We start from the raw sequence: 288,358 nt of genomic DNA on the forward strand, positions 1-288,358 counted from the left end.
CTGACAAAGAGAGAAAGATTAAAGTTCATAAGTTTCTTCACAAAGTGACAAATCAATTTTGCATGGTCATATGCTGATATGCCTGGACTAGATCTGTATTTAGTAATGTATCATTTGATAGTTAAATCGGGGGTAAAGCCAGTGAAACGGAAATTAAGAAAGATGCATCCACAAGTGGCATTATTAGTCAAAGTAGATCTTGAAAAATTGTTAGATGTCGGATTCATATGACCCATTGATTATCCTAAATGGATATCCAGCCTAGTACCAGTCAGTAAGCTAGATCGCAACATCAGAATATGTACAAATTTCAGAGACATCAACAAAGCTTGTCCTAAATATGATTTCCCATTGCCAAACATCGACCTGATCATAGATCTCATAGCAGGTCATGCGATGTTGTCTTTGATGGACAGATTCTTTGGCTACAATCAAATAAAAATCACATTTGAGGATCAACACAAAACATCATTTACTTGGCCCTAGGGAACTTTCTGCTAGAATGTTATGTCCTTTAGGCTAAAGAATGCAGGTGGTAGATATCAACGAGCCATGAGTGCTATCATTCATGATCTCATGCACGTAATTGTAGAAGATTATGTTGATGACCTCTTGCAAAAATTAGTAGACATAGATACACATTTGTACATCCTTTCAGTCATTTTTGATCAGTTGGAAAAATACAAAGTAAGACTAAACCCCAAGAAATGTGTCTTGGGAGTAACCTCCGGGAAGCTCCTCAGATCCGTTGTTTCAAAAAGAGGAATTGAAGTCGATCTAGAAAAAGTCAAAACGATCCTAGAAAAGCCACCACCAAGAAATAGAACTAGAAATAGAACTATTGGATGAACTAGAACTTGCTTACAAGGTCTCTCGTTTAAAAGAACTAGAACTCTCTTAGAAATACCACTATAGGGTCTCTCTCTTACAAGAACTAGAACTATTGGATGAACAAAGACAAACTGCTTTTAATCATCTCAAGGCTTATCAACAATGAATGAGTCGTAGTTGCAATCACAAGGTAAAGCCTCGCACATTTGATGTAGGTGACTTAGTTCTCAAAGAAAATCCTTAAAATCAGCAAGACATAGAGAAGAAGGGAAAGTTCGAACCAAATTGGCTTGGTCCTTACATCATCATAGCAGCCTATGGATCCGGTGCATATCAGCTCTCAACCATAGAGGGAAAACCTTTGGAGAATCCTATCAACAACATGCACCTCCACATTTTTTACACATAGCTCTTCAGAATATCCAAATTCAAAAATACCAAAAACATAAAATAAATTGGAAAACAGAAAAACATTTCTTCTAATGGTGAAAACCACTTCGCTGGTTCCCTAGGCAAGTACCATAGTGAAAACTGGGTCACCAGCACCATGTGTAGAGATATTGCTCCTCCCTCCTTCAGGATTCACTTTCATCCTTTCACTTTGCACACGCTTACACTCTATCCATCGATAATAAACTTACCCATTCCCATCATGGCTTGTTATTGATCTACCTAAGATTCGTTAGGCGTTCATAATAACCCCCTTTTCACCCATTTCCATCCATAATAAATCAGCTCCTATCTGTGGCTAAGGAAAATCCTAAGTCTAGTGATTGGCGTGGAACTCAGAGCATCACTCATTTCGAGGAGTACAATTTCTTCTAGTTTTCTTCAGTTTATCCATGCACAATCCAAAATAAAGCAACACATGCATCACAGATCCGCATTAAAGTTTCGTCTTCTCTGCAATAAAGTATCAGTTTCATGGATTCAGTTAGTTTTAGATGAGACACAACAACAATGGACTTCGACAAATCAAATCTTTCAATAGACTTAGACAACATTATGGTTCAATGCTATCTATCCTTTTGTGAACAAAAACATTGTGACCACAATCAAATAGACTTATACAAGTGACAAGAGACACTAAACTTGAGGATTACAATGGATGTTGGTGTCGAGTTTTGGTTTTCTTTTGATTTTATCTTTTGGTGATGTGTCTTTTAGCTTTTTTGGGATGTCTTTGACTAGAGATTATATCTCCAAGATGTCTTTGATTAGAAAGGGGAGGATGGGGTATCATCACCTATTTTTCTTTGTTGTCTGTAGATTGTCTCTTAGTAATGCTATGACTTGTCCAAGGATATGAGGACACTGTGAGTCTAGTGTGAATTGAGGCATTCCTTGTTTGTGACTATCTGATCTCCATGCAAATGGGTACAATGACTTTCTGGGTTGAAAATATACCTCAATTGTCATAACCTATTTGCCATAATAAAGCTCAATGATGATAATAGCACAAGAATCTCTTTCACTTCCATATCTTCTATCTTTCATCCCCCTTTCTTGATTGACCTCCATTGTCCTTCTTGAGTCCATGTAGCCTGCTATCACATGATTGAGTATAATGACACACCAAAAAAAATTCACATTTCATATAGTTTTCACCTGCATTACCACATATTAGTATTTCATACATATAGATATCACAATTGCATCATATCCTGCACACAACTCATGTTAGCACATTTTACATTCTTATCATGTAAATAGTTATTTGCATTATCATATTCATCTACATTTCATACATTCACATTTGCATTAGCATAACATATAAAACATAAAACAATAAAAATACATTGCATTCCATCATTTACATATTTGCATCAGAATCACATAGGTACACATGCATATATTTGCCACAAGGATGAATCATCTCACATATATCTCAAAAATCATAAGTGTCATGATTCAATGATGTCAAAATATATATATTTGCAATCACCCAATGGTGTTTATGTCATCATATAAAAATGGTACAAAACTGATACATAGGGAGCCCTCAAAGGCTATGATGAACTCCCTCCCTCGAAACTATCTGGCTTCAATAGAGTTTGAGCCCTAGAAGGACTCACCCCAGGATCATCTATCTTGCCCTCTATATCTGGTGGTGGAGGACCCATGACCCTACTACTAGACGCCTATCTCCTATCTCTCTTTCCAGAGGTCATCGTCATCCAGGATGGTCTCCAGAAGCTCCTAACCTGTTGATCTGGTTGTATCACAACATAGTATAGGTCTCTCTAGTAGGATATCTCCTCCCCTTCTCGCAAAATATAGGCATATCTAGCCCCTATGTCCTTTGCTTCCTGTTTGCCCTCAATGCTGTCTTAGCCTCTATATAGCATTGTATAGCCTGATCCCTCTCCCACTTAGTGTCCCTCGGCTGTCTCCTAAGCCTAGTCGTATCCCTCTCTAGATCCTAGATCTCATCTTCCTATCCCTAGTAGATCTCCCTCAAGGATAGTAGCTAATCCTCCTCTCCCCCCTCACCTTGTCCCTATGGCTACTCCTGTCCCTGTCCCCATCCTTGTACATGTCTATGAACCTATGCTACGAGCACCTGTAATGGCAATCCACCTCTACCCTTCACTACATGTATCTATCTCTCCTCGCTGCCATCTCTACTTTGAGCCACTCTCCTCTCTACCACTGTGCCCAGCCTCCACCGTCAGCCTCTACCTCCACCATCTCCACTATCATCTCCATCACCTCCACCATCTCCCTCTATTAGCTCCCCCAGATCTGTCAGCCATAGAAACAAATGCTCTGCCCATTATGCAGTGTACTCTACATCCATCACTGCATCCTCTACATCTACCCATATGTCCCAAGACATGGGAACCATCTCTAGAAGCTATGTCAATGTCTGATCATAAGAAATCAATGGCGCTAAATGCACCTATTCCCTCACTATCCATGCATACATCTTTGATTCTCGTGGCATCCATTGTATCCTATCGAACTGCCTACATACCCTATCTATCAACTACCGCTCAATGACATATGGTGTCCTCCCTATCAGATACCTACTCTGGAATACATATGGCAGCTCCACTGCATCATCCTCCCACTCCTCATAGTCTAAGTAAGGCCTCCATACCACACTGTCTACCTCATCAATCACCCAACTTCAATACTCCAGCCTCCCAATCTGTGGCTGACAAGTAACCATATCATATAGATGCACATAGCTGCGTCCATGTCCTCTGCCTGTAAAGTCTTTCGGTCGTGTCACTAGTAGATGCTCATATGCCCATACCTGCAAAAATGTCACTCCACACCCCAATCTAGTTAATCTGTGATAAACAAACTGATGCAGCTCATAATACAAGTGTGGCAGCAGACACGACCGGCATGCAAACCTAGTTTTTCTCAGTCACGAATGTCTCCAAAGTTCTCCCTTATCCCACTGCCAACCCTTGTGTCATCCTATCCGAACAGAGGAACCCACTGAGCACTCCTGCCAGCACCACAGGTAGTGCAAATGTTGTCACTATCATGGTATCCCAAGCTACATGTCCTACCCTCATCTCTAGTCCTAGATCCTGAAACACTCGTCTCAGTGCATCCATGTCTCCCTCTCAATTGTAAGGAACTAACTCCCCAATGATCGATATCCTAAGTATCCTATATACATCCTCTAAGGTGACTCTCATATCACTTATCGGTAAATGAAAAGTTCATATCTCTGAGTGCCATCTCTCATCTAATGCAGTCAACAAACCCATGTTTTCTCAAAACTTAGGCACACACATAATATATCATAGGCCTATAGCCTCAACTGCAACTCTATCCTCGAATGTTAGCTCTGGTCGTAAACTCTGAGTCAAAGGGAATCTCTCCCATGACTCCAGCATAGGTAGGGGGTCCCACAATCAAGCAAAACAATTGTGTGAATCCTAGTAGTACTCCTTGTTCATCACAAAGTGTTTCTTTTTATCCTAGTGTTTATATCTATCATATGGCACTCTATCCTAGTGGTACTCCCTATTCATCACAAAGTGCTACTTTTTATCCTAGTGCTTATATCCATCATATGGCACTCTATTCTAGTAGCATTCCCTATTCATCACAAAGTGTTGCATTTATCTTTTAGGGCACCTACTTGAGTGCATCCTCTTTAGTAGCTTATCCAATTGACAACATATGTTCTATCACAGAATTGTCAGTTTCAGCCTTATCCAATTGAAAACATATGTTCTATCATAGAATTCTGAATTTCTATGGTACTCCTTGTTCATCACAAAGTGCCTCGCTCTTGTTGGCATATGGACACTCCAATGAGACATTGTGTGTGATTGAAGGTTTTGTCATTGATGGCAACCTTGCAATCCTATGGCACCGGCAAGACATCATACCGACAAAGCATTACACAAGCAAGACAGTGCACCGGCATCAACAAGATCACTCTACACCAGCACCGGCATAGAAGAAAAGATGTACACCGACATAGAGGCCGACAGGATTTTTGATATGTAATATTTTGTTTATTATTGTAAGCCAACTTGGCAAATTGTAAAATGACTCTTGTATATAAAGGAGATCATTGTAGACATTTACAAGAATAAGGTAGCGAGCATAAAGAAAATTATTAGGCAGACCTAATGTGCGAATTATAGGTCAAGGGTATATGTAAAGAACAGAGTTAGAACTGGTACTGAATCTAGCATTGGAGATGCTATTGTAAAGAAGTACAAGTCTTTGGATTAGTATAATCCTCATTGTAAGTCAGTGTGACTTCTCATTGAGCAGTGAGCTCTAGGCAGTTGGCCTTCCTGCATGTGTAGGCCCCTATTGTAGGTAATATTCTCTTATTGGCTAGTGAGTGAATATTATGGGTCACAAATCCCATCGAGGCTTTTCCCACACCGGGTTTCCTCATTAAACATCTTGTATTATGGTGTTCCTTTCATGTGGATGTTTCTGATTCTGTTTATTGCATTAATTCTTGCATACCAGTATATTGCTATTTTATGTTCTACATGTTTTAACTTAAGAAATTCTTATCACCGGTTAGATACTGATTCACCCCCCCTCTCAGTATCTGTGGGAATCCTAACAATTTGTATCAGAGCTTGGTCATCTATTTTTAGAAGCCTAATAGCTTGAGTAAGATCTTGACACCGGTAAAGATGGAAAACTGATGAAGCAACTTGAAGGAGCTCTTACTGACTATGATGTAGAGAAGTTGAAAAATATCAAAATAGAAGATGATTTAAGAGCAGCTCAGGATATCATTCAGGCACTTCAAGAAAATCTTACTGTTACAAAAAATAAGAGAAGAGAACTTTGTGAAAAATTGCAAAATGAGAATGATGAAAAGGAATCACTTAATGATATGATAAGCAAGCTAAAACAAGAGATCATGACAACAAAAAATGAAATGTAGGATATGACTATGAGATTTTGCAAAGAGATTGAGGACAGAAAGAAGAATGAAGAAGAATTGACCAGAAGACTAAGTGATGCAGTAAATGAGAACACAAGACTTAGCAATGAAAATTCATGTTGAAGACAGATCTGATGCATACTCAGAATGACTCAAATGAACAAATAAGACAAAAATAAATCTTGGAAAGGGAATTGGAAACTGCAAATCAACATAAAGAAAAATTCAAGAAAAGCTCAGAAGAACTTGGTACCTTATTGAAGAATCAAAAACCCAAAGGTGATACTTCTGGAATTAGCTTTGAAATTGGTGAAAGCTCCGGTACTGCAAATACTCAGGATCACAGCAAATTGGTAAGACCACCTAATGCTTATAAATTCAATGGTAAATGCTTTAAATGTAATAAGTATGGTCATAGGGAAAATGAATGTAGATCTAGGAATTATCAGAATATCAATACACCCACCGGTCAATGTTCCAAATGCAACAAAGTTGGTCATAACTCTAAAAACTACAGAATGAATGTGAGATGTTATGTTTGTGGAAGATTTGGACATCTATCTAATCAATGCAGAACACAAACTGGCATAGGTTATGGGAAAGCTATTTAGAAAAATAATGTAACTTGTTATGCTTGTAACAAGGTTGGGCATATTGCTAAATTTTGTAGAAGTAAAGGTACACCAGTAGACAACAAAAGTGCTAGCTTGAATGGTAAAGAAAAAGTTGAAGAGGTTAAGCAAGAATTCTCAAAGCAATGGAATAGAAAAGCAGATCTAATTATTGGGAATACTCCTCCACCAGTAGAACCAACAAATGCTTCATCAATAGTACAAAGTGATGCTTCATCGGTAGGACAGAGCAGTGCTCCATTGGCAGGAAGTTCTTCATCTAATTGAAGAAAATTTCCTTGAGGGTTTGGCAATCTAATGACACATGTGCTATTATTCCCTCGGTTAGAAATAAGAAGTTGAAAATCACTTATTACCGGCAAACAATGTTAAGTGAATACTTAACCGGCATGCAATTAATGTGGTAGATAGTGAAAAAGACTTTATAAAATAAGGTTTTGGCTCCATTTCATTTCATCATGATTTCAAACTTTCAGAGAGCATGAAGATTCTGAGCTAAGGCATTTTGAGAAAGAAGCAAGCACACTCCAAGCAATCATCCATCCAAGATAGAAAAAGGTATTTAATCATGGCATCCACCTCTACAATTGAATACATAGCGAACCCTACTTTTGTGGAAGTAATTAAAAGACCTAGGCCCGTATTTCAGTTAGTCCCCAAAATAGCAAAGAAGGATGATACCTTAGGTGCATTTTCTCAAATCCCTAAAGGTGTTGTATATGCTGCAGACCCTAGAATGTACATTCACTGCAATATTGAAGAGTTAGGAGATGAGGAAATCAAAACCATGTATAAAATTGAGATATGTGATGATACCGGCAATGTTAAAGCTAAACACAAAGTTATTGAAACCCTAGGATTCACAGAAATCCTTAGCATTCTTGAATTTCTTAAGGATGTGATTAGGATAGTGTTAAGCAGTGTTCATGGAGAATTTTTCTGGTTAGATGCAATTCATAAGATCACCAAGGAAGTGGTAAAGGCTATTACAGGGCTACCGGCCACCAGTAAAAGACCAGACAAAAACAAGAAGGTTTCAAATGATTTAGAAATAGACCTAACAGGTGCAACATTTGATAAAAGATCTCTAAGGGTTAACGATGTAAAGGATACAAATGTGAGATTCTTTAGTATGATATTAGGTTACAAAGCCACTCATGCCAATAGACTTAACTTAGTTTCAAGTTTATGCATTAAGAGTTCTTATGATATGATAACAGACAATGCAAAAATTGACATCTGTGAATGGTTAAAGGATGAACTGATAGACAACCTTGGAAAGATAAAGAAGGATAAGAAAGGAACTTTCAGATTGGAAATCTGTTAGTATGCCTAATGCTTCATATAACAAAATAGGTTCCCAGTATAGGATATAAAGAACTAGGATATGACATACTGGTAGGAAAGCAATTGACAGAACTATTCAATACCATGGGTGAAAATAAGGAAAACAACATTCATGACTTTTTCCAAGCACTAAAGACAAAAATGAAGAAAAGGACAAGGCTATCTCAGAAAATTGTAGATAAATACAAAGATGATATATGCTTTATTATTAAAAAGGATGAAATATGGATGGAAGCAGGCATCCCAAGGACAATCTAGGTAACAGAAATGGGCTATGAGACAGATGACCACATAGTTGAAACTTATGCCAAAGCACTTCTGGAAACCCCCAATGAACCTAAGGAGGAAGTATTTGGTAGTGTTGAAACCATAGAAAGACAAATATAGTCCAAGAAAAGAGTAAAGAAGGTAGAGGCATTTGTGAGAAAAGGATCCAGACAAGAAAAATCCATTAAAGAAGACGTATTAAAGAAAACTAGCATAACTGAAGATGAGTTGGCAGCCCCACAACCTAAAGCTCATCTATCACCAATAGGTACTTCTTTGGAAGGAGACATGCCAGAAACCTTTAAAAGAGTTGTTAAGAAAAGAGATCCCTCACCAGTAACCACTCCTTCACCTAGAAGGACAAGGCAGAAGCAACAAGCTATGAGATCTCCAGTTAGAAAGGTCACACCAAAAAAGAAGCTAACTCCTAAGAAAAAGAAAAAGACAAAAACTGACTTGGCACCTCTAGACATTTTGCTAAATGAGATCACAAAGGAAGGAAAATTGAAAATCATAGGGAAAATTTATGACACCCTATCTGCTGATGAGAAAGGGCAAGTTGAGGAGAGTGTAATACTGCATATGGACATGTTCAAAAAGTTTTTGACGGAAGTTATAAATGAAATTCCTGATGATTTATACAAAAGACTTGAGGCCAGAAGGCAATGAGTAATTGAATGAGACAAGAAAATAAAAATAGAAAAACTACTTGCTGTATATCCGGTAAACTCCCCAAAAGAAATTGATGATCTAATTGCTCAGGCAAACCAGACAGTTTTCTCCACTACACACCGACATATTTCACTAATGGCAGGAAGAGTTACAGAAGTTTCAGAGGAAACAGAAGATGGTTGGGACATATTCTTGGTTGAAAAACAAGAAGAATACAGGAATCCCAAGCCTATTAAGGTATATCAGAAGGATAAGGATAAGGACAAAGGGAAAGGCAAAATTGGTGGACCTCCAAGCATAAAGGTTAAAGACAACCTACCTCCACCTATAAAAATTACAACCCCTAAAAACCAACCGACAGCAGAAAGCATGGATGTAGAGGATAGCAATCCAAATCCTAAAGTCCTATACACTGCAAATGTTGATACCCAAAAGATCAACATAACAGTTGATAAAGATACAATTGAAAAATTAGATATGGCTAAAGAGCCTCTGGTACCAGGAGATACAGAGCAACCGGCAAAGGATACAGGGAAAAAGATGGAATCCGAGGCACAAATAGAGAAACTGATAGAGCTAAAGGCTCCGAAACAGGCTCACAAGGAAACAATGCCATCGGTAAGCAATGAAGTAGGAAACCCAGTGCTAAAGGAAATGCAGACATAAACTGACCTGCCAGAGGTCAATACAAGCATGGTCACTTCCATCGGTACTCAGTTTGTTGGGTCATCATCAACATTTAAGTCAACAAATGTGACTGAGGTATTACTTGAATCCATTAAGAAAATAACTGACTGCAGTTCACAGGCTTACAAAGCAATAGAGGATTCAATACCAATTTTGAAGATAATTGCTCCTGATTGTAATATAGATAATAAAGATTCTTTAGGACAGTTAGATACATTATGTAAATACATTTTTGGAAATATTGAGAAAATAAAGGAAGAATCTGTAAAGGACATGGTAGAAAAGGAGAAACATAAATTCTTTGAAGAAGAAATAAAGAAGTGTAACAGAGACTTTGACACACTTCTATTGGAACTGTGTAGTTTGTTGAAAGAGTATAAAAACCTATATAAAAACACATGCAAAACAAATTTCTTGACTGTAGATATTGACAAGAAAATAAGCAAGACACAGGAAGAGATAAACAAGCTTGCAGATAATTTTGTCAACTCACCGGATTGACTATCTATATTTGAAGATAAGTTAGCAAATTTTGAGGAAGAATTGCTTAAACAGGAAAGAGAGAAAGAGACAATAATAAACAAGGCAAAACACTTGAGATCTAAACTGAGTCCAAGATTGGACTATCTAGCATCTCTACGGAAGGAAATCTTAGAGGCATTAGCATAGGGAAGTAAAACACCGACAGAACAATTGTAACATCTCACTGGTGCTGTGAAGAGGACTGAAACAGCAATAAAAGATAGCAAAAAGTTTATGGATAGTATAAACTTAATTTTGGGTCATCTTTTTCAGATAATAACTACCCAACTACAAGGTTGAGGATATGGACAGATATAACTACAAACTCTACTAACATCTTGACAACCTTTGTTATTGATGCTAAAGGGGGAGTAGTAGGATGAGAAAGTTCAAAGAAAATGAGAAAGTTCAAAGATAGGAATCATATGCTCAAGGGGAGCCCTTCATATTTTTGGTAAACATTCATTTTGGTAAATTATTTGGACTACACATTTTTTGACACTTTTTGAAATTTCTCATGAGTGTTGCCACCAATGCCAAAGGGGGAGATTGTTGGCATATGGACACTCCAATGAGACATTGTGTGTGATTGATGGTTTTGTCATTGATGGCAACCTTGCAATCCTATGGCACCGACAAGACATCATATTGGCAAAGCATTACACAAGCAAGACAGTGCATTGACATCAACAAGATCACTCTACACTGGCACCGACATAGAAGAAAAGATGTACACCGGCATAGAGGCCGACATGATTTTTGATATGTAATATTTTGTTTATTATTGTAAGCCAACTTGGCAAATTGTAAAATGACTCTTGTATATAAAGGAGATCATTGTAGACATTTACAAGAATAAGGTAGCGAGCATAAAGAAAATTATTAGGTAGACCTAATGTGCGAATTATAGGTCAAGGGTATATGTAAAGAATAGAGTTAGAACCAGTACTGAATCTAGCATTGGAGATGCTATTGTAAAGTAGTACAAGTCTTTGGATTAGTATAATCCTCATTGTAAGTCAGTGTGACTTCTCATTGAGCAATGAGCTCTAGGCAGCCCCTATTGTAAGTAATATTCTCTTATTGGCCAGTGAGTGAATATTGTGGGTCACAAATCCCACCGAGGTTTTTCCCACACCGGGTTTCCTCATTAAACATCTTGTGTTATGGTGTTCCTTTCATGTGGATGTTTCCTGATTCTGTTTATTGCATTAATTCTTGCATACCGGTATACTGCTATTTTATGTTCTACATGTTTTAACTTAAGAAATTCTTATCACCGGTTAGATACTGAGTCACCCCCACCCCCCTCTCAGTATCTGTGGGAATCCTAACAGCTCTATCCTATGCTAGGGCCTCTACTTCAATGTATGCTGTTGAGTAGTTTCCTAATTGGCAATGTATGTTCTATCACAAAATTGTCAATCCTAGCCCTATCTGCTACCCTATTATTCCCTAGAGGACTTGGTTGAGTGTATCCTCTCAGTAGCTTATCCAATCAACAATGTATGTTTATCATAGAGCTATCAGTTTGACCTTGAAGACATAAATGCACACTCATGACACAAATGCGCTTGCATACTTCACAAACATGCCTACTCTGGACAGATGCACCTGAATCACATAGACATGCCTCTATTTGGCATAGACATGCCTATCCTACATAAGTGCGCTTGCACTTCATAGACACACTCACATTGAACACAAACGCTAGTGAAATCATAGATGCCCTGGCACCAACGCAAACATGCTAAGCCTACCCAGATGCACCTGGCACCAACATAGATGCACCTTCACGTTTCCCCCCCCCCCCCACTTGAAATTTTTTTTTGACATACCTAAAGCACATTTATTGCACTACCTATCATGTATTTATGACAACAATTAATGCAAAAAAGGTACAAGGAGGTTATGCGGTACTCACCATCTCCTGCATCTGGTGGCCTTTGATATCAGCGAACATGATCGAATCTATGCACCAATGCCATCACTATTGACTACTCTCCATTCTCTGTGCACTCTGATCTTTTAGGTGTGTGGATGACAATGAGGATGTTTTTTCTCGTAGTCTATCTTATAGACTACCCTAGCACTAGTCTCTTGAGTCAGTCTTCTTTATACCGTGACTCTGTCACTCTATCTTATCCAATCAGTCCATTCTAGCCTTTCTTTCTTATCAAAAGGTTGTCTGGGATCTTTTCAGACATTTTCATCCAATCTCTTGAGGGGGCATATCATTCCCATCTTGGGGCAACTTTGTATCAGTTCATCATATCTTCTTTGAAACAACACGACAAGCTGCATTGTCTCAAAGAGGGGAAAAATGTAGACACCTAAAATTGTCATGTCTAATTAAATAAATATTTTATTTATTTAATTGTTTAAGCCGAATTCTTCTATTGATTGAATAAATCATTATTTATTTAAATTAATTCATTTATCCTCTTCTAGCCTTATTTCTCATTTTAAAAAATACTTTTATTTATTTAAATTATCCTTTTTCTTAAATTAAATAAATATCTTATTTATTTAATTAATCCCACTTCTTCTATTAATTAATGAATCTATATTGATTTAATTAATTCATTATCCTTTTCTACCCATGACACATGTCATTCATCTCTTAATTCCTACACTACCTACCCTCTCATTATTTTCTTATTTCCTCTACCCACCCTCTAATCCTAGCTGACCATTTATCATTTACACCTCTGAATCTTATCCCTCCATTTCTTATAATGTCTTCTATATAAGGAGATACTTCCTTCATTATCAAGTTGTTGGTATTATGGATGTGTTGCATTGGTTTTATCATTTATGTCAACACTTATCCTTCTCGAGATCTACATTGTTGATTTGGCACTATGGTTATATTGGTTTACTGTTGAACCGACATATTGTGTTCACCGACAAGGTCAATGACTTATGTATAGTCACCACTATATGCTCCCTGATAGGTTATATGGTTCATCGACACTGATGATGACTTGTTATCATCTAGAGATCACTTGATTATGTCAAATACATGGTTTGGATTCTTGGTTTTGGTGTTTTGGTTATTGGTCTAATCGGGTTGACATATTTGTTATTACTGGCAGATAGGTCTAGGTTATAGACCGGTATACATTATCCATTCTAGATAAGCACGACATGTTATGGAGATGATTTATTGATTAGATATTGTTGTAATTGTATTAAGCCAACATGTTGTATCACATCAAGTCTTATTTGTAATTGATTTAATTGTAATATTCGTAGTGAGCTGACCTACACATTTGGTCTTAGGTTTTGCATAAATGTAAGATCTCATTTGTGAGATGAAGTGTGAAAGTGTGGTATGATCATGGTATGTGTGAATATTGAAGAACATATGAGAAGATCATAGAGTGAATCAAGCAGACATCATTTGTAGGTTAAAGGAAGGTTTGAAGGTGTTTATCAGAGCTTAAACCAGTACTAAATCCATCATTGCATATGCACTTTGAAGTAGTACATTATTCTAGGATTTAACCATCCTACTATAGTCATTGTGGCTTCCATTTGAGTAGTGTGCTCTAGGCGGTTGGCCTTTCTGCATGTGCATACCCCATTTGTATACACATACTATCTGCAGTAGTATCATCTGATTGTGGGTAAGGTTTCCTACGGTGGTTTTTCCCCTTACAAAGTTTCTACATCAAAAATATCTATGTTATGTGTTGTGGATGTTGTTTCTCTTTCTATTTCATGCATTAGGTTTCACCGGTATTGATATTAATTGCTAATCTATTAACTGACATTAAGTTTGGTTTATTGGTATTAAGTATTAAGTTGAATTAAGTTATGATTGGGTTGAAATTCATTGAAAATTAATTCACTGCCCCTCTCAGTTGTCCTTCTGGTTCCGAACAATTGGTATCAAAGCTAAGTCCTCTTTTTGCATAAGCCTAACCACTTGAGGAGATCTTATGGCAATGAACATTTTTAGGAAGGATAATCCTAAACTTGATGGAACTAACTATGGTATATGGAAGATCAGAATGGAGACACATATAAATTGCATTGGAAGAGACATATGGGAAGTTACAAAGAATGGCTATGTTGGTCCTACTCCGAATCAACCTAATCCACTAACATTGGGTAAAGATCAAGAGAATGATTGCAAAGAAAGAGAAGCACTTCTGAGCGCATTATCAGATCAACAAATCATGAGATTATTAGACCGATCTACTGCTAAAGCTATCTGGGATAAATTAGAAACATTGAATGAAGGAGATACCACTGTCAAAATTGCAAAACTAGAATGGTACTAGGTCAGGTATGAAAATTTGAAAATGGAAGAAGATGAAAGAATTTCCTCTTTTATGGAAAGAGTTAATGAAATTGTTTTAGGAATAAAATGTTGTGGAGGATCCTTAAGTGAAGATGAAATTGTTTCTAAAGTTTTAAGATCTTTTCCATCGGCTTACAAAATGAAAGTAACTGCTATTAATGAGTTGAGAACAATGCCTAATACATCAGTATCTAGAGACACCTTGGTTGGAAAACTTTCAACATTTGAGCTTGAGAAATTTGGTCATGTTTCTACAGTTAAGATAGATTTAGCCTTCAGAACATCATCATGTGACAAATCTGATTGCAAAGCACTTTAAGAAAAAGAACTTGAAGATATCAGGAGGGAAAATGAAGAACTAGAAGAACTTGAAGCACTATTTGCAAGGAAGATGTCTAAAGGTTGAGTTGGAAGTAAGTATGAAGGTAAAGCACCATTTAAATGTTTTAATTGAAATAAAGTTGGTCGCATAGCATCTAGATGTTGTGATAGACATGCAAGATTGAGAGAGGAAGCTAAAAGACCATATAAGCCTAACCCTGAATATCATAGATAAAAATTTAAGAAGAGAAAAGATAAATCATGTTACTATGCTGATGAAGAAGTTATAAATGATTTTGATGAAGAACTGACAGATAATGGATGGGCATTTGTTGCAATAAAAGAAGATCAACCATCACCTACTGTCCCATCGGTAGAGCAAGCCCTGCTAGATAAAATTGAAGAAAAAGATGAATGGATTATTGGTAGTGGATGTTCACATCATATGACTAGTGATAAAAGTAAATTATTATCTTTTCAGGAATATAATGGAGGTATAGTAAGATTTGGCAATGATAAAGCTTGTTTAATCAAAGGAAAATGCACTATATCTTTGGATGGTAAGCACAATACTGACAATGTTTATTATGTTGAAGATTTGAAGCATAATATTTTGAGTGTTGGTCAATTAGTTGAAAAGGGATTTCAGTTAAAATTCAAGAATGGAAAATGCAAAATCATGAATAGAACTAGATTGGAGATTGCAACCGGTAATCAAACTAAAGTTAATATCTTTCATTTGAATAACAGTGATAAGAAATGTTTGATTGCACTTATGGCATAAGAGACTCTGTCATATAAATTTTGATTGCATTGTAAAGATCAGTTCAACTAAGTCAGTAAGGGATTTACCTAAGATTGTGAAACCTCATAATCCGGTATGTAAGGAATGTCAAATGGGAAAGCAAGTTAGAAGAACTTTCAAGAGTATTTCTGAGAAATCCAATAATGTTCTTGATTTAATTCATACTGACTTGTGTGGTCTGGCAAGAACAAGAAGTCTATAGGGAGATAGATATTTTATGCTAATTATTGATGATTATTCTAGAATGTGTTAGGTTACTTTTCTCAAGGAGAAATTAGAGGCTTTTGGAAAATTCAAGTTATACAAGGCAATGGTAGAGAATGAAACTGGTAAGAAAATAAAATGTTTAAGATCTAATAAAAAATTCTATGAAGTGAATGGAATAAAAAGATAACTATCAGCACCCCGGACACCTCAGCAAAATGGAATTGTGGAAAGGAAGAATTGAACTATTCTGGAAGCAGCTAGAAGCATGATATTGGAAGCATATCTACCTCATGTGTACTAGAGAGAAGCATTAGATACAATGGTTTACACTTTCAACAGAGTTCACATCAAAGGTGAAACCAATAAGACCCCTTATAAACTTTGGTTTCGTAATACTCCTACTCTTAAATACTTCAGAATATTTGGAAGCAAATGATATATTAGGAGAGATGAGTATGCTAGTAAATTTGATCCTAGAAGTGATGAAGGAATATTTCTTGGTTATTCATCTAAGAGAAAGGCATATAGATATTTGAATAAAAGATTGTAGAAGATCATTGAAAGTGCTAATGTGAAGATAGATGAACACTTTAGAGGAAATTCAAGGTCTGTAGATTCTAAACCAACAGTTGAGATGATCATAAATGAACCAATATAGATTATACTAGTACAGAATGTGGATCGCGTCACACTGGTATCATCAAAGAATTCCATAGTGACTGAAGAATAGCATGATGTGAACAAACCTAGGTATAGAAGACTGAATCAATCAGAAAATCGGATAATTGGGAATAAGTATCAAGGCAATATGACAAGAGGAAGATTGGAAAATCAAGAGGTATGCTTAATTTATCAAATTGAACCATCATCTATTATTGAAGCATGTCAAGATGAACATTGGATAAAAGTAATGGAAGATGAATTAGAACAAATTGAAAAGAACAATACATGGGCATTAGTTCCCCGACCTAAAGAGAAAAATGTAATTGGAACTAAATGGGTATTTAGAAATAAACTTAATGAAGATGGTAAGGTAATCAGGAACAAAGCAAGATTAATTTGTAAAGGATATTCACAGAAAGAGGGAATTGATTATAATGAAACCTTTTCACCACTGGCTAGAATTGAGGCAATTAGATTATTTCTTGCATTTACAGCTCATAAGAACTATAAGTATATCAGATATATGTAAAATGTGCATTTCTGAATGGTGATCTTGAAAAGGAAGTTTACATTGAATAGCTTGATGGATTTTCATTGAAAAATGTTAAAGATATGGTTTGCAGATTAAGGAAAGCTTTGTATGTATTAAAGCAAGCCCCGAGAGCTTAGTATGCTAGATTGGACAAATATCTTTTGAAGCTTAGTTACACTAAAGGTAATGCTAACAACAACTTGTTAGGTCCCGGAGGCAACTGAGAGGGGGGGGGTGAATCAGTTATCAAATAAATTCAAACCAAAACTACTTAACCAACTTAATGCTTAATACCGGTAAACCAGTTTAATAAGCCGGTAGATAGTTTTAACAGTTAATTGCTATACCAGTAAGGATTAGTGCATGAAACATAAAGACAAAGTCATCCACAACACATAACACCAATATTTGTACGTGGAAACCCTAGAAGGGGAAAAACCATGGTGGGAAACCTTACCCACAATCAGATGATACTACTACAGATAGTAAGTGTACATAAATGGGGCCTACACATGCAGAAAGGCCAAGCGCCTAGAGCTCATGGCTCAATCACAAAATGGAAGTCACACTGATTACAGTTGGATGGTTAAATCCAATAAGAATGTACTACACAAAATAGCATCTTCATATGCTGGATTCAGTACCAGTGTAGTTCTGATTGTCTTCACAAAAAACCTCCTTCAATCTTCAAATGATGTCTATGTGTATAGGTCTGCTTATTCTTGCATATACCTTCACACAATCCTTTTTCACATTCTACACTTGATCTTACAAATAAGATCTTACATTTATACCATAACCTAAGACCAATTTTAGTAGGTCGGCTTTACAAGATATTACAATAAAAATATTTTACAAATAATACAATATCCAATGCAATAATCGATTCAACATGTCGGCTTAATGAATTTACAACAATAATTAATCATCTCCTTAGCATGTCATGCTGATCTAGAAAAGATAAACCTGTCGGTGTAACCTGGACTTATTTGCCGATAACAACAAATATGCAAATGCTAATGTACCAATAAACAAAAATTCAAAACAAAGTGTCCACACAATGTCTTCGACATAACCAAGTGTTTTCATATTATTCCAAGTGTCGATGATCATTATAACTTATCGGTGTACCAGATACCGGTGACTGTGCATGAGTCACTTGCTTGCCAGTGAATGTTGTTGATTCTCCAAAGTGCCAGAGTTGATAAAGTGTTTAGTAGGTGTTGACATCAATGACAAAACCATACCAAAATACCAACAATCTCCCCCTTTGGCATTGATGGCAACACAAGATGGAAAAACCATCAAAGTGCCAAAACAGAAATGCCAAATACCAAAAACCAACAATCTCCAAAAAGAGAGTAATAATCTCTCCCAAACAACAATCTCTCCCCCTGGGAGAAACATGTGTTTTCCTTGTGTTTTTCCATACCAATCTCTCCCCCTTTGACATCAATTGCCAAAGTTCTTACCAAAAACATCTTACCAAGCCAAGTTCATATACAAAATACCAATCAATTTAGTATACCAACTACTCCCCCTGAGAAGTAGCTTCCCATCATAGCCGAAATAAAAGATTTCTCTATTAATTATGTCGGTTCATGACAATCATCAACTTCCTAAGTCTCTACCAGTGGGGGTATGAAGCCAAGCTGATCTTTGAGACATTCAAAAATCTCCTTAGGTAGAGGTTTAGTGAAGATATATGCAATCTTCTCTTTAGTATTCACATAAACTAGTTTTATTTCCTTTGCTTCAACATTTTCTCTAAAAAAATTCAGTTTGATAGAAACATGTTTGGTTTTAGAGTGTAATACTAGATTCTTGGATATATCAATTGCTGCAGTGTTATCACAATAGATAGTAATAGGTTGCTTGCATTTTACCTTTATGTCTTTCAACATTTGCTTAAGCCATAGTACCTGTGTACAGTTAGATGCTGCTACAACATATTCTGATTCTGCTGTTGATAAAGATGTACAACTTTGTTTCTTACTCAACCAAGAAACTAGTCTGTTTCCAAGAAATAATGCTCCGCCGGTGGTGCTTTTTCTATCATCCACATCTCCTACCCAATTTGCATCTGTGTATGCACATAATTCAATGTTTTCATCTCTAGGATACCATAATCCAAGATTTATAGTGCCTTGTAAGTACCAGAAAATCCTTTTAACTGTTGATTCATGATTTTCTCTAGGATTACTTTGAAATCTTGAAACAATACATACTACATTCATAATATCAAGTCTAGTTTGTGTCAAATATAGTAAACCTCCTATCATAGATTTGTATCTAGTTGGATTAACAGGTGTAGATTCATCCCTTAGTGATAATTTGTCATTTGTTGTCATAGGTGTGCTTATCAGTTTAGAGTTATCCATCCCAAATTTCTTTAGTAACTCTTTTAAGTACTTGGATTGACTCAATAATATACCTTTATCAGTTTGTGAAATCTGCAATCCTAAAAGAATTTTATTTCTCCAATCATAGACATTTCAAATTCTTGCTGCATTTTAATAGAAAATTCTTTACATAATCCATCTTCTCCTCCAAAGATTATATCATCAACAAATACTTCTATAATCAAGATGTCATCATTAGTCACTTTATAGTATAATTTGTTGTCTGCATTCCCTTTAGTAAAACCAATCTTCAAAAGATACCTATCTAATCTTGCATACCAAGCTCTTGGAGCTTGCTTCAATCCATACAAAGCTTTTCTTTACCTACAAACCATATCTTTGTTATCTGTCAAAGAAAATCTATCAGGTTGTTCAGTGTACACTTCTTCTTCCAGATCTCCATTCAAAAATGCACATTTAATAGCCATTTGATATACTTTGTAGTTCTTATGTGCTGCAAAAGCCAAAAATAATCTGACTGCCTCAATTCTAGCTACCGGTGCAAAGGTTTCATTGTAATCAATTCCTTTTTTTTGAGAATATCCCTTACACACTAGTCTTGCTTTATTTCTGACAACCTTACCATCTTCATTAAGTTTGTTTTTGAATACCCATTTGGTTCCAATTACATTTTTATCTTTATGCCAGGGAACTAATGTCCAAGTGTTATTTTTCTCAATTTGTTCTAATTCTTCTTCCATAGCTTTAATCCAAAATTTATCTTCACACACCTCATTAACTGATGATGGTTCAATTTGAGAAATAAGACATACCTCTTCATTTGCCAATCTTCCTCTTGTCATAACTCCTTTAAACTTGTTTCCAAGTATCTGATCTTCAGAATGATTCAGTCTTACATACCGGGGTGTCTTTGTTTGATGTTGTTCCTCAGTTACTATGGAATCTTCAGATGATACGGGGGTAACTAGATCTTCATTCTGTACCGGTGGATTCAGTGTAGGTTCATTTGTCAAAATTTCTGTTGCTGGTTTAGAGTCTATATACCTTGAAGTTCCTCTGAATTGTTCATCAATTTTTACATTTGTACTTTCAACAATTTTCTGCAATCTTTTATTAAAACATCTATATGCCTTGCTCTTAGATGAATAACCAAGAAATATTCCTTCATCACTTCTAGGATCAAATTTGCCAATATACTCATCTCTTCTGATATAATATTTACTTCCAAAAATTCTAAAATATTTAAGAGTAGGAGTAATACCAAACCATAGTTCATGAGGGATCTTACCGGTTTCACCTTTGATGTGAGCTTTGTTGAATGTATAGACCATTGTACTGACTGCCTTTCTCCAATATACATGTGGTAAGTTTTATTTTGATAACATACTTCTTGCTGCATCCAAGATAGTTCTGTTTTTCCTTTCAACAACTCCATTCTGCTATGGTGTCCAAGGTGCTGATAGTTGTCTTCTGATTCGATTTACTTCACAGAATGTATTAAACTCCTTAGATGTAAATTCTCCTCCTTGATCTGATCTTAGACATTTGATTTTCTTACTTGTTTCATTTTCTACCATTGCTTTGAACAGTTTGAACTTTCCCAGTGCTTCTGATTTTTCTCTAAGAAAAGTAACCCAACACATTCTAGAATAGTTATCAATGATTAGCATGAAATATCTATCACCTTGTAAGCTTTTAGTTCTAGCTAGACCACATAAATCAGTGTGAATCAAATCAAGAGCATTATTGGATTTTTCTAGAATACTTTTGAAACTAGCTCTAACTTGTTTTCCAAATTGACATTCCTTACATACTATATTCTGAGGTTTGACAATTTTAGGTAAATCTCTAACTGCCTTAGTAGTACTGATTTTCACCATGTAATCAAAGTTTACATGACAGAGTCTCTTATGCCATAACCAACTTTCATCAATATGTACAATTAAGCATGTCTTTTCATTGTTATTTAAATGAAAGATATTACCACCAGTCTGATTATCGGTTGCAATTTCCAAACCAGTTCTATTCATGATTTTGCATTTTCCATTTTTGAATTGTAATTGAAATCCTTTTTCAACTAATTGACCAACACTCAAAAAATTATGCTTTAATCCTTCAACATAGTAAACATTGTCAGTGTTATGCTTACCATCAAGAGATATTGTACCCTTACCTTTGATTAAACAAGCTTTGTCATCTCCAAATCTCAATAAACCTCCATTATATTCTTGAAAGTTCAAGAATTTACCTTTGTCTCCTGTCATATGATGTGAGCATCCTGAATCAATGATCCATTCATCCTTTACTTCAACTTTAGCTGCCAAGGCCTTTACTAGCGGTTGAGTAGTAGGTGTCAGTTGATCTTCTGTTATAGCAACAAAAACCCATCCATTGTCTACCGGATCCTCATCAGAATCATCAGTCACACCTTCATCAACAATGTAACAAGATTTGTCTTTATTCTTCTTAAATTTGTATCTCTGATATTTAGGGTTAGGCTTGTATGTACTTCTATCTTCTTCTCTTATTCTATCATGTCTATCAGGTCATCTTGAAGCCATATAACCAATCTTATTGCAGTTAAAACATTTAAAGGGTGCTTTACCTTCATACTTACTTCCAATAGGACCTTTAGGCATTTTCCTTGCAAATAGTGCTTCAAGTTCTTCATTTTCTTTTCTGCTTTCTTCAAGTTCTCTTGCATAAAAAGCTTTCCAATCAGATTTGTCAAATGATGGAGCAGATGATGTTGATGCTTTAAAAGCCAAATCTATCTTTATAGTAGCAACAATACCAAATTCTTCAATTTCAAAAGCTGAAAGTTTCCCAATCAATGTATCCCTAGTTACTGATGTATTAGGCATTGTTTTTAACTCATTTATAGCAGTGAATTTCATTTTATATGCTGGTGGCAATCCTCTTAAAACTTTTGAAATAATTTCATCTTCACTTAAGGTTCCTCCACAACATTTAATACCCAAAACAATCTCATTTACTCTTTCCATAAAAGCATAAATCCTTTCATCTTCTTCCATTTTTAGATGTTCATAACTGACCTGGAAGCTTTCAACTTTTGCAATTTTGATTGTGGAATCTCCTTCATTCAGTGTTTCCAAATGATCCCAAATAGCTTTAGTAGTAGACCTATCTGATAGTCCCATGATTTGTTGATCTGATAATGCGCTCAAAAGTTCTTCTCTTGCTTTGCAATCATTTTCCTCATCTTTAGTCAAGTTGGGTGGAGTGGGCTGACTCTGAGTAGGAGCAGTATAACCATTCTTTGTAACATCCTAGAAGTCCTTTCCAATGCAATTTAGATGTGTCTCCATTCTGATCTTCCATATTCCATAGTTGGCTCCATCAAGTTTAGGACTGTCCTTCCTGAAATAGTTAGTAGACAATGGATCTCCTTAAGCTATTAAATTTCTGCAAAAGAGGACTAAGCTCTAATACCAATTGTTAGGTCCTGGAGGCAATTGAGAGGGGGGGGGGTGAATTAGTTGTCAAATAAATTCAAATCAAAACTACTTAACCAACTTAATGCTTAATACCGGTAAACAATTTTAACAGTTAATTTCTATACCAGTAAGGATTAGTGCATGAAACATAAATACAAAGTCATCCACAACATATAACACCAATATTTGTATGTGGAAACACTATAAGGGGAAAAACCATGGTGGGAAACCTTACCCACAATCAGATGATACTACTATAGATAGTAAGTGTACATAAATGGGGTCTGCACATGCCAAAAGGCCAAGCGCCTAGAGCTCACTGCTCAATCACAAAATGGGATTCACACTGACTATAGTTGGATGGTTAAATCTGTTGGTATTTTGGTATGGTTTTGTCATTGATGTCAACACCTACTAAAATACTAGCACTTAGGAGATCTAGCAGCATTCACCGACAAGCAACTATTGCACAATTACTGGTATATAGTTCACCGACAGGATATAATGATCATCGACACTTGGAATGATATGGAAGACACCTGGTAATGTTGAAGACATCATGTGGACACTTTGTTTTGAAGAATTAATCATTGGTATAATCATATTTGCATATTTTCTTTTACTGGCAAATAGGTCCAGGGTAACCTAGGGTTACACCGATAGGTTTATCTTTTCCAGATCAGCTTGGCACGCTATGAAGATGATTTATTATTGTTGTAAATGCATTAAGCCAACATGTTTAATTGGTTATTGCATCGGATATTATATTGTTTGTAAAATGTTTTTATTGTAATATCTTGTAGAGTCGACCTACTAAAATCAGTCTTAGGTTATGGTATAAATGTAAGATCTTATTTGTAAGATCGAATGTGGAATGCAAAAAAGAATTAAGAGAAGGTATATGCGAGATTAGGTAGAGCTATACATGAAGACATCATTTAAAGATGAATTTAGGTTTTTGTGGAAGCATATCAACATTACACCAGTACTGAATCCAACATATGAAGATGCTATTTTGTGCAGTACATTCTTATTGGATTTAACCATCCAATTGTAGTCAGTGTAACTCCCATTTTCTACATGTGCAAACCCCATTTATGTACACTTACTATCTGCAGTAGTATCATTTGATTGCGGGTAAGGTTTCCCATCATGTTTTTTTCCCTTATAGGGTTTCCATGTACAAATATTGGTGTTATGTGTTGTGGATGACTTTATGTTTGTGTTTCGTGCATTAATCTTTACCGGTATAGCAATTAATTGTTAACACTGTCTACCGACATACTTAACTAGATTACCAGTATTAATCATTAAGTTGGTTAAGTTGATTTTGGTTTAAATTTATTAGACAACTGATTCACCCCCCCCTCTCAGTTGTCTCCGGGACCTAACAATTGGTATAAAAGCTTAGTCCTCTTTTTGCAGAGTTTAACAACTTGAGAAGATCCAATGACTACTAATTATTTCAGAAAGGACAATCCTAAACTTGATGGAACCAACTATGGGATATGGAAGATTAGGATGGAGACACATCTGAATTGCATTAGTAAAGACATCTAGGAAGTTACAAAGAATGGTTATACTGCTGCTGTAGCTGGTCAGACTGCTCCAACTACCTTAGCTAAAGATGAGGAGAATGATTGCAAAGCAAGAGAAGCACTTTTAAGCGCTTTATTAGATCAACAAATCATGGGATTATCAGATAGGTCTACTACTAAAGCTATTTGGGATCACTTGGAAACACTAAATGAAGGAGATTCCACAATCAAGATTGCAAAACTTGAAAGCTTCCGAGTTAGGTATGAACATCTAAAAATGGAAGAAGATAAAAGGATTTATGCTTTTATGGAAAGAGTAAATGAAATTGTTTTGGGTATTAAATGTTGTGGATGAACCTTGAGTGAGGATGAAATTGTTTCAAAAATCTTAAGAGGTTTTGCACTAGCATATAAAATGAAGGTTACTGCTATAAATGAGTTGAAAACAATGACTAATACATCAGTAACTAGGGATACATTGATTGGAAAACTTTCAGCTTTTGAAATTGAGGAATTTGGTCCTGTTGCTACTATAAAAACAGATTTGGCCTTTAAAGAATCAACATCATCTGCTCCATCATTTGACAAATCAGATTGGAAAGCCTTTTATGCAAAAGAACTTGAAGAAACTAGGAAGGAGAATGAAGAGCTTGAAGAACTTGAAGCACTATTTGCAAGGAAAATGCCAAAAGGTCCTATTGGAAGTAAGTATGAAGGTAAAGCACCCTTTAAATGTTTTAACTGCAATAAGATTGGTCATATGGCTTCGAGATGCCCTGATAGACATGCTAGACTAAGAGAAGAAGCTAGAAGAACATACAAGCCTAATCCTGAATATCAGAGATACAGATTTAAGAAGAACAAAGACAAATCTTGTTACATTGCTGATGAAGGTGTAACTGATGATTCTAATGAGGATCCAACAGACAATGGATGGGTTTTTGTTGCTATAATAGAAGATCAACCGGCACCTACTGCTTAACTGGTAGTACAGGCCTTGGTAGCTAAAGTTGAAGTAAAGGATAAATGGATCATTGACTCAGGATGCTCACATCATATGACAGGAGACAAAGGTAAATTCTTGAACTTTGAAGAATACAATGGAGGTTTAGTAAGATTTGGAGATGAAAAAGCCTGTTCAATCAAAGGTAAGGGTATAATATCTCTTGATGGTAAACATAACACTGACAATGTCTACTATGTTGAAGGATTAAAGCATAATCTTTTAAGTGTTGGTCAATTAGTTGAGAAATGATTTCAGTTATAATTTAAGAATGGAAAATGCAAAATTATGAATAGAACTAGTTTAGAAATTGCAACCAGTAATCAGACTAGAGGTAATATCTTTCATTTGAATAACAGTGAAAAGGCATGCTTGATTGCACATATAGATGAAATTTGGTTATGGCATAAGAGACTTTGTCATGTAAACTTTGATTGCATGGTGAAGATGAGTACTTTTAAGGAAGTTAGAGATCTACCTAAAATTGTGAAACCTCAGAATACAATTTGTAAGGAATGTCAATTTGGTAAACAAGCTAGAGCTAGTTTCAAAAGTATTCTAGAAAAATCCAATAATGCTCTTGATTTGATTCACACTAATTTATGTGGTCTAGCTAGAACTAAAAGCTTACAAGGTGATAGATATTTCATGCTAATTATTGATGATTATTCTAGAATGTGTTTGGTTACTTTTCTCAGAGAAAAATCAGAAGCACTTGGAAAGTTCAAACTGTTCAAAGCAATGGTTGAAAATGAAACCGGTAAGAAAATCAAATGTTTAAGATCAGATCAAGGAGGTGAATTCACATCTAAGGACTTTAATACATTATGTGAAGTGAATGGAATTAGAAGACAACTATCAGCACCTCAGACACCACAGCAGAATGGAGTTGTTGAAAGGAAAAACAAAACAATCTTGGATGCAGCAAGAAGTATGTTATCTGAAACAAATTTACGACATGTATATTGGAGAGAAGTAGTTAGCATAGTAGTCTATACATTCAACAAAGTTCACATCAAAGGTGAAACTGGTAAGACCCCTCATGAACTATGGTTTGGTAATACTCCTACTCTTAAGTATTTCAGAATTTTTGGAAGTAAATGTTATATTAGACGAGATGAGTATATTGGCAAATTTGATCCTAGAAGTGATGAAGGAATATTTCTTGGTTATTCATCTAAGAGCAAGTCATATAGATGTTTTAACAAGAGATTGCAGAAAATTGTTGAGAGTACAAATGTAAAGATTGATGAACAATTTAGAGGAACTTCAAGGTATATAGACTCTGAACGGGCAACAGAAACTGTGACAAATGAACCTACACTAAATCCACTGGTACAGAATGAAGATCTAGTTACTTCGGTATCATCAGAAGATTCCTCAGTAATTGAAGAACAACAACAAACTAAGACACCTCGGTATGTAAGATTGAATGATTCTGAAGATCAGATAATTGGAAACAAATTTAACGGAGTTATGACAAGAGGAAGATTGGCAAACGGAGAGGTATGTATTCTTTCTCAAATTGAACCATCATGTGTTAATGAGGCATGTGAAGATAAATTTTGGATTAAAGCTATGGAAGAAGAATTAGGACAAATTGAGAAAAATAATACTTGGACATTAGTTCCCCGGCCTAAAGATAAAAATGTAATTGGAACCAAATGGGTATTTAGAAACAAACTTAATGAAGATGGTAAGGTTGTCAGAAATAAAGCAAGACTACTGTGTAAGGGATATTCTCAGAAAGAAGGAGTTGATTACAATGAAACCTTTGCACCGATAGCTAGAATTGAGGTAGTCAAATTATTCTTGGCTTTTGTAGCTCACCATAACTACAAAGTTTATCAAATGGATATTAAATGTGCATTCTTGAATGGAGATCTTGAAGAGGAAGTCTATATTGAACAACCTGATGGATTTTCTTTGACAGATGACAATGATATGGTTTGCAGGTTAAGAAAAGCTCTGTATGGACTGAAACAAGCCCCAAGAGCTTGGTATGCAAGATTAGATAAGTATCTTTTAAAGATTGGTTTTACTAAAGGAAATGCAGACAACAATTTATATTACAAAATAACTAATGATGACATCTTTATTATAGAAGTATTTGTTGATGATATAATCTTTGGACGAGAAGATGGATTATGTAAGGAATTTTTTATTAAAATGCAGCAAGAATTTGAAATGTCTATGATTGGAGAAATAAAATTCTTTTTAGGATTGCAGATTTCATAGACTGACAAAGGTATATTTCTAAGTCAATCCAAGTACTTGAAAGAGTTACTAAAGAAATTTGGGATGGAGAACTCTAAACCGGTAAGCACACCTATGACTACAAATGACAAATTATCTCAAAGGGATGAATCTACACCTATTAATCCAACTAGATTCAAATCTATGATAGGAGGTTTACTATATTTGACACAAACCAGACCTGATATTATGAATACAGTATGTATTGTTTCTAGATTTCAAAGTAGTTCTAGGGAAAATCATGAATCAATAGTAAAAAGGATTTTCCGGTACTTACAAGGCACTGCAAATCTTGGATTATGGTATCCTAGAGATGAAAATCTTGATCTATGTGCATACACAAATGCAAATTGGGCAGGAGATGTGGATGATAGAAAAAGCACCATTGGCGGAGCATTCTTTCTTGGAAAGAGATTAGTTTCTTGGTTGAGTAAGAAACAGAGTTGTACATCTTTATCAACAGCAAAATCAGAATATGTTGCAGCAGCAACTAACTGTACACATGTACTATGGCTTAAGAAAATGTTGAAAGACATAAAGGTAAAATGCAAGGAACCTATTACTATATATTGTGATAACATTGTAGCAATTGATATAACTAAGAATCCGGTATTATATTCTAAAACAAAACATGTTTCTATCAAACTAAATTTTCTAAGGGAAAAAGTTGAAGAAAAGGAGATAAAACTGGTTTAAGTGAATACTAAAGAACAACTTGCAGATATTTTCACAAAACCTTTGCCTAAGGAGACTTTTGAATATCTCAGAGATCAGCTTGGAGTCATACCACCATCGGTAGAGACTTAGATAGTTGATGATTGTCATCAACCGACGGAACTAAAAGACAAATCTTTTACTATGGTCTTTGATGAGGAAGCTACTTCTTAGGGGGAGTAGTTGGTAGTTTGAATTGTTTGGTAATTTGTATATGAACTTGGTTTTATTATTATAACTTTGGCATTTGATGTCAAAGGGGGAGAGATATCTATGGAAAAAAACATTATCTTTTAAGGAGAGATTGGTATTGAAAATTTTTGGACTAACACATGTTGCTCCCAGGGGGAGAGATTGTTGGTTTTTGGTTTTTGGCATTTTTGTTTTGGCACTTTGATGGTTTTTCCATCTTGTGTTTACATCAATGCCAAAGGGGGAGATTGTTGGTATTTTGGTATGGTTTTGTCATTGATGTCAACACCTACTAAAACACTAGCACTTTGGAGATCCAGCAGCATTCACCGACAAGCAACTATTGCACAGTTACTGGTATATAGTTCACCGGCAGGATATAATGATCACCGACACTTGGAATGATATGGAAGACACTTGGTAATGTCGAAGACATCATGTGGACACTTTGTTTTGAAGAATTAATCATTGGTATAATCATATTTGCATATTTTCTTTTACTGGCAAATAGGTCCAGGGTAACCTAGGGTTATACCGGCAGGTTTATCTTTTCCAGATCAGCATGGCACGCTATGAAGATGATTTATTATTGTTGTAAATGCATTAAGTCAACATATTTAATCAATTATTGCATCGGATATGATATTTTTTGTAAAATGTTTTTATTGTAATATCTTGTAGAGCCGACCTACTAAAATTGGTCTTAGGTTATGGTATAAATGTAAGATCTTATTTGTAAGATCGAATGTGGAATGTGAAAAAGAATTAAGAGAAGGTATATGTGAGATAAAGCAGAGATATACATGAAGATACCATTTGAAGGTGAAGTTAGGTTTTTGTAGAAGCATATCAACATTACACCGGTACTGAATCCAGCATATGAAGATGTTATTTTCTACAGTACATTCTTATTGGATTTAACCATCCAATTGTAGTTAGTGTGACTCCCATTTTGTGATTGAGCAGTGAGCTCTAGGTTGTTGGCCTTTTTGCATGTGCAGACCCCATTTATGTACACTTACTATCTGCAGTAGTATCATCTGATTGTGGGTAAGGTTTCCCACTGTGGTTTTTCCCCTTACAGGTTTTCCACGTACAAATATTGGTGTTATGTGTTGTGGATGAATTTATGTTTATGTTTCATGCATTAATCTTTACCGGTATAGCAATTAATTGTTAACACTGTCTACCGGCATACTTAACTAGTTTACCGGTATTAAGCATTAAGTTGGTTAAGTTGATTTTGGTTTAAATTTATTAGACAATTGATTCACCCCCCTGTCTCAGTTGTCTCCGGGACCTAACAATTGGTATTAGAGCTTAGTCCTCTTTTTGCAGAAGTTTAACAACTTGAGGAGATCCAATGACTACTAAATATTTCAGGAAGGACAGTCCTAATGTTGATGGAACCAAAAATGGGAGTCACACTGACTACAGTTGGATGGTTAAATCGAATAAGGATGTACTAGACAAAATAACATCTTCATATGCTAGATTCAGTTCCGATGTAGTTTTGATTGTCTTCACAAAAAACCTCCTTCAATCTTCAAATGATGTCTGCATGTATAGCTCTGCTTATTCTCGCATATACCTTCACACAATCCTTTTTCGCATTCTACACTTGATCTTACAAATAATATCTTACATTTATACCATAACCTAAGACCAATTTTTGTAGGTCGGCTCTACAAGATATTACAATAAAAATATTTTACAAATAATACAATATCCGATGAAATAACTGATTCAACATGTTATCTTAATGCATTTACAACAATAATTAATCATCTCCTTAGCGTGTCGTGCTGATCTGGAAAAGATAAACCTATCAGTGTAACATGAACCTATTTGCCGGTAACAACAAATATGCAAATGCTAATGTACCAATAAACAAAACTTCAAAACAAAGTGTCGACACAATGTCTTCAACATAACCAAGTGTTTTCATATTATTCCAAGTGTCGATGATCATTATAACTTGCCGGTGTACTAGATACCAGTGACTGTGCATGAGTAACTTGCTTGCCGGTGAATGTTGTTGATTCTCCAAAGTGCCAGAGTTGATAAGTGTTTAGTAGGTGTTGACATCAATGACAAAACCATACCAAAATACCAACACAACTTATATTACAAAGTGACAATGATGACATCTTGGTTATCAAAGTTTTTTTTGATGATATCATTTTTGGAGGAGAAGATGGATTGTGTAAGGACTTTGCTAACAAGATGTGGGAAGAATTTGAAATGTCTATGATTGGGGAGATAAAATTCATTTTAGGATTGTAGATTTTATAGACTAATAAAGGTATATTCATATGTCAAACAAAATATTTGAAGGAACTACTAAAGAAATTTGGTATGGAAAACTCGAAACCGGTAAGTACTCGTATGACTACAACTGATAAATTGACATTCTGCTCTTGTTAATCTGATAAGATACAAATATATGATTGGAGGTTTACTGTGTTTGACACAAACCAGACCTGATATAATGAATGTAGTATGTATTGTTTCAAGGTTTCAGAGTAATCCTAAAGAAATCATGAATCATTAGTAAAAAGGATTTTTTGGTATCTACAAGGCACAATAAATCTTGGTTTATGGTATTCTAAATATGAAAATTTTAATTTATGTGCATACACCGATGCAAATTGGGAAGGAGATGTAGATGATAGAAAGAGTACCACTGGCCGTGCATTCTTTCTTGGTAGCAGATTGATTTCATGGATAAGCAAGAAGTAGAGTTGTACATCATTATCAACAACAAAATCAGAATATGTTGCAGTAGCAACCAATTGTACTCAAGTATTATGGATTAATAAAATGTTGAAAGACATAAAGGTAAAATGCAAAGAACCGATAATCATTTATTGTGATAATTCAGAAGCAATTGATATATCAAAGAATCCGGTATTTCACTCTAAGACTAAGCACATTTCTATCAAATATAATTTTCCAAAAGAGAATGTTGAAGCAAAAGAAGTAAGATTGGTTTATGTGAATACTAAAGATCAGATTGCAGATATCTTTACAAATCCTTTGCCTAAGGAAACCTTTCAATATCTCAGAGAGAAGCTTGGGGTAATACAATCACCAGCAGAGACTTAGATGATTGAATATTAGTATCAAATCGGTAGAAACTAATAAAGATCATTTTCTAGCTTTGATGGAGGAGAGCTACTTCTCAGGGGGAGTAGTTGGTTGTATGTTCAGGTATTTCTTCTTAACTGATTTGGCATTTGATGTCAAAGGGGGAGAGATATCTATGGAAAAACATTATTCATTGGGGGAGAGATATATACCCTTTGTATTTTGATTTTGATTTCTGGTATTGATCTATTTTCTATATTGTTGGTTTTTGGTTTTTGGCATTATATTTTGGCACTTAGATATTTTTCCATCTAGTGTTGCCATCAATGCCAAAGGGGGAGATTGTTGGTATTATGGATGTGTTGCATTGGTTTTGTCATTAATGTCAATACACTTATCCTTCTTGAGATCTACATTGTTGATTTGGCACTATGGTTATATTGGTTTACTGTTGAACCAACACATTGTGTTCACCGGCAAGGTCGGTGACTTATGCACAGTCATCGGTATATACTCACCGATAGGTTATATGGTTCACCGACACTAATGATGACTTGTTATCATCTGGAGATCACTTTATTATGTCAAAGACATGGTTTGGATACTTGGTTTTGGTGTTTTGGTTATTGGTGTAATCGGGATGACATATTTATTGTTACCGGTAGATAGGTCTAGGTTATGGACCGGTATACGTTATCTATTATAGATCAGCACAACACCTTATGGAGATGATTTATTGATTGGATATTGTTGTAATTGTATTGAGATGACATGTTGTATCACATCGACTTATTTGTAATTGATTTAATTATAATATTCTTAGTGAGCCGACCTACACATTTGGTTTTAGGTTTTGTATAAATGTAAGATCTCATTTGTGAGATGAAGTGTGGAAGTGTAGTATGATCATGGTATGTACTAATATTGAAGATCACATGAGCAGATAATAGAGAGAATTAAGCAAACATCATTTAAAGGTTAAAGAAAGGTTTGAAGGTGTTTATCAGAGCTTAAACTGGTACTGAATCCAGCATTGCAATACAGATGCACTTTGAAGCAGTATATTATTCTAGGACTTAGCCATCCTACTATAGTCATTGTGACTCCCATTTGAGTAGTGTGCTCTAAGAGGTTGGCCTTTTTGCATGTGCAGACCCCATTTGTATATACATACTATCTGTAGTAGTATCATCTGATTGTGGGTAAGGTTTCCCATCATGGTTTTTCCTCTTATAGGGTTTCCATGTCAAAAATATATGTGTTATGTGTTGTGGATGTTGTTTCTCTTTCTGTTTCATGCATTAAGTTTCACCAGTATTGATATTAACTGCTAATCTATTAATCGACATTAAATTTGGTTTACCGATATTAAGTATTAAGTTGAATTAAGTTATGATTGGGTTAAAATTCATTGACAATTGATTTACACCCCCCCCCTCTTAGTTGTCCTTCCAGTTCCTAACACAAGCCTCTTGGACTAGCATTCAAACTTTCATATGCAATCAAACCTACTTGCAACCACACTTCTATTCTTTGTTGAGCTCTTGTGCACACATAAAATTTGAGAGCAAATATATGAAGCGAGATCAATGGAGATAGGAATAATGGAGATCCAAACCCTATTGGACATGTTATGGTATAATCTTTGGGATTTCATTGATTTGCATTGTCTTAGGTAATCTTCATATGTTATGGAGGATCTTTGTTGTTGTTAGGCTAGGGTTTTGTGGTTGTATCTATTTAGTCTTTCAATATTTTTGTTTCCATTTTTACCATAAATACTTCTCAATGAAGAAATGAAATTGATGAATGATCAAGGACTTCCAACACCAAGGAGGAGGTCTCAATTAAGGATGTGTACTTAAGATCCCCATTAGGGATGTTTGTTCCAATATGAGAGAAGCAATTCAAATATGAATACACCTCTACAATCAATAAGAAATCCTTATAGAAGACACTACTTCACAAAGGGGAAATTTTTATCTTAAGGAGGAGAGATGTTTGAAATCACTCTTGCCCCCCATATATAGGGAGAAGAGATGATATAGAAATAGGCTATTGTGTTGCTTCCAAAAGTATGATTGCACATGAAATTGTATCGTCATGAATGACAATGAGCCCCTAGTAAGTGAGCTACCAATGCCACATAATGATGAGCAACATAATAGCCATTAATGTTATTTAAAGACACGATAGATTGAATGAGGTATTTGAATATGACATGTTAAATTCTCTAATATAAGTGAGATTAAAAACATGTATAAGATGATGAATGTTAAAGTCTTTAGAAAGAGAGAAGTTTATAGGAGAAGAATAGGCCACCAAGTAATACTTTTCTTGCACACAAGAAATCTTAGGAGAGGGATAAGTGTAATTCATTAGAGACTTATTCCTAGAAGAAGGGATTTTAGAATAAGTAGAGGATAAAGTGTCATAAGTGGGATTATAAATCTCTTGAGGGGATTCATACATAGATTTATTCATCGCCAAAATTTCCTTATGAGGGGGGTGAGTGTTGAAAGAAGTAGAAGATGATTTAATTGAGGTGAGATCATCATTACTACTAAATAAAGCATTCACATTGAGAGATGGTCTTTTAGATTCTTTGGTGGGCTTAGAGGGATTATATCAAAGTCCAAATGAAGCTTCATGTGTGTTATGTTCTAAAGGAACTTTAATTCCTGGTTCATTTGCCCCAAAACCATTTCCATTATAACCACTTTAAGCTAAAATGTGAAAACCAGGACCATAAAGGGATGCCAAATTAGAAAGAGATGGTTGCACCTTATAGGTCTTAGTGCTATATTAATTAGAGGAAGGATTTGAAGAATTATCTAAATTAGAAGCAGCCACAAACTTGTTACTTAGTTATTTAGAAAAAGTGGGTTGCTCTTTAGGTTCCTCCTTAGAATTGTCCTTCTCAGTATTAGATCCTTTCCAAGATACTCTATAATCTCCTATAAAAGTAGGGTTAAAGTATAGAGATCCCTAATCATCATCTAAGAGAACTCCTTCAGGAGAAAAGCTATCTTTGGGAGGAGATTCTGATTGAGTAGAAGAAACAAGACTACTAGAAGGAACAATATCATTAAAGGAAATAGAGGTATTTGAAGAAATAGGAGGTTTGGGAGAAGAATAGGAAGTATTTGAACAAGAAGATCTAGCTTTTAATGGACCTTGAAGATTGGTATCAACTAACAAGGTGTATGTCTTATTGTCATAAATGAACTTGACTTGCCTATGCAAAGTTGAGGGGACATATTCCATGCTATGAATCCATGGTCTCCCTAGAAGGTTATATGTCAAATTACCAGTCATTGCATGAATAGGTGTAGATAAAGTAACATGGCCTACCTTACCAGCCAAGATTATGATACCTAAATATTGTTTAGCAACATTATCAAAGCCTCAAATAGAAATATAAGAAGGTTTGATGAGAGAACGATCCACATTAATCTTATCCAATAAGTCCACACTGCAAATATTAAGGCCAAATCCATTATCCACAAAGGTTCATCTTATAGAATTATTGTTGATAATAACTACAATCATAACAGGATCATATTGATGTTGGATTTCATGAGAATGTAACTCTTCTTGTGTGAATAAAATTTGACCTTTGGGTTTGTTTGTAGGATCAATCAAATAAGCCATGTTATTAGGTGTCACTACAGGTGGGACATCTAAGTTCTGTAAATAATCTTGTAACATCCCATGATAAGCAGGTGAAGTTTGAACCAAATACCAAATAGAAATCTTGGTAGGAGTAGCTTTAAGTTGTTCAATGATATCATGTTCCTTACTAAGAGTCTATGATATACAAGGTACTTGTGGAAGCATAGGTTGAGAGGGAAGAAGTGAATTTGGGGTAACTAGAAGAGGATTAGGTTTCCTATTGTTTCTTGTGTTGTAGGTATGAGCAACCACATGAGAACTCTCTTTAGTTATTTTCTTAGCATACTCATAAGGGCTCTTAGTAGGATAAACTCCTTGCATATTAATTTAGGTTTCTTAGGAGTGCAAAAAAATATCATTAACATAACCACCTTGAACCACTAAAATAGGCTTATGTTGAAAACTTTGAGAAGGACAAGCACCTTGAACTGTGAAGAGGGGTTTATTAGGTGTTTCATTCATATGCATGAAATTTATTGAAAATGGTTTAGGAATATCAAAGGTGACCTTATGAATATTAGAAGAAGAATGAATGAGATTGTTGAAAGAATTATTGATAGTCTCTTCTTGCATTGAAATGTTATCATGAATAAGATCAATTTTAGGATGTATAGTAGGAGTAGGAATTGATGTTTTAGAAAGAAGAGTATTAGTAGGAAAGGTCATATCATCCTTTATCATCAAAGGATCCACATGGGTAATAGAATCTCTATGAGAATGATCAACATTACTCTCTAAAGTTTCACCTTTGAGCGGGAGACCTTTGAGAGGGAGACCTTTGAAAGAGATTTTAGCAATCTCTTCTCGAACTAAGGTATCCTTATGAGTAGAACCTAGTTGGGGAGAAGGAGATTCTATCAAGGGGGTTACTCTCATAGGGTAGAGAATAATCAATACCTTCTTCTAATGGTTCATCCCAAATAGTGAGGTCTTTGAAAAAAGTATTAGAAATATCTTGCACAAATATGTCCTTATTGTTATTGCCAATTTTGGGAGAAGGAATAACATTTTTCATTAATGATTCATCCTTAGGAGGGAGAGCATCACTACATGTGTTTAAATCATCCTCTTGCCTAAAAATGTATTCAATGGGATGTTTAGGGGAGAGAGAATTAAGGAAATTGATTTTGATTTCATCTTCTTTTTCTAAGGAATCTTTATGGGTAAGACAAGCTTCGGGGCAAGGAGAATCATTTCTCATTAATGCATCATCTCTAGTGGGAATTTTGTTGAAGTCAAAAGAGGAAATGACATCACTAGGAAAAGTAGGGACAGTACCATCTTCTTGCACAAAATTATCCTCATGAGGGGAGTATTCTTTTGGAGAGATGAACATATTTCTCCAAAGATTCATGCTCAGGAAGGATATATTTGAAAGAAGTGCTCATAACCTCTTGTTGTACGAACATGCCCTCATTGGTAAGACCAAATTTAGGAGAAGATAAGTTAATATGACCCATCAATACCCTTTCACTTAGAGAGGAATCATTTAAAGAAGGTAAAGTAACACTAAGAAAGGTTTTTATGATATCATCCTCTTCCTCTAAGATAGCTAGATGGGAAGGGCACAATTTAGGAGAATTGTCAAAATCACTCTTCAAATCTTCATCCTTAGAGCATGGGAGAGTTTTGAAGGAGTTGGTAACAAATATTTTAGGAACTAAAATGTTGTTATATATAGGAGGAGGTTATTTAAGAGGGAAAAATTGAAGCAAGGGAAGCTAACCCATTATCACATCTATGAAATGAATACATTATGACAACAATTTTCCTCTTTCAAATGATAACATATACAAAATACAAGGAAATGTTCAATTTTAACCAATACAAGAACTCTAAATCATGATTTATAAAATGAAATTTATGAGTGAAATGTGTTCCTAAATCGGACCTGGAATTAATGATCCAAATTAAGCTATCCACAAGTTCAATTTAAAAAAAAACATTAGGGTTTTAGCAAAAATTAACTTCTAATTTTTTTGAAATTTGCAATGAATTGAAACTTGTAAATGTAAATTTGAATTTGAAATAGAAAAAAAAATCAGATATGAGAATATAAATCAAAATTAAAGAAGATTGGATTCACGTCGGGTTCACAAAAAATGTGGAGGGGAAAAAGCGAGATCGGGTGACTAGGACCCAATCCCACTTTTGCCAACACATTGGGAATACGAAAGAGCCTAGGGAGATAGCTCACTTTGGTTAATTCTTGTGAGAAAGAAAGATACAAGGATTATCTCTTAGTTTTTCTATTCCTCTTGTTGTATATGAAGAGAAAGTGTGAAAAATAGGGTGTGATTGAACAACTAGACTAGGCAATGAACAATGAAGCATATATGAACTGAAATTGCAAAAATTTGCAGAACTGAAACAAAGATACTGAAAGTAGAGAAGGGGGAGGAATTTGAATGTGTATCTAGTGTTGAAAAATGATCCAAACTAACCTAGACAAGGGTACCACACCTTGGTCCTATTTTATCTGACAGAAAGCTACAACTGTAGGCCTACAAATCTGATGTTCTGAGCTTCCACCCTGCTGAAAATCACCTAAAAGTGGGGGGAATAGGGTGCCACGCCCCTTTCCTAGGCAGGACCAGGGTACCACGCCCCTATCCTAGGAAGGACCAGGGCACCACGCTCTTGTTTGTGATGATTTTGGGACAGATCTGAGGCTTTGGAATAGTCCTTGTGCCCTTCAGTGGTCTTGAGAGACTTTAGGGTACTTGTACCTGCACTTACAACTAAAAATAGGGTTTTGGGTGGCTATATGGGGTTTTGCCTTAGTCAAACCCCTATTTTGGTGATTTCCACCACAACAAATAGCAGATTTGTATAGTAAAATAGTGTGTGGATGAATCTTGTGTGTGTGCAAGACCCTAAAAATGAGAAAGATAAGAAACTAGAGCTACCCTATGCTTTGGAGAGTAAACCCTAAATGTATGTAAATCTAAATGTAAATGAGAATGATCCAAAAAAAATTTGCTAAATGATCTAAAGCATGAATGTAAATGTGAAGATGAGTGTAAAGAAGCTTACACAAAGACATGAAAATAACATGAAACCATACCAATCCCGAAGGGAGAGATATAAGACACTTGATCTCCTATTATTCTTCAATATTTTCAAGGCTCCTAATTGATGATGAATAATTTATGAATACTTGATGAATTCTTGATGAATATTGTTGAAGACTCCACATAAGCTTCTCTTTCACTGCGTAGAAGGCTCCTTGTGATCAATAGAAGGCTTTGCCAAAAACCCTTCCTTAGATTAGATTTGATCCCTTCAAATGAAGAAAGAGAGATCTTATGTATGAAACCCTAGATCTTAATTTCATCTTTAGGCTAATGAAGGATTTGAATTTCCAACCAATTTCTTGGGATTAAGCATTATAATATCATAGAATTATGCTCCCAAAAATTCGAGAAAAATGTCGGGGACCGTGTTGCACTTGCACATGGTTCGACCAACTTTTCACTAAATTTATAGGGCCATTAGATATGATGATATTAGGGTGAATCCCAAAGTTAAAAATGATTTTGAGATGTTTTAAAATGCAAAATCCGACCTTAAAGGTTGAAATAAGACATAATTAGGGTTTATGATTTAATGATTTATTGTTGGAATAAAATAAAAAGGGGCACACTTAAGGTAAAAGGCCCAATTTTATGATATGGAGAGTGATGAAATATGAATTTATATTTAATTAAATTAATTAATTAAATACTTGATGCTCTGCAAAAAGGATTAGAAAATCTGTTTGATGGCAACACACACAAGAGCACAAGAAACAAACGTTAGTGTTAGCAACAAAAGATTATCCTAAACAGGCATATCAAGAGAGATATTAAGCATGAAATAGAAAGCATATAAACATAAAATGAAATAGCTAATCAAGATGCTCATAGTTGCTCCTCCCTTGTTCCTCTCCTCTCCAAGTCCCAAATGAGTGTAGCTCTCAGCAGCTTTTTGCACTATGGATGCTTATGGAGGATTGAGATTTAATACTAAGCTTCAAATATGAAATGAAAAGCTAAATACTATGCTAGAGTAGATAGTGATGCTATGAAAAAGCTCTATGCTAATGCCAGTATAACAACAATACTCTAAAATGCTTCTCTTTTGCTTGAGGAGAAGGGTTCTATTTATAGAAGAAATAGGGAAATGAAGGGTTAAGATTGAGCAATCTTAACAAGGGTTAGGATTGAAAGTTGGGGATCCATGTGCACAATTGGCACCAATAAAATGGTGACAAGTTTCAACATAGGATTGGGGTGAGAGAAGAGGTTGGAGGCATTAAAGGCCTGAGAAGACCTCATGGTTATCTAGAAGGTAAGGGTCAAGTCTAAATTAAGATTACCCACTAGATTAGGAGTTAATGCAAGGATAAACCTTTGTGCAAATGACTAAGAGATAATCATGGTCAAAGCATTAAAGTCTTGATGAGACCTTTGGGTTGGGTAGAGGTTGAGTCAAAACAAATGTTTTAACCATGTGGGAGGGTTTGAGGTAACCATTAATGGTTATTGGAGACTTTGGGGATTAAGTGGTTGAAGGTTGAAAGCCTTCAATGGTTATCAAAGACTTTGAGCCATTTAGTGGTTGAAGGTTGGAAGCTTTCAAAGGTTATCCAAGACTTTGAGGGTTAATTTGTTGAACACACAAAACATTAATTGCTTTTCAAAGACTTTGGAGTCTTTGAGAAGTGACTCCAATTTGCTTAGGAATGTGACAATATTTAAGGGATGGATTAGGCTAATTAGGAAGGGTTTAGAAGAATCTAGAAGGGGTTTAGGCATACAAGTGGATTTTGTAGGAAAATGCAAGTGGGAGAAATTTTGGTATTTTCAATTAAAATAAAATCATTTATTTCAATTAAATGGTGTAATTTGCATTTGGATAAATATTCAAATAAATATTAATTTATTTAAATGAGAAAAATGAAGATAAAGCATTTAAAATGCTTGAAGACTTTGAGGGAAACCATTAAAGGCTTGAAGACTTTAAGGAAAACCATTAAAGTCTTTAAGAAGACTATAGAAGGAAGCCATCAAGTTTGAAGACTTTAAAGCCATCAAGTTTGACTACTTTAAGGGAAACCATTAAAGGCTTAAGAAGACTATAGAAGGAAGCCATCAAGTTTGAAGACTTTAAAGCCATCAAGTTTGAATACTTTAAGGGAAACCATTAAAGGTTTCAAGTGGGTGAGGATAAATAGGATTTTAAATAAATAATTTATTTAAAATAGTTGTGCAACTTGCTTTTGTAGGAAAATACAAGTGGGTGGAGGATAAAGGTGATTTAAATAAATGTTAATTTATTTAAATGTGAGAGGTGGGATTTTGGGGGATTTAAATAAATATTAATTTATTTAAATGTGAGAGAATATTTAATTAAATAAATATGATTTATTTATTTAATTAATGGTCTGAATTTGGTTAAGTGAATTAAATCAAATAAATTGAATAATTTATTTAATTAATAGGAGAAGAGGGTTAAGATGAATTAATTAAATATTAATTTAATTAATTCATTAATTGATGGTTAAATAATCAAATAAATATTAAATATTCATTTAATTAAGTGGACAGATTTATGTGACTACATTTGCCCCTCTTTGAGACGGTGCAGTTTATCGCGTCATTTCAAAGAAAGAAAAATAGGTGTGAAGAAATGCCCCATAAAATGTAAATTTAATGGGTGGTATGCCCCCTCGAGAGATGGGCCGAAATTTTTTGAAAAATCGGGCGATCTCTCGAAAAAGAATGAAAAGCGGAGGGGAGGTAGAATAGAAGAAATTAGAACTAATGATGAAAGAATGGGAGAAAATGGAGTGAATATGAAGAAACAACAAACCAACGAGTACCCTGAGGTCATGCAAGAGATACATAGCAGATGTAGTGTGGGGTTTGGATTGATGCTATACAATTGATCAAAATTGTTTGGACAATCTGGTGCAATCGGTTTAATTGCCCCGGTCAAGTCAAAGCGTGACAGTTGATGTCAGTTGGTCGCTTGGACATGATAAAGTCTGAGTAAGTGAATCAAAGTGACCTGATGTGACTTAGACAATTGATGTAATTGCCCGATGAAGTCAAGGTATATGAAGCAAAATACTCGTTGAGACGTAGACAATTGATGTAATTGTCCGTTGGATTGTGTTTGATTGGTTGATCAATTGATAGTGTGTGCATGTGATGGATGGTTGTGGGGAATCATGGAAGCCCCGTTGAGACTAGGTCATTATGATAAATGCCTGATGTAGTCTAGGATTACCATAATCGATTACCTGTTGAGACCCGAAGATACTTGATCAGAGTATCTGTTGATAGTCTAGGTGTGTGGGAGTCGATGTATCTGTGTAGACAGAGTAACTGGCTTAATCTTGTGGATGAGTGAGGATGGGAAGTGATGAAGGGATTTAGGATGATGTTGATGATCAAGATAGGGAGGGTGAGGGGGGATTTGATGTTAGATAGAAGATATGGAGGACTAGGATCGAGTCCTATGGAAGAAGATGAGTAAAATAGAGTATGCATTATTATGACTACATATGCATGATATGCAGCTATTATGAATGTATGGATGGATGGAATGCAACGAAATGCAATATATACAAATGAGATGGAATGACGATCCATGGTGCTTTATTTTTCATCATTGAGATTTAAAATGTTGTAAGAAAATACAAGCAACTTGACATAAAGATTCAAGATGACCAGAGTATTTCTTACATGGAATTTTATATAGCAAGTTAATACAAGCAACTTGATATAATGGATCAAGTTGACCTGAGTATTGCTTGCGGAACAGATAAGGATTATCTCCTTTCATGCATGACTTGGAACGTCCTCCTTGATCTTAGGCTGATCAGATCCTGAGACAAGTGCATACCGTAATAAGAGATAAAACCTTTATCCAGTTTGGATGAGGTAGGAGGAACCAAAGAAAGAGAATTGTACCTGCAAACAAACAATATATACATAAAGAATAAAGAATATGGATCCTTGGTAATGGTTCATGCTCATATGGTCGAGGTATACGCTGTAGTCAGCAAGTTGTAGTGATCTATGACTGCATTTTGGCATAAGATCACGTAGCTTAGTGAACTTCCCACGTAGACACCATTAGTACATGCCCCAGAACTTCATCGGAAATAATGCACAAACGATACAAAACAATGCTGAAAGATCCCGATACAGATAAACAAATGATTGTACTGATAAATCAACCAAGTATTTGATAGCTTAACATAATTTTCTTGTCAAAGAAAATGTCATCTTGTCTTTGTTTTGATAAGGAAGGATGCATCCTTGTTTTAAAGACGGGTTGGATTGTTGATGTCAATTGTTTTGGTTTGATTGATAAGTGGTCAGTGTGTGAGTAGTTATCAATGTTTATTTTGTATCTGATCGGATAAATATGTACAAGGTGTTGCCATGTTTTTGTGTGATTTTTGATGGTTTTTCTGATGTTTTTTGGATTTTGTGAAACAATTTTGAATGTTTTTGGTATTTTGAGAGTCATTTTTGAATGTTTTTGATATTTTCTGATGATTGCCTGAATGAAGAGCGTAATGATATATAAGACAATGTAGAATCCACTTCCATCATTAGGGTAAGGGTATGGCCCCCAGTTTGTAGACCTGACTATGAAAAGGTGGGATGCTAGACGCATGGAGTACTTTCTTAATTGCAGATCAAATAACAAGCCATGGTTGGGATGGATGGATGTATGTGTGCATGAATGTGATCGCAACAAGTCTGAAAGATAATGGAGCTATTGCCTTTACGAGTGGCGCCTGTTTGCCAGGTTTTCACCATCGTACTTACCCAAGGTGCCACCGGAGTGGTTGTTCACCGTTTGGATGCATGATTTTTCTTTACTTTTTTGAATGTTTTTATATTTTCTTCAGGACATTTTTCTGAATGTTTTTTGGTATTTTCTGATAGGCAGGGGAGCCTGATGCTCTGTACAGCTTATGTGTAAAACCGTTTGAGGTGCATGCTGTTGATTGGATCTGCGAGCGGTTCTCCGTCTGATGTAGCCAACTGATATGCCCCGGACCCGAATACAGCAGTGACAACATATGGGCCCAACCAGTTTGATTCAAACTTGCCTTGATGTTCTCTGTTTGGTTGGTTGCGAGGATTTTCTCGAAGAACAAGATCACCTACCTCAAATGTACGAGATCTAACTCGGTGATTGTAACTTCTACTCATGCGCTGCTGATAGGCTTTGAGGTGATTGTATGCAGCTTGTCGCTTCTCATCAAGTAACTCTAAGTCTTGAAGACGGGATACTCTGTAGGCTTCATCATCGATGAGATTATGCAAGGAAACTCGTAATGATGGTATCTCAACCTCAATAGGTAAGATAGCTTCTGCACCATAGACCAATGAATAAGGAGTTGCACCTGTAGGGGTTCGAATGCTAGTTCGATATGCCCATAATGCTGGATTCAATTGAACATGCCAATCACGACCGGCATCATTGACTGTCTTCTTTAGGATTCTTAATATGTTTTTATTGGATGCTTCGGCCTGACCATTGCCTTGTGGGTAATAGGGAGTGGAAAAGCGGTGTTGGATATGAAATTTCTCACAAAGCTCATGGACATCCTGATTTTTGAAAGGAAGACCGTTATCTGTGACAATGGACATGGGCACACCATACCGACAGATGATGTAATTGAGGATGAATGAGGCGATCTGCTTGCCGGTGACTTGGGTAAGTGGAACAGCTTCGATCCACTTGGTGAAATATTCGGTGGCGGTAATAATGAATTTATGGCCATTGGATGAAGATGGATGGATTTTACCCACAAGATCAAGACCCCATTGACAAAAAGGCCACGGTGTTGTGATTGGTTGTAGTTCTTGAGCTGGTGCATGTATTAGGTCGCCATGAACTTGACATTTTTTGCACTTCCTGACAAAGTAGTAGGAATCCTTTTCCATAGATGGCCAATAGTATCCAGCTCGCATGATCTTCTTGGCTAGTGATGGACCACTTGAGTGAGTCCCGCAAATTCCTTCATGTACCTCTTCCAAAGCCTTTGTTATCTCACCTTGTTCTAGACATCGAAGGAGAGTACCATCAAGACTGCGTCGGTATAGGGTTTCGGCAATAATGGTATATCGAGCAGTTTGGCGAATGAAGGTTTTACGTTGGTTATTTGATTGGTTGGGAGGAAGGGTGTGATCGTGGAGATAGGTGTAGAACTCACCGTACCATGGGGATTCTGAACCGACAAGGCGACATATCATCTCAGATTCAGGGATATCATAAGCGGGGATCCAAAGTTGTTCTACCAAGAACTCGTAGCGTGTTGAATTCTGTGGAAGATCTAGTAGAGATGCGATGGTAGCCATAGCGTCAGCAGCTCGATTCTGATCTCTTGGTATCTGCTCAAAAGTGATAGTAGTAAATGATGTCTTTAGAGTGTCCACCATTTGCTTGTATGGCATGAGTTTATCATCTTTGGTCTGATATTCATCTGTTGCTTGTCGAATGACTAGTTGGGAATCGCCATATACTTGTAGTTCTTGTAATTTCCATTGTATGGCTAATCTGAGTCCTGTGATCAAAGCCTCATACTCTGCTATGTTGTTTGTGCATGGAAATGTGAGCCTGTAAGACTTCGGGATGCTATCACCTTGAGGTGTGATAAACAGAATGCCTGCCCCCGAGCCGTGCCTAGTGTATGAACCATCAAAATATAGTTTCCATGGTTGTGCTTCTGTGATCATGAATATCTCTTCATCTGGAAAATTTGAAATGAGAGGATGATCGCCTATGAGTGGTGCATCGGCCAATTGATCTGCAATGACCTGACCTTTGATAGCTTTACGGTCCACATACTCGATGTCGAATTCACTTAGAATCATTACCCATTTAGCTAAGCGACCTGTCAATGCTGCTTTGTTAAGTAAATACTTGAGTGGATCAATCTTTGCAATGAGTTGCACCTTGTGTGTTAACAGATAGTGCCTCAGTTTAGTGGCTGCCAAGATTACTGCTAGGCAAGCTCGTTCAATAGGTGTGTAATTGAGTTCATAGCCAACCAATGTGCGAGAGATGTAGTAAACAGCACACTCTTTACCTTCTTCATTATGTTGTGCTAGTAGCACACCCAGTGCTGTACTTGTTGCTGAGATATAGAGCAATAATGGTCTACTTGGATCTGGTGGCATCAGCAATGGTGGATTCATGAGATAGTCTTTAAGCGCCTGAAATGCTTGTTGGCATCTGGCATCCCACTGAAAGCGGATGTTCTTGTGTAGTAGGTGTGTGAATGGGTGACACTTATCAGCCAATTGTGCAATGAATCTGCGGATGGATTGAAGCCGTCCTTGTAGTGTTCTTAGCTGACTGATATTCTTTGGAGGTGGCATGTCCATGATTGCCTTAACCTTTGCTGGATCGACCTCAATGCCTTTGCTTGAGACAATGTATCCTAGAAGCTTCCCGGAGGTCACTCCGAAGACACATTTCTTTGGGTTGAGTCGAACATGGTATTGTTCCAGTCTATCAAAGATTTGATCTAAGATATGGAGATGTCCTTCTCTTGTGAGTGATTTTGCTAGTAAATCATCCACATAATCTTCCATCATAGTATGCATCATGTCATGGAAGATGGTGGTCATTGCTCTTTGATAGGTCACTCCTGCATTCTTTAGACCAAAAGGCATTACATTCCAGCAGTATGTGCCCCATGGACATGTGAAGGCTGTCTTATGTTGGTCCTCTGGTGCGATCTTTATTTGATTGTATCCTGAAAAGCCATCCATGAGTGAAAGCATGGCATGTCCTGCTGTCAAATCCACTATGATGTCGATATTTGGTAGAGGGAAATCATCCTTAGGACATGCCTTATTTAGATCTCTGAAGTCAGTACAAATGCGGATGCCCCCTTTTGGTTTGCCAACTGGTACAATGTTGGAGATCCATTCTGCATAATCAATTGGTCTAATGAAACCAACATCCAGGAGTTTCTTGAGTTCTGTTTTGACTAGCATGACAATCTGAGGATGCATCTTATGAAGCTTCTGCTTGACAGGTTTGGCTCCTTTTGCTACTGTGAGATGATGCATGACTAAATCAGGATCAAGCCCAGGCATGTCTACATATGACCATGCAAAGTTGATCTGACGCTGTTGGAAGAACTCTATAAATTGAGGTTGTTCCTCTGGAGTGAGAAGAGATGCCAGATGTATGATATGAGGGTTTTCAGGAGTCCCCACATTGTATTCTTTAGTCTCCTCAATGAGAATCGTCGATCGTTCCTGTTGTGTACTAGCAGGGAGAATGTCAAACCCTTCATCCTCCGACGCCTCAGAGAGGTTTTCACCATTGGATACGCTCTTTCTTTTTACTTTTGTTGGATCAAACAGTGCCACAGTGTGGTTTTCACTAGAAGATCCATGTTTTAATGTTATATTTTTGCAGCTGAAGGGTTTGGCATCCGCCCCGAAGTATGCTGCGCTATTAAGTTCAATGGCGAATCCAGCTTTGTGATCCCCGCTTGGTAGATTATCCCTTAATTCCAAAAAGTCAATGATAGCCTCATCATTTTGGAAGAGGTCAAGACATGGGGGATTTGGTTGGTTCCATTCAATGAGTTCAGGGTGGACAATGGGCATTACGTCATCGATTAGGTTAAGTGCGGGAGATGTATCAGTGAGGGTTAAAACAGTGTGGTGAAGGTAGTTGATGGTACTTTCCCTATCAGAATCAGGCGTAGGATGAGACGTAGGGTCTGTGGAAGATGTTTCCAGCTCAGGTACCCAAGTGGTCTTTATCTGTGCTTCTCCGTAAACAGGAATGTCTTTGCGTGGCGGAGGTGGTGATGTGTCTTCCTCATCTGAAGTGTTAAGTTGCACTGAATCGAATTCCCACTCATGTGAGTCGGTCTCTGAATCACTTTCCAGCATCCGATTGCTATACCATACTGGGATGTCTTTGGAGTTAAATACTGCAGGCGTGATTGGTTTATGTACTTTTGTGGTGATCAATGCTGCAGGAACCGTGATGGGGTTTAAAGGATTTGTTACTGGAAGTATTGGTAATGGTGACTCAGTGGCTTCTGCTAGAACTACTGGCGCCATAGATGTTGCTGCGGGTTCTGATACAGTTGCTGCTGCTATTGGTGTTATTGACAGGATTACTGGTTCGATTGGTGGTATGTTTGGCACTGGTGATGGTTGCGGTGGGGTTGTGAGCCTCGATGGGGCAATGGCAATATTGCTTGATGGTGCTTTGATTATGAAAGGTGTCCTCTTTACAGTAGGTGGGCAAAATGGTTTGCTAGGTTTTCCTTTAAATCTGAGTTTAGGAAGGATCTCTTTTTCAAAGCCTAGGCCTGTATTACCTTTGGGCTTGAACTCTGGCAGCAGTGGTTCATGTCGTCCTTGTTTGCAGTATCCCAAAGCACTCTGACCATCATACCCCATTCTTTGCATAATGAGGAGGCCTTTACCATACTGTTCCGTAGGAAGTGTAACTTGCGGTTTATCAGTGGTGATGGGATCCTTATAGATCCAGTCCGCTAGGTCCTCATCTTGTGTTTCTTCCTCTTGACTCTTTCCAAGGATGAAAGGCGTTAAGGCACATGCTGGCGTGATTAGTGGTTGCTGGAGCAACTGCTGTGGTTTACCATGTGTTCTAGGAGAAGTGGGCATTTGTCCCACACAAAAGAGCTGACTCAAGTTGTATTCTCCAGGACCTTCCTCTGCGATTTTCATCTTAAGCTTTTCTTGCTTGGGTATAGGGGTGTTTGAACTAGCAAGAGAGGCGGGATTTACATATGATGTGGAGGAAATGGCTTCCCTATTATTAGGAACAGTAATTTCTGGTTGATGGCTGATATTATGGCAAAATGCAAAGGGATTTGCATCGCCCAGGATTGTGATCTCTACACCGTTATGTGGGAACTTGATACATTGATGGTAGGTAGATGGAACGGCTTGCATGGCATGTATCCAAGGTCTCCCTAATAATAGATTATATGGCAGAGGAAGGTCCAGAACCTGACAGATGATGTGCTTTACCACAGGGCCTACTCGGATTGGTAGTACCACAGCTCCTTTGGATGAACGCTCTGCATCATCATAGGCCTTGATGGTGATCTTCTTGCGAGGATCCACTGATTCTACTGCATAGCCCAATGCTGTGACCAACTGTAGTGTGCAAATGTTTAGGCCTGCTCCATTATCAATCAAGACTCGCTTGATCCTGTGTTGGTTGACAAAGCCTTCAATGTGGAGTGAGGCGTTATGAGGTTGTTGGAAAGAAGAGTTGTCACTTTCAGAAAAAGTGAGACAAGGTGATGACTTTAGATTTCCAACCATGGCTTGAAATTGGTCCGTGTTCAGGTTTGCAGGGACTGATGCTTCTTGGAGTGCTTGATCCAAGATTGTTTTATGAGATGGCGATAGGCGCAATAGTTCTAAAATGGATATGAGCGCAGGCGTTTTATCTAATTGTTCCACAAGATTGTACTGCTTTGGGATGGAGGTGGTGCCTTGTGGAGCTGCCTTTATGGTAACTTTGCCGCGACGTGTAACAACATTGCAATTTGAGGTGGGATTTTTGAAGGTTATAGTTGCAATTTGTTCACTGGCCTCATATAGGTGATTTACAGTGTAGTTATACGCAGCCTGCGTATAGTCAGTGGTATCGGTGCCTCGCCTGGAAGTGGAAGGACCCCTTTGATCTTGTGATGGAAGTGGATTCTTGAACATCAGGTGATCATTATTTGTCATTTTTGGATCATGTCCTTCAATCTCAATTTCTCCTCGATCAATAAGATCTTGAATGAGATCTTTCAATCGGTGACAATTACTTGTCTTGTGTCCTCTTCCTTGATGGAACTCATAGTGTTCAGTATCTTTCCACCATGCTGGTTTGACTTGAGGCTCATAGTTTGATAGCTTAGGTAGAGTGACCAAATTTTGAGAGAGGAGTTGTCGCAACACTGTTTCAATGGGTTCCCCTAAGGGAGTGTAAGTGCGTTTTTGTTTTTGTGGACAAGGTCTTGGTTCATCTTGAGATGTGATGCGACCTTGATTAGGAGGACCATGTGTATTATTTTGAGGTGGAGGATTTTGTCCTGCAAACCGAACCATAGGTTGTGCATTTTGGATAGTCCTGGCATCCACAACTCCATCATTGACGATATTTTTATTCTTGTTCCAGAAGTTTGGTTTATCACTATTGAAGCGCGGGCGAGGACCATCTTTTGGTTCATTAAAGATTTTGATGAGTCCTTTCTTGATGAGTGCCCTTTCACATTTTATACCCTTGGTGATCATATCGTTAAAGGAGTCTGTGTCTTTGACATCCAGGTGAAATTCCATTTCTTCGTTTAAGTTGGAAATGAAAATTTCCACTAGTTCTTGTTCAGGTAACTGAAGAGAACGTCTGCTAGACATTTGGCGCCATCGTTGCAGGAATACTGAGAATAATTCACCTGGTTTTTGTTTGGTGTTACATAGATCAGCCATGGTGATGTCGCGTTCAATATTATAAGAGTAATGAGATAGGAACTTCTGGATGAGTTCCTCAAATGTTCTTATGCCACCTGGAAGTCGGGAAAACCATGATGTGGTTGTTCCTCCCAAGCTTTGGGGAAAAAGGCGCATTAGGTATGTGTCCTCATAAGCTACTTCAAGACAAGCAGAATGAAATTCTCGGACATGATCACGGGGATCCCCCTTTCCTCTATATTTTTCAAATTTGGGTGTTTCAAACCCGCGTGGAAAGGGTGGCATATAAAGATTCCTATCAAACGGATAGGGACAGATGTCGTTAAGTGAAAATTGATTGGTCTTAACACCACTATGAAGTTGTTGGGCGAGATTCGCGACTTGTTGCCGCAACATCTCCATTTCATTTGGAGGAGGAGGTGGTGGGTTACCTCGAGGGATGTTATATCTGATGGGATCTCTACGTCTTTCCTCCTCATGGCGACTTTGTCTTTCTGATGCTTGTCTTAATTGGGCAAGATCAAAGTCCGAGGGGAGTTTGGCTCCTTCTTGAGCGAGTCTTAAAAAGTGAGCATCCGCATTGCTCCTTAATATTTCATCAAATAATCTGTTAAAATGAGGGTTATGCTGAACCCTTTCGATTGTTGAAGGAGTGGGAGTACTTGGGTTTTCGTCATTCACATTTCCTCCAAGTGCTTCTTGAAATTCATTGAGGTTGTCCTCTTCTTCCTCAATTTCTATTTCTCGCTGCCTTGATCGCGATCGGGTTTGAGCCATTTTGTTTACAAGTTTGTTTTTGAAGTTGATTGAAGATGATGATGAGTTGGTGATGAAATGAAAGATTGATTGATTGGTGATTTGTGTTGTATGTGGATCTCTAGCACTTTGGAGGTAGATGTAACCGAAATTCCTTTCTTTGAATTGCTTGTTTGTTTGATAAGATTTGATGTGATAAGGTGTAGAGAAATCTGAGATGTGTTACAGATTTAACTACCTAGCAATGAGAGGATTCACTCATGAACTAGTTTTAACTTGCGTAGATGTGTCTCTTAGGATGAGCTTATCCTAGATGTAGAAACAATCTAAAAGTGATGTGATGTGTTTGATTTCAAGCAATATCTAAAAAGGAATCTTGGGACAAGAACCTCTTAATGTTTTGAGAGTTTTGGGATGGATTGATGATGGAATGATAATGTATGAGTAAGATGATGGATGTTTTGTTTTTAACTTCAATAAAAACTCTGTGTCACAAATGGGACAAACTCTGTTTCTTCCCTTTCAGGCGTTGGTGGCACTTCTCGAGCTGTGTTGTAGGTGATACAGATGTTTGGGAAGAAGTTGGGATCAATCTTTCCTCCTTGATTTTTGTGATAACTGAGAGCTCTATATTGCATAAAAGCTCTGCGGTTTAATGATTCAGAATCAAATTCGTTTGTTTTACCTTGAAGGTATAGACGCATGCGATGTAGAAAGACTCTATGTGAGACAAAGATTTGTCTATTGAGATAGAAGAATTTCCTCCTTTTGATTAAAGCCTTTGAGCTTAATGGTCTTCTTTTCAAGGTAATATTCTGATGACACTTCTTCTTTCGCAAGATGTGAAGAATGGTCATAAAAGTTGTGACTCTGTGTTGTTTGCACTTTGTTTTTGGTATTTTTGGTTGTGTTGACAGATGTTGGAGGAGTACTTTGTTTTTGAAAGTGATTTTCTGATTTTTCCTGACAAGAAAACAAAGCAAGCACACAAACACAAGATTGTAGCCTTAAAGGCACAAATGAGTATGGGTCTAGATTAACCCAATCTGTGGACTTGTTTCTGACCCTTCCTTTAGATTTATTTTAAGGTGTAATTCCAAAGCCTGAAGTCGGCTCAATTTGCACTAGGTCTGTAAAATGAACACACTTCAAACACTCTTTATCCCTAAGGTCAAATGGCCAGTTGTGATAAATTTAGCCCACATCTTGATATTTCTTCGACTTTGGTACTACATACCTTATGAATCCCGCCGTGGCAGGTAAGGATGTGATATACTAAGTCTTGCACGAGCATAACAAATAGATGATCCCTATGATGGGGGAGTCACCACTTTTATCAAGCCACAAGTGACCTTTCAAAAAGCTATGTTTCTACTCAAGGAAATATGTATGGTGAGTATCTTGGGAGCAAAACCATCTATGCTCTTGCACTAAATTATACCTCAAATATCCTCAATCAATAGAACGGGTGGGCTACTACTTAAAGGTGTTTAGTCATGTTCGATGTTTTTGGACATAAGTTCATTCTGCAGTGACTCACTTAAGAGCCTTGTAACTGGTGGTGGGGCCCATTTGTCCTTTCGGCCAGTTACACTGTAGGAACAGCTATACCCAAGGCTACAGCTTTCGCTCACACCTGATTTCTATAGCAGCTCGAAGGATTTACCGCTCGAGGTCGTTCCCAAGAGTATCGATCCCTTGGCAGGCCTCTCTTAAAAAGATAAAATTTGAGCGTTACTAACACCTTTCTCTTGCACCTAGGACCACGAAAGCCAAGGGAGAGGATAGTGTGTGTTAGAAGTAGGACCACTCGACCAACTCTTTGCACAAGTGTGCCAAGCACGAAAAACACTTGTTCTTTTTAATCTGTCATTGCAATGTGATCTAACTATTTGGAGATGTTGCTCCAACAATCATGGTGTTCTTTTTAATTTTCAAAGGCAATTGTTTGAGTAAACTAGAATTTGAAAATCCTGGTCAACTTAATGAAAAACACGTTTGCATGAAGTAAAATTGCTTTGAAAATGAGACAAGTTGATTGTGAATTTTATTTGCACCAAAAATGGAAGTGTGGATTGTGAGTTTTATCTTGATGCAAGAAATAAAATTTGCCTTGTTGATTTTAAGCACCAAAACGAAGTTTGTTTTCTAACTTGCAAAAAAAATAAAGTTGTTTTTGTATAAGTTTGTGGTTCTGTTTACCTTTGAACAATGAAATTCTTTTTAATAGCCCCAAACAAATGTGTGATTCTTTTTCAAAAGCCCAAATTTGAAATGTGAAGTTAATTTTAAACCAAAATAAAAAGTGAATTCATTTTTAAAACCAACTTCAAAAACAAGTTAGTAAAAAAATATAAATCTACTCTTTAATCTAATTTAAATCTGCACAAAAGAGAAAAATAGTTAGTAAAATCCGCCTATTTGGTGGGCTTCTACAAGCCTAAATTTTTTTTTATTTTTTTTTTTGGTTTTTCATTTTTTTTTTGGTTACAAAGTGATTTGTACAACGTTTTGTTACAATAGCGCTAGTCTGCGTTTGAATAGAGGCACTATTTAACACAAACGTATTAAAAGAAAGGGAAAGACAGAGAAGGGAAAAGCACTGAAACAGGGGGAATAGCACCAAAATAATGCCAAACGCACCAAAACAGTGTCAAAATCGCAACCTGTGTGACATTTTCAACATTCAAACATGTTATTGGTTAAAAAAAAAAAAATTGATCTTTTTGGTGTTTGGATTCACGTCGGGTTCACCAAATGATGCTCTGCAAAAAGGATTAGAAAATCTGTTTGATGGCAACACACACAAGAGCACAAGAAACAAACGTTAGTGTTAGCAACAAAAGATTATCCTAAACAGGCATATCAAGAGAGATATTAAGCATGAAATAGAAAGCATATAAACATAAAATGAAATAGCTAATCAAGATGCTCATAGTTGCTCCTCCCTTGTTCCTCTCCTCTCCAAGTCCCAAATGAGTGTAGCTCTCAGCAGCTTTTTGCACTATGGATGCTTATGGAGGATTGAGATTTAATACTAAGCTTCAAATATGAAATGAAAAGCTAAATACTATGCTAGAGTAGATAGTGATGCTATGAAAAAGCTCTATGCTAATGCCAGTATAACAACAATACTCTAAAATGCTTCTCTTTTGCTTGAGGAGAAGGGTTCTATTTATAGAAGAAATAGGGAAATGAAGGGTTAAGATTGAGCAATCTTAACAAGGGTTAGGATTGAAAGTTGGGGATCCATGTGCACAATTGGCACCAATAAAATGGTGACAAGTTTCAACATAGGATTGGGGTGAGAGAAGAGGTTGGAGGCATTAAAGGCCTGAGAAGACCTCATGGTTATCTAGAAGGTAAGGGTCAAGTCTAAATTAAGATTACCCACTGGATTAGGAGTTAATGCAAGGATAAACCTTTGTGCAAATGATTAAGAGATAATCATGGTCAAAGCATTAAAGTCTTGATGAGACCTTTGGGTTGGGTAGAGGTTGAGTCAAAACAAATGTTTTAACCATGTGGGAGGGTTTGAGGTAACCATTAATGGTTATTGGAGACTTTGGGGATTAAGTGGTTGAAGGTTGAAAGCCTTCAATGGTTATCAAAGACTTTGAGCCATTTAGTGGTTGAAGGTTGGAAGCTTTCAAAGGTTATCCAAGACTTTGAGGGTTAATTTGTTGAACACACAAAACATTAATTGTTTTTCAAAGACTTTGGAGTCTTTGAGAAGTGACTCCAATTTGCTTAGGAATGTGACAATATTTAAGGGATGGATTAGGCTAATTAGGAAGGGTTTAGAAGAATCTAGAAGGGGTTTAGGCATACAAGTGGATTTTGTAGGAAAATGCAAGTGGGAGAAATTTTGGTATTTTCAATTAAAATAAAATCATTTATTTCAATTAAATGGTGTAATTTGCATTTGGATAAATATTCAAATAAATATTAATTTATTTAAATGAGAAAAATGAAGATAAAGCATTTAAAATGCTTGAAGACTTTGAGGGAAACCATTAAAGGCTTGAAGACTTTAAGGAAAACCATTAAAGTCTTTAAGAAGACTATAGAAGGAAGCCATCAAGTTTGAAGACTTTAAAGCCATCAAGTTTGACTACTTTAAGGGAAACCATTAAAGGCTTAAGAAGACTATAGAAGGAAGCCATCAAGTTTGAAGACTTTAAAGCCATCAAGTTTGAATACTTTAAGGGAAACCATTAAAGGTTTCAAGTGGGTGAGGATAAATAGGATTTTAAATAAATAATTTATTTAAAATAGTTGTGCAACTTGCTTTTGTAGGAAAATACAAGTGGGTGGAGGATAAAGGTGATTTAAATAAATGTTAATTTATTTAAATGTGAGAGGTGGGATTTTGGGGGATTTAAATAAATATTAATTTATTTAAATGTGAGAGAATATTTAATTAAATAAATATGATTTATTTATTTAATTAATGGTCTGAATTTGGTTAAGTGAATTAAATCAAATAAATTGAATAATTTATTTAATTAATAGGAGAAGAGGGTTAAGATGAATTAATTAAATATTAATTTAATTAATTCATTAATTGATGGTTAAATAATCAAATAAATATTAAATATTCATTTAATTAAGTGGACAGATTTATGTGACTACAATACTTAAAGGAAAATTACAATGTAAGATGCAAACACACTAAGGCAGGTGCTAAACCAAGCATGGAATTGTACCACCCTAGCAAGGGTGTACAATTTATGATGTTACACTACCAAAAAGTGTAACCCAATATTGTGGGATCACCTAAACATAAACATGATAGCCTAATCTTATCACCTCATTTAAAGAGATAACATGCTCCATATGAACATATCAAATAACCATATTATGTCAAAACTCTAAACATGCATTGAAAAGTATACTATGACATAATATAAATAATCTTATCAAGCAAGGATAACATGCAAAATGAAAGCATAACCACACCTCAACTAAGGAATCCTTGAGACCTCAAAGATGTCAAAATCTTCAAATATCAATAAGATCACCATCTCATACAAGTGTACTTGCAAATGTGAAAGACCATTATACAACAAAAAGATCTAAGGAATCCTCCATAGATCTACAGACTAAGAAGATCATCCACCATTAAATGAGGTTGTGCACCCTATGCTTGCAAGTATAATCAGGTGCATTGATTTTCTCTTGTTGTGATTATTATTCCCATCATTTTTTTCCGTATTGAGGGTTTTCCATGAAAATCTAGAGTTCATGTGTTTGTTATGGTTTGTTTTTCATGTTTCATAATTGTATTAATAATTTAATTATGGTTTCAAGTTTAAAATATTATAATTAGAGTACTTTGAGGTCTAAATTGATCCACACCCCACTCCTCAATCATGTGGTGTGTTCAACAAGTTCTATATGAAGGTTGTACATATTCTATCTAACAACCTCAATAAGGCAAGAATCCTCTATCAACACTTCTAAGTAACACTTGAGTATAACAAGCCATGCCTTTTGTTGGTATTTTGGATATGTTCATATGGTTTTTTCATTGATGTCAACACTTGTCATCACTTGTCAACACTTATCAGCACTTGGAGATATTTGGTTATGTTCACTGACAAGTCAAGTGACTTATGCACAGTCACCATTATTTGGTTCACCGACAAGTTATATTGTTTACCAGCACTTGGAATGACTTGGAGACTACCTAGTTATGTCAAAGACATTATTTGATCACTTCATTTTGGCAATTTGGTTATTGGACTATTCGATTTTGCATAGTTGTTGTTACCGGGAAATAGGTTCAGGTTATGCACTAGAAAGCATATATATTCCAGATTAGAACAACACATTATGGAGATGATTTATTATTATTGTAAATGCATTGAGCTGACATGATGCATCGAATATCGATTTATTTGTAATTGATCTTATTGTAATATCTTTTAGTTAGCCGACCTATTCAATTGGTCTTAGCTTTCAATATATATGTAAGATCTCAATTGTGAGATTGCAATGTGACTGAGAAAAAAGTATTGTAATAGGATACATGCAAAAATAAGAAGAGCTATACATGCAGACATCATTTGGAGGTTGAAGGAAGGTTTTTGTGACAGCAATCAGAACTAAACCAGTACTGAATCCAGCATATGAAGATGTTATTTTAAGAAGTACATTATCATTGGATTTAATCATCCAATTGTAGTCAGTGTGACTCTCATTTTGTGATTGAGCAGTGAGCTCTAGGAAACTGGCCTTTCTGCATGTGCAGACTCCATATTTTACACACATACTATTTGCAGTAGTATCATTTGATTGTGGGTAAGGCTTCCCACTGTGTTTTTTCCCCTTACAGGGTTTCCACGTACAAATATTTGTGTTATGTGTTGTGGATGTTATTCTCTTTCTGTTTCATGCATTAATATTTATCGGTACTCCAATTAACTGATAAAACTATCTACCGGCATAAAGTTTGGTTTATCAACATTAAGCATTAAGTTTTGGTTAAGTTAATTTTGGTTGAATTTATTGGACAACTGATTCACGCCCCCCCTCAGTTGTCTCTAGGACCTAACACCTTCAACTATAACAATTATTAGTTATACTTTCAATAGTCAACTAAGATAATCAAAATGGCTAATTAAATCAAGAAGGGAGATGATTCTTGATTAGGAAAACTCCTAATATACTATCAATGTCAAAAAGAATAAGAAGAAATCATACTCTAAAATTTTAGGACATGGAAACTTTTGCTCACAATAAACATAATGTTGAACACATGACAGGCCTAAGAGGGGGTGAATCAGTCTAGAACTTCAAAATAGATTAATTATAAATAATATCAAATAACATAGAAAATACATATTAATCATCAACACATGAGCATCAACCATCAACATATGAACACCAAATTTACATGCAAAAACCCAAATAAAGAAAAGACATAGTGAGAATCAAACTCACAATATGAATAATAATGACTACATATTTTAGGCTCACTACCAAGGAGCAACAACACCTAAAATACTTGCAAGGCTAAGGCATAATGTCTTAGGGAAAGATACAAGGACTTGCATAATTGTAGCTTACTGCTTTAGGGCCCAAGATAAAAATTGTTGTTGAAGGACTCACTATCAATCAGCAACCAAAGAAATAGCTGAGCTAAAACTAAGAAAGATCTTCTACTAAACATGGAATTATAAGGTTGAACAACTAGATCAAGCAATCAACATCATGGAAAAAATATTTGATATATTTTATTGTCACAACACACTATCTTATTGAATATATTACCTTCAAACCTCTTCTCAATTTTAGTTTCACATACACTTCTCATCAACTCACACACAATCCACTCTCCAACTCATCCATTCACACTTCCTAAATTTGAGATACAACATAAAAAATGTAATTGAGGGTTGGTCATAATAAAATAGGAAATTTAATATAAAAAAAGTCACCAAGACAAAAAATAATCAAAGTGGTCCACTCTAGGAGAAAGAGGGAACCAAAACGTATTATAATACTTCCTTTCAAGATTAATTCAATGACCCACACATGCTAATATATTTTCAAAATTCGATACCAAATATAACATGGAGATATAGTAATCAGTCGACTACATAACATCTTCCAATGCAAAATACTTCATGCAAAGCTCTGCACTCCATGGTACGACCCATTACAACTTATCAATACAAATTCCACCTCATATTTGGACCAAAGAATATGATCCAATTAAGATAACTTCATTAGACACACCTAGTCATAACATAACTGAATATCCTAAACATAAATTAACAAAGATCTATTTTGGAACAAAGAAACTATTTGAGAAACATATTGAGAATACTAAACATGCCATGAAACCACATCCACTAAACTACAACACAATATGCAACATATCTGGAGGGCACCAAAGGCTTCCCAAACCATTTTGACAAACACACTTCCTGCCAGAGAAAAGAGATAACTATCCAAAATAAAATGCCAAAACCAACACCAAAAGAACTGAAAAATAATCTCAATAAAAAACACAACTAAAACAACCAAGAGAATATCCAGACCAACATCCATTGAGATAACCAGGTTTGACATCAATTAAACCATACAACCTCATGCTTCCAACAATATCCCTATTTGCCATTGATGGAAATACTTGATAACAACACTTGAACAACTTGAATAATTCTAGAAAATCTCACAACAACTCTCTATTCAATCTCACAACAAATATCTCTTCCATAAGATTGTCTCTTCCATACAACTCTCTCCCCCTTTGAAAATAATGACAAAGGGCTCTGCATAACATACTAACCAATACTGAGGAGAAGGATGGAACCCCTAAAGATAAGGAAGCTGGTCTCAGAAAAAGAACAAGAGCAAGTACCAGGAAGAAGCAAAACCAAAGCAAGGACATTGAAGATATCAAAAGGACTGTTGTAAGAATGGAACAATTGGAGTTGGAAGCTGCCGAATTCACCTAGGCTTGGATGTTCTTCTCTTCTTTTTCTGATGTCTGGTGTTTAGTTTCTTTGTGTTGTGTCTTTTTTGTTGTTGGCTTTTTGTTTTTGGCCAGCTGTCCTTTCCATGGTTGTGGTCTTTTGTTTTTTCAGTGGACTCTAATGACTATATTTTGAATCTATGATGTAAAGGGTTTCAAGGACCTTTCAAAACCTGTTTTCCCCTAGTCAAAAACAAACTAACCAATATACACTACTGCCCCCCCAAGAGCAACAACAATTTCAATCTCCATATAGAAAGATGTAGCAATGTAATGCATCTAGATAGAAAAAGACGAGGCACTAACCCCTATTTTATGCCTAAGATACTCAAAATTATCCTTCGCCAATGCCTTAGTAAAAAAAATTCTGCATATTATTTTGTAGAAATATATTCCAATCTAACATCTTTTCATGTAACCTCTACTAAGAAATTATAATGGATTGAGATACATCTTATGTTCTTGAATGCATAACCAAATTCTTTTAAATATTTATTTTTTTCAGGCAGTAAATAAGTGTAAATTGCAAAATTAGATATCAAAGAGCGAATCACAACTCTAATCTAATCAATATTACTCCTAAATGACAATAGAATAATGCAATATCAATTGAATTAAAATGAAACTAATTAAAAGCTCCCTCAATTGACATAACAAGGCTTCCGTTTCTCTTCTCCATTGTTGTTGATGTAGGTGGCTCTCAGGTATTGTACTTGATTTCCTGCATAAGATAGACAACAATATTGAAGTATGTAATTATGTGATTCTAGACTGAAATTGAGAAAAGAGGTTGAATTTATAGATTCTCAACACAAAGGAGGTGAGAACTTGAACTCAAGTGTTGATTGATAGATTACTAATTTAGATTGATTAGTGAACTCAATTGATTGATTTGTTAACTCATTTGATTTAGTAGTCAATTGGATTGATTGGAGAGTGAACTCAATTGATTGATTAGTAGATCGAATAGACTAGCTAGTTGATTGGATTGATTGATTAGAAGACTGAATTGATTGGAGAGATAAGTGGATTGATTTTGAGTTAAAAAGGATGATTGATGAATTAACTGAGTTAACCGGTTAGACAACTGATTTGATCAATCAATTCTGATTTTAGCATGTGTTGTAGGAATTTGAAATTGAATTTGCTTTTCATTTTCAATTTGGATTTAAATTTGGTCATTCAAATGCTGAAATGCACATGAAATTAACTGAAATTCAGATTTGGTGAAATATGAATTTGATGATTTGGAATTAGATGAAATTAATTGAAATTCAAATTCAGGAGAAATGAGATGAAATTAGATAGAATTAAGTGGAATTATAATTTAGGGATTTTGAGGAATAAGTTAATTAATTTAAATAATCTAAATGAAAAAATTTAAACTTAGGAGATTGAGTTAATTAAATAATAAAGATTATTTAACTAAGGAATAAATTATAATTAATTAAATAATTGATATTTAATTAATAATTGAGATGGGGTTAGCTCATTAAAATAATTTGAGAATAGAAATAGAATAATTAGAAGTGTTGAAGGGCGATGATTAGAAGAAATAGTTAATTTAATCAAATAATTAAATAATTACTTAATTAAATAGACGAATAATTTGTGTAGAATTAATGAGACATTTTTAGGTGTCTACATTTTCCCCTCTTTGAGACAATGTCCAAATGACGTTGTTTCAAAGAAAATGAAAAATTTATGCCCAAGTATGCCCTAGTGACACTAGGGTATAATGCTCCCTCAAGAGATTGTTGGTGCATTGAAGGCATGAATGATCTCTCAAAAGAAAAAGAATACTAGATGAGAGATGCTAGAATGGTTAACTTGATGGTAGGAATGAGTTTGATTATAGTAAAGAAATGGTTGAAGTGAATTATAGATTGATTGAATGATAAGATTGATAGGATTGATCTGATAAAGATAAAGTCTAGTTTTAGGAAGGACACATTTTTTATAAGACAAAAATGATTTGTTTGGTTTCAAGAAGGATACATCCTGTATAAGACAAAGATAGATGATCATGTCTGGTTTTAGGAAGGATACATCTTGTATAAGACAAATAATAGATCAAAATATGATGAAAGTGTTGAATAATTGATTGATAGATAGAATAGTTGATGTGAGAAAAAGATAGAATTATAGATGAAAAGATTGGAATTAAGTGATGAGAGAGATCATGTTAGAATGATTGGAAGAATTGCAAAGGTTGATTCAAGAAAAGATTCTTGATGAGGGAATGATTTGAAGAGACAATCAACATGATGAGATCAGAAAAAATGAAATGATATGATTGATGATGAATAGTCTTCTTGTATTTATTCATAGTGCAATACATTTTCATCATTGAGCCTTATTATATAACAATGAAGCTTTGTACATCAGAGTATGAGGAACCAAGATGTATAGATATGTCATTGCAAAGAAACAAACACGTAGCAGACAAGGAATGAACCCTCAATTCTGGGAATAGCGCTAGGGGTCGAGGTATGTGTGGAATTCACAAGCTGAATGCTCTTATCACAGACACCCACTAGAGTAATTGCCCCAAAACTTCATTGTTTCAAACCACAAACAACAAACAAAGAAAAGGATCATGCCCATCACGACTCCTCTAGTCACTTTTTGGACATCCTTGAGTAGCTAAAATCAATGATCTTCACCAATTGATAAAAGATAAAGCCAAATAGAACAAAATGCAATAGCCATATTGATTTGTGTCTTTGTGTGAATCCTTGATGTGACTTTGATAATGTCTGGTTTTAGAAGTTTTGGATCCCGTTTAAGACTGACCTATCTGGTTTTGAGTGTACCAATTTTGTTTAAGACAAGATGTTTATTACATTGATAGTTTGATAGATCGATAGATTAGACAGTTGATCAGTTTGATTGTAGATGTTTTGACAAGATAGTTGTATCCTTTTTTAACTTCTTGTGAAGTGTTTCTGGACATCTGTTGGGGTGTTGGATTCTTGTGAGAGAATTTATTGCAAGTTTTTCAATTCATATTTTAATGTTTTTGGATATTTTGGATCGATATTGATTGTTTTTGGATTGGATTTTGGATTTTTTTTAATGTTTAGAATTTTGTTGGACTTTTATCTGAATGTTTAGAATTTTTTCAAGGCTTTTATCTGAATGTTTAGAATTTTTTCAGGACTTTTATCTAAATGTTTTGATTGATTTTATATTTTTTTATGTTTATGGTATTTTCTCAGTTATCGTTTTGATTTTTTTTGGATTTTTCAGGATCGTTTAATTGATGTTTAGGATTTTTTCAGTTATGCTCCCAAGTGCAGACCTATGATAATGATATGCAACATGTATGTGGGGACAATGAATTTTCAATATGAACTTTGCAGGATGTATGACCAACATGCAGTTCCTATTTGAACAAGAACGAGTGTGTGTGTCTTTCATTCTAAAATGCACTAATTGGATTAAAGGTGCAAAAAATTTCAAATATAGGAGTTCAATCCATTCTCAAAAGACTTAGACCATCCAACCTAACACCTTATGTAACCAAGATTTATGAATGGAGGCACGCAAAAAATCTCCATCAATTCTTGAAATTTTGATCTTTCTTTTGCCCATGTGTGTGCAATTGATTTTATTCTGACTCTTATAACCATCAAAGACCCTTGGAATCCTATGTGGCTAGCTACATGAATTATTCAAACTTTAAAAGCATCCTGGATAGATCCTCGCTACCAGCAAGATTTTAGAGCTTCGTTGAGGTTATGCACTATAATCTCTCAAACATTGTTCCATTGCCAGTAGGCATCCATAGCTTCGATGGAGTTATTTGCATATTACCATAGTCAAGCTTCTTTTTGTCGCACTTGTATGCATGATATTTCAATAATATATCATTTTTTTTGTTTTGCCTTGAGATTGACATAACACTTTTTTTTTTTTTTTTTTCTTTCCTTGATTTGTAAGTAGTGAAACCTACTTGGGTATGACAATTACAATGACGATGAAGTAGAATATTGGACTTTTCACTAGACATATGATCAAATAGGTATCTATAATGACTTAGAGTTTCTGATTAATGTGTGAGATATAGCAATTGATAGATTTTGGGTAACAAGACTTGATAAGGAAACCTCTACCCAACCAAGGATAAAGCATAACCACAATGTGACATTGAAGATGAATGACTAAAGACCTCCTAAAGACTTCATGACATGTATCTAGGAAATGAGACAACCTTCATTCCTTTCAGTGTAGACAAGTGAATGACTTAGACAATCACCATGTTTTATTGATGCAACTCTATGAGAAAAGGATAATGCAATGCGATAATTTTTTTTGCAAATGCAGTATGAAAAAATGAAATTAACCCACCCTTAGATGTAATATCTTTTTAGGTGCATGTTATTATTGAGTTGGTATGAACTTTGTGTAGATAATTCATTGGTCTTTATTTGAAGAGTTGGATGAACCTGTCTTTTTCAATAGAATAGTCAACTGGGAGTCTTTCATGTATAGTTTATGCTATAGCCCCCTTTTTTTTTCAAACCAATTCAGCTGTGGTAGACCTTCTTGTCCCTAGTCTTTCAAGTGTGGGTGTATGAGGCAAATATATTTTGGTTTTGAAGTTGTGACATGAGTGGGTTCTATGCCTATTTTATTGATGCACTTGAAGAGTATGATGAAGCCAACTAGATGTTGATCTCATTTGTCTGTTTTATGCTTGTTTATTTCACAACATTGGCATTTGATGATGGTTCACATACCATTGTTGACAAGTTATCCTATGTACTATGATCTGGATTGTTGATTTTATTGATAAGGGTTTCATGAACAACTTGTGTATTGGAATTATGAGAGAGACTAGGAGAAATGATAATGGGATCTTGTTTAGGAGGTGGATGTTGGATGGTACTTGAAAGAACATCTTGCTCTTGAGAAACAAGTGTGTTATTATGAGTGGAATAGAAAATAATGAGGGGATCATCATAAGACTCTTGGTTGATGGGATCTTGATAAACAATTGGGTCTGATGAAAAGTTTTGTTCTTGATCTTGATTTATTTCATGACTGATTTCTTCTGATTTTGGATTGTCCTCCTAACATGGGGGAGATTGCATGGGAGATTTTTGGAAGGTTTCAATATTTTGACTTGATGAGGAAGGATTTTGAATGAGATCCTATGAATCATGACTTAAATTAGATTGGATTTGTGGTATGGATACCCCTTGGGAGTGTGTGTTATTGGGTAGAGATGGTATTGATTGGTCTTGTGTGACTTCAGGGTATGATGAAATGGTGGATAGATATGGTTGATTTGGATTTTGGTTGAAAGGGATTTGATTTTGGTTGAAAGGAGTATGATTCTGGGTGAAAGAGGTTTAATTTTGGTTGAATGAATTTTGATTTGGACTTTGGTTGAAAGGGGTTTGATTTTGGTTGAAAGAGGTATTTTGAATGTTTGGTTGATATGATTGGTATGATTCATATGTTGGGTTGAAAGAAGGTTGAAATGACTCTAATGTTGGTTGAACTGAGGTAGGAATGATTTTGTTGAAGAATGAAGGTTGGCATGTTTAAATGGTCTCACAAGAATAAGAAGGTTGGATTGATAATGATTCCCTCGTGGTTATCACCTCGCTCATCATATTTTCCAGCCAACCCCTATGGTTGCTAGGACTAGTCATGTATCTTATTTGTTCTTGCAAAGTATTGATTTGTTGAGCTAAGATTTATATGGATGGTGATGGAATAGGAATGGAAGAGATGAATTCTTCACCTTCCCTGCGAAATGCATAATGCCAATCCATGATGTTTGCTTGATTGGTTTGAACCTAAGATCACAAAATTTAAGATGTTTTCTTCATTTCTAGAATGTTGCAAAAGTTTGATTTGATGTTGATGTTGACAAACCTGTTTGCTACAGGGTTTTGATCTTGTTGATATTGAAACTTGACTTTGTTGAGGGATTTGATCTTGTTGATGTTTTTGACAAAAAATTGGTTGAGATTCCACTTTGTTTTTGGTATTTTCTAAAATGTTTGCACTTGGTGAAATGTAGCAAAGGACACAACAAACACATTAAAAAGAATAAAACCATAAAAAGAATGCTTGTTTAAGGAACTTTTTAAAAATTCCCATGAATGTTAGAGTCTTTTTCAAGACCCCATTTTGTTTTCATTGTATTTGAGCAATTCAATATCACATCAAGAAGAATCTCCTAAGGTCAAAAGGTCACAAGTATTATCATAGCCCACATCTTGATACTTTGTTAGCTCAAACAACCCTATCACACCCTAAGGTGCACCCATTTTTTTGCCTTTTTTTATGGAAATTAGACCAAAGAAGATTTCTCCTCAATTGGCCTGTTATCCTAGGAGATATATGGTAAGTGTCTTGAAAGCAAATTCTTCCCCACCCTTGCACTATGATTAAACAAGTGTTTGGTTACTGACTCAGCTTGGCTTCTAATTTCTATGGTGTTTAGACAAAGTTTCGCTTGAGTGGTCACAATCAGCAACGTTTTACACTCTATTGAGGGAGGTCTCCTAGCCTGTAGAGGTTACGCTCTACAGATTTTAATGCACCATATAGGCATTGAGGGAGGCATAACGCCATTGTGACCACATGTAACACTCATCGCACATGATTTTCATCACATACGCATTTGATTATAGTGTCTTAGATTACTTGGCTCTAGTTTTTGGCCACTTCGGTCATTCCCCTCTCACCAACCTTAATGGCACCCTAAGGGCAACTTGGGAGGGTAGGCCTTCTAAAGGATTTAATTGCAAGAAATAAATGAAAGCATGAAAGAAGGGAGTATGGTTTTCTAATCACCCATTGAAGGGGAGAGCATAATACCTATCCCTTCGAAGACACGAAAAACAAAATTTCTTTTTATCCTTCCATTTCAATGATTTTCTATTCTGAGTGGAGATGTTTCTCCACACATACATGGTGTTCATTTTAACCATCATAGCATTGATGAAAGTTGTATTTCTCTTTATAAAAATCACCAAAAAGAAAGATTTCTATTCTAACCCTACAGAGAAAATAATGTTAATCAAGACATGGTGGGCTATCCAACCTAATTTTCCAATAATAGAGTTCTGTCTTTTTACAGACAAAAATATATTCTGGTAAAAACCAGAACTGTAACAAAACAGAAAATGAAAAATTGAATCTATCAAATGTGACTTACATACAAAGCAAATGAGAACTGATATCAGAATAATTGCGAAATGATGTACATCAATTATGAATTACTATGTAAGCAATTTCGATATGATGACTAATCAATTGCGAAATGATATGAGATCAATTGGTCACTTCTTTTTTTCTAAATTTTGTTTAAAAAATTTTAAGAAGAAAAACATAATAAAAAGATAGAAGATAGAAGGATTATTTTGCAATGATATTATCCCACACCATGCGATCCATCACATCAATTTCATCGAAGAATTTGTACTTGATTAAGAAGAAGTGGATGGTCCTGTGATATTGAGCAATCTCCTCTTTTTCTTTGATCTCATGGAGCTCCCTTTCCGCCTTTAAGAGCCTTTGATAAGTCTTTTGTTGTCTCCTATGCTATTTTTCCTTCCTTGCACCTGAAATTCTAAAAGTCACCTTTCCTGCCATTGGATTAAATACATCTTATATGCAGAAATTAATTTTTCTAGAATTTAATGAAATTTCAGGGTTAGATGCGCAAGATAAAATAATGCAGAAATGACACAATTTTTTTAAATTTTCACTCCTTTAAAGCAATTATGATCTATTTAAGCAATTGTGATATGTTGTCTGAGCAATTGTGATGTGATATGATAAAAATTATGACACGTTATAGGGAATTCCAAATTTTTGCGTAATCAATTACAAGATCAAGTTTCTTTTGCACGTACGGATCTGCAAAATTTGTCAAAATAGGAGATGAAGGTTGGAATGTTTCACATCAGGTTCACCAAATGTTTTCAGATAGTAAATAAGTGTAAATTTCATAATCAAATATCAAAGAGAGAACCACAACTCTAATCTAATCAATATTACTCCTAAATGACAATAGAATAATGCAATATCAATTGAATTGAAATGAAACTAATTAAAAGCTCCCTCAATTGACATAGGAAGGCTTCCATTGCTCTTCTCAATTATTGTTGATGTAGGTGGCTCTCAGGTATTGCGCTTGATTTCCTGCATAAGATAGACAACAATATTGAAGACTGTGATTCTATGATTCTAGACTGAAATTGAGAAAAGAGGTTGAATTTATAGGTTTTGAACACAAAGGAGGTGAAAATTTGAACTCAAGTGTTGATTGATAGATAACTGATTTAGATTGATCAATGAACTCAATTGATTGATTTGTTAACTCATTTGATTGATTTGTTAACTTATTTGATTGAGTAGTCAACTGGATTGATTGGAGAGAGCTCAATTGATTGACTAGTAGACTGAATAGACTAGCTAGTTGACTCGATTGATTGATTAGAAGACTGAATTGATTGGAAAGATAAGTGGATTGACTTTGAGTTAAAAAGGATTATTGATGAGTTAATTGAGTTAACTGATTAGACAACTGGTTTGATCAATCAGTTCTGATTTTAGCATGTGTTGTAGGAATTTAAAATTGAATTTTCTTTTCATTTTCAATTTGGATTTGAATTTGGTCATTTGAATGTTGAAATGCACATGAAATTAACTAAAATTCAGATTTGGTGAAATATGAATTCGATGATTTGGAATTAGATGAAATTAATTGAAATTTGAATTGGGGAGAAATGAGATGGAATTATATTTTGGGGATTTGGAGGAATAAGTTAATTAATTTAAATAATTTAATTAAAATTATTTAAACATAGGAGATTGAATTAATTAAATAATAATGATTATTTAGCTAAAGAGTAAATCATAATTAATTAAATAATTGATATTTTTAATTAATAATTGAGATAGGGTTTGTTGTCTTCAAAATCTGATTCACTTCAACATCCTTGTAATAAGATGATAAAACTTTGTGCAGAAGAGATGTTAAAGGGAAGGAAACTCTTAGGACAACATATGACAAGGTTTGATTTAACCTTCTACACTTCAGACTTACTTAGAGTCCAGGTGGGTATACCTTTGTGAACTAAATTCACACTTTCAAAAGATAAATCCACAGCAAACCAGTCTAGAAAACTAGTGGATCTAATCACCTTGAAACTAACTGAAACAAAGGAATGAAAATTATACGCATATTTAGTATTTTGACCTACAAAACATGTAATAGAAAACTTCAATCTATACCAGTGTCTTATCCAAGGTCATAGAGTCATCTAAATTCAAACAATACTCCCCAAACAAAATATCTCTACACATCCCATTGGCTCGTCTTTTGTTGATCGCTATATATGCCTGGCACATATTAGAATTTATGCATACTAAAGTAAACTATGCTCATCAAGATTCAAAACATCTCACAAGGAATTTACTAGTAGAAGTGATCCCTGCATATTTAATTTCCCTCCTAAAGAGAAAAGCTAGCAAACACATGTACTGAAAGTTGCCTTACAACCCCTATTCAAACAAAATAACCCTGGATTATTCAGAATGAAACAGTAAATAATTACAAACACATTTGAAGATGACACAAAGTTTTTTTTCAAAACCAATGGTCTGTATATTGATATTATCTTCAAGAAAGTATTACAAAAACTTTAGAATATTCTCCATTAAACTTAGAAAAGCTTAGATAAATTTCTATAGTGTTTTACTACAATTCTTTGCAATCATTTTTCCACTAGTCCTGGTATCCATTTATAACAATATGGATGTACATAGCTTCGGACTTTCCTAGGAGAATTTGTTACAATTATTGCTTCTCAAGAAGAAGTTACAAAACCTTTTGCAAAAACGGTTACAAGTCCTTTTCAACCTCTACAGCTTCTTCTACTTGTTGTTCGGTTGCAACATCTTCTAACTGTTCAGGAGCACTCTCTAACTACTCTACATCTTAGATAGCATATTTTCTTGTCCACTCATTGTACATATCATCAGTGGGCCATGTGAAATTAATCAATTTTGATTTATCCTTGGCTAACTTTTTCCATGAATTCCTCATCTTGTTAACCTCTGAATTGAGAAAACCATAATGAGATTTGATTTTCTCTATCTCCTGAATTGTTACAACAAAAAAGGAAGCATCATCTAAGTCAACAATTCCTTTTATTCTGGCTGACAGATTGGATTCTAATTCCTTAAGCCACACTTGTTTGTCCTTCAACTGATTTGGGCTGACAAAAACTCCTGGAATCAATTGAAAAACCTGATCAGTGTACTCCTTTTTATACAGGTTAATTTTGCTGTCAGCATTGTCTATCCCTCCTGCCAATTTTACTAGATCCTTGGTGGTATCACAAGTGGATTTGATGGTAGGATCGACCCCTACTTCATCATAAGATGCATAAATAGACACCAAGTTCTTCTCTCTGGGCTTCCATTTGTCACAAAATAGGTGTCAAAATGGCCTTATCTCCATTGAGCTCATTCCACATATCCAAAATCTTGATTATGTTATTATATAGGAATGAGGCACTCATTGTATCTGCAAAACTTGAAATAATAGCCATTACTCTCTCCTCATATTTCTTTGCATACAAGACCTGAGCCTATTTCAAATTCTCTAGCTCTTGAGGAGTAATCTCAATCATTTGAGAACTAGAAGGAGCTGGAGATGGTGGGAACTCAATGATGGGGCTGGTAGGTGGAGGTCTTGTAGGAGAAGAGGAAATCATCAGTGTTGAAGACTCACCTTGATTGTACTATCCTGTCAACTGGCTCTGCAACTTAGCAATGATGCTATCCTTACCTCTTACTTACTCCTTAGCATTGTTATAAGCCTTCAAAATTGTCTCCAACTTGACTTGGAGGTCTGCCTTTTCCTTAGCTTCCTTTTCTGTTACTGCAAAACTAAACTTTGCAGTCTCTAGCATAGTGCTAGCAGCTTCTACCACCCTTATGTTCTGCACTCTCTTTACTATCTTTCCACCAAGGTATCTTGACCCTAGGGTATCTTTACTTCTCTTATTCTCATCTCTCTTGAGAGACCACATGACAAGTGCAGCATTATCTTTGCTAAAAGTAATTCCCTCCATGGGCTTGGCTTCCTTTCTCACTGCGTCTAGTACCAAGGCATCTGCTATGTCCCACTCAGGGATAATGAGCACTCTAGCTTGTGCCACCATATCTCTTCCTTGCTTAGGAGTGACGGTCTTAAATTCTTCCATCATTTCTTGTTTCATTTCCTCCTTCACCAGAGCTGGATCTTTGTTAGGTTGCTCACCTTTTCTCTTCCCACATCTTGCATTGTATTTATCTATATTTTGCTTCCATACAAACTGCAGAAATGCTCATAATGTGACAAAATTGTTGTCAGCCAAGAAGTCATCACTAGCCTACTTTATCTTAGGATCTCACTCCTGGCCTTTAATTTCAGTGGTAGTAATGTTCATTTCAGCAGTAAGGGATTCTTCTGGCATTCCTTCCTCTACTTCATCATATGTATAAGCAATTTCTCCTAGACTGCCTAACAGTAAAAGTTGCTCAGCTACCACTTGCTCATCTCCTATATGAATAGGGGATTGGGATGGAGAGTACAAGGGTATATCAAATTATACTTCTTTCCCTACTCTCTACTTCTTTGGGCTCTCTTGGATGTCAATGAAATCTTGTATCTTCCTCTTTCCTTTGGAGGTAGAGGGCTCCCCTGTTGTAGGCATCAACACACTATAATTAGATTTCTTGTGCAATGTATAGTCACCAGGAGGGATTACTCTAGTAGGGGAAGACCTGCTTAGAGCCATTCTTGCCTTTTCAGAGTTGCTTTTAATCACAGCCTCCCTTTTTTCTTTCAGAGTCTGCATTACATCCTCAAAGAAAACAATTAGGAATTTTATTTTCTCCTCAAAAGGGAAAAAGCTGGACAATGGGTCATAGCTAGCATCAAACTGATGTACAAAATTTAAGGCTTTCTTATAAGCCACCCATTTTTCCTTCCTCAGCTCCTGCTCATCTAGATCAAACTCATTTCTAATGAGGTCTTCAGGAAACTGAAATTGATGGGGTCTACCTCTGCACGCTACTCTTTTTCTAAACATGCCATTGAAGAAGTCTTATGGATCGGCACACCTAGATATTGCAGTTGACAAATGATAAAGTTTGAGAAAATCCTCAAAACAATTCCAACCTCCCTTGGTTATTACAAATTGGTGGGCTATGGTAACCGTAGGTAAAATAGTCCCTTTACCCCTACCTGTCAGTTCTGCCTCTTATACACTACCAATTTGTCTAAGGACTTCTGCAATTCCTACTTTGAGAGGGACCTGATAGGGCAACAAGAATGGAGTGCCTCTGAAACCAAAAACTCTGAAAATTGTTGAGACTTGGTATAGGTAAATATCACCCCAATTATGAACAATATTTATACTCTCTGCAAATTCTTGTGGTCTAACAAATTCCAAAAGAACCTTGGGGATTCTTGTGTTTTCTGAGCAGAGGACAGTTCTAATATTTGATGCAAAATATTTATCAAATTTCAAGAAACTAGCATCATCTCTGTCCCATGATAGCACTGTACTCCATAGTCGCGCCAACATCTTTTCTCCCTCCTTCTCTTTTATGAGGTCCAATCCACTGGCAAAGTAATCACCATCTTTGAACACAAATAGATGCATGAGGAGTGAATACCATCCGAAAGGCCTATCCACCTTCCCAATTTTTATCCCTATTAATCCTCGATGGATAGTATCAGTAATGAAAGAATCATAGTCAAATGTTACTGCAAGGGAAGGATTCAAAATTTGAGCAATCATTAGCAAGTAGTGATTGGGCATATTTGCCTCAGCATCTTTTCCAAAAACCTGGCAGAGTGACCAATACATTCCCTTAGCTCTCAGGGTGAACAGATTCAATGAGAAGGGCTCTTCAGTGTTGGGTTCTACAACTATCAACCCACCTATCTTCACAAAAAATTCTTTAAAAGGCCCATTTCTAAGGTGGTTCCTCTGTGCACTGTATACCTGAGCTAATGATTTGAAGTTAATGGGTTCCAAAAAATTGGTAAACTCATTTAGCCCAAAAGCACTTCTAAATTCCTCATTATTGATTTCAATGAGGGCTTTCCCATTTGTGTCCCTAATGCTCCTTGTGACTGGATCATAATTATGTGCAATTTGAGTCAATAGATCCATATCCATGAATACCCATAGAACTACCAATTTCCCAACATCTAACTCCCAGATGCTATTCTATAGGGCTGGAGAATTTCTCATTCTGAATCCAACTTTGAATAACCCCAACCCAGACAACCCAACCTTTGGATCTCTCAACCAGTTTCCCTTATCATATAGCCCTTCTCCTATTTTCAAACAAGGAGCTCTAGGCATTAATTCTTTTGCTTTCGATGCCTGATTAGTCGACAATGTCAACTGCTCAAGAAAATCATCACAAATGGCCCTTTCTTGGTAATTAACTTTCCCTGAAAATTCTCTCTTAGGTGCCATTTTGAAATATGCAAGCAACTAGACTATTATCCCCAACTAGTTCTGTGACAAATAAATATCTTAATTAAAACACACCACAAAGAAATTGCCACACAAGAGTACAAGAAAACCTATTTTTAGCTCAAAGGAATCCGCTCTGCAACATAATTTACTTGCTCTATATTTAAAGAAAATAGCTCTGTATCTACTCCTCCATAATAATTCTTTAGAATGATACCTTCACCCAGTTAATAGGAGGTCATATATGGTACCTAGGCTCTTAACTGCGACACTGATACCACATGCTTCGGCCGTCCCTTCAGAATTGAATTCATGAGAGAATTTGTATTTTTTGCTCTATTGGGCCATAACATTCTTGCAATTCTTTCCTTTGGCTCTTTCATAACTTCACAAAAGCTAACTATCGAGCATCTTCATCCTGTGAAATAGCGCCAACCATCCAATCAAAAGAAACTTGATCGGTCGTTACACTGACTTAATAGTCTTGCCTCCGCCCTGGGCCCCACCTCCTTATCACCATTTTGTGGGCTTTATCCTTCGAGCACTTCTCCTTCACGAAACCAAGCCAGGTGTTAGATGGAACTCTAACCGCTCGGTGTTTAACTCTTACTGAAACCGTCGACATCTTTATTAACCATGCCTTTATCTTGACTGCTAGCGGTCTTTTGCAATTTCGCGAAGCTTAAACATCTATCAACTTCGGGCTACAAAACAATGCGAAGTGTTGGATCAATTTGGAGATTACCATCCTTTAAGGGAAACCTTTATGCTTGCTTTACTTATGCCACCTTTTCATTGGCTACTGGCTATCATGTGGCACTCAACCATTGGCTTTGGAAAACTCTTCGTATTTAGTTCAACGTCAGCCATGTGTCTCTCCCTTATACCGCCGGTTTCACCTTGGCGAGCTCTCAACTTCTTCTAAAATCACGTGTCCATGGACACGTCACCATCTAGTATGACACCTGGATACCCTTTCTCTTTTCACCATTTCATGAAGCATATCCTTCGAGCACTTTGCAACCACAAAATAATGCCAACCGTTGGATCAAAACGAAGTTGATCCCCCTTTAACCCCATGTTTTATCTGTCTTTGGGGATGAAAAACCTTTTCGCCATTTCGCAGGGCATAAAGTATGAGCACTTTACCTTTGCAAAATCAAATGGGCCGTTAGATTATTTTTGACTTGCTCGATGCTTAACAATCCGAACTGACTCCTGCAGATGTGGGCCCTTCGACTCAACCTCAGACATCTGGCATCTAGTCACTTTCAAAGCTGACATGTCAGTCTTTCATTTGCTAAGAGAAAATACTGGGTTCCACCTCATCCTTGCCACCTGTATCTGCCAAGTCACCTCTTATCCTATGGCATGACTCACCTTTGGGACCCATCTTTCAACCCTTAGACCTGCCTTGGTGACTATTTGTGGCCTCTGCCACATGCCATCATTTTACTTGCCCTCTCGACCAACTAGACCGTTTGCTTGGAGTGCCATGTCATTTTGCAACTTCGCGAAAGCTAACTATCGAGCATCTTCATCCTGCGAAACAACGCGAACCGTCGGATCAACTTGGACTTGATCACCACTTAGGCGCTTAGAAAGTTTTCGCTATCGGGTCCCACCAGATGCTTTCACCATTTCACGAAAGGTATTTCACTTGCAAGTTCAGGCTACAAAATAATGCCAGCTGTTGGATCTTGGACGAGTTGAAGCCTCTTTAAATTGGACCAAATGCACACCATTTTGAATGCTTTTCCCTTTCGCCATTTCATGGGTTTTAAACCACGCGCAACTTCGCCTAGCGAAATAGCGAAAACCATAGATCCACCTGTGAGTTGCGCATAACTTACTGGGCTTGACAACATTAGGAAGAAAAGACATAAGGCATAAATTTTTACAATTAATTCGACAACTGCCTAGGCGAAAGACATGGGGGGACACCTCTAACAACCTCAGGACCCATTACTTAAGTGGATAAAGTAACGAAGGAATAGAAAATAGAGGGTTTTTTATCAGACATTAAGTGATTTAAAATCAAAACCCTAAACCCCTAGGACCTAACATAGAGCTGAAACAATTGATAATGTGTCTAACTCAAAATTTCAAAAACTTAGCCAATTATGGGAAAGAAAAACCCATTTTTTAAACAGTGATAACAGCGGCTCTAACTAGGGATGGTTGATCGCAAGGTCAACACAAGAAAACTCAAAAACTCAAGAGAAATAGACAAAAAAAAGACCCAAACAGAAAAAATAGGAAGGAAACAAAATATGTACAAACAAAGGACCTACTGTGCATGGACATCAAGAGAAATAATGCTTCAGGAATTGTCCATGCACTGGAAATTCCTGTATTTCATCATTCACATTCTTCACAAAATATGAATCCTTACCATTTAAGTCATAGACCACAAAAGGGCCAATCCATAATGATTCAAATTTTTTATGCTTTCCCTTATCCTGTCCTCTTGCATTCCACTGCAGAACAATATCATCAATTTGAAACTTCCTTAATGATGTCCTTTTATCAAAAAGGTATTTGGACTACAATTGGATCTTCTGATTTCTTTTGTGAGCTAAAGCTCTGAGCTCTTCCACCTCCACAATTTGGATCATTCTATTTTCCATAGGTTTAGATAGCTCCATGTCCTCATCTTGCAAGAACTTGTAAACTGAAAGAAGATTAATCACTGGCAATCTGACCTGAGCACCATAAACCAGTTCAAAAGGGGACATTCCAATGGCCTTCTTGACTGTTATTCTATCTACCCACAAAGCTAACTTCAATTTTTGATCCCAAGATCTTTTATTTTCTTCTAGGATTTTCTTGATGATAGTCAAAAGGCTTTTATTACTGGATTATGCTTGTCCATTCCCCTGAGGGTGATAAGGTGAAGAGTAAGACATGAGTATTCCATGACTGGTACAAAATCCTACAAATTCTTCTGACCTAAAACTCATGGCATTGTCCATTACCAATTTAGCAGGTATTCCAAACCTAGTTATTATATTATCCATCAGGAAATCAATGACAACCTTACTTGTAGCTCTTCTTGTAGGAATAGCTTCTATCCATTTAGTGAAATAGATAGTGGCTACTATGATCCATCTGTGACCTCTTCCTGACCTCTCAACAATCTCTCCAATAAAATCAATGCCCCACTGGACAAAAGGGGCTTCCACTGTGACTAGATTTAGGGGTAAGGCTCCTTCATACTTTAGCTTGGATGAAAACTTCTGACATGGGTCACATTTCCGGACATATGCATGAGCATCTTTGAATAAGGTAGGCCAATAAATCCAGCCCGGATTATCTTACCAACAGTTTTCTTAGTAGAGTAATGGCTCCCACATACTCCATCATTCATCTTAGTCAATACCCTTTTAGCCTGGAATTCATCCAAACACATTAGTAATTCTCCGTCTCTTTTTCTCCAGAACATATCACCTTGAATGAGCACATATTTTTGTGACTTGAGTTTCAGAGTTCTTTTCTGATTATGTGTCATTCCTTTTGAGAATGCAACATCTCTTAGGAATCAGACTATCTTTGAGTACCAAGGTTGCCTTTCAATGCTAGTGACTAAAGTATCTCTGACTTCAACATTATGTATTTCAACATTCGTAAGATTAGACTCAGTCATGAGTTTAGCCAAACCTAAACCTCTTACCAATTTGGTGATCTTTATCTCCAAGTCAAATTTTTGGATTCTATTAATCCATCTGCATCTTTTCCCTATAACTTCAGACTGGGACATAATATCTTTAACTGCTGCATGTGGGACATAAGCAATGATATTTGCATTTACCAGATATGGCCTAAAAGCCTTGACAACTTTAACCAAAGCATAAGCTTGTTTCTCCATGGTTTCATATTTCAATTCTGCTGCTTGCAAAGACTTGCTGTAGAAAGCTATGGGATGTTCATATCCCTCATTATCCTTTTGTAATAATACTACAGCTACTGTATGGTATGAAGCAAAAGAAAATAGAGAAAAGGGTTTATTGTAATTAGGAGATTTTAACACTGGTGCTTCCTGAATAGCCTTCTTAATTTCAGCAAAATCCTCTGAGGCTTCTTGATCCCAACAAAATTTGGTATCCTTCTTAAGCAACTTGACAATAGGCTTCACTATCTCTGCAAAGTTTGCAATGAACCACCTAAAAAAATTCACTTTGCCTAGAAAGGATTGAATACCTTTAACGTTCTTTGGTTCAGACACCTTCTTCATTGCTTTAATTCTTTCAGGGTCTATCCTTACCCCTTCCTTGGAAACGATGTGTCCCAGTAGTTTTCCTTCAGTGACCACAAAATGACATTTCTTGGGATTTAATGACACACCAAATTCCAGGGCTTTACTGAACACCTTCTCCAAATGTCCACAATGCTCATCAGCCTTTTCAGAGAAATAGGTTAAATCATCTTGATAAACCACCATGATGATATTAATGAATTCTTTGAAGGCTACATCCATGGCTCTCTGAAATGTAGCTCTAGCATTTTTCAATCTGAAGGGCATTCTCACATAAACATATGTTCCCCATGGAGTAGTGAAAGCAATTTTAAACTGTTTAGATTCCTTCACAAACACTTGATTGTATCCTAAAAAAACCATCCATCATGGACAAAAGATCACAACTTGTTACTCTTTGCAACATAGCTTCCATATTAGGAGAAGAGTAATTGTCCTTTAAAGAAGCAACATTTAGATTCCTAAAATCCACACACAATCTAATGTCCCCATTCTTCTTTCTTATTGGGACTAGATTGGAGACCCAAGAAGAATGTCTTATTGGTTTGATAATCCCCCCTTCTCTTAATTTAGTCAATTCTTGTTGCATCTTAGTTTCTAACAAGGGATTAATGGGTCTTTGTTTCTGTCTGAAAGGCTTAGCATCTGGAAGTAGAGGAACTTCATGCTAAAAAAGATCTTGTCTATATGCCTTTAGGTCATCATAAGACTAAGAAAAAACATGTTTATATTTCTTCAATAAATTAATAAGGTTAGTCTTGACATGAGGGGGTAATTTCTTCCCAATGTATACTAACTTAGGGGATGATTCAGTCCCCAGGTTTACCTCTTCTAATTCTTCCAACTTGGTGGTAGACTGCTGATGTAAGTGACTGTCATTGTAACTGAACATGCTTTCCAACTCTACCAGCCCTTTGGGTATTTCATTGGTTTCCAACTGGACTAAATCATTTCCAGAAACTATTTCCCGATTGTCAACTACCTCCACCAGTGCATTGCAATCAATCTTCTGTCCATCATAATCATCAACACATTAGATGAACCTAAGAATGTCTTCATCATCAGCAAAAACTTGCCAATTGTACACATTATCAGGGATAGCAGGCCTATATTTTATTTCCATAGTGGAAATACCGGTTAATGTTGCATCATCATTCTTCAAGGTAACATTAGCTAAGAAATCTGCCATAATATTCTTTGACCGCTCTATCCAATTAATAGAAAATGCACTAGAATGCTCAATAACATCCCAAACTGCATGTTTGTATCTCTTTAATCTATCATTCTTAGATGCAGATTTAGATCTTACCTGAGATACAACCAATTTTGAATCCCCTAACACTGTCAATAGCTGGATTCCATGCTTCTTTGCAACCTCAAGCCCTAACAATAGAGCTTCATACTCTTCAGTATTATTTGTGCACTAGAAGGCCAATAAGAATGAATACTTGAAAGTTATACCTGATGGGGATACAAAAAGAACACCTACTCCACATCCTTCTTTGGAGAAAGCTCCATCAAAATACATCTGCCATAAACCACACTGTTATGCTTCTAATTTGACCACAATGGGGTCAATATTCTTCAATTGGGGTAAAATTGGTTGGAGTCTAAAATTATCAAGATCTACATCAATCATACAATTGAGCATATTAGGGTCTACATTTTCAATTACCCTAGGAGCATGTGGCTCTCTGTACAATTTGACCTTATTTCCATTGATTGGAATGGTGGCATAAGATAAATCCAATTGAACATTTCCTTCTACTGCTGCTGCCCATTGCTTGGACAGTAACATACCATAATGGGGCCTGGTATTAGTAACAATAACATCCATTTTATAAGTTGCCTCAGGGAATGCTGCTATTTTTACTTCAACATCTTTCATTGTACCTATCATAGGTACTTCCCTGTTATCCATGGCATAGCATTTTCCATATACAGTGGTTACTGATAGTCCTAATTCTTTCATAACACCATAGGGTATTACATTAGTAGTAGCTCCTGAATCTATCATGCGGTTTTTAACATAGAAAGGATCTACCTGTGAAGGTTCTTGAGTGATAGTGGTTCCAACATAAACCTCTGGGGTTTGGAACTCTTGATCCTTTCCAATTCTAGCAGAACCATTGAGTAAGACTATGTCACCATCAGATATACTAGAAAATAAAGACAAAGCTGCATCCCTATGTTCTTTAATCTTCAATAATTCTACTAATGGGATAGTGACCTTCATCTGAGTAAGAGCTTGAGCTATGTCAAATGTAGAACTATTGCTTATTTCAGTACTAGCTCTAACTCTTTCTGTCTTGAGTTAAATTGCATTTTTCACTATGGCAGCTCCTTGTATATCACCAGTATCTTTACTCTTGGGTACATCTTTGACCTGTTCCTTCTTTTCTTGACCAATCTTAGGAACCGTGGTAGCACTACCTACTGCCCCCTTTTGAGCAACCTCTTTTATGAACATGGAACCAGGTTCACCCTGATCAGTGTCCCTCTTAGTGCTCCTCAAGTTATAGTTGTGTTTTGCTTTAGCAATGGCAGCTTTAGTGAGGTTTTTAATTTCTTCCTCACTAGGCCTCCTAAGATGAACTTCTTCATCTTCAATTGTTACCACATTCAATGTAGGATGCCAATCTAAGGTTAGTTGTCCTTGAACAAACCTTTCATTATCTAGCACATCACTATATTCACTTTGTATAGACTCCTCATCACTTTTATGATGGTTTCAAACATATTGATGTCAAGCTCAGCTTCTTGTCTCATAGATTCTTCTAAAGCTTGAGCCACTACACATTGATGAGGAGAATGAGGTTTATCACAAGCAATACACTAGGGAGTGTTTTCTATATTATGGATAGTTTTCCCTTTTAAGGGATCTGGAGTGTCCTGATTCTGAGCAATTTTAGGCTTTGCCATCTTTCCAATTGGTATTATATGGCATGTCATGCAATCTAGGGGGTCTATCTTGCCAGTTATAATGAGGTTTGTCATTTTTGTTTACCTTGGCAGTCAAATCCTTCATTTTAATGACCAACTTCTCTATCTTATCTTCCTCCTTAGCAACTTTATTAGGTTGTTGTTTCATTTCTTGCCATAATCTACCATCTGTTCTTCTTCCCAACTTCCCAGATGCTTTTCTATTACTTTCTACATTAATGGCAATTCTAAAAGAATCTCTCAAGTTATGTGGATTCTTATCTCTCAGGATATAGGCCATCTTAGAATCAAATGCATTGTAGTAGGTATTTAAACACATGTTATCATCTAATCTCATCACTTGATACAATCTGTGCATGGCCTTTTGGAATCTGGCATTGAAGTCAATGACCATTTCATTATCAAACTTTTTGATGTTATTGAATTCATTGAGCATAAAGCTCACATTAGTCTTATCACCATACTGCTCTTGAAAACAATTTTTAAAATCCTCCCATGACCCTATGCTGTTAACTGGAAGACCTCTAAGCCAATCTCTTGCATCATCAACCAGGGACTGAACAAATAGTTTCATGATGACATCTTCATCCACTATCTCATAATCATTTATTAGATCTCCAAAAGATTTTAGATGTTCCTTAGCAATAATTGCATTGTTTCCAACAAATTTATGGAGTCTGTCCCTTAACTCAGTAGGAACATGGTTGGTATATCCTGGGATCCCATCAAAAACAATTGTCTATATTGTTGTAAATTGATTGGTCTCCTTTGAAAACGGGGAGAAACATTATTATTTCCCATGTTCATTTGAACTTTTGGAATTAAGGACTGAGATAGTTGGCCATGCTGATTGTTCACAGGGGTTTGACTCACTGATGCAGTGTTAGCAGGCACATTACGCTAAATCTTAACAGGGGGAAGGGAAATTTATTGAGGATCAGGCTTATTAAGATCTTCTGATGGAAATGTGATAGGGGGAGCCTTTAAGTAACTAATTTTTCTTTTTACTTCCTGATTTGCTGCTTCCAGTTCATCTTTTTCTAGTTCCATTTGGAGATCCTCCTTTTCTTTCCTCATTCTTTCCATTTCTCTCTCATGTGCTGACAACCTATAAGAAATCTCCTCTGCAGTTTTAGATTCAATTCCATCATCTACCCATTTTTGTTTTTCTTTATCCACATTAGTCCTAGGAAGCTAAGAATCACTAAGTACTTCCCTATTTGGTTGGACTGCTGACCTATATGTTGGCTTGGCTTTGGGGATCATGATTTCTCTAGTCACGGGGCCTTCCTCATCACTTTTTTCCTTCTCTTTTGCCAGTAACTCAAGATCAGCTATCTGTCTAAGAAGCCTCTCTTTCCATTAATTTATCTTTAACCTCCTTCTCCTTATTTTCTTCCTTTTGGGCTCTTAGGGAAATTAAATGGTGAACTCTCCTATTCAATTCTTCAATCTCTTGGGACATTTTATCTTCATCAGGGAAATTTTCCTCAGAATCTGATATATTGACTTGGTCTATGTCAATCAAACTAATGTTTCCATCTATTGTTCTAGGCACAAAGTGTCTAATTGCATTTGAACTGGTCTTATCTCTTGCAGAAACACTAACATGGGATAAATCTTGATTTAAAATAGGTGCATTATCAATATTTCCAAACAATCCTGAATGGAAACCTAATATATCATATTATAAATCTCTAGAAGAGGAATTAGACTTTGCATAAATAGGTCGATCAAGCATCTTACCGGTATTATTATTCTTTTGTACCCAAGTAGCATTTGATGACTCATGTAGCACAGATCTCTTCTGACCTCTCCGTGACTGCTTTGGCAAACCTTCTTGCAAAGTTTCATGAGGATGCTTCTTCATGAATGACCTGGTGTTTTTTCCTCCTTACATTACGCTTTTCTTCATTTCTTTTTGTACTTCACAAAGACTAGTTCCAAGATAATAGAGTTGCCGCCCCCAAGAATATGACAATTATGAAAACAAGCTTTTAGAATAATACGCAGGAATTCCACAAACACAATGGTTTTCTTTAAAAACTTAAGCACAAATCTGCGTCTGGATCCTTAATGTGACTCTCCCCAATAGAGTCACCACTTTTGTTGTCTTCAAAATATGACTCACTTCAACATCCTTATAATAAGATGATTAAACTCTGTGCAGGAGAGATGTTAAAGGGAAGGAAACTCTTAGGACAACATATGACAAGGTTTGATTTAACCATCTACACTTCAGACTTACTCAGAGTCCAGGCGGGTATACCTTTGTGAACTAAAATCACACTTTCAAAAGATAAATCCATAGAAAACCAGTCTAGAAAACCAGTGGATCTAATCACCTTGAAACTAACTGAAACAAAGGAATGAAAATTATACTCATATTTAATATTTTGACCTACAAAACATGTAATAGACAACTTCGATCTATACCAGTGCCTTATCCAAGGTCACAGAGTCATCTAAATTCAAACAATACTCCGCAAACAAAATATCTCTACACATCCCATTGGCCTGGCTTCTGTTGATCCCTATATATGCCTGACACATATAAGAATTTATGCATACTAAAGTAAACTATGCTCATCAAGATTCAAAATATATCACAAGGAATTTACTGGTAGAAGTGATCCCCGCATATTTAATTTCCCTCCTAAAGAGAAAAGCTAGCAAACACATCTACTGAAAGTTGCCTTACAACCCCTATTCAAACAAAATAACCCTAGATTATTCAGAATGAAATAGTAAATAATTGCAAACACATTTGAAGATGACACAAAGTTTTTACTCAAAACCGATGGTGTGTATATTGATATTATCTTCAAGAAATTATTACAAAAACTTTAGAATATTCTCCATTAAACTTAGAAAAGCTCAGCTAAATTTCTGCAGCGTTTTCTTACAATTCTTTGCGATCATTTTTCCACTAGTCCTGGTATCCAGTTATAACAATATGGATGCACATAGCCTCAGACTTTCCTAGAAGAATTTGTTACAATTATTGCTTCTCAAGAAGAAGTTACAAAACCTTTTGCAAAAATGGTTACAAGTCCTTTTCGACCTCTGCAGCTTCTTCTACTTGTTGTTCGGTTGCAACCTCTTCTAATTGTTCAGGAGAACTCTCTAACTGCTCTACATCTTAGATAACATATTTTCTTGTCCACTCATTATACACATCATCAGTGGGCCATGTGAAATTAATCACTTTTACTTTAGCCTTGGTTAACTTTTTCCATGAATTCCTCATCTTGTTAACCTCTGAATTGAGAAAACCATAATGAGATTTGATTTTCTCTATCTCTTGAATTGTTACAACAAAAAAGGAAGCATCATCTAAGTCAACAATTCCTTTTATTCTAGCTGACAGCTTGGCTTCTAATTCCTTAAGCCACACTTGTTTGTCGTTCAACTAATTTGGGCTGACAAAAACTCCTAGAATCAATTCAAAAACCTAATCAGTGTACTCCTTTTTATACAGGTTAATTTTCCTATCAGCATTGTTTATCCCTCCTGCCAATTTTACTATATTCTTGGTGGTATCACAAGTGGATTTGATGATAGGATCAGCCCCTGCTTCATCATAAGATGCACAAATAGACTCCAAGTTCTACTCTCTGGACTTCCATTTGTCAAAAATAGGTGTCAAAATGGCCTTATCTCCATTGAGCTCATTCCACATATCCAAAACCTTGCTTATGTTATTATATAGCAATGAGGCACTCATTGTATCTACAAAACTTGAAATAGTAGCCCTTACTCTCTCCTCATATTTCTTTGCATACAAGGCTTGAGCCTGTTTCAAATTCTCTAGCTCTTGAGGAGTAATCTCAATCAATTGAGAACTAGAAGGTGCTGGAGATGGTGGGAACTCAATGATGGGGCTGGTAGGTGGAGGTCTTTTAGAAGAAGAGGAAATCATCAGTGTTGAAGACTCACCTTGATGGTACTGTCCTATCAACTAGCTCTACAACTTAGCAATGATGCTATCCTTACCTCTTACCTCCTGCTTAGCATTGTTATAAGTGTTCAAAATTGTCTCCAACTTGACTTGGAGGTCTTCCTTTTCCTTAGCTTCCTTTTCTGCTACTGCAACACTAAAATTTGTAGTCTCTAGCACAGTGCTAGCAGCTTCTACCACCCCTGTGTTCTGCACTCTCTTTACTATCATTCCACCGAGGTATCTTGACCTTGGGGTATCTTTACTTCTCTTATTCTCATCTCTCTTGAGAGACCACATGACAAGTGCAGCATTATCTTTGCTGAAAGTAATTCCCTCAATGGGCTTGGTTTCCTTTCTCACTGCCTCTAGTACTAGGGTATCTACTATGTCCCACTCAGGGAGAATGAGCACTCCAGCTTGTGCCACCATATCTCTTCCTTGCTCAGAAGTGATGGTCTTAAATTCTTCCATCATTTCTTATTTTATTTCCTCCTCCACTAGAGTTGGATCTTTTTTAGGCTACTCACCTTTTCTATTCTCACATCTTGCATTGTATTTATCTATATTTTTCTTGCATACAAACTACACAAATGCTCCTAATGTGAGAAAATTGTTGTCAGCCAAGAAGTCATCACTAGCCTGCTTTATCTCAGGATCCCACTCCTAGCCTTTAAGTTCAGTGGTAGTAATGTTCATTTCAGCAGCAAGGGGTTCTTCTAGCATTCCTTCCTCTACTTCATCATATGTATAAGCAATTTTTCCTAGACTGCCTTACTGTAAAAGTTGCTTAGCTACCATTTTCTCATCTCGTATATGAATAGGGGATTGGGATGGAGAGTACAAGGGTGTATCAGATTGTAATTCTTTCCCTACTCTCTACTTCTTTGGGCTCTCTTGGATGTCAATGACATCTTTTATCTTCCTCTTTCCTTTGGAGGTAGAGGGCTCCCCTATTGTAGGCATCAGTACACTATAATTAGATTTCTTGTGCAATTTATAGTCACGAGGAGGGATTACTCTAGTAGGGGAAGACCTACTTAGAGCCATTCTTGCCTTTTTAGTGTTGCTTTTAATCATAGGCTCCCTTTTTTCTTTTAGAGTCTGCATCACATCATCAAAGCAAATAATTAGGAACTTTATTTTCTCCTCAAAAGGGAAAAAGCTAGACAATGGGTCATAGCTGGCATCAAACTGATGTACAAAATCTAAGGCTTTCTTATGAGCCACCCATTTTTTCTTCCTCAGCTCCTGCTCATCTAGATCAAACTCATTTCTAATGAGGTCTTCAGGAAACTGAAATTGATGGGGTCTACCTCTGCACGCTGCTCTCTTTCTAAACATGCCATTGAAGAATTCTTCTGGATCGACACACCTGGATATTGCAGCTGACAAATGATAAGGTTTGAGAAAATCCTCAAAACAATTCCAACCTCCCTTGGTTATTACAAATTGGTGGGCTATGGTAACCATAGGGAAAATAGTCACTTTACCCCTGCCTGTCAGTTCTGCCTCTTATACACTACCAATTTGTCTAAGGACTTCTGCGATTCCCAATTTGAGAGGGACATGATAGGGCAACAAGAATGCAGTGCCTTTGAAACCAAAATCTTTAAAAACTATTGAGATTGGGTATAGGTAAATATCACCCCAATTATGAACAATCTTTATACTCTTTGCAAATTCTTTTGGTCTAACAAATTCCAAAAGAACCTTGGGGATTCTTGGGTTTTCTGAGCAAAGGAGAGTTCTAATCTTTGATGCAAAATATTTATCAAATTTCAAGAAATTGGCATCATCTCTGTCCCATGACAACACTGTACTCCATATATGCACCAACATCTTTTCTCCCTTCTTCTCTTTTATGAGGTCCAATCTGCTAGCAAATTAATCACCACCTTTGAACAGAAATAGATGCATGAGGAGTGAATACAATCTGAAAGGCCTATCCACCTTCCCATTTTTTATCCCTATTAATCCTCCATGGATAGCATCAGTAATGAAAGAATCATAGTCAAATGTTACTACAAGGGAAGGATTCAAAATCTGAGCAATCATTAGCAAGTAGTGTTTGGGCATATTTGCCTCAACGTCTTCTCCCTAAACCTGGTAGAGTGACCAATACGTTCCCTTAGCTCTAAGGGTGAATAGATTCAATGAGAAGGGCTCTTCAGTGTTGGGTTCTACAACTATCAACCCACCTATCTTCACAAAAAATTCCATAAGAGGTCCATTTCTAAGGTGGTTCCTCTGTGCACTGTATACCTGAGCTAATGATTTGAAGTTAATGGGTTCCAGAAAATTGGTAAACTCATTTAGCCCAAAAGCACTTTTGAATTCCTCATTATTGATTTCAATGAGGGCTTTCCCATTTGTGTCCCTAATGCTCCTTGTGACTGGATCATAATTATGTGCAATTTGAGTCAATAGATCCTTATCCATGAATACCCCTAGAACTACCAATTTCCCAACATCTAACTCCCAGATGCTATTCTGCAGGGCTGGAGAATTTCTCATTCCGAATCCAACTTTGAATAACCCCAACCTAGACAACCCAACCTGTGGATCTCTCAACCAGTTGCCCTTATCATATAGCCCTTCTCCTATTTTCAAACGAGGAGCTCTAGGCACTAATTCTTTTGCTTTCAATGCCTGATTAGTTGACAATGTCAACTGCTCAAGAAAATCATCACAAATGACCCTTTCTTGGTAATTAACTTTCCCTGAAAATTCTCTCTTAGGTGCCATTTTGAAATATGCAAGTAACTAGAATATTATCCCCAACTGGTTCTGTGACAAATCAATATCTTAATTAAAACACAACACAAAGAAATTGCCACACAAGAGTACAAGAAAACCTATTTTTAGCTCGAAGGAATCCGCTCTTCAACTGAATTGACTTGCTCTGTATTTGAAGAAAATAGCTCTGTATCTACTCCTCCATAATAATTCTTTAGAATGATACCTTTATTCGGTTAATAGGAGATCATATATGGTACCCAGGCTCTTAACTACAACATTGATACCGCATGCTTCGACCATCCCTTTAGAATTGAATTCATGAGAGAATTTGTATTTTTGGCTCCAATGGGCCACAACATTCCTACAATTCTTTCCTTTTTCTCTTTCGCAACTTCGCAAAAGCTAACTATCGAGCATCTTCATCCTGCGAAACAGTACCAACCGTTTGATCAAAAGAAACTTGATCGACCATTACACTAACTTAATAGTCTTGCCTTTGTGCTAGGCCCCACCTCCTTTTCGCCATTTTGCGGGCTTTATCCTTTGAGCACTTCTCCTTCGTGAAACCGTGGCAGGCGTTAGATGGAACTCTAACTGCTCGATGTTTAACTCTTACAGAAACCGTCGACATCTTTATTAATCACGCCTTTACCTTGACTGCTAGCATTCTTTTGCTATTTCGTGAAGCTTAAACATTTATCAACTTTGGGCTATGAAACAACGCAAAGCGTTGGATCAATTTGGAGATGACCATCCTTTAAGGAAAAACTTTATGCTTACTTTACTTATGCTGCCTTTTCATTGGCTACTGGCTATCACATGGCACTCAACCATTGGCTTTGGAAAACTCTTCGTATTTATTTCAATGTCAGCCATCTGTCTCTCCCTTATACCACTGATTTCACCTTGGCGAGCCCTCAACTTCTTCTAAAACCACGTGTCCATGGACACGTCACCATCTAGCATGACACCTAGATACCCTTTCTCTTTTCGCCATTTTGCGAAGCATATCCTTCAAGCACTTTGCAACTGCGAAATAACTCCAGCCGTTGGATCAAAACAAAGTTGATCCCCCTTTAACCCCATGTTTTATCTGTCTTTGGGGACAAAAAACCTAAATTCACCATTTTGCTAGGTATAAAGCATGAGCACTTTACCTTTGTGAAATCACGTGGGCCGTCAAATTATTTTTGACTTGCTTGATGCTTAACAATCCAAGCTAACTTTGATAGACGTGGGCCCTCTGACTCAACCTCAAACACCTAGCATCTAGTCACTTTCAAAGCTGACATGTCAGTCTTTCATTTGCTGAGTGAAAACACTAGGTTCCATCTCATCCTTACCACCTGTATCTACCAGGTCACCTCTTATCCTATGGCATGACTCACCTCTGGGACCCACCTTTCAACCCTTAGACCCGCCTTGCTAACTATTTGTGGCATCTGCTGCGTGCCATCATTTTACTCGCCCTCTCAACTAGTTGGACCGTCTTCTTGGAGTGCCATGTCATTTCGCAACTTCGCGAAAGCTAACTATCAAGCAGCTCCATCCTGCGAAACAACACGAACCGTTGGATCAACTTGGACTTGATCACCGTTTAGTCGCTTAGAAAGTTTTCACTGCCGGGTCCCACCAGATGCTTTCTCCATTTCACGAAAGGTATTTCACTTGCAAGTTCAGGCTATGAAATAATGCCAGCCGTTGGATCTTGGACAAGATGAAGCCTCTTTAAACCGGACCAAATGCGCACCATTTAGAATGCTTTTCCCTTTCGCCATTTCATAGGTTATAAACCACGCGCAACTTCACCTAGCAAAATAGCAAAAACCATAGATCCACCTGAGAGTTGCACACAACTTACTGGGCCCGACAACATTAGGAAGAAAATACATAAGGCATAAATTTTTACAATTAATTTGACAACCACCTAGGCGAAAGACATGGGGGGACACCTCTAACGACCCCAAGACCCATTACTTAAGTGGATAAAGTAACAAAGGAATATAAAACAGAGGGTTTTTTATCAGACATTAATCGATTTAAAATCAAAACCCTAAACCCCTAGGACCTAACACAGAGCTGAAGCAATTGATAATGTGTCTAACTCAAAATTTCAAAAACTTAGCCAATTATGGGAAAGGAAAATCCATTTTTTAAATAGTGATAATAGGGTTAACTAAGTAAAATGATTTGAGAATATAAGTAGAATAATTAGAAGTGTTGAAGGGCACTGATTAGAAGAAATAATTAATTTAATCAAATAATTAAAGAATTACTTAATTAAATAGACGAAAAAATTAGTGTAGAATTAATGAGACATTTTTAGGTGTCTATATTTTTATCGCTCGTATTATCACACATAGTATGCATAACTTTATTATATACCACTCTGATATCCTTAAGAGTTTGCTTCATCCACATAGGTTGAGTACAACAAGATGTTGCTACAATGTTTTAAGATTTTGTGATAGATAATGACACTAATTCTTGTTTCTTACTTATCCATTAAACCACTCTATGTCCCAAAAAGAATGCACCATCACTAGCACTTCTCTTGTCATCAATGATTCTGACCCAATTAGCATATCTATATGATTTCAACAGAAAATTTCCATGCTTCTTGTATCATAGACCTATACTTCTTCTAATCAACACCCAAAGATATATCATCTTTGCCTAATACTCAACCAACTAAAGAGGTAGTCAAAGCTTTACAATTCTCCATATCAAACTTCTTCAACATTTTTTTGACATATTTAGATTGAGAAATAAATATTCCATGATCCAACTAACTAACTTTTATACCAAGAAAGAATGACATCTCTCCAAACATAGACATCTCAAATTCTTTCTACATCTCTTCAAAACATTCTCTACACAAACTATCCCTTCCTCCAAAGATAGTGTCATGAACATAGATACCAACAATCAACAACTTATTACTTTCAACCTTAAAATAAAGATTTTTATCTATAGTACCTTTCCCAAAGTTTTGATATAACAAAATATATGTCCAACCTAGCATACTGTGAGGCCCTACCCCGACTCAGTTTGACATTTTCAGTTATTTGCATATTGAGACTATTATGGATGCTTTATTTTATGCTTTATGGATTTAGAACCTATATGATTCCATGATTTGGATCACATTGACATATGTTGATGCTTTATTTTATGCTTGATGATTATGAAACTTTATATGTTGCTAGAATAGAATTACTTTGAAATGGTGAATGTCATTATTGGAATTGCAGGACTTCATTTTGATGATAGAAAAATGATGCTTATTTTATGAATGGTTCAATTTTGAGAATTATGTTAATTGCTTATGTGGAATCGAATTTCAATGAATGAGATATTGAATTATTGTTGCCAAATGTATGAGTGTTTGATGTGCAATGAAATCCATGTATTTAATTATGTATAATTGTGATTATTTGGAATTACTAATGTGTTAATTGAGATGCGCAAGAAAATTATCCATGTGACCATGGAATTTATATGGAGAACCAAACCTAGACCAATGTACGTTTGTTAAGTCAAGGGTTGTCTATTTGGAGAGACAACACCCTATTTGTAATGTATTTTATTTGTGAAAGTAAATGATACATGTGTGTTAATTTGATTTTATGTAATTGTGTAAACCTACAAGAGACAAATTCCATGTGTGATTTTTATATTGTATTTTATTGTGTCACTTGACACATGTGATGATTAGTGTCATTGATTTTGACTTGTCTCTTGGAGGGAGTTTTGTTTCTACCAAAGCCATTCAAACAAATGAGTGTGGTCCCAAATTTGCCTTGGGTAGGGAGTCTTGGGAGTGGTCAACTCAGGTTTGACCCGTAGGTTAACTTTAGTTGGGTTTCTAAGGGGTTAAATGGACTCCTAGGGTCAGTTTTAGGGCTTTTCCAAAGGTCCAAAGGGTATACCTATGGGTTAGGGGTATTTTGAAACATGTGCCTACTCCCATGTGACTGTTTAGTCACCTCAAAAAGTGGTTTTCCCAAGGTGAGCGAAAATTCAACTTAGAAGGTTCCTCCTAGGATAGACAACCTTCCTTTTTGATGTCAAACTCTCTTCCCCATCCTCTCTCACCTTTTCCCTTTTCAGTTTTAGTAATGTGTAAGAGGTTGGGAAGAGCAACCAATGGGAACTCTCACCTCACCCAATGAACTGGGAAGTGTGTGAGAGGCCTTCTTAGGCAAGGATTAGGGACTTAGTGAGTAATCACCCACTCTCCATTGTTGGAGATTATGCAATTTTTGAAATTTAGTTGTAGGATAGAATTTTGGTGAAGGGTTGGTGGAAAGTTTGTGTGGATTTGGGCAGCGCTTCCCCAACTAAGTCTAACATACCTATTGGAAGATTAAGGTTGGTTTTATTTCCTTTGTTTATGTTGTTTATGTTATTTTTTTTTAAAGAAAGAAATGCTTGTTGAAAGAGATGTGTATATGTAATTTGTTGTAGGAGAAAAATGTAAGTTTTCATTTCTATGTTCTTGTTTATGTGTTCTTGTTTTGGGAGTGTCCAAGACCTCCTACTCTTGGGAGAGTAGGATGGTCTTGGGGTGGAAGAAGTATGACAGCCTTGGGTGAGAGGCTCTCCTTATGGAGAGTGATCTCAAGGGTGTCCTTTGTGACCCTTGCTACATAGCCTTGTGTATGCATTTGGGGGTCATAAGGGGAGGAAATATGGCTTTTATGCCTTTGGGGGGCATAAGGTGTGGAGGTGAAAATTGTTGTATTTTGTTTTGCCATGAGGTGGCTTGATTTGTATTATGCTTGCAATCTCCCCAATGGTACTTGGTCCACTTCCACCCATGGAAAGTTCATCACAAGTTGTGATGAGAGTGTAGCTTGGGATGGGATGATGTATGTTAAGTGTTTGCCTTTGTTGTTGAGTTGTTGTTTGTTTGTAACGCGTCTAGTGCTTGGTTCTCCAAGCTCGAGGGTGGCTTCTAGTAAGCCTAGGCTGGGAGGTGAGTTCTCCATGGTCAAGTTGTGTGTTATTGCAGGTTGCTTAGAATGGAAAGGGAAAGAGGAAGAGCTTTGTTGATGTTTTGTGTTGCAAAAAAGTTTAAAAGAAAAAAAAAATGTATTTAATATTGTAGCTTGTACAAAAAAAAAAAGAGAGCTATGGCTGTATTTAATTTCCAAAAGAAAAGAAATGTATTATTTTATTCATATTCCTATGGAAGGGAAATATTTGTTGTGTTTTCAAACCCATTTGTATTCTTATTTACTTTGTATTTACATTTGCTAAAGAAATATATTTTTCCTACTTTGGTTAGTTTTGCAAAAAGAAAGATGAAATGTATTAGCTTGTATTTAAATCTTCATGTTTTTAAAAAAAAAAGATGTTGTTCCATTTATGTTTATTTATGCTGCTGCAATAAAAATAAATCTGTCATTTATATTTTTCCATTTAATACAGAAAATAAATCGTATTGTAGTAGCTTATTTTTATCAAAAAAAAAAATTAGCATTCAGTTTTAGTTTTATTTTGTATACCAAAAAGGATTATATTTGGAGATGGCTGTTAGAATACATTATTAGTTACAGAATGCTTGAAAACAAATAAACCATTTAGTTATCTTATATTCCTCTAAACTAGGTCTAGTAAGCTAAGGAGATAATTAGTTTTGAGTTTTGTAAATAAAAAAAAATATGGGCAAAATTTAAAGTCTATTTATTGACAAACTAACAAAGTATATTAACTCCATTTTATGCTGCAAACCATTTATTAGTTTTCTGTATGTTAGTTATATATTAATATATATATATATATATATATATATATATATATATATATACACACATTAAAATACATTAACCTGGAAACTTAAATACCTCCTAAGCAAAATGATATAAATATATATCTACATATATATTTATATATACATATATATATATATACATATATATATATATATACATATATAAATATATATAAATATATACATATATATATATATATAAATGAGAAAACATATTATAAAAAAAAAATACACAAAAAAAATAATAATAAAAAAAATAATATCACCATGTTTGGTGAAGGTCGAACCCCTATGTGCACAGGGGACGGCGCGGTCGTGCCTTCACTGTGATTACTCATAGTGGATGGCTCGGTGCCGCCACTGTGGGTAACCACAGTGGACGGCACCGAGTCCCCCACTATGGGTAACCATAGTGGATAGCACCGGGTCCCCCACTGTGGGTAACCACAGTGGTGGTGGCTCCCGGCCTGCCACTTTGTTTATCCACAGTGGACGGCGCTCGACCGCACTGTGGGTAAGCATAGTGGCACCCGGGGGAAACCCCCACCGCCAATCACTCTTTTTTACGGTCGTTCACCAATTTTAGCCGCCGTCTCCTTTGGCCGCTCGGCTCTCTCCGCTATTTCGCTCTTTGGCTCTGCCAAGGGTTAGAGCTCGGGCCGCTACGTCTGCACCTGCACACACACACTCACAAAAAAAAGAAACATACACACACACAACACACACACACAAAAAGAAAAGTATGAATGTTTATTCTTACACACATGCCCTAACCCTAATTTTGGGTTAGGGCAAACACACATAGACTTTAAAATAAGATATGTGTGGGTTTTATGGGTTATTTTTATATAAGATAAAATGTGCCTCCTTTTCTCTTATAGTTATATTCTTTTGATAAAAAAAAAAGTAAAGAAAAATAAATATATATATATATGAGTGTCTAGTTAAAATGTGTATTTAGATGTATTTATAAAATAGGAAAATATGGAAATAGATTCAGTTATATATATATATATATATATAAAACTGAATATAAAGGTATAATTCCATCCTTAGGAAATTTCATATTATAATATAGAATCGAAGGATATATTTTTGCTCGAAAAAAAAATAAAATAAAAATACCTTGTTAGTATTTATCCCGAGTGAAATTAATTATATTATATGGGCCAAGCATTAAGTCCCCTCTATAGGGTAAAATTTCATTATGGACCCCATTAAACCCTTTAATCAAATTTTAGACAAATTACGTATATTGTTATAAATGACTCAAATTTACTTAATTCTAAGAGCTAGGACAAATTTATTCGGACCTTAGGTAATTGAAGAACTATAAGAGATTATTGGACAATTAATTTTAAACCCTAAATAGATAAAGAACTATAGAAGATCATTAAGGCTCCCTATCAATTAATTTTGGGGTTATATATTAAGTCTGAGATTATTTGCTAAGAGAGTTTAATTATTTATAATGAATGATTAGTGATAACTCTTTTGGAGAAATATTAGCTCGCTTATATCAAGATTATTTATCGCCTAATTAATTTAATTGTTTGATTCACTCAAAACATAGTTAAGACCAAACTAGTTTTGCAATATTTTTATTAAGTTAGTCGTACTAGGTTAAGTATTTAAAAAAAAAATTATTATTCCATTTGTGCCCAAAAGTTTGGGCATGACATTTTGGTATCAGAGCAAGGTTACCAACACTAGGAACCTTACTCCATTATGTTTCGCTATAATTATTTAATTAATTAAATTGTATTTATTTTTATTATATTTATTTTTAAATTAGTTAAAACATTTCTCCAAAAATATTTATTTATTTCATTTTATTTTATTTTCTTAAAAAGGATGCCTCCAACTACGCGACAAACTTGCAAACGTGGTAGAGCCCCTAGGTGTGAATGCATGGCACGCAAAGAGGTCATTAGGGAGGAATCGGTTTCGGAAGTGAACCCAGAAGCCCCTCTTGAATGATCAGTTGACCCAAACCGAGACATCTTGGTAGCTCTACAGAACCTGATTGGCATAGTTTAGGATAGGCTTCCGACAGTAGATCATAATGTTGAGAACCAGAACTCAGGAAGCCATAGGACAGTGGAATGGGAATGGAGTAGGAGTCCACCTCCTAATCCCATAGAGAGTCAGGCTGGGCATGAGCCCGAGTCCATTCACCTACCAGCACCACCTCCAGTCGTAGCACCAGTGTATATTGAGAGGGCACGTCGGGATCCAGGGGATCTAATAAGAGAGGTTATGCGTCTTCAGCCACCATCTTTTGGGGGATCTACCAATGGGGTAGAAGAAGAGGCATGGCTTTTAAGCCTAGATAGGTGCTTTGCATTGTGCTCTTATGAGAGCAATCTAAAATCACGTGCAACGGTTCACCTATTGCGAGGAACAGCCTCCACATGGTGGAGATAGGAAGAGTATAAGTGTGGCTTAGAGATAGAAACCCTCACTTGGGAGATTTTCACAAAAAGATTCAGAGAGAGGTACTTATCAGAGCATTTCAGACAGCGTAGGGTGGATGAGTTTCATGACCTCCAGCATAAGGGTCTTTCAGTGACCCAGTACGAGAACAAGTTCTTTGAACTCTTACCGTACGTAGACTACCTGAAAGACGAGAAGCTTCTCATCAACCAATTTATCAAAGGATTGAATTCTGACATAGCAGGACCAGTGAGGATGGCCGCTCCAGGGAGCCTTTGGGTTGCCGTGGAGAAGGCTTTGATAGTCGAGGAGATTCAGGTCAGACCCCAGGACTCGAGGGATCGGTTCCAGAATCGTAACCCTACACCACAGACTTATGGGTTTCAGAAACCCCATTGGAAGGGTAACAACAGACACACATCGGGGTTCTCCAAACCCCCTCCTCCGCAGTAGTCGCAGAAAAACTAGAGGCAAAGGCCTCTGCAGAGTCAGCAGGGCATGAAGCCCAAGCAGTGGTAGTCATAGGGTCAGAGGCAAGATCAGAGATCTCAGGCTCCTTACACACCTCTAGCGAGGACTCAACAGTCCTCCAGAGGTGGGTATAGTGGTTCTAGCAGGACAGGGGGATAGTCTTTCTCCAGACCACAGGGAGTGCAGTTTCAGGCACGTGGCACTTGCTTCACATGTGGAGCCATGGGACACATGGTGAGAGAGTGTCCTCAGGGTCAGATGGTAGGAAATCAGAGGATGCCAGCATCAGAGCCAACAGTTGGGGATATGGGCAAGTCCCATAGGGTCTCCGCAGCGGTTGACAACCGCCAGGCAGAGCATCAGGCCATGGTTATTGAGGTAGCAGGTATGATCAGAGGTAGCAGTGTATCTATATTATTTGATTTAGGAGCTACTGACTCTTTTATATCTCCATTGGTTGTGGAGCATTGCGGGCTAGTGGCAATTAGACAAGAGGTCAGTTGGGAAGTAGAATTAGCTTTAGGGGCTAGAGTGTCAGTGGAATCAGAGGTTAGGGGTTGTCAGCTTCAGATTGGTAATACCACCACCTTAGTAGACCTTAGAGTTACACCACTCGGATCATATGACATCGTACTTGGCATGGATTGGCTTTATGCCCACAGAGCCAGGATGGATTGTCGCCTGAAAAGGATTGAGTGTGAGGATGATCATGGTTCTCCCATAGTGATCACTGGAATTCAGAGACCCATGTCTCTTTGTATGATCTCCACCATGCAGCTTAAGTGGAGCATGCGAAAGGGATGTCAGTTATTTGCCATCACCATTACTGATAGAGAAGAAGAAGAGGAAAAGGAACCATCTATTGATGACCATCCTATCCTTAAGGGATTTTCAGACATATTTCCTTTAGAGTTGCCTGATATGCCACCCCATAGAGAGATTGACTTTCATATAGACCTTGTTCTAGGAGCCGAACTAGTTTCAAGAGCACCATATAGAATGACCACAAATGAGCTTAATGAGCTCAAGATACAGCTTGAGGAACTCCTAGAGAAGGGCCACATTCGCCCTAGTGTATCCCCTTGGGGTGCACCAGTCATCTTCGTGAAGAAGAAGGATGGATCTCTCCGATTATGCATGGATTACAATCAGTTGAACAAAGTAACCATCAAGAACCGATATCCGTTGCCTAGGATCGACGATTTATTTGACCAACTTCAGGGTGCCAAAGTATTTTCCAAGATTGAGGATAGTGGATAGTGATATCCACAAGACCTCATTTCACACTAGATATGGCCACTATGAGTTCATCGTGGTCCCATTCGGTCTTACGAATGCCCCAGCAGTTTTCATGAGTCTCATGAATGGAGTATTCCACACATTCCTTGACCGTTTTGTGATTGTATTTCTCGATGACATATTGATATATTCACGGAATGAGGAGGAGCATGAGGAGCACTTGAGACAGGTTTTGTAGTGTTTGAGGGATAATCAATTGTATGGCAGTTTGTTGAAGTGTGCTTTCTTTAGAACAGAGGTCAAGTACCTTGGTCATGTTATATCCGGTGATGGGATCTTAGTAGACCCATCAAAAATCAGAGCCATTATGGATTGGCCAGCGCCTACCAGTGTGACAGAGGTCAGGAGCTTCATGGGCTTAGTAGGTTATTATCGACGTTTTGTTGAGGGATTCTCTAGAGTCGCTCATCCTATTACTTCTCTTCAGCGCAAGGGGAAGAAATTTGAGTGGACAGAGAAGTGCGAGAAGGCCTTTCAGGAACTTAAAAAGGTACTTACTACCGCACCTATCCTTGTAGTACCAGATCCTTCAGCTAATTTCATGGTTTGCACAGATGCATCCCTAGAGGGTTTAGGAGCAGTCCTTATGCAGGGTGGCAGAGCTATAGCTTTTGAGTCTAGGAAACTCAAGACTCATGAGCTTAATTACCCTACTCATGACCTTGAGCTTGCAGCAGTAGTGCATGCACTTGTGAGGTGGAGACATTTCCTTTTGGGTCATCATTTTGAGTTGCACTCAGACCATCAGAGCCTTCAGTACATATTCACTCAGCCGAATCTTAATGCATGTAAGAGGAGATGGATGGAATTCTTTTGCGAATATGATTTTGACGTTCACTACATCAAAGGGAAAGAAAACATAGTTGCAGATGCTTTGAGTAGGAGACGTCACGAGGTATACACCATGTCTATGAGCACGGATTTGAGAGATTGGATCATGCAGCAGTTGCTAGAGGACGGATGGTATTTAGAGGTTTGCCAGGCTATACGATCTCAGGAAACTTTAGAAGGGAAATATGTGGATTATTCCTTAAAGTCTGATGGTTTATTACGCCATAGAGGGCACATCTATGTACCTTCTTCTGGGGGATTGCGAGAGTTCATTATCACAGAGGCTCATAGAGCTCCTTATGCAGCACATCCCAGGGTTAAGAAGATCTATGCAGACTTGAGGGAATTGTACCATTGCCCAGGAATGCGACAGCTTATTGCTGAGTTGATAGCCGATGCCTTGAGTGTCAGAGAGTCAAGGCGAAGCACCACCATCCAAGTGGGTTGCTCCAATCTCATGCTATACCAGAGTGGAAGTGGGATACTATATCCATGGATTTCATCATTGGTCTCCCTATGTCATCTTGTCGCCATGATGCCATCTTGGTGACAGTTGACAAGTTGACCAAAGTGGCCCACTTTTCACCAGTTCGTACCACCTTCACAACACCAGCAGTAGCACAGGTGTTTTTGCGAGACATTGTTAGACTTCATGGCGTTCCATGCAAGATCATTTCTGATAGGGACTCCCTCTTCACTTCTTCCTTTTGGAAGGCATTATAGGTAGCTATGGGTACCAAGCTCAATTTCAGTACAGCCTATCATTTGGAAATGGATGGCCAGATAGAGAGAGTTAATCAGGTGTTAGAGGATATGCTTCGCATGTATGTCATGGATCACTAGACCAGATGGGAAGAGTACCTTCCCTTAGTGGAGTTTTTCTATAACAATGGGCATCACACATCCTTGGGGATGCCACCCTATCAGGCATTATATGGCAGACCTTGTAGGACACCATTGAGTTGGGACCGCATAGAGGAAAGAGTTGCTATTGGTCCTGAGATAGTTCGGGATATGGAGCAGCAGGTGGATTTGATTAGGCAGCGCCTTAGAGAGGCACATGATAGACAGAAGAAATATGTAGATGCGAAGAGGATAGATCATAGCTACTTGGTTGGAGACAGAGTCTTCTTGAGAGTGTGACCGCATAAGAGTCCAATCCGATATGGGAAGGGTTCTAAGCTCGCACCTCGATTTGTAGGACCATTTGAGATCCTTGAGAGGATAGGACCGGTTGCCTACCATTTAGCATTGCCACCTAGCCTATCGCGCATCCACAATGTGTTTCATGTTTCAGTTTTGAGGAAGTATATCTATGATGAGTCTCATTTTCTAGATTGGGATGCCTTGCAGGTGGAGTCAGACGGGCCGCTAGCTTTGGAGCCCATTTGCATTTTGGCACGTCGAACGCTGGGCCTTCGAGGTCAAGAGCTGGACCAGGTTAGGGTCCAGTGGGATTGCTATGATGAGGTCACAGCCTCATGGGAGGATGTAACACGTATGAGATCACAGTACCCCCACCTTTTTGATGAACTCCAGGAGGAAGTTCATGCCTAGAGGGGGAGGGTGTGAGGCCCTACCCCAACGCAGTTTGACATTTTCAGTTATTTGCATATTGAGACTATTATGGATGCTTTATTTTATGCTTTATGGATTTAGAACCTATATGATTCCATGATTTGGATCACATTGACATATGTTGATGCTTTATTTTATGCTTGATGATTATGAAACTTTATATGTTGCTAGAATAGAATTACTTTGAAATGGTGAATGTCATTATTGGAATTATAGGACTTCATTTTGATGATAGAAAAATGATGCTTATTTTATGAATGGTTCAATTTTGAGAATTATGTTAATTGCTTATGTGGAATCGAATTTGAATGAATGAGATATTGAATTATTATTGCCAAACGTATGAGTGTTTGATGTGCAATGAAATCCATGTATTTAATTATGTATAATTGTGATTATTTGGAATTACTAATGTGTTAATTGAGATGCACAGGAAAATTATCCATGTGACCATGGAATTTATATGGAGAACCAAACCTAGACCAATGTACGTTTGTTAAGCTAGGGGTTGTCTATTTGGAGAGACAACACCCTGTTTGTAATGTATTTTATTTGTGAAAGTAAATGATGCATGTGTGTTAATTTGATTTTATGTAATTGTGTAAACCTACAAGAGACAAATTCCATGTGTGATTTTTATATTGTATTTTATTGTGTCACTTGACACATGTGATGATTAGTGTCATTGATTTTGACTTGTCTCTTGGAGGGAGTTTTGTTTCTACCAAAGCCATTCAAACAAATGAGTGTGGTCCCAAATTTGCCTTGGGTAGGGAGTCTTGGGAGTGGTCAACTCAGGTTTGACCCGTAGGTTAACTTCAGTTGGGTTTCTAAGGGGTTAAATGGACTCCTAGGGTCAGTTTTAGGGCTTTTCCAAAGGTCCAAATGGTATACCTATGGGTTAGGCATATTTTGAAACATGTGACTACTCCCATGTGACTGTTTAGTCACCTCAAAAAGTGGTTTTCTCAAGGTGAGCGAAAATTCAACTTAGAAGGTTCCTCCTAGGATAGACAACCTTCCTTTTTGATGTCAAACTCTCTTCCCCATCCTCTCTCGCCTTTTCCCTTTTCAGTTTTAGTAATGTGTAAGAGGTTGGGAAGAGAAACCAATGGGAACTCTCACCTCACCCAAGGGGTTGGGAAGTGTGTGAGAGGCCTTCTTAGGCAAGGATTAGGGACTTAGTGAGTAATCACCCACTCTCCATTGTTGGAGATTATGCAATTTTTGAAATTTAGTTGTAGGATAGAATTTTGGTGAAGGGTTGGTGGAAAGTTTGTGTGGATTTGGGCAGCTCTTCCCCAACTAAGTCTAACATACCTATTGGCAGATTAAGGTTGGTTTTATTTCCTTTGTTTATGTTGTTTATGTTGTTTTTTTTTGAAAGAAAGAAATGCTTGTTGAAAGAGATGTGTATATGTAATTTGTTGTAGGAGAAAAATGTAAGTTTTCATTTCTATGTTCTTGTTTATGTGTTCTTGTTTTGGGAGTGTCCAAGACCTCCTACTCTTGGGAGAGTAGGATGGTCTTGGGGTGGAAGAAGTATGACAGCCTTGGGTGAGAGGCTCTCCTTATGGAGAGTGATCTCAAGGGTGTCCTTTGTGACCCTTGCTGCATAGCCTTGTGTATGCATTTGGGGGTCATAAGGGGAGGAAATATGGCTTTTATGCCTTTGGGGGGTATAAGGTGTGGAGGTGAAAATTGTTGTATTTTGTTTTGCCATGAGGTGGCTTGATTTGTATTATGCTTGCAATCTCCCCAATGGTACTTGGTCCACTTCCACCCATGGAAAGTTCATCACAAGCTGTGGTGAGAGTGTAGCTTGGGATGGGATGATGTATGTTAAGTGTTTGCCTTTGTTGTTGAGTTGTTGTTTGTTTGTAACCCGTCTAGTGCTTGGTTCTCCAAGCTCGGGGGTGGCTTCTAGTAAGCCTAGGCTGGGAGGTGAGCTCTCCATGGTCAAGTTGTGTGTTATTGCATGTTGCTTAGAATGGAAAGGAAAAGAGGAAGAGCTTTGTTGTTGTTTTGTGTTGCAGAAAAGTTTAAAAGAAAGAAAAAAATGTGTTTAATATTGTAGCTTGTATAAAAAAAAAAGAGAGCTATGGCTGTATTTAATTTCCAAAAGAAAAGAAATGTATTATTTTATTCATATTCCTATGGAAGGGAAATATTTGTTGGGTTTTCAAACCCATTTGTATTCTTATTTACTTTGTATTTACATTTGCTAAAGAAATATATTTTTCCTACTTTGGTTAGTTTTGCAAAAAGAAAGATGAAATGTATTAGCTTGTATTTAAATCTTCATGTTTTTTTAAAAAAAAGATGTTGTTGCATTTATGTTTATTTTGCAAATAAATTAATTTTTCTTCTACATATTCATTTATGTTTATTTATGCTGCTGCAATAAAAATAAATCTGTCATTTATATTTTTCCATTTAATGCAGAAAATAAATCGTATTGTAGTAGCTTATTTTTATGAAAAAAAAAAATTAGCATTTAGTTTTAGTTTTATATTGTATACCAAAAAGGATTATATTTGGAGATGGCTATTAGAATACATTATTAGTTACAGAATGCTTGAAAACAAATAAACCATATAGTTATCTTATATTCCTCTAAACTAGGTCTAGTAAGCTAAGGAGATAATTAGTTTTGAGTTTTGTAAATAAAAAAAAATATGGGCAAAATTTAAAGTCTATTTATTGACAAACTAACAAAGTATATTAACTCCATTTTATGCTGCAAACCATTTATTAGTTTTCTGCATCTTATATATATATATATATATATATACACATTAAAATACATTAACTTGGAAACTTAAATACCTCCTAAGCAAAATGATATAAATATATATCTACATATATATTTATATATACATATATATTTATATATATATATATAAATGAGAAAACATATTATAAAAAAAAAATACACAAAAAAAAATATAATAAAAAAAATAATATCACCATGGTCGGTGAAGGCCGAATCCCTGTGTGCACAGGGGACGGCGCGGCCGTGCCTTCACTGTGATTACTCACAGTGGATGGCTTGGCACCGCCACCGTGGGTAACCAGAGTGGACAACACGGGGTCCCCCACTGTGAGTAACCACAGTGGTGGTGGCTCCTGGCCCGCCACTGTGTTTATCCACAGTGGACGGTGCTCGGCCGCACTATGGGTAAGCACAGTGGCGCCCGAGGGAAACCCCCACCGCCGATCACTCTCTTTTACGGCCATTCACCAATTTTAGCCGCCGTCTCCTTTGGCCACTCGGCTCTCTCCGCTATTTCGCTCTTCGGCTCTACCAAGGGTTAGAGCTCAGGCCGCCGCGTCCGCACCTGCACACACACACTCACAATAAAAAGAAACATACACACACACAACACACACACACAAAAAGAAAATTATGAATGTTTATTCTTACACACATGCCCTAACCCTAATTTCGGGTTAGGGAAAACACACATAGACTTTAAAATAAGATATGTGTGGGTTTTATGGGTTATTTTTATATAAGATAAAATGTGCCTCCTTTTCTCTTATAGTTATATTCTTTTGATAAATAAAAAAGAAAAGAAAAATAAATATATATATGAGTGTCTAGTTAAAATGTGTATTTAGATGTATTTATAAAAAAGGAAAATATGGGAATAGATTCAGTTATATATATATATATATATATATATATATATATATATATATATATATATATATATATATATATATATATATATATATATATATATATATATATATATATATATATATATATATATATATATATATATATATATATAAAGGTATAATTCCATCCTTAGGAAATTTCATATTATAATATAGAATCGAAGGATATATTTTTGCTCGAAAAAAAAATAAAAAAATAGCTTGTTAGTACTTATCCTGAGTGAAATTAATTATATTATATGGGCCAAGCATTAAGTCCCCTTTATAGGGTAAAATTTCATAATGGACCCCATTAAACCCTTTAATCAAATTTTAGACAAATTACGTATATTGTTATAAATGACTCAAATTTACTTAATTCTAAGAGCTAGGACAAATTTATTCGGACCTTAGGTAATTGAAGAACTATAAGAGATTATTGGACAATTAATTTTAAACCCTAAATAGATAAAGAACTATAGAAAATCATTAAGGCTCCCTATCAATTAATTTTGGGGTTATATATTAAGTCTGAGATTATTTGCTAAGAGAGTTTAATTATTTATAATGAATGATTAGTGATAACTCTTTTGGAGAAATATTAGCTCGCTTATATCATAGATTATTTATTGCCTAATTAATTTAATTGTTTGATTCACTCAAAACATAGTTAAGACCAAACTAGTTTTGCATTATTTTTATTAAGTTAGTCGTACTAGGTTAAGTATTTAAAAAATAAAATTATTATTCTTTTTGTGCCCAAAAGTTTGGGCATGACACACACCATGCTCTAGGTGCTTGTTTGAGTCTATAAAATGCCTTCTTTAACTTGCAAACAACATCATAATCCTCTGACAAACTAAATCCATCTAGTTGCTCAATATATACTTCTATTTTTCCATTCAGAAGTGTTGACTTAACATCCATTTGATATACCTTGAAATTCTTTTAGGTTGAAAAAATAAGAAACATCCTTATAGCTTCCATCCTAGCTACCAGAGCAAATGTTTCCTCAAAATCAATACCTTCTATAGAATAAACATCATCAGTTTTAGGCTTACCATCGATCAAGATACTTTCTATTCCACAAATCGGTGCAACTTCTTCTTCTATAAACTTTGTTGATCCACCACCATATTCTTTCATTTTAATAAACTTATCTTTATCTCTTGTCATGTGATTTGAATATTCAAATAATGATCCAAGGTCTTGGTTCTACCTTAGTATGCAATGTAGTCTTCTCTTCCAATCTTATAGACATATCTTTATTCTTCTCTTTTATAGCCTAAAATAAAGATTCTTCATTTGAGTCTTGACCATCTTCATCTTCAAATGAATGTGTCTCCATAGAAAAAAAACTCTCTTTTCCCTTTATCTCATTCATGTCTTCTATTTCTACTATTATTTTTATCATCATCAAATTTTCTAGTCTTCTTTATATATATATTTAGAAGCATAATTACCAATTCTTCCAGAATTAAAGCATTTTAAGGGAAAATTACCTTTTTTATTTCTAGTTCCTCTCTTTAGACTTCTTACAAAGTTTGCCTCAATCTCATCCCAATTTTCAATTATTTCTAGTTCATCTCCTAATATCCTTGAAACATTAAATGCAACTTCTTTCCAATAGTATTTTATGTCATCCTTCTCTCCAATTTGATAGGTAGGTTATGTTCCAGTAAGCTAATCAATTGAATAGTTTTTCAGATCATGACAATCTTCAATAGCACACTTCTTCAGTTTGTAGGGTTTGGTTAATATAAATAAAATCTTTCTGATAACATCAGTTTCTGGTAAAATTCCATCAACATCTTGAGTACCCTCCGTAGTATCATGCACTCTATGTATATAGTTTTCAACTCTCTCATCATTGACCATTTCTGAAACCTTCAAATTCATAATTCTAGCTTGATAGGTATTTGAATCACCTTCATATGCATAAAATAACTTGCTTCAAACTTTCTTAGCTTATTTCAATCCTTTAACCTTACCAAATACTTCATCACTCGGAAACCTAATAAGTACCATTCTATCCTTTGCAATTGTCTCCTAAGCCTTAAGTTCATCCAAAGTTGAAGGTCCATTATGAGGTCATCTATAACCAGTCTAAATAATCTCCTAAATTCCATTTTACAATTTCTCCAAGTAAGATTCTATTTTTTCCTTTCAATAAGAATTTTTTGTTCCATCAAACATATGTGCTTTAACACGAAGTTCCCACACCATCTCCCATATTAGTACATATTAATTGAATACCAACAAGAATTGTATTTATTAAAACACAGGGAAAGCAGTGCAATGATAAGCACTTGAGTCAAGAGAGTGTTCAGACTTACATATAAATATGTGACAACCTAGATATCCATCCGAATAGCATGAGAAGGTGTAATGATTCCTTAAGAGCTTCATTGAGTTACACATAGATTATAGTACATCTAGGAAGACTCATCAGAAAGATAAATCATTTACTATAAGATAGAGAGGAGCCATCATAAAGGAGATAATTCTAATTCATTACAATAAATTTTCATCTATCGCGGTTTATAATTACCAAATATTTTATTTGGTAATATTATACGTGATACATTTTACATGTTCCTTATGAATAATAAAAAAATTCTTAAGTATATGTTCATATCATATATATAAGGTGTTCTTTATTATCTAAAACCCACCTTGCAGGAAGGGCTTGGGGTGTAAGAAAAAGGGGTATAAGAGGGATAAGTAAGTAGGTCATCCTAGAGTTGACCATAATCACTCCTAGGACTAGAGGGCACTTACATAGAAGAGCCAAGGAACCCACTTGTGACCTCCATCAAACTTTGCAAGATGGAACTTGTCTTTAGGAAGATGAGACATCGATGGGGAAAGTAGATGCAAGTCACTAAACAAGAAAAGAGGCCTCTAGACTTAATGTAGAAATGGCTCCTAGTGGACCTATCAAGTCTCTTCCTCCAAAACATAATATGCATGTATAATAATATTATGGATAGTAGTTGAATGCAATATGATCTTGTCTAGCCCTAGTAATTAAATATACATATAATGTATATCTTTCTTATATTATGATTAAATGATTCAAATTCATAATCATATTATTTAAAGAGATATTTTACATGGTAAGATGTAACCCTAACCATAATTTGTTGCATTTAAAAAATCTAAGGAAAATTAGAAAGGGTACATTATAGTTGCTTTGTCCTCCATAGATGTAGAGTACAAAGAATTTGTTGCATCAACTTGTGAATTAATATGGCTAAGAAGGCTTCTTAAGAATATTCATCATCCACAACTTGAGCCAATGATTATATACTAAGATAATCAAAGTGTGTTAAATATGTCTAAGAATCAAAATTTTCATGGTAACACAAACCATATTGAAGTACACCATCACTTTATTTAATAAGGAAATTGAACTAGTCTATACACTAATTGATGAGTAGCCTGTAGATATAAAGACATATAATTTCTACAGTCCATAATACTATTGTGTGTATCCTTTGATTATAGCTATGTGTGATTATTTCCTCGACATTTCAAATCAAACTACATGATCCATCCTTAGGAAAAAGAGAAAGTCAAGAGAAAAAAATATAAACACTCTTCTTTCTAAGGATGGATCATGTAGTTTGATTTGAAACATTGAGGAAATAATCACATGTAGCTATTACTAGAAGATACACATAATAGCTTGTAGATATTTTCACTAAACCTTTGAGCAAGGATAAGTTTAAATACTTTTGAGAAGATACTTGTGGAAAATGTTCTTCACTTGTAAATGGGTAAGCTAGCATAGAGGAGGGGATATGTCACCTCCAAGATGATGAATCTCCAAAGACAGATCGATCCGCCACTACCTCACTCAAACTGGCACTAAGGTGAGCCAGGGGATAAAAATAAAAATATAAGCTAATAAACTATAGACGAGACTCCTAGACGACTCTATTGAGTCTCTGTCCTCAGGACAAGTGCATGGAGCTGGGACACTAGCATGACGTGCTGTCTTCTAGTACAGATATAACACAAAAACCGTACGGGGGTTGCAGATACAATTATAATATTAAATAAACATGGAAAAATAACAAGATAGACTAATAACGTAGAATGAGAAATATTGGAATGACTTGAGAAGAGGGAATGTTCGGATTCCCACAGATATTGAGAGGGGGGGTGAATCAGTATCTAACTGGTGAATAGAATTTCTTAACTTAAAACATGTAGAACATATTATAACAGTGTACCAGTATGTAAGAAATAAAGAAATAAATAGAATTAAAAGCATCCACATGAAAAGAAAACCATAACACAAGGATTTAATGAGGAAAACTAGTGTGGGAAAAACCTCGGTGGGATTTGTGACCCACAATATCCACTTACTGGCCAATAAGAGAATATTACTTACAAGAGGGGCTTGCACATGCAGGAAGGCCAACTGCCTAGAGCTCACTGCTCAATGGGAAGTCTCACTGACTTACAATGTGGATTATACAAATCCAATATCTTTGTACTGCTTTACAATAGCATCTATAATGCCAGATCCAGTACCGGTTTCTGCTCTGTTCTTTACATAAAACCTTTAACCTATATTTCGCACAATAGGTCCACCTTATATATTTTCTTATTCATTCACTTCTCTTTTTAAATGTCTACAATGATCTCTCTTATATATAAGAGTCATTTTACAACTTGCCATGTCGGCTTTACATTTTTTTTACAATAATATAACAAAAATCATGTCGGCCTCTGTGCCGGTATACTTCCTTTCTCTATGCTGATGTCGGTGGTCTGAGTGTCGGTGTAGAGTCTGATCGTTGATGCTGGTGAACTATCTTATCGGTGTAATGCCTTGCCAGTCCCATAGAATTGTAAGGTTGCCATCAATGACAAAACCTTCAATCACCTACAATGTCTCATTAGAGTGTGCATATGCCAACAATCTCCCCCTTTGGCATTGATGGCAACACTCATGAGAAATTTCAAAAAGTGTATCCAAAAATGTGAAGTCCAAAAAAAATGTTACCAAAAATGTGTGCTCCCCCTGAGCATATAATTCCTGTGATATTGAATTTTCTCATACCACTACTCCCCCTTTGGCATCAATGAAAAAGGTTGTCAAGATGTCAGTAGAGTTTGTAGTTTCAACCTTGTAACTGGGTAGTTACAATTTGAAAAATCTCTACCAAAATCAAGTTTATACTCTCCATAAACTTCTTGCTATCTCTTATTGCTGTCTCTATTCTTTTAACTGTACCGGTGAGGTGCTGCATATGCTCTGTCGATGTTTTGTGTCCCTATATTAGTACCTCAATATTTCCTTCCGCAATGATGCTAGATAGTCCAATCTTGGACTCAGTTTTAGTCTCAAATTCTTTGCTTTATTTACTATTCTCTCTTTTTCTCTTTCTAATTTAAGTAACTCTTCCTCAAAAGTTGTTATCTTCTGTTCAATAACTGATAATGTATCAAGTGAGTAAACAAAATTATCTGCAAGTTTATTGATTTCATCCTGTACCTTGCTCATCCTCTTATCTATGTCTATTGTCAAAAAGTTTGTTTTGTAGGTGTCTTTGTACAGAGTTTTGTACTCTTTCAATAAGTTACACAGTTCTGGTAGAAGTGTGTCAAAATCTCTAGTACACTTCTTTATTTGATCTTCAAAGAATTTTTTCTTTTCAATTTCTACCTTGTCCTTCAATGTCTTTTCCTTTATTTTCTCAATAGTCACTGTGTTCTCAGTGATGTATTTACACAAAGTATCAAGTTGTCTTAAATAATCCTTATTGTCTATGTTACAGTTAGGAGCAATTACCTTCAAAATTGGGATTGTGTCATCTATAGCTTTATAAGCCTGTGAACTACAATTTGTTATCCTCTTGATTGAATCCAAAAGTACTTCAGTTACATTTGTTGATTTGTGGCCTGCTGAGGAGGAACCAACATTCTGAATTCCATTGGTGGAGGAAGTAACCAAGCTTGTTGTGACCTCTGGTAGGTCAGTCTGTGTTTGCATTTCCTTAAGAAATGGTTTGTGTACTTCTCCTGTTGTTGGATGTACTATTTCCTCATGACTTTGTTCCTATTCCAAAGCCTTTTTCTCTTCTTTTTTCTCCGTCTATTGTCCTGTGTTATCATCTGTCGATTTCTCTTGTGTTTGATCAGTTTTCTCAGTTATCGGTGGCTCACTAGCCATGTCTATCATACCAGTTGTATCTTTATCTACCACAATGTTAATCTTTTGTGTATCAACATTTACTGTGTATAGTACCTTAGGATTAGGATTTGTATCCTTCATGTCCATACTCTCAACTGCAGGTTGATCTTCAGTTTTTTTTATTACCGGTGATGTAAAAGGAGGTGGGGGTAAGTTGTCTTTTACTTTGATGCTCGAAGGTCCACCAACCTTTCCTTTTCCTTTGTCTCTTTCCTTTTGATATACCTTTATTGGTTTGGGGTTCATGTATTCTTCCTATTTTTCTTTTTCAACTAGGAATATATCCCATCCATTTTTTGTTTCTTCAGTTACCTCATTAACTATTCCAACCATTAATGCAATGTGCCAGTGTGTAGTAGAGAATATTGACCAATTGGCTTCAGCAATTAAATCATTTATCTCCTTAGGTGAGTTTACTGGATAAACAACTAGTAACTTTTCTATCTTGATTTTCTTGTCAAGTTCTATTATAGCTTGTCTTCTTGCTTCCAGTCTTTTGAACAATTCATCTCGTACATCATCTATTACTTCCATGAACAATTTCTTATACATGTCCATATGCAATATAACACTGTTTTCTACTTGTTCTTTTTCATCTGCAGTCAGAGTGTCATACAATTTCTCTATATTCTTTAGTTTTACTTCCTCTATAATTTCATTTAACAGTATGTCAAGAGGGGCCAAATTTTGTTTTGTCCTCTTCTTCTTCTTGGGTGTCAACTTTTTCTTTGGTGTTGTCTTTCTAACAGGAGACCTCACTACTTGTTTCTGTCTAGTCCTTCTAGGTGAAGGTGTGGTTGTCGGTGAAGGATCTCTTTTCCTTATAATTCTTTTGAAAGTTGTAGGCATGTCACTCTCCGAAGAAGTGTCTACCAGTGATAGGTGAGTTTCAGGCTGTGGGGCTGCTAACTCATCCTCAGTGATACCGATTTGCTTCAATATATCTTCTTTAATAGCTTTTGCCTATCTAGAGCCTCTTCTCACAACTACCTCAACCTTTTTCACCCTTTTCTTAGATTGTATTTGATTTTCTATGGTCTCAGCACTACCAAATACTTCTTCCTTTGGTTCTTTTGGAGCTTCCAGAAGAGTTTTAGCATAAGTCTCAGCTATATGATTATCAGTCTCATAACCCATCTCTATTACCCAAATTGTTCTAGGGATGACTGCTTACATCCAGATCTCATCCTTTTTTATTACAAAACACATATCATCCTTGTATTTGTCAACAATCTTCTGTGATAATATGATTCTCTTCTTCATTTTGGCCTTAAGTTCTTGAAAGTAATCATGGATATTGTTTTCCTTATCTTCTCCCATATTGTTGAATAGTTCTGTTAGCTATTTACCTACTGGTATATCAAATCCAAGTGCTTTATAGCCTATACCAGGAACCTATTTGGTTATGTGTAGCATCAAGCATATAAGAAGATTACAAAACCTAAAATTTCCTTTCTTATCCTTCTTAATCTTGCCTAAGTTGTCAATTAACTCATCCTTCAACCACTCACATATATCAATCTTCACATTGTCTATAACCATATAATAAGCACTCTTAATGCATAAGCTTGAAACTGAGTTGAGTCTATTTGCATGAGTAGCTTTATACCCTAAAATAATGCTAACAAATCTCACATTTATATCTGTTACATCATTTACCCTCAAGAACCTTCTATCGGATATTGCACCAGTTAGGTTCATAACTAGGTCATTGGAGACCTTTTTAGTCTTGTCAGGTCTTTTATCGATGGATGGTAACCCTGTGACAACTTTCACAGCTTCCTTGGTGATTTTGTGAATTGCATCTAACCAGAAAAATTCCCCATGTACCCTGCTTAAGACTATCCTAATCACATCCTTGGGAAATTCAGGAATGCAGAGGATTTCAGTAAATCCTAGGGTTTCAATGATATTATGTTTCGGTTTTACATTTCCAAAATTATCACATATGACTGATTTATACATTGTTTTGATCTTGTCATCTCCTAATTCCTTTATGTTGCAGTGAATGTAAATTCTGGGGTCTTCAGCATAAACAACTCCTTTTGGAATTTGAGAAAAAGCACCTACAGTGTCATCTTTCTTTGCTACCTCGGGAACTAGTTGAAACACGGGCCTAGGGAATTTTATGACCTCGACTACAGTAGGGTTTGCTATATATTCAAGTGTAGAGGTGGATGCCATGATGATAAATACCTTTTTCTGCCTTTGGATGGATTGATTGCTTGAAGTGCTTCATCTCTTTTCTCAGAATCCTTTAGCTCTGCAAATTTTGCACTCTTTGAATGTTTGAAATCTCGGTGAAATTAAATGGAGCCAAAACCACAAATTTATAGTGTTTATTTTCCATCTACCACATTTAATGCATGTCGGTTAAGTATTTACTTAAGATTGTCTACCGATAAGAAGTAATTTCCAACTTCTCATCTCTAACCGAGGGAATAATAGCACATGTGTCTTTAGATTGCCAAACCCTCAAGGAAACTTTCTTCAATTTGATGAAGAACTTCCCACTGGTGGAGTACCACTCTGTCCTACTAGTGGAGTAATACTCTATTCTACCGATGGAGTGTTGATTGGTTCTACTGATGGAGGAGTATTCCCAACATTTAGATCAGCTTTTCTAATCCATTGTTTTGAGAATTCTTGTTTTACCTCTTCAACTTTTTCTTTCCCTTTCAAGCTAGAAATTTTGTTGTCTGCCGGTGATCCTTTACTTCTACAGAATTTTGCAATATGTCCAATTTTGTTACATGCATAACAAGTCACATTATTCTTCTGAATAGCTTTCCCATAACCTATGTCGGTTTGTGTTCTACATTGATTTGATAGGTGTCCAAATCTTCCACAAACATAACATCTTACATTCATTCTGCAATTTTCAAAGTTGTGACCAACTTTGTTGCATTTTGAACATTGACCGATGGGTGTGTTGATATTCTGATAATTTCTAGATCTACATTCATTTTCTCTATGACCATACTTATTACAGTTAAAGCATTTTCCATTGAATTTATAAGTATTAGGTTGCCTTACCGGTTCGCTATGATCCTGAGTATTTGCAGTACCAGAGCTTTCACCAACTTCAAAGCCAATTCTAGAAGTGTCACCCTTAGGTTTTTTATTCTTCAGCAAGGTGCCAAGTTCCTCTAAGATTTTCTTGAATTTTTCTTTATGTTGATTTGCAGTTTCTAGTTCTCTTTCTAAGACTTCTTTCTGCCTCATCAGTTCATTGGAGTCATTCTGAGTGTGCATCAGATCTGTCTTCAATAAATCATTTTCATAGCTAAGTCTTGTGTTCTCATTTGCTGCATCACTTAGTCTTCTGGTCAATTCTTCTTCATTCTTCTTTCTATCCTCAATTTCTTTACAAAATCTCATAGTCATATCCTACATCTCATTCTTTGTTGTCATTTTCTCTTGTTTCATCTTGCTTATCTGATCATTAAGTGATTCCTTTTCATCATTCTCATTTTGCATATTTTCACAAAGTTCTCTTCTCTTATTTCTTGCAACAGTAAGATTCTCTTAAAGTGCCTGAATGATATCTTAAGCTACCTTTAGATCATCTTCTAGTTTGATATTTTTCAATTTCTCTGTATCATAGTATGAGAGAGCTGCTTCAAGTTGCTTCATCGGATTTTCCATATCTACCGGTGTCAAGATCTTCCTCAAGCTGTTAGGCTTTTGAAAATAGATGACCAAGCTCTGATAAAAATTGTTAGGATTCCCATAGATACTGAGAGGGGGGGGTGAATCAGTATATAACCGGTGAATATAATTTCTTAACTTAAAACATGTAGAACATATTATAACAGTGTACGGGTATGCAAGAAATAAAGCAATAAACAGAATTAAAAGCATCCACATGAAAAGCACACCATAACACAAGGATTTAACAAGGAAACCCAGTGTGGGAAAAATCTCGGTGGGATTTGTGACCCACAATATCCACTTACTGGCCAAAAAGAGAATATTACTTACAAGAGGGGCCTGCACATGCAGGAAGGCCAACTGCCTAGAGCTCACTGCTCAATGGGAAGTCTCACTGACTTACAATGTGGATTATATAAATCCAATATCTTTGTACTACTTTACAATAACATCTATAATGCTAGATCCAGTACCGGTTTCTACTCCGTTCTTTACATAAAACCTTTAACCTATATTTTGCACAATAGGTCTACCTTATATATTTTCTTATTCATTCACTTCTACTCTTTTTAAATGTCTACAATGATCTCTCTTATATATAAGAGTCATTTTACAACTTGCCAAGTCAGCTTTACAAATTTTTTACAATAATAAACAAAATATAATATAACAAAAATCCTGTCGGCCTCTATGCCGGTATACTTCCTTTCTCTATGCCAGTGCCGGTGTAGAGTCTAATCGTTGATGTCGGTGAACTATCTTGCCGGTGTAATGCCTTGCTAGTACCATAGGATTGTAAGGTTGCCATCAATGACAAAACCTTCAATCACCTACAATGTCTCATTGGAGTGTGCATATGCCAACAAGGAAAAGAAGGAAGCTCACAACCGGTCCATGATATGAAGCCTCCAGCTAAATGATTTTCTTCCTATGATTATAAAATTGTACACAGGCAAGAAGGAAAATCTTGGGGGTTGTGTTTTGGAGTCTGCCTCAGTCAGACCCCCATTTTGGTATTTCCACCTCCATGGACAACCCAGATAGATAGATAAATAAACTAAATGCAAGATGAGACAAATGATAAATGACAAATGATTTGATGGATAAGGGATGCGATGAATCCCAAGATGCTCAAAGATAGGATAAATAGAATGATGTAAAGATATTACCAATGAGGCTTGAGAAAGCCAAGAGAGTTGCAAGTGATTATTGTGAGATCTTGAAAGTGCTGTAGCAAAACAAAGACTTTTGTAGCAAGCGAGAGAGAGCTAGAGAATAAGAGAAATTGTGTCCAAAAACTAGAGAGCTTGAATTGAAATAAAAAATATATTTAAAAGAGAGAAGAAGAGGGAAAGAGAGGGTCATGAGCCATCTAGAAGATTCCAAGCCATTTCCACCAACATGCGCATGTGACAAGTGGAAAGGCGCACTTAGAACTAACTTTTGAATGTTAAGATGTTGCAGGATGAATGTGCAGTGCATGGACGTCCATACAGCACGCTAGTTTCCAAATGAATCACACTTGAAAACAACATGAGACAAGGGAGACACGTGGCTAACAAGACTGACACCACAAGGGAGCTGCTGAAAAGGGGTCTTGAGCATCCTGAGAGGGAAAAGGCTGATGCAAGGGCTGAAATGAGCCTACTTAGGTGCTAGGGGAATGGACACCAAAGTGGTTACAAAAGATGTAGGTTGAATTACAAAGGGGTATGCAATTCTCGACAGTACAACTAGTAATCCTATTTTCTATAGGAGGCCTTTATCATCTAGTTGAATTGTGTGATAAAATAAAGTTTATGGGGCATGTTAAAATAAACTATATTTAATCAAGTTACATTTATCTACATTCATGTCTCATGCAAGAGACATGTCTCTTCATGAATTCTATGCATTAAGATTTTTGTGATCCATTTATCATAATGTATAGAAAATATATTCTTTCCAATTTTCAATAGCATATTGATTTTTATCTAATTTTTTGATGTCCCAATGTTCGTAGCTATTTACTTAGAGTTGTTTAATGTAGGTGTAGGTGATTCTTTAGCTACATACTTGACCATTAACTTTCACATGAAACAATGAATTTTAGAGGATGGAAAAATCTTGCTTGTTTCATTCTCCCTTTATGGTTGATGTCTACACTAATTTACTCTTCCATTATTATTGTGAAAAGCATTAATGGCCCTATAATGATGTAATTTTGAATTAGGGTTTTACCAACTAAAATAATAAAACCACTAATGAAACAAATTAACCATATATTAAAAGAAGGGGGAAAATCAAATAGATCTAGCCACAATTTAATTGGAAAAGGGGCTGAGAATATTAATCATATTTACCAATTTGTGGGTCCCCTTCTTTCTAGTTGAAACTAGACGGTAACTATGAAATTAAGGAAAAACAAGGGCATATTGAAGAGATGCATTGATAATAGAATACTATAGATGTCCCACAGAGACACAAGCTAAGATTTGGAAAAAATGAGAGATTTAGAACCTATTCCCAAAAGTTTAGCCAAATGTTTTAGGTCTAGGTAGTACATATGCACCCTGGTCCTTCGAAGTTTGCTTCATTGAAAGATGAACACGTTCATCATCGTCAAGCATGTCAAAATTCCTAAGTACAACTCCTAAGCCTGTTCCCTATATATAGAAAGAAATGAATTAGGGTTGTGGATAGGGTTTTACCTTAGGTCAAACCCTAGTTTAGGACTAACCTTGAATTGAATAATATAAATACTAAAGTAAATGCTAGGAGATATACCTTAGATCTACAATTATTGATGGAATGATTGATGATGCAATTGTCTTTGAATGTAATGACAAATATTGAATGTAATGGAAAACACATGAATATGGAAATCCTAATCAAACACACATACTTGCATGAAGATTGATGTAACTTTTATCCATAATTTTTGAAGGATAAAATGTTGCCTTGAATGTCTGAAAATGCTTGATGATCAATGAATCCTTGACAAATTCAACAATATCATGGATAGATGGTAGATGTCAAAATTAATTGATAGGATGTCTTTATATAGGGTTTCCTAGGTAAATGATCAATTAGGTTGACCTCCAATGGCCAAGTGTAGCCATGGGGAGAAAAATCAATTGAGCAGGGGGAGTGCCTACCCCATTTTAAATTGGGTCTTATTTAAGGGGGATTAGGGAATTTTAGGGTATCCAGGTATAGGACCAAGGAGTTCCATGTCCTAGTCCTCCAAAAATAGGACTATGGAATGAGAAAATAGGAGGGAATAGCCGCTAAGATAGGTGACATCAATGATTGGAGTAAAAAGGGACCAAAACAAGCCTAGGAGAAATGAAAAATGGGACACATAAAAGTAGGAGCACAAATATGAGGTGTGAATTAGTACTAGTTACAAATTTATGATGCTACATTTATCCCTAACTTTAACGAGAATATGAGCCTATGAAAATACTCACAATAATGTATGGAAATATGAGTGAGAGGAGCAAATAGGAGCAAGATCACAAGGAGATAAGACACCACTAATTCTAGGAACCTATCTCCTAGCCTTAGGATGTCAATTCACATAATCATATGAAAGGACACACAAAACAAGACAAGGACAAAAAATCCAAACAAATACACACAACACAAGGGGTTAGTATTAAAAAAAAGGCTCCAATTTCACTAGTTGAAGATATCTAAATAATAAATGTCTTAGCCATTAATATCATTCTTGAAATTCCATCAAAAGAAAACAAGTGATCCCATAAAAAAAAAGAAAGAGCATGAATCAAGTGATGAACCATGATCCACATATACTAGCAAGGCTATGAGCTCATGGGAAGGAGAAAAGAGATAACATGGGAACCACAAGCTAACAAGTCATGTTACACTACGTGATTGATGAGAAGAAGAGAAAAGGATGCCATGGAATCGATTGGCTAGCAAGTTGTGTTATGTTAAGTGACCCACGGGGACATGAATGCTAATAGGAATTTTTTTTTGTCATGTTGTGCAATTTATGTAAAGAGGGAGAGTCAGAATAGTCTAGCAAGTTGTATTATACTAGTTCCACACTCTAAAAAAGAAAAAGCTGAAATATCTAGCAATATGTGTTATTCTAGTCAACTCACCCTATTGTCTAGTTTTGAGAGTTAAGCATCTCATATACGAATTTTTTGGTTTGGTTTCAAGCATGCAAAAAATTGTATAAGACATATAATAAAGATAAAATATGTCTAATTTTAGGGATGAAGCATCTCGTATAAGACTTGTTGGTTTGGTTTTGAGAATGAACATTGTGTATAAGACATGCAAAATAAAAAAATAATATAGTACAAAGGGGGCATAATGTAGCCCCCCTTAAGATGGAAAAATAAAGGTATGTTGATGTCTTAAGGAAGATAGAAATAAGGATGCACACCTTCAAAATCAAGGAAATATCCTTTAGATGTACGCAAATCTAGGCTAATATGTAGGACTCTTATAAGAAAAGAAAAGATAGTTGTAAAAGAGATATCTTGTAACAAGTGTAAAGGGAATCCTTTGGAGGAGGAAGAGATTAAATCTCAAATAAATATACCTCCAAGAGGAGATTTTGAACAAAAATAATATCATTGACCAAAAGGAAGGAGAACAACAATCCTTACCTTCCTCGTATTGCTAGAAAAAAGGGATTCTTGATGAATGATAAGACACTTTTGACCCAAAGTGGAGGGTTTGTTTATATTAGACATACTTTTCCAAGTGAAGAAGAGCTTTTACACAAGGATATACACCTCTTGCATAAGAAATAATTTGTGAGAAAACATACAACTTCACATAAGGAATAACATCGTATCATAAGAAAGCAACATATAATAAATGAAAAGTGGGTCCTTTGAAAATGATAAGAACAATCAATGCCCCACAAGAATAGGGTCAAAGAGAAGAACTACACAACTTCCCAAAAAGATATTATACATGTAAAAGATGTATCACTTCAAGAAAACAATAGGTCCTAACCAAGAAACACACATACTCCCATCAAGGATAATTAAATGCAAGAAAGGAGATCATCATGTTATGAAAAATACTTGTTCATGTTGGAATATGATGAATTGGCATGCCGATATGATGATAATGTATGTTGTCATTGACATCAATAAGTGCAGGTGAACCGGTATGAAGAGATGAAGTGAACCAGTTTCGGGGTTTCACTAAGTGTGACTACCAATTGGTAGTCTTAGCTCTAGGGTTTTCAGTTTGGTAATCTAGCTTGTGTGATGCAACCAGTGACATTTTGTGATGAGTTAGCTAAGAGATGAGGATGAGGTCGAGATGCCACGTTGGTTTTGTATGCATGAAGGATTTCCTTGAGGATCTTGCATGTGAAGATCAATTGCATTAAATGTCTACCTTGGGAATGATCATTCTTCTTAGCAGTATGAGAAGAGAGTGTCATGGGTTATTGATTCCCATATGCAGTGAAGAATGGATGATGCAGATTGACTTGTGATATGTTTGAGATTGTTTTATTCTATGCAAAGTGTTTGGACAATCAAGATTGGACTGCTTGTATTGTAAACGTAAAATTATTAGGGTTTAGGGTTTATGCCACCGACCTAATTATTGTCTATAAGGTCAATGATGTTTGTTACTATTCATGTTGGTAAATGTTGTCTGTGTATCTGAGTGATGAGATACTTGCCAGACCAGTGAGTGAAAAATTGCAAAGTGTGATTGCAGAGTAGAGGAGCTGAAAAGGATCTGCCTTGGCATGTAGTGTTGTTATCAGATCAAAGCTTTACCTGTTGTCTTCTAACCATTTTAACAGTTGGAAAATCCCTTTATTGAGTAGCTTTAATAGGCTTATTGTAAATCCTCTAACCAAGTGACTCAAGATCATTGAGTTCTTCAAATCCTCTAGCGAGCTAACCTTTAATAGGGTATATAGCCATCCCTTAACCACGTGATCTTTAACAGGATCGGTTCCTAACAGAACCTTATTGTAAAGTATTTAACTGAAATAGGATCCTAACTGAGTGAGCTTCAAAAGAGTTCAAAAACAAGCTTGTGGGTATTCATCCCCACTGTGGTTTTTCCCATTTGGGTTTCCAGTGAAAAATCCATGTGTTATGAGTTGTACATTTTTCATGTGATGATTAAGCATCATTTGTTTAGTTGAATATGCATGCAAAGCTAATGGCTATGGTATTGTTGATACTACACATGTATGAGTATATTGGTGAAGTAGTTTTCAAGTGTTGAATGGTATTTAAGGTACTCAACTTTACTGGTTTTGTTGTCTGAAGTCTTACTGTGTTTAACTGATATTGCCATGGTTAAGTTCAGTAATGAAGACAACTGGTTAACATTGTTTTAACTTGATAAGTTGTTGGAGAATGTTTTTATCTGTACTGACTCACCCCCCCTCTCAATACCAATTAGGGTATTTTTTGTTCATCATTATTCATCAATTGGTATCAGAGCAACTCCATGTCCTCGGTGATATAAGCTTAACCGCTTGAGGTAAAAGATCTTTCTATAATGATGAAGATGGAAGTTCCTAAGTTCAATAGAGATAACTTCAAAATATGGAAGGACAAAATGAAGATTTACATCAATAATTTGGGTGCTCAACACTGGAGCTATGTTGAGAATGCCTATGTGATCCCCACTAGCACTCTAACTGATGATCAGGAAAGAGAGATTCAAGAAAATGGGCAAGTCATGGAAGCCCTTATTAGTAGTCTATCCGATATTGAGCTCATCATTGTATAAGATAAGGATACTCCTAAGGATGTATGGGACACATTGGAAACCATTTATGGTGGTGATGAGCGTATCAAGCAAGCTAAGGAAGAGAGCCTTAGAGGAAAATTTGAAGACATGAGGATGGTTGAAAGAGAGACCATTCAGCAATATGGCATAATGATTAAGTGTTGGATATTGATGGCATATGATGAACTGGCATGATGATATGATGATAATGCATGTTGTCATTAATGTCAATAAGTGAAAGTGAACTGGTATGTAGACTGGAAGAAGATGGTGAACTGGTATGAAGATATGCAGTGCATTGGTGCCAACATTTCACTAAGTGTGACTATCGGTTGGTAGTCTCAGCTCTACGGTTTTTGGTTTGGCAATATATCTTGTGCAATGCAACCGAAGACATCCAGTGATGAGTTAGCTATAAGATATGTGAATGAGATTGAGGTGCCACGTCAGCTTTATGCACATGAAGGATTTCCTTGAGGATCTTGCATGTGAAGATCGATTGCATTAAAAGTCTACCTCGGGAATGAACATTCTTCTTAGCGGTATGAGAAGAGAGCGTGATGGGTTAATGATTCCCATATGTGGTGAAGAATGAATGATGCAGATTGTCTTGTGATCTGTTTAAGATTGTATTGCTCTATGCAAAGTGTTTGGACAGTCAGGATTGGACTGCCTGTATTGTAAACCTAAATGCTTAGGGTTTAGGGTTTATGCTACCAACCTAATTGTTGTCTATAAGGTCGATGATGTTTGTTATTGTTTGTTGTTGGAAAATATTGTGTGTGTATCCAAGTGATGAGATTATTGCCAAACCAGTAAGAGGAAAACTGCAGAGTGTGATTGTAGAAGAGAGGAAATGAAAAGGATCTGCCTTGGCATGCAATGCTATTATCAGATCAAAGTTTTACCTGTTGTCTTCTAACAATTTCAACAGTTGGAAAATCCCTTTACCGGGTAGCTTTAAAAAGCTTATTATAAATCCTTTAACTGGGTGACCCAAGATCATTGATTTCTTCAAATCCTCTAGTGAGGTAACCTTAATAGGGTATATAGCCATCCCTTAACTAGGTGAGCTTTAATAGGATCGGTTCCTAACATAACCTTATTGTAAAGTCTTTAAACGAACTAGGCTCCTAACAGATCAAGATTAAAAAGAGTTCAAAACAAGCTTCTTGGTATTCATCCCCACCGTGGTTTTTCCCATTTGGGTTTCCACGTGAAAAATCTTTTCTTGAGTTGTGCATTTTTCATGTGATGATTAAGTATTTTGTGTTTTAGTGATTATGCATGCAGAGCTAATAGGTTATGGTATTACTAGTATACAACATGCATATGTTTATGGGTGAAGTTGTTATCAAGTATTCAATGTATTTGAAGTGATCAAACTTATCAGTTTATGTTGTCTGAAGTCTTACTATGTTTAACCAGTATTGCCATGGTTAAGTTCAATGATGAAGACAACTAGTTGGTATTGTTTTAACTTGATAATTTGTTGAGAAATTTTTTATTTGTACTGATTCACCCCCCCTCCCTCTCAGTACTGATTAGGGTATTTGTTGTTCATCATTATTCATCAATTGCTATCAGAGCAACTCCAGGTCCTCGGTGATATAAGCTTAACCACTTGAGCTAAAAGACCCTATTGTAATGATGAGGAGGGAAGGTCCTAAGGTCAATAGAGATAACTTCAAGATATGGAAGGACAGAATGAAGATTTACATCAGGACTATGGGTGGTCAACACTAGAGCTATGTTGAGAATGCCTATGTGATTCCCATTGGCACTCTGACCGATGATCAGAAGAGAGAGATTTATGAAAATGGGAAATTCATGGAAGCCCTTATCAGCAACCTATCAGATATTGAGTTTATTGATGTACAAGACAAGGACACTGCCAAGGATGTATGGGACGCACTAGAAACCATTTATGGTGGTGATGAGCATGTAAAGAAAGCTAAGGAAGAGAGCCTTAGAGAAAAATTTGAATACATGAGGATGGTGTTAGTTAGATGAGAGGGGGGGGGGGTGAATCAGATAACCTCAATAATCATTACTCTAATCAGATTCAACCTCGGTAGCTTTTACATGATATGCAACTTATGACTGTAAATCATTCAAACTCATAAGCAGATAAACATGAAACATTAAATCACATTTGACACCATATTTAACGTGGAAACCCTAATAGGGAAAAACCACTGTGGGATTTTGGACCCACAAGAAATATACTCTTCTAGAGTATGCTCGGCTAAAAGCTAATCCTGTTAAAGATTACATACACATTGCTAAATGTGACCCGGTCAAGGGATTTATCTCAGATCTATTAGAATCTTCACTTTGTTAGAAGTGACCCTATCAAAGGATTTCAAACACTCATTTAGAATGTTACCTTCCAAGAGGATTTACAAATAAGACTGTTAAGTCTACTCAGTTAAGAGATTTCCTGTCACTTACAAACATAAATAATAATAATAAACTATATCTGCAACTTCACATCTAAAATGTCAAAGCAGATTCTATGTGCTCAATATGCTCAAGATAATCTTGTCATAAGACTTATCTTTCTCCTTGTTGGGCTTCTCAATTTGTTCTTCAATTAGATCTTCAATCTTCTGTACTCGATAATCACCTCTATAGCATCACTGTGCTTTAGTTTTCCCACCTTCATTGTTCTTCAACTACTCTTTATTTATAAGCAATCCCCAACCGCTTAATCTCCTTAATCACATTTCCCATGATTAGTCTTAGCCATCAGATCTTCAAACTTGACTAGGTTCATTGTATCCTTCGATCTGAAAAATGTTTTATCTTGCCTTGAAACTTGTATCCTTTCTTGGTACTTGTGCTTAGTTAGGACCATTCAATCTATGCTATAGATCTTACTCTTGAATTTTAATTGCCGTTGATCCTTAACAAACTTCTTGCATGACATTCCTATCTTCAATAAACCTCTAGCTCATTGGTATCCTTCATTAAATAATGTATACACTTTATTTAATGCATTTTGTTACTACTTGGTTGATACTCGATTAATACTGAACTTTTCTCGGTAGACATTCTCTTCTCGGTGACTTTTTCATTCATTAACCGACATCGGTAACTTTGGAGTTTACCGACTAGCTCTTTGCTCGGTAAAATAGAATAGTATTAAACCTTTACTTATTCTATTACATGAACTCTTTTCCCCTTCTTGTTCAGTCTTTGAATACATATATATAGGATATTAAAACAATCAAAACATCATAATCTCATCACTGTAAAACTCGGTAATAGTTGACCATTGAATAACTTATTACTCCCCTTCATTTTCACATTCTTTCTGTGTCACTTACTAACATCTTTATACTGATCAAAACATACTTTTTAAGATATGGCAACATCATACTGAATAAGAAAATCAATTGCTTGACATCAATGACAAAATAATAATATTAAGATAGTAATCATCCTTTATCAATTATATCATTCATCTCGAACAACCTTCTCAATATCATCAACCATCAAACTAATTGTAATGCCAACAATCTCCCCCTTTGGCATTGATGGAAATACCAACTTGATTTATTCCAATTGATTCAAACTGCTATTCTTCTCCTGTTATCCTTGAGCTGTAAACAATCATCTCCTTGTTGTAACCTTTTCTTGATTGATAATCTTCTCCCCCTTTGACAACAATGCCTAAAGGAAGATTGATCCATAATTACTTCGCCTATGAAGTAATTTCCTTGCAGTTCAAACATATACAAATGCATCTTGATCAGAGTAACTTGTCTTCATTCACTGTATCCTACACAACTTTAGACATCCTTCTAAAGTGTGTAAATCAGCATCAACTTACAAATAGTATTCTTTGGAGTCATATAATTGATGTTGTCACCGAACTCTATCAGTGAGTGCTAGATAGGGGTAGGACCCCTAACTTACTTCTGAGATACTCAAAAGTGTCCCTTGGCAGTGGCTTTGTGAAGATGTTTGTGATTTGTTCCTTTGTGCTAACATACTCCAGCACAACATTCTTTTCTTGGACTTCTTCTCTAAGATAATGATACTTTGTAGAGATATGTTTTGTCTTAGAGTGCATTACCAGATTCTTTGAAATGTTAATAGCACTTGTATTATCACAAAATATAGTTATTGGCCTGGTAACTGTCTCATTCATTCCTTCCAACAATTGTTTGATCCATGCTATATTGGTACAATTCAATGCTGCAGTGACATATTTAGCTTCAACTGTTGACTGTGAAATGCATCCTTGTTTCTTGCTAAGCCAACTTACTAGTCTTTCTCCCAAAAAGAAAGCTCCACCGCTTGTGCTTTTCCTTTCATCAATATTTCCTGCCCAATCAGCATCAGTATAGACTTTTAAGTCAAAATCATTCCTCTTTTCATATAGTAGACCATAATCTTCAGTGCCTCTCAAATATCTAAAAAAATCTCTTGACTGTTGTCATATGAGTTTCTTTGGGATCGGCAGAAAATCTTGTAGCTATACCTACTGCATGTGCTATATCATGCCTGCTATGGACTACATATTGCAACTTTCCAATCATAGATTGGTAAAGTGTCTCATCAATAGATACAGATTCATCACTCTTTGATAGTTTACAATTAGTAGTCATAGGAGTACTTACAGGTTTAGAATCCTTCGTTCCAAATTTCTTCAAGATTTCCTTTATATACTTGGATTGAGTAATAAAAATCCCATTTTTCATTTGCAGTATTTGTAAACCTATAAAATACATTATCTCATCGATTAATGACATCTCAAATTCTTTGCACATTTCATTTCCAAAGTTCTTACATAAAGAATCATTTCCACAAAAAATAATATCAACAACAAATATGGCTGACATCAATATTCCATTCTCATCATTCTTCATACACATGTTGTTGTTCTCACTAGTCTTTATAAATCCAATCTTTAATAAGTAAGAGTGCAACCTTTCATACCATTCTCTAGGTTCTTGCTTTAGACCATATAAAGCTTTGTTCAACTTACATACCTGATCTCTATTTTTCTCTTCAATAAATCCTTCAAGTTGTTCAATATAGACTTCTTCTTCTAGTATACCATTCAAAATTGCAAATTTAACATCCACTTGATATACCTTGAAATTTTTGTAAGCAGCATATGCCAACAATGTTCTTACACCTTCAAGTCTTTCTACAGGTGCAAAAGTCTCTCCATAGTCTATTCCTTCTTCTTGAGCACAACCTTTGCAAACTAGCCTTGCTTTATTCCAAATGACCTCACCTTTTTCATTTAGCTTATTCCTGAAAATCCACTTTGTACCGATTACATTTTTCTCTTCTAGTCTTGGAACCAATGTCCATGTTTCATTTTTCTTGATTTGATCAATCTCTTCTGTCATAAAATTCACCCAATCATCATTGTTTAATGCTTGTCTTACCATCCTCGATTCAATTTCAGATATCAGACATGTGTTATGTCTCAGTTTGTTCCTTGTCATCACTGGAGAATCCTTATCTCCTATAATCTGACTTGATGCATGATTTCTTCTGACATATTTTGCTAATATAGGCTCGGTAGGCTCTGGATGATCTTCTTCATCACTGGGTAACGGAGTATTTTCTTCATTGGCTTTCTCGGTAAAACTTGTTGGTTGTACATATACAAACTCTTCATAATCTTCTGGTTCTTTGGAGTTTCCTTCATCATTTCTTTCTGCAAATTCATCAATTTCCACATTTCCACTTTCCACAATTTTATTAGATGATTTGATCAGACATTTAAATGCTTTACTCCTAGAGGAATAACCAAGAAATGATCCTTCATCGCTTTTCTGATCAAATTTTCCATTTCTATGATCTTTGTGAACATAACATCTACTTCCAAATATTTTAAAATAACTTACATTTGGTTTCTTGTCATACCAGATTTCATAAGGTGTCTTCATGGTTCCTTTCTTCAGTTGTACTTGGTTCAAGGTGTAAACTGTAGTGCTTATTGCTTCTCTCCAAAATATTTGAGGTACTCTCTTTTCTATCATCAAAGTTCTGGCACAATCTACAATTAATCTGTTCCTTCTTTCAGCTATTCCATTTTGTTGTGGTGTCCTTGGTGCTGATACTTGTCTCTTTATACCATGATCATTGCAAAATAAGTTAAATTCATCAGAAATGAATTCTCCTCCTCTATTAGATCTAAGACATTTCAACTGTCTTCCTATTTCTTTTTCAACTCTTGCCTTATACCATTTGAACATTTGAAAAGCTTCCGATTTTTCTTTTAGAAACATAACTGACATCATTCTTGAGTAATCATCCACAAATAATATGAAGTATTTATCACCATAGTAACTTTGAAATTTCATAGGACCACAAAGATTAGTGTGTACAAAATCTAAAATTCCTTTAGAAGTGTAAGACTTACTTGTAAACCTTGATTTTGTCATCTTACCCATTTGGCATCCTTAGCATATTGCATTCATAGGTTTTTCCAAGCTCGATAGACCTCTTACATGATGCTTCTTACTTATTTTAATTAGATTATCAAAATTTACATGACAAAACCTTTTATGCCATAACTAGGTATCTTCTATTTTTGCATATAGACAATTGTTCCAAGTTGAGTCAAGGTGAAATGTATTACCTCTTGTTTGAGTCCCGGTAGCAGCCAACTTTCCATGTTTGTCATGAACTTTGACAATTCCTTTCTAAAATTCTATTCGGTATCCTATATTATTTAGTTGTGCTACACTCAACAAATTGTACTTTAGACCTTCAACCCAATATACATCATCACATTTAGCATTATCAAGAAGTGTAATATAACCTTTACCTTTCACTAAACATGGTGCATCATTACCAAATCTTACATGACCTCCATCATAATCTTCTAATTTAACAAACTTGTGTTTATCACTTGTCATGTGATGTGAGCATCCACTATCTATGATCCAAGAATCATTTTTATTTATGTGTGATATTAAGGATTCTTCTTCATACCTTTCTTCATCTGATCCATCTTTGATATCCACATATACAACTTCCTTTGTCTCAGTCTCATCAGATTTATCATCATTGGATTCCTCATCAGCTACTAGGCATGTCTTTTTATCTCTCCTTCTGAAGTCTCGATGTCTTATGTATTGGTTGTCTTTCTGTCTGTCATCTCGGTAATCTTTCTTTTCATCATCTTTGTTAGGACAGTTAGAAGCCATATGTCCAATTTTATCACAGTTAAAACATTTTAAAGGTAACTTCCCTGTATACTTACCTTTGCCTCTTTGTAACCTTCTGGCCAATAATGCTTCAAACTCTTCTTGCTTTTCGATTTCCTCATATAGTTTGTGTACTTCTTTCATGTTTTTGCGAAATCTCTCACTTGCTCCACTGTGATTTCCTTCAGCATACTTAGACATTCTATCATTGTAATCTTTAGAATCACTGAGATGAAAAGAACTGAATGCAGATTCAACTTTGTTTACCGAAGACCCACTATTATCAAAATTACTTAACTCAAAAGCATGTAGCTTACCGATAGTAGCATCCTAAGAGACTTGCATGTTTGGTACAAACCTCAATTCATTTATTGCAGAGAATCTAATGGCATAAGCAGGTAGAAGTGTTCTTAGCAACTTACTTGTTAAATCCTTTTCTTTAATAGTTCCTCATGCTCCTTTGATTTGATTGATAGTTTCCTTTAACCTTGTACTGTATTGGATAATGTTCTCACCTTCATTCATTCTCATGGATTCAAGTTGTCCTCTTAGACTGTCTAATTTTTCTCTTTGAACATGTTCATCTCCACCATACACAGATGTGAGCTTATTCCACATTGCTTTGGCATCATTACAACCTTCTAGATCATTAAACTCTGAGTTGGTCAAAGATGATGTTATCTCTTTCATTGCTTGAATGTGTTCTTGCTTTGCCTTTATTTCTTCCATTGTCATAGGGTAGGTTCTAGGTGTACTGTAATCATTCTCTAGATAATATGTTGCATATTCTCCAATTACTGATAAGTGCAGCTTCATCCTTTTCTGCCATGTGGTGAAACTTGACTTGTTCAGCTTTGGTACATCCTTTTTATACATCTTCGGATCTTGCCTCAAGTGCCTTTAAACTTTTTTTATTGGAGTCCAAGCTTTAATACCAATTGTTAGTTAGATGAGAGGGGGGTGAATCAGATAACCTCAATAATCATTACTCTAATCAGATTCAACCTTAGTAGCTTGTACTTGATATGCAACTTATGACTGTAAATCATTCAAACTCATAAACAGATAAACATGAAACATTAAATCACATTTGACACCAAATTTAACGTGGAAACCCTAATAGGGAAAAACCACTGTGGGATTTCAGACCCACAAGAAAATATACTCTTCTAGAGTATGCTCAGTTAAAAGCAAGTCCTGTTAAAGATTACATACACATTGCTAGATGTGACCTGGTTAAGGGATTTCTCTCAGATCTATTAGAATCTTCACTTTTTTAAAAGTGACCTTGTCAAAGGATTTCAAACACTCATTCAGAATGTTACCTTCCAAGAGGATTTACAAATAAGACTATTAAGTCTACTCAGTTAAGAGATTTCCTGTCAGTTACAAACATAAATAACAGTAATAAACTATATCTGCAACTTCACATCTAAAATGTCAAAGCAGATTCTATGTGCTCAATATGCTCAAGATAATCTTGTCATAAGACTTATCTTTCTCCTTGCTAGGCTTCTCAATTTGTTCTTCAATCAGATCTTCAATCTTCTATGCTCGGTAATCACCTCTGTAGCATCACTGTGCTTCAGTTTGCCCGCCTTCATTGTTCTTCAACTACTCTTTATTATAAGCAATCCCCAACTGGTTAATCTCCATAATCACATTTCCCATGATTAATCTTAGCCATCAGATCTTCAAACTTGACTAGGTTCACTGTATCCTTCGATCTGAAAAATGTTTTATCTTGCCTTGAAACTTGTATCCTTTCTTGGTACTTGTGCTCAGTTAGGACCGTTCAATCTGTGTTGTAGATCTTAAACTCTTGAATTTTAATTGTCGTTGATCCTTAACAAACTTCTTGAATGACATTCATATCTTCAATAAACCTCCAGCTCATTGGCATCCTTCATTAAATAATGTATACACTTTATTTAATGCATTTTGTTACTGCTCGGTTGATACTTGGTTAATACTAAACTTTGCTCGGTAGACATTCTCTTCTCGGTAACTTTTTCATTCATTAACCAACATCGGTAACTTTGGGGTTTACCGACTAGCTCTTTTCTTGGTAAAATAGAATAGTATCAAACCTTTACTTATTCTATTACATGAACTCTTTTCCCCTTCTTGTTTAGTCTTTGAATACATATATATATATATATATATAGGATATCAAAACAATTAAAACATCATAATCTCATCACTGCCAAACTCGGTAATAGTTACCCATTGAATAACTTATTACTCCCCTTCATTTTCACATTCTTTCTGTGTCACTTACTAACATCTTTATACTGATCAAAACATACTTTTTAAGATATGGCAACATCATACTGATTCAAAAAATCAATTGCTTGACATCAATGACAAAATAATAATATTAAGATAGTAATCATCCTTTATCAATTATATCATTCATCTCGAACAACCTTCTCAATATCATCAACCATCAAACTTATTGTAATGCCAACAATCTCCCAACTTATTGTAATGCCAACATATGGTTGAAGGAGAGACCATTCAGCAATATGTCATTAGGATTAAGACTGTGGTTGGAGATATCAAAAGCACTGGTGGAACGATTGAGGATGCCACCGTTGTTAGTAAACTCTTGAGATCATTGTTACCAGTCTATGCAATTAGAGTTGCTACTATCTAGGAACTAAGGTCTATTGATAAAACCAAGGTATCCTTAGACTCTATCATTGCAAAGTTGACTGCATATGAGTTGAATAGCTATGATGGTAGTGTTTAGAAGATTGAGTCAGCCGTTAGAGCATCTTCTGCACCATCTTGTAAAGGAAAAGAAACTAGTACTAGTTATGAATCTAGTTATTGTAGAGATATGGATGATGAGATTCTGATGGAGTTTGAAGCTCTTCTTGCTAAAAGACTTCCGAAAAGAACTAGTAAATACAGTGATAATAAGGATAAACTGGAGAGGTTTAGAAAGTATAAAGCAGGAAATAGAAGAAATTGTCTTGTTGTTGTGGATGAAGGTGTTACTAATGAAGAATCAGAGGATGAAGAGAGTGAAGATATAGTGTTTGTAGTTGTGAAGGAAGAAGTGTCTGACAAGAAAGCAGTTGTCTCTCGCATTGACAATTCTAATTAGTGGATAATTGATAGTGGTTGTTCTCACCACATGACTAGTGATAGGAAAAAAATTTTATCTGTGGAAGAATATGATGGAGGTGTTGTCAAATTTGGCAATGATGCACCATGCTTGGTAAAAGGAAAAGGATCCATCTAACTGAATGGAAAAAGAAGTGCAGATGATGTCTATTGGGTAGAAGGTCTGAAGCATAACCTTTTAAGTGTTGCTCAGCTGAATGATAAAGGGCTCACTCTAAAGTTCAAAGGTGGAATTTGCAGTATAATTGGAAAGAGTGGTGAACTTATTGCCACCGGTAAGAAAACCAGAGGTAACCTATTTCAGTTGAATGCCAAGATTAGTCAGTGTCTGATGGCTAAGTTTGATGACAATTGGATATGGCATAAGAGACTTTGTCATATAAACTTTGACAATATTGTTAAAGCCGGTAAGAGGATTGCCTTTTCTGAACAAGCCTAAGAATTCTTTTTCAGCAGAGAATTTACTTGATCTTGTGCATACTAATTTGTGTGGTCCTATGAAAACTAGAAGTATTCAGGGAGATAGGTATTTTATGATTCTTACTGATGACTACTCAAGAATGATGTGGGTCACATTCTTGAAAGACAAGTCCGAAGCATTTGGAAAGTTCAAAGCCTTCAAAGCATTAGTAGAAAAGGAAAGTGGCCAAAGGATAAAGTGCCTAAGAAATGATCAAGGAGGAGAATTCACTTTTGATGAATTCAACAAGTACTATGAAGAGAATGACATCAAGAGGCAATTGTCTACCCCTAGGAAACCACAATAGAATGGTATAGCATAAAGGAAAAATAGGATTGTAGATGAAGCAGCGAGAATAATGTTGATCCAAGGAAAGGTTGCTCACACCTTTTGGAGAGAAGCGGTGAGCACTGTAGTCTATACAACTGTAGCGTCGTAAATTGTATGTAGTACAATTTCACACCTAGTTTAGCACCCACCTTGGCGCAGTTTGCATTTTGCATTGCATTTCTCCTTTAGCACTTAATTAATTTTGTGTGCCCCTTTCATTTTATTCTTCCAATACATCATTTAATCAAAAACCCTAATTAGGTCCTATTTTAAACTTGGGGGCTTGATTTCGGGGGTCAAAACATCTCGAAATCAGCTGTAACTTTGGGATTCGCTCTAAAATCATCATATCCGAGGACCCTAAAAATTTGGTGAAAAGTTGTTGGGACCATGGCGCCCGGCATGCACATGGTCCCGGACATTTTTCCTGAAATTTTAGGAGTGCGATCCAATCATAAAATAAAGCTTAACCCCAAGAAATTGGCAGGAGATTCAATCTCTAGGTCGGCCAAAAGTTGGAATTAAGACCTAGGGTTTCATATATAAGAGCTCTCTTTCTTCATTTGAAAGGATCCAGATTTTTGGTTTCAAGGGACTTTCTACGCAGCGAAAGAGAAGATCTTTGAAGACTTCAACAACATTCAACATCCATCCATCAAGCATTCATCAATTTCATTCATCCATTTAGGGCTTTAAAGACATTGAAGAGCGATAGGGGATCACCGACTGAAGATTGGCTTGTACCCCTCCCTTGGGGTTGGGTATGATTTCATGTTGTTTTCATGTCTTTGCATAAGCCTCATTATATCACTTGTATTCATGCTTTAGATCTCTTTAAATCTTGATTTAGAGCATTTACATTATCATTTAGAAGCAATTAGGGTTTACTTTCTAGGTTGCTCTAGTTTGCTTACTTGCATTTTAGATCTTGCACACACACAAGGTCTGCACACACATTACTTTTACGATACAACTTGGCTATTCGTGGAGGTGGAAATCACCAAAGCGGGGGTTTGACTAAGGCAAAACCCTATATAGCTGCCCACCACACCTTTTCAGATATAAGTGCAGGTTTCAGAATTCGGACGACCCCGCAAGTTACAGATCCGGGAGAAGTAGACCAAGATAGAACTTCGCACCAAGTTTCAGAGCAAAAGACTAGGACAGGGGTGTGGGGTGCCTTGGTCTTGCTAGGATAGGGGCACTGGGTGCCCTGGTCCTTTTGTCAGACAGCAGTTTTCAGCATTTTTGACAGCTTTCCAGGTTGCAAAACAGCAGTTTCCGGAGCAGTTTCAGGGGCAGAATCAGGACGGTGGCGCCCGTGCCCCCATCTCAAACATTTTCACTTAGATTTTAACTTCGTGTACGCATTTTCATTCTTGTCTTGTCCTTGTGTTTACAGCCTTCCATTGTTTAAGTTCAATTCTGCAATCTTGTTGTTAGTTCATACTTGCACTTTGGGGTTAGGGATTGAACTTGCATCATTTTATCTTTCAATTGCAACAAAGGAATAGAAATCCTAATAGGTAGCCCGTGGTTCTCTCTTCCACAAAAAGAAGTAGCCAATTGTGTGATACCTCTAGGCTCTTTCGTATTCCACAAGTGTGTGGTTGAAAGTGAGATTAGGGCATGTTTGCTTAGTGTCACTTTTTCCCCCACACATTTTGGTGAACCCGACGTGAACTCCAATGTTCTCTAATTCTGATTTATGTTTTCAAATTTGAGTTCTTATGCTATTTCAAATTCAAATTTGCATTTACAAGTTTTAGTTTCTTGCAAGATTTAAAAATTTAGAGGAAATTTTTGCTAAAACCCCAATTTTTCAATTCAAAATTGAACTTGTGGATAGCTTAATTGGGATCAATAATTTCAAATCTGATTTAGGAACTCATTTGAATCATAAATTTCATTTTTCTACATTCTAAGTGCTTGCATTGGTTAAAATTAAACATTTCCTTCTATTTTGCATGTGTTATCATTTGAAAGAGGAAAATTGTTGTCATGATGCATTCATTTCCTAGATGTGATAATGGGTTAGCTTCCCTTGTTTCAATTTTTCCTTCTCCTAAAGAACCTCCCCCCATCTATAACAACATTTTAGTGCCTAAAAGAGTTTCTACCAATCCCTTTGAGACTCTCCCATGCTCTAAGGATGAAGACTTTAAGAGTGATCTTGACAATTCTCCTAAAATGTGCCCTTCCTATTTAGCTATCCTAGAGGAAGAGAATGATATCATAAACACCTTTCTTAATGTTACTTCACCTTCCCTACATGATGCCTCTCTAAGTGAAAAGGTATTGATGGACATTGACTTATTTTCTCCTAAAGTTGGTCCTTCCAATGGGGGCATGTTAGTGCAAGAAGAGGTTATGAACACTTCTTTCAAAGATCTCCTTCCTAAGCATGAATCTTTGGAGAAATATGTTCATGTTCCTCCTAAAAAACACTCCCTTCATGAGGATCCTTTTGTGCAAGAAGATGACATTATCCCTACATTTCCTAGTGATGGCATTTCCTTTTCCAACAAAATTCTCACTAGAGATGACGAATTAATGATAAATGCTTACCCTTCTCCTAAAGTTTGTCTTACCCATAAGCATCCCTTAGAGAAAGAAGATGAAATAATAAGCAATTTCCTTAATTCTCTCTCCCCTAAAGATCATATTGAACATATTTTGAGGAAAGAGGATGAGTTTAACACATCTATTGATGCTCTCCCTCCTAAGGATGAGGAATTAATAAACAATGTTATCTCCTCTCCCGAAATTGACAATACTTCAAACATTCCTTTCAACAACTTCACTATTTGGGATGAACCATTAGAAGAAGGTATAGATTATTCTCTACCCCTAGCCAAAGGGGATGAAATCAAGATTGAAAACTCCCTTGATATTTTCTCACCTTCCTTGAATCTCAATTATTCTCCCTCTAAAAATAAGGCATCTCCCTCTCCTCAACTTGGTTCTACTCATAAGGAAACCCTAGTTCAAAGCAAGATGGTTAACATCTCTTTCAAAGATCTCCCTCTCAAAAGTGAGACTTTAGAGAGTAATGTTGATCCTTCTCCTAGAGAGTTTATTCCCCATGTAGATCCTTTGATGATAGAGGATGATATGACCTTTCCTAGTATTACTTTTCCTACTAGAACATCAATGCCTACCCCTTGTCTCTCTCGTAAAATTGATTTAATCCGTGATGAGATTTTAGTGCAAGAGAAGACTATCAACAATTCTTCCAACACTTTTGTTCATTCCTCTAAACCATCCTCAATCAATTTGATACATGTAAATGAAACACCTAACAAACCTCTCTTCACTGTCCAAGGTGCTTGTCCTTCTCAAAATTCTCAACCTTTAAATAAGCCTATCTTAGTGGTTCAAGGTGGTTATGCTAATGATTCTTTTTGCACTCCTAAGAAACCTATTATTACTGTGCAAGGAGGTTATTCTACTAAGAGCCCTTATGAGTATGCTAAGCAACTGACTAGAGAGAGTTATCATGCAGTTGCCCATACCTATAACACAAGAAACAATAGGCAACCTAATCCTCCTCCAGTTATCCCAACTTCACTTCCTCCTTCTCAACCTATTCTTCCTCAAGCTCCTCGTATTTCACAAGTTCTTGGTAAGGAATATGATCTCATAGAACAACTTAAAACTACTCCTGCTAAGATATCCCTTTGGGATTTGATCCAAACTTCTTCCGCTCATCATGGAATGTTAGAAGATGCCTTGAAAGATTTGAATGTTCCTCCACCTAATACATCTAGTAATATAGTGTCTTTGGTTAACTCTGTGATGAATCCTAAAGCTCAAATTGTGTTTACTCAAGATGAGTTGCCTACTAGTGAAATTCAACATCAATATGATCCCTTGATGATTGTGGTTATCATAAATGACACTGCTATAAGACGAACACTGGTAGATAATGGTTCTGGCCTTAATGTGTGTAGCATTAATCTATTGCATAAGATGAATGTGGATACATCTCTTATTGAGCCTGACTCTCATCCCATTCGAGGCTTTGATAATGTGGCTAAGTCTTCATTAGGTATTATCACCTTACCCATCACAGTGGGACCTGTTACTTTGCTTACTCCTATCCATGTTATGTCGGGAAATCTAACATACAACTTGTTATTAGGGAGACCTTGGATTCACAATATGCAAGTTGTCCCCTCTACATTGCATAGACAAGTTAAATTCATTTATAACAATAAGACATATACCTTGATAGGTGATACTAATTTTCAAGCTTGTTTGCAAACATCTACTTCCAAAGGGAGTTCTTCTAAGCCTTCCTCTTCTAGTGATGACTCGTTAAACAAGGTACCTATGGATGAATCATCACCCTCTTATAATCAAAATTCTTTGGATGAGTCTGAAGTTCCTAAAGAAGATTCTTCTCAACTTGAATCTACACATGAAAAGGCTTTTGATACTAAGAAGGTTCTCGCAGAAAATGATTGGGGATCTCTTGATTTTAATCCCACCTTTGTAGGTGAGTATAGGGTTCCTCCTAGAGAGCTTAAAGCTAAAAAGAAGGAAGAAACTAGAGATCAACCAGTCTTACCTGAACCTATGAGCAATAATTTTGTGGCTGCTTCTCAAACTTCTTCTCCTCACACCTCTAATTCGGAAGAATTTGATTCTTTGTCTTATGAAAAACATCCTTCTCTTTCTGAAATGGCTAATCGTTATGGTCGTGGTTTTCATATTTTGGCTAAGAGTGGCTATAGTGGAAATGGATGTGGCGCAAATGAACAAGGAATTAAAGTTCCTTTAGAACATAACATGCATGAATATTCATTTGGACTTGGATATAATCTTTCTAAGCCCACCAAAGCATCTAAAAGACCATCTCTCAGTGTGAATGCTATATTTAGTAGTAATGATGATCTCACTTCAACTAAATCATCTTCTACTTCTATCAACTCTCATTCCCCTCATAAGGAAATATTGGCGATGAACAAATCTCTTTATGAATCCCCTCAAATTTCTAAATCCACTTATGAATCTTTATCTCCTATTCATCATAAAGTCCTTTCCTCCAGGGATAAGGCTCTAATAAATTACACTCATCCCTCTTCTAAGATTTCTTGTGACTTTTCTTCTTCAATTTTTATCACTCTATACATGTTTTTGATCTCACTTATAGTTGAGCATTCAGCAAGTCATATTCAAATACCTCATTCAATATATCATGTCTTTAAATAACATTAATGGCTATTATGTTGCTCATCATTATGTGACATTGGTAGCTCATTTACTGGGGGCTCATTGTCATTCATGATGGTACAATTTCAAGTGCAATCATATTTTTGAAGCAACATAATAGCTTAATTTTCTATGTTATCTCTTGTTCCTATGGGGACAAGAGTGATTTCATACATCTCTTCTTTTTATGGTTAAAATTTCCCTTTGGGGTAATAGTGTGGAAATATTGATCATCTTTTCTTTAGAATCCTCTTTTCCTAGATATGGGAGAAGATGTGTATTCTCTTTCTTACCCTACCCACTTCTTGTGAGGAGAATTTTACATACACTAATGTCTTTCTTGCATGAACTCATGTGAGTATGTAGTACATTTTGTTTATGTCTAAATCTCTCCCTGGAAGATTGTGTAAGTCCTTCTCATTGACCTTATCCTTGGGAGGCAATGATCTTTTCTTATTTTTATCTAAGGATCCACTTTTTCCTATTTTGTGGATGGTGTGAACTTTATTACTTGATGTTATTCCTTGTATGCATTTGTTGTTGTTTGTTCAAGGATTCTCTCTTACAAGAGGTGTAAGTCCTTGACTACAACCTCTTTTGCACTTGGTAAAATACATCCATAATGAATTCACTCTCTCAATTGGGTTAAAAAGAGCGTCATCCTTCATTAAGAATCACTTTCACCTCGCAAAAGAAGGAAGTATTGCATTCTTATTCTCTTCTTTGTCTTATTCTAGAAGATGTTATATTTGTCTAAGACAATTCCTCTCAGGGATAGGTGTCTTTTGTACAAAGATCTCTTCTCCTCTAAGGATCTCCTTTACACATACTACAAGATATCCCTTTTCAACTATCTTATCCTTGCTTAAAGAGTGCAAAACTCTCTTGCTTGGATCTATGACATTGTTGCATTTTTGGGGTCTCTTCTTTTGTGATGAAGGTAGGTATCCTTGTTCTACTTTGCTTATGACATAAACATTACACTTTTTGAGCAATGGGTCATTCTCGGAACCAGAGCACAGACTCTTAGAGCGAGATGTCTCCATTTTTCTTTTATGCAAGGTGATTATTCTCGGAACCAGAGCACAGACTCTTAGAACAAGATGTCACACTTTTGTACTATACATATACAGGTTGTAGCATACTCGAGCATAGACTCCTATGAGGTTCTTCTAACCTCCCTTACACACACATGCACGAGGTTGAGCGGAACTAGCGGCATAAGGCTAGACTTTCTCAGTCTCCTCCCTTACATGGATCACCTAGACAGACTCTAGGGGCTAGTTTTCCATGTCATTTTTCCCATGGATCACCTAGACAAGATCTAGAGGTGAGAAGTCCATGTTTTCTCTCTCACTATTCTTCTCATGGATCACCAATGTGTGTATTCATGCTTTTTTCCTTTCTTTTCTTCTCTTTGCATTTTGTTTCTATTTACATCCTTCATCTCATGTTAGAGAACTCTCAAATCCTCACACTCTTTGTTGTGTTGGAATTGAGATTTATTCCTCTTTCTTACCAAATGATTCTCCATTAGTTTTTGATCTCATATCAAATCTTCTTGTGAGCATTTGTCATCAATATTCTTTAACAATTCGAAGTGGTAAACATGATACCCTGTTTCAACTCACTAAAACTAGCAAGCCAAAATAGGGGGGGGCATATAGCTACCCTCGAATTTTCATCACCTTCCTTAGTAAGCATTAAGTGATTTTGTGATCTAACGTGTGTTTTGTAGGGTGCGGTTCCTAACTGTGTACTATAGATACCGCTGGGGGCTTCGTTCGACAGACTTATGGATATATCCTTTTTCAAATAATGTTTACTTTTCTCTACTTTAGCTTGCATATGCATGTAGTGTTCATATGACCGCTAAAGTGGGGGCTAAATGTAGTGTCGTAAATTGTACGTAGTATAATTTCACACCTAGTTTAGCACCCACCTTGGCGCAGTTTGCATTTTGCATTGCATTTCTCCTTTAGCACTTAATTAATCAAATTAATTAGGTCTAAGGTCCTATTTTATCATCTCCCATATCATAAAGTTGGGCCCTTTCATTAAAGTGTGCCCCTTTCATTTTATTCTTCCAATACATCATTTAATCAAAAACCCTAATTAGGTCCTATTTTGAACTTGGGGGGCTTGATTTCGGGGGTCAAAACATCTCGAAATCAGCTGTAACTTCGGGATTCGCTCTAAAATCATCATATCCGACGGCCCTGAAAATTTGGTGAAAAGTTGTTGGGACCATGGTGCCCGGCGTGCACATGGTCTCGGACATTTTTCCCGAAATTTTAGGAGCGCGATCCAATCATAAAATAAAGCTTAACCCCAAGAAATTGGCAGGAGATTCAATCTCTAGGTCGGCCAAAAGTTGGAATTAAGACCTAGGGTTTCATATATAAGAGCTCTCTTTCTTCATTTGAAAGGATCCAGATTTTTGGTTTCAAGGGACTTTCTACGCAGCGAAAGAGCAGATCTTTGAAGACTTCAACAACATTCAACATCCATCCATCAAGCATTCATCAATTTCATTCATCCATTTAGGGCTTTAAAGACATTGAAGAGCAATAGGGGATCACCAACTGAAGATTGGCTTGTACCCCTCCCTTGGGGTTGGGTATGATTTCATGTTGTTTTCATGTCTTTGCATAAGCCTCATTATATCACTTGTATTCATGCTTTAGATCTCTTTACATCTTGATTTAGAGCATTTACATTATCATTTACAAGCAATTAGGGTTTACTTTCTAGGTTGCTCTAGTTTGCTTACATGCATTTTAGATCTTGCACACACACAAGGTCTGCACACACATTACTTTTACAATACAACTTGGCTATTCGTGGAGGTGGAAATCACCAAAGTGGGGGTTTGACTAAGGCAAAACCCTATATAGCCGCCCACCACACCTTTTCAGATATAAGTACAGGTTTCAGAATTCGGACGACGCCACAAGTTACAGATCCGGGAGAAGCAGACTGAGACAGAACTTCGCACCAAGTTTCAGAGAAAAAGACTAGGACAGGGGCATGGGGCGCCCTGGTCCTGCCAGGATAGGGGCACTGGGCACCCTGGTCCTTTTGTCAGACAACAGTTTTCAGCATTTTTGACAGCTTTCCAGGTTGCAAAACAGCAGTTTTCGGAGCAGTTTCAGGGGCAGAATCAGGACAGTGGCACCCGCGCCCCTGTCACGAACATTTTCACTCAGATTTTAACTTCGTGTACGCATTTGCATTCTTGTCTTGTCCTTGTGTTTATAGCCTTCCATTGTTTAAGTTCAATTCTGCAATCTTGTTGTTAGTTCATACTTGCACTTTAGGGTTAGAGATTGAACTTGCATCATTTTATCTTTCAATTGCACCATGGCGCCCGGCGTGCACATGGTCCCGGACATTTTTCCCAAAATTTTAGGAGCGCGATCCAATCATAAAATAAAGCTTAACCCCAAGAAATTGGCGAGAGATTCAATCTCTAGGTTGGCCAAAAGTTGGAATTAAGACCTAGGGTTTCATATATAAGAGCTCTCTTTCTTCATTTGAAAGGATCCAGATTTTTGGTTTCAAGGGACTTTCTACGCAGCGAAAGAGAAGATCTTTGAAGACTTCAACAACATTCAACATCCATCCATCAAGCATTCATCAATTTCATTCATCCATTTAGGGCTTTAAAGACATTGAAGAGCAATAGGGGATCACCGATTGAAGATTGGCTTGTACCCCTCCCTTGGGGTTGGGTATGATTTCATGTTGTTTTCATGTCTTTGCATAAGCCTCATTATATCACTTGTATTCATGCTTTAGATCTCTTTACATCTTGATTTAGAGCATTTACATTATCATTTACAAGCAATTAGGGTTTACTTTCTAGGTTCCTCTAGTTTGCTTACTTGCATTTTAGATCTTGCACACACACATTACTTTTACAATACAACTTGGCTATTTGTGGAGGTGGAAATCACCAAAGTGAGGGTTTGACTAAGGCAAAACCCTATATAGCCGCCCACCACACCTTTTCAGATATAAGTGCAGGTTTCAGAATTCGGACGACGCCGCAAGTTACAGATCTGGGAGAAGCAGACCGAGACAGAACTTCGCACCAAGTTTTAGAGCAAAAGACCAGGACAGGGGTGCTAGGTGCCTTGGTCCTTTTGTCATGCAACAGTTTTCAGCATTTTTGACAGCTTTCCAGGTTGCAAAACAGCAGTTTCCAGAGCAGTTTCAGGGGCAGAATCAGGACAGTGGCGCCTACGCCTCCATCCCAAACATTTTTACTCAGATTTTAACTCTGGGTAGGCATTTGCATTCTTGTCTTGTCCTTGTGTTTACAGCCTTCCATTGTTTAAGTTCAATTTTGCAACCTTGTTGTTAGTTCATACTTGCACTTTGGGGTTAGGGATTGAACTTGCATCATTTTATCTTTCAATTGCAACAAAGGAATAGAAATCCTAATAGGTAGCCCGTGGCTCTCTCTTCCACAAAAAGAAGTAGCCAATTGTGTGATACCTCTAGGCTCTTTCGTATTCCACAAGTGTGTGGTTGAAAGTGAGATTAGGGCATGTTTGCTTAGTGTCACTTTTTCCCCCACACAACAATGAACCAGGTACTTATCAAGAAAGGAAAAGATAAAACTCCTTATGAGTACTGGATTAGGAAGACTCCCACTATGAGTTACTTTAAAGTGTTTTCTAGTAAGTGCTATATCAAGAGAGGTGAGCATTTGAGTAAATTTGATGCTAAATGTGATGAAGGAATATTTCTAGGATATTCCACTAAGAGCAAAACCCTAATGTGCTATAATAATAGAACTCAAAAGATTGTTGAGAGCATCAATGTCAAGGTTGGTGAATCTCTTGAGAAATCTAAGGGAACCAGCAATGAGCAAGTGGAAGGTGAATCGGGAATAGCTTTCTAGGAATTAGTTACAAAAAAAAAAAACAAAGATCTCAGTGTTCCTGTACCAGTAGAAGCTATGACAGAAGAAGAATAAGATGGAGAAGAAGGAGAAGAGGAAAAGCAAGAAGAACCAGCTAGAATTATTCCTAGATATGTGAAATTACATCATGATCCAAAGAAGATCATAGGAGATAAAGATGTAGGGATACTCACGAGAAGAAAGGTGAAGGAGAACTCTTGCATGATCTCTAAATTGGGTCCTAAGACTATTAAAGAGGAGATAGATCAGATTGAAAAGAATGTAACATGGTCTTTGGTACCTAGACCTAAATACAAGAATGTCATTGGTACCAAATGGGTCTTCAAAAATAAACTAAGTGAAGAAGGTACAGTTATAAGGAATAAGGCTAGGCTTGTATGCAAGGGATACACTCAAGAGGAGGGAGAAGACTATGGAGAAACCTTTTCTCTTATGGCTAGACTAGAAGGTGTACGAATGCTACTTGCATTTGCAGCACTTAAGGGATTCAAGGTCTATCAAATGGATGTGAAGTTTGCCTTTTTGAATGGAATCATTGTAGAGGAAGTATATATAGAGCAATCGGATGGGTTTTCCCTATCAGAAGATAGTGACATGGTGTATAGATTACACAAGGCCCTGTATGGATTAAAACAAGCATCAAGGGCATGGTATGAGCGATTACATTCTCATCTTATGAAGATTGGATTTAAGAGAACAAGTGAGGATAGCAACATCTACTTGAAATTAGAAGGTGATCAAATTTTGATCTGTGAAGTGTTTGAAGATGACATAATATTTGGAGGAGATGATGAAATGAGCCATGCATTTGGAGATGTAATGAAGAAAGAGTTTGAGATGTCTCTAATTGGGGAGATAAAATTATTCATTAGTCTACAAATTCAGCAAATGAAAGAGGGTATCTTTATTATCCAATCCAAGTATGTCAAAGAGGTATTGAAGATCTTTGGCATGGAGGAGAGCAAACCGGTTGGTATACCAATGGTGTCTGGCTGCAAATTGAGTAAGGAAGATGATTCAATGTTGGTGAATGAGAAAGAGTAGTGGTCAATGATCGGTAAGCTATACTATGTGGTGCACAATAGACAAGATATTGCTCATGCAGTGGACATAGTAGCTCATTTTTAGAAATATCCTAGAGAATCCCACTTGGTAGCAGTCAAGAGGATTCTTAGACATCTGAAAGGAATAATTGACTATGGATTGTGGTATCCATATAATGGTGACTTCAATCTCAAAGTGTATATCGATGTTGATTGGGTAGGTAATGTGGATGACCAGAAGAGCATAATTGGTGGAGTGTTCTTTCTCCATGGAAGATTAGTATCATGGACGAGTAAGAAGCAGAATTGTATTTCCTAGTCTATAGCTGAAGCAGAATATGTGGCAGCATTTATGAACAACACTCAAGCAACCTAGATGAAACATGTATTGGAAGGTTTCAAAGTACTTGTATCTGAACCGGTGAATATATTTTGTGACAACACAAGTGCAATTAATATTTCTAAGAATCTGGTATTGCATGCTAGAACTAAACACATTGAGCTTAAGTATCACTTCTTGAGAGAGAAAGTTCAGAATAAGGAGGTTGTACTACAACATGTTTCCAGTAAGGAACAGCTAGCAGACATATTCACAAAGCCCTTACCGAAGACTATATTTACCTATTTGAGAGGTGAATTAGGGGTTCTGCCCCTTCATGAAGTCAACTAAAGTTGTGTGCTCTACATCAGTCAGGAACTACAATGTCAAATCTTTCAGGATTGATGTATTGAAGGATGCTACTCCATAGGGGGAGCAGCATAATAGAGAATGGAAGCTTGTGCCTCCACTTTGGCATTATTGTCAAAGGGGGAGAAGATATATGATGTATAGGGAGAAGATATCTGTTAATGCAGATACAGTGGTCTATGATGTCTATAGTTGCAATGCTACACTGAGTATTGTCATCAATGCCAAAGGGGGATATTGTTGGATATTGATGGCATATGATGAACCAACATGATGATATGATGATAATGCATGTTGTCATTGATGTCAATAAGTGAAAGTGAACCGGTATGCAGATTGGAAGAAGACGGTGAACCGGTATGAAGATATGTAGTGCACCGATGTCAGGATTTCACTAAGTGTGACTACCAGTTAGTAGTCTTAGCCATAAGGTTTCCGGTTTGGCAAACCAGCTTGTGTGATGCAATTGAAGACATCATGTGATGACTTAGCTAAGAGATGTGAATGAGATCGAGGTGCCACATCAGCTTTGTGCATGTGAAGTATTTCCTTGAGGATCTTTCATGTGAAGATCATTTGCATTAAAAGTCTACCTCTAGGAATGAACATTCTTCTTGCCGGCATGAGAGGAGAGCATGATGGGTTACTAAATCCCATATGCGGTGAAGAATGAATGATGCAAATTGTCTTGTGATCTATTTAAGATTGTATTTCTCTATGCAAAGTGTTTGGACACTCAGGATTGGATCGCCTGTATTGTAAACCTAAATTCTTAGGGTTTAGGGTTTATGCTATCGACCTAATTGTTGTCTATAAGATCGATGATGTTTGTTATTGTTTGTTGTTGGCAAGTGTTGTGTGTGTATCTGAGTGATGAGATACTTGCTAGACTAGTAAGAGGAAAACTATAGAGTGTGATTGCAGAAGAGAGGAAATGAAAAGGATCTGCCTTGGCATGTAGTGTTGTTGTCAGATCAGATTTTTACCTGTTGTCTTCTAACCATTTCAATAGTTGGAAAATCCCTTTATCGGGTAGCTTTAACAGTCTTATTATAAATCCTTTAATTGGGTGACTCAAGATCATTGAGTTCTTCAAATCCTCTAGCGAGGTAAAATTTAACAAGGTTTCAACCTTTAACAGGGTATATAGCCATCCCTTAACCGGATGATCTTTAACAGGATCAGTTCCTAACAAAACCTTATTGTAAAGTCTTTAACCGGACTAGGCTCCTAACAGAGCGAGCTTCAAAAGAGTTCAAAACAAGCTTGTGGGTATTCGTCCCCACCATGGTTTTTCCCATTTGGGTTTCCACATGAAAAAACTGTGTGTCATGAGTTGTGCGTTTTTCATGTGATGATTAAGTATTTTGTGTTTTAGTGATTATGCATGCAGAGCTAATAGGTTATGGCATTACTGGTACACCACATGCATATGTTTATGGGTGAAGTTGTTATCAAGTATTGAATGTATTTGAAGTGATCAGACTTATCAGTTTATGTTGTGTGAAGTCTTACTGTGTTGAACCAGTATTGCCATGGTTAAGTCTAGTGATGAAGACAACTGGTTGGTATTGTTTTAACTTGATAAGTTGTTGAGAAAGTTTTTGTCTGTACTTATTCACCCCCTCTCTTAGTACCGATTAGGATATTTGGTGTTCATCATTATTCATCAGTAAGACTATTGTTGGAGATATCAAAAGCATTGGTGGAACAATTTTGTATGCCACTGTTGTCAGTAAAGTTTTGAGATCATTATTACTGGTCTATGCAATCAGATTTGCTTCTATTGAGGAGCTAAGGTCTATTGACAAAACCAAGGTATCCTTCCCTCTATCATTGCAAAGTTGACTGCATATGAGTTGAATAACTATGATGGAAGTATTTAGAAGACTAAGTCAGCCTTTAGAGAATCCATTGCACCATCAGAAAAGGAAAAGAAGTAGGTACCAATTATGAATCCAGGCAATACAGAGATATGGATGATGAAGAGATTATGATGGATTTTGAAGCTCTTCTTGATAAAAGACTTCCAAAAGGAACCGGTAAATATAGAGGTAAGCTTTGTCTAAAATGTTTTTCTAGCAATAAGATAGGACATATAGCTATTAACTGTCTTAACAATGATAATAAGGATAAACCGGAGAGGTTTAGAAAGTATAAAGGAGGAGGAAGAAGAAATTTTCTTGTTGCAGTGGATGAAGGTGTTACTGATGAAGAATCTGAGGATGAAGAGAATGAGGACATAGTGTTTGTAGTTGTAAAGGAAGAAGTGTTTGACAAGAAAGCCCTTGTCTCTCACATTGAAAACTCTAATGAGTGGATTATTTGATTACGAATCTTTGCATTCAACTGAAACAAGTTACATTTGGTCTACTTATCAGTGGCAATAAGTTCACCACTCTTTCCAATTATACTGCAGACTCCACCTTTGAACTCCGAAGTGAGTCCTTTGTCATTTAGCTAAGAAACACTCAAAAGGTTATGCTTAAGACCTTCTACCTAGTAGACATCACCCGCACTGCTCTTTCCATTTAGTGAGATGGATCCTTTACCTTTCATCATACATGGTGCATCATTGCAAAACCGGACAACACCACCATCATATGCATCTAATGGCTAAGTTTGATGACAACTGGATATGGCATAGGAGACTTTCTCATATAAACTTTGATAATATTGTAAAAGCCAGTAAGATCAAGGCATTAAGAGGATTGTCTTTGCTGAACAAACCAGAGAATTCCTTGTGCAGAGAATGTCAACTTAGGAAGATGTCTTCCTCAACTTTCAAAGGTAAGTCTTTTTTAGTAGAGAACTTACTTGATCTTGTGTGCGCTGATCTGTGTGGTCTAATGAAAACTAGAAGTATTGAGGGAGATAGGTATTTTATGATTCTTACTGATGACTGCTCAAGAATGATTTGGTTCACATTCTTGGAAGACAAGTCTGAGGCATTTGGAAAGTTCAAAGCCTTTTGAGCACTGGTAGAGAAGGAAAGTGGCCAAAGGATAAAATTCCTAAGAAATGATCAAGGAGGTGAATTCACTTATGATGAATTCAACAAGTACTATGAAGAGAACAATATCAAGAGGCAGTTGTCTACCCTAAGGACACCACAATAGAATGACATAGAAGAAAGGATTAATAGGACTGTAGTTGAAGCGGCCAGAACAATGTTGATCCAAGGAAAGGTTTCTCACACTTTTTAGAGAGAAGCGGTGAGCACTATAGTCTATACTATGAACCAGGTACTCATCAAGAAAGGTAAAGATAAAACCCCTTATGAGTACTGGACCAGGAAGACTCCCACTGTGAGTTATTTTAAATTATTTGGTAGTAAGTGTTATATCAAGAGAGGTGAGCATCTGAGCAAGTTTGATGCTAAATGTGATGAAGGAATATTTTTGGGATATTCCACTAGGATTAAATCTCTCAAATGCTAAAATAACAGAACTCAAAAAATTGTTGAGAGAATCAATGTCAAGGTTGATGATAACCCTGATAAACCTGAGGATACAGCAGCGAGCAAATGGAAGATGAACTGGGTGTAGCTTTATGGGAACTAGTTAATAAAGAATCAAGCAAAGACCTCAGTGTTCCTGTATCGGTAGAAGCTATTGTAGGTGAAGAAGAATATAGAGAAGAATAAGAAGAGGAAAAGCAAGAAGAACTAGCTAAAATTATTCCTAGATATGTGAAACTAAATCATGATCCGAAGAAAATCATAGGAGATAAAGATGTAGGGATACTCACAAGAAGAAAGGCGAAAGAGAACTCTTGCATGATTTCTGAATTTGAGCCTAAGATTACTAGAGAAGCACTTATAGTTAAAGACTGGATTAAGGAAATGGAAGAGGAGCTAGACCAGATTGAAAAGAATACAACATGGTCTTTGGTACCCAAACCGGAACACAAGAATGTCATAGGTACCAAATGGATCTTCAGAAATAATCTGAATGAAGAAGGCATAGTTATAAGGAAAAAGGAAAGACTTGTATGAAAGGGATACGCTCAAGAAGAAGGAGAAGACTATGGAGAAACCTTTGCCCTAGTGGCTAGACTCTAAGGTGTTTGACTGCTACTTACATTTGCAGCATTTAAGGCATTCAAGGTATATTAGATGGATGTGTAGTCTTCATTCTTGAATGGAATCCTAGAAGAGGAAGTGTATAAAGAGAAATCAGATGGGTTTGCCTTATCAGAAGATGGTAACATGGTGTGTAGATTACACAAGGGCCTATCTAGATTAAAACAAGCACCAAGGGCATGGTATGAATGATTACACTCTTATATTGTGAATATTGGATTTGATAGAACAAGCGAGGACAACAACATCTACCTAAAATCTGAAGGTGATCAGATTCTGATCTATGAAGTGTTTGTAGATGACATAATCTTTGGAGCAGGTGATGAAATGAGCCATGCATTTGTAGATGTAATGAAGAAAGAGTTTGAGGTGTCTCTGATTGGAGAGATAAAATTCTTCATTGGTCTATAGATTCAACAGATGAAAGCGGGTGTCTTTATTACCTAGTCCAAGTATGTCAAAGAGGTATTGACGACTTTTGGAATGGATGAGAGCAAACCGGTTGGTCCACCGATGGTGACTGGGTGCAAATTGACTAAGGAAGATGATTCAATGTTGGTGAATGAGAAGGAGCACTGGTCAATGATTGGTAAGTTTCACTATGTGGTACACAACAGACCAGATATTGCTCATGCAATGGGTATAGTAGCTCATTTTTAGAAAAGTCCTAGAGACTCCCACTTGGTAGCTGTGAACAGAATTCTTAGATAGCTGAAAGGAATAGTTGATTATGGATTGTGGTATCCATATAATGGTGACTCTTAATATCAAAGTATATATCGATGTCGATTGGGCAGGTAATGTAGATGACCAGAAGAGCACAATTGGTAGAGCATTCTTTCTTGGTGGAAGAATAGTCTCATGGATGAGTAAGAAGAAAAGTTGTATTTCCTAGTCCACAGTTGAAGCAGAATATGTGGTAGCATTTATGAACTACATTCAAGCAATCTGGATGAAACATGTATTGGAATGTTTCAAAGTACCTTTATTTGAACCGGTAAATATATTTTTTGACAACACAAGTGCAATAAATATTTCCAAAAATCCAGTATTGCATGCTAGAACTAAGCACATTGAGCTTAAGTACCACTTCTTGAGAGAGATGTTTTAAAATAAGGAGGTTGTATTAGAACATGTTTCTAGTAAGGAGCAACTAGTAGACATATTCACTAAGCCCTTACTGAAGACTACACTTACCTATTTGAGAGGTGAATTAGGGGTTTTGCCCCTTCATGAAGTCAATTAAAGTTGTTTGATCCACATCAGTCAGGTACTACAGTGTCAAATCTTTCAGGATTGATGTGTTGAAGGATGCTACTCCATAGGGGGAGCAGCATAGTGGAGAATCAAAGCTTGTGCCTCCAATTTGGCATTGTTGTCAAAGGGGGAGAAGATATCTGATGATATTTGATGATGTATGGGGGAGAAGATATCTAATGATGAAGATATATGTTATAGTTGTATTGGTCTATGTTGTTTATAGTTGCAATGCTACACTGAGTATTGCCATCAATGCCAAATGGGGAGATTGCTGGCATATGATAAACCAGTTTAATAATATGATGATAATTTATATTGTTATTGATGTCAATAAGTGTAGGTGAACTAGTATGAAGAGATGAAGTGAACCAGTTTCAGGGTTTCACTAAGTGTGACTACCGATTTGGAGTCTCATCTCTAGGGTTTCCGGTTTGGCAATATATCTTGTACGATGCAACCAATGACATTCTATGATGAGTTAGCTAAGAGATGAAGATGAGATCAAGATGCCACATCAGTTTTCTATGCGTGAAGGATTTCCTTGAGGATCTTGCATGTGAAGATTTATTTCATTAAATGTGTACCTCGGGAATGATCATTCTTCTTAGCGATATGAGAAGAGAGCGTGATGGGTTACTGATTCCCATATGTAGTGAATAATGGACAATGCAAATTGACTTGTGATCTGTTTGAGATTGTTTTATTTTATGCCAAGTGTTTGGACTATCAAGATTGGACCACTTGTATTGTAAACCTACAATACTTAGGGTTTAAGGTTTATGCCACTGACCTAATTGTTGTCTATAAGGTCGATGATGTTTGTTATTGTTCATGTTGGCAAATGTTGTGTGTGTATCTGAGTGATGAGATTATTTTCTAGACTAGTGAGTGGAAAACTGCAGAGTGTGATTGCAGAGTAGAGGAGATGAAAAGGATCTGCCTTGGCATGTAATGTTGTTATCAGATCAGAGCTTTACCTGTTGTCTTCTAACCATTTCAACAGTTGGAAAATCCCTTTACCGGGTAGCTTTAACGGGCTTATTGTAAATCCTCTAATGGTGACTAAATATCATCAAGTTCTTTAAATCCTCTTATCGGGTAACCTTTAATAGGGTTTCAACCTTTAACAGGATATATATCCATCCCTTAACCAGGTAGCTTTAATAGGATCATTTCCTAATAGAACCTTATTGTAAAGTCTTTAATTAGACTAGTCTCCTAACAGAGCGAGCTTCAAAAGATTTCCAAAACCTGCTTGTGGGTATTCATCCCCACCATGGTTTTTCCCATTTGGGTTTCCACATGAAAAATCTATGTGTTATGAGTTGTGTATTTTTCATGTGATGATTAAGAAAAATTTGTTTAGTTCAATATGCATGCAAAGCCAATGGCTATGGTATTGATGATACTACACATGCATGAGTATATTGGTGAAGTAGTTATCAAGCGTTGAATGTTATTTGAGGTATTTAGCTTTACTGGATTTGATGTCTGAAGTCCTATTGTGTTTAACCGGTATTGCCATGGTTAAGTTCAGTAATGAAGACAACTGGTTAGCATTGTTTTAATTTGATAAGTTGTTGGAGAAAGTTTTTGTCTGTACTGATTCACCCCCCTCTTAGTACTGATTAGGATATTTGTTGTTCATCATTATTCATCAGTTCATAAAGGAAAAATCAATATTTGGATTACAAGAGAGAGAGAGTTGAAATAAAATTCCATTCTTCTCCCCCTAAGTATGGAGACAAGGATAACCATAATTAAGGATCACTTACCACCTTTAAGGATAGATTATTCATAAAAGATGTACTATTTCAAGCATGGAATAGGTTGGAACCAAGGAACACATTTCCTTGCATGAAGGATAATTATATGCAAGAAAGGAAATCATGTTATGAAAATCACAACTTATATAGGAAAAAGTGAACCCTTAGAAAGAGAAAAGAGAGAAAATTATTCTTTCCCACCAAGCATAGAGACAAGAATAAATAGACTATTATGTTTCTCACTGGGTATGATTGTGTGCCTTGAATGGTACCACCATGAATGATAATGAGCCCCCAATAGGAAAGATAACAATGTCACATAGTGAGGAGAAACATAATAGGAAATTGAGTGTTTTTTGAAATAATCATGAGAAATATTCCACTCATTGTCACCTGCTACTTTTATGATAACTAAATAAATATATGTTATATTTGACTTTGAAAATCTTGATATTCATTGTTAGAATGACCGTGGATTTGATGATACTTTCAAAAAATAGAATTTTCAAGATGTTGTCTACATTTGTTTCCTTCTTTAGGCCAAAGAGGAGAAATTAAATTGGCACGAAGAATCTCAGACAAAACATTATCTTGTTGTGATTCCATTTTGGAATGAGAAGACATGGATATAATACACAATGGGAGTGGGGATTATGAAATATCCTGAATAGAGGGTTTGGTTTTTAGGTGGATTTGGATTGAAGTTTAAAGAGGCCCAATCAACATCTAGACATGTGTTAGTATCAAATTTAGGTGTCATATTTTCTACAAAAAGAAGGTTTGAAATATAATGACCCACAATCATCCTCTAAGAGTTCTTGTTTAGGAAGATCTTGAGTAGGACAGAGTGTATTTGTCTAAATTGGAGAGAAGATTGTAGGAACTAAAAGAGTATATTGTGCTTCAGTCTATATATTATTGTCAGCTTCCAAAGTAAACACTTTGTTATTACATGTGTAAGGCATTGCATTATAATCAGGTTTATGATTCACTCCATGGTTCACAATAATTTTTGGGTTTTTTTGAGGTTGGGAAACATCTTGATGAAGGTGGACACCAACCTTATGCTTCTTTGAAACATGAATGGTATTGATCTAATCTTGGTTAGGTTCTAAGTCATTTTTAGGAGAGAGAGAGAATTGGAAACATTATAATGATGATAAATGGTATCATCCTCTTGCTCTAAGGTATATTTATTGTGATGGGGAAAAATAGGATCGAGTAGTCTAGGACCTAACCCCACTTTCCTCTACACATTGGAGTATGAAAGAGCCTAAGGAGATGATTCAATTTGACTAGTTATTGCAAGAGAGAGAGAGAGAGAGTCAATTAATATATTTAGGCTTTCTATTCCTTTGTTACTTATAAAGAAGAGATAGGAAAAATGTAGTGATATGATTAACTAAGCTAGAGAGATGACCTAAAGTGTTGCGATGAACTAAAATATAGAAACATGAAGAATTGAAACTTAGACAAAAGTATAGGACTGCAAATAAAATTCAAATGTGCACCTATCACCAAAAATTGAGCTAAAATGAGCTAGACCAGGGTGTTGGGCATCTTGGTCCTTGATACCTAACTGAGCTCAACTTCTACAAACTGAAAAAATGAGACTCTGCACCATTGAACTACTAGAGAAAAATTCAAAACTCAAAGGAAAAGGGAGATGGGTGCCATGGTCCTAGACCAAGGTGTTGGGTGCCTTGGTCCTAGAAAACTGAGAGATTCTTTTGGATTTGGGTCTACACATTGCGTTTTGTCCTTCTTGAAGATCGTGCATTCATCAAATCTCTATAACTATGGTTGCAACTTGGAAAATGGTGTTTGTGTGGCTATATAGGGTTTTTACTTAGTAAAACCCCTTATTTTGGTGATTTCTACCTCCACAAATAGCCAATAATATATTAAAAAAGTGTGTGCAAGAATCTTATGTGTGTATAAGATCCTAAATTTGTTAAAATGCAAGAATTAGAGTTATATCCTATGTTATGAGCATAAAACCCTAAATGAACAGAATGTAAATGAAAATGCTTCAAATAAAAAATGCAATAATCGATCTAAAGAAATAATGTAGATCTGAAAATAAGTATTGTGAAACTCATAGAAATATATGAAAATAACATGAAACCATACCAAACCCTAAGGGAGAGGTACATGCCAATCAACAGTTGGTGATCTCCAATTATTCTTCAATATCTTCAAATATTCAATTGATGATGAAAATGGTTGATGAAGACGTTCCCACTTTTTGGTACATCTTGATTTTTGCTGAAATCATACATTTTTTAGAAAATATAATGATTTAAGCTTTAAGAGGTCCCATTTTAAGTAATTAATTGAATAAAATTAGATGAAAGGTTCTTAGATCAAAATTTCTTGGATAGAACCTCTCTACTTCTAAATCATACTCATAGTGGAGTCTCCTTTGCATCTATTAAATGCTGATAAAAACCCAATTTTACATTAGCTTTTGGGGGTCAAATGAATTCATTTAGAAGTTTTATTTTTTAAAGTATTTAGTCCTTATTTTAAGCTTTCCAAATAGTATAATTCTTAATATATTTTTATTTTATTTCTTATGAATGTAGGTTTTTCACCGAACATGAACTTCTTTATTCAATGCATTGGGAAAAATAGTAAACTAATTTAATTTTTTTTTGAAAAATATCTATGCACTAGGTATTGATGTCTTCTTTCTAACAAAAAAGATAAATTTGAATTTTGATATATATAGAACAAGTTATGTGTTCAAACGTACACCTATATCTAAATTATAATTAGTTGGACTTCAAAACTTAATAAAATGAAAAATATTCAACATGTCACTATCAAACCAACTGCATGCCCTAGTTATTGATGTTACAAACCAAAATTCAAAAACAATAAGTTTTTATCATTTATAGAGAAAAAAAGTTATGCATTTAGTGATGCATATCACTCTTTCAAAAAGTTGTTTGGTGTAAAAAACTACTTTTTGAGGGAGATGGAAAAATCAATAAAATTTTATTAAAAAAAATTGAAAAAAATATATTTAGAATCTTAAAAAAAAGATGTTACAAATCAGTAGTCTACATCACCTTCAAATTCTTAATAGTCTAAAAGTTATAGGTGTCTGAAAGTGAAGGTGTTTTTTCAAAATGTTCATCTAAGTGTCAAAGTTGATCAAAAAGTGGGAACTAGTATTGTGAGTTTACTAGTGATAGATGCTTGATTTTCTGGTTAAAGACTCTAAATAACATGTACTTTCACTTCATAAGAGGCTCCTTCAATTGCTTCTAGATGGATCCTTCAAATGAGGAAAGCAAAGGCTATATGTATGAAACCCTAACTTTTTTTTTGATCATAGGCCAACCTAAAAATGATATAATTTCACACCAAGTTGGATTTAAATATTATAATATTGCCAAAACATGATCCTGAAATTTGGGCAGAAAAAAGTTGGGACCATGGTGAATCACCATGGTCCAATCAACTTTTTCCCAAATTTTTTAGGGATGTGATGTATCATGATTATAAAGTCAACCCCATGTGGATGCGATAATTCAAGGTTTTTAGATATGCGAATTGGGCCTTGAAATATGAAATAGGACTTAATTAGGGTTTTGATGAATTAATTAATTGAAAGAATAAAATAAAAAGGGGCACACATAGGATTAAGGGCCCAATTTTATGACGTGTGAAGTCATAAAAGAGGACTTTAGATTTAATTAAATTAATTAATTAAACGCTTAAAGAGAAATTAAAATACAAGATGCAACACACTAAGGCGGGTGCTAACCTAAGCATGGAATTGTACCATCCAATTAAGGGTGTACAATTTATGATGCTACATTTAGCCCCCACATTAGAGGTCATATGATGCTACATGCATATGTAAGATACGTTATAGAAAAGTAAACATTTCATGAAAAAGGATATATCCATAGGGTGTCAAATGAAGCCCCTAATGGTATCTGCAGTATACTATTAGGAACTGCATACTACAAAACCACATTATTAGATAAAATCACAAAATAACCTAAATTCTTACTAAGGAAATGATAAAATTCATGGGTAGCTATATGCCCCCTGTTTCGGGTTGCTAATTAGTGAGTTGAACTAGGGTAACATGTTTACCGCATCGAATTGTGAGGAGAATTAATAACAAATGCTCACAACAAGGTTCAATACAAGATCAAAAGTTAATGGAGAATCATTTGGTAAGAGAGGGATCTTAATCACGATTCCAACACAACCACGAGTGCAAGGATCAGAGCTCTCTAAAACAAGATGTGAAGGATTAAGTACAAAATATAGAATTAGGGTTTGCAAAAATAATTATCCTTTTAAATTATGAAAAGGAGGAAGAGATCATTATCCAAATACATCCATCTTCAATAATAGAATGGATCTTTGATAAAGAAAACATCTTTTAAAAAGAAGAGAAGAAAAAGAAGAATACACACCTTCTCCAATATTTAGGAAAACGGGATTCTTGATGAAGGATTACACACTTTCACTAAGGAAAGATTATTCATGAATGATGTATTATTTCCAAAGGAATAATAGGTCCTAAAGAAGGAACAACACCCATATTCTATGCAAGGAATGGTATCAAACAAAAAAATGAAACTCAACAAAGGAAAGGTGAACCATTGAAGAAAAGAATAGAAGATTGAAATATCACCCTTGCCCCCCAAGAATAGAGGCATGGACATCAAAGAGGGATCATTTATAAAAACACTCTTCTAAAAGAAGGAAAAAGATCCTCATCAGGGATAAGCATGTCCACATCATAGATGGGTTCATTATAAAAGATACCACTCAATGAAGCAAAGGATTTGATGAAATATTAGAGACTTCCAAGACCAAGGAAGAGGTTCGGATTAAGGATATGTACTTAAGATCATTGTATATGGTGAAAATGGATAACAATAACAATAACAATATTGAAAGACTAAATGGATTCAACCACAAAACCCTAGCCTAACAACAACAAAGATCCACCATAACATATCAAGATTACTTGAGACAATGCAAATCAAATGAAATCACAAAGATTATACCATCACATGTCCAATAGGGTTTGAATCTCCATTCTTCCTATCTCCATTGATCTTGCTTGATATATTTGCTCTTAGATTTTATGTGCACAAGAGCTCAACAAAGAACGGAATGTGGTTGCAAGTAGGATCACATGTGTTCAAAAGCGTAGTGTAGTCAAGTAGTCAATGGGGGGGTTGATAATGAAGGAAGTATATCCTTGTATAGAAGACACTATAAGAAATGGAGGGATAAGATTGAGAGGTGTAAAAAAGGTCGGCTATGATTAGAGGGTAGGTAGAGAAAATAATAAAATAATGACAGGGGTAGGTAGTGTATGAATTAAGAGATGAATGACATGTGTCATAGGTAGAAAAGGTTAATGAATTAATTAAATAAATAAAGATTTATTTAATTAATAGAGGAATAGGGATCAATTAAATAAATAAAAGTATTTATTTAATTTAAGATAAGGATAATTTAAATAAATAAATGTATTTATTTAAATGAGAAATAAGGCTAGAAGAGGATAAATGAATTAATTAAATAAATAAAGATTTTTTTAATTAATAGAAGAATTAGGCTTAAGATAATTAAATAAATAAAATATTTATTTAATTAGACATGACAATTTTAGGTGTCTACATTTTGCCCCTCTTTGAGACAATGCGGCTTGTCGCGTTATTTCAAAGAAGATAATATGAACTGATACAATGTTGCCCCAAGATGGGAATGATATGCCCCCTCGAGAGATTGGATGAAAATGTCTGGAAAGATCATAGACAATCTCTTGATAAGAAAGAAAGGCTAGAATAGACTGACCAAATAGAGTGACAGAGTCACAGGATTATGAAGACTGACTCAAGAAACGAGGGCTAGGGCTAGGGCTAGGGCAGTCTATAAATAGACCACGAGGGAAAACATCCTCATTGTCATCCACACATCCATGAGATCAAAGTGTAGAGCGAAATAGAGCAGCAGCAGTCAGCAGCGATGGCATTGGTGCATAGATTCAATCGCGTTCGCTGATATTAGAGGCCAACAGAGGCACGAGAGCTGGTAAGTACCGCAAAACCTCCTTGTACTTTGTCACAATAAATATTGTCATTAATGCATCTTAGGTAGTGCAATAAATGTGCTTTAGGATAGGGTATAAAAAATGTCAAAAATGTCTAGGCGCATCTACGTTGGTGCCATGCGCGTCTATGCTAGCTAGGCATGTCTGTGTTTGTGCCAGGCGCATCTGTGTCGAAAAAGGCGTATGTGCAGGATGCGATCACGTCTACGCTGTGCAAGCGCGTTTGTGAAATTCAAGCACGTCTATGGAAGGTAGGTGCATCTATGCAGAGCATAGGCACGTCTATGTTTTTCAGGTGCGTCTGTGCAGAGAAGGCATGTCTATGCAGTCTATAAGTGTGTTTATGTCATGAAAGCACGTTTGTGTCCAAAAAAATGTGAATTTGTGTCTTCTAGCTCAAATTGGTAGTTCTGTGATGAACATATGCTGTCGATTGGATAAGCTGCTGAGAGGATACACTCAAGCAGGTCCTCTAGGGAAGACTAGGATAGCAAATAGGGCTAGGATTGACAATTCTATGATAGAACATATGTTGCCAATTAGGAAACTACTCAAGAGGATTCACTCAAGCAGAGGCCCATAGGATAGGATAGATCAAGGCACTTTGTGATGAACAGTGAGTACCAAGACATAGTACTTTGTGATGAAAAGGGAGTACCAATAGGAACAACACTTTCTGATGAACAGTGAGTGCAAATGTGAGCAGCACTTTGTGATGAACAGGGAGTACCACTAGGATAGAAGCAACACTTTGTGATGAATAGTGAGTGTTACTAGGATAGAAGCAACACTTTGTGATGAACAAGGAGTGTTACTAGGATAGAGTACCATATGCACTTAGATAAAAAGTAGCATTTTGTGATGAACAGTGAATGCCACTATGACTGACATGATTGATTTGCTTGACTGCAAGAGTATCTGCCTATGCTAGAGTCACAAGAGAGATTCCCATCGACTCAGAGGTTGTGACCTAAGTTGATGTTCGAGGACCAAGCTGCGATTGAGGCTATGGGATTGAGATATATTCTGTATGTGCCTGAGTTTCGGGCAAACATGGGTTTGCTGACTGCATTAGCTGAGAGGTGGCACTCTAAGACGTGCACATTCCACTTGCCGATAGGGGAGATGATAGTCACCTTGGAGGATGTATATAGGATTCTGAGGATACCGATCGATGGGGAGCTGATACCCTATGATCAAGATGGAGACAGGGATTCCCTGAGATGAGTGTTCCGAGACCTAGGACTGGAGATGAGGGCAGGGCATGTGGCATGGGACACCATGACACAGATAGGATTGGCACTACCGACAGTGGTAGGAGGAGTGATCAGTGGGTTCTTGTGTCTAGATAGAGCGACACGAGGGTTAGTTGTGGGCTGGGGGAGCACATTGGAGACATTGGTGACATAGCACACCAGATATGCCTGGGGACCATGTGTGCTGGCACAGTTATACTATGATCTTCATCAATTTGTGTACCATGGATCAGTGGTATTAGGTTGCGGAGTCACATTGTTATAGGTGTGGGCCTATGAGCATCTACCAGTGACATGACCTATACACTTCAGGGGTAGAGGTCACGGATGCAGTTTCATGCATTTGTATGATATGATTACCTCGCAGCCATGGATTGGTAGGTTGGAGTACTGGCGGCGGGCTATAGATGATATTGATATGGTTATATGGAGGTCATACCTGGGATGTGAGCAGTGGGAGGATGATGCAATAGAGCTACCCTACACCTTTCGGAGTAGGTATCTAATTGGGCGGATGCCCTATGTACTAGAGAGGTAGCTGGTTGACAAGGTGGGCAGGCAGTTTGGCAAGATCCAGCAAATGCCATGGGGTTCAGGCATGTACGCACGGACGGTTAGGGATCAGGTGCACTTTGGGCCATTGCTATCATATGATCAGGCTATTACACAGCTAGTGGAGATGATGCCCATAGCCTGGGATATGTGGTCAGAGATCAAGGATGCCGACATGGATGCAGAGTACACAGTGTATTGGGTCGAGCATCCATTCCCATGCCTGACAGATCTAGGAGAGTTGCTAGATGGAGATGGTGGTGGGGATGGTGATGATGATGGGGATGATGGGGGTAGAGGCCGACGGAGGAGGCGGGGTGTAGTTGGAGAGAGGAGGGTGGCACCGCGGAGGGAGGGTGGAAAGGTCAGACAGGCTTGGATTGTGAGGGGTCGTGGTGGATTGCCGCTACAGGTGCCAGTAGCATAGGGTCCCAGACAGGTGCAGGGATAGGGACAGAGGTAGGTACAGGTATAGCCACTAGTATAGGCACAAGGATAGGGATAGGCATCCATACAGGGGGAGCCATAGGCAGAGGCATAGGGGGCCGAGGCGGAGGAGGATGAGCTAGTTGAGCTGAGGGAGATCTGCTAGGGACAAGCAGATGAGATTCAGGACCTAGAGAGGGAGAGGGATAGACTCAGGAGGTGGCTTAGAGATACTGAGCGGGAGCGAGACTAGGCTATACAGTGCTACACTGAGGCTAAGACAACACTGAGGGCTGGGAGGTAGGCGTCAGAGGACACGGGGGCTGGATATGCCTATGTTCTGTGGGCAGGAGAGGAGATAAGCTACTGGTGGGTTCTATATTATGGTGCAGTGCCACCAGAGTAGTGGGTGAGGAGCTTCCGTAGACCATCGCGAACAGCGATAGCTATGGGAGGGAGCCAGAGGAGACAGGCATCAAGCAATGGGGTTATGGGTCCACCACCACCACTAGATAGGGGGGACAAGAGGGATGATCCTGGGGTGGGTCCTTCTAGGGCTCAGACTCTGTTGAGGCCAGGCGGCTCCGAGGGAGGGAGTTCATCATAGCTGTAGAGGGCTCCCTATGTATCAGTATTGTACCATTTTTGTATGATGATGTAGACACCTACGGGTGATTGTAGCCATATGATTTTGACATCGTTGTATCATGACACTTTATATATATATATGAGATGATTCATCTTTGCGGCAGCTAAATGCCTGTGTACCTATGTGATGAGATGTTTAATGATGTATGTTTCTATGTGATGATTATGATATGGATGCAAATGCAATATATTTTTTTTTTCTTTTATGTTTTATATGTTATGCATATGTGAATGTGAATGTATGAAATGCAAATGAATATGATAATGCAAATGAGTATTTACATGATGAAAATGTAAAATGTGCTAGCATGTGTTGTGTGCAGGATGTGATGCAATTGTGATATCTATATGTATGTATGAAATGCTTATATTTGGTAATGCAAGTGAAACTACATGAAATGCAAATGTTTTTGGCGTGTCATTATACTCAGTCATGTGATAGCAGGCTACATGGACTCAAGAAGGACGATGGAAGTCAATCAAGAAAGGGGGATGAAAGATAGAACATATGAAAGTGAAAGAGCTTCTTGTATGTTATCATCATTGAGCTTTATTATGGCAAGTAGGTTATGACAATCGAGGCATATGTTCGACCCAGAAAGTCATTGTACCTATTTGCATGGAGATAAGATAGTTGCAAACAAGGAATGCCCTAGTTCATACTAGACTCATAGTGTCCTCATATCCTTGGACAAGTCATAGCATTACTAAGAGACAATCCACAGACAGCAAAAAGAAAAATAGGTGACGATACCCCATCCTCACCTTTCTAGGCAAAGACATCCTGGAGATAGAATCTCTAGTCAGAGACATCCTGGAAAAGCTAAAAGACATGTCACCAGAAAATTAAAATCAAATGAAAACCAAGACTCGACACCAACATCCACTGTAGTCCTCAAGTTTAGTGTCTCTTGTCACTTGTATAAGTCCATTTGATTGTGGTCACAATGTTTACTTTCACAAAAAGGACAAATAGCACTGAACCATAATGTTGTCTGAGTCTGTTGAAAGATTTGATTTGTTGAAGCCCATTGTTGCTGTTGTGTCTCATTTGAAACTGTCTGAATCCATGAAACTGATACTTTATTGCGGAGAAGATGAAACTTAATTATAGATTGGCGATGTAGATTTTGCTTTATTGTGGATTGTGCGTGTATAGACTGAAGAAAACTGGAAGAAATTGTACTCCTCGAAACATGTGATGTTCTTAGTTCCACACCCATTACTAGACGTAGGATTTGCCTTAGCCACAGATAGGAGTTGATTTATTATGGATTGAAATGAGCAAAAAGGAATGTTTATTATGAATGGCTAACCAATCTTGGGTAGATCAATAACAAGCCATGATGGGAATGGGTAAGTTTTATTATGAACGAATAGGTTGTGAGTGTGTGCAAAGTGAAGGGATGAAATGGAATCCTGAAGGAGGGAGGAGCAATGTCTCTACGCACGGTGCCGGTGACCCGATTTTCACCATGGTACTTGCCCAAGGCAGCACCGAAGTGGTTTTCACCGTTGGACGAAAATGTTTTTTTTTAATTTTTTTTTTTTACTTTTTTTATTTTTCAATTTTTTTGTGTCACAAGGCACCTGTTAGCTAGGTTTTCACCAAGTAACGATTTTTTATGTTTTATGATTTTTTTTGTATTTTTGAATTAGGCTACTCTGAAGAGCTATGTGTAAAACTTGCGAAGGTGCATGCTATTGATAGGATCCTCCAAAGGTTCACCCTCTGTGGTTGAGAGCTGATATGTCCCAGATCCATATGCTGCTATAACGATGTAAGGACCAAGCTAGTTTGGTTCAAACTTGCCCTTCTTCTCTTTGTCTTGCTGATTTTTTGGGTTTTCTTTGAGAACCAAATCACCTACCTCAAATGTGCAAGGCTTGACTCTGTGATTGTAGCTGCAACTCATTTGTTGTTGATAAGCCTTGAGATGATTAAAAGCAGTTTGTCTTCGTTCATCCAATAGTTCAAGTTCTTGTAAGCAAGAGACCCTATAGTATTCATCATTGATAATGTTTTGCAAAGAGACTCATAAAGAGGGCAACTCAACCTCAATAGGCAAGATAGCTTCAGTTCCATAGACAAGTGAATAGGGTGTAGCTCCTATAGGTGTGTGGACACTTGTGCGGTAGGCCCAAAGTGCAGGATTAAGTTGGATATGCCAATTACAGCCAGCGTTGTCGACTGTCTTTTTAAGATTTTAAGGATTGTTTTATTAGATGCCTCAACTTGACCATTACCTTGGGGGTAATATGGTGTGGAGAAACGATGGGTAATATGGAAGCGGTCACAGAGTTCATGAACATCTTGATTTTTGAAGGGACGCCCGTTATCGGTGATAATGGAAATAGGAATACCATATCGACTAATGATATAGTTGAGAATGAACGTAGCAATCTATTTTCCAGTGACTTGCATGAGAGGCATGACTTCGATTCATTTTGTGAAATACTCTGTGGCAGTGATAATGAATTTATGACCATTGGAGGATGGAGGGTGAATCTTGCCTATGAGATCAAGTCCCCACTGACAAAAGGGCCAAGGAGTCACAATTGGTTGAAGTTCTTGCACTAGCACATGAATGAGGTCTCCATGAAGTTGACACTACTTGCATTTCTTGACAAAATGATATGAGTCTTTTTCCATATTGGGCCAATAATATCTAGTCCTGATGAGTTACTTGGCTAAGGTAGGACCACTAGAATGTGGACCACATATCCCTTCATGTACTTCACATAATGCAATCTGAGCTTTGTCACTTTCTAAACATCTAAGAAGAGTGCCATCTAGACCTCCACGGTATAGGACATCGGCTAAAATGACGTATCGAGAAGATTGGCGAATGAAAGTGCGATGTTGGTTATTGGATAGATCAGGAGGTAGGGTATTGTCACGAAGGTATGTGAAAATGGAACCATATAACTAGGACTCAGGACCAATGACACATATCATCTCAGTAGGAGTGATTTCATATGAGTGGAACCAAAAGATTATCCACCAAGAACTCATAGCGGGTCTCATTCGGAGGTAGATCGATCAGTGAAGCAATTGTAGCCATGGCATCTGCAGCTCGATTCTGCTCTCTTGGTATCTACTCAAAGTCTATCTTTGTGAAATGTTGTTTCAAGTCATCCACCATTCTTTTGTAAGACATTAATTTCTCATCCTTTGTTTGGTAATCATCAATTGTTTGATGGATTATAAGTTGAGAGTCCCCAAAAACTTGAAGTTCCTGGATCTTCCACTGAACCACAATCCGTAATCTAGTTGTCAATGCCTCATATTCTGCTATGTCATTAGTGCAAGGAAATGATAAGTGGTATGATTTTGGTATAGAATCCCCTTGAGGAGTTATAAAGAGGATGCCAGCTCCTACCCCATGCTGTGTGTATGAGCCGTCAAAGTATAGTTGCCATGGCTTTGCATGTGACACTGTTAAAATGGATTCATCTGGAAATTCTAAAATTAGAGGAACATCATCTATCATGAGAGCATCTACTAACTGATCTGCGATAGCTTGTCATTTTATTGCTTTTCTATCCACATACACAATGTCAAATTCACTCAGGATCATTACTCATTTGGCTAGTCGCCCAGTAAGTGTTGCTTTATTGAGAAGGTATTTCAACAGATTGATCCTTGCAACCAACTTAGTCTTATGAGTTAGCATGTAATGTCACAATTTCTACGAAGCAAAGACCACAACGAGACATGCGTGCTCAATTGGTGAGTAGTTTAGCTCATATCCCACCAATGTGTGACTTATGTAATAGACTGCCTTTTCTTTTCCTTCAGTAACCTGTTGTGCTAAGAGTGCCCCCAATGCTGTTAAAGTAGCTAATATGTACAATAGTAGAGGCTGATCTAGAATTCGTGGCATCAAAACTGGCGGATTCAGAAGATAATCTTTGAGTATCTGGAAAGCCTGTTGACAGTTATCATCCCATTTGAATTTGATGTTTTTATGTAGCAAGTGCTGAAAGGGATTACACTTATCTACAAGTTGTGCTATGAATCTTCGTATGGACTAGAGTGTCCCTTGTAAAGACTGAAGTTGACTGATATTTCTTGGTGGTTGCATCTTGAGGATGGCTTTGACTTTTGGTGGATCAGATTCGATTCCTCTTTTTGATACAATGAATCATAGGAGCTTCCCGGAAGTTACTCCAAAGACACATTTCTTGGGGTTTAATCTTACTTTGTATTTTTCCGACGGATCAAAGACGATTGAAAGTATATCCAAATGTGTATTTCTGTCTATTGATTTTCCCAAGAGGTCGTCGACATAATCTTCCACAGTTACGTGCATGAGATCATGAAAGATAGTAGTCATGGCTCTTTGATATGTAGCGCCTGCATTCTTTAGCCCAAAGGGCATGACATTCCAACAGAAAGTTCCCCAAGGATAAGTGAATGAAGTTTTGTGTTGATCTTTGGATGCGATCTTTATTTGATTATAACCAGTGAATCCATCCATCAACAATAACATTTCATGACCTGCTGTGAGATCTACAATCAAATCTATGTTTGGTAATGTGAAGTCATCCTTAGGACAAGCTTTGTTGATGTCTCTGAAATCTGTACAGATTCTGGTGCTGCGATCTAGTTTACTGACAGGTACTAAGTTGAAGATCCATTCAGGATAATCAATTGGGTGTATGAATCCGACATCCAATAATTTCTCAAGTTCTACTTTGACCAATAATGCGACTTGTGGATGCATCTTTCTTAATTTCTATTTCACTAGTTTTGCCCCCGGTTTAACTATCAAATGATGCATTACCAAATCCAGATCTAATCTAGGCATATCAGCATATGACCATGCAAAGTTAATTTGTCATTCTTTGAAGAAACTTATGAATTTTGACCATTCTGATTCTGTCAACAATTGAGCCAGGAATATGTTGTGTGGAGCCTCTTCTGTACCAATATTTGTTTTGATAGTCTCCTCTACCAACATGGATGACTTTTCCTCGTATGATGTTGGGAGATTGTCAAGCCTTCCATCTTCGAGTGCCTCAGAGAGGTTTTCGCCCTCAGATACATCCTTTATTTTTACTTTTTTGGGGTCAGACAACGCCATAGTGTGGTTTTCACCATAAGACCCTTCATTTGTTTTTATTTTCATATTTTTGCGACTAGAAGGCTCACCCTCACAAAAATATGCCATGCTATTGAGTTCTATAGTGTATCCCACTTTATGGTCCCTAGGGGGAAGATCATCTCGTATGCCAAGATAGTCAATAAAAGCTTCATCATTTTGGAATGTGTCAAAATGTGCAGGTCCTTCATGATCCCAGTCAATGAGTTGGTGGTGAACAAGGGGAAGGCCTTTAATGTCTTCAAAGTTAGCGGGGTTAAGAGTGAAGATGCAGTTATATTTAGGTATGTCAAGGTAATTATCGAGGTCATCGGTGGCACTCTCCTCATCAGTCTTGATCAAGAACGAATCCAAATTATCATCACTAGTAGCACATTTTGGGACAGGTGTTCTCATCCTATGTGATTTCAACCTAGGACCTAGAGACAAAGATTGTGTGGAATCCTCAAGGATTGTTTCTCGACCAACTTTGAATTTTTCATAAAATTCCTCTTCTTCTATGGGTTCATCTGGCTCCCTGAATGTCTCAGTGAGCTCATAGTCACTGGAGGATTTGTCTGAACCCCATTCCCATTCATTGGAGTCTGTGGAATAGTGATTCCCTTATTGAATTTTGGCAGCTTTGATTTGTAAAGCTTCTTTTATCCTTTGAGTGTGGACCTTGGAAGTCAGGAAACCAAGTCCCTTCAAGCGTTTCTTTTTGAATGTCAATTCAGGTTGTAAAGGTTCAATGATGCCTTCCTTTCTTAACCCAAGAGGGCTTTTGCCATCATACCCAAATTTTTGTAGGATCTTGAAACCTTTGCCATATTTCTCACATGGTATATTGATACGATCTTGTGTATCATCTTCAAGGTTTTTGTAAAGCATTTTGTATAAGTCTTCCTCTTCCAGTTCACCCCATTTTTGAAAAATAGTAGGGTCCCATTTGAGTACAATGATAGATACCTGTTTATTAGGATGTGGTCTTCCATATTGTTTTGGTGAACTCATGACTTGTTGTAAGTACATGGTCTGATTTAAAGTGTATTCACCCATGCCCTTGTCCTAAAATTTTCCTTTAAGCTCACCTTGTTTTGATGTCGAAGGTTTTAATGACTCGGGATCAATGTATGCTGAAGAAGGAACAGCTTCGCGATTACTGTGAATGATGGTCTTAGTTTTTTATCTCAAGTTATTGCAATATATGATTGGATTAGGATCACCATTAACTGTTATTTCAACTCCATTATGAGGAAATTTAATGCATTGGTGATATGTAGACAAGATTGCCCTCATTTCATGAATCCAAGGACGTCCTAGCAATATGTTGTATGTGAGATCTAGGTCTAGGACTTGACAAACCACATCCTTCGTAACTAGCCCAACTCTGAGAGGCAAGGTGAATGTGCCTTTGGATGAATACTCTTCATCATCATATGCCTTGATGGTGATTTTGTTTGTAGAATTCACAGCTTTATCATAATATCCCAATTGTTTAATTGTGCTCAATGTACAAATGTTTAGACTAGCTCCTCCATCTATCAAGACTTGTTTGATTCTATGTTTATGTATGAAGGCTTCAATGTGTAGTGGTGCATTATGTGGTTGGCTCACGGAGTCTTCATCGACTTCTATGAATGTAAGAGAGTGTGGAATGGAAAGGTATCCCACCATGGCTTGAAACTGGTCCACGTTTAGATCAGTAGGAATGACAGTGTCTCTCAAGATTTTGTCAAGAATGGCTTTATGTGTGGGGGATATGCGTAAGAGCTCGAGGATTGAAATGAGTGCGGGTGTCTTCCCTAACTATTCTACAAGGTCATACTCAAGCTTAGTTAATGAAGAAGTGGTGTTTTTAGCTAGAGAACCTTGCAAAGTGAATTTACCTTGATGGGTTGTAACATGACATTCAGAAGGAGGTTCGGAAGAAGATCCAATGCCTTTTAGGACAATCTTGGGTCTCTGGGTAGAATTCCCAAGGTTTTTGTCCTTGATGATAATGGTAGAGATGTAATTGTCCATCAAGATGTGATTGATAGTTGAATTGTAGTTATAAGGTGCTCTTGTATAATTGGTTTGATCATCTATGGCTGCATCTTTTCCCTTGTCATGCTTTGGGAATGGTTCCTTAAACATTTCATGTTCTTGATTGGAGGAATGTCCTTCAATCTCAATGTCACCTCTATCAATGAGATCTTGTATGATGTTCTTCAATCGATGGCTATTTCCTGTATTATGATCCTTTCTCTTATGAAATTCACAATACTCATCATCATTCCACCAATTTGGTTTAACCTTTGGTTCATATGGAGGAAAATCTGGAATTGTGATTACTTTGTTTGCCACTAGCTTCTTGAAGACTGACTCAAGTGGCTCTCCCAATGGAGTGTACTTCCTTCATGATCTAGAAGTTGTTTGAGTATTCACTTGATTTTTTGTAGAGCTTGATCCCAAAAAAATGATTTTTGGTTGCACTGTATTGGCATCAACAACACCATCATTGACTGTGTTCTTGTTTTTATTCCAAAATCTTGGCTTATCTTTTCCTTTAAAGTCATCTTTGTTTTCCTTGAATATCTTAATGACTCCTTGTTCAATTAGGACCTTTTCTGTTGCTAAGCCTTTTTCAATGACGTCCTTGAAGGTGGAGAAACAAGCTTTCCTTAGATCATAGCCAATGTCTTTGTTAACATTCTGAGTGAACATCTCTACCATTTGTTTTTGTGGAATTTCACAAGAGCATCTGCTAGCTATATTTCTCCATCTTTGTAAAAATGATGAAAAAGACTCTCCATCTTTTTGCTTGGTGTTGCACAAAGTAGTGACTGATATGCCTATCTCTATGTTGTAGGAGAAATGTTGAATAAATGCCTCTGCTAAGTCACCCCAAGACTTAATTCTAGGTGGAAGTTGGGAGAACCATTCCATAGCTTGATCACCTAAGCTTTGAGGGAATAATCTCATCAAATATGTCTCTTCTGCTGCTACCTCAATGGAGGCTGTGAAAAACTATCTTATGTGTGCCTTAGGATCCCCTTTGCCTCTATACTTATCAAATTTAGGCGTCACAAAGTGTGTAGGAAAAGGAGGCATTGGAATGCTCTTGTCAAATGGATAAGGACATATGTCTCTCATTGTGTATGTTGGCTTTGGTGTATTTATGTCCTCCATTTTCTTTTGTAAGTCCCTGATTTGTTGCTCCAAATTGTTCTTAGGCGGAGACCGACTTCTTGGACCATACCCCATGCCTGAACTAATGTGTGGAGGAGGAGCATGTTGCATATATGGATGATATTGATCATACACATGTTCATATAGAGGAGGTCTATAATGATGCTACGTATATGGACCACTTGGTATAGAGTCATGGTGAGGAATGGAATATCTGCTTTGTCCATGTATACCATACTCTATAGGCATGTCATGAGTTTGTTCTAGTGTGTTGCCACCAAATTTGACACGGGGTTTCCTTGTGTCCAAATTTTGAGCATGCCTTTGAATATTCAATTGCTTTGGTGGTTGATCCTTAGCATTGGTATGTGATTGAGCATAACTTTCTGCATAAGACTTCCATAATGGTCTGCAAAGGTGAGTATCATATGTTTGACCATGTGTATTTGGGACCTCTGGTTTTTGAAACAAAGATGATGATGATTCGAGCACCATATGTGGCCCTCTATTGCCTCCACTATTAGGCCTCCTTTGATCCATGTTGAAGTGATTTTGTTGCAAAGGTCTATGTTCCATTTTGTGCCATCACTTGTAGAAAATATTGTCTATCTCTCCTCATTATTTCCTCAACCAATAGATTAAAATGGGGATTCATAATGGTGTCTTCCACTTCTGCTAAATGTACGGAGAAGTTGTCTATATTGTCATTGTGTGTATCATTGTTGTTTGTAGTGTCCATGTTCTCAACATTTGGAATGTTTCTATAGGCATCCATATCAGGTAATGTAGTATGATCAGAATTGAGAAAGATATCATTGTCATACTCATAGGAGCTCATGTTTGCGGACTCTTGAGCCTCTTTATCTTCTCTCCTAGATTTTTGGGAATGAGTTTCAACCATGAACTAGGTATTGACCAAGATGTGTGAGACTAGATGAAGATGGAAAGAGTATGGAAGACCAAGAGTTGGATGGAATGTAAATGAATCTGAGGTGTACTTGCAATGTCCAAAGTGTAAGACCAAGTATGTATGTAGTAGAGTAGGTGTGGCTTCCAAAGAGAGGATAGTTTCTCTTGATGAGGTAAGTTGACCTTGACTCTAAGTAAGACCAAATGAGACCCAAAGGTGACAGACCTTGATGAGGGACCACTTAGCAAAATATTGTTGTATGTAGTGTGTTGACAAAGCAAGATGAGGACAAGCAAGTGACCTTTTGACTCAAGTTTAGACAAATGTGAATGTAATGCAAGGTGTAAAGCAATGATGGACTGTGTGAGACCCAAAGACAGGTTGAATGCTAGATGAAAACCTAGAGGAATAACCTAGGAAGCTCAAGAATTCTGAAACTAACTGTGTTTGTTTGTTGGACTGTAAAATTTTTTCAATTCTGAACACAGACGTGCCTGTATACTTCACAGACGTGATTTCCTGAAATAGACGTGGTTCTGTTTAACATGGACGCATTTTTGAGAATTTTGTAAAATGCAATGTTGATTATGGAAACACAGACATGTGTCTACCCTTCACAGATGTGGTTATAAGACACAGACCCTATTATGTCAGACACAGATGTGTTTCTGCAAAATTTGTGCAATTTTTCCAATCTGTGAAGTTGTTTTGTTGTGACCAAATCTTACTATTTGATTGTTTTTCATGACAAGAGGACACAGTGTTGATGAGGACTCAATATTTGCAAGTGTCTAGACTCAAAAATATGACTCAAAGAAAGTGTGAGGTTTGATGTAAAATTGTTTTGCATATACTTGAAGACACAAAAGACACAATGTTTTTTCTATTTGGTCTTGAATGTTTGATTGTTCAGAATAAGTCAAGCACAATTCTTATGGCTGGCCAAGACAATAGTTGTTGATCCCACATGGGGTTTTACCCCCGAGGCTACGCTATTCAGAGTGGATAGTTAGATGCTTGACCTCACCGGCTCCACCCTCAACACTCACTTCTCGGGTCAGCCAAGCATCAGTCCCCACAAAAACTCCCCATGGCAAACTTTGTATCTCTACTAAGAACCATATGTGTGTGGGCTGCTACCAGAGGTCTGACCTCCTGCCCCAACTACTAGAAGGATTTTGGCTTCTAAAACAAAAAGGTGCTAGTAAGGGCATCTGCTCGTGTGGCCATACATGCGACACTTTCAGCTTTGTAAATACAGAAGGCTCCCAGCCGGTAGGGGTTATGCCCTACAACTGATCAAATAAATTTGATCAAATGGGTTTATGGGGAGACATAGTGTCAGTATGAACTAATCAGCACATGTTATCCATAGTTTTCACCATGAATATAGTTGTTTATAGTGGTTCGGAAGAGGTGGGTTTTCCTCGCTACCACTTGGGTCATTCTCTTCTCACTAGTAGTCGTAATGACCACAAGGGAAGACAGGCCAACTAAAGATTAAACAAAAAGAGCCTATTGCTCAAGACACAAAAGACAATGATTCAATTTTAGTGCACCAATTGAAGTGTTTGCTAGTCTATGAAAACAAGACACAATAAAAATCCAAAAACCCTTGCCAAGGACCTGCAACAAAGATTTATTAGTGTAGACACCCAAAAATGGTCAACGCTTGCAAGGTCATACTTTAACATTTGCGCATTGCCTCATTTTAGGTTTTTGAGTCGCATTAACATTTCTCCTATGTCACGCACTTGGTTTTTATCATTTTGCGAACATCGAGTCATTCTTCTACATTCTTCAATCATCTCGTCCTCGAATTTGGTCTTGTCGACAACATTATCCAGTCATGATTTTGATCGATCTTATCCTATCGCATCAATGTGTGTATTCAATCTTATCATTTTGGACATCATCAATCCTAATTAGGGTTTTGTCCTCTTTTCAATCTTGTCATTTTAACGATCGATTTGTCATCGATCGTTGTCATATTCAATCTTGTCATCTTGCGATCAATTTTTCATTGATCGTGGTCATTTGCAATGTTGTCATTTTGCGATCTATTTGTCATCGTTTCAATCTTGTCATTTTTTGACTGATTTGTCATCGATCATGGTCATTTCCAATTATGTCGTCTTGCAATCTATTTTGTCAATCTTGTCATTTTGCGATCAATTTTGCTATCGATCATTGTCTGTCTCAATTATGTCAATTTGGATCAATTTGTCATTGTTCCTCGTCAATTGGCGCATTTATCAATCAAATCATTTTGTCGCATTGGTCATTTATCAATTCAAAATCATGATATTAATTATCTTCAATCAAGACCTAATTGTCATTTTTGCATTTCTAATTCATCTTCTAGGGTTTTATGATTTAGTCATTTAACCTAATTTGCCATTTCTTCCTCTAGGATTACTAAATTATTTATTAATCCTAAGTCTTCTTATTACAATTAAATCTTTATTTAATTGGCTAATTATTCCTCTTTGTGAATTGATTAATAAATGAAAAATTATTAATTAATTCACTAATTCCAATTTTCTAATTTGTCATCAATTTCAATTTCCTAATTTTTCAAATTTCTAATTCCTTTTCCCTCCTAATTCATCTCCTAATTCTATGGGAGTGACATTTCAATTTGTCATGAAATTGTCATAATTGATAATCAATCAATTTTGACATGGAATGTGTCATAATTTGTCATCAATTCTCAATCAATCAAATTGTGCATGGAAAGTGCATAATTTGTCATAATTTGTCAATATTGATTTGCAATTTCCATTTGAATTGCATCATGCCAATCTTGTCATTTATCCAATTTCTCTATAAATTGGATGTTTTCTTCAATCAATCCCCTTCGAATCCTTCATGAATCCCGAATTTCTATCAAACTACCGAATTTTCGTTTCTAGTACTCTTGAGCTTTTTTGCTTTCAATTGTGTGAGCACTTGTAGGTGAGATCCACAAACCCATTGAAGAGGAAAGAACAACAATGGAGCCGCATGGAAGAAGCATATGGTTTTCATGATATTTTCTTTTAAATGCTTTGTTTTCATACCTCTATTGAATGTACTTGGAATTAGGTTCATTTGGAATGAGTTTTTGTGATTGAGCCATTGATTATTATGTTTATCTTGCTTTGATGATTCCTTATTTCTACGCTACATTAACTATTTGTTGACATTGTATTGTGTCCAACCAACAATACAATGTCAACAAATAGTTCAACCAAAGGTGGAATATCAACAAGTTCAATCAACATATCAATGTCAACAACTGCAACCAAACATTCAAAAACAAAGGTTGGAACACACACCAAGCCAAGTTTCAAACATGTCAAACCAATTTGATCAACATTTAGTTCGAAATCAAAACATGACATCAAATCAAAAACAAGTTCAAATTCCAAGTCCAACTATGTCAAAACCTCGAAAGAAAGGTGGCCTTATTGCAATGCTCTTAAGGAAACGACTAAGTGAGTCTTTTGAGGAAGATAAAAATAATACACCTATGTCTAGCAATGCCTCATCCCCTCGCAAACAAATTGACTTTCCAGTGGCATCTATCCCTACACCTTTAAAAGTTTCACAAGAACCTTCCATATTGTCCTCATCAAACAATACACCCAAGGATGCAATTATCCAAGAGCTATCCATAATTGATTGCAATGATAATCCAATTCATGATGCACATCCTTGTCATGTTTCAAAAATACAAGACCCAATGCCACTATGCACTTTATTCTCATTACCTATTTTAGAGGACCCCATTCGAAGTCCCTCTTCCTCATGTTCAAGCATTGATTTCTTGCCAGAATCCATCACAAATGTTCAAAGTGAATTTCCTTCATGCCAAACCATTGATCCCTTGTCAGAATCCCCCATGCATATCCAAAGTCCAACCTCATGTCAAGAGGATAATTTAGAGCATGAAGATATGTGTCCTAAAGAAAATCAAGATCAAGATCCTGAAACCTTATCATCCCATCCAATTGTTGACTAGGACCCCATTTTCCCAGACACTCATGACGATTCCCCTATTCTTGTCCATCCTATCCAAAGTCCTATTGACACTCCATTCCTTGAGCAAGATCAAGATATCCCAGTTCATCCAATCCCAAATGATCCCCTTCCATTTCATGAACACAATGTCCTTTCAAATCCCATTGACATTCCACTTCCTGAGAAAAATCAAGATATTCCTCCCATCCTTTCCGATGATCCCATTAAAAGTCAAGAGAAAAGAACCTTTAAAGAAGATTCCAATGATCTTCCTCCTTGTCAAGATCAAATCATTCCTTCAGATCCTCCACAAGATCCACTTGTTCCTCCATCTCCTGGTCCTAATCCAACATATTCACTCCAAGATCGCATTTCTTTTGATGATCCCGTTATTCCCCCCATTCTATCTCTTGAAGAGCCTGTCATTGAGCCTTGTCCACTACACAATCCTAATCCCCCTCATGATCCTGATACCCCTCATGATTCTAACGTGTCAGTGCAAGATGTTCATGAACCCTCGACATACATAATGGGTTCTTCCACTTTGGTGCAATCCGATCCACTTCAAGATCTCATTGTTTCTCTCATATCATATCCACCTGATAATGGACTCGCGTCTTCTTCCCAAAGAAAAGAGTGTCCTATTAGTCAAAATATTGATAAAGGCAAAGGAGTAGATCTCTATAAGCAAGAATCCCTTCATATCAAAGAATATACTAATGGTCATGGCTACAAAGCTCACACTCAAGGCGTTGGTATCCCTTCAAAGTCAAAATCTAAATGTCCACCTTCCCCATTATCACTTCCATCCATTCTAGGTCCCTATATCCCTCCATCTCCTATGCAACATCAGCAAAGGCACACATCTTGGAGAACTTTCCATCAATCCCACATGCCTCCATATCATTCCCATCCACACCAACATTCATTCCCTCTTCCAAGCAATTTGGATGCCAAGTATAAACGTCATAAGTCTAGCAATCCACATGTATTCAAAGATCAACATGTCCAATATAATCGACATGTCAAAACAAAGAACAATATGATCTATAAAGAAAAAGAAAAATACAAAAGGCCACAAAGGCCCACTGAGCAAAATAAAGCAAAGTCAAAATATATATGGGTTCCTAAATCCCTTGTGCAAGCAATGCACTCCAAGGAACCACAAAAGCATGAAAAATCAAAAACCATGTGGATCCCCAAGAAGCTCCTTGAAGCACAAAAAGAAACATCCAACTTGGCATCCAAAATTGTTGTTCCTCCATCTAAACTTTCCAAGTCTATTCCTCCATCACATTCTTCATCCGTTTTGGGCCCTTATGTCCCAAAATCCATAGCCTTTCCTCCATCCAAATCTCAATATCCAAAATCCATTTTTCCTCCATCAATCCATCACCCATCAAGGTGTGTGCCAATGTCGATCTTGCCAACATTTCCATCCAATGAAACCCAATTCTTCCAATACCCTATCCATTATCCAATGCATATTTTCCATCCTTCGATCCCTTCCATCCAATCCTTTGCATAAATCCTTGCCTTAGTGTCATGTCATTTTCCATTTCCTTATCCTACCAACATCTTTGAGCATACTTTTAAAGGTCATGGTCTATTTTTTTCAAGGCTACTATCCAAACAAAAAGATGCTTGAGTCCTTCTTCCATTCCCTATCATGTGTCCGTCTTCTTCTGAAAAAGTCAAAATCCAAAAAAATAAAAAAAAAAGTGAAAAAGTGAAAAAAGAAAGACAAAAGAAAAAAAAGTAAAGAAAAATAATTCGTCCACTGGTGAAAACCTGGCAAACAGGCGCCTTGGGCAAGTACCGTGATGAAAACCTGGCAAACAGGCGTCATGCGTAATTTATGAACTTCTTGCACACCACACTTGGGGGCAGGTTTCCTCCTTCATATCCTATTGCCCTTCATTATCCTATCATACCATGTCATTACCCTCCATTATCCTATTGTCTCTCCTGTCCATATCCCCTTTTCCACCTTTGATCTTGACAAGGCTAACGATCTTCATGAGCATCACACATCTTGTTTGTAGCTTTTAGTCTATCATAGCTTTTGGCCTTTATCCATTTGCTTATTATAACCTTTCATCCATATTCCCTATCTTATTGCAACTTTCTACCACTATCCCGTATCCTATCCCAACTTTCAGTCCATGTCCCTTATCCATTCTTGGTCTTGCTTATCCTATCCATATCTTGTCACTATCCATACACTCTTTTTCATTTCTTGATCTTGATCTGACATAAGGACGCAAAATTTAAACATGGTTTCAAAAACCTCTTGACATGTCCCTCATGCCATGTTCCTGCTTTACATTGTCATATCCAATCTCTTGTCCCATCACGCAATAGCCCTTGAAAATTGCATCCGCGTTGTCTCCATAATAAAGGCCTTTATCTTCCTTCTATCCACCAACATTTTAGCAAGCCTATTTATTCACCTATCATATTCCTTTCCTTGCTAGACACTGGGGGAAAAATTATTGAAATAATTCATAAAAAATCCAAAAAACATCCTGAAATAATTCACAAAAAAAAATTGAAAAAAGTCCTGAAAAAAGTCAAAAAAAATCATATAAAGTCTTGAAAAAAGTCAAAAAAATCATATAATGTCCTGAAAAAATCCCTAAAAATCATATAATGTCTTGAAATAATCCAAAAAAATTCAAAAAAATCAAATAATGTCCTGAAATAATCCCAAAAAAAAAAAAAAATCGAATAAAGTCCTGAAAAAATTCATAAAAATCAAATAAAGTCCTGAAAAAAATGAACACAAAAAAAAATTTGTAAAACTCGAAAACAAAAACACGCATTTTTGCAATAAAGTATTCCCTTTGTGCATCGACATCTCACTGAGTATACATCCAACGACACTTGCAATCAATTCAACACCATGCTTTAATGAAATCACGCATTAACAGATGAAACTTTTCAATCAACTCAACCATTCAAACTGATCCAAATTGTCATATCAATCGCATATCCGCATCAAAACAATCATTTGTCCTTGTCACATTATCATGGGTCTTATACAGGGTGTGGTATACTCGAAACCAGACTGTGTCCTGTCTTAGACAGGGTATCACATTTCCTGAAACCAGACAGCATGATCGTCCTATCAGCACGTTCAACTTTTGACAATAAAGATCCAGATGTTTGTTTGATTTGTTGGAATTTGTGCATCTTATCTTTTTAATTGATTTATCTTTGGCTTCGATCATGTTCCTATGTCGCTCGATGATGTCACTGAGTGATTTAGAGTGACCGGGATGGTTCATGATCCTTTTCTTTTGATTGTGATTGTCGTTTGTCTGTGATGTGTCTGTCTTTCACAAAAAGGGTTGCATTTCAGCTCTAGCCTTCAATGCCATGATGCTACGCATCCATTTTGCTAAATAAAAATAAAGGTTCTCACCTACAAAGTGCATTACTGAAAGCAAATTTTTTTGTCATCTTTCACTGTCCTCTATCTCATTTCTTACTAACATTTCTTTCGTCCGGTCGGCTAGTCTGTTCGGTATAGTGCTCTGATATCCAAGCACATATGCTGCATCCTAGATCCATTTGGTTAGTACATTTGCATTCCATCACATATTACATCAAGCATTTTTCATTTCATAAATACATCAAAAAAACACATAAAAATGCATCCATACATGTTCATAAACCAGTGCATAAGTCATCCATACATGCAAAAAAACATAAGTCATAACATATTGCATCCATCATGTCGATGTATATCATATCACATATCATAATAATATCGGAGTACAAAATCGGACTGTCTGTCCTAAGTATGACCCGCAGGCTGACTACAAAATGTCAAACTACATAATGTCCACTATCTGTCATACGGAGCATGTGCCTCTGTCACTGGGTGCTTCCTCTGTCCTCCTCATCCCCGCAATGTCCCGCAAATGCGTCAAATTCATGAAATTCAACACATGGGTTTTCGAGATACATACCGCTGCTCCTGCGTCGTCCGATCGTCTAAATGTGCATACACGTTCTCCAAGGTGATCTGCCCTTGGAATGTTCGCCATCTCTCTGCAAGTGTCCTTGTCCAAAGCAACAAATCCTCCTCTTTAGCTAGTGCAAATGAGTCATTTTCACCCTCTTGGTCCCATTTATAGCTCTTTGTCATTACATAGATGGACGTGCGTCCTCTCCATCTTATGTTGGTCGCGGTCTTGTGCACATTAAATTGATTGTCTGTCATGCATCCGATCTCCGATTGTCAGTCTATTTCATCCTATCATTTATTATCGATCAATTGGCCTCTTTTCCGCATGTTTCCGGCCAATTCCTCGAAGGGCATGCATATGTCATTATTATTGTCTGGGGCATTTTCATTATTGTTCTTTGAAACAACGCTTAAAATCGCATTGTCTCAAAGAGGGGCAAAATGTAGACACCCAAAAATGGTCAACGCTTGCGAGGTCATACTTTAACATTTGCGCATTGCCTCATTTTAGGTTTTTGCGTCGCATTAACATTTCTCCTATGTCACGCACTTGGTTTTTATCATTTTGTGAACATCGAGTCATTCTTCTACATTCTTCAATCATCTCGTCCTTGAATTTGGTCTTGTCGACAACATTATCCAGTCATGATTTTGATCGATCTTATCCTATCGCATCAATGTGTGTATTCAATCTTATCATTTTGGACATCATCAATCCTAATTAGGGTTTTGTCCTCTTTTCAATCTTGTCATTTTAATGATCGATTTGTCATCGATCATTGTCATATTCAATCTTGTCATCTTGCGATCAATTTGTCATTGATCGTGGTCATTTGCAATGTTGTCATTTTGCGATCTATTTGTCATCGTTTCAATCTTGTCATTTTTCGACTGATTTGTCATCGATCGTGGTCATTTCCAATTATGTCGTCTTGCAATCTATTTTGTCAATCTTGTCATTTTGCGATCAATTTTGCTATCGATCATTGTCTGTCTCAATTATGTCAATTTGGATCAATTTGTCATTGTTCCTCGTCAATTGGTGCATTTATCAATCAAATCATTTTGTCGCATTGGTCATTTATCAATTCAAAATCATGATATTAATTATCTTCAATCAAGACCTAATTGTCATTTTCGCATTTCTAATTCGTCTTCTAGGGTTTTATGATTTAGTCATTTAACCTAATTTGCCATTTCTTCCTCTAGGATTACTAAATTATTTATTAATCCTAAGTCTTCTTATTACAATTAAATCTTTATTTAATTGGCTAATTATTCCTCTTTGTGAATTGATTAATAAATGAAAAATTATTAATTAATTCACTAATTCCAATTTTCTAATTTGTCATCAATTTCAATTTCCTAATTTTTCAAATTTCTAATTCCTTTTCCCTCCTAATTCATCTCCTAATTCTATGGGAGTGACATTTCAATTTGTCATGAAATTGTCATAATTGATAATCAATCAATTTTGACATGGAATGTGTCATAATTTGTCATCAATTCTCAATCAATCAAATTGTGCATGGAAAGTGCATAATTTGTCATAATTTGTCAATATTGATTTGCAATTTCCATTTGAATTGCATCATGCCAATCTTGTCATTTATCCAATTTCTCTATAAATTGGATGTTTTCTTCAATCAATCCCCTTCGAATCCTTCATGAATCCCGAATTTCTATCAAACTACCGAATTTTCGTTTCTAGTACTCTTGAGCTTTTTTGCTTTCAATTGTGTGAGCACTTGTAGGTGAGATCCACAAACCCATTGAAGAGGAAAGAACAACAATGGAGCCGCATGGAAGAAGCATATGGTTTTCATGATATTTTCTTTTAAATGCTTTGTTTTCATACCTCTATTGAATGTACTTGGAATTAGGTTCATTTGCAATGAGTTTTTGTGATTGAGCCATTGATTATTATGTTTATCTTGCTTTGATGATTCCTAATTTCTACGCTACAATTAGTAGTTTGGATTTTTTTGAAATAATCACCCCTTCCTGCAAGCACACAAGTTAGGTAAATTTTAGATCCAAAAGACTTTGTGAAAATAGGGGCATTCAACAAAACAATTTTCCTTTCAAGACAAGCTGCACCAATTTCGTTAGCTAGATCTGAAGATGTTAGCTCAAAATAAACTAGATCTGAAACTTAAATGACCAAAAACTGAATCAAAGAAACTAAAAAAAAATGCAACAACTAAACACAAACGCGGTTACCCAAGACACAAACGCTACAAGATTACACAGACGTGCCTAGATCTGACACGAACGTGGCTCCCAGGAACAGATACGACTCCCAAACGCAGACGCGGTTAAAGACCTCACAGACATGCCTCGAGAACACAAACACGTTTCCTGAAATCTACAAAAAAAATAAAATGTTGTCATGGGCACGGACGTGGTTCCAAATGTCACAGACACAGCAGAAAATCAAAAACGCGATCCAAAAGTGCATAGACGTGAAAATGTCAACATGTTGTTGGAAATGTCAGATCTGCAACTTCAAAACACAAAATCTGCAACAAAAATGTTAAATGCAAAAGGGACAAGAGTCCCACCGGGCATGCCAAAATGTATATGGTGAAAATGGATAACAATAACAATAACAATATTGAAAGACTAAGTGGATTCAACCAAAAAACCCTAGCCTAACAACAACAAAGATCCACCATAACATATGAAGATTACCTAAGACAATGCAAATCAAATGAAATCACAAAGATTATACCATCACATGTCCAATAGGGTTTGAATCTCCATTCTTCCTATCTCCATTGATCTTGCTTGATATATTTGCTCTCAGATTTTATGTGCACAAGAGCTCAACAAAGAATGGAATGTGGTTGCAAGTAGGATCGCATGTGTTCAAAAGTGTAGTGTAGTCAAGTAGTCAATGGGGGGGTTGATAATGAAGGAAGTATGTTCTTATATAGAAGACACTATAAGAAATGGAGGGATAAGATTGAGAGGTGTAAAAGAGGTCAGCTATGATTAGAGGGTAGGTAGAGAAAATAATAAAATAATGAAAGGGGTAGGTAGTGTATGAATTAAGAGATGAATGACATGTGTCATAGGTAGAAAAGGTTAATGAATTAATTAAATAAATAAAGATTTATTTAATTAATAGAGGAATAGGGATCAATTAAATAAATAAAAGTATTTATTTAATTTAAGATAAGGATAATTTAAATAAATAAATGTATTTATTTAAATGAGAAATAAGGCTAGAAGAGGATAAATGAATTAATTAAATAAATAAAGATTTTTTTAATTAATAGAAGAATTAGGCTTAAGATAATTAAATAAATAAAATATTTATTTAATTAGACATGACAATTTTAGGTGTCTACAATCATTATTAGCGATACTTGTTCCAATATGAGAGAGGGAATTCCCAATAGGGATATACACCTCTACAATCGATAAGAGATCCTTATAGAAGACACTACTTCACAAAGGGGAAAGTTTTAATCTAAAGAAGGAGAGATGTTTGAAATAATTATTTCCCCCATAGAGACAAGAGATGTGACAAACATAGGCTATTATGTTTCTTTCCAAAGTATGATTTCATGTGAAATTATACTATCACGAATAACAATGAGCCCCCAATAGGTAAGCTACAAATGTCACATAATAGACACTAACGTTATTTAAATATATGATAGATTGGATGAGGAATTTGAATACGACATGTTAAATTCTCTACCACCAATGAGAGAAAAAACATGTATAAGATGATAAGTAATGAAATGTTTTGATGAAGAAAGTAGTTTGTAGGAGAAAAATAGGCCTCTAAGTCATGTTTCTCTTGCACAAAGGAAACCTTAGGAGATGGACAAGTATAATTCATTAGGGCCTCATTTCTATAATAGAGGGTATGAATAGAAGGTAAAGCCTCATAAGTGGGATTGTCAATCTCTTGGGAAGATTCATAAAGAGACTTGTCAATTACCATAAGCTCCTTATGAGTGGGATGTGTGTTGAGAGATGTAGAGAATGATCCAAGTGAGGTGAAGTCATCATAAGAACTAAATATAGAATTCACATTGAGAGATGATCTTTCAGATTCTTTTTTAGGCTTTGAAGGATTATATCCAAGTCCAAATGAAGCTTCACGTATGATATTTTCTAAAGGAACCTTAGTCCCTTGTTCATTTATGCCACAATCATTGGGCACCACTATATCCACTCTTAGCTAAGATGTGAAAACCAGGACCATAAAGGGATGCCAAATTGGAAAGAGATGGTGGGGTCTCATAGGTCTTGATGCCATAATTAGATGAATTAGAAGAAGATTTTGAAGAATTATTTGAATTAGAAGCAACCACAAAATTGTTATGTAGTTGTTTATGCAAAGTGTGTTGCTTTTTAGGTTCATCCATATCTTTCTCCTTTTTCATATTAGGTTCTCTTGGAGGGACCCTAAATTAACCTACAAAGGCAGATGTAAAATATAAGGACTCCCAATCGTCCTCCAAGAGCACTTGTTCTAGTGAAAAAGTATCTTTAGGAGTAGATGGTGATTCAATGTGAGTGGAAGAAGATGGGTGCAGCCATAATCCGATATGTACTCAAAGAGAACTGACCAGATCATTCAACAAGAGTAACACAATGGAAGCAACAACAAAACATAGATAAAATGCAAAATCAGATATCCACATCATCATATTATCATCATAGAATATCTGGAAATCATCCAGTTACATGCAGGCTAACATGCCTTGCTTTATGCTTTTATAGGCTAACGTGCATAAATTAACCTACAAAGGAAGGCATTAAAAATAAGGACCCCCAACTGTCCTCCAAGAGCACTTGTTCTAGTGAAAAAGTATCTTTAGGAGTAGATGGTGATTCAGTGTGAGTGGAAGAAGATGGTGTAGCCATAATCTGATATGTCCCCAAAGAGAATTGAACAGATCATTCAACAAGAGTAACACAATGGAAGCAACAACAAAACATAGATAAAATGCAAAATCAGATATCCACATCGTCATATTATCATCATAGAACATTTGGAAATCACCCAGGTACATGCAATGTTTGTCTATGTTTTATTTTGTTGGTTGTTGTTTCTTTCTGCTTTTATGTTCGGTCTGGGGTGTTCCCCTATTTTGTAGTTGGTTTTGTTTTATTGGTTGATCGCCAAGTTTTGGAAAACTTTTGGTTTTGGTTCCATGTAAAACCCATTTATCTTTATCAAAAACATACCCTATTTTAGACTATATGCCAGATTACAATCCATACGGACCTCGAAGGGGCATCTAAATTACCATTCTAGAAATATACATACTCATAACCTTTGAAATGCCTAATAAGGATCACATATAGAAATATATATACCCTCTGAAACACATCCAGGTTGGCCACAAAAGATTACATACCAAGAAGGAAAATGAAACATCCAAATAGGTCGGCCAAGGACAACCAAGAAGCGCAGATTGAATAAAAGAACAACCAAGAAGCGTGGATTGAATAGAAGGTCAGTCAAGGACTCAAGGAAATAGAGAAAGGCACCAAATAGATCCACAAGTAAATAAATTTCCCCACACAATAAAAAATCACCAACTAGCCATTAAGCTCAAAAAATGCTTCGAGAACCAAGAATAGCCAATCTAGAAGCGATAAATCTCCGGAAAAGAATCCAAATGAACTGAGAATCTAGGATAATGCACAAGAACAAGCCTGGAAACCAAAATTATGATCTGTTGCAAAAAAGAACCATCTACTAGAACACATTGAAAGAAACACATAAAATTGTTACGAGAACTGAACAAGAATAAAACTAAGGAAATATTTTTGGTTGATGCAAGATTGCTCATGGATTGGGGATTCTCTTGCATCAGACACCCCATGTAGAAAGAGATGTTCCATGAGAGGAAACTGAGAAACATCTAAAAGGATTCAAGATATAGACTCCATGCTCATTTCTGATCCAAACATCTTCTTTGTTTGCAAACATTTTCCTTACCTCCTCTGGAACTTCAACCAAATTCTCTAACTCTTGATTCTCTTTATTTCTCTTCCCTTGCTTCAAACCTACACACTATCTCTAACTGATACTCTCCTTCTTTTGCAACTCTGATTTATTTACACTACAATATTTCATCTGGTTTGCCACCATAGCCTTACTGCCATCTGTTTCCTTCTTACTATCAGGCTTATCTATCAAACCCTTCTGCAAATCTATTTCACCATCCAGTGTAACCTTTGCAACCTGCTTCCTAGTACTGCAGCTTCTCTCAAGATTAAAATTCCTCACTTCCTTTTTTTGTTCTCCCTCAAATAAGTCAATGTGAAATTATTTCCATCCTTCTTAATAGTGATTAGGTTTCTTCTACAATCATAGATAGCTCCTCTATCAAATTGCCAAGGTCTCCCCAACAAAACATGACAAGCACTCATAGGCAAAACATCACATAAGACCTCATCCCTAAAAGGTCGAATATTAAAATTCACCAAACACTACTCTTTTACTTCTAAATTTTGATCATCCTCCAACTAGCTCACCTAGTAAGGGAAAGGGTGTTTAAGCCTCTTGAATCCAATCTTGTCTACCATCTCCTCAGATACCATATTATCAATAATTCCACTGTACACAATAACTTTACAGCACTTACCACTAGATTTACATATAGTCTGGAAATTTTTTTTCCTCTGAATAGGTTTGGTATCTTAACTTCTCTTCTCCATCAAGACTCTTCTGAACATAAGGGATTCTCCCTGCTCCGATTCCAACACATTCTCACCAGTAACTCTAACTTCTCGATCCTCATTTGCCACCAAATTTCTTGCCATCTGTTTCTTGCACTCAAAATATATATGTTCAGTTTCTCCACACTTAAAACACCTACCCAAAAATTCTCTATCACTCCCTTTTTTTTGTGTCTTCTGATCCAGTTCTTTACTCCACTTAGGTTTTGATTCTTCTTCTACATTCTGCTTCTCTATACTTCCACTCATCTATCCTTTATATCTCACCTTTCCTCTAGGCTTATTTTGTTGTCTTATTTTCACTTTCTCTACATCCTTCAAAGAATATTGGTAAGCCTCTTCAACTATGGAAATCTTCAGTATAATAATCTCATCCTAAATGTTAAATGCAAGTCCATTTATGTACCTATCCACCTTCTCTCTATGAATCTCTCTATGTCTAGTTCTAATCATTAACTTGTAGGATTCCTTACTATACTCTTTCACTCTCATGTTCCTCTTCTTTAGGCTATGCAACTTCTTGAACAACTCCAACTTATATTCTCTTGGAATGAACTTAGCATTCAATCTTGCAACCATATGTCTCCACTAGGTGATCTTCATTTCACCATTCTCCACTCTTTCTCTCGGCAATTCTTTCCATCATAAGGTAGCATACTCTTTCAACTTATTTTGTGTCAACCAGAATCTCTGCGGCTCCTTAACATCCTCAAACTCGAAATAGACCTCTAACTCTCTGATCCAATCAATCAAATCTTCCTAATTCAGTGTCCCAGAAAAGTTTGAAACCTCCACTTTATGAACTTTAATCACTTGCGCCACCGCTCTCATAAATATTACTTCTCTTTCATCTTTTGGTCCTTTGGCCTCTTCGGCTTCAAGCTCCTCTCCAGTCTCTTCATACTCATCCTCAGACCCCAGATTCCTTCGCAAACTAGCCAATGCATTTTGGATCTCATTCCTCATCTCATTATTGAAATCTTCCATCATCTTCTCTACCCTCTAAGGGTTCATCCTTCTAGGAAACATCTGCTCTACCCTCCGAGGGTTCATCCTTCTAGGAAACATCTCCTCCTTTGCTCCAGTGCAACTGCCTTAACTTGGTGATCTGAATACCAGTTTCGATAACACTCGACAATATATCAAACACACTCGCAACCTGCCTTAACTCGACGATCTATTCACCCAAAGGAATACTTCAAGATTCGCAACAAACTCTAATACTACTTGTTGCAACCATAATCTGGTATGTCCTCAAATAGAATTGACCAGATCATGCAGCAAGAGAAATGCAACGGAAGCAACAACAAAATAGATAAAATGCAAAATCAAATATCGTCATCATCATATTATCATCATAGAAAATCCAGAAATCATTTGATTACATGCAGGCTAACGTGCCTCATTTTAGACTATATGCTAGATTACAATCCATTTGGACCTTCAAGAGGCATCTGAATTACCATTCCAGAAATCTAGATAATCATAACCTTCAAACTACCTCCAAAGGATCACATATACTAATATATATACCCTTTGGAACACGTTTGGGTTGGCCATAAAAGATTGCATTTACCAAGAAAGGAAAATGAAACAAGCAAATAGGTCAGCCCCAAGAATGAAAGGAAAATCCTCTGGAAAAGAACAACCAAAAAGTGCAGATCAAACGAAAGGTCAACCAAGGACTCAAGGACATCAAACAAGGCACCAAATAGATCCACAAGCCAAGGAATTGCTCTGCATGAGAAGAAATCACCAACTAGCTTTAAGCTCAAAAATTGCTCTGGGAACCAAAAACAACCAATCCGAAAGTGATAACTCTCCGAAAAAGAATCCAAATGAACTAAGAATCTGGGATAATGCACAAGAACAAGCCTGGAAACTGAAAATATGATCCACAACAAAAAAGAACCACCTATCGGAACATACTAAAAGAAACACAGAAAAATACTGCCAGAACTGAACAAGAACAAAACTAAGGAAATATTTTTGGTTGATGCAATATGCTTATAGATCGGGGATGCTCCTACATCAGAAGAATCAGGAATACTCAAGGAAATAGGAATACTTGAAGATGTGGGAGTATTTTTCAGAAGAATTAGAAGTATTTGAACAAGAAGATGAGGTTTGCAACAGAGCTTGGAAATTGGTATCAATGAACAAAGTATACATTTTATTATTGTAGATGAACTTAAGTTGCCTATGCAAAGTAGAAGGGGCAACTTGCATACAATGAATTCTAGGTCATCCTAATAGCATGGGGGCTTCACTAGCTTGGAAATATTATATTACATGCATTCATATTGGGTGGTTTAATATCCCAAAAATTAGGGTTCAATATTTCCTATGAGTGAAAATAGGGGGGTTTTTAATTCTGGCTATGAAAAAAAACAATATTTGGTGAAAAAGGAGGGACTTTTAATTCAAGCTGTGTATTTGGAGGGGGTGACAAAAAGGGATTTTAGCACAATATTGTTTAAAAATAGGGGGATTCTTTAGTATGCCATGAACACACGTACTATAATCTAGGCTCACTAAGTGAAGCCCCTATTCCTAATGGAAGATTATAGGTAAGCTTATCGGGCATGACATGAATAGGTGTAGGTAAAATAATAGGTCCCACCTTAATAGGAAAGGTTATAGTACCTAAAGAAGATCTAGCAACATTATCAAAACCAAAAATAGTAAGATAATTTGGTTTAAAAGAGATGTGTCCACCTTAATCTTATGTAATAGATTAATGCTACAAACATTAAGGTTAGAGCCATTGTCAACAAGAGTTCATCTTATAGCATTACTATTAATAAGGAAAACAATCATAAGGGGATCATATTGATGTTGGCATTGAGCTATCATTGATGTCAACTAGTATTGCAGACTACCAGTAGGGTGTGTCAACCAGGTATGAAGAAGATTGAACAGAAATAAAGAAGAGAAGTATGATTATGTGTTGACAAATGATATCATCGGTATAATGTGAGATGCAAGAGTGAGTTGGCATGCCTGAGTATTAACCAGCAAGGCATAAACCAATATGAAGGCTATCCGTTTGCTTGTGATGAAGAGGCAGAATGTTAGATGAAACACAACAATACCCGATGAGCTAAACTGAACAAATGGTATGAAGACATACTAGAAGGTTAGATGAACTATTAGTATTGTGTAATGCCGACCAATAATAGTTGTTGTCTTGTGTATTTGGTATATCAATAAAGGTCTATACCGATAGAAGGGTTTGTACCAACAAAGATGTTCAGGGTTGAACCGACTCTTAGTCGGTGAGTTTAATGTATCTTGATGTGTGCCATGGGGAGATGAGGTGGCAAACATGTAGAGGTTGATAAAATGTTCGTCAACATGACTATCCATGCAGTTGGTGGTCATTAAATGATAAATCCAAAAATCATGGGATATTATCTGACTGTTGATGCTCGACGAAGAATGGAGGATAGAGAATGATCAGATGGCTATTGGCATGGTGATCGAGGCACGAAATTTGATTGCAAATTGACCTCCAGTTAGAAATAAATGGATGAAATAAGGTTGACCAAGATCAAGGCTGAAAAGAAGGGTATAGTCTATTTTTATTAAATATGCATTGGATGAATAAAAATGTGTACAAATGCATCTCCCCATAGTAGGTGAACAATCCAAGGAAGATGAAACAAGATTTGATGCAGATCTGGTTGAAGGAAATAAACCCTAACCACCTAAAGTTTGAATTTGTTGATGGCAGAAAAACTTATTTTTAAAATATACAAGTCTAAAATTGATGAGGTTGCTGCTGCAGAATGAGATGTGATTATGCTGGTGTATGAAAGATAGAGAGAAAAGATTGTTTAAGTGAAGAACAAAGAAAATCTCTAGTGACAGTGTGTTGAAGGAGAAATCGACAAGGTGTGAACCAATAGAGAACAACTGACAGAGACAGAATGTATCGGAGTGTGAGTAGGTGAGAGGAGAATCCAACAAACAAAGGAAGGGAAGTTTTTGACAGAGGAAGAACCAGCATAAATGTAGTGTTGTAGTGAGTATAGAGGTTTCACAGATTAGTAAGATTGAAACTGGTAGAGGAGTGTATTGAAGGGTTGCAAAAATTAATTTGCAACAGGGAAGTTATTTTTGTATTTGAATCATCATATTGGTTTCACTGAGTGTGTGCTTAGTGCAAGGGTTTTAGCTCCTTTAGATTGTAGCCTATAAATTTTTTAGGGGTTGGTGCTCCTTTGAGTCGATGCTCATAAATCAGGGGTTGTTTCTCCTTAGGTAGGTGCCATAAAATTGTAATCAAATCTATTACGTTGTGAGGCTAGATTGGAGCAGAAGATCTCCAGTAGTTATTCTCATCGAGTTTTTTCCCACATTGGGTTTTCCTCATATATCTGGTGTTATGTGATGCATTCTTGTGTATGAGTTATGTTGATATTATAGAAAATCCTTTCACATGCTTAGTTTGCACTGTTTGGGCTACCGATCAACACTTAGTTTATTTCATATTGTATCAGTCCCTATTGAAGAAAAGGTGTTTAAATCACTGATTCACCCCCCTCTCAATGATCCATTATGTCCAATAATTGGTATCAGAGCCAAGCTACCCTATTTTGTCAAAGCATTCTCTAGCTTGGGTAGATCCTGTCAAGTGTTCACAATGGCAAGAAATGAATCTGCCTCGTCAAAAGATCCTATGTTTGATGGTGTCAAGTATGCCTTTTGGAGTAGAAGAATGGAAACCTATTTGTCCTCTCTAGGTTGTGATGTATGGATGTTGGTTGTGAATGGGTATATAGTCCCTAATATTCCCCCTACTGATCTAGATGCTAAGAAGGAATATGAGAACAATGGTAAAGCTAAAAATACAATACTTAGTGGGTTATCTGATAATGAGTTTGTTAAGGTCATACACTGCTCATCTGCAAAAGAAACTTGGGGTAAGTTGCAAAAGATATTTGAAGGCGATGCCAAAGTCAAAGAGGTCAAGTTACAGACATTGAGAGAACATCTTTAGGGTTTTAAGATGAGAGATCAAGAGAAGATTGTTGACTATTTCCAAAGGATTGATGAAACAAAAGACACCATTAGAGGACTTGGATAAGAAATAAAAGATGAGGTGGTAGTGAAGAAATTACTTAGATCTCTCACATCTAAGTATGATACAAAGGTTTCAGAAATAGAAGAAGAAAAAGATTAGAAAGTCTTTACAATGGATGAGTTGTATGGTTCCCTAACTACTTATGAGATGAGGACTGCTAGTACCGAGGTTGTGAAGAAAGAAGTTGCATTCAAGACATCAAGAAAAGGAAAAGAAGAGTCTACTCATGATGGAACCGGTGATGACTCTAATGACATCATGGAAAACTTTGTCAAAAGACTCAAGACGGATTCAGGCAAATACAAAGGCAAGATGCCTGTGAAATGTTTCAACTATGGAAAGATTGGACATTTTGCTACTAAATGTCCCTATGGTGATAAGAATGAAGATGATCAATCAAGTGGTAGCAGGTCATATGGTAAAGATAAGAAGAAGGATGTCTATCTGTATGGTAGAAGAGGCTACCGGAAGAAGAGTGGTCTTTATACACATGAAAATGATACCACAGATGAGAAGAGTGTCTCAGATGACTATTGTAGTAGTTGTTGGAAGAATCTCTTAAAGAATCAAAGAAAACAATTACAAATCTAAAACTTCAATTGGAAGAGGCCAAAAGGATCTGTTAAGTTACTAGTATAGACTTGAGTAAAAAGGAGAAAGAGCATTAGAACCTAGAGGAAGAAATTGTCAAACTCTAAAAGGAATTAGAGAAAAGCAAGGAAGAGATGAAACTTTGAAGCAAATATGAAGGTAGCATCGAAGCTTTAGACAAGATGTTGAGAAAACAGAAGCAATCTAAAGATACTGGTGGCTTAAGATTTGAAGACAGTAAAAATTAAAATAGACAAGACACATTCAGTAAGGAGATACGGTTTACTTCTTCAAATGCAGGTGAAGAGAAGAAGAAATTCACGGTAAGGAAAGATATTGGTAAGAAGACATACGCAGATGTTGTTAAGAACCACCACACAAACCAATATACACAATCAATGAACTAGAGGCCATACTCAATGCATCGACATGCAGATCTAAGGAGGAATGCAAGAGTTGATCGTGAAGGGTTCACCAGTGTTAGAAGCATGAAAGGAAGACCCCCAGTGAGGCAATCATTTGCAGGACCAAGGTAATCTAACCGGTATGTTCCAAACTTTCATGATTATTGTCGCCGGTGTAATAAGTTTGGACATAGAATGGCAGATTGTAGGAAAATGAATGTAAACCCCAGTTTCGAGAGTAGAAACTCATTTGTTGCATTACAAGGTGCAAATGTCACATGTTATAATTACAATGAGTTTGGTCATAAGAGTTATGAGTGTAGGAGAAATGTGTAGATGTCCTACAAGAATGCTTTAAATACATCTTTCAATGCTAATGTAAAATGTTACAAGTGTCAAAATCTTGGTCACATAGCAAGGCATTATAAGCTAAGAACTGGCAAGCAATAGAAAATAGTACCAGATTAGAAGATAGAGACTAAACTGGAACACAAGATGATAGAAGAGGAGAAGAAAGAAGAGAAACATGTTTGGATAGACAAGGAGAAGAAAAATATAGAGTCAAGCTTGATTGTACAGACTACTCTACATGTTGAAAGGAAGAATTTATGGGTAGTAGATAGTGGCTTCTCAAATCATATGACTGGAGACAAGAAAAAGTTTATGAAGCTTGATGATTGGAATGGTGGTTATGTCTGGTTTGGTGACAACTCCTCCATCAAGATTAAGAGATGTGGTATAATGAATACTGATGGAAAGGTCAAGGCCCATGATGTCTTCTATGTAGAAGGACTAAAGCATAATCTGGTAAGTGTAAGTCAAATGCGTGACAAAGGATACAAGTTCACATTTGACTCTATCGGTTGTCAGATAAGCAAGTAGAGTACCAGTCAAGTTATAGTAGAGGGAAAGAGAACAGATGGTAATGTTTACAATTTGAAGAAATTCTATGATTCATAATGCATGATGGGATAGGTTGATGAAAGCTGGTTGTGGTATTGGAGATTAGGTAATGTGAATTTTGATAATGTGGTGAAGATAAGTAAAAACTGGTGTGTGAGAAATATTCCACAAATAACTAAACCGGCAAGTACTTTTTGTGATGAATGCATCAGAGGCAAGAAAATCAAAGTAAGCTACAAGACAAAAGAGTATAATACCTCAAGACCTCTAGAGTTAGTACATACATATTTGTATGGACTAACAAGGATAAGGGCTCTGTCCAGTGAGAGATACTTCATGCTATTCATTGATGACTACACAAGGATGACTTGGGTGACATTTTTGCATGAAAAATCATAGGCATTTGAAAGATTCAAGATTTTCAGAAGGATGGTTGAAAATGACAGTGGACACCAGTTAAAGTGCTTAAGATTAGATCGGGGTGGAGAATATTCTTCAAATGAGTTTATTGACTATTGTGAGAAACATGGAATTCAGAGATAGTATTCAACAATAAGAACACCATAATAGAATGGTGTGGCAGAAAGGAAGAATAGGATAGTGAAGGAGATGGCTAGAACAATGTTGAATGAGGCTAGCATACTGGATACATATTGGAAGGAAGCAGTTCATACTACTATCTACACATTAAACCAAGTACAACTAAGAGTGAACAATAGAATGAATCCTTATGAGTTATGGTATGACCGGAAACCATCACTCAAGCATTTCAGAGTGTTTTGAAGTAAGCGTTTCATCAAAAGAGATCTTGATGGATTAGGAAGTTTTTATTCCCGAAGTGATGAAGGAATCTTCTTGGGTTACTCAGCCAATAGAAAAGCCTAGAAATGCTACAAAAAGAAATTGAGAAAAATGGTTGATAGTATAAATGTGAGAATAGATGAAGACCTACATAAGAAAGAATCTACACTGACACCCTATATTGATGTTTTAGATGATTTAAGCATGAAGATCAATCTGACAATGGACCAGTAGAATAATCACCAAGAAATAACTTCAACTAGTATGTGCAAAAGAATCATCTGAAAGAAAAGATCATAGGAGATAAAAATGAAGGTGTGCAGACCAGAAGGAGACTAGCTCGGAATGATGAGTGGGTAAATTTTTGTCTCATGACAGAACTTGAGCCCCAATGTTTTTATGAAGCTAGAAAAAGTGAAAAGTGGATAGATGCCATGGATGAAGAGCTGAAACAAATTGAGAAAAATCAAACTTGGGAACTTGTTCCTAGACCCGCAGACAAGAATGTCATAGGTACCAAGTGGGTCTATCGGAACAAGATGAATGGAGAAGGAAAAATAATCTAACATAAAGAAAGGTTAGTTTGAAAAGGGTATGCTCAAGTGGAAGGTATTGACTTCGAAGAAACCTTTGTAGCGGTTGCTAGGTTAGAGGCAATAAGAATATTTTTAGCTTTCTCTGTAGGTATAAAGGTTACAAGGTCTGCCAAATGGACATCAAATCTGCATTTTTGAATGGTAACCTTGAAGAAGAGGTGTGTATGGAACAACCAGAGGGTTATCTTTTACATTATGATGAAGGTTTTGTATGCTAGTTGAAGAAAGCCTTTTATGGCTTGAAGCAGGCTCCGAGAGCATGGTATTCCTAGTTGAATAAATACTTGAAGGAGAAAGGATTCTGGAAAGGGAATACAGACAATAACTTGTATGTCAAGGTAAATGGAGATCATAAGATTATAGTCATTGTATATGTGGATACTATTATCTTTGGTGGATACAAGGACATCATGTGCAAAGAATTTTGCAGATCAGATGAAGACATAATTTGAGATGTCCATGTTGGGTGAGTTGTCCTATTTTCTTGGTTTGTAGATCTCACAGTAGGAGAAAGGAATTTTCATCTCACAAACCAAGTACGTTAAAGACATGCTGAAGAAATTTCAAATGCAGGATAACAAACTAGTAAGTACTCCCATGGTTACCAGTTGTAAGTTGAGAAAACTAGACGAACCAATGAAAGTTGAGCAAACACTGTATAGGTCTATGATTGGTAGTTTGTGATATCTAACAACAACTAGACCAGATATTATACAATTTGTTTGTATGGTAGTAAGATTCCAAGCTGCTCCTAAACAATCTCACTTAAATGCAGTCAGGAGAATATTCAGACATCTTCAAGGAACTATCAGTTATGGTCATTGGTATCTAAAGAAAGGAGACTTCTCTTTGTAGGCTTATACTGATGCAGATTGGGCAAGAAGTATTGATGACTGAAAAAGTACAAGTGGAGGTGATTTCTACTTAGGAGACCAGTTAGTATCATGGCACAACAAGAAGCAAGATTTAGTGTCATTATCTACTGCTAAGGCAGAGTATATAGCAGTTGCTACATGTTGTTCATAGGTTTTATGGATGAAGCAGACACTAAAAGACATACAGGTGGAGATACCGGAACCTATTCCAATCCGGTGTGATAACTCAAGTGCAATCAACATCTCCAAGAATCGAGTAATGCACTCAAGAACAAAACACATTGCAATCAAGTATCACTTCTTATGGAAGACTGTAGTAGACAAGGAGGTCATAGTAGACTATGTTTCAACTGGTGAGCATATTGCTGACATATTTACCAAGCCGCTTCCTTTGGCCCATTTGAGTACTTGAGACAAAAGATGGGAGTTGTCCCACCATCCAACAACACTTAAATGTGTAGGAGGATGTATGGTTCAGGGGGAGTCAAAAATTGTTACTATCTTATGAATCTTGAATCATGAAGCATGGACATAGGGGGAGAATATGTCCTAACCAGATGTAGACAAGGGAGAGATTATGGGTAGACTCTGGTAGTATGATTGGTGTCATACTAAGTTTACCTTTGCCATTTCTGTCAAAGGGGGACAGAAAACTAGAACAAAAAATGTTGACATCAATACCAAAGGGGGATATTTTTGGCAATGAGTTGTCATTAATGTCAACCAGTATTGCAGGCTACTAGTAGGGTGTGTCAACTAGGTATGAAGAAGATTGAACTGGCATAAAGAAGAGAAGTATGATTATGTTTTGACAAATTATATCAGCGGTATAAAGTGATATATAGGAGTGAGTTGGCATGCCTGAGTATTAACCAATAAGGCATAAACTAGTATGAAGGCTGGATGTTTGTTTGTGATGAAGAGGCAGAATTTTAGATGAATCACAACAACACCTGGTGAGATGAACTGAATGAATGGCATGAAGACATACTGATAGGTTAGATAAACTCTCTGTTTTGTGTAATTTTGATAATAGTGGTTCTCTTGTGTATTTGGCATACCGGTAAAGGTCTATACCTGTAGAAGGGTTTGTACTGGCAGAGATGTTCAGGATTGAACTGACTCTTAGTCGGTGAGTTGAATGTATGTCGATGTGTGCCATAGGGAGCTGAGGTGGAAAACATGCAAAGGTTGATAAAATGTTCATCGACATGATTATTTGTGCAATTGGTGGTCATTAAATGATAAATCCAAAAATCACGGGATATTATCTGACTGTTGTGGCTTGAGGAAGAATGGACAACATAAAATGATCAGATAGATATTGACATGGTGTTCAAGGCATGAAATATGATTGCAAATTGACCTCCAGTTAGAAATAGATGGATGAAATGAGGTCAACCAAGATCAAGGCTGAAAAGTAGGGTATAGTTTGTTATTTTTAAAAACTATGCATCGGATGAATAAAAATGTATACAGGTGCATCTCCCAATAGTAGGTGAATGATCCAAGGCAATTGAAACAAGATTTGATGTAGATCTGGTCGAAGGAAAGAAACCCTAACTGCCTAAAGCTTGAATTTGTTGTTGGCAGGAAAACTTGTTTTTAAAATACACAAGTCTAAAATCGATGAGGTTGGTGTTGCAGAATGAGATGTGATTATGCTGGTGTATGAAAGATAGAGAGAAAATAATCTTTAAGTGAAGAACAAAGAAAATATCTAGTGATCGATGAGGGAGACAAATGGACCCAACTCAAACTTAACAATACAAGACCCTTTGAGACTTTACAAACTGCCTCAATGTATTGACAAAGAAAAATCATTGCAAAACTACCACCTTGCTGCCATATTAATAGACCTTTACACAGTCACTCATAACTTTTGCAAATGAACAAATTTATTCGATCACTCTAATGAAAGTATTCATAACTTGGTTATACAAAACATATCCAAAAATAAGAAAACTCCAATGGTAGAAATGTGAGATATGGCTCCCGTATTAGGACTGTATTTTCTGCAACAGTCTGCCCCTAAAATTTTAGACCTTTACTCCCACAATGCACATGCCATCTTGTGCATGGCCTCCTGAGACCAAATATTATGAAAATATACAATATAATACACCATCATACCCATTTTTGGGGTTAGATCAATCTGGAAATAAAATATACAACATTTTCATGCTCTTTATTAACCCTATGGCAGGGATATGACTGTTTTCACAAGAAATTAGACATCTTCACCAAAACAAAACCAAATCACTTCAAACCAAAGCCAAAATAAACTTAGTTAATTATATAAACATCTCCAACCATTAAGGAATGAAAACTAATTCATAAAAGCACTCAAAACAATTGAAAATCAGACTGTTCTTTGTGGAAACCTGGAAAATACACATGAAAATCATATTTTTATTGCTTCAAAACTCCAAACCCGATCAAAAAACCTTTACCAACCACCACAAATGATTCAATTTAATCCATTTATAACCCTCAAGGCCTTCTAGGTCGAAATCCAACCTAAAACCAACTTATAACTAACTTATGACAACTTTTTGCATTCTTGACAACTTTTTGACAACAAAAAGTTGCTCCAAAGTTGTCAAGTTTGACAACTATGTATGTCAACTTGCCAAAACTATATATAAAACTTCTAAAACATTAAAATGGTCATTATATGACCTTATAGACATATTTTATCCATCTAAACACACTTCTATCCCAAAAACCCAATTTTAGCCTTTTCTAGGCCTAATTGCTCAAAATGGCAATTTTACACTTTTTGACCATTACATTGCATTTCACTACATTTTATGGCTCACATGACCATGTTACATCATTTAAAGACCTTATAGGTCTTGTTTGTCTTCATTTTTCATCAAATCCTCCATAGGGCCTATCAGTGACCCTGCTCCACCTTGTCTTCCTTGGTGCTCCTGCACCATACTTCCGGGGATAAAAACAATGCAAGGTCCCCTTGAATGGCTGCCTCCTCTTCCTGGTTTTCCAATTCATTGGAACTTTCATTGTATTCCCTGCAAAAAATTGTACATGCTTTGGCAACTCATGGCACCTCCTCTCAAAAAAATGGTACTCATGGTAAGCACCTCCAACATGATCATCCTTGTAAACACTCAGCAAACTTGCATACAAAACATTAGGATAAACAAAAACATCATTTTCAGTGATTACAATATCATCTTGTTCCAGCAAACCCATTGAAATCTCTTCATATTTAAAATGCCATTCTCCTTGGTATGTCACCATAACCTCACCCATCATCAAGGCTTCATCATGAGCCTTCTTCTTTGTTGTAGCTAGCCTCTTCACAGGCCAAACTACCTTCTTGTGCACCCTCAAGTGCCAACTCTTTGTTGTACCCTCTAGGTTTTCCAATTTCAACTTCATTTGTGCTTCCCTAAGTTCATCTTCCTTTCTCTTTTTCTCTAGTTCCTCTTTAAGCTCCCTCAATCTTGCTTCATTCGCTTCTAAAGCCCTTCTTAAACTTCTCAACTCATCTCGTTTCTTTTCTTCTTCTTCTCTCTTCATTCTTTCTACTTCTTGTTTCCTCAACTCTTCTTCCTCTCTTTTCTTCTTTCCACCAAACATTAGTTCTTTCCACTTCTTGTAAGCACCTACTATCTCTTTCTCAGATTTTGTTAACTCCATCTTCACCCCTATATCCTAGACCTTTCGCTGGCTCTGATACCACTATGATGAGGGAGACAAATGGACCCAACTCAAACTTAACAATACAAGACCCTTTGAGACTTTACAAATTGCCTCAATGTATTGACAAAGAAAAATCATTGCAAAACTACCACCTTGCTGCCATATTGATATACCCTTACACAGTCACTCATAACTTTTGCAAATGAACAAATTTATTCGATCACTCTATTGAAAGTATTCATAACTTGTTTATACAAAACAAATCCAAAAATAAGAAAAATCCAATGGTGGAAATGTGAGATATGGCTCCCGTATTAGGACTGTATTTTCTGCAACAGTCTGCCCCTAAAATTTTAGACCTTTACTCCCACAATGCACATGCCATCTTGTGCATGGCCTCCTGAGACCAAATATTATAAACATATATAATATAATACACCATCATACCCATTTTTGGGGTTAGATCAATCTAGAAATAAAATATACAACATTTTCATGCTCTTTATTAACCCTATGGCAGGGATATGACTGTTTTCACAAGAAATTAGACATCTTCACCAAAACAAAACCAAATCACTTCAAACCAAATCCAAAATAAACTTATTTAATTATAGAAACATCTCCAACCATGAAGGAATGAAAACTAATTCATAAAAGCACTCAAAACAATGGAAAATCAGACTGTTCTATGTGGAAACCTGGAAAATACACATGAAAATCATATTTTTATTGCTTCAAAACTCCAAACCCGATCAAAAAAACTTTACCAAACACCAAAAATGATTAAATTTAATCCATTTATAACCCTAAAGGCCTTCTAGGTTGAAATCCAACCTAAAACCAACTTATAACTAACTTATGACAACTTTTTGCATTCTTGACAACTTTTTGACAACAAAAAGTTGCTCCAAAGTTGTCAAGTTTGACAACTATGTATGTCAACTTGCCAAAACTATATATAAAACTTCTAAAACATTAAAATGGTCATTAGATGACCGTATAAACATATTTCATCCATCTAAACACACTTCTATCCCAAAAACCCAATTTTAGCCTTTTCTAGGCCTAATTGCTCAAAATGGCAATTTTACACTTTTTGACCATTACATTGCATTTCACTACATTTTATGGCTCACATGACCATGTTACATCATTTAAAGACCTTATAGGTCTTGTTTGTCTTCATTTCTCATCAAATCCTCCATAGGGCCTATCAGTGACCCTGCTCCACCTTGTCTTCCTGGGTGCTCTTGCACCAGTGACTCTGTGTTGAAGGAGAAACTGACAAGGTGTGAACCGATAGAGAACAACCGACCGAGACAAAACCTATCAGAGTGTGATCAAGTGAGAGGATAATCCAACAAACAAAGGAAGGGAAGTTTTTGACAATGGAAGAACCAACATAAAGGTAGTATTGCAATGAGTGTGGAGGTTTCACAGATCGATAAAATTGAAACCGGTAGAGCAATGTATTGAAGGGTTGCAAAACTTCATTTGTAGCAGGGAAGTTAATTTTGTATTTAAATCATCATATTGTTTTCACTGAGTAGGTCCTTAGTGTAGAGGTTGTATCTCCTTTAGGTTGTAGCCTATAAATTTTTCACGGGTTGCTTCTCCTTTGAGTCGGTGCTCATAAATTAGGGGTTGGTGCTCCTTGAGTAGGTTTCCTAAAATTTTAATCAAATCTATTACGTTATGAGGCTAGATTGGAGTAGAAGATCTCCAGCAGCTAGGTTTTTCCCACTTTGGGTTTTCCTGGTATCTTTGGTGTTATGTGATGCATTCTTGTGCATGAGTTATGTTGATGTTATAGAAAATCCTTTCACACACTTAGTTTGCACTATTTGGGCTACAGGTCAACACTCAGTTTGTTTCATATTGTACCGGTATATCCCTATTGAAGAAAAGGTGTTTAAATCACTTATTCACCCCCCTCTTATTAATCCATTGTGTTCAACAATTGATGTTGGATCTCATGGGAGGGTAACTCATCTTGTGTGAACACAATTTGAAATTTAGATTCTTTCATAGGATGAATCAAAGATGCCATGTTATTAGGTGTCACTACAAGTGGGACATCCAAGTTTTTTAAAGCATCTTGTAACATTCCATGATGTGTTGATGAGGTTTGAATCAAATCCCAAAGAGATATCTTGGTGGGAGTAGCTTTAAGTTGTTCAATAAGATCATATTCCTTACTAAGAGTTTTTGATATACAGGGTGTTGGTTGAAGAATAGGTTGAGAAGTAGTAAGTGAAGAAGGGATAACTGGAGGAGGATTAGGTTGCCTATTGTTCCTTGTATTATATATGTGGACAAATGAATTGTAACTCTCATGGTTAATCTATTTAGCATACTCATAAGGACTCTTACTGGTATATCCTCTTTGTAAAATAATAACTAGTTTGTTAGGGGTGAAAAAGGCATCATTACTATAACCACCTTTAACCACAAAGAGAGGCTTGCTAAGGGGTTGAGAATTTTGAGGACTAGCACCTTGAACTGTGAAGAGATTTTTATTAGGTAATTCATAACCATTCACAGATATCATATTAATCAAAGATGGTTTGGGAACATGTGAAGAAGGTTTAGTAGAGCTGAAATCATAAAGAGGATTATCAACCTTAAAAATTTCTTCATGAGTAGGATTTTCTTTAGATTGAATGAGAGGGACATCCTCATAGAGGGAATTATTAAAAATAGTGAGCCCTTGTAACCTAAAAGCATTCTCTTCTTCCAAAGTATCCTTATAAGGGGTGTTAACTTTAGGAGAAGGATCAAAATTATTCATATAATAAAGATTATTAAAAGAAGTGTTGATAGTCTCTTCTTGCACAAAAATGTTATCATGAATAGGATCAATGTTACGAGAGGGATTACCACTAGTCATTAGTGTTTCATCCCTAGAAGGAAGAGTATTAAAAAAAGGTGTAATGTTAAGAGGAAAGATAGGCATCATATCATCCTCTATCACCAAAGGATCTACATGGAGAGGAACTCTCTAAGAGAAGGATCAGCATTACTATTCAAGGATTCATCCTTGGGAGGGAGATCTTTGGAAGAAATATTAACAATCTCTTCTTGAACTAGGGTATCTTCATGAGTAGAGCCAATTTGGGGAGAGGTAAATGATTCATATTTAGAGGGAATATTATTCAAATGAATAGAAGGTGAGGTAATATTAAGGGAATTGTAAATGATATCACCCTCGTTTACCATAATATCATATTCTTTAACCAAGGTACTCTCACAAGGGAAGGACAAATTAAGAGAACAATCAGCACCATCATCTAATGGTTCATCCCAAATAGGAAGACCATTGAGAGAAGTGTTAGAAATTTATCCTTACACTATGGTGTCCTCATGGGTACATACAATTTTGGGAGAGGGAATAGCATTATTTATTAATGCTTCATCTTTAGAAGGTAAAGTATTAGTATGTATTTTATAGAGGTCATCCTCTTATCACAAAATGTATTTAGTAGGATCTTTAGGGGATGGGTGAAGAGTCATAAGGAGGTCTAAGAAACTATCATGATACAAAGACAAGTTGGATGAAGGCCGATGGGGAAGGAATGGATTTTGGGGAAGCACCCTAAAAAAAATTTTTGGCATGAAAATATTTGAAAATGTCTTTTATTTTTTACCAAATGTAATAAGAGAAACAATGCAAGAAAAGAAAGTAAACTAAATGTCTAAGAAATGAAGCAGTCATGCGATTAACTAAGTGCAAACATAAAAGTGCATGAGCTATATGTTTAAGAAATGAAAACACAATGCATATAACAATATTTTTGAGATTTTTTATGGTTTTGATGGACAAGAAACATGCAATAATGAGATCTAATCAGGAAACGCAGATCTAAGAAGGTTGGATTCACGTTGTGCTCACCAAAATGCAATGGTGAAAAATGGGATCGGGTAGTTTAGGACCTAACCCCATTTTCCTCTACACATTGGAATACAAAAGAGCCTAAGGAAATGATTCACTTTGACTAATTCTTATGCATGCGCGCACACACGAGAGAGAGAGAGAGAGAGAGAGAGAGAGAGAGAGAGAGAGAGAGAGAGAGAGAGAGAAGGAATATCTTTAAGGTTTCTATTCCTTTGCTTCTTATGAAGAGGAAATATGCAAAATGTAGTGATATGATAAACTAAGCTAGAGATATGATCTAAAGTGCTGAGATGAACTAAAATAAAGAAAAATGTAGAACTAAAACTAAGGCACAAAGTATAGGACTATAAATGAAATTTAGATGTGCACTTGTCACCAAAAATTGAGCTGGAATGAGTTGGGCAGCTCGGTCCCTGATACCTAACTGAGCTGAACTTTTGCAAACTAAAAACTAAGACTTTGCACTACTGAATTGCTATAGAAAACCTAAGAACTCAGAGGATCAGGGTGTTGTGTTCCCTATTCCTAGAAGACAGAGAGTTTTTTTTTCATCTGGGTGTACAGCTATGTGTTTTTTCCTTCTTGAAGATTGTACATCCGTTGGATCTCTGTACCTATGCCTGCAACTTGGGAAATGGTGTTTGGGTAGCTATATAGGGTTTTGCCTTAGTCAAAACACATGTTTTTGTGATTTCCACCTCCACAAATAGCCGATAATGTCTCAAAAATGTGGGTGCACACTAATACATTTGGACTAGATTTCCAACTAAGGTTTCCGACGGAGAAGGTATATTGTGGCCAAATTTGATTTTTTTTGAAAAAATGCCTGCATTTGTCGTAATTCCGATGGAAATTTCACATTTGGTTTCGACAAAGAAGGCATTCGCAATGAGAATTTTCTTTTTTTCAAAAAAGTGCTTGAGTTCGTCGTAATTCCGATGACAACGGTCATTAATTAAAAAAAAAAAAGAGGGGAATTCATTTGTGAATTGCAATCTCGCATAGGCATCCATGGTGACTTCAACCCCCAAGAACATCAAACCCACATCGAGGGCATTTGTGGCATTGCTTGCAATCCCACGTAGGAGGTAGATTCAAATTGCCCTAGTTTTTAATTTCATGTTGCAAAAAATATACATGTGGTGGTTAATTGCCCTAGTTTAATCTCGTAAAACCATAGAACTGTGATTGAGTAGTGAGCGTTCAATTTTGTAGCAGCAATCCCTTCCTCTCGTATAGGTGCGTGTTGATTGTTCACATGAAATCACATCTCTTTGTGGCATCGTATCAAACAATTCACAAGCCTTGTCCATGTTTCCACATTTTGCATTCATGTCAAGTAGGGCATTTGCAAGTACAACACGTAACAAAATTCCTCTATCCGTTATGCTTTGATGGATGTCCATAACCTGTTCCAAAGCTCTCATTTTTGCACAGGCAGGGAGGATGCTGGCAAAGGTTGTGAAATTTTTCTTTATGCCTTCCAATTTAATTTGCTTGAAAGTGTCTAAAGCCTTTTTGACAAATCCATTTTGTGCATATCTAGCAATCATTGTAGTCCACAAGACAACATTTCTTTTAGGCATTCTATCGAATAGTTCATGTGCCTTGTCTATGCTTCCACATTTTGCATACATGTCTACTAGGGTAGTTGCAACTACAACATCTGACAAAATTCCTCTATCCTTTATGCTTCAATGAATGTCCATACCCTGTTCCAAATCTCCCATTTTGGCACAGGTAGGGAGGATAGTAGCAATGGTCATGGAATTTGGCTTTACACCTGCTGATTGCATTTGCTTGAAAGTTTCTAAAGCCTTCTCAAAAAATCCATTTTGTGCATATTTTGTCCAGGAAACCACATTTCTTTGAGGCAATCCATCAAACAATTCCCGTTCCTTGTCTATGCTTCCACATTTTGCATACATGCTAACAGAGTAGTTGCAACTACATCTGACAAAATTCCTCTATCTTTTATGCTTTGATGGATGTCCATACCCTGTTCCAAAGCTCCCATTTTGGCATAGGCTGGGAGTACGCTGGCAAACGTAACTAAAGAAATGCAATGATCAGCTCCAAAGACATCAAACCACTACTAACAAAATCTCGAGTCTAAAATATGATAGGGAATAGTGTGAGATGTCTTGAAATAAAATATTTTATTTTCAATTTCAACTAAAACATAATTACTCGGCCATTTAATGTTATTAATAAGTGTTTAATTTATGAAAGAGATAAATGGCTGGCCACAAGTACATGAGTTACTAAATGCACACAAATAAGTGAATTTGATATTCAAAACTATCTACAATGAATTCAATTCTTGTCCATTAGTCATTTATGTTTGCAATAAGTATCTTTCTTTGTTTTTCTTAATCCTTATTCATAGTTATGTGGATATTTCACATTCTATAATTAGGATATCAATTTCTATGGTTGAACATTAGCATGATGTTTGTGTTGTGGTACAGATGCGTGGAAACATAATTATGGGATTGTTATATTATAGAGATCATAAATCTAGATATCGCATATTAGTTCTAGCTCTTTTTGGATTGAGTCTAAAGTTGACATACAATCATAAAGCCATTATTAGCATATCTATCCATTTATAGTAAAGACAATTGAGAAAGTCATTTTGATATTGAGAGTTTCTTATCTGTTTACCTATTGATCATTATTAAGCCATAATGTTTAGGTCTATTAATCTCTCTTGCAAAACTTCTGTAAGTGTCTAGATTGTCCCTACTACTCACTCTTTAATGAAATAGTGGAGTTCTAAAGATTTGTTGCACAAGATGGTGTTGAATATACCAACAAGGCTAGCATGGAAGGCATGTTCAAGCTTCCACTTGTACAACTTACAACTGTAATGCCCCTACCCTAGTCGGACTTGTAAAACCCGGTTGAACTTGGTTGACTTCCTATGTGGCATTCTTGAATGGTAGGTTAACCGTGATGCAATGTGTAGTTTAGATAATATAAATAATTTTGCATACTTATCATTGTGTTTTTGCATCGATCCTTGTGTAAATGTAATTGTTTCCTAACCCTTGTGATAAATCTTGAGCTAACGCCTTCATTGAATATGTGTATGTATATGTATGCTTGCATGATTCATGGGTGCAGGAGATTTCAGGTACGACACCGCCTAAGGCAAGGTTCATCTCCTTCGGGGTTCGCAAGTTTGATTAAACCTCCTCCATCCTTAGAATTCGGATTTGGGGGTCATTAAACTCTCGTCTTTCCTTAGCCATGGTTAGGTGAGCATCATGTGTGGATTCGTGGGGCTTTCCTTGCATTGGGTTGCATGTCATGTGATTTGGTGGACTTCCTCGGTTTGCGTGCCTTGCGCGGGGTAAGTGGAGTTTGTTGTTCTAAGTATTAAATTCAAATTAATGAGTAGACGTGCACATTAGTAATTTAGAAATTTAAATAGGTAGCTTCTTTTATATGATTAATCATTAATTTAAAGAGATTGCTTTAATTATTATTGTAGCAAGCTTAAGGTATTTAACTTGGGTTAGTGTGCTCATTTACGCATTTGTAACATTTACGCATTTGTAGTTGAGAAATTAGAATAAATAAGACTCTTGCATTAGATTAGTCATTTATTTAAAAAGGTCACTTTATTATGTTATAGCGAGTCAATTTAATAGTTAAATTTAATAATAACAAATTTAATGAGCTATGCGTTTTAGAAAGGGAAGATTTAAAGTCATTTGAGAAATAGAAATAAATTAATCATATTCGCATGTTGGAAGAGAAAGGGTAAATTTTATTATTTAAAAGGAAATTATTCTTTTTACTGGCAAATTGATATAGTATAAAGGATTGATTTTTGAGATTTAAATTAATTTAAATATCTCACCCTTGTTAACAGTTCAAAATATAAATGTAGGCCTAAATTGATATTGAGAGATTTTAAATTAGAATTAAATAAGAAATAAAAGCATGTTAATTTTAATTAGAATAAAACAAGTTAGAATTATTGAGCAGTGGGAAATAATGGTTTCCACTTTCATGTTTCTTTTATTTTAAAAAAAAAATGCCTAAATTCGAAATTGAAAATTAGAGCAAAAATAGGGTTTCTCATTTTTAACCTAGTTTGGAAATGTTTTTGGGGGTTCTTTTCTTTTGGTCTTTTTTTGAAAAAAAAAGGAGAGGGTTTTTGGAAAGGGGGATTGGAGGTTTTGAAAAAAGATGGAGTTTTAGGGCAGCAGATTTGGGAGCTCTTCATCAAAAATATTCTTCCCAGAATGCGTTTTGAGGTAAGAATCTGATCATCAGCTTGATTAAAATGGTTACAAAAAAAAAGGGGTTTTGTATTTTTCTTTCTTGCAACATTGGTTTTCAGATTTTCCATTGATGTTTGTGAGTAAGTTCCATTGTAGAAAAATTGGTAGAGCTTAACTTTTGTTGAATCTTTGTGTGGAAAATGGATTGCAAACATTGTTTTGGATTTGGTGGTTATTCTTCAAGACTCTTCTATTTTTTTTAAAATCCATAACATTCTGGAAAAAAAAAAAAAGAAAAGAAAAAGGGAGAAATGGCTGTGACTATGATTGTTTTTCAAAAAATGGGGTTTGCTGGAAAATGCTTTAAGTTGTGTTTTCAGACTGTGTGTTTTGGTGAGATAATCATATATTTTTTTGTATTACTTACATATTCTAATTGGTTAGAAAAATATATATATATATATTCAATAAATTAAAACTTGACTACACATTTTGGCAGTTTGGACTGTGTCTGTTATTGTAATTTTAACAGAAAAAAAATTTTAAAAAAAAAATAATAAGAAAAAAAAAAAATTAAATTTATAATCTCTACCCCCCATACGGCTGGGAGGGAGTGGCTTACAATGGCAGCACTGCTACTAGTTGGTAGTAGCGCTACCATTGGTAGTGCACTGCTACCAAATGGTAGCAGCGCTACCAGAGGTAGCGGTCTGCTACCATTTGGTAGCAGCGCTACCAATGACAGTTGCGCTACCAATGGTAGTAGGGGCTGCCAAGGGGAGGGGGGGGGCACGTGGGTACCTTCCCTCTCTTTTTTTGAAAGTTAAAACAAAAAAAAATATTCTATTTTATTTTTTTTTAATTATTTATTTAATTTTATTAATTTATATAATTGTTTTAAAGAAAAAAAAGAATATATGTGTATAATATATAAAAATAAAGAAGAGTCAGATTGATAAGTGAATTTAAAATTAGTATAAGGGAATTAAACTTAGTTCTTTTATATTATTTAATTCTAAATTCAGTTTCTTTTATGTTATTTAATCTCAGATTGCTAAATAATATATTTGGATTTTAGAGATTCAACATTTAGTAAATCCATACTATAATACAAGTTATTAATTTCATATTGATTACATCATACTCGGGTTAATACTTATTATTAACATGGACTAAATAGTAATGGTGGATTAATATGAATTTTTAAATAAAAGTTAATTTAGCAAATCCACCAATGGATCGACATTAATAGTTAGAGCAATTAGGTAAACGAATACCTCTGCCAGATAATGCCTATGCTGATTTAAATTTCTATTATTGAATTTGATTATGTAATGGTAAGACTTGATATGATAGTGTTTGGTCATAAGTTGGTCAAGCCCCTAATTAGGATACCATCAAACAAGAGAATCCAGGATTGTTTTTTTTTTTTTTTTGTTATGATTCAATTTGACCCGCTTCTAAAAGGGATCACTATGTAATAATCAATCGAGGTAGATGTTGAATAGTGTATGTGTTCGCCTAAAGGGAAGAGATGTAAAAGACATGTAAATTTGTAATCTTAACTATATTAAATGCCAGAGGGGTCTTGCAGTTGAGCAGACCCGGAGATGTAGCCCTTTAGGGGTGAACTCCAAGATCATATCTGTGTTATGCGATGTGTTAGCTTACTTTGTTTTATGCTTTAAATTATCATGGATGGTTGTATTCTTGTATAAGTGTATGGTGGGGAATTTAACGAATTTAAATCTAAGTGCATAAATTTATTCATCTTGACAAATGTAGTAATCAGGTTCATGAAAGAATCTAAATGAGATTATGGAAAAGTATTTTGAAAATGTGAATTAGAAGTAGTATTAGTGAAGAGAATCTTGCTGGGTTACATTAATGGATTAACTTGTTATTAAGCATATAAATGGAACGAATGTGAATGGAAAACAAAGTTAGAATTAATGTTATAAATTATAAGATAAAGTTTAAAGGATGAACCTCATATGGGTATTTACCTTCTTACCTTAGTAAATGAGTATCGCCATGTTAATTATACTTCGCTTTATCAGATTAATTTACTTAGTTGTTTATGTTTTAATCTTAACAAATAATCTCTATCAGATTAATTTTATACAAAGGATGAACTCAACTAGCCTTCCATAATTATAACCCAAATAAGTGAATTTCTTTATGATTGCTAAAAAAAAAGAACTGAAAAGGGAAGGATTCAATTAGTTGTTTATACATTAAATCTTAGTAAAAGTACCTCTCTCATATTAGCTTCATTTAACTAAAAAGAGTGATATGCAATAAGATAATTGTATTTTAATCTTAATGGGAGAACATCACTATGAACTTATACTTTAAATCCTGAAATGACGAATTTCATCTTGCTAACTATATTTTAATTTAAAGGATGCTCTCATGTGTCCTAATACATTTTCATCTTAATGAATTTAGTCCTTCTATTTGCATTTATTAAAACTTCAATGAATGAACTCTATGGCTACTTGCATTCTTTCCTCCATAAAGAAACTATGAATCTTTAGTTTGGTTATGCTCAAACCTTAATGAGGGAAACACACTCTACTAATGGGAGTTTAATCCTTAATGAACGAATTCTTCTTATTAACCATACTTTTAATATTCAAGAAAGATATCAATGTGGGTGAACATCTTAAAACCGAATGAATGAACTTCATTATTTAAATCGCATTAAACCTTAAGGGAGGCCTCTTAAATTAATTAGGTGTTAATGTGCATTGAGTATATAACCTCACAATGACCTCCTAACCGCCCTAAGTAAACGAACGCTTCCTAAAATTCTAAGATGACATATCATTGAACATATATATAATCATGTCTTATGCATTATCCCACAATTAGGATACCCAGATTTATGGATCATTTGACGCAAGTTGAGTTAGGTGCTAGGTTATGTAATCACGTTGGGAAACTCCTTAGGATCATTTAGCCGTCCGCTGTGCTATCTAAGTTTTAGATAACTCCTAATTATCTTAATGTTGTAACTTATCAGTAATACTCTTAACTATTATTATTAAAAAATATATATTTACACTCTATTCGAGTGTTTTTAACTTAAACCCTTTGGGGTTTCCTGGCGGGGCATTACAACAACAAATGATTTGTTGATAGAAGAAATTCTTGAAATAGGGATACAATCAAAAGACAAGTAAGTACATACAAACCTCCTCAATTGAAAGTAAAATCTGTGTATAAAAAGAGTACATTGAATCCCAATCCATAAACACAATAGAGATACCGATGGAGACTTAATTGGATGTAGCATGTCACAGCAAAGTTGTTAGAGTATACTAAGCTAGTACATAATGTTTCCTAAAGCCACATTAGTATTTTACCCAGATCATTATCTACCAAAACTAACTATAGTAATCCTTTTGAGGATTCATTTCATGGTGCTAGATCTTCATTTACTTCCACTTCTTCTTGGAGAAAAGAAAATTTATTTCTTGAGGTAAATGAATATCCCATCAACAAAGGACAAGCCCTTTCTAGACTATAACAAATTCTACTCCAACAAAAGATCATGGGGGTTTCACTAGAGATATTGAATAATAGATAGACTTCTACTGCTGCATTAAAAGAATTGGCATGTTCTTCATTTATTGATGTAAACTCTCTATGATGCCACCATAACCAACAAAGGTGTAAAAAGTTGTTTGCAATGCATGGATTTTTAGGATTGTCCTTTAAGAAAATAAAATTAAAGTATGGAAGCAGGATTTGCCAGCTCCTGAGGGAATCTTGATGAAAAATAACTATAAAATATTTGGGCGAGCTTATATGAAAAAACTCATGCTTCCTGATGGGTTTATGTACATAAATAAGCACAAATTAAGTGGTAAAGGGGCTTCTAGAAACAAGAGGGATAGAGAGGCAGTGGAAGTGAAAACTTATGGTGTTGTGTCTGCTCCATCTCAGAATGGGAATGGTGAAGGTGTTGTAAGATGAGCTGAGAAGGGTTTTGGAGGAAGTGGGGGTGTTTACATTCCCCCATTTAAGCTGACTCAAATGATGAAAGATGTGGAAGACAAGAGCAGTGTGGAATACCCATGCATGACATGGGATGCCCTTCGAAAGAGTATCGATGGGTTAGTAAATAAGGTAAATGCATCTAACATCAAGAACATCATTCAAGAGTTGTTTGCAGAGAATCTCATCTGTGGGAGGGTTCTATTTTGTAGGTCTTCTATGAAATCCCAAATGGCATCCCCTGGATTTATAGATGTTTTTGTTGTGTTGGTTGTTGTGGTAAATACAAAATTTCCTAAAGTTGGCAATTTGCTTTTGTGAAGAATTATTTTGTAGCTTAAGAGGGCATACAAATGCAATGACAAGCACATGTTGATAGTAGCAGCCAAATTCATAGCTCATTTAGTGAATCACCAAGTTTCACATGAGATCATTGCCTTGGAACTTCTCACCCTTTTACTAGAGAACCCCACAGATGACAGTGTAGAGGTTGTTGTTGGGTTCGTGAAAGAATGTGGTTCTTTGTTGCAAGAGCTTTCACCCAAAGGTCTCTATGGGATTTTTGAAAGATTTAGAGGTAATCTCCATGAGGGGGAAATTGACAAACGAGTACAGTTTTTAATTGAAGGCCTTTTTGCAATTCACAAAGCTAAGTTCGAGGGTCATCTAGTTGTGTGTCCATATCAGTTAACACGTGAAGTTTTCCTAGAAGATGAACTTGATCAAGAAGCTGGTTTGGATGTTTTCAAGCCAGATACTGATTTCTTATAGCATGAGGCAACCTATGAAAAACTGAAGAAAGATATCCTTGGAGATGCTTCTTCAGATGAAGCAGAAAGGGAGAATGATTTGGGTGATGATTCAGATGATGATGATGATGATGAAGAGGAAGGTGAGGAAGCACTAAGAATATAGGATGAGACAGAGACAAACTTGGTCAATTTAAGACGTTCAATTTATTTGACAATCATGTCAAGTGTTGATTTTGAGGAAGCTGGTCATAAGCTACTAAAGATCAAGCTTGAACCTGGTCAAGAGAGAACATACCTTCATTATTATGGTCTTCTTGGGCAAAGATTTTGTATGATCAATAAAATTTATGAGGAATATTTTGATAAGTGTTCTGTACAATAGTATTCTATGATACACAGACTAGAAACAAATAAACTACGTAATGTTGCAAAGTTTTTGGCCCACTTACTTGGCACAGATGCTCTTCCATGGCATTGTCTTGCTTATATACATCTGATAGAGGAAGATACTACTTCCTCTTCCCGTATTTTTATAAAGATTCTCTTGCAGGAGTTAACAGAGCAGCTTGGTATATTGTTGCTTAATAAAAGGTTGAATGATCCAACAACGCAGGAGTCTTTTGATTCAATTTCTCCAAAGGACAATCCCAAAAATTCACAATTTTCTATCAATTTCTTTACTTCTATTGGTCTTGGTGGTATCACTGAGAGTTTACATGAGTATTTGAAGAATATGCCAAGGCTTGTAATGCAGCAGCAAAAGTCTATTCCTGAGTCAGATGAATCTACCTCTAATGACGATTCTTCTAGTTCATCAGGTTCATCAGATTCTGATACATCAAACTTAGATTTTGAGAGTGAAACTGACAGTGAGAGCAGTAAGGAATCACAAAGAAAGAAAAATAATTCAAAGCATGACAATGAGTATGAAAAAACAAGAAGAAAGAAAAGGGCGAGGGCATCTGACTCGGAGGATGGAAGTGACAGTGAAAAAATCAGAAGGAAAAAGAAAAGGAATTAAAAATCTTTCTAGTTAGTTGTTCAAGGCTCCAGTAGACACAGTTTTCCTGGACTGTGACAAACAAAAGAATCACTCCCAGGTGCTTTGGTTTTATAATAGATGATTATAAGATGCTACAATGTTGTCTTATGTATTTTAATAGCCACAGGTTTTAGAGTTCTGTACTTGACAGGTAATGGATAAACAGTGTTAGGAGGAGAAAATATTGAAGGCCAAGTGCAGATTGTGATAATACTAGATCAATGAATCATGTTATTTATTGAGTACTTTTTGTTAGACAATATCAACGAACAACAAAATAAGGAGACAATTGTTGGATTGTAGTCTAACTTGAAAAGAAAAGGTGATGGAAAATGTTATTGTTTGTGCAAAATTTGTAAGGGGTTAAAGACTAGAAGACTTCGAATCAAAACAACAAAGAAACATTGTAGGCTGCATGGTCACATTGAAGGTGGTCCATTGGTAATTTTTTCATTATATCATTTTCACAATTTATATACATAATAAATCACGTGATGATGAGATCATGATCACGGTTTATTTATGTTTATCAATATTATATAGGTCGAGCACCCCGGAGCACATGGTATGGATCAACACAACCTTGAGAATATGGTTTTCGAAGTGGACAAACATGGAGGTGTGAATATCGAAGCTGAAGATAATGATCCCATGGAAGATGATGATCATGAGCCAGAAAACACAATTGAAGATGATGGTACAAATACATTGATCCATGACTCATTTAGTACTCACGCAGCTGATCATGATGATGAAGATGACCTTGATGTTGTTCATTAAGTCCCTCTACTTGAGAAGGCATCTGAGGCCCTTTATGAAGGCTTGTAGGAAATGCTTCTCTTTGTTGTATTGTTGTTGGCGAACTTGAAGGTTATGAATGGTTTATCCAACATAACAATGTCACATATGTTAAGGTATGTCATATATGTCATAATAAACTGTGATTCATGTTGTACCATTAATATTCTTTATTATAACAAATTATAATTTTTTGTTGTAGATTGATAAGTGAGTTTTTGTTACCACCATCAATATTCTACCTCGCTCAAACCGAGAATTATCTGCCGTTATGGAAGATATTGGAATGGAGTATCAAGCAATAGATGCTTGTCCCAATGATCATATTATATATCACAAACAACATGAATTTTGAACTGAATGCCCTGAATGTCATATCAGTAGATATCGAATAGATCAAATAACAAAAAGGGTTCCTCACAAGGTTCTTCGCTATATTTCCATTATTCCACATATGCAACGATTATTCAAGTGCACTAGCTTGGCACAATTTATGGATTACCATGCATCCAATAGAAGTTGAGATGACATTATTCGAATGCCTGCGGATGGTTCAGCATTTATGGACATAGAGGAAAAGTGGCCACACTTTAAAGAAGAACCTCATAATCTCAGGCTTTCATTGGCAGCGGACAATGTCAATCCATTTGGAGAGATGAGATCTGTTTACTTAGTGTGGCCTATTTTTGTTATCAACAATAACATTCCTCCATGGATGTCAATAAAGAGGGAGCACATAATGTTGGTAATGATTGTTCTAGGTATTTTATCATTTAAATATAGTCGTCTAAATTTAATTATAAATATTGCAGTAAAATGGTCATAATAATTATGTAATGTTTTTGTTCATTCAATTAGGTAAGTACCAAGTTAAAGATATGAATGTATATATCGAGCCTCTTATCGACGAGTTGCTGGAGTTATGGAATGGTGTCACTATGTATGCAGGGCTTTGAATTCAATAGAGCGCCCACAAAAGATGACAAGAGAATTGCCTACCAGCAAGGCTATTCAGCTGTGGTTGATCGGCTACGAGAATTGAGTGGGCATACACAACATTCGAGTGCATCTGTCACACAAGTAAATATGCTAAATGGAAGTTGTTTCAAATTTAATACTTTACCAATAATCTAATTGATGTTGAGTTCCAACATAAAGTGACTATATTTGTTTTAAATAAGCAAGCAATGATAACAATGTGCATGTCATTGGAATGCAGCCTGCTAATTGTGAAACACCACTTGCACATGAAGGTCCGGATGTGCATCCTAGTAGTGGAGGTATTCATTTGCTATTCAAATTTATTTATTTAGCTATTAATACAATTAAACATCTTAATTTGTAATTAGAGTAGTAATTAATGTAACCTTTTTTGTTAATATTTTAGAGCATGTAGTTGGTGGTGAGCAAGTGGAGCATGATCTCGGTACACAACATCAAAAACGTGATGTTCACCACTCAGGTAAAGAGGACCACTGGTATTTCTTTAAACAAATATAATTGCAATTGGTGTTCAGCATTAATGTACCTTTAGTATTTCAACTCCAGATGATCTAGAGGGTGTTCAACATGTTGAGGTTGAGGCTACACAAAATGATGTGGCCCCATCAGGTAAAGAGCACAACAATTATGTTCTCTAAATTAATGAAATACTTGGAACAGTAATAATTTATTTTTTTGAATTTAACCCATTTCTTTGTTAGTGCAGAGGACCCCCCTTCACTTCAGCATCCTCGTCCTCAGTATAGGACTAGGCATGCATCAAGATCATGAGCGGTTGGTGGAACATCTGTAGAGGGGGGAAATGATGAAGAAACTAATGTTCCACTTAGTCTTTTCATAGCTTCAAAGAAAAAACAAAGAAAGAAATGATTGTAATCTAACTTATTTGATAATGACTGATTTTTATGTGTTAGTGAATGTAATTATGTGCTAATTAATGGTTATGGATGATATGTGTTAATTAATATTAATGAATGTTGCATGTTAATTAATGTTAATCAATGTTATGTGTTAATGAACGTTATGTGATATTAATGAATGAATGCTATATTTTATTAATGGTAGAAAGAATGAATGAATGAATGTTATAAGATGTTAATGGGGAATTTAGAGTGATGTTAGGGGGGGAGGGGCCAAATGAGCTTCCACCTTCACGTGGTTGGCCCTGTTAAGTAGAGAATATTAAACTATTCTCAAAACCAAGCGAAGCACAACAAGATAACACACTTTTCAATATTTCATTATGTTGCATAGTTAATCTTATTGAATAATGAATATTGAATCTTAATTGTAGGGTCCAATAGAGCCAACACGAACAACAACACCATAAGTTGCTGGGTATAATGAACTCCCATATTGTCTTGTCTCTACAAGAACAATATGAGTTGCTTCTAGTGTTGATATCCAAGGTAGGACTGCAAAAGTTATGAATATGCCTCATCCTTGTAAGTTTTTTTATTACTTGTAAGTCATGAATATTGCTCTTTAGTTTATTAAAATTAAATGAAAATCTTTAATGAATACACAAAACTATATACATATGCAGACGCACCATGGTTGAGATGGTCCAACTCCCTAGTCTCACTCTATGACTAAGCTCATGCCATATCTAAATCAAAGACATCTCAAATACATCGTCGATGGAAAGCTGCAAAATGCCATTTTCATACATAAGCAAGACATACACAATCGGGCACAATCACCAAGAGAATGGTAAAAAGTGTGTTTGAGATTGTATCATGGATGCTTTTAAGGATTGTATCATGGATGCAAAAAATCTCTTCATTAATCCTTGACTCATGATTTCTATAATACTTATTTAGACTTCTCATGTCATTTGTTGCGCTTCTTCACTATTCTGGATTGAGTTTCAACTATGTATTTGCCTTGACTTATGACTATACCTAGCTTTTTTATGTCTTTGTAAGCTTCCTCTTTGAATTAGAAGGGGCATGGGAGACTGGCAAGTCTACGATTGAATGGAGAAGCCCTTGATGATTCTCTCCCTATTCCAAACTATGTCAAGGCTTGATACAAAAAGTTTCCATTGGAAAGTTAAATTAATTGTAACCTTTGAACCTTTATCTCTTCCCTCAAAAATGAAAGTTTCCATTTGAATTCATTTCTCATATTGATTAGCTTAATAATATTTGTTCAATGTTTTTTATCGTTAAAAGATTACCTTCCTTTTAGATAAATTAGTTAGATTCTTATTATGTTGAAGAACATTTAGTTAGTTTTCTCCTTCAACTGAAGTAGTTATCTTTTATTTTGAAATGCTCAATTTTTTATCTTAATATAGATCACAATTTATTTTCTTTAAGTATAGAATTAATGGAATATTACATATGGTATCAGAGCAACCAAGTTCAACATTGAACCTCGGGCTTTCCACCTATAAACAAAACTATATACATATGCAGGCACACCATCGTTGAGATAATATGCAAGCGCAATATATACAAAACTATATTCACAACTAAATTTTTTATTCAAATCCACAATATGAAACATAGAGTTTTACTAGAAGAACACAAGTAACCTTATCTCCTTTAGATAATATCACAAGCAACTACCTACACAAAGATGCAGTAATCTAAAACATATATACAAAGGAAAGATGACTGATTATATTATGTATGTTCAAAAAATGGTACAATAGTAAGCCTGAGGCTATATTCTACTTCTTATCTAATGATCCTTATTGTTACAAAAGTTCCCTCATTTATATGAGGGTATACATTGTCACTAAGCATCGTGGCTTTTCAGCACATAACTATTAATTAGCACTTTTGTTAACAAACTGGAAGATAAACAAGTTCAACATTCCTATGTGTTGAATGTACTTTTCATCTTTATACATTAGAACGTCATTGTTTAGTGTCCTCATGTCACTTTCTGTCTGGAAATGATTGGATAGAATATGGTTAACACAAAGTGACAATTCTTTGTCCTGATCTATCTCTACTACTGCTCAATTCTTCTCATCACTAAACTCTTGTTTCCACTGTTCCAATGATACTAACTCACCATTACTATAAAAAGAGGGCACCCTAGGGGTATTCCCATCATCCAGCCTCTGAAGTTCTTTCCTTAATTGATTTGCCTATTCATCATGGGACTTCAAGTAAGCCTCGGCTTCAATTTTATCACCCGGATTCATCAGACTGTTGTCATTCATCATGCCTTCCAATTGAGACCTGAGCCTTTCATGCTCTTTCAAATCTTTGACTGTTCCAGTGTATGTCTTCCAATAGATTTCTACAACCCGCACCATACTTTTGAATCTATGCTCAATGACCTCAAGAGCTAACTTATCCATCTTTTGTTGTTCCTTTTTTACTTGCCGAGATGTATTTTCAGCCCTGTTCCTCCAATACATAGCATCTGCCAAGGAATCCATGGCATCTTTGTCAACACCGTATGTCATCCCTGTTTGACTAGTACCTGTATCAATCTGAAGCAATCTTGCTTGCAGCCTCTATTTTTCTTCATCGATTTTCTCATATAGGCTTTTGTATGTAGAATTTTCTCAGACCAGAAACTCTATCTGATCTTGGTTCAGTTTAGCGACATCCAAATTTAGTTAGGCAGTTCTTCTAGGGTCAGTCTTTCCAACCTGTTGCACCATCAAATGTCCAAAAGCTTCTTGTGTATCAACCAATATAGGTCTTTTATCTTTGGGATAGATAGCCTACTATAGAAGAGCCTTCTGATCTGGATCATATCCTAATCCTTTAAAGAGTTTATCAATCTCTTTTGGCATCATTTGCTTACTTGGGTCCTATTTCTTGAGGAATCCATCAAACAACAAGGCAGAGTTCATGTCTCATCCAGAGTATAATAGCACACCAGCTTCCTTAAGAAACTATCTTCCCTTCTCAGGTGTCATTTCTCTCATCAAAAGATCCATCTCCTCTTGTCAATTTTGAAGTTGTTGCTCTTCTTCACTATTTCTCATGTTATTCCAAATTTGAGATCTTTATGTTGATAAAGGAATGTGGTGAACTCCTTGGAAGCAATCAAATCACTATCAGCAATGAAATCCTCATGCTCCAGGAATCTAATGTCAGCCACTTCTCAGACATTTAGTTGTCATGTTACCAAGTCTATCGGTGTATCCTATGCATAACCAGGGGGGTAATCCTCTTAAGGAGTGAATGGAATGATGCCAGATGTGGAAGCAGGAGTCATATGAGCCAAAGGCTCTGTATTCATAATAGTATCAATGTAATCCCTAAAATCATGAGGCAGGACTCCCTCAAGTATTTCCAATTCATGCTCCATAAGTTTGTTGGCCAACTCCAAGGGGTCTTCAATCTTTTGTAGCACATTCTCATCCATTTTCCTTCTAAAAAGCTTCCATTTATAAGCCTACATTGCTTTCTCAAACTTTATTTGCTTCACTCTGACCTCTTCTCTACCAATTTTCTTAATGACGTCATCCGGTAGGTAAGATTTATGCTCTCCAGCCTTCAGCTTTTGTGATGACCGGACTATCCTTATGTATCCTTCAGGATCAAAATTGGGCCTTGGATCCCCCATACCCATGCCATAATAATCCAATTTTGTCTGCAGCAGGCCATAACTCTTTGAACATTTCACAATAAAATCTAAAAATACTAACAACTCAGGTACAATTGATTGTTTCCCATGGCTTGTCAGATGTTCTGTACTCACTATTGACAGTTGCCTCACAATTTCTAGACAAGCCACTCTATTAGGGACTGTAAGTGGTAGTAAGTATGGTCTCCCTTTGAACCTGTATACCTTGACTTGTGTGCAGTCTGAAAAACAATACCAATCTCCCCAATTGTGTTCAATTGAGGGATCTTCATCGAAATCTTTTGGTCTTAGGAATCTTTGACCCTCTGGTGCAAGGGCATGATCGCACGAGCATCCCAATAGTCTATATAATGGCTTGACAATTAACTCCTCAAAATGCCAATATTGAGTATTCACATACCTCTGGTCCCATGAAGAAACCCATAGTTGCACTGGTTTTCTCATCCCAGCATTGTCATATGTCTTGACACATAACTCTTCTAGCCATAACCCTTCATCTTGGCCCACATACAATAGCATATGCATAAGTAATGAATAATGCTTGAAATGAACATTGATGACATCCCCTTTTAACTTTTCTAACCCATGATTCAAAACCTCAACCAAATAAGCAGAAAAATCAAAGAAGCGGGGGTCCTTAGACTAGAAATTAGCACAAATGACCATGGATGCAATATCCATCAAAGGATGGGTTTTTATCCCTAGCACTTGGGCAACACAGTAATAGTTATACTTGAAATATGGATGTAAAGAGTTGACATCATAGGGAGCTTTGTCATCCTGACCTAGTGGCACTAAGGAACCTGTATTCCTAGGTCTATGTATAGGGAGTCTCCACATTTTGTAAATGTGCTCTAGGTTAAAATATTCACTTGTTAACTTCTTGAGGTCAATCAATTCTTCAAATCCCCAATCCAACTCAAACACGGTGTCAATAACCTCCTTTTTTATTGCAAGAATTGGCTCACCCATGTAGTTATATATGGTCATAGTTTTAGGGTCATAATTGTTTGCCAATTCCTTCATGAGCTCCACATTCACGAATACATTAGCCACAGCTAACCTTCCTAAGTTCAATCACCATAAATTGTTGATAGATTGAGGGGCAACTCTTTTGTTGTACCCATATATGAATAATTCATACCCTCTCAATTTTGTCCATATGTCTCCAAGATCCTCAAACCGGTCCTCTAGGCTTTCCTCATCAGCTCTAATCTTCTTGGACCTCAAACTGGATTATGGCCACTGGTCAATCAGGTCCTAGGCCAAAGAACGCCCTTCCCTTTTTTGTCTTTAAGGTTTTTCTTCTACAGCGATAGGTTCTTTTCCCTTTCTGGTCTTATTAGTTTTAGATGATGATTCCATTTGAAATTTTAAAAAGAGGTCTGTGTGCAAACAACTTACTTGGAATTACTGAGCTTTATCTATGAATTCGCCCAATTCCTACTTTCAGTTTATCGCCTATGAATTCCTTAATGCTATGTCCTTGGATGTTGATCCACTACTTATGGCATATTTAATCAGTTAGTAATGGCAGTTTGGACAACGGTCACTCAGGCACACGTTCAAATTTAATGGCGATGTGACCTTTCGTGGGATTTGTTTCTGATTTTCGCAGCAATCAATAATCATTTCGATGAGGATATGTCTTTCGACCATTTTTTTCTTTAGTCCATCGATCTCTTTGTTTCTATCAACAATACTTTTGTTTCGAATATTACTTCGATCAAGTATTTTTTCCCTTCATCGAAATACTATATTCAGTCAATATGGTTGTCTCCTCATCAAAACATATCTGATATCCATCGGGTCTTATGTTGAAGAAACCTTGGGCTTCGGTGTCCTCCTTTATTTTTCCATCAGAATACTTCTTTCATCGATATCACTATGCCCCGTTGATGAATGAGTCTATTATCTTAGCGAAACTTTTCTTTATTTTCCCTTATCATTCTTCACCGATAAAGTTACATCGACAAAACCATGCATATCGAGAACATGCCTTTTAACCTCCTAAAAACCTATATCCTCTTCGATATCTCTTATCGATGTAGCTTCCTTTTGTCTGATCGATATTATTTTTTCAATGAAAACACTCCTTTCAGTGGGTCCTTTTTATGTTGCACCGATAGTATTATTTCCTCGAGAACTTTTCCCATCAATGAAGACCCTCTCTGCTTTCTTTGATATCTTTTGTCGATGAAGTTATTATCTTCGGTGAGTCCTTTCTAGAATTCATCGGCGTTTCCTTCCTTCGATGGCTCTTTTATATCGCTGAGACATCGCTGGTTCTCAATGATACCTTTTGAATTCAGATCGATATTATTCTTTTGATGAAAAAGCTCCTTCCAGTGGGTCCTTTTTATGTTGCACCAATAGTATTATTTCCTCGAGAACTTTTCTTGTTGATGAAGACCCTCTCTGCTTTCTTTGATATCTTTTGTTGATGAAGTTATTATCTTCAGTGAGTCCTTTCTGGAATTCATCAGCGTTTCCTTCCTTCGATGGCTCTTTTATATCGATGAGACATCGCTGGGTCTCATCGATACCTTTTGAATTCGGATCGATATTATTCTTTCAATGAAAATGCTCCTTTCGGTGGGTCCTTTTTATGTTGCACTGATAGTATTATTTCCTTGAGAACTTTTCTCATCGATGAAGACCCTCTCTTCTTTCTTTGATATCTTTTGTCGATGAAGTTATTATCTTCGGTGAGTCCTTTCTAGAATTCATCAGCATTTCCTTCCTTTGATGGCTCTTTCATATTGATGAGACATCGCTGGGTCTCATCAATAATAATTATTTTTTTTTTTTATAAAAATTATCATTGTTGGAATTACGACGAATACCAGGCTTTCAACAGATGATGTAATCGATAGACTTTGACCATTGGCAGAGTCCATTGGATTGTCGTATTTCTGATGGGCATGGCATCATCGACCAATCTGACGCCGAGTTTTTGACGGCTGATTTTGTCGACACTCCGATGAAAATTCATTGCAAATCCGACAAACAATCGTCAGAAATCAGCTCCGAATGTACTAGTGGCAAGAATCTTATGTGTGTATAAGATCCTAAATGTGTTAAAATGAAAAAATTAGAGTTTTATCCTACGTTATGAGAAAAACACCCTAAATGAACATAGTATAAATGAAAATGCTTCAAATCACAAATGCAATAATGGATCGAAAGCAATAATGTAGATATAAAAATAAGTGTTGTGAAACTCAAAAAAATATGAAAAATAACATGAAACCGTACCAAACCTTAAGGGAGATGTACATGCCAATCAATGGTTAGTGAAATCCTATTATTCTTCAATATCTTCAAAGCTTCAATTGATGATGAAAATCGTTGATGAAGAATTGATGGATTCTTGATTTTCTTGTGGCTCCTTCAATTGCTTCTAGATGAATCTTTCATATGAGGAAAGGAAAGCCTATATGTATGAAACCCTAACATATTTTTTTTATCAGAGTCCGACCTAGAAATGATATAATTTCACACCAAGTCAGATTTAAACATTATAATACTGTCAAAACATGATCTCGAAATTTGGGACCATGGTGAATCACCATGGTTCAATCAATGTTTTTCCAAATTTTTAGGGATGCAAGGTATCATGATTATAAAGTCAACCTCGGGTTGATGCGACAATTCAAGGAGTTTAGATTTACAAAATTAGGCCTTGAAGGTCAAAATAGGACTTAATTAGGGTTTTGATGAATTAATTAATTGAAATAATAAAATAAAATGGGTCACACTTAGGATTAAGGGCCTAATTTTATGACATGTGAACTGATAAAAGATTACTTTAGAATTAATTAAAATTAGTTAATTAAATGCTTAAAGGGAAATTAAAATGCAAGATGCAATACACTAAGGCAGGTGATAACCTAAGCATGGAATTCTACCACCCAATTAAGGGTGTACAATTTATGATGCTACATTTATGATAAATAAAAACTTTGGGAAAGGGACAATAATATATCATTAATTCTTCATTTCTAGGGGGTAGCTCATTGAAATGACAAGAAGGTATGGTATCACTAGGAAAGTTAGATATAATTTCACCCCCTGCACCAAATAATCCTTATGGGGGAGGTACATTTTAGTAGAAGGATGACCATCATTATTCAAAGCTTCTTTTCTAGGAGGGAGATCTTCAAAAGAAGTCTTCATATTCTCTTCTTGCACCAATGTGCCCTCATTGGTGGGACCAATTTTGGGAGAGGGTAAATCATAGATATGAATGAAAGGAAGAACTAAGTTATCATCATATGCATGAAAGGGAACATCATGAACATCTTGAATGTAACTTAAAACTGAAATAGAAAAATAAGATGAGAACTCCATATGCACTTACGATTAAACAAGAAGCTTATATCTCATCTAACCAGAGTAATGCTTGAACTCAATATATATATATATATTCAAATTATGAAGAATATGTTGGTATTATGGATGTGTTGCATTGGTTTTGTCATTGATGTCAACACTTATCCTTCTAGAGATCTACATTGTTGATTTGGCACTATGGTTATATTGGTTTACTATTGAAACGACACATTGTGTTCATTGGCAAGGTCTGTGACTTATGCATAGTCACTAGTATATGCTCATTGATAGGTTATATGGTTCATCGGCACTAATGATGACTTGTTATCATTTGAAGATCACTTAATTATGTCAAATACATGGTTTGGATACTTGGTTTTAGTTTTTTGTTTATTGGTCTAATCGGGTTGACATATTTGTTGTTACCGATAGATAGGTCTAGGTTATGGACCGATATGCGTTATCTATTCTAGATCAACACGACACATTATGGAGATGATTTATTGATTGGATATTGTTGTAATTATATTGAGCCGACATGTTGTATCGCATCAAGGCTTAGTTGTAATTGATTTAATTGTAATATTCTTAGTGAGCTAACCTACACATTTGGTCTTAGGTTTTGTAGAAATGTAAGATCTTATTTGTGAGATGAAGTGTGGAAGTGTGGTATGATCATGGTATGTGCGAATATTGAAGATCATATGAGAAAATCATAGAGAGAATCAAGAAGACATCATTTGAAGGTTAAAGGAAGGTTTGAAGGTGTTTATCAGAGCTTAAACCAGTACTAAATCCAGCATTGTAGATGCACTTTGAAGTAGTACATTATTCTAGGATTTAACCATCCTACTGTAGTCATTGCGACTCCCATTTGAGCAGTGTGCTCTAGGCGGTTGGCATTTCTACATGTGCAGATCCCATTTGTTTACACATACTATCTGCAGTAGTATCATCTGATTGTGGGTAAGGTTTCCCACCATGTTTTTTCCCTTATTGGGTTTCCACGTCAAAAATATATGTGTTATGTGTTGTGGATGTTGTTTCTCTTTATAGATGGATGGGCATTTGTTGCAATAAAAGAAGATCAACTGGCACCTATTGTCCCACCGATAGAGCAGGCCCTGGCAGCTAAAATTGAAGAAAAAGATGAATGTGTCATTGATAGTGGATGTTTACATCATATGACTGGTGATAAAAGTAAATTATTATCTTTTTAGGAATATAGTGGAGGTCTAGTAAGATTTGGCGATGATAAATATTGTTTAATCAAAGGAAAAGGTACTATATCTTTGGATGGTAAGCACAATACTGACAATGATTATTATGTTGAAGGTTTGAAGCATAATATTTTGAGTGTTGGTCAATTAGTTGAAAAAGGATTTCAGTTACAATTCAAGAATGGAAAATGCAAAATCATGAACAGAACTGGATTGGATATTGCAACCGGTAATCAGACTAAAGGAAATATATTTCATTTGAATAATAGTGATAAGACATGTTTGATTGAACATATTGATGAAATTTGGTTATGGCATAAGAGACTTTGTCATGTAAATTTTGATTGCATTGTAAAAATCAGTACAACTAAGGCAGTAAGAGATTTACCTAAGATTGTTAAACCTCACAATCCAGTATGTAAGGAATGTCAATTTGGAAAGCAAGTTAGAGCAACTTTCAAGAGTATTCCAAATTAGTCTAACAATGTTCTTGATTTAATTCATCCTGATTTATGTGGTCCAGCAAGAACTAGAAGTATACAAGAAGATAGGTATTTTATGCTAATCATTGATGACTACTCTAGAATGTGTTGGGTTACTTTTCTCAAGGAAAAATCTGAAGCATTTGGGAAATTCAAACTATTCAAGGTGATGGTAGAAAATGAAACTGGCAAGAAAATAAAATGTTTGAGAACAGATCAAGGAGGTGAATTCACATCTAAGGAATTTAATACATTCTGTGAAGTGAATGGGAACATAAGACAATTATCAGCACCCCAAACACCCCAGTAGAATGGAGTTGTGGAAAGGAAAAACAAAACTATCTTGGATGCAACCAGAAGTATGATATCAGAAGAAAATCTACCTCATATATACTGGAGAAAAGCGGTCAATACAATAGTTTATACATTCAACAGAGTTCACATCAGAGGTCAAACCGATAAGACCCCTCATGAACTATGGTTTGGTAATACTCCTACTCTTAAATATTTCAGAATATTTGGAAGCAAATGCTATATTAGGAGAGATGAGTATGTTGGTAAATGTGATCCTATAAGTGATGAAGGAATATTTCTTGGTTATTTATCTAAGAGAAAGACATATAGATTTTTTAATAAAAGATTGCAGAAGATCATTGAAAGTACTAATGTGAAGATAGATGAACACTTTAGAGGAAATTCAAGGTCTGTAGATTCTGAACCGACAGTTGAGATGATCATAAATGAACCAATACAGATTGCACTAGTACAAGATGTAGATCTAATTATGCCAACATCATTAGATAATTTCACAGTGACTAAAGAACAACAACATGTGAATAAACCCAGGTATGTGAGCCTGAATCACTCAGAAAATCAAATAATTGAGAATAAGTATCATGGTGTTATGACAAGAGGAAGACTGGGAAATGAAGAGGTAATCTTAATTTCTCAAATTGAACCAACATCTATTGTTGAAGCATCTCAAGATGAAAATTGGATAAAAGAAATGGAAGATGAATTAGAACAAATTGAAAAGAACAATACATGGACATTAGTTCCCCGACCTAAAGACAAAAAAGTAATTGGAACTAAATGGGTATTTAGAAATAAAATTAATGAAGATGGTAAGGTAATTAGGAACAAATCAAGATTAGTTTGTAAAGGATATTCATAGAAAGAGGGAATTGATTATAATGAAACCTTTGCATCGGTAGCTAGAATTGAAGTAGTTAGATTATTTCTTGCATTTGCAGCTCATAAGAACTATAAAGTATATCAGATGGATGTAAAATGTGCATTTCTGAATGGTGATCTTGAAGAGAAAGTTTACATTGAACAACCTGATGGATTTTCATTGACAAATGTTAAAGATATGGTTTGCAGATTAAGGAAAGCTTTGTATGGATTGAAGCAAGCTCCTAGAGCTTGGTATGCTAGATTGGACAAATATATTTTGAAGCTTGGTTACACTAAAGGTAATGCTGATAGCAACTTATATTACAAAGTGACTAATGATGACATCTTGGTTTTTGAAGTTTTTGTTAATGATATCATTTTTGAAGGAGAAGATGGATTGTGTAAGGAATTTGCTAACAAGATGCAGGAAGAATTTGAAATGTCTATGATTGGGGAGATAAAATTCTTTTTAGGATTGCAGATTTCACAAACTGATAAATGTATTTTCATATGTCAAACAAAATACTTGAAGGAACTACTAAAGAAATTTGGTATGGAAAACTCTAAACTGGTAAGTACTCCTATGACTACAACTAATAAATTGACATTGAAGGATGATTTAGCTCTTGTCAATTTGACAAGATACAAATCTATGATTAGAGGTTTAATGTATTTGACACAAACCGGACCTGATATAATGAATGCAGTATGTATTATTTCAAGATTTCAGAGTAATCCTAAAGAAAATCATGAATCAACAGTAAAAAGGATATTCCAGTATCTACAAGGCACAACATGTTAGATTCAATGACAGTCCCAAAGACATTGAGAGGGGGGGTGAATCAGTGTCTAACGGGTGGGTAGAATATTTACACTTATTTATAACTTTGCAACCCAAAACAGTGAACCGGTAAACAAGAATTAATGCAATAAACAGAAATAGCAGAGACATCATAGAAACACACCATAACACAAGATATTTTAACGAGGAAACCCGGTGCGGGAAAAACCTCAGTGGGATTTGTGACCCACAATATTTACTCACTCGCCAATGAATAAATATTACTTACAATAGGGGCCTGCACATGCAGGGAGGCCAACAGCCTAGAGCGCAATGCTCATGAAGAGTCTCACTGACTACAAAATGGATTAATAAATCCAATACAATGTACTGCTCAAAACAACATCTCCAATGCTAGGTTCAGTACTAGTTTAAGCTTAGATAGATACCTTAACCAAAAACGTTCACTGCTACTAAATCACCTTATACAATATTCACATATCCATACCATATCCTATTTTTAATTAATCTTCTCTACTATCTACTTCTTCTATCCTATCAAAATGACCTATAAGATCTCATACATATATGAGTCTTTTACAATATACCAAGTCGGCTTACAAAAGATAATTATATTACAATAAATAAAAGTTCATCCCATGTTGGCCTGAGTGTTAGTATACTTTGTTGCCGATGTAATCTGAATGCCGGTGTAAATGCCTGCCAGTGCCGGTGTCTATCGATGCATGTAGTTTGTGATGCCGGTGCTTGTAGAAACATATTATCGGTTGGTTGCCAGTTGGTTGCCATCAATGACAACATCAACTATTCTCATAAGAGTGTAGAATGTGAACACAATAAATCTTGGTTTATGGTATCCTAAAGATAAAATATTTGACTTATGTGCATACACCGATGCGAATTGGGCAGGAGATGTAGATGACAAAAAGAGTACCACTAATGGTGCATTATTTCTTGGTAGTAGATTGATTTCATGGATAAGCAAGAAGTAGAGTTGTACACCATTATCAACAATAGAATCAGAATATGTTGTAGCAGCAACTAATTGTACTCAGGTATTATGGATTAAGAAAATGTTGAAGGACATAAAGGTAAAATGCAAAGAACCGATAATCATTTATTGTGATAATTTAGCAGCAATTGATATATCAAATAATCTAGTCTAATACTAAGCATGTTTCTATCAAATATAATATTTTGAAAGAGAATGTTGAAGCAAAAGAAGTAAGATTGGTTTATGTGAATAGTAAAGAGCAAATTGCATATATCTTTACAAATCCTTTGCCTAAGGAAACCTTTGAATATCTCGGAGAGTAGCCTGGGTGATACCCTCACCAACAGAGACTTAGATGATTGAAGATTGGCATCAAACTGGCAGAAACTAACAGAGAAATCTTTTTCCGGCTTTCATGGAGGAGAGCTACTTCTCAAGGGGAGAAGTTGGTTATATGTTCTGGCATTTCTTCTTAACTGCTTTGCCATTTGATGTCAAAGGGGGAGAGAAATCTATGGAAAGAAAATTTGATAGAAAAACATTATTCATTAGGGGAGAGATATATACTCCTTGTATTTTGGTTTTTGATTTCTAGTATTGATCTATTCTAGAGATTGTTGGTTTTTGGTTTTTAGCATATTGTTTTGGCACTTAGATGTTTTTCCATCTAATGTTGCCATCAATGCCAAAGGGGGAGATTGTTTGTATTATGGATGTGTTGCATTGGTTTTTTCATTGATGTCAACACTTATCCTTCTAGAGATCTACTTTGTTGATTTGGCACTATGGTTATATTGGTTTACTATGGAACCAACACATTCTGATCACCGACAAGGTCAATGACTTATGCACAGTCATTGGTATACGCTCACCGACAACGTATATGGTTCACCGACACTGATGATAACTTGTTATCATCTAGAGATCACTTTATTATGTCAAAGACATGGTTTGGATACTTGGTTTTGGTGTTTTGGTTATTGGTCTAATCGGGTTGACATATTTGTTGTTACCGACAAATAGGTCTAGGTTATGGACCAGTATGTGTTATCTATTCCAGATCAGCATGACACATTATAGAGATGATTTATTGATTGGATATTGTTGTAATTGTATTGAGCTGACATGTTGTATCACATCAAGACTTATTTGTAATTGATTTAATTGTAATATTCTTAGTGAGCTATCCTACACATTTGGTCTTAGTTTTTGTATAAATGTAAGATTTCATTTATGAGATGAAGTGTGGAAGTGTGGTATGATCATGGTATGTGCGAATATTAAAGATCATATGAGAAGATCATAGAGAGAATCAAGAAGACATTATTTGAAGGTTAAAGGAAGGCTTGAAGGTGTTTATCAGAGCTTAAACAGGTATTGAATCCAGCATTGCAGATGCACTTTGAAGCAGTACATTATTCTAGGATTTAACCATCCTACTGTAGTCATTGCGACACCCATTTGAGCAGTGTGCTCTAGGCGGTTGGCCTTTCTACATGTGCAGACCCCATTTGTATACACATACTATATGTAGTAGTATCATCTGATTGTGGGTAAGGTTTCCCACCATGGTTTTCCCCCTTACTGGGTTTCCACGTCAAAAATATATGTGTTATGTGTTGTGGATGTTGTTTCTCTTCCTATTTCATGCATTAAGTTTCACCGGTATTGATATTAGCTACTAATCTGTTAACCGACATTAAGTTTGGTTTAGCGGTATTAAGTATTAAGTTGGATTAAGTTATAATTGGGTTGAAATTCATTGACAATTGATTAACCCCCCCCCCCTCAGTTGTTCTTCCGGTTCCTAACAAAATCATATCTGAAACACAATTGTGTTGGGTTCCAAGAACACTGAGAGGGGGCGAGTGAATTGGTGTTATGCCAGAATGAACAATTTTTAACCTTTTATACCATGCATATGAAAACCGATAAACAAACAAACATATAAGAAGGAGAAAATAAACCATCCACGTAAATGAACACCATAAGACATAGGATTTATACGTGGAAAACCTCAATGAGTAAAAACCACAGTAGGATTTGTGACCCACAATATCATTTCACTGGACATATGAAAAGATATTACATGGAATAGGGGCCTGCACTTACAGGAAGGCACACTACCTAGAGCATACTGCTCATCACTAAAGAGCCTCACTAACTACAAGCTTTTTGCTAAAGTAAGTTACTAAAAATGAACTCAAGAATGTATCTGCTATGCCAAATAGAGTTCTAGTTTTGCCTCTGCTTTGTACCGGTTCATAAACTATGAACTGCTATTGGTATCTCTTCTCCTCCAAGAATGCTTTCCAAGTTATTTATAGATCATTGCATGTTATAACATTTGCATACAAAATGATCTTCATACATATATTTTTCATTATATAGTTTTTCTATATTCTCCTATATCCACACATATCATGTATCACATCACTTCTCTAAAAATAACCTTGCAGACTGACCTATCTACCCATTACAAATGATATGCCTTATGTCGGCTTACAATACATTTACAAAATCTATTCAATGTCGGCCTTGACAATATTTAAAAAATAATTTATTAAGTAAATCCTCCTTGATGTTGGCTTCCTAAGAAGTATTGATGTCGGTGCCGATGTAGCTCTGAATGATCCAAAGCCAGTAATGCTTCCTAGTGCTAGTTTAAGACTTCCATCAGATCTTGTTGCCATCAATGACAACCAAATGAATCCAATAAGTGTCAATTTCCAACAATCTCCCCCTTTGGCATTGATGGCAACACTCATGTGAAAAATGGATTCCCTATTGGTATGCTCCCCCAGAGCAATACACTCCATCTGATATCCTTCCAATGTGTTTCTCTGATATTTTTCACATATGTACATACTCCCCCTTTGACATTAATGCCAAAGACCGGTGAAAGAAATGAAAGAATAAAAGAATACTATTAGTTTCACTAGAGCTTAGTCATCTTCAGGATTTTCAGGTATGCCTTTTGCAATAATTGAAGATATGTATCACAGTCAGATTTGAAGGTATCAAAAATAGATGCAAGTCCACTTAGTAAGTGGGCAAGTGTTTCCTTCTCTTGGATATCTACCGGTGTGGGTTTGGCTATCATATCCATCCACTCTTTCTTGTGAACACCCAATGAATCTAGTCTAGGACTTACCAATCCTCTTAGATTTATTTCTCTTCTCATGATTTTATCTCTCTTTCTCAAAAGCAAAAATTTGGTTCTCCAATGATAAAATTTGTCCATCAATAGATGTGGTTAGTGCAGTCAATCCATCAAAAGAGTTAGCAATTTTAGCCATCTTATCATATAACTCCTTCAATCTGCTATCTACATTAGTTGTAATACTTTCTATGTTACAACACACTCTGTAGATATTTGTACATTGTTTTAAACAAATCTCAATAGGAATAAGTTTGTCCCCAATTTTCTTCTTCTTTTTTTCTATAATCTAATCAAAAGTTGTTCTTTTTGCTGCTGTGAAATTGTCCAAATCTTGTTGGTCTACAATCTGCCTCAGAGATTGAAAATTGTTCGATATGTGCTTAGTTAGAGTCTTGAGCTTGCTAGAAGGGCTTGCTCCATCTTCAATCTGACAGTCAGGTATTATTCTATGCAATACTAAGACTGATTGATCAATTAATCCTTTATCTATAGTACCTTCCTTCAGCAATTTCTGATGAATATGTGCAAGATCATGAGGGGCCAAAAAGTGGAGATATCATGACTAAAGTCCAGATTGATAGGTTGATTCAAACATATCTATAACTTTCCAACAATGTCACATTTTTTGAATCTGAAATATGTATCACATTCTATTCTTTGTATACTATAGGATTAAAAAATAAAAAATTGAATTTTGTAAAGTTTAGATCAAGTTATGGTGGTCAGACATACAAGTTTTTCATATTTTAAAGAATTTATTGTAAAAAAATCATAATTAATTATTTATTTAAAAAAAATACAAAAAAATATATGTCACATCCATACATGAGTCTTCTACTTTATCTAAAATCTTATAAATAAATATTATTATTTGATTGTGGTTAGGATGGTCAGATAGACACCTAATTCTTATCGTTTTCCTGAAATTTTAGTACTACTGCATTGATATTTTCAATTTTGGGTAAGTGCACCAAGTTGTGGTACCAAAAAGGTGCCACTTTTTATCTTTTCATAAAAATGCGTCATTGGCATGAAAAGGTCGTCCAAACCTACATCCAACCCAAAGGGTTGGTATTCTCTCAAGCAAACCATTTGGCAAGTGCCAAATATGGTGCTTGCTCTATTTGGCAAGTGCCAAATATGGCATTCGCCCTATTTGGTACTCGCCAAATGCGAAATTTTGAATTTTCACATTTGGCACTCGCCAAATGTGAAAAGTCATTTTTTTCCATTTGGCGAGTGCCAAATGTTTTGCATTGTCTAATATGAAGGTTTTGTGAGTGTAGAGATTTTCCAATATGGGCACAATTTATATCCACCCCGAAGGAGAATATATACATAAAATATAACATTTAAGTATAGCTCTATAAGACTTATAATGTAGATTCTAGTTTTTAGAGGATCATATAAAATTTTAGACTTAGTCAAATTTCAGTAATCAACATATTCCTAGTATCATTCTTTAGGTATGTATCTCACTCTCTTTATCTTCCCCAAACTCTAGACCTATCTCTTTTACTCTCTTGTCTCTCTCACTTCTCTATCCTTGACTCTCTCACTCTCTCTTCTCTCTCTCTCTTATTGTTTGTCTCCCCTCCCACTCCTTTCTCTTGGTCACTCCCTATCCCTTTTATCCTCTCTCTCCCCATATCTAGGGTTGTCCCTCCCTCCCTATTCACCTCACTACCTCTCCCTCCCTATATTATTACCCACCTTTCTTTCCCCCTCTACTTTCTCACTTATCTAATTGTCCACCCTCTAGTTCTCTCCCTCCTTCTCCACCTTTCTCTCCCTTCTCCTTACCTCTATCTATTTATACACTCTCTCCCTCTCTTATCTCTCTCTCCAAACCTATCTATATTCTCATTCTATAGGTCTCACACTTCCTCCATGTCTACCTCTCCATCCATCTCCTCGTACTCATCTCTTTGTTCTTCTATCTCTTCTAATCTCCCTCCCTCTCCTCTCCAAGTCTCTACCTTCCTTTCTTCCTCTCTCCCTCTCTATCTCCCTCTCCCACTCTCTCATCTTCTCTCTTCCTCTCTTATTCTCAATCTTCATTGTCTAGGTCATTACCTCTACATCCCACCCTCTCTCCCATCTATAGGTTTATCCCTCCCTTCATTTCCACCTATCTACGTCTGCATAGAGGTCTTGTTACCTTCCTCTCTTTATCCCCCTCTATCTATCTCACTCCTCTCTATCCATCTAGGTCTCTCACCTATCTATATTCCCCCTCTATAGTTCACTTTTTCCCTCTCTACCTCTCTCTCCCTCCTCCTTAATCCTATCCCTTTATGAACTCCCTCCTTTTCTCTTCCACCCCTAACCTCTTTATCTACTCCTTCCATAGGTCTCTCCCTCCCTCCATGTCTACCTCTCCATCCATCCCCTCTTACTCCTCTCTTTGTTCTTCTATCTCTTCTCTTCTCCCTCCCTCCCCTTTCTAGGTCTCTCCCTTCATTTCTTCCCCTCTCACTCTCTACCTCCCCATCCATACATACCCCCATATATATCTAACTCCCCCACTTTTTTATTCTCTCTCTCTCTACATTCTAGGTCATAAACTCTCTCTCACCTCTCTAGGTTTATCACTTCCTTCTTCTCCACCTATCTACCTTTTCATAATGTCTCATTACTCAACTCTCTCTCCCCCCCTCTATATATCGTATTCCTCTATCTTGTCATCTAGGTATGTCATTTCTCTTTCCCAATATAGTTCTCTCACCTATCTATTTGTTCCCTCTCTAGTTCTCTCCCTTTCTCTTCCCCTCTATCTCCCTCCCCCTTTACCCCTATTTATTTTTTAACTCTCTCCTCCTCTTCTCTCGTTCCTCCCACCTCTCTATCTTCTACTTCCCCAAGTCTTGTAGTCCCTCCATGTCTACCTCTCCCTCAATCCCTTCATAGCCTTCTCTCTCTTTATTCTTTAATCTCTCCTCTTATCCCTCCCTCCCATTTATAGGCGTCTTCATTATTTTCTTCCCCTCTCCCTCTCTATCTCTCTCTCCCTCCTTATCCCCATCTCTCTCTCTCTCTCTCTCTCTCTCTCTCTCTCTCTCTCTCTCTCTTCCCTACAAATTCTTATTCTCTCTTTACTGTCTACATCATCAGTTTTCCATCACACCCTCTATACCCCTCTCTAGGTTTCTCCCTCATTCCCTCTCCACCTCTCTACACCTCTATACATATCTCATTACCAACCTCTCTCTACCCCCCTCCATCTATCTCAACCCTCTCTCTCTCTCTCTCACCCTATCTAGGTCTCTCACGCCTCTCTCCCCATCTAGGTATCTTAGATCTCTATATAACCCATCTAAGTATGTGCATGAGCATGGTGGTCCATATGACCCCTTAGGAAACCATTACTATCTATCTTAGGACACCATATGACCTCTTAGGATAACATTTGGTGTCATTACAAGTTATATGGTGTGCTAAGGCGTCATATAGTGTCATTACGGGTCATATGGTGTCCTAAGGGGTCATATGGTGTTCTATGACCCCTTAGGATACCATATGATCTCTTAGAACACCATATGATCCCTAACGACACTAATGACATCATATGACCCTTAATGACATCATATGGTGTCATTAAGGGTCATATGGTGTCCTAAGGGCTCATATGGTGTCTGAAGGGTGCATTTGGTGTTTATGACCCCTAAGGACATCATATGACCCCTTAGGATAACATATGACCACTTAGGGCACCATATGACCCCTTACAACACCATATGGTGTCCTAAGGGGTCATATGGTGTTCTATGACCCCCAAGGAGACTATATGACCCCTTTTAACATCCTAGTACATGACATGACCACTTGTGAAAGCATATGACCCCTCAAGACACAATATGGTGTTGTTATGGGTCATATGGTGTCCTAAGGGCTCATATGGTTGTTGGTATTTTGTTATGGTTTTTTCATTGATGTCAACACCTACTAACACTTATCAACTCTGGCACTTTGGAGAATCACTTTGGAGAATCAGCAACATTCCCCGACAAGCAAATGACTCATGAACAATCATCGGTATCTGGTACACCAGCAGGACATAATGATCACCGGCATGATATAATGTTCATCGGCACTGTGAATGGCATGGAAAACACTTGGTTATGACAAACACATCATTTAGACACTTTGTCTTGGAGATTTGTTTATTGGCATTTTCGTATTTACATATTTGTTGTTACCGGCAAATAGGTCTAGGTTATACACCGGTAGGATTATCTTTTCCAGATCAACATGGCATGCTATGGAGATGATTTATTATTGTTGTAAATGCATTAAGCCGACATGTTGAATCAGTTATTGCGTCGTATATTGTTTTATTTGTAAATTGATTTTATTGTAATATCTTTTAGAGTTGACCTACTAAAATTGGTCCTAGGTTATGATATAAATGTAAGATCTTAGTTGTAAGATCGGAAGTGGAGTGCGAAGAAGATTTGTGTGAAGGTATATGCGAGAATAAGAAGAGCTATACACACAGACATCATTTGAAGGTGAAGCAAGGTTTTTGTGAAAGCATATCAGAACTACACCGGTACTGAATCTAGCATATGAAGATGCTATTTTGAGCAGTACATTATTATTGGATTTAACCATCCAATTGTAGTCAGTGTGACTCCTATTTTGTGTTTGAGCAGTGAGCTCTAGGTGCTTCGCCTTTCTGCATGTGTAGACCCCATTTGTATACACTTACTGCAGTAGTATCATTTGATTGTGGGTAAGGTTTCACACCATGGTTTTTCCCCTTATAGGGTTTCCACGTACAAATATTGGTGTTAAGTTTTGTGGATGACTTTGTCTTTTTGTTTCATTCATTAATCTTTACCGGTATTGCAATTATATGATAAAACTATCTACTGATATAAAAGACTGGTTTATCGGTATTAAGCAATAAGTTGGTCAAGTTGTTTCTGGTTTGAATTTATTTGACAACTGATTCACCCCCCCCACCTCTCAGTTGTCTCTGGGACCTAATAATTGGTATCAGAGCCTTGTCCTCTTTTGTGGAAGTTTAACAGCTTAAGGAGATCCAATGTCTACTAACTATTTTAGGAAGGACAGTCCTAAACTTGATGGAACCAACTATGGCATATGGAAGATCACAATGGAGACACATATAAATTGCATTGGAAAGGACATCTGGGATGTTACAAATAATGGCTATACTGCTCCTACTCAGAGCTAGCCTAATCCACCTAACTTGACTAAAGATGAGGAAAATGATTGTAAAGCAAGAGAAGCACTTTTGAGCATATTATCAGATCAGCAAATCATGGGATTATTAGATAGATCAACTGCTAAAGCTATTTGGGATCATTTGGAAACACTGAATGAAGGATATTCCATAGTCAAAATTGAAAATCTTGAAAGCTTCCGAGCCAGGTATGAAAATCTAAAAATGGAAGAAGATGAAAGGATTTTTGCTTTTATGGAAAGAGTTAATGAAATTGTTTTGGGTATTAAATGTTGTGGAGGAACCTTAAGTGAAGATGAAATTGTTTCAAAAGTTTTAAGAGGATTTCCACTGACATATAAAATGAAAGTCACTCCTATAAAAGAGTTAAGAACAATGCCTAATATATCACTAACTAGAGATACATTGATTGGAAAACTTTCAGCCTTTGAAATTGAGGAATTTGGTCTTGTTGCTACTATAAAGACAGATTTAGCCTTTAAAGCATCAACATCATTTGCATCATCATTTGACAAATCTTATTGGAAAGATTTTTATGCAAGAGAACTTGAAGAGAGTAGGAAAGAAAATGAAGAACTTGAAGAACTTGAAGCTCTATTTGCAAGGAAAATGCCTAAAGGTCCAGTTGGAAGTAAGTATGAAGGTAAAGCACCCTTTAAATGTTTTAACTGTAATAAGATTGGTCATATGGCTTCAAGATGCCCTAATAGAAATGCTAGACTAAGAGAAGAAGCTAGAAGAACATACAAGCCTAACCCTGAATATCAGAGATATAGATTTAAGAAGAATAAAGACAAATCTTGTTATCTTGTTGATGAAGGAGTGACTGATGATTCTGATAAGGATCCGATAGACAATGGATGGGTTTTTGTTGCTATAATAGAAGACCAACTGGCACCTATAGTCCAACCGGTAGAGAAGGCCTTGGCAGCTAAAGTTGAAGTAAAGGATGAATGGATCATTGATTCGGGATGCTCACATCATATGACAAGAGATAAAGGTAAATTCTTGAACTTTCAAGAATATAATGGAGGACTAGTAAGATTTGGAGATGATAAAGCTTGTCTAATCAAAGGTAAAGGTACAATATCTCTTGATGGAAAGCATAATACTGACAATATTTACTATGTTGAAGGTTTGAAGCATAATCTTTTGAGTGTTGGTCAATTAGTTGAGAAAGGATTTCAGTTATAATTCAAAAATGGAAAATGCAAAATCATGAATAAAACTGGTTTAGAAATTGCAACTGATAATCAAACTAGAGGTAATATCTTTCATTTGAATAACAGTGAAAAGACATGCTTGATTGCACATATTGATGAAAGTTAGCTATGGCATAAGAGACTCTGTCATGTAAACTTTGATTACATGGTAAAAATCAGTACTACTAAGGCAGTTAGAGATTTACCTAAAATTGTCAAACCTCACAATACAGTATGTAAGGAATGTCAATTTGGAAAACAAGTTAGAGCCACCTTCAAAAGTATTCTAGAAAAATCCAATAATGCTCTTGACTTAATTCACACTGATTTATGTGGTCCAGCTAGAACTAAAAGTTTACAAGGTGATAGATATTTCATGTTAATCATTGATGACTATTCTATAATGTGTTGGGTTACTTTTCTCAGAGAAAAATTAGAAGCACTTGGGAAGTTCAAACTGTTCAAAGCAATGGTGGAAAATGAAACCGGTAAGAAAATCAAATGTCTAAGATCATATCAAGGAGGAGAATTTACATCTAAGGAATTTAATGCATTCTGTGAAGTGAATGGAATCAGAAGACAACTATCAGCACCTCAGACACCACAACAAAATGGAGTTGTTGAAAGAAAAAATAGAACTATCTTGTATGCAGCTAGAAGTAAGTTATCAGAAGAAAACCTACCACATGTATATTGGAGAGAAGCAGTAAGTACAACGGTCTATACATTCAACAAAGTTCACATCAAAGGTGAAACTGGTAAGACCCCTCATGAACTATGGTTTGGTATTACTCCTACTCTTAAATATTTCAGAATATTTGGAAGTAAATGCTATATTAGAAGAGATGAGTATATTAAGGAATTTGATCCTAGAAGTGATGAAGGAATATTTCTTGGTTATTCATCTAAGAGTAAAGCATATAGATTTTTTAACAAAAGATGGTAGAAAATTGTTGAGAGTACAAATGTGAAAATTCATGAATAATTCAGAGGAACTTCAAGGTATATAGACTCTGAACGGGCTGTAGACATCTAAAAATGGTCAACACTTGCGGAGTCATACTTTAACATTTGCGCATTGCCTTATTTTAGGGTTTTTGCATCGCATTAACATTTCTTCTATGTTGTGCACTTGGTCTTTATCATTTGCGAGCATCGAGTCCTTCTTCTGCATTCTTCATTTGTCTCGCTTTCGAATTTGGTCTTGTTGATAATAATCTTCAGTCATGATTTTGGTCGATCTTATCTTGTCACATCAATGTGCTTGCTCATTTGTCATATTTTGACATCGTCAATTCAATTTCATTTTGGACATTGTCAATCCTAATCGATGATAGAATTAGGGTTTTGTCCTCTTGTCAATCTTGTCATCTTGCGATCGATTCGTCATCAATCCTCGTCCTTTTCAATCTCATCATTTTGCGATCAATTTGTCATAGATCGTTGTTCTTGTCAATCTCATCAATTTTGCAATCGATTTGTCATCGATCGTTGTCCTTTTCAATCGTGTCAATTTGGATCAATTAGTCATTGTTCCTCGTCAATTGGCATCTATCAATTTGGTCTCTTTATCAATCTTGGTTAGTTTGTCAACCAATCTCAATCGGTTATCAGCATTCGTCCTTTGTCAGTCAGAATCATGATCAAATCGACCCTACATCAATTATCTTTTTTCAAGACCTAATTGTCATCCTTGCATTTCTAATTCATCTTCTACGGTTTTATGATTTATTCATTTAATCTTGTTTGTCATTTTCCCTCTAGGTTAAATCATTTATTTATTTATCCTAAGTCTTCTTGTCACAATTAAATTTTTATTTAATTGGCTAATTAATTCCCCCTCTTTTTGTGAATTAATTAATGAATGAAAAATTATTAATTAATTTACCTAATTTTCATCAATTTCGAATTTCCTAATTTCCAATTCACCTAATTTTCTAATTTTCTATTTTCTTCAATTTTTCTAATATTTCCCCTAATTTCATGGGAATGACATTTCAATCTTGTCATAATTTGTCATAATTTGTCAATCAATTAATCTTGCATGTCATAATTTTGTCGTAATTTGTCAATCAATCAATTTTGCATGTCAATCTTGTCATAATTTGTCATATTTGTCATTCTTGATTTGAAATTTCCTTTCAAATCTCTTCATGCTAATCTTGTCATCTCTCCAGTTTGTCTATAAATTGGATGAATTTCTTCAATCAAGGATCCCAATTAATTACATTTTCGAATCGATCTAATCACATTTTCAGATAATCAATCACGCTTCTAGTATCCTTACACTGCCATTTCATCTTGCTTTCATACTATGCCTTTGCATTTGTAGGTGAGATCCACAAACAAAGCAATTTGAAGGAGAAAGAAGGACAATGGAGAATCATGAAGGAGATATTCACATTTGTTATGGTTTGCATTTGATTTGAATGTCTTGTTTTCATATCTCTGTTGAATGTTTTTAGGATTGTTATCATTGCAATCTAGTTTTTTGTGATTGAGCTAGTCTAAATTCCTATTTGCTTTGATGAATACTCAAATTCCTATCTACATTTTCTGGTGAACCCGACGTGAACCTAACCCCTTAACTGTGTTTTTGAGTGCTTTTGAGCTGATTTGTAGGTAAAAACCCAAGAAACAAGACAACTTAGGGCTTTCTGGGCACTTCTACGCTTGTGTAGGAGGGATCTGCGCCTGTGTCAAGGCATTTTGTGCCTGTGTCAAAGGGATTTGCGCTTGTGTCAAGGCATTTTACGCCTGTGTCAAGGAATTTTGCACCTGTGTTGAGACATTCTGTGCCTATGTAAGGCCAGAAACAAAGGTGAAACCAGTGTTTTTACTTGCAAATTACTTTGTTTTGCATTCTATTCTTATATGCTGGTTTTCTTTGGTACTGATTCTCTATGCAGCACCTTGGCATTACATGTGATGAAGACTAAGAATGAAACTACTAACAAATCTTATGCAGGATGCGGTCAAAGACTTCTATTAAAACACCTTGCATGTGATTTTTAAAGTAGTTGCACATTTATTTTCCTAAAGGTTAATGAACACCATCCATGCTTTGTTTGTTTTTAATTTGATTGCATGTTTTAACCCTTAGAATTGGGCCTGCCTCCCGATCTACCTGGCACTTCACACAGGCATTGGTGAGAGGGAATGACCCTAAGTGGTGACAGGCTAAAACCAAGCTCTTCTGAACCACTCTAAATAAATGTGGATGCAATGAAAGTTGTAGACAACGAGTGCTGGAATGGTATTGCGATGATTTATTCGTCAGATCAATACCCACCCGAATGGATGCCCTTACTAGAAGCTCTTGTTTAGATGCCAAAAACCTTCTATCTGTTGGCTCCGGCATTGTGATACGCGCATGCCGAAGACACCTCTCATGTACTCCTTAGTTAGAGATAGCAAGTTCTTGGGAAGTGATGCCCCTTGAACTCAAAGCTTGGTATGCCCGAGAAGTGAGTGCACTGTAAGGGGGAGCTAGTGCTACCAAGCGTCTATCTATCTGGCTAAGTGTTGTATTTTATGGATGGAGGATTCAACAGATATTGTCCTTGCCAGCCATAGGAGTTGTTGTAAATATGCTTGATTGTCTGGAGTCAAAGTTAAACAAACATTTTGTTTTTCATGATTGTCAAAGGTTCAATTAAAAACAAACTTTCAAAAGTACTCATAATCAACTTGGATTTTCAAAATCAACAACATTCAACTCAAAAACACAATCTGAACAAAGGTCCAAATTTGTCCAAGTATTCATCCAACATTTGAACATGGCTTGTCAAAACATTGAATGTCTTTGTTTCAAACTTCATGACACTTTAGGCTAGGTTTTGCATAGTCCAACTTAGGTCTTAGGGCATATTGTCATCTCCCTTCATTTTAGTCCTTTTCATTGCAAGCGTCCTCATTTTGCACTTAGGTTCCAAATCATTTCTCTAAGTTTGCATTTCATTGTCATACCCAAGTTAGATTTCCATTTAGGTGACATTCCTACATTATCCTTGTCATGCTAAAATTAGGTCTTGCATAGGTTGCATTTCGCATATCCCAATTTATTGGTCTTCACATATCCTTGTCATTGTATTGTCATCTTGTCTTGGCTTCATCTTGTCATATCATATCCTTAGATAATTTTCATGTCCTAAGTCATTGTCATAATCATTTCCTTCCTGCATTTAGTCTCAAAAATTTGATTTGTCAAACTTGGAAAATCAAAACTTTGGATAATACCCTAAGTTGTTGTTAGGGAGTCTTGACCTGGTCTAAAAATTTGTCCTTTTTATTAATATCATTTTTGTCAAACCTAGCTTAGTATCCAAGCATATAGGTGAGACATTGTCAATTTGTCCTATTGTCATTTGGTCCATTGTCCTTTAAGGTCTTGGCTTCATTCCAACTTCCCAAGGTTGAGTCTTTAGGTTTGCATTGCAAAAAGTTTGTCCAAATCTTGAAAAACAACAAAAACATAGGTTGCATTCTTGCCATAGATTACATTTTCATCCATTTAGGTTGCATTTAGTTGCATATCATACATCATCCTTTTAAAATCAAAAATCCCAAAAAACATTGCATAGTGACATGTCTATTGAAACAAGGTTCCAAGCACCAATGATGCAACAAAGTTTGACATATCAACCGACAATGCAATCACAATTCTATCCAACCCAACAACAAAGCAACATTGATCAAACTTTTTATGATGAAACAAGTCTCCAAATACAAAAACTAGAGGAGAAACTAGCTCAAGAAAAGGAGATATTGGAACAAAGAGTGAAAAACATTGAGAAGAATAGATCACAAACGTCCAAAATGTTTCAAAAATTTCGAGGTCGAAATCCAAATATTGAGCCAATTGATGTAAGATCTCTTATTGAATGATCAGACATACCAGCTCTCCTCTCACAAATAGAAATGATGAAACAATTTCAAGAAAAGAGACAACAACATTATGTGCCTTCACAACAAGAACAAGAAGGTGTTCACTATCAATCAGATTTTCAACCATCACAACCAATAGTTCAATAGTTCGAACATTTCCAATAGACACAACCAATGGTCCAATATATACAACCAATGGTCCAATTTCAACAATATGTCCAACCAACTATACAATGTCTACAAATAGTTCAACCAATGGTGGAATATCAACAAGTTCAAGTTCAATCAACATATCAATGTCAACAACTACAACCAAACATTCAAAAACAAAGGTTGCAGCACACACCAACCCAAGTTTCAAACATGTCATAACAATTGAACCAAGTCCAATATCAAAACATGACATCAAACCAAGACCAAATCCTTTCCAAACAAGTTCAAATTATTGATACAACTATGTCAAAACCTCGAAAGAAAGATGGCTTTATTGCAAGGCTCTTAAGGAAATTACCAAGTGAGTTCTTTGAGGAAGATCAAGATAATACACTTATGTCTAGCAATGCCTCATCTCCCCACAAACAAATTGACTCTCTAGTGGCATCTATCCCTACACCTTTAGAAGTTTCACAAGAACCTTCCATATTGTCCTCATCAAATAATACACCCAAGGATACAATTATCCAAGGGCTATCCATAATTGATTGCCAAGATAATCCAATTCATGATGCACATCCTTGTTATGTTTCAGAAATACAAGACCCAATGCCACCATGCACTTTATTACCATTACCTATTTTAGAGGACCCCATTCGAAGTCCCTCTTCCTCATGTTCAAGCATTGATTCCTTGCAAGAATCCATCCCAAATGTTCAAAGTGCATTTCCTTCATGCCAAAACATTGATCCCTTGTCAAAATCCCCCATGCATATCCAAAGTCCAACCTCATGTCAAGAGGATAATTTAGAGCACGAAGAAATGAGTCCTAAAGAAAATCAAGATCAAGATCTTGAAACCTTATCATCCCATCCAATTGTTGACTAGGACCCCATCTTCCTAGACACTCACGACAATTCCCCTATTCTTGTCCATCCTATCCAAAGTCCTATTGACACTCCATTCCCTGAGAAAGATCAAGATATCCCAATCCATCCAATGCAAATGATCCCATTCCATTTCATGAAAAAAATGTCTTTTCAAATCCCATTGGCATTCCACTTCCTAAGAAAGATCAAGATATCCCTTCCATCCTTTCCGATGATCCCATTAAAAGTCAAGAGAAAAGCACCTTTAAAGAGGATTCCAATGATCTTCCTCCTTGTCAAGATCAAATTATTCCTTTAAATCCTCCACAAGATCTTTGTGTTCCTCCATCTCCACGTCCCAATCCCGCATATACACTCCAAGATCGCATTTATTTTGATGATCCCATTATTTCTCCCATTCCATCTCTTGAAGAGCCTATCATTGAACCATGTCCACTACACAATCCTAGTCCCCCTCATGATTCTAACGTGTCAGTACAAGATGTTCATGAACCCTTGAAATGCATAATGGGTTCTTCCACTTTGGTACAATCCGATCCACTTCAATATCTCATTATTTCTCTCATATCATATCCACCTCATAATGGACTCATGTCTTCTTCTCAAAGAAAAGAGTACCCTACAAGTCAAGATATTCATAAAGGCAAAAGAGTAGATCTCCATAAGCAAGCATCCCTTCATGTTAAAGAAAATATTAAGGGTCATGGCCTCAGTGAAATTCCTCAAGACATGGGTACCCCTACTAAATCCAACATCCCTCCATCAAAATCAAAACATACACCTTCCCCATCATACTTTCCATCCATCTTAGGTCCTTATATCCCTTCGTCCTCTATGCAAGGTCAGCAAAGGCACACATCCTTGAGTAAATTTCATCAATCCAAAAGAACTCCATTTCATTCATATCCATCCATGCATTCCTTTCCCCCTCCAAGCAATTTGGATGCCAAGTATAAATGTCATAAGTCTAGCAATCCACATGTATTCAAGGATCAACATGTCCAATATAATCGACATGTCAAAATAAAGAACAATATGATCTATAAAGAAAAAGAAATATCCAAAAGGCCACAAAGGCCCACTGAGCAAAATAAATCAAAGTCAAAATCTATATGGGTTCCTAAATCCCTTATGCAAGAAATGCACTCCAAGGAACCACAAAAGCATGAAAAATCAAAAACCATGTGGATCCCTAAGCGGCTCCTTGAAGCACAAAAGCCTAAAGAAACATCCAACTTGGCATCCAAAGTTGCTATTCCTCCATCCAAACCTTCGAAGTCTATTCCTCCATCACCTTCTTCATCCATTTTGGGTCCTTATGTCCCAAAATCCCAAGCTATTCCTCCATCCAAATCTCAATATCCAAAATACATTTTTCCTCCATTAGTCCATCACCCCTCAAGGTGTGTGCCAATGTCAATCTTGCCAACATTTTCGTCCACTCAAGTACAATTCTTCCAATACCCTATCCATTACCCAATGCATATTTTCCATCCTTCGATCCTATTGATCCAATCCTTTACATAAATCCTTGCCTTAGTTTCATCTTATTTTCCACGTCTTTGAGCATACTTTTAAAGGTCATGGTCCATTTTTTTCAAGGCTCCTATCCAAACAATAATATGCTTGAGTCCTTCTTCCATCCCCTATCATGTGTCCATCTTCTATTGAAAAAGTCAAAATAGAAAAAAAAAATGTGAAAAAAAAAAAGACAAAAGAAAAAAAGTAAAGCAAAAATAATTCGTCCACTAGTGAAAAACTGGCAAACAGGTGCCTTGGGCAAGTACCGTGATGAAAACCTGGCAAACAGGCATCATGCGTAATCTATGAACTTCTTGCACACCACACTTGGGGCAGGTTTCCTCCTTTAGATCCTATTGCCCTTCATTATCCTATCATACCATGTCATACTCCTCCATTATCCTATTGTCCCTCAGGTCCATTTCCTCTTTCCACCTTTGATCTTGACAAGGCTGAGGATTTCCATGAGCATCATGCATCTTGTTTGTAGCTTTTAGTCTATCATAGCTTTTGGTTTTTATCCATTTTCTTATTACAACCTTTCATCCATATTCCCTATCTTATTGCAACTTTCTGCCACTATCCCTTAGCCTACCCCGACCTTCAGTCCATGTCCCTTATCCATTCTTGGTCTTGCTTATCCTATCCATATCTTATCACTATCCATACACTCTTTTTCATTCCTTTATCTTGATCTGACATAAGGAAACGAAATGCAAAACATGTTTTTCAAAAAACCTCTTGACATGTCCCTCATGCCATGTTCCTGCTTTACATTGTCATATCCAGTCTCTTGTCCCATCATGCAATAGCCCTTGAAAATTGCATCCGTATTGTCTCCATAATAACAGGCCTTTATCTTCCCTCTATCCACCAACATTTCAGAAAGATTATTTATTCACCTGTCATATTCCTTGCCTTGCTAGACACTGGGGGCAAAATCAAAAAAATTGAATAATGTCCTAAAATAATCAAAAAAATTGAAAAATGTCCTGAAATAATCAAAAAAATAAAAAATTGAAAAATGTCCTGAAATAATTAAAAAAAACTGAAAAATGTCCTAAAATAATCAAAAAAAAAAAAATCAAATAATGTCCTGAAAAAAAAAATTCAAAAAAAAAATCAAATAATGTCTTGAAAAAATCCCTATAAATCAAATAATGTCTTGAAAAAAATCCCTAAAAAGTCAAATAAAGTCCTGAAAAAAAAATGAACAAAAAAATTGTAAAAATCGAAAAAGAAAAACAAAAATAATCCCCTTTGTGCATAGACAGATCGCTAAGCATACATCCAACGAAAATCAATCACACACTGTGCTTTACTGAAATCATGCATTAACAGATGAATTTTTCAATCAAACCAGACATTCAAATTGATCAAAATTGTCATATCAATCAATCAACATCAATATCATTTGTCCTTGTCACTACTATCATGGGTCTTATACAGGGTGTGGTATACTTGAAACCAGACTATGTCCTATCTTAGACAGGGTACCGCATTCCCTGAAACCAGACAGCATGATCATTCTTGTTTTTCACCTTTGATAATGGCGATCAGACTGTTTGTTTGACTTGGTTTAATTTGTGAGTCTTATCTTTTTACTGATTTATCTTTGGCTTTGATCATGTTCCTATGTTTCTCGAGGATGTCATTGAGTGATTTAGAGTGACCGGGATGGTTCATGGTCCCTTTTGTTTTTTGTTGTGTTTGCTGTTTGTGGAATGTTTGTCACAAACTGGGGCAACTATATCATTGGGTGTCTGTGATAAGTACGTTCACTTTGTGAACGCCACACATACCTCAACCCTTGATGTTTGCACCCTAGGATGATTCACTCATTCCTTGTGTGCGATGTGTTTGTCTTACACAAAGGGATTGCATTATCACTCTGGCCTTCACTGCCATGTTGTGCCACATCCATTTTGCCACATTAAATAACGGTTCTCACCTACTTCTTTACATTGGTGAAAGCAAGTTTTTCTTCATCTCTAACTGTCCTCTGTCTAATTTCTTCTTACTAACATTTCTTCTATCAGTTTGGGTAGTCAGTTCAGTCTAGTTCTCCGATCTCCACAAAAAAAACATAAGCTGCATCCTGCATTCATTGATTAGTACATTTGCATTATATCAAGCATTTTGTCCATTTCATATTATAAATGCATCAAAAAACACATAAAAATATATCCATACATGTTCCACAATGGTACATAAATAGTGCATAAGCCATAACACATTGCATCCCATCATATAGCTGCATATCATATCATATATCAAAATAATATCAGAGTACAAAATTGGACTGTCTATCCTAAGTATGGCCCGCAGGCTGAATACATAATGTTAAACTCCATATGTCTCTCTCGTAAGGAGCATGTGCCTATGTCACTGGGTTCTCCCTCTATCCTCCTCATCCCTGCCATGTCTCACAGATGATGTCCCTGGTCCTGGTTGTGGTGGTCTCCTAGGTCCACTCACCCCCATGCTGCTCGCTGACCTTCGAGAGCATGGCCTGCTCTCTGTCCTTGATCGTGCCCAATATGACGTTGCTCTCTGCTCTGGTGGAACTGCACTCTCATATAGTGTCCTCCAATGGCGTATCTCCTCTTCGGTCTCTACCAACATCTGTGCCATCTCACATGCACTGGCATCCCTAATCGACCCAATATACTCGGTCACTCTCTGATCTACTTGCTATGCCTGGGCTATTGCTGTATCTCGAGCCGCTGTCAGTGTGGCTATCTCTTCTCTAAACTGATCATGCTCTATCCTCAAGATAGCATTTTGTCTCTCTAATGTCGCAATGTGATCCTCCTGACTCACTATGGTGGCCCTACATATCTCCATCTCCTCTATGCTAGCTGTCTCCGGCTCTATGGGTATATCCTGCAATGACTCCTAATCGGCTGGATTTGGCCCATCATCCCCTCCGTCCTCATCCCCTCCGTCCTCCTCATCCCCTCTATCCTCATCATTTCCCTCATCCTCATCTTTTTCCTTGTCATCCCCCTCATCCTCATCACCTCCCTCATCCTCCTCATCCTCATCATCTCCCTCCACCTCTCCAGCGAGTGGGAAGTCCTCCTGTCTCCTAGGTACCAGAATATCAGGATTTGTCAATGGCACTGGCCATCGTCATGCAAACCATTGCTCATACTCCTCTATCATCCTGGTGTCCACCACATCTGATCTCCAATCCCATTGTCTTTGTTGTAGCTATGTGAAGTCAGCATATGCTATGTGTGGTTGAATCATCCTCCCCCACTGACTCGTCTCTCTGTGAGATAGGGCAAAGTGTGCAGTCCCTCTTGGTACATCCTGCCTCTCTCAAAACTATCGTCTGACTCTCTCTGGCAAGTACATCTCAATCACTCTCTGGTGATTCACTGGTCGCCTAATTAGGTATCTCTCCTGTCTGCAATATGGTAGCTCATCACTATCATCTGACCATCCAGGGCAGTCAAGATATGGCCTCCATGTGAACTCTCTCAATCTGTCTAGCTCATGTTGCCAATACAGTATGTATCCAAATGGACCCTATCTCAACGTACCCCCATAACTATACACATATGGTCGATGTGGTACTATTTGTCTCTCTGCAATCGGTCGACATATGGCTATGTGCTCAAATGCCCATACTTATAACAGTGTGACCGCATAGCTCAAAGTCTACACCCTTTGATATGCTATCTGATGCAGCTGAAAATATAGCATGGCAAGCACACATGGTCCCCATGCGTACACAGTCCCCTCTATCGCCATCTGCTCTAACACTCTTCCCCATCCAATAGGGAATCCATGTCCTCGTCTGTCCCCTGCTAATAGGCATGCTATAACCACAGCTATCACCACATATTGCTGATTGTACTCTGCTACCATGGTCTCCTAGCCAATCTCCCTCTGTACGATATCCGGATCATCTACGTCACACTTGAATAATCTGCACAATGCATCTCTCCCTGTCGCTAGGTCACATTCTATCATCTCCCCATGAATCAGAATGTGGAGGATACGCCACATGTCCTTTAGTGTCATAGTGGCCTCTCCAGTCGCTAGATGGAAAGAGGAAGTCTTTGAATGCCATCACTCTGCCAATGCGGTAAGCAGTCCTATGTTTGCCCTAATCTTGGGCATGAATGTAATATAGTATAATCCAAGTCCTGCTAATGTATCTCTATCCATGCTACTGAGTCTATGTCGCAACATGAAGCAGTCAGGTTTGCTCTCTTGTATAATCAATGGATACTGTCGACTCTGCATCACAATTGGGGCACAAATTTGTCAATTTTAGGGTTTTCTCCTATGGGCTGCATTTCCTTGTTTCATGCCCAAATTAGAGTGTTTCTTATCTATTTCGACCTATTCTACCCTTATCCCCCTTTTCGGGATCATTAGTGCACTATTTTCGATCAAATTAGGGTCCCAAGTGCACAACTACGCCTGTGTACCCTGTCCTGCGCCTGTGTACCCTACACAGGTGCAGAACATCCTACACAAATGCAGAATGCACCCACACAGGCACAGAAGTCCTTTTTTTCATTCCCTGTGGGCCCCATAATGTCCTGCAAGCAAGCAAAATTCATGAAATTGACAATATGGGTTTTTGAGATACATACTGTTGCTCCCACGTCGTCCGGTCATCTGTAGGTGCATACGCGTTCCCTGAGGTGATTTGCCATTGGAATGTTTTCCATCTCTATGCAAGGGTCCTTTTTCAGAGCAAAAAATCCTCCACTTTGGCGAGTGCAAATGAGCTATTTTCCTTCTCCTTGTCTCATTTATAGATCTTTGTCAGTGCATAGATGGACGTGCACCCTCTCCATCTTATGCTGGTTGTGGTCTTTTACACCTTCCATTGCTTGTCATCCATGCATCCGACCTTCAATTCTTGATCCATTTGATCCTATCATTTTCTATCATTCTTATCGATCAATTGGCCTCTTTTCTGGATGTTTCCGGCCAATTCCTCGAGGGGGCATGCATATGTCATCATTATTGTCTAGGGCATTTTCATTATTGTTCTTTGAAACAACACTTAGAATCGCATTGTCTCAAAGAGGGGCAAAATGTAAACATCTAAAAATGGTCAACGCTTGTGGAGTCATACTTTAACATTTGTGCATTGCCTTATTTTAGGGTTTTTGCATCACATTAACATTTCTTCTATGTTGCACACTTGGTCTTTATCATTTGCAAGCATCGAGTCCTTCTTCTGCATTCTTCAATTGTCTCACTTTCGAATTTGGTCTTGTTCATAATAATCTTCAGTCATGATTTTGGTCGATTTTATCCTGTTGCATCAATGTGCGTGCTCATTTGGCATATTTTGACATCGTCAATCCTAATCGATGATAGAATTAGGGTTTTGTCCTCTTGTCAATCTTGTCATCTTGCGATCGATTCATCATTGATCCTCATCCTTTTCAATCTTGTCATTTTGTGATCGATTTGTCATCGATCGTTGTTCTTGTCAATCTCATCAATTTTGCGATCTATTTGTCATCGATCGTTCTCCTTTTCAATCGTGTCAATTTGGATCAATTAGTCATTGTTCCTCGTCAATTGGCGCCTATCAATTTGGTCTCTTTATCAATCTTGGTCAATTTGTCAACCAATCTCAATCGGTTATCAGCATTGGTCCTTTGTCAGTCAGAATCATGATCAAATTGACCCCACGTCAATTATCTTTTGTCAAGACCTAGTTGTCGTTCTTGCATTTCTAATTCATCTTCTAGGGTTTTATGATTTATTCATTTAATCTTGGTTGTCATTTTCCCTCTAGGTTAAATAATTTATTTATTTATCCTAAGTCTTCTTGTCACAATTAAATTTTTATTTAATTGGCTAATTAATTCCCCCTCTTTTTGTGAATTAATTAATGAATCAAAAATTATTAATTAATTTACCTAATTTTTATCAATTTCTAATTTCCTAATTTCCAATTCACCTAATTTTCTAATTTTCTATTTTCTTCAATTTTTCTAATATTTCCCCTAATTTCATGGGAATGACATTTCAATCTTGTCATAATTTGTCATAATTTGTCAATCAATTAATCTTGCATGTCATAATTTTGTCATAATTTGTCAATCAATCAGTTTTGCATGTCAATCTTGTCATAATTTGTCATATTTGTCATTCTTGATTTGAAATTTCCTTTCAAATCTCTTCATGCTAATCTTGTCATCTCTCCAATTTGTCTATAAATTGGATGAATTTCTTCAATCAAGGATCCCAATTAATTACATTTTCGAATCGATCTAATCACATTTTCAGAGAATCAATCACGCTTCTAGTATCCTTATGCTGCCATTTCATCTTGCTTTCATACTATGCCTTTGCATTTGTAGGTGAGATCCACAAACAAAGCAATTTGAAGGAGAAAGAAGATCAATGGAGAATCATGAAGGAGATATTCACGTTTGTTATGGTTTACATTTGATTTGATTGTCTTGTTTTCATATCTCTGTTGAATGTTTTTAGGATTGTTATCATTGCAATCTAGTTTTTTGTGATTGAGCTAGTCTAAATTCCTATTTGCTTTGATGAATCCTCAAATTCCTATCTACACCGGCAACAAAAATTCTAACAAATGAACCTACACTGAATTCACTAGTACAGAATGAAGATCCAGTTACACCGGTATCATCTGAAAATTCCACAGTAACTGAGGAACAACAACAAATAAAGACACTCTGGTATGTAAGACTGAATCATTTTGAATATCAGATAATTGGAAACAAGTATAAAGGAGTTATGACAAGAGGAAGATTGGCAAATGAAGAGGTGTGTCTTATTTCTCAAATTGAACCATCATCAGTTAATGAGGCATGTGAAGATAAGCATTGGACTAAAGCTATGGAAGAAGAATTAGAACAAATTGAGAAGAATAACACTTGGACATTAGTACCCTGGCCTAAAGATAAAAATGTGATTGGAACCAAATGGGTATTAAGAAACAAACTTAATGAAGATGGTAAGGTTATCATAAATAAAGCAAGACTAGCATGTAAGGGATATTCTCAGAAAGAAGGAATTGATTATAATGAGACCTTTGCATCGGTAGCCAGAATTGAGGTAGTCAGATTATTTTTTGCTTTTGCAGCACATAAGAACTACAAAGTATATCAAATGGATATTAAATGTGCATTTCTGAATGGAGATCTTGAAGAAGAGGTTTACATTGAACAACCTGATGGATTTTCTTTGTCAGATGATAAAGATATGGTTTGCAGGTTAAGGAAAGTTTTGTATGGATTGAAGCAAGCTCCAAGAGCTTGGTATGCAAGATTGGATAAGTATCTTTTGAAGATTGGTTTTTCTAAAGGTAATGCTGACAACAACTTATACTATAAAGTGACTAATGATGACATCTTGGTTATAGAAGTTTTTGTTGATGATATAATCTTTGGAGGAGAAGATGGATTATGTAAAGAATTTTCTATTAAAATGCAGCAAGAATTTGAAATGTCTATGATTGGAGAAATAAAATTCTTTTTAGGATTGCAGATTTCACAGACTGACAAAGGTATATTCTTGAGTCAATCCAAGTACTTAAAGGAGTTACTAAAGAAATTTGGGATGGAGAACTCTAAACCGGTAAGCACACCTATGATTACAAGTGACAAACTATCACTAAGGGATGAATCTACACCTGTTAATCCAACTAGGTACAAATCTATGATAGGAGGTTTACTGTATTTGACACAAACCATACCTGATATCATGAATGCAGTATGTATTGTTTCAAGATTTCAAAGAAATCCTAGAGAAAATCACGAATCGGTAGTAAAAAGGATTTTTTGGTATTTACAAGGCACTACAAATCTTTGATTATGGTATCCTAGAGATGAAAACTTTGAATTATGTGCATACACAGATGCAAATTGGGCAGGAGATGTGGATGATAGAAAAAGCACCACTGACGAAGTATTTTTTCTTGGAAACAGACTAGTTTCTTGGTTGAGTAAGAAACAAAGTTGTACATCCTTATCAACAGTAGGGTATATGCACGAAGTTGTGGTACCAAAAAGGTGCCACACTTCAAAAAAAAATTAAAAAGCGCATAAGGTGCACGCACTATAGGGCACGCGCCCTATAGTGCATACGCCTTATAAGGCATGCGCCTTATGTGCATTGTAAACCTCAAAAAAACCTTGCTTTGCATTTCTGCATTCCAAACCCGCGTTTTGGCATTTTTGGGTGCTATTTTCTTGCGCTCGCCCTTTGTAAAAGCTTGAAATTGGGCACTAAGTTGTGCTTCTCTCATCAAAATGCCACCACACCATCAAAGAGCTCAAAGAGGTATGTATTTTTATTTTGTTATTGTCATTTTTTTTATTAATTTGAAGATTAAACTAGGTTTATTGATTTAAATTTATTTTCATTATCAAGAAATGAGATTAGATAAGAAAATGTTGAAAACACTCAATCACCTCCTCATGAAGACCATATTGAAGAAGAAGCACATCAATCAGCTCCTCATGAAGACCATATTGAAGAAGAAGCACATCAAGAACCTCCTACAATCCCTAGACACCCCATAGGTACACAAGAAAACCTATTAGGTCAAATAGAAAATAGCCAAAAAGAGCTTGAAGGTTTAATCACAAGGCTAAAATATCCCACTGGAACAAACTCCCATAGGACAAACCTTGCCAGTTCTTTGCAATCTATTATATCTCACATACAATCTGTGAGTGGGCAAATAAATTTTTGGTCCCGCAAGAAGGAAGAACAAAAGCAATTTTATACTAACAAATTATCATATGCGGTAGTGAAGAAAAAGAAAATTAATAATTTTGACTTGTGTGCTCTTTTAACGGACCCCTGAACGAATCAACCTTTACACCCTGGATGTAGGAGATTCCCTATTCATTGGTGTCATCATGAAGGGATTAAGAAAAAATTTTGGGATAGGTGGTGGATGGTATTTGATCAGCCCCCATGCAATAATCATGAGGTACCCTAATACTTTTTGAGAAAACTGTACTGTGAGTTTGTCCTTAATGAGATCCCAAACTATTTTGTTTTTCTAGATTTCCAAGGTAGAGGTGGGGGTTCCTCGCATGATAGAGAGGGTGCACAACATGATCCAAATCTCCCACCAAGACCCTTGGCCAGACCTATGGTGGAGCATGTTATTATTCCTTCCATTGTGAAGGAGAGTATTGAGGTCGAAACTCTAGACTCGATTAGCTCACTCACTCAGACCCTTATACAGTATGCTAGTCCTCTAGTAGAGGGTGATGTGAGTGATGATGTTGATTCTTCTAGGCATTGAGTTCCAGCTCATTTTTGTCGATCTTGTGGTTCTCTTTGCACTTATGACCCTAATAGTTCTAAGAATGCACGTGCACGAGCAGAGTTTGCTACAGAGAACACTGTCATGACAAAATCCTTGCTGAACGAAATATTTGGCATTGATACCCAGGTGAATTTCATTACAAGTTCATTTCATTCTTTTTATTAAATCTTATATGTAAATTTGAGAATATATCTAAATTTGTAAATTATTATGATAAAAAATCAGGTTCAAAGTGTTCACAATACTAGCAACATTCCTACAACACCCTTTTTCACTACTTCGTTGACTCCATAGGTATACAACGAGTGAAAAAATATAATTTTTATATGTAGATAGTTGAACCTTATGTGAATGATTTTCTAATTACTCATTTTGGATGTCAAATAGTTTGATGCTAGAGCTTCGACATCAACACCTCGTAGTGTATTTCATCGACAATCTTTCACCCAGGTAAACAATTTATCTTTAATGTTGTTATTAAATAATATAGATAGTTTTGGTGATTAATCAATATACTTTGTTTAATTTTCAGATGTTGAATTTAGAGACTCCTCCTATTGTCCGTGCATCAATGGAGCACGGTGTTGCTGCAACAGTAGCAAGTTCAACTGCTTTAACAAAAGTATGAGACATATTTGTAAATTTAGTAAATTTAGCATTACATTTGTTATTTTAATAATATGTTATTGGAAATTTTAACGACACATGTATTTAGTGTAATTTATATTGTGATGCTTACAGGAGGGGCTTTTCACTCGAGATCATGAACGTGCACCTATTGTGGATGAACATCATGATTATTTATATGCGGTAAGTGACTATTCTATTATATGTCATTCTAAAATTCAATTTTTGTATATTCTAACATCATTCTTTTCATTGTATTAGGTGGAGTTACAAAAAAGTTTGGAGAGGAGGTCGAGTGGACATACTCGAAAGACACCTACATCATATACATCTCCATCCCCTCGACAGGCAAAGATATCTCGTGATCTGTTTCCTTCCCCTAGAGGGAAATGAATAGAATAGGGTCCTATGTTGTATGCCTATATGGCAATTTTGAACATATGTTTTGTATTACGAATATGTGACATTCTATCACCATATGGCTTTTAGCAAGCTCCTATTTGACTTTATTGGATACCATGTTGTATGCCTATATGGAAAATTTGAACATATGTTTTATATTACGAATATGTGACATTATATGTCCATATGGATTTTGGCAAGCCCCTATTTGACTTTATTGGATATCATGTTGTATGCCTTTATAGCAATTTTGAACATATGTTTTGTTTTATGAATATGTGAAATTCTAAGTCCATATGGCTTTTGGCAAGCCTATTTGTTTGTATTGGATATATTTGATAGTTTTAATGGTATACAATGTTGCATGGATTTGTAGCTTTTTTGTTAATGCAAATCATTTATCATGGTTATCCATAATTGCAGTACAAATGATTAGATGAATAATTGCACAAAGTTTATCATTACTTAAGCTTTGAACCTAAATATGTGTTTGTAATCCAAGACACAAGCCACCCCGATGCGTACGATCTGACGGTTTGGTGCCTCAACACGACCCCGCAAGATCAGATGGATCATTCTTATGATTAACGGGCACGGAGAAACGCAATGCCGAATATTGACAACTTTGAGCAATTTGAGCACTTGGGCGATTTGGCTGCTAGGGTGTGGCTCGCAATGATCGGGCAAGTTGGAGTGCAAAAAGAAGGAATTCCTAGTGTAAACCCTGCCACCTTGATGCGTACAAGCTGACGGTTTGGTGTCGTGACGAGCGGATTGAAAGATGGGGCATTGTGCAACTTTTCATTGAACTCATCTGACGCTTTTTATTGCAACTGAGAAAAAGTCGCCACAAGCAACTGGATCCGAGTCTACCCAAACCGAGAGAGGCTTTTCTAGAGTGCCAGAACACAACCCCGTAGGATCAGATGGATCATTCTTATGATTAATGGGCACGGAGAAACATGATGCCGAATATTGACAACTTTGAGCAATTTGAGCACTTGGGCAATTTGGCTGCTAGGGTGTGGCCCGCAACGATCGGGAGAGTTGGAGAGCAAAAAGAAGGCATTCCTAGCATAAACCCAGCCACCCCAAAACATACAAGCTGATGATTTGGCACCATGACGAGCGGATTGAAAGATGGGGCATTGTGCAACTTTTCTTTGAACTCATCTGACGCTTTTTGTTGCAACCAAGAAAGAGTCGCCACGAGCAACTAGATCTGAGTCTACCCAAACCGAGAGAGGATTTTTTAAAGTGCCATAACACAACCCTGCAAGATTAGATGGACCATTCTTACATGTCAATAACATCAAGAAAAACCATGCCGAATTTTGACAATTTTTCACACTTTGAGTGATCGACAACAAATGAGCATTTTTTACATCTTTTACCATATTAGCAGGGTATACTTCACGAAATGATCCCATGTGATCTCTAATGGTCCAAAATGACATTATTTACATAAAATCGCACAAAACAAGACAAAAACATAATTTTTTATATTACAATGCCTTGAGTAGTAAAAAATACAAGTCGTGTACATATATCCAAATAAGATTGATATTACAATTTTTTACATTTACATTTAATCCAATGAACCATCTGGATCTTCTCTACTCTTTATCGTGTCTAGTATGGCCTCATGGTCAGACTCACAAACCTTCCATAGGTTCTTGTTTAGTGGTCTACCCCCATATCTGATCAAATGAACATTTGAAGCTACAACAAGGTTAGAATAATGAAGAATCTTCCTATTTGTCTCGAAGTCCTCGAACAACCACAAGTTAGACTTCTTCACTAGGTACCTTATAAGCCATGTACTAGTAACAACTATTGATCATGTGGGGTACTCAATATTTTCTCCATCTACCACAGGGCGATCCAATTTCTTTTTTGTGTCCACACAATGACACTGGTAATAATATGTTCCTTCTTCATTGTCTTCAGCTGCAATTACTGCATAAACATGCCCTGCAATGATAAAGTGAGAAGAATTTAGCAAACAACTAAGGTAAACTATTAAAGTACAAAAAATTGTAGGTGGATAATTTACCTGATTGGACTAAATCTGACACATGATCAAAGTCAATTGATGCTTCCATCTGTGTGAGTTGCAGTGCACTCAGAGGTCGGTATGTCTCAAGTGGGATTAGAGGTCTCATACACCATTCGTCCACCCACTCCTTTGACTCACAATCATTATAGGCACCATCTCTACATGAAGAACAATAACATGCCATTCACCATGTATGGATAGTCCATGAACCTGCATTAGAGCTTTTGAAAGAGTGTAGCTCACTCGATCCTGTCAATGTACAACAATCTTCTAATTTTGCAATGTTAGTATCATCTACCAACCAAAAAAATCTACGAACTAAAGACTTACCCTAATTACCTGGACCAATTGTATCATTGCACCATTGAACAATTGATTTTGCATCTTTCAAGTTTGCATTCTTTTTTTACTTTAACTCTTCTCATGCTAAAGCTCTTTTAATACATGCTCTTGCACCATCATGCTCCCCTTTTCCATGCCCAGCCTTAGAGAAATTCCACATATGTTAAATAGCAGTCAACTTATGCATCCTACTCAACCAATAAAACATCTAAGAGTTCTTAAATTGTGATGCACAATTATCTGACCATATGATATGTTGACAGAATGATATGCCTCGGCTAGCCAAATCATCATAGAATATCTGAAAACAACCTTGCACAAACTCTGTAGAGTGTGAGCGATCATCACTAATGTAAAATTGATACTCCCTCAATATCTTCCTATCCTCTTCCATACTATCATGTACATGAATGAATGCTATATGCACAAATATGGCAACTTGTGTGGAGTTGTAATATTGTGATTGTGCCTCGTTCTGCGGTTGTAGTGTGTAGTTCTCTGCAAAGTCAACAATTGTAATGATTGTATGAAGTGGAAATGTGTCCTTGCATAGCTTAAATTGTGAGTCCAACCAACAAGCTCGATGGTTATGCCTTGCATACTCATACACTATATTCTCATGAAAGATGCCCATAAACTGATACACTGGAATCTTCTCACTAACCAATTCACACCTTTTTGCTTCTTTTCCATCTTTTAGCATGTAGGCCACTATCTTATATTTTTCAAATTCTACTAATTCATTACCAATTTCTTGTCCAATATCCATATGTTGAAAAATTTGTAAATGTCGCAATCCACCACAATCAACACATGTGCCATCCAAGCAACACTTATTGTAATATACTTGACCATCTACTCTTTCACATAAGATGCTAGATATGAATTCCCTTGAAGATGTCGGTGGACCATTTATGTTGCATTCCTACAAGACATTGTTAGCATGCAAATCTATACATATGCGTTGATAAACATCATAATGGTTAGAAAATTCAATATGTACTCTACAACAAGAAGTTGTACATGTGTGATTTATTTTGACATAAAAAGGCTTTACCATTTCAAAGAACATTTGACTAATTTTTATTTGAGGATACATACGTTGAAACTTGGCAAAAAATTGTGTTTGAGTCATATCCAAAAAATGTTTCGGATGTGGATCACAGATTTTACTACCAATCCTCCTTCTTACAACATCTCTTTGATTTGGAGACACCCTTGTGTTATTCTTCCAAAAATCTTCAATTAGGGATCTCAAGGCTTCAACAATTAATTTATCTTTCTATGGTAATCTACCGGAAAATGCCCATAACTCATTGTTATATGGATCCTCCGCTCTTTGTCGCCTTCCCAAAGCTCTCATTAGAGTTTGTCTACTTATCTTCAATTGTTTACTTGTCTTTCTAAGGAGGTGAGCTTTCTTGTTTTGAGTGCTTACAATTGTTGATGTAATGACAGATTGTGTGGCATTACTATCTTTTGTGCGTGAGTTAGAACCAGCGGTATCATATGCATTCATCAGATTCTTCACAATAGATTTGTCGCTTGATTCAATTGATGTTCTTAGCCCAAGAATCTTCATTATAGGCCTAAATTTCAGATTTCTCATCATTTCAACAAATAGTTGACATCTTCCTATCTCATTTAAAGGTTCAAAAAATATTTTCCATATCCGGTTAGCATGTCTTTGACAAGTATGCTTCAGAAACTTGTCAAAAATTGGTTTCAAAACATTAGCATCAATATCAATCAAATACTTAGGCTTTCTATGCAAAAGTCTTGGAAGTGTTCTCAAACTTTGAGTTATCTCAAGATTAGGAATGTCAACAACATTAGGGATATGTGGCATACCTTCAACCAGAGATGAAAATGATGACATACCTTGAAATTGAGGTGTACAAGATGTTGTAGCTCCAATACTTGATGGAAGTCATGAAGTACTTGCAATGTCAAATGTCATAGAGGGAGTGCATTCAATATGAGATGTTGTAGACACCAACGGTGTGCCAATAAGAGATGGTGTGCCTTCAACTTGAGATGTAAGAGATGGGGTGCCTTCAACTTGAATTGTGGTAGACATGCTCTCAACCTCGGGATTCAATTGTCTCATTGCATGAAGGTTTTGCATCTGTTGCCTTTGTGTGGCCAATTTTGTCTCTCTCTTAGATTGGATGGATATTTCATGTTCCTCTTCAATTGGCACCTCTTCAATTGACACCTCTTCTTCTATGGTATTCAATTTCCTTTGTTCATGAAGTTGCTTCATTCCTTCTCTTTTTTTTGCATTCTTAGCTTCATGCTCTTTCGGTGTTACATTTTTTGGTCGTTTCCTCGACATGATGATGATTATGCATATGTTAAAATGGATATATGAAATTGAAATTATTTCATGTATTCCTTTTCTAAATTATTTCATAAGATCTTAAAAAGGATGTATGAAATTGCAAAAAAAAATTTAAACCACTAAACAAATAATTTTCTTATGCAACCTCCTTCAAATGCATTGTTAAATCTAATGTAAATCTAATAGGATTATAATCAATTTTGACTCACACTTTTATTCTAACATATAAACAAAATAACACTTAATAAGTATTTGAATTCTAAAAACAAGAAAATATTACCTCAATTATTCAAATTTGATTAAAAAAAACTATGTTCTTCCTCTTTCACATTGCCAAATGAAAAAAAAGGTGGTGGAGAGCTAATGGAATGTATTAAATAATCTTGCATAAAATGTCAACACCATGCAAAAACCATTTTTTTGTCTAATCATGCATAGAAAGGAGACAAAATGAGAGAATGTGGGCTTGGATCACGAGTCAAGGGTCCCATATAACCGTTTTTTAGTGCAGCTCATTTGGCTAGCGCCAAATGACTTCCATTGAATTTTTTTACCTTAAACTAAACACTAACTCTATACCCTATAACCTTTTTTTTGTGCAGCTCATTTGGCTAACGCCAAATGACTTCCACTAAATTTTTTTACCTTTGATAAATTTCTACTCTATACCCTATAAACCTTTTTTTGTACAGCTCTGGCACTAGCCAAATGACTTCCATTGAAATTTTTTAACCTTTGATAAATTTCTACTCTATACCCTATAGTTTGATAGCCACAACCATACAAAATAAACCATATGAATCTTTAGGACATAATATGGTGTCATAGGACACCATATGACCCCTTAGGTGTCGTTATGGCTCGTATAGTGTCCTAACAGGTCATATGGTGTCTTATGACCCCTTACGACACCATATGACCCATTAGGACACAATATGGTGTCGTTATGGGTCGTAAGGGGTCATATGGTGTCCTATGACCCCTTACGACACCATATGACCCCTTAGGACACCATATGACCCCTTACGACCCCATATGGGTCCTATGGACACCTAAGGGGTCATATGGTGTCCTACGACCCCTTGTCGACACCTAAGGTGTCATATGGTGTCCTATGGGGCCATAGGACACCATATGACCCCTTAGGTGTCGTTCTGGGTTGTATGGTGTTGTAAAGGGTCATATGGTGTCCTATGACCCCTTAGGACACAATAGGGTGTCGTTATGGGTCATATGATGTCCTAAGGGGTCATATGGTGTCCTATGACCCCTTAGGACACCATATAACCCCTTAGCACATAATATGTTGTCGTTATGGGTCATATGGACACCTAAGGGGTCATATGGTGTCCTATGGGGCCATAAGACACCATAGGACCCCCTAGGTGTCGTTATGGGTAGTATGGTGTTGTTAGGGGTCATATGGTGTCCTATAAACCCTTAGGACACCATATCACCCCCTAAGACACAATAGGGTGTTGTTATGGGTCGTATGGTGTCCTAAGGGGTCATATGGTGTCCTATGACCCCTTAGGACACCATATGACCCCTTAGGACACAATAGGGTGTCGTTATGGGTCGTATGGTGTCCTAAGGGGTCATATGGTGTCCTATGACACCTTAGGACACCATATGACCCACTAGGACATAATATGGTGTCGTTATGGGTCGTATAGACACCTAATGGGTCATATGGTGCCCTATGGGGCCATAGGACACCATATGACTCCTTAGGTGTCGTTATGGGCCGTATGGTGTCGTAAGGGGTCATATGGTGTCCTATGACCCCTTGAGACAGCATATGACCCCCTAGGACACAATAGGGAGTCGTTATGGGTCGCATGGTGTCCTAAGGGATCATATGGTGTCTTATGACCCCTTAGGATACAATATGGTGTCGGTATGGGTTGTATGTTGTCCTAAGGGGTCATATGGTGTACTATGACCCCTTCGGACACCATGTGACCCCTTAGGACATAATATAGTGTTGCTATGGGTTGTATGGACACCTAAGGGGTCATATGGTGTCCTATGGGGCCATAGGACACCATATGACCCCTTAGGTGTCGTTATGGGTTGTATGGTGTTGTAAGGGTTCATATGGTGTCCTATGACCCCTTAGGACACCATATGACCCCCTAGGACATAATAGGGTATCGTTATGGGTCGTATGGTGTCCCAAGGGGTCATATGGTGTCTTATGACCTCTTAGGATAGCATATGGTGCCATTATGAGTCGTATGGTGTCCTAAGGTATCATATGGTGTCATATGACCCCTCAGGACACCATATGACCCCTTAGGACATAATATGGTGTTGTTATGGGTCGTATGGACACCTAAGGGTTCATATAGTGTCTTATGAGGCCATAGGACACCATATGACCCCTTAGGTGTTGTTATGGGTCGTATGGTGTCATAAGAGGTCATATGGTGTCCTATGACCCCTTAAGACACCATATGACCCCCTAGAACACAATAGGGTATCGTTATGGGTCGTATGGTGTCCTAAAGGGTCATATGGTATCTTATGACCGCTTAGGACACCATATGACCCCTTAGGACATAATATGGTGTTGTTATGGGTCATATGGACACCTAAGGGGTCATATGGTGTCCTATGGGGCCATAGGACACCATACGACCCCTTAGGTGTCATTATGGAATGTATGGTGTCGTAAGGGATCCTATGGTGTCCTATGACCCCTTAGGACACCATATGACCCCCTAGGACACAATAGGTTGTCGTTATGGGTCGTATGGTGTCCTAAGGGGTCATATGGTGTCTTATGACCCCTTAGGACACCATATGACCCCTTACGACACAATATGGTGTCGTTCAGGGTTGTATGGTGTCCTAACAGGTCGTATGGTGTCCTATGACCCCTTACGACACCATATGACCCCTTAGAACATAATATGGTGTTTTTATCCATCGTATGGACACCTAAGGGGTCATATCATGTCCTATGGGGCCATAGGAAACCATATGACCCCTTAGGTGTCGTTATGGGTCGTATGGTGTCGTAAGGGGTCATCTGGTGTCCTATGACCCCCTAAGATACCATATGACCCCCTAGGACACAATAGGTCGTCGTTATGGGTCATCTGGTATCCTAAGGGGTCATATGGTGTCTTATGACCCCTTAGGACACCATATGACCCCTTACAACACAATATGGTGTCGTTATGGGTCGTATGGTGTCCTAAGGGGTCATATGGTGTCCTATGACCCCTTAGGACACCATATGACTCCTTAGGTGTCGTTATGGGCTGTATGGTGTCGTAAGGGCTCATACGGTGTTCTATGACCCCTTAGGACACCATATGACCCCCTAGGACACAATTGGGTGTCGTTATGGGTCGTATGGTGTCCTAAGGGGTCATATGGTGTGTTATGACCCCTTAGGACACCATATGACCCCTTAGGGCACAATATGGTGTCATTATGGGTCATATGGTGTCCTAAGGGGTCATATGGTGTCCTATGACCCCTTAGAACACCATATGACCCCTTAGGACATAATATGGTGTTGTTATGGGTTGTATGGACACCTAAGGGGTCATATGGTGTCCTATGGGGCCATAGGACACCATATGAACCCTTAGGTGTCATTATGGGTCATATGGCAATGTAAGAGGTCATATGGTCTCCTATGACCCCTTAGAACACCATATGACCCCCTAGGACATAATAGGGTGCTGTTATGGGTCGTATGGTATCCTAAGGGGTCATATGGTGTCTTATGACCCCTTAGCACACCATATGACCCCTTAGGACACCATATGACCCCTTAGGACATAATATAGTGTCGTTATGGGTCGTAGGGACACCTAGCGGGTCATATGGTGTCCTATGGGGCCATAAGACACCATATGACCCCTTAGGTGTCGTTATGGGTTGTATGGTGTCGTAAGGGTTGATATGGTGTCCTGTGACCCCCTAGGACATAATAGGGTGTCGTTATGGGTCGTATGGTGTCCTAAGGGGTTGTATGGTGTCCTAAGGTGTCATATGGTGTCTTATGACCCCTTAGGACACCATATGACCCGTTAGGACACAATATGGTGTCGCTATGGGTTGTATGGTGTCCTAAGGGGTCATATGGTGTCATATGACCCCTTAGGACACCATATGACCCCTTAGGACATAATATGGTGTTGTTATGGGTTGTATGGACACCTAAGGGTTCATATTGTGTCCTATGAGGCCATAGGACACCATATGACCCCTTAGGTGTCATTATGGGTCGTATGGTGTCGTAAGGGGTCATATGGTGTCCTATGACCCCTTAAGACACCATATGACCCCATAGAACACAATAGGGTGTCGCTATGGGTCGTATGGTGTCCTAAGGGGTCATATGGTGTCTTATGACCCCTTAGGACACCATATGAGCCCTTAGGACATAATATGGTGTCGTTATGGGTCGTATGGACACCTAAGGGGTCATATGGTATCCTGTGGGGCCATAGGACACCATATGACCCCTTAGGTGTCGTTATGGGTTGTATGGTGTTGTAAGGGGTCCTATGGTGTCCTATGAGCCCCTAGGACACCATATGACCCCCTAAGACACAATAGGTTGTCATTATGGGTCGTATGGTGTCCTAAGGGGTCATATGGTGTCTTATGACCCCTTAGGACACCATATGACCCCTTAGGACACAATATGGTGTTGTTATGGGTTGTATGGTGTCCTAAGGGGTCATATGGTGTCCTATGACCCCTTAGGACACCATATGACCCCTTAGGACATAATGTGGTGTTTTTATGGGTCGTATGGACACCTAAGGGGTCATATGGTGTTCTATGGGGCCATAGGACACCATATGACCCCTTAGGTGTCGTTATGGGTCATATGGTGTCATACCATATGACCCATAACGACACCTTATTGTGTCCTAGGGGGTCATATGGTGTCCTATGACCCCTTAGGACACCATATGACCCCCTAGGACACAATAAGGTGTCGTTATGGGTCATATGGTGTCCTAAGGGGTAATATGGTGTCTTATGACCGCTTAGGACACCATATGACCCCTTAGGATACAATATGGTGTCGTTATGGGTCGTATGGTGTCCTAAGGGGTCATATGGTGTCTTATGACCCCTTAGGACAACATATGACTCCTTAGGTGTTGTTATGGGTTGTATTGTGTCGTAAGGGGTCATATGGTGTCCTATGAACCCTTAGGACACCATATGACCCCCTAGGACACAATAGGGTGTCGTTATGGGTCGTATGGTGCCCTAAGAGATTATATGGTGTCTTATGACCCCTTAGGACACCATATGACCCCTTAGGACACATTATGGTGTCGTTATGGGTCGTATGGTGTCCTGAGGGGTCATATGGTGTGTTATGACCCCTTAGGACATAATACGGTGTTGTTATGGGTCGTATGGACACCTAAGGGGTCATATGGTGTTGTATGGAGCCATAGGACACCATATGACCCTTTAGATGTCATTATGGGTTGTATGATGTCGTAAAGGGTCATATGGTGTGCTATGACCCCTTTAGGACACCATATGACCCCCTAGGACAGAATAGGGTGTCGTTATGGGTCGTATGGTCTCCTAAGGGGTCATATGGTGTCTTATGACCCCTTAGGACACCGTATGACCCTTTAGGACACAATACGGTGTTGTTATGGTTCGTATGGTGTCCTAAGTGGTCATATGGTGTCCTATGACCCCTAGGAGACCATATCACCCCTTAGGACACAATATGGTGTCGTTATGGGTTGTATGGACACCTAAGGGGTCATATGGTGTCCTATGGGGCCATAAGACACCATATGACCCCTTAGGTGTCGTTATGGGTTGTATGGTGTCGTAAAGGGTCATATGGTGTCCTATGACCCCTTAGGACACCACATGAACCCCTAGGACACAATAGGGTGTCGTTATGGGTCGTATGGTGTCCTAAGGGGTCATATGGTGTCTTATGACCCCTTAGGACATAATATGGTGTTGCAATGGGTCGTATGGACACCTAAGGGGTCATATGGTGCCCTATGGGGCCATAAGACACCATATGACCCCTTAGGTGTCGTTATGGGTCGTATGGTGTCGTAAGGGGTCATATGGTGTCCTATGACCCCTTAGGACACCATATGACCCCCTAAGACACAATAGGGTGTCGTTATGGGTCATATAGTGCCCTAAGGGGTCATATGGTGTCTTTTGACCCCTTAGGACACCATATGACCCCTTAGGACATAATATTGTGTCGTTATGGGTTGTATGTACACCTAAGGGGTCATATGGTGTCCTATGGGGCCATAGGACACCATATGACCCCTTAGGTGTCGTTATGGGTCATATGGTGTCCTAAGGGGTCATCACATTTGGCGTGCACCAAATATGGAATATGGACCACATTTGACACACGCCAAGTGGAATATCCATTCATCACATTTGGCGGACGCCGAATAGGGCAAGCGCCATATTTGATGCATGCCAAATAGGGCGCTCGCCATATTTGGCGAGTGCCAAATGGCCTGCTTCGGGAAACACCAAACCTATGGTTTGGATTTGCCTTGGGCATCCAACCCAAAGGTTTGGACAACCATTTCAGGCTAGAGATGTGTTTTTGTCAGAACATTGAAAATTTTGACATATTTTTGGTCGTGCTCTCCATCAAGTTTGCACATGTTTCATTGAAGTTAAAAAAAAATACTGTGGTAAACTTGAGCTCCCTCTTAGCTATCCAAAAATGTAATTTATTTCAAATTTTGATTTCGTTAATTCTTTCATCTATAATTTCTTTTGTTAGTGTGTCTGTTTTTTGTCAAAAACCAGCATGCACTATTTTGGGTCTAGATTTTTACACGTTTATCAGATTTTGAAAAAAATTACATTTTTTAGAAACTAGACTCCATTCTACACAATTTTTAAAAAAAAAAGTTTTGATTTTTGATTTGTTTTCAATTATTTTAGGGGGGAGCACGCTCAAATTTCTATTTGTCAGGATGTGTCCACTTCGAAAATTAGTAAAAAATCATATACTCATTAAAAAATTAGCTGAAAATTCTGGCATAAACTACAAGGTGTTATCTAATTTCTCATTGAAGCAATTTTAAAAATTCAAAAAAAAAGTTAACATTTTAGGGGGGCCACAACAGACACTATGTTATGATTTTTGCATAAAAACAGGACCACTTTTTGTGGGCTCCCTTTTTGAAGTCCTTAATCTCCACCATTTTCAAAAAAAACTAGTAGTTTAGAAAGTAGACTCAAAGCACTCTGACTCTTGTTCTTGTTGCATCTTCAATTTGTTATTGAAGTTCAGACTTTGCTGATTTCAGAAAACAAGTGGCATCTTAAGACCCCCTTTTGGTACCACAACTTGGTGCACATACCTAGTAGAATCAGAATATGTTGCAGCAACAACTAACTGTACATAAGTACTATGGCTTAAGCAAATGTTGAAAGACATAAAGGTAAAATGTGAGGAACCTATAACTATCTATTCTGATAACACTGCAGCAATTGATATATCTAAGAATTTGGTACTACATTCTAAAACCAAACATGTTTCTATCAAACTAAATTTTCTAAGGGAAAATGTTGAAGCAAAGGAAATAAAACTGGTTTATGTGAATACTAAAGAGCAAATTGTAGATATTTTCACTAAACCTCTGCCTAAGGAGACTTTTGAATATCTTAGAGATCAGTTTGGGGTCATACCCCCACCAGTAGAAACTTAGAGAGTTGATGTTTGTCATCAACCGACAGAATTAACAGAGAAATCTTTTACTCCGGCTTTGATGAGGAAGCTACTTCTCAAGGGGAGTAGTTGGTATACTAAATTGGCTAGTATTTTGTATATGAACTTGGTTTTATAGTAACTTAGGCATTTGATGTCAAAGGGGGAGAGATTGGTATGGAAAAACACAAGGAAACACTATCACTCTCAGGGGGAGAGATTGTTACTTTGGGAGATTGTTGGCTTTTGGCATTTAGCATTTCTGTTTTGGCACTTTGATGGTTTTTCCATCTTGTGTTTCCATCAATGCCAAAGGGGGAGACTGTTGGTATTTTGGTATGGTTTTGTCATTGATGTCAATACCTACTAACACTTATCAACTCTGGCACTTTGGAGAATCACTTTGGACAATCAACAACATTCACCGGCAAGCAAATGACTCATGCACAGTCACTGGTATCTGGTACACCGACAGGATATAATGATCATCGACATGATATAATGTTCACTAGCACTTGGAATGGCATGGAAAACACTTGGTTAGGTCAAAGACATCATTTAGACACTTTGTCTTGGAGATTTGTTTATTGGAATTTTCATATTTACATATTTACTGTTACCGGCAAATAGGTCCAGGTTATACACTGGTAGGATTATCTTTTCTAGATCAGCATGGTATGCTATGGAGATGATTTATTATTGTTGTAAATGCATTAAGCCGACATGTTGAATCGGTTATTGCATCGGATATTGTTTTATTTGTAAATTGATTTTATTGTAATATTTTTTAGAGCCAACCTACTAAAATTAGTCCTAGGTTATGATATAAATGCAAGATCTTATTTGTAAGATTGGAAGTGGTGTGCGAAGAAGATTTGTGTGAAGGTATATGCGAGAATAAGCAGAGTTATACACGCAGACATCATTTGAAGGTGAAGAAAGGTTTTTGTGAAAGCATATCAGAACTACACTGGTACTGAATCCAACATATGAAGATGATATTTTGAGCAGTACATTCTTATTAGATTTAACCATCTAATTGTAGTCAGTGTGACTCCTATTTTGTGTTTGAGCCGTGAGCTCTAGGCACTTGGCCTTTCTACATGTGTAGACCCCATTTGTATACACTTACTATCTGGAGTAGTATCATCTGATTGTGGGTAAGGTTTCCCATCGTGGTTTTTCCCCTTATAGGGTTTCCACGTACAAATATTGGTGTTAAGTGTTGTGGATGACTTTGTCTTTTTGTTTCATGCATTAATCTTTACCGGTATTGCGATTATTTGATAAAACTGTCTACCGGTATAAAAGAATGGTTTACCAGTATTAAGCAATAAGTTGGTCAATTTTTTTTTGGTTTGAATTTATTTGACAACTTATTCACCCCGCCCACCCCTCTCAATTGTCTCTGGGATCTAACAATGGTGTTGTTAGGGGTCATGTGGTGTCCTAAGGGGTCATATGGTGCCCTAATGGGTCATAGAATATCATATGACCCCTTACGACACCATATGATCTCTAACGACACCATATGGCCCCTGAGGACACCATATGACCCCTAATGAAACCATATCATGTCTTGAGGGGTCATATGGTGTCACAAGTAGTCATGCCCTGTACTAGGTTGTTAAAAGGGGTCATATGGTGTCCTAGGGGGTTATAGTATACCATATGACCCCTTAGGACACCATATGGTGTTATTATAGGTCAAATTGTGTCCTAAGGGGTCATATGGTGTTCTATGACCCCTTAGGACATGATATGACCCCATAAAACACTATATAATCCCTAAAAAACACCATATAGTGTCCTAGGAGGTCATATGGTGTTCTATGACCCATTAGGACACCATATGACCCCTAATGATAACATATGGTATCCTAAGGGGTCACATGGTGTTTTATGACCCCTTAGGATACCATATGATCTCTTAGAACACCATATGAGCCCTAAGGACACCATATGGTGTCCTAAGGGGTCATACGGTGTCCTAAGGGGTCATATGGTTTCCTAAGGGGTCATTTGGTATTTTATGGCACCTAAGGACATATGACCCCTAATGACACTATATGACCCATAACGACACCATATAGTGTCATAAGGTGTCATATGGTGTTCTATGACCCCTTATGACACCATATGGTGTCAATAGGGGTCATATGGTGTCCTAAGGGGTCATATAGTGTCGTTATGGGTTATATAGTGTCCTACGGGGTCATATGGTGCCTTAATGGGTTATATAATACCATGTGACCCCTTAGGACACGATATGATCCCTAATGACAACATATGACCCCTTAGAACACCATATGACCCCTAGTGAGACCATATTATGTCTTGAGGGGTCATATGGTTTCACAAGTGGTCATGTCATGTACTAGGATGTCAAAAGGGGTCATATGGTCTCCTAGGGGGTCATAGGACAACATATGACCCCTTAGGACACCATATGGTGTCATTAGGGATCATATGGTGTCCTAAGGGGTGATAGTGTACTAAGGGCTCATATCATGTCCTTAGCAGTCATAAACACCAAATAAATGCTTAGGACATCATATGACCCCTTAGGACACCATATGACCCCTAACGATAGCATATGGTGTCATTAGGGGTCATATGGTGCTTTTAAGGGTCATATGGTGTTGTTAGGGGTCATATGGTGTCCTAAGGGGTCATATGGTGCCCTAATGGGTCATAGAATATCATATGACCCCTTAGGACACCATATGTTCCATAATGAAACCATATGACCCCTTGGGACACCATATGACCCCTAACGATACCATATTGTGTCTTGAGGGGTCATATGGTGTCACAAGTAGTCATGTCATGTACTATGTTGTTAAAAGGGGTCATATGGTGTCCTAGGGGGTTATAGGACACCATATGACCCCTCAGGACACCATATGACCCCTTAGGATACTATATGGTGTTGTTAGGGGTCAAATGGTGTCCTAAGGGGTCATATGGTGTTCTATGACCTGTTAGGACATGATATGACCCCATACAACACTATATAATCCATAAAAACACCATATAGTGTCCTAAGGGGTCATATAGTGTTCTATGACCCTTTAGGACACCATATGACCCCTAATGATAACATATGGTTTTCTAAGGGGTCATAAGGTGTTCTATAACCCCTTGGGACACCATATGAGACCTCAAGACATCATATGACCCCTAAAAACACCATATGTTGTCCTAAGGGGTCAGATGGTGTTTTATGTCCCCTTAGGACACCATATGACCCCATATGACACCATATGACCCCTCACAACACCATATGGTGTCCTAAGGGGTCATGTGGTATTTTATGACCCCTTAGGACACAAAATGACTCCTTAGGAAATCATATGGCTCCTTAGGACACCATATGGTAATGTTAGGGGTCATATGGTGTCGTAAGGGGTCATAGAATACCATATGATCCCTTAGGACACCATATGACATGTCCTAAGGGGTCATATGGTGTCTCAAGGGGTCATAGAACACCATATGAACCCTAAGGGCACCATATGACCCCTTAGGACACCATATGGTGTCATTAGGGGTCATATGGTGTCCTAAGGGGTCATATAACACCATATGACCCCTTAGAACATAATATGACCCCTAACAACACCATATGACCCCTCAAGACACCGTATGGTGGTCTTCGGGGTCATATGGTTTCCTAACAGGTCATAGAACACCTTATGGTCCCTTAGGATACCATATGACCCTTTAGGAAATCATATGACCCCTTAGGACACCATATGGTGACGTTAGGGATTATATGGTGTCCTAAGGGGTCATAGAATGCTACATGACCCCTTAGAATACCATATGACCCCTTAGGACACCACATGACATGTCCTAAGGAGTCATATGGTGTCTCAAGGGGTCATAGAACACCATATGACCCCTAAGGACACCATATGACCCCTTAGGACACCATATGGTGTCGTTAGGGGTCATATGGTGTCCTAAGGGGTCATATAACACCATATGACCCCTTAGGACACCATATGACCCCTAACAACACTATATGACCCCCAATGACACCATATGACCCCTCAAGACAACATATGGTGGTCTTAGGGGTCATATGGTGTCCTAAGGGGTCATATGGTATTCTATGACTCATTAGGATTCCATATGACCCCTTAGGACACCATATGACCCCTAACGACACCATGGTGTCGTTAGGGGTCATATGGTGTCATAAGGGGTCATATGGTGTTCTATGACCCCTTGAGATACCATATGACCCCTAAGACCACCATATGGTATCCTGAGGGGTCATATGGTGTCGTTAGGGGTCATATTGTGTCCTTAGGGGTCATATGGTGTTCTATGACCCCTTAGGACACCATATGACCCCTAACAACACCATATGGTGTCCTAAAGGGTCATATGGTGTCCTTAGGGGTCATATTCTATTCTATGATCTCTTGAGACACCATATGACTCCTTAGGACATATCATATGGTATCCTAAGGGTTCATATGGTGTCCTAAGGGGTCATATAGTATTCTATGACCCCTCATGACACCATATAACCCCTAACATCACCATATGGTGTCCTAAGGGATAATATGATTTCCTAAGGGGTCATATGGTGTCCTAAGGGGTCATAAGGTGTTCTATGACCCCTTAGGACACCATATGACCCCTAAGACCACCATATGGTTTTCTGAGGGGTCATATGGTGTCCTTAGGTGTCATATGGTGTCGTTAGGGGTCATATTGTGTCCTCAAGGATCATATGGTGTTCTATGACCCCTTAGGACACCATATGACACCTAATGATACCATATGGTTTCCTAAGGGGTCATATGGTGCTCTTAGGTTTCATATGGTGTTTAATGACCCCTTGAGACACCATATGACCCCTTAGGACATGTCATATGGTGTCATAAGGGGTCACATGGTATCCTAAGGGGTCATATGATATTCTTCGACCCCTTAGGATACCATATGACCCCTAACATCACCATATGGTGTTGTAAGGGGTCATATGATTTCCTAAGGAGTAATTTGTTTTCCTAAGGGGTCATATGGTATTTTATGACCCCTTAGGACACCATATGACCCCTAATGATAACATATGGTGTCCTAAGGGGTCATATGGTGTTCTCTAACCCCTTGGGACACCATATGAGCCCTCAGGACACCATATGTTGTCTTAAGGGGTCATATGGTGTTCTATGTCCCTTTAGGATAGCATATGACCCGATACGACACCATATTACCCCTCATGACACCATATGGTGTCCTAAGGGGTCATAGAACACCATATGACTCTTTAGGACACCATATGACCCCTAACAACATTAGATGACCCCTTAGGACACCATATGGTTATAGAATACCATATGACCCCTTAGGACACCATATAACTCCTAACAACATCATATGACCCCTTAGGACACCATATAGTGTCCTTAGGGGTCATATGTTGTCCTAAGGGGTCATATGGTGTGCTAAGGTGTCATAGAACACCATATAACCCCTTAGGACACCGTATAATCCCTTAAGATACCATATGACCCCTAACAACACCTTAGGGGTCATATGGTGTCCTAATGGGTCATAGAATACCATATGACCCCTTAAGACACCATATGAACCCTAATGACACCATATGACATGTCCTAAGGGGTCATATGGTGTCTTAAGTGGTTATAGAACATGATATGACCCCTAAGGACACCGTATGGTCTTGTTAGGGGTCACATGGTGTCCTAAGGGGTCAAAGAACACCATATGACCCCTTAGGACACAATATGGCCCCTAACAACACCATATGACACCTAACGACACCATATGACCCCTTAGGACATTATATGATGGTCTTATGGGTCATATGGTATCTTAAGGGGTCGTAGAACACCATATGGCCCCTTATGACACCATATAACCCCTTAGGACACCATATGACCCCTAAGGACACTATATGGTGTCGTTAGGGGTCATATGGTGTCCTAAGGGGTCATATGGCATCCTAATGGGTCATAGAATACCATATGACCCCTTAGGACACCATACAACCCCTTAGGACACCATATGACCCCTAACGACACCATATGGTGTCCTAAGGGGTCATATGGTGTTCTATGACCCCCTAGGACATGATAGACCCCTTTTAACATCCTAGTACATGACATGATCTTTTGTGACACCACGTGACCCCTCAAGACACAATATGGTGTCGTTAGAGGTCATATGGTGTCCTAAGGGTTCATATGGTGTCCTAAGGGTTCATATGGTGTTGTTAGAGATCATATGGTGTCCTAAGGGGTCATATGGTGTTCTATGATCTATTAGGACATAATGTGACACCATATGATAACTAACGACACAATAAGGTGTCTTTTGGGGTCAAATGGTGTCCTAAGGGGTCATATGGTGTTGTTAGAGGTCATATGGTGGTCTATAACCCCTTAGGACACTATATGACCCCTAACAACACCATATGATGTCCTAAGGGGTCATCTGGTGTTGTTAGGGGTCATATGGTGTCCTAAGTTGTAATATAGTGTTCTATGACCCCTTAGGACACCATGTGACCCCTTAGGACACCATACGGTGTCGTGAGGGGTCATATGGTGTCGCATGGGGTCATATGGTGTTCTAAGAGGACATAGAACACCATATGACCCCTTAGGAAACCATATAGTTTTTTTTATGGGTCATATGGTTTCCTGAGGGCTCATATGGTGTCCCAAGGGGTCATATAACATCATATAACCCCTTAGGACACCATATGTTGTCATTAGGGGTCATATGGTGTCCTAAGGGGTCATACAACACCATATGACCCCTTAGGACACCATATGGCATCATTAGGGATTATATGGTGTTGTATGGGGTCATATGGTATCCTAAGGCGCCATAGAACACCATATAACCTTTTAGGACACCATATGACCCCTTAGGAAATCATATGACCCCTTAGGACACCATATGGTAATGTTAGGGGTCATAGGACACCATTTGACCTTGTAGGACACCATTTGGTTTTGTTAGGGGTCATATGGTGTCCTAAGGGGTTATCGAACACCATATGACCCCATAGGACACCATATAACCTCTAACGACACCATATGACCCCTTAGGACACCATATGGTGTCATTAGGGGCCATATGATGTCCTAAGGGGTCATATAATACCATATGACCCCTTAGAACATCATATGACCCCTTAGGAAACCATATGACCACTTTGGACACCATATGATTTTGTTAGGGGTCATATGGTTTTCTAAGGGGTCATAAAACACCCTATGACCCTTTAGGACACCCTATGGTGTCATTAGGAGTCATATGGTGTCCCAAGGGGCCATAGAAGACCATATTTCCCATTAGGACACCATATGACCCCTTAGGATACCATATGGTGTCCTTAGGTGTCATATGGTGTCCTAAGGAGTCATAGAATACCGTATGACACCATATGACCCCTAACGACACCATATAACCCCTTAGAACACCATATGACCCTTAATGATACCATATGACCCCTGAGGACATGATATGGTGTTATTAGGGGTCATATGGTGTCCTAAGGGGTCATATGGTATCGTAAGGGGTCATATGGTGTCTTAAGGGGTCATATGGTGTCCTCAATATCAATACGACCACTACGCTCAACCCTATCTACCCTAAACAACGTTCCATAAATCTTGTACCCCATACCATAAACCTTATATCCTATAACCTATTATCTAAATCCTATATAGGGGAGGGAGGAAAAAGAGGGGAGAGGGAATAATAAAGAGAGAGAGATCTACGAAGAAAGAGAGAGGTGGGTAGGGACTAGCTGGGAGACCTAGAGGGAAGAGTAGATAGGTGAGGGAGAGAGAATAAAATAAGAGAGATAAGTGCACAAAGAGAGATAAGTGCACAAAGAGAGAAAGAGGGGTAAGGAGGTGGAAATTAAAGAATTGGAGGAGAGATATCTAGAGCCTAGGAAGAGAGAGGTGAGAGACCTAGGGTGGAAAGATCGAGGTGAAGGAGATATAGGGGGATTAAGAGACAAAGAGGGAGATGTATATATGTAAATATGGAGGGAAGGACAAAAATTAGTATGGAAAGATAGGTTAGGAGGGAGAGGTATTCATTAAGACAACACAGAGATAGTGGAGAGAAACAATAAGAAGAGGAGAGATGGAGGGAGGGAAGGATAGATATGGAGATAAGGAGGGAAGGTGAGAGAGAGAGGGAGAGAGTATAGGAGAGACCTAGAGAGGGGAGAGAGAAAAAATAGAGATAAGAAAGGGGGAGTAATAGATATAGATTTTTTGGTAGATAAAGAGGTGATGAGAGAGATACGATAAGGAGAGAATTCATAAAGGGATATGGGTAAGGGGTGATGGAGAGAGAGAGGTGGAGAGGAATGGAGAGAACTAGAGAGGGATAAATAGAGAGATGAGATATGTAGAGCATGAGAGAAAGATTAAATACCTAGATGGGAGAGATAGAGGAGAGATAGATAGAGGGGCTTAAAGATAGGTTCCTAATGAGACATTAATGGATAAGTATAGAGTTGGAGAGGGAATGAGGGAGAAACCTAGAAATTTGAGAGAGGGAGGTAGAGAGAGTAGGAGGGAGAGGTGACAACCTAGACAATGGAGAGAGGGAATAGATAGAATAGAAAAGAGATGACTAAGAGGGGATGGATGGAGAGGTAGACAAGGAGGGACTCAAAGACCTAAGGAAAGAGGATATAGATAGGTTTGGAGAGAGAGAATAGAGGGGGAGATTTCATAAATGGATAGGGGTAAGGGAGAGGGAGAGAAATATGTAGATGGGGGGAGAGACCTAGAGGGTGGACAATTAATTAGGTGAGATACCTAGAGGGGGGGAGAGAGGTGGGTAATAATATAGGGAGGGAGAGGTAGTGAGGTGAATAGGGAGGGAGGAAGAGACCTAGATATGGGGAGAGAGAAGATATAAGGGATAGGTAGTGACCAAGAGAATGGAGAGGGAGGGGAGTGAAATAATAAGAGAATGAGAGAGAAGAGAGAGGGAGAGAGTCAAGGATAGATATGGGATTAAGGAAGGAATTAAAGGTGGAGAAGTTGGGTTTACCTAGAGAGGGGAGACAGAAGTGAGAGAGACAAGAGAGGGATAGAGATAGGTCTAGAATTTGGGGACGATAAAGAGAGTGAGATACATAGCTGAAGAATGCTAATAGGAACATGTGGATTATTGAAATTTGACTGTCTGAAATTTTATATGATCCTCTTAAAACTAGAATCTATATTATAAGTCCTATAGAGCTGAAACCATTTTCAAACATCCTGCTAATATATACATGAAATATAACTTAAAGTACAAGACATATTCAAATGTGACTTATACGTAAATGTTATATTTCATGCATATATTCTCCTTTGAGGGTGGATATAAATTGTGCCTAGATTGAAAAACCAACACACTCACAAAACATGCACTTTTGACAATGCAAAACATTTGGTGCACGCCAAATTTGGCACTCGCCAAATACAAAAAATTGAATTTTCTCATTTGGCGAGCACCAAATTTGTGCGCCAAATGTGAAAATTCAAAATTTTGCATTTGGCGAGCGCCAAATAGGGCGAGCGCCATATTTGGCGCTTGCTAAATTGTTTGGATTGGAAAACAGCAACCCTTTGGGTTGGATTGTGCTTGGGCATCCAACCCAAAGGGTTGGATGACCATTTCAGGCCTGAGACATGTTTTTATCAAAAGATTAAAAAATTTCACATATTTTTGGTCGTGCTCTCCATCAGGTTTGCACGTGTTTCAATGAAACTAAAAAAAAACACCATAGCAACCTCAATCTCTTTCTTAGCTATCCAAGCATGTAATTTTTTTCACATTTTGATTTCATTAAGGTTTTCATCCATAATTTCTTTTGTTAGTGTGTCCATTTTTTGTCAAAAACTAACATGCACTATTTTGGGTATAGTTTTGTACACGTTCATTGGATTTCGAAGAAACTTATATTTTTAGAAACTAGACTCCATTCTACACAATTTAAAAAAAAAAAGTTTTGATTTTTGATTAGTTATCAAATATTTTAGGGGGGAGCATGTTCAAATTTCTGTTTTTCAGGATGTGTCCACTTGAAAAATTAGTAAAAAATCATATACTTATTAAACAATTAGCTGAAAAATATGGCATAAAGTACAAGGCGTTGGCTAATTTCTCACCAAAGCGATTTTAAAAATTTAAAAAAAAAATTAATATTTTAGGGGGGTCACAACATACGCTATGTTATGTTTTTTGTATAAAAATAGGACCACTTTTTGTGGCCCCCCTTTTTCAAGCCCTTAATCTCCACCATTTTAAAAAAAAATTAGTAATTTAGAAAGTAGACTCAAAGCGCTCTGACTCTTGTTCTTGTTGCATCTTCAAATTTGGAGTGTAACTATCTTCAATTTGTCGTTGAAGTTCAGACTTTGCTGATTTTAGAAAAAAAAGGTGGCATCTTAAGACCCCCTTTTGGTACCACAACTTGGTGCACATACCCTTTTCATCAACCAAATTTAATTTTACTTATAAAACAACTAGTAGGTTAGAAACTACATTCAATTTTCTACAGATTCTATTCTTACATATTTTTGAAATAATGTTGGTAACTTATTCAAATTTTTACATCAAGTTACTTAACTCTGTTTTTGTATTTTCATTGCCACTTAAGGCCCTATTTGGCCCACCATGATCCTGCACATACATTGAGTAGCCATCATCATTAATTCAGTTTGACTTAACTCAGAGACTGATTTCTTCTCAACCTAAGAAGTGTCAATTTCCAAAACCTTGTAGGTCCTGAGGACAACTAAGAGGAAAGGGTGAATCAGTTGTCCAATAAATTCAAACCAAAATCTTATTAAACAACTTAATGCTTAGTACCGATAAAATAGTTAAGTATGTCGGTAAACAGTGTTAACAGAAAATTGCTTATACCGGTAAGAACTAATGCATGAAACATAAACATAAAGTCATCCACAACACATGACAGAAATATTTGTACGTGGAAACCCTGTAAGGGGAAAAACCACGGTGGGAAACCTTACCCACAATCAGATGATACTACTGCAGATAGTAAGTGTACAAAGAGGGGTCTGCACATGCAGAAAGGCCAATAGCCTAGAGCTCACTACTCAATTATAGATGGGAGTCACACTGACTACAGTTGGATGGTTAAATACAATGAGAATGTACTGCACAAAATAGCATCTTCATATGTTGGATTCAGTACCGGTGTAAAGCTGATATGCTTCTACAAAAACCTAGCTTCACCTTCAAATGATGTCTTCGTGTATATCTCTGCTTGATCTCGCATATATCCTTCCTTAAATCTTTTTCACATTCCACACTTGATCTTACAAATAAGATCTTACATTTATACCATACTCTAAGACCAATTTTAGTAGGTCAGCTCTACAAGATATTACAATAAAAACATTTTACAAATAATACAATATCCGATGCAATAACCGATTGAACATGTCAGCTTAATGCATTTACAACAATAATAAATCATCTCCATAGTGTGCCATGCTAATCTAGAAAAGATAAACCTGCCGGTGTAACCCTAGATAACCTGGACCTATTTGCCAGTAAAAGCAAATATGCAAATAAGAATATACCAATGATTATTACTTCAAAGTAAAGTGTCCACATGATGTCTTCAACATTACCAAGTGAATTCCATGTCAATGCAGGTACCGGTGAACATTATATCTTGTCGGTTAACCATATACCGATAACAGTTTGCACAATTTACTAATTGCCGATGAATGTTGCTGGATCTCCAAAGTAGGTGAATTTAGCAGGTGTTGACATCAATGACAAAACCATACCAAAATACCAACAATCTCCCCCTTTGGCATTGATGGAAACACAAGATGGAAAAACCATCAAAGTGCCAAAATAGAAATGCCAAGTACAAAAATTAACAATCTCCATTTCTCCCTCTGGGAGTAATATGTGTTCATACTAATCTCTCATACCAATCTCTCCTCAATGTTTTATCTCTCCCTAATGTTTTTCCATATATCTCTCCCCCTTTGACATCAAATGCCAAAGTCACAAAAAGTCAAGTTCATACAAAATACCAACCAATTCAATATACCAACTACTCCCCCTAAGAAGTAGCTTCCTCATCAAATACCGGAATAGAAGTTTTGTCCATTTAATTCTGCTGGTTGATGACAATCATCAACTGTCTAAGTCTCTACCGGTGGAGGTAAGACTCTGAGCTGATCTTTGAGATACTCAAAAGTTTCCTTAGGCAAAGGTTTTGTAAAAATATCTGCAAGCTGTTCTTTGGTATTCACATAAACCAGTTTTATCTCCTTTTCTTCAACTTTTTCCCTTAGAAAATTCAGTTTGATAGAAACATGTTTTGTTTTAGAATGTAATATTGGATTTTTAGATATATCAATTGCTGCAATGTTATCATAATATATAGTAATAGGTTCTTTGCATTTTACCTTTATGTCTTTCAACATTTGCTTAAGCCAAAGTACCTGTGTACTGTTTGTTGCTGTTGTAACATATTCTGATTCTGTTGTTGATAAAGATGTACAACTCTGTTTCTTACTTAACCAAGAAACTAATCTCTTTCCAAGAAAGAATGCTCCTCCAGTGGTGCTTTTTCTATCATCCACATCTCCTGCCCAATTTGCATCTGTGTATGCATATAAATCAAAATTTTCATCTTTAGGATACCATAATCCAAGATTTGTTGTGCCTTGTAAGTACCAGAAAATCCTTTTTACTACTGATTCATGATTTTCCCTAGGATTACTCTGAAATATAGAAACTATACATACTGCATTCATAATATTAGGTCTGGTTTGTGTCAAATACAGTAAACCTCCTATCATAGATTTGTATCTAGTTGGATTGACAGGTGTAGATTCATCCCTTTGAGATAATTTGTCATTTGTAGTCATAGGTGTGCTTACCGGTTTAGAGTTTTCCATCCCAAATTTCTTAAGTAGTTCTTTCAAGTACTTAGATTGACTCAAAAATATGCCTTTATCAGTCTGTAAAATCTGCAATCCTAAAAAGAATTTTATTTCTCCAATCATAGACATTTCAAATTCATGTTGCATTTTAAGAGAAAATTCTTTGCATAATCCATCTTCTCCTCCAAAGATTATATCATCAACAAATACTTCCATAATCAAGATGTCATCATTAGTTATTTTGTAATATAAATTGCTATCTACATTTCCTTTAGCAAAACCAATTTTTAAAAGATACTTATCCAATCTTGCATACTAGGCCCTTGGAGCTTGTTTTAATCCATACAGAGCTTTTCTTAATCTGCAAACCATATCATTGTCATCTGTCAAAGAAAATCCATCAGGTTGTTCAATATAGACTTCCTCTTCAAGATCTCCATTCAAAAATGCACATTTAATATCCATTTGATAAACTTTGTAATCCTTGTGAGCTGTAAAAGCCAAAAATAATCTAACTGCCTCAATTCTGGCTACCGGTGCAAAGGTTTCATTGTAGTCAACTCCTTCTTTTTGAGAATATCCCTTACACACTAGTCTTACTTTATTCCTGACAACCTTACCATCTTCATTGAGTTTGTTTCTAAATACCGATTTGGTTCTAATTACATTTTTATTTTCAGGCCGAGGAACTAATGTCCAAGTATTATTTTTCTCAATTTGTCCTAATTCTTCTTCCATAGCTTTAATCTAGAATTTATCTTCACATGCCTCATTGATAGATAATGGTTCAATTTGAGAAATAAGACATACCTCTTCATTTGCCAATCTTCCTCTTGTCATGACAACTTTAAATTTGCTTCCAATTATCTGATCTTCAAAATGATTCAGTCTTACATACCAGGGTGTCTTAGTCTATTGTTGTTCTTCAATTATTGTGGAATCCTCTGATGATACCGGAGTAACTGGATCATCATTATGTACCGGTGGATTTACTGTTGGTTCATTTGTCATAATTTCTGTTACCAGTTCAAAGTCTATATACCTTGAAGTTCCTCTGAATTTTTCATCAATCTTTACATTTGTACTCTCAACAATTTTTTGTAATATTTTATTAAAACATCTATAAGCTTTACTCTTAGATGAATAACCAAGAAATATTCCTTCATCACTTCTAGGATCAAACTTGCCAAAATACTCATCTCTTCTAATATAACATTTACTTCCAAAAATTCTGAAATAATTAAGAGTAGGAGTATTACCAAACCATAGTTCATGAGGTGTCTTACCGGTTTCACCTTTGATGTGAACTTTGTTGAATGTATAGACTGCAATGCTTATTGCCTCTCTCTAGTACACATGTGGTAGATTTTCTTTTGATAACATACTTCTTGCTGCATCCAAAATAGTTTTGTTTTTCCTTTCAACAACTCCATTCTATTGTGGTGTCTGAGGTGCTGATAACTGTCTTTTGATTCCATTTACTTCACATAATGTATTAAAATCTCTAGATGTGAATTCTCCTCCTTGATCTGATCTTAAACATTTAATTTTCTTACCGGTTTCATTTTCAACCATTGCTTTGAATAGTTTGAACTTCCCAAGTGCTTCTGATTTTTCCCTGAGAAAAGTAACCCAACACATTCTAGAATAATCATCAATGATTAGCATGAAATATCTATCACCTTGTAAGCTTTTAGTTCTAGCTGGACCACGTAAATCAGTGTGGACTAAATCAAGAGCATTATTGGATTTTTTTGGAATACTTTTGAAAGTAGCTCTAACTTGTTTTCCAAATTGACATTCCTCGCAAATTGTATTCTGAGGTTTCATAATTTTAGGTAGATCTCTAACTGCCTTAGAAGTACTGATTTTTACCATGCAATCAAAATTTACATGACATAGTCTTTTATGCCATAGCCAACTTTCATCTATATGAGCAATTAAGCATGCCTTTTCACTGTTATTCAAATGAAAGATATTACCTCTAGTCTGATTACCGGTTGCAATTTCCAAACCAATTCTATTCATGATTTTGCATTTTCCATTTTTAAATTGTAACTGAAAACCTTTCTCAACTAATTGACCAACACTTAAAAGATTATGTTTTAATCCTTCAACATAGTAGACATTGTCAGTGTTATGTTTACCATCAAGAGATATTGAACCCTTACCTTTGATTGAACAGGATTTGTCATCTCCGAATCTTACTAAACCTCCATTGTATTCTTGAAGGTTCAAGAATTTACCTTTGTCTCTAGTCATGTGATGTGAGCATCCTGAGTGAATAATCCATTCATCCTTTGATTCAACTTTAGCTGCTAGGGCTTGTTCTACTGGTTGAGCAACAGGTACCGATTGATCTTCTATTATAGCAACAAAGACCCATCCGTTGTCTGTTGGATCCTCATCAGAATCATCAGTCATACCTTCATCAGCAATGTAACAAGATTTATCTTTGTTTTTCTTAAATCTGTATCTCTGATATTCAGGATTAGGTTTGTATGTCCTTCTAGCTTCTTCTCTTAGTCTAGCATGTCTATCAGGGCATCTTGAAGCCATATGACCAATCTTATTGCAGTTGAAACATTTAAAGGGTGCTTTACTTTCATACTTACTTCCAATGGGACCTTTTGGCATTTTTCTTGCAAATAGTGCTTCAAGTTCTTCAAGCTCTTCATTTTCCTTTTTGGTTTCTTCAAGTTCTCTTGCATAAAAAGCTCTCCAGTCTGATTTATCAAAAGATGGAGTAGATGATGTTGATGCTTTGAAGGCCAAATTAGTTTTTATAGTAGCAACAGGACCAAATTCCTCAATTTCAAAAGCTGAAAGTTTTCCAATCAATGTATCCCTAGTTATTGATGTATTAGGCATTGTTCTTAACTCATTAATAGCAGTAACCTTCATCTTATATACCGGTGGCAAACCTCTTAAGATTTTTGAAACAATCTCATCTTCACTCAAGGTTCCTCCACAACATTTGATACCTAAAACAATTTCATTCACTCTTTCCAGAAAAGCAGAAATTCTTTCATCTTCTTCCATTTTCAGATGTTCATACCTGACTCGGAAGCTTTCAAGTTTTGCAATTTTGACTGTGGAATCCCCTTCATTCATTGTTTCCAAATGATCCCAAATAGCTTTTGTAGTGGATCTATCTGATAACCCCATGATTTGTTGATCTGATAATATGCTCAAAAGTGCTTCTCTTGCTTTGCAATCATTTTCTTCATCTTTAGCTAAAGTAATGGGAGCAGTTTGACCAGCTACAACAGCAGTATAACCATTCTTTGTAACTTCCCAGATGTCTTTACCAATGCAATTCAGATGTGTCTCCATTCTGATTTTCCATATTCCATAGTTGGTTCCATCAAGTTTAGGACTATCCTTTCTGAAATAATTAGTAGACATTAGATCCCCTCAAGTTGTTAAACATCTGCAAAAAAAGAGGACTAGGCTCTGATACCAATTGTAGGTCCCGGGGACAACTGAGAGGGGGGGGTGAATCAGTTGTCCAATAAATTCAAACCAAAATCTTATTAACCAGCTTAATGCTTAGTACCGATAAAATAGTTAAGTATGCTGGTATACAGTGTTAACAGAAAATTGCTTATACCGGTAAGAACTAATGCATGAAACATAAACATAAAGTCATCCACAACACATGACACAAATATTTGTACATGGAAACCCTGTAAGGGGAAAAACCATGGTGGGAAACCTTACCCACAATCAGATGATACTACTACAGATAGTAAGTGTACAAAGAGGGGTCTGCACATGCAGAAAGGCCAACAGCCTAGAGCTCACTGCTCAATCATAGATGGGAGTCACACTGACTACAGTTGGATGGTTAAATCCAATGAGAATGTACTGCACAAAATAGCATCTTCATATGCTGGATTCAGTACTGGTGTAATGCTGATATGCTTCTACAAAAACCTAGCTTCACCTTCAAATGATGTCTTCGTGTATATCTCTGCTTGATCTTGCATATATCCTTCCTTAAATATTTTTCGCATTCCACACTTGATCTTACAAATAAGATCTTACATTTATACCATACCCTAAGACCAATTTTCGTAGGTTGGCTCTACAAGATATTACAATAAAAACATTTTACAAATAATACAATATCCAATGCAATAAACGATTGAACATGTCAGCTTAATGCATTTACAACAATAATAAATCATCTCCATAGTGTGCCATGCTAATCTAGAAAAGATAAACCTGCCAGTGTAACCCTAGATAACCTGGACCTATTTGCCGATAAAAGCAAATATGCAAATAAGAATATACCAATGATTATTACTTCAAAGTAAAGTGTCCACATGATGTCTTCGACATTACCAAGTGACTTCCATGTCAATGTAGGTATCGGTGAACATTATATCCTGTCGGTTAACCATATACCGGTAACTATTTGCACAGTTTACTGATTGCCGGTGAATGTTGCTGGATCTCCAAAGTAGGTGAATTTAGCAAGTGTTGACATCAATGACAAAACCATACCAAAATACCAACAAACCTTTGCCGGGGAATCAGTTTTACCTACCGGTATGGACTCAGTTGCTTTTACCTTATCCATCTCAACCTATTTTGCACCGGTGGCTTTTCCACTTGGTGCAGTGTCAGTTACTGTCAGTGGAGTATTATCCATAATATTTCTAGTATTTTGTACATTGCCTTGCTAAAAAAGGTCTATGCTGGTATAGACTGTACACTCTCCTTAGCTTCCGGTTGTGTCTGAATATCTATAGTTACTGTCGGTTGTGTCAAAACTGGAGTTGAACTGCCCAAAATACCCTTCCCTTTTGATTTGTCAGGAATGGTGGAAGTTGTTTCCCTTGCAAATTCTTCTTGAGATGTGAGAAAGTATGGGTTTTTGTGAAATAATTTGTTCCACCCCCTTACTTGTCTCATTTACTAGCTCATTTACTCTCCCCAACATAAGGCTTATCTACCAGGATTTACTACTGAAAAATGTCCTATTTGCAGTGTCTACATCTTTTCATTTCTTCATTATCTATAGCACCACACAATTTCAAAAGTGCAATTTCTTTGATCTCCCTATCTCTCTTGAAAGCATCAAGTCTCTTAGCTTCAAGTTTATTATACAATGATAAAGGTATCTTCTTCAAAATTTCAACTAAGGCTTTCTTATAGATGTCTATATATAACAAAATAGCCTCTTCTAATTCATTTTGCTCATTCTCTTCTAAATCTTCATAATACTTTGATATATTTTTCAATATTCCATATTTTATAATTTCATCAATAAACTCAGCATGGGTCATTGTGGTCTTACTGGTTCCAGTATCATCACCCTTCTTCTTTTTGCTTGTGGTTGCCGGTGTGACTAGTTTCCTCTTTTGCATAGGCTTCCTTGCTGGTGGTGGAGGTGCAGTAGTCTTAGTTGCCTTTCTAACAAGTCTCCTCCTAGGCTATGCCTTCTTCTACTCTACCAATGGTTTTTTGTAGGTCAAGAACATTATCAGAGGTGCATAGAAAAAATTCAGATTTTTGGGAGCTTATTATAAGTTTCTATGAATTTTTTATGTATTTGCATCAAAAATTAATTTTGAGAGGAATTAAGGAATTTTTTGGATTTTCTTACATTTTTAGAAATATCTCATAATTATACAGAGGATCTATTCTTTGTGATTTTAATTTTGATGCAAAATCATTCCTAAAAAATTGGATCTTTGAAAATTGGGGTTTTGCATTATTTTGCTCATATCTCACAAACGGCTTTTGAAATTTTGCAAGAATTGTTTTATGCTCATATCTCTCAACCAAAGAGGGCGAACCTTTGGAGGATCCTATCAACAACATGCACCTTCGCAAGTTTTACACATAGCTCTTTAGAGTATCCTAATTCAAAAAAAAAAAAAAAAAATCATAAAAATAAAGAAATCGTTACTTGGTGAAAACCTGGCAAACAGACGCCTTGTGACAAAAAAATTAAAAAATCAAAAAAAAAAAAAGGTAAAAAGAAATAATCTGTCCAATGGTGAAAACCACTTCGGTGGTGCCCTGGGCAAGTACCATGGTGAAAACTGGGTCACCAACGCCATGTGTAGAGACATTGCTCCTCCCTCCTTCAGGATTCCATTTCATCCTCTCACTTTGCACACACTCACAACCTATTTATCCATAATAACCTTACCCATTCCCATCATGGCTTGTTATTGATCTACCTAAGATTGGTTAGCCATTTCATAATAATACCTCCCTTTTCACCCCTTTCCATTCATAATAAATCAGCTTTTATCTGTGGCTAAGGAAAATCTTATGTCTCATAATGGGTGTGGAACTGAGAGCATCGTCTGTTCTGAGGAGTACAATTTCTTCTAGTTTTCTTCAGTCTATCCACGCATAATCCGCAATAAAGAAAAATTTGTATCACCAATCCACAATAAAGTATCATTTTCATGGATTCAGTCAGTTTTAGATGAGACAAGAAGCAATGGGCTTCAACAAATCAAATCTTTCAATAGACTCAGACAACATTATGGTTCAATGCTATCTATCCTTTTGTGAAAGGAAACATTGTGACCACAATCAAATAGAATTATACAAGTGATAAGAGACAGTAAACTTGAGGACTACAGTGGATGTTAGTGTCGAGTCTTGGTTTTCTTTTGATTTTGATTTTTTGGTGACATGTCTTTTAGCTTTTTTGGGATGTCTCTGACTAGAGATTTTATCTCTAGGATTTCGTTGACTAGAAAGGTGAGGATGGGGTATTGTCACCTATTTTTACTTTGCTGTCTGTGGATTGTCTCTTAGTAATGCTATGACTTGTCCAAGGATATGAGGACATTGTGAGTCTAGTATGAACTGGGGCATTCCTTGTTTGCAATTGTCCGATCTCCAGGCAAATGGGTACAATGACTTTCTAGGTCGAACATATGCCTCGATTGTCATAACCTACTTACCATAATAAAGCTCAATGATGATAACACACAAGAAGCTCTTTCACTTTCATATCTTCTATCTTCCATCCCCCTTTCTTGATTGACTTCCATCGTCCTTGCTGAGTCCGTGTAGCCTGCTATCACATGATTGAGTATAATGACACACCAAACATATTTGCATTTCATGTAGTTTTTCACCTGCATTACCACATATAAGAATTTCATACATACATATAGATATCACAATTGCATCACATCCTGCACATAACACATGTTAGCTCATTTTACATTTTCATCATGTAAATAGTTCTTTGCATTATCATATTCATCTGCATTTCATACATTCACATTTGCATATGCATAACATATTAAAAACATAAGAAAATAAAAAATATTTCATTTCATTATGTACATATTTGCATTCATATCATAACCATCACATACAAACATACATCATGAAACATCTCATCACATAGGTACACATGCATATAGCTGCTGCAAGGATGAATCTCATATATATATATATATATAATTATAAGTGTCATGATACAATGATGTCAAAATCCTATGGCTACAATCACCCGGAGGTGTCATCATATAAAATGGTACAAAACTGATACATAAGGAGCCCTCGGAGCCGGCTGGCCTCGACGGAGTCTGAGCCCTAGAAGGACCCGCCCCAGGATCATCTCTCCTCTCACCCCCTCACCCTGTCCCTATGGTTGCTCCATGTCTAACTCTCATCTCAGCGCATCCCTATCTCTGTCTCGATCGTAAGGAACCAACTCCCCATTGATTGGTATCCTCAGAATCTTGTAAACATCCTCTAAGGTGACTGTCATCTCACCCATTTGCAAATGAAAACTGCAAGTCTCTAAGGGCCATCTCTCAGCTAGCATAGTCATCAACCCCATGTTCTCCTGAAATGCAAGCACATACAAAATATGTCACAGGCCTGTAGCCTAAACCAATTCTCTCTCCTCAACTGTCAGCTATGCTCACAAACTCTGAGTTGATGGGAATCTCTCCTGTGACTCTAGTATAGGTAGGTACTCTTGCAGTCAAGCAAACCAACTATGTCAATCATAGTGGCATTCCCTGTTCATCATGAAATGTTGCTTTTTATCCTAGTGCTTATAGTACTCTATCCTAGTGACAGTCCCTGTTCATCACAAAGTGTTGTTGTTTATCATAGTGGTAATCATAGTGGTACTCCCTGTTCATCACAAAGTACTACGTGTTGTGCACTCCCTATTCATCACAAAGTACTGCTTACTTTTGCATTCCCTGTTCATCACAAAGTGCTGCTCTTTTTAGTACATCTTGTTCATCACAAAGTACTATGTCTTGGTACTCCCTGTTCATCACAAAGTGCCTCGATCTATCCTATCCTAGGGCCTCTGCTTGAGTGTATCCTCTTAAGTAGTTTCCTAGTTGGCAATGTATGTTCTATCACAGAATTGTCAATCCTAGCCCTATCTACTATCCTATTCTTCCTTAGAGGACCTGCTTGAGTGTATCCTCTTAGCAGCTTATCCAGTCGACAGCGTATGTTCATCACAGAACTGTCGATTCGATCTAGAAGACATAAATGCACCTTTATGACATAAACACGCTTACATACTCCACATACGCGTCTGCTCTGCACAGACGCGCCTGACATACATAGACGTGCCTCTACTTTGCATGGATGTGCCCATACAGCATAAATGCACCTTCACAATGTAGACGCACTCGCATTTAACCTAAATGCCTTTGCATTCATAGACGCGCCTAGCACAAACACAGATGCGCCTAGCCAACTCAGACATGCCTAGCACCAACCTAGACACACCTTAATTTTTTTTCCTCCCACTTGACATTTTTCTAGACATACCTAATTCACATTTATTACCCTACCTAGCATGCATTTATGACAAGAATTAATGCGGCAAAGTACAAGAAGATTTTGTGGTACTTACTGGCTCTCTTGCATCTACTGGCCTCTGTAATCGGCAAACGCGATCGAATCTGTGCACCAATGCCATCGCTGTTGACTGCTCTCTGCTATCTCTGCACTCTGATCTCTTGGATGTGTGGATGACAATGAGGATGTGTTCCCTCGTAGTCTATCTTATAGACTACCCTAGCCCTAGTCTCCCAAGTTAGTCTTCTTTATCTCGTGACTCTGTCACTCTATCCTATCTAGTCAATCCATTCTAGCCTTTCCTTCTTATCAAGAGATTGTCTGTGATCCTTTCAGACATTTTCATCCAATCTCTCGAGGGGGCATATCATTCCCATGTTGGGGAAACTTTGTATCAGTTCATATTATCTTCTTTGAAACAATGCGACAAGTTGCATTGTCTCAAAGAGGGACAAAATGTAGACACCTAAAATTGTCATGTCTAATTAAATAAATATCTTTATTTATTTAATTATTTTAGCCTAACTCTTCTATTAATTGAATAAATCTTTATTTATTTAATTAATTCATTTATCCTCTTCTAGCCTATTTCTCAATTAAATAAATAAATTTATTTATTTAAATTATCCTTTTCTAAATTAAATAAATACTTTTATTTATTTAATTGATCCCACTTCTTCTATTAAATAAATGAATCTTTATTTATTTAATTAATTCATTATCCTTTTCTACCTATGACACGTGTCATTCATCTCTTAATTCATACACTACCTACCCTCTCATTATTTTTTTATTTCCTCTACCTACCCTTTAATCATAGCCGACCATTTATATTTTACACCTATCAATCTTATCCCTCCATTTCTTATAGTGTCTTCTATATAAGGAGGTGCTTCCTTCATTATCAACCCTAATCAGTTGACTACTCGACGATTGTAGCATTCAAACTTTCATATGCGATCAAGCCTACTTGCAACCACATTTCCGTTCTTTGTTGAGCTCTTGTGCATACATAAAATCTGAGAGCAGATATATCAAGCTAGATCAATGGAGATAGGAAGAATGGAGATCCAAACCCTATTGGACATGTGATGGTATAATCTTTGTGATTTTATTTGATTTGCATTGTCTTAGGTAATCTTCATATGTTATGGTGGATCTTTGTTGTTGGTAGGATAGGGTTTTGTGGTTGAATTCATTTAGTCTTTCAATATTGTTGTTTCCACTTTTTACCATAAACACCCTTCTGAAAGCCAAAAGTTCATTATCCTCAGAATCAGAGTTTGAAGTGATAGGGGAAATGTGAACTTGTGGCTTCTTCACTTCTGCAGTACCAACCTCTATCGGATTAGCTGCCTATTTTGATTTAATACCTAGTTGAGTATCTATCTTATAAATCACATCTTGTATATATGCAGACATCTTTTCTATTTTCTTTTCTCTTCTCTTCCTGTTAAAACTAGTTTTCACTTCAAGAGCCTTCTCTACTGCTGTACCAAAATGCTTTGTTTTATCATCTAATGGGGCATCCAACAACATCTTTGCATAGAGTTCAAAGATACTATCATCCACCTCATATCCAAGCTCAGTAATCTAGATTTTCCTAGGTTCAACTGCTTCCATAAGGGTTTCAACAGTTTTTACCATGAAATAGATATCATTGGAATACTTCTCCACAATGTTCTTTGAAATTCTCTCCCTTTGCCTCATGTTTTCTTGAAAATTCTTAAAATACCCCCAAAGTTTCTCATCCCTGTTGGTACCAAGACTGATGATTGCTTCCTTGATCTGCATACCTACCAGTATGTCATGAGACCAATGCTTCTTCCCTAGACCGGGTAGCTCATTCAGGAAGTAAATCATTAAACAAACAATCAAGTTTCCATATCTAAAAGTGTCTTTCTTGATTCCTTTGATCTTCCCAAGGTTTAACATCAACTCACTCCTCATACATTCACATAAATCATATTTCACAGTCTTCCTTAGCATCTGATATTTAGCATAAATGCATGAACTAGCAACAAAATTCAATCAGTTGGATTGAGTTACCTTGTAACCTATGATCATGCTTGCAAACTTTATATCCATGTCGGTGATTGTGGTGACCCTTATTGATCTGTTATCAGGTGTAGCATCGGTGAGTTTCTCGACCTTTGTGTTGGAAGTTTTCTTGCTAGGGTCTTGTCCGACCCTCGGTAAACCGGTGACAACTTGAATAGCCTCCTTCGTGATCATGTAAGACCTATCTAGCCAAATAAATTTATTGTGAACCCTGCTTAGAATGTA

Source organism: Cryptomeria japonica, chromosome 1 (genome assembly GCF_030272615.1).
Source record: "Cryptomeria japonica chromosome 1, Sugi_1.0, whole genome shotgun sequence".
NCBI lineage: Eukaryota > Viridiplantae > Streptophyta > Pinopsida > Cupressales > Cupressaceae > Cryptomeria > Cryptomeria japonica.